The sequence below is a fragment of the Haemorhous mexicanus genome, chromosome 1 (assembly GCF_027477595.1).
Source record: "Haemorhous mexicanus isolate bHaeMex1 chromosome 1, bHaeMex1.pri, whole genome shotgun sequence".
NCBI lineage: Eukaryota > Metazoa > Chordata > Aves > Passeriformes > Fringillidae > Haemorhous > Haemorhous mexicanus.
The window spans coordinates 43,851,374-44,139,731 of NC_082341.1; the positions used below are offsets into that span (position 1 = coordinate 43,851,374).

Genomic DNA, 288,358 nt, shown 5'->3' on the forward strand with positions numbered 1-288,358 from the left:
TACACATATGGAATGTGACAGTCTGGAAAGTCTGAGTCTGCAAAGAAATCCTAAAGAGTCTTCTACTTATACACCCAAAAATCAATAACCTACAGAAACAATGTGGTCTGTAATCCATTACACTGAAAGCTCTGGAGAGCAATAGGAGCCACATGGCACAGAGCCATATGTATTTAAATTGAATGCCTTATAAAATGATATGAATAAACATATTGGAATAACACATCCACTTCTGTAAATTTACAGGTTGCACCAGCTGGCAGATTAAAAAATAAGAAAGCAAGAAGCTGGAAGAGTTTTGATCACCAGGAATATCTGAACCAATGGACTGTGTGGATATAGATATGTTTGAAGGCATCTGCTCTTCCCCTTACAAGGTAAGGCACAAATGGATTTCTCTGCTGCTTTGTGTCTCTTCAGTGCAGTGCAGCTCCTTTCTGTGGCACTGCCCAAGATGGTAGTGGAGGCGTTCTCCAAAGCTTGTTCAACCTAGAGGCTGACTGCTAATAACTGTGGCCTGTTATTAACTACATAAATGGATGATATGCAGACCCAAAAAAGCCTAAATTTTCAAAACCCAATGATGAATTTGGATCCTTGGGGCCTGTAAAATTCAAAGTTTTACCATATGAAGTACCTGCTCAGATAGCTCTACAGGTTGTCTATTTTTAGCATGTGCTAATAGAAGACCTTCCTGCTCACCTAAGGCATCTTTTTTATGGGCTTATTAATTGCTGTAGATTGAAGTAGACTTGAAACCTTTACGTAGTGTAGCAGCTAATCAGGAGAAAAGGTCTCTAAACTAGGTGCCATAAAATGTCTCTGACTGGAGATGCAAGTTGTGTCATTTTCTTTGCATAGTTTTTGTGTTTCACTTTCAGGATTGTTATATGGTTTGTTTACAAAACCTGCTTGATTTTCCTACTTTTTTCCCTACCAGTAAAAATAATTACTGGTCTAAACTGAAGGTGATAGATTTGCTGGGCATCTTTTGCCTAATGCCCAGATATACTCTCATTTACTCTGAATGTTTCCTTTACTGAGTTACTTTCAGGGAAGGTAAAACACAGAATTTCAAAAAGCTGCTTGAAGCTGGTGGAAACATTTGAGAAATACATGAACAGAGCTTGTTTTAAAGTAAAATTTCTCATTTTCGTGATGATGTTGTTCTGCATGTCTGGGAAGTGGCTATGTGGGACTTCATATTTAATAATCTGGATCAACACACGTTTGCTACAAAGCAAATGCAAAACCATACCAGCTCTGTATGGTATTGTTCAAGAGCTCAAATCAGGCAGCTGAGCAGTTGGAAAAAGAGGCATCTGCAATTGGGCTTAGCTGGTCTCTGCTTTAACCCAGAGAGGCTGAAGAGAGGACTTTCAGTTCAAGTCAGTGCAACACTTAATTTCTCCATTTTCCCCAGCCAGTGTTAAATGATAAGGCAACAGTCCTGTGCAGTGCTCTGCCATTGCTTCTGTTCTGTATGGAAATATGACCACCAGTGTTATCAGCCTGGCATTTCCATGAGTGCGAGATAACCAGTCTCCTTCTTTTGTGGAAGAACTAAATTGAAGAGATCCTTAGGTGGGGAATGTAACAGACTGTGGCACTGCATCCTGTAGATATATAGTGGGGGGGCTCCCTTGCATGCTGAAATAACAGGAATGACATGTATAAAGTATTCAGAAAATGCAAAGATAAGCAATAGCTGATACAACTTAAAAGGAAAAACACGTTCAAACTCTTGAGCACTTGGGACATTCCGGTAATTTTCCACAACTCTTGTTAGGAAGGAATGTACATGGATCATAAAGAACTGTAGGATCTGGTCTAGAGAGCAGGCATTTCTTTAGAGAGTTTTATTTCATCTACCAGATGGTTGTGTAACCCCTGGTGTCCACACTCAAGTGCCCCAGTGGAATCTGTTTTGCCACCAGTTGTTGCCAGCTCCCACAAGTACAAATGCCTGCTGGTCTGTGCTTTCCTGTTTAAACATCTTTACACGAGGTGTGTGCAGGGGGGTGGGGAGTGGCAGCTTTGGTTCTGCCTATGTGAAGGGACAATGCCATTTCCTGTGCCACCTTGCCTGCTTTAATCATGTCCTTCTCTGGATCAGAGCTTCCTGAGTTTGTGCTTCTTGGCACAGCCGGGAGCCCAGCCTTGGACAGGGCCTCTGGCTGTTGCATGGCAAGTAATCCTTCCAAATAGGATTTGCATTCTTGCAGCAGCCATTCTGGGATAGAGGCTGAATACATGGAGGCAAATTGTGCTTACACAGACATAGCCCAAGCCCAGCCATTCAGAGCACCAGTCAATGACAGAGTTGCACACAAATTGAGTATCTGAGTATCTGAAGAGAACTTGTACTAGTGGCTAAGAAAAATGTACAGGGTCAGAGTATTCTGCAGTGTCTTAGTTAACTGGATTTATTGGTGCTGCTTCACAGCAGAAATGTTGTTAGAGTAGCAGAGTTGCTTTGTTACTTTTCATTTGCCAAAGGCTGTCATCCCTGCAGTGCTGCTGTGTGGAAATGTGAGCTTGCAACTCAGCTACCTCTGTGAATCGTCTTGGTCTTCACCTAAAACTTCATTGCTCTTTCAGTGCTGTGCATGCCCTGTTTTAAAGCACCTGAGATGATCTACTACAGTGACTCTTGGTATTGGTATAGTATGTATAGCAGAGTTTGTATAGTATATGTTGTATAATGATTTGTGATGGTAGCCTGCAGCTGTTGGATAGAAAAAATAACTGGATGTAATAGTCACTTAAATCGAAGCCAGACTTTGAATTCCTGAGCTTTTAAATTGTGATTTATTTGTGGGCATTATCTTGATAGCCTTTTGGCTGTGTTTATCCAGTTTTGGCCTAGAAATGATTGAAAAAACAGACAAAGCTTAGGAACTGAAGGAACAAACGACCTTCTGGTTTATACCCAACACAGAAACTCCAATATTACAAGAAGCTATGTGAGTTTCAGTTAATATTCACGTCATGAAAATGAAGGCCTGAAAACCTCTGAAAATCCTAGATTAGAAAAGTTAAAAATGGAATAAACATTTTCTTCAATTCATCCAAATATTTTTGTATCTCTAGTTTTGTTGTGGGTTTTTTGTTTGCTTGTTTATTTCCTCTGTGGAACATAAGGACACATTTTTTCTCCATATTGAAGCACTGGTAATTTTTAATTGAAACATTTATTTTTAAACTAAGGTTAGCTGAATCAAAATGAGTTCACTTTGCTAGGAGTTTGCAGTCCAGCAAAAGACTTTCTCATACTTACATTTAAAAAAAATATTTTCTAATGACTTAGTCCTGTCTTCCTCCTTTCTGGTGTTCTGAATTTTATGCTCCTATTATTCACTTTTCTAGCCTTGATGCAGCCTCAGTTGTTCTGCATACCATGTTGGGTCCCACATAAAGAGAAAGTGCATCTTTTTGCAAAGAATATATGATCAAAGAGGCAAGAAAGATTAGATGGGTATGACCCAGGAGCATAGGGACAGTGAGACATTTTTCATCGGCATAGTAAGCAGTGCCTTCAGGAACCTGCAGGCAGCCATTTACATACACAACTCAGTAGCCTTGAGGTGATGGTGTTTTAAGGTGGTGGAGAATCAAAGCCTTTCATCCATGCAAGTGGGGAAGGATCTGAAGAACTGCTCATCGTGTCACTGTAGTACTCCATCTATGCTGTTTTGATTTGAATAAGAGCAATTTGATTTAAATCAGCTTGGAAATGGGAGCAGGTTCTTGGCAGTGGGGGAAGCCTTTTCCTTTTGGAAGTGAATGTGACATACAGCTCACCTGTCCTGCTGTGTAATTTGTCCTGACATTTGCTGGCACAGTAAGTTCTTACTAACTGCAGTGACATTTGCCCTGTGTGACATAATTCGGAACACTTTTTCATAATACTTCCACTTGAACTGAAAGCAGCCAAACTGTCTTTTCTAATTTCAGCCCTCTTGATCCCTCGTCCCCAGTGATAAAATCTGCCTTGCAGTGTTTCTCAGTGCTGCCTGAAGTAAAAAAGATGAGATAGCAGCTAGCAACGCCAGGTTTTTCCCTTGTTGCTACTCTAGAGCATGCTAGAAGTCACTGATCCTTTATGAGCCAAATCCTGAAGGAGTTAGCTTCACAAGTCAGGCCTCCCAAAGCAGACATTAAGATGCAGAAGTAACAACAGAGACGCCTGATAATCAGGTGTGTTTGTTCTTGCCTCTATTACTACTTACACTGGTCACTAGTCACTGAATATTATATTTAAAACCCATCAAAAGGAAAATGGTATGAGCAAAGTTTACAGTCTAAACATGCAAAAAGCATTTTTTTGGTTTTGATGGGGAATTGTTTCAACTTTGTTTTCAATTTATTTCTAAAAGAAAAGCATTCAGTATTCTTCAGTAAAGAATACCGACACACTTGTTGCTACTCGTTCATGTATTCAAGCTGTGTGTGAGATGCAGCATTTATTTCTTGATGATTAGGTGGAAAATAAAGTTGTTTTGATAGCATTGTGTTCATGTTGGTGACACTGAATGTACATAATTCACTCCACTTTGTGATCTGGCCCGGACAGGTTTGATTACTATTTATATCACTAGCAAGTGACAGTGTATCTTTTGGAGCGGTAGGAGACAGTGGGGATGAAAAGTCTTTTGGGTGCAGTTAAATGTTGCCAAGTGTGGTGGGGAATTCACCATTAAGTGGAGGAAGTCTGGGATTATGGTCTGTTGCTCAGTATCTGGTATGAAAAACAAACTGGTATACTGTGTAAAATCAGACTGTGAAATCTGATAAAAAGATGAATTTGCTATGAGACTAATCTAAGAGGGCCCATCAGTACTGGCAGAAAGAAAGAAGCAGGAACCTGGCTATGCAGGATGTCATAGTGCTCCCTCTGGTTTCTTACCAAACATAGCAATGAAAGCTGGAAGACTTTTAGGTATTTACTTACATAGCCTCAGGTTCCTCACAATCCATAATGAGCCATAGTTTTGAGGACAGCCTTGTATCAGCTCTGTGGGGTGGGGAAATGCCCTTATCCCACCCCCACATACAGATGGCCACTGAGATTAGCCCAGGATCATCATGCAAAGCAGAGAACTAAATTCCACTTCTAAAACTAAGCACCAGACCTGGCTATACTTTTACAGGGTTGGGCTGATTTTTCTGTAGAATGAGTGGGCCATACCATACCTGTCCTCAGATTAAGGATCCGTCTGTTAAGTTTCAGCTGTGCATTTCTGGGTCAGATTTAAAGTGAGTAAAAAGGTCACACTTCAACTCTTTGCTCTTCAGGAAGAGAACTGAAAATAGTAAATGGAGAACAGAGAGCTACAGAAATTCAAGAGACTCAGTTTTCAAGAAGCAGGACACACTGAACTTCTAATCTGTCTGCAAAGGTGAAATTGCAGCTGAGAGAGCATCACTTTGTGCTAAAGAGGTCCCTATAAATGAAGATCCTCGTACAGGAAATTAAGTCAGTATAGAAAATCTATACAGGGTGACTTGTGTATTTGTTTTTGTATCTGTGCTATTAATTGCATGTTAGATTACTAGAAGGGAATTTTTAATACTCTATTTGTGATTTAACCTTTTCTTTTTTTGTTTCTGTTTTTCTCTTGTTTTTTATACTTCCTTACATGTGTGTGATGATTGCTTAGATTTAGATGTTAAACTGCTTAAAAACAAGCCTTTGCAAAAGAAAAGTAACATTCTTTTTAAAAACCTGTCTTTTGGCACTTAGCGTGCCAACAGCAGTGCTAAGAAGTTAAGGGAATGCCTGCAAGTAGGCAGGGAGAAGCACTTGAAGTGAAATTTCACTTATGAAAGCCAGCATCCTCTTTTGCAACTAGTTGGGGATGTTTATGGCTGTGAAAAGCTTGCTGACTGCCGAGCTGTCGAATCAAAGTGCTTAAAAAGTTGGGAAAGATTTTGACTTCTGTATGTTCTGTAAAAGCCTGTTTTCATGCATTTCAGAGTGGGATTCAAAGTTAAACTGTTGGCTTCTTTCTAAATGTGTACAGACATGGGAAACTGATAGATATTATGCACTATGTCAGAAGAAACCACAGTGGTGGTTTTTTGCTAGAAAGTGAGATGAAAGATGATCTGAACATTGTCTTACCTGCAGGATCTGCTTTGGGTTTTTTTGCATGGCTTTAGCTAATTTCCTAATTATCTTCCTTAAATATTTCCTTTGGTTGAATGGAGTAATGGCTTGACTTTGGGAATGAAATGAGGGGGTGGAAATACATGTGCAGTTGCTGAAGCTCCAGATTGTTAAAAATGCAGACGGCTAGTATTATACAACTTTGGTCTCATTTGAACAACATGATCAGCAGGCAGCATTGTCTAGGCATCCTAGTGAACTACCAAATAAGTATTTAATTCCCTAAATCCTTTATTGTGGTTGTCTTTTGTATGCATCAATGTCATAACTCGTTCTCTTTTATAGCTATTCAAAGAAAAGGTTGGTCCTTTTTTTAAAGTTATGTTCTTTGTCCTAATCCTTTTTTTGGACTCTGATGAATTGTACGTCTTGCTCATTTAGCTGCATCCAGTGCTGACTTTCCTTGCTCAGCTTAGTCAAATTTTGTTTATAGGATATATTGTCTATAAACTTCAGGTAGTTCAGCTGCTCTGCCTTTTATGCTGAATCTTTTTTAATTTTCCACACCATTGTCTGGAAGAGACTTTCAAAGCTAAGAATGACATCAGAGAGTCATCTTGTTCTGTTCTTTCTCATTTGGTGTTATTAGCTGCTCATGCCTTATCTTACGGTAAAGTCAACTCCAAAAATGGTGCATGTAAAGTCTTATTCTCAGAGCTTTTCTTTAAATTGAAAGATGTTTTACCTATCACTATAAAGATACTAATTTGCAATTGTTTCTTTCTCTTTTGAAATGTCATCTTCATGCCCTTGAGTACAGTCTCTCTTAACACGATGTCTTAGGCAGACAATGTTTATTTTATTTTCGCATTCTGTCACAACCTAATAGCTTTCAGAATGGAAGCTGTCAGGTACCAATTGGCAGGAGCTGCCACACTTTAATTTTGTACTTTCTTTGGCAATTTAATAATACTGTTTCTCAATAGTAGTCTGCATCTTTCTTCATCTTTCATTAAGGCAAGGCATCATTTATGACTTTACCCTTTTGGAGGATGTGACATCTTTCTTCCTTCCCCTTAGGCTGTTGAAATTCTTCTTTGATCTTCCTGCACCTTTCCAGGTTAATTTTAGTTGTCTGCTTACGGGTGATCAATCTGTTTTTATCCAGCTTTACACTAAGTGGAATCTTCTTTGTGTTTCCCTCCTGGGACTGTCTCATCCCTTGAACTTTTGCTCTGTGGAAAAGTAGAAATATTCTGCTTCTCGATCACAAAAATATTAAACACATTTTCATGGTAGTAGGTAGGTTTTTTTGTGTCTTACTTAGGTAAGACACAAAATGCATATCAAAGAGATTTACATGGTGTCTCAATCTAATACTAGCATTGCTATAGTCCTGTGCTATACGTACTAGGCATGGCTAAAATCATGTCTGTCTTTTGCAGCACCAATTTTATGTGTATATGTATATGAAACCTGTGCTTTGTGCTCTTCATACACTTGTATAAAACTTCCCAGTGACTTTCAGCTGGGTATCTGCTGTTTCCAGTCTGGTTCCATACAGAATCTCTTCTAATATAATGTTGCCAGTCTCAAGTTAGGTCTCAATAATTCAAGTTGCAGAACACCTGACTTCCAGGCTTGGAAGAGTGAAGGAAACCTGGAATTTGTTAAAAAAATTTTGGCAAGAAGTGAAGGTGGTAATTTTCAACAACCCAGCCAGAAATAGGTTGAGAAGACTTAACGCCTGGTTTCTCTCTGATGTAATTGGTATAGTGTATTTAAAGTAAGCTCAGAAATAAAAGAATGAAATTCATATGCTGGACACATGGCAGATCAGAGCAAAGCAGTCCTAATGAAATAGCAGTCCTTTCTCTCTTCACATTAGCAGCTGCTGGGACAGAAGTGCTGTGATTTTCTCCTGCACAGGTAGAAAAGGCACAGAAAAGTGATGTAAGGGAAATAGTCCTTAAAAATTTCCCTAGAGTGTTCACTTTCAAGTATGGAAACGGTCTAGACTGATCAGTAGATCAATTTAGGCATAGAAGAAGCCATTCTGCAGATCTTTCCCTGCAAAACTGCAGAAAGTTTCTAACTACCTCAGATATTAGAGGCACCAGCTCATCTAAGGTGTGCATGTGTTTCAGTGAAGCAAAAAAGAAATAATTGGCTACTTTCCCAAACGTGTGTTTAGTTTTTAAGCACCGTAGGGTGCAGAGTACCAGCAGAGCTCCCTAAGAATTAGGTTTGGCTAGATGGTTGCTGGCAGTGACTTCTTCTTAAAAGGAAAGGTGATTTTAGATACCAGCAACTAATGGTAGAAAGCCAGTCTAGCACTCAGTCTGATAGCACAGCCGTGGAAGTTTGGTGCCGAGGCGGGAGCTTGGGAGAGACAGTCGGGAAGGCGTTGAGGGGGTGGGAAGATAATTTTCACACTCTGCACAAGTAACATAAGCTCTGTGTTTAATCTAATATCCTGAAATCTGACATGGATAGCTATCCTCAGGGGATATTCACAGACTAATTGTAAGTTCTTTGAGGAGAGGAGAACTCACTGAAACATTGCAGGAAGGGTAGCTGTGAAAATTTTTCCACACTTTTTTTTTCAGTGCTTCTTATCTCCGGTTTAACCCTTTGTACTACAGAATTGCCTTCATTATCCCTGTCTGATATAGAATACATTCGTGGGTTATGACAAACACTCAGACCCATTGCAACAATGGGATCATTCTCTATTTTTCTTCAAACTTCCAGTAATATTGTTCAGTGGCTGTGGCACACAACCTTGCAGTGATGCAATGACCTAGCCTCAGGCTTTCCCGATGTTTTGTGTGCAATAATTTAACTTTACAATACACTTCTGAGGCAGCCTCTGACCTGTGTTAGGCAGTGCTTGGTGAGTAGTTATATTGTAATTATGTTAGCTGTTTATGAGTGGAAGTAGGGTGTTGGGTGAAATCATGGAAGCTGGCCCCGTCACATACCGTATATCCTCCTCCCAAGGTCTTAACACTGTGATGACAGGAATGACAAAAAACGAAACTATGAGTCTCAACTCCTGTGAGAGTGATTTCATCATTGGGCAGTGTCTCTTCCCTTAGGACCTTCTGTGTATTTGCTTTATCCTACCTTCTTTCTACCTTTGTTGCAAAGAAGTAGCCTGACTCTAAATAAAATTTTAAATGAAGTTAGTTGCAATAATACATCTCTTCCACGGGGGTTTGCATTGGCTTTCTTTTTAAGTTAGAAGCATTAGGAAATTATACTGAACTCCTTGCTGTGTAGTCAATACTGCATGAAAATTGAAAACATTCAAGCACCTTTTTGGAATGGAATGCCCTTACTGATGTTGCAAGGCAATTGAGTTCTGTTAGTTTTGTTTGTTGAAAATCGACCAAAACACAACACCATTTTTTTCCCCTCATCCCTGTGTCACAACCCTCAGGTTTTTTTGTGTAGATTTTAAAAGCTAAGATTCCCATTCTTTAGAGAGCCTGCACAACTTCACTCTGCTATCGTTTGGATTATCATGTGAGGTGTAATCAGGTTTTTTATACCGTATAATAATTTTTGCATTCTAAATGCAATAAAACTTGCAAAACATGATCACCAAAGGACTGTTAAAGCTGATTTCTTATCACTGGAGCTTAGAAGGTGTAGCTGACAGCTGGGAATACATGTAACTAGGTAAAGGTCAGAAGTAATCCACCTCTTTGCATTCTGGCATTGCAGACCCGTTCTAAATACAGTAACTAGCTGCAGAGGTGGGTTCTGTTCAGATCTCCCTCCTGGCATACACAATGTGATGAGAAAAGGAGCTAATGAAAGCTTAGTTTTTTGTTTTGAGAGGGCTTGTCCAATTCCTTTTACTAAAGACCAGGCTGCCCACTGCTTTGCTTTAACATCACCATCGTCTAAAATAACATATTGACTACTCCAGAATAATACACTGACCACAAATCCTGGTCAGGAACAGTAAAAGTAGCTGATACCATAATGCTGCATGGGAAGGGGAGCAGCTGTTACAGCTGTAATTTATTTATTTATTTTAAAATTGTAATTTGGTTTTGCTTTTGTTTGATTTGGAGGTGGTTGGTTTTTTTTTTTATTTCAGTTTGGTTTGCTTTTTTAACTTGGTATTGGAGATGCCACCTCAGGGGAATCCATAGGGACATATTCTCATCTATGCAGCATTTTCTGCTGTGAGGATGATCAAGTCCCTACTTAGTATGAGGCAATCTCTAGTAATTTATGCCTGTATCTTGGCTGCAGATTACAGACTACATCATGCATATTTTTGGAAAAGTACATGAGATTTCTTACTGAAATTAAAAGTAAACTTTCTATTGACTTAAGGGTTGAAACTAGTTTTGGTGGTTTTGTATAGCTGTTTTCAATGATTTGGACAGGACTAATCACAGGAGAATGATGAAGATTTAACAGCAAGAAAATAGGGTTAATTAGGAACTGTGGGGCGCTACAATGACCCTAGAGATCACTGAAGTAGGCATGGCTTTTGTTGAACATGAGACTGCTTTCTTGTCTCCCAAACAGTTACACCTCAAAGTGTGGATAAAGCTCGTGCAAAATGTGCTTCTCCAGAAGGTGTCATTGATCAAGATAAAGAAGCTTATTTTTTGTTGGTTTCTGTTTTGGAACTATTTGAATAAACATGAATCAGTTACTCTTCTCCCATTGACTTGTGAGTCAATGTGAGGGATTTTGATCCTATGTTATTAATGATCGTAGTTTTAACTGCAATGTTTTTATGCAGTGCCTTTGGTTGGACTCCTTTCAGAGTTTATTTTTGTTACTTTATGTACTACAGTATTGCTTAGCACATTTGAAAATTATATTTTGCTCAAACTCAGAATTTCTTCTGTCATTTTGCAGTAAAACAATGTTATGTTGCCTTATAATCTTCTGAAGAACACCATCACTTGATTCCAGTATAATTTCTGTTTATTTAAAAGGCTGACACATTATAGTTCACTTTAGATAAGAAAAAATTAATGAACACTCCAGGAACATCAGGGATGAATGATGAGTGTTAGTCATCGCCACAACTTTTCTCTTTACTCCTTTTCCCTCAAAGGAAGGAAAAATTCAACTATTTATATTTTTATTCTTCTTTATTCAGTGAAGATATAGTTCAAAATGCATTAATAGCTTACTGCAGAGTGCCATGGAAGTCTAATAAGATAACAAATTACCTTTAAAACTAGGCAACTTTCTGTACTTATTCTTGATTCTGGACCATGTACTTTCAAGGCTATGTACTTAAGCCATTGTCTTCTCAGATAGTTTCTCCCAGTTATTAAAAAAAAGGGTCACTGTTTGGTATGAACAGGAGTATAGACTCAGGTTTCAAAATAATTTATCTATTCTGATCTGTGAAATAAAATACCAGTAGTTTAATATATTTTTTAAATTAATAATTACAGTGTATTTTTACTGTCTTTCAATTAACATAATTCAACAGCAGATGATGAAAAAGATCATAGATAACTCAGTTCATGGCTGTGCCAAAGCAGGATTGTTACTGGTGTCATATTTTCCATTACGTTGCCCAGTACACTTTTTGGTAACTTCAAGGACAGCTTGCCCCTAATTTCCTCCTCCTGTCTAAGGTTGAGGTTCTTAAATGAGTTTTATTAAGAGGCTCATTCTTTGTTGCAGTCAGAAGTTGATCAATGTAAAATGACATTTGCTGAGATGAGTCCATGTGTTTTGTGTAATGGAGCAGTTATAAACCTTAGTGACAGGATGGTGCAACTGGAAGAGAAAGCATGTGACCCCTTGACTTCTAAGGGTCTGAAAAGGTAGAAGTGTTGCTTCTTGAAGGTCTTATCAGAAGGTTTATTAAGTGATTGGTTTACAGACTCTGCACTAAACATTGAGCTTTGTGTTCCAACCTCCTGGGAGAATTCACTGGCAAGTAGGTTTCCTGATTAGCCAGGAAAAGTTGTGAATTCAGTCCCTCATCATGGAAGTGGGTGTATTTCTTTAACAGAATTACTAACCTTCTTGTAATCTAGAGAGAGAGGCTGATCTATAGTATGAGTCTTTTCCCATTCTGTAACTCTATCCATGTGAAAGGAGTGGCAGCTCCTCCTACTCATATAAAGTCACCTTAATCCAGGTAAAACTTCTTTTCTCCTCTCTTCTTCACCACAGCCCACCAGACTTACTCCTCAACTAAACCTTTAGTTGTATTTAAAAGATTACTTTAAAAATGTTTCCTTTACTTTCTGCAAAATGACATTCAGTCTCTTCCAGAAATAATGTTCAGTGTGAAAGTGCTTCAGGTGAGCCCTTTCTTCAAGCAGAAAGCTTTTGCACTCTGTTCTTTTATTTAATAGAGGAAAACATTGAAGAAGTTATAAAACTTGAACCTCTGTGTCTTGTGTTGTCACTTAAACCAGCTACCATAAGTGATGACTGAAGGATGTTCAGTCCAGCATTTATCTTTCTTGATTAGCAGATCCATCACCTGAGTTTTGTTCTTCCTGACACTGAGGAAGTGGAGCTGCTTGCCCAGCCTTCTCAGTTCTGTCCAGCTAATTATCTCTGCAGGATTAAACGCAAACAGGCCAAAAAAGGCAAGCATGCAAAAAGCGTGGTTTATGCTTGGTTTTGAAAAGAGATGTTAGATACTTATTCCCATTTGTTCTCATTGTTAAGGAATTGTGCTGACAAAAGCTCTTTGCTCGTGAAATAAGAGGAATGGAAGGAGAGGGCGAGGCAACATTAATTGGACTGAAGGATGTGCATGTGGCTTGGCAAATTGAGCACGTGGAGGAGGTGGGGTCAGGGTTCCTGACTTCACAGCTGATAGACTGATGTTCTCAGTTTAACTGATTTACTCTGTGACACAGAGTACCTTGGCTCTTCTGTTACCTGATTTAATAAAAGGTTCTGCAGATTATTTTGTAAAATGCTTTGGGAAATTTGAATGAGAAGATTTATAGCTAGATAGGTACAGATGTAGAAATAAATACAGATATGCATCGTAGCCTACTCCAGTTACAGACCACAGCATTACTTACAGAGCATAGCATTACTGCCACGAGAGGAAAGGACTGAAAGAAATCCTATGGGAGCCATTAAGTAATTCCTTGAATCTTTTCATACATGTACTGGTGGTTGCTTTTGTTTAGCAACAAATGTGGGGTGGTACACAACTTAGTACTTGGATAGAGACAGAAGTGTGGGGAGAAAGGATCATTAGTTGAGGTTTTTTAATTCCTTTGTAACTTGTCATTAGAACCAAAATTAATTCTATCTCTCATCTAGAGCCCTAGAGTGTTAAGTCACTGGCATTTAAAATAAAAGATTTTCAATACCCAAGAATTATATCCTGAGGAGAAATAAAAAGGCTTTTTCAAACATGCTGTTCTTGAAAACAGGGTACGGGGTAGATAATTCCCTGGTCAGCTACAGGATGGCAATTTTTGCATGATTATAACAGCTCTTCTCTGAACACTTGTTTCTCCTATGGCTCATCAATTCCATTTGCAAATCAGTCAGTTTTTAAACCAATTTACTGGTTAACACATTTTAAAACTCTGTCTTAAAAACTATTTAAAGCTGTAGTGATCTGCCAAAAATAACACCAACCTGTTCTTCTGCAGCACTGTAGGATTCATTCCTTTTGCTTTGTAGCTTCCATGTATTTTTCTTTAGAATTATCTTTCGTCAGTTTCTGCTGTCCTTGTGGCAGTGGTGCTCAGATGGAGTAGAAAGCAAGAAGGGAGAGCTCCCTGAAAGCATTTTTGGTACACCACTGAGAGAGAAGCCTATTGGTGTGTGTCAGCAGGGACACAGGCAAGAGGTAACAGGTGGCGTGAAAGGAAATGTAAGAAGCCATGAAGGTACAAGGGAACAGCATTTGTTAAAGAAAGATAAGTACTGTCAAAGCAATGTGCAGGGAAGGGAGACAGCTGGGGACCTAAGGCAAAGGTGGTCAGAGCTTGCAAGTGGACAAATACCATTCTTCCCAGACAGAGCTTTTTGTGGGATGAGTGGCCCATAGTAATCTGCTGACTACTGGGGAAAAAGCTTTGGCCTCTTCACACTGAGCTGAAAGACCCTGTTTTTTTAGATCAAAAGACGAACAGACCTCTCAAGTAGTTTGGTTCATGTTTCTGCTTGAAAGTGTCCTGTGCCATTAGTAGATGGGTACAAACTGAAAGAGGGGAAATGTAGGTTCAATATTAGGAAGAAATTCTTTACTGTGAGAGTGGTGAGACTCTGGAACAGGTTGCCTAGGGAAGTTGTGGATGCCCCAACTTTGCCATTGTTCAAGGCCAGGTTAGATAGGGCTGTGAGCTACCTGGGAGGTGTCCCTGCCCGTTTTGGGACTAGATATCTTTAAGGTCCCTTCCAATCTCTTAACATTCTGTGATTCTACAATTAAGTCATGCAGTAAGGAGAAAAGCTGCAGGGCTGCAGCTGGGAGGTGTTTATTTTGCCTAACCAGTATGGCTGTATCAACATTAATATATGTGGCCAGCATGCCCAGGGTCACTCAGGCCCTGAGCACAGCTAGCTGCATGCAGCTCAGCTCTGTGTAATCAAGCATTTTTTAGTTTACAAATGATAGCCACCTGTAAACTGCTTGCTTGGTGGAGTATCTGTAGATTGCCAACTCCCAAAGTGTGTCTGGGAATTGTCAAATCCAGGACAGTGACCCTTTGAGTGATCTATCAGCATTGGTGATTGATTTCCAGCAGCCAGGGGGCCATAGGTTGGCTTTCTCTGAAGGGTATAGAAGGGGGTGGAAAGCTGACATTATAATGATAACGGAAGGTCAGAGGTAGGCAGTGAGGATGCACATTGAGTCACATTGATCTTGACATTCTTTACAGCCCAAAGCATTTTGGGTTGACTTTACTCCACCTTCAGGAACTGAGAATATTTTGAACAAGTTTTGCTTTTGAATGTCTGAAGTTTGTTTGAGCCTGAGAAGCTCGGTTGGAAAAGTGAACAGGGACAGATTGCAAGTCCTCTTCCACAGAACTGCTTCAGTTTTTTTCAGAACTCCCTGCACAAATAGAACAAGATTACTGGGACTTTATTCCATGAGGACCAGCTATGAAACAAGGCTAAAAAGAGGCACTTGTCTGTTGACTGCACAAGGAATTACACTTGCCAATGCCATTATGTGGATGTCATCCTAATGTCCATTTGCAGCAATGCTGTAAGCAAACTTATACCATGGTTTATTTCTAACTAATTAAAGTCTTATTTAGGAATGAGTAATGTGTACACCAGAATAATTTATTTATTTATCTAAAATCACAGAAGCAGGCATTTCATACTGAGGTCTGCTGCCTCTGCAGTGCAACTTATTATCCCAAAAATGATCTGGGGTTGCTTCTCTCTGAATTCAAGCATCTGTGACGTTAATGTTACTGCATTTTATAATTGGTACTTGATGGTTTAAGTGGATAATCAGCTAAGACATAAAGGCAGCTTACCAGGAAACAATTGAGAATTTAGGATAATAAGACTGATTAGACGCAGTGTTGTGCCAGTCTCATGCTAAGATAATTCTACTGAGTTGAAGTTGTACAAATAATGCTGTAAGATGCACAGTGGTCAGGCAGGCCCCCTTCACATATGCTTAACTGCCTGTCTTTGAGCAGACACTGGCTGAAAGGTAGTAAGCTCGTGTTAGTGGAAAAGATTATATGCTTCTCAAGTCTCGGATCATAGACATTGCTTTCCTGTGATCTTTGCTACTTCTTTCACAGAGGAGTTTGAAAAACAGTTAATAACATCTCAAAGCAGTCATCATCTCAAATGCTTTTGTCCTTTTATCTAGGCTCTTTATTTTAGATTAAAATATAAAGGGAGAAGTGTCTTGTCCGGTGTTACATAAGCCTGGTGGCTTCCAACATTCATTGGGAATGCTTGTGTGCTGCTAAAGCAGGTGTTGATGCTCTGTCGAGGAGGGAACTGAGGGCATTTTTCTGGTGGACAAGCACAAAACTGGCAGCACATAATTTGTGCAGGCTCCTAAATCAGGGCCCAAGCAGCAGAAGGAGCCACGTGCTCCACTTGAGCTGTTAGGTAAAGGTGAACAAAGAAAGCTTTATCTTACCTTTGGTACAAGGCTTCATGAGAACCAGTTTAGTCTGTCACAAAAGATACCAGCCTTTTTGTCTGGGTATCAAAGGAGGGTGACACAGCCTGGTGTGGAGGATGTTGCTGGATATAGTAGCACAGGAAGGAGACGACTCAGTCTTTTGTCCCAAGGGCTCATTCTGGCCCTGATTCCCATGGTCTAGGGATGGAAAGCGAATGGAGAGAGTTCAGGGATGATAATTACAAGTTTGTTTTTTTCTAGAGTGTGCTTCCCTGACACCAGGAAGTGCTTCTACTAAGAAGATTGACTTATCAGTATCTTATGCTGCTCTGGGATTCGCATAACCTGAATTGTTTGGATCCATTTCTCAGATTCCTCTGTACTTATTAGGCTCATGAAATCCATGCACTCCGAGGAGCATTTAATGCTGTCTCCAAAAGTGCTGGCTAATCCCCAAGTGCCTGTTTGGCATGCCCTTGACAACTTCAATGTCACAGGAGCAGCAGCTGGAGCTGTGTGTTCAGTGGCCATGTGATGGTAGGTTGGGGTGTGTTAGGCATATGCTGTGTGTTCAGGGCTGTTCAAAGGATTAATTTACATGAGCCATGCCACTGTACTAGTCATTTTCAGTCTGTGCTCATTACTCTGTCATGCTTAAGTACAACAAACTATTCATCATCTTTTTCCCAGTTTACTTTTCCCTCCAAAAATTCCTCAAGGGGAAAAAAAACCCCCATGCAAATAACAGAACAGCTTTCATGACTGGTTGGAGGAGAAAGAATGAATTAATTTCCCTAGCTTTCCTGTTCTAGGCTCAGTCTGGCACGAGCCAGCTGCCCAGTGAGTCTGGTTCATAGATGTGAGTGAGCCACAGTACGAGCAAAGACCCTGGGATGCGTGGGTGGGGAGCTTTTCTGAGATTATTAAGGTGGTGGGGAAAGAAAATTACTGTTTAGTGAAATGATTGCTTTTTTAAGCAATTTTGTAGAATGACTGCTTTTTGAGCTAATAGGGCCAGATTTCTTCTTTAGTTACTGACTATATATTGGGTTATTCTTTCAGGACTTTACAACAGACTTTTTTTTTCCATAATGGCACCTTTTTATTTGCTGTACAATAAGGGTTATTTCACTGTCTTCCAAGCATTGGAAGCTTCACTTTTTTTTTCTTTCTTTGATGTTAATAGATTTACTTTGTTGTTCTTAGGCTGAGAATTTTTTAATTATTACTTTGTTTGTAGAAGTATGGCAAAAGTCTGAAAACTGTTGTCCAAAAGGACCTGGCCCATGTTTGAATTTTTGCTTTGATGACATAGGAATTTCTGTCAAGGAAGGGAAAACTCTGGTCTCTTTGTCACTGAGAATATACCTGAATTGATTTCAGTAGAATCTGATGAAATTGGCATCAACCTTAACCACTGGAAAAGACACTTTGCATTATTGTCTTACTTCTTAATAACAGTACAGTGCCATTTCCATCAAGGTTAGACAATTCTGAAGTGTGCAAATAAATATCTGATGGCAACTGTGCCAGTGGATCAGCATGGCTCTGAGTCAGGAAGACTGAGATTCTGATTTCTGTTAATTTTTTGAAGTACCAACTCTCCATTGACCTGTCCTTCTATCCAGCTGCTATTGCCAAGCTACACCTTCACTTTCTAACAGACAACTTTTTCCTTTTGCCCCACATATTTCTGGAATGCTTGTTTTATTTGTTTGTGCATATATTTATGCATGTATTTAATAACTTATCTTACATCCAGCAAGAATCCAGCAATGAATCTCTATGAAGAGCTGACTGTAATTCATCCATGTCATCACAGCAGATTTTTCCAAGGAGAATTGGAAAATCCCACTATGAGAGTCACAGCCCAGCTGCACATCTTAAAAGTTATTGCAGCTCTGAACAAGAAAATGTTACAATTTAAATAATGAAGTGGATCTCAAACATTTTTATTGCAACCAAACAAATAGACACACAATGAACATGGCCCTGCCACTGTTGACTGACATAAAACATTAGGAAATGTCATATTTCATGGTGCAGTTAAACACCACACAGCCCTATCTCAGCGTGGATGTCACATTTATATTCTAACAGTTCTTTATGGTGGCCATGATTTTTATTGATGACCCTTGCTACCCATATAAAATGTTTTCTTCTTGCAACTGTGTTATCAAACTGACATCACCCCTCTTCTTTCCTATTCCACATCCACAGCAACTTTCCACAGCAGATGGATTCAGGCATTTCACCTGTTTGGCTGCTTTAACAAAACACATCACTCAGAGGTTAAAACTGCAAGGTGAAATTATAACATTTCTTACAGTTCCCCTCACAAAAATATATGTGGCACAGAACTTTATGGGAAGGAAATGTCATACCCAAATCTTACGTAACAAGAAAAACGAATCCATCTCTTGCTAAAAATGCTGATTTGAGGGGGCTGGGAGTGATCTCCGTTTTGATAATCAACTGAATACAAATCACTTGAAAAATATGAGCATTTGCCTTGTTCCTTTAGAGGAATTATACTAAACTTATGGTTAAATAGCCATTTCCACTATGGTCAGCCAAAGGCAGTGTTAAAGAAAGTTTGTTGTATTTCAGAGAAGCCAAATCAGCTCTCTCCAACAGTCAGTAGGAATAGGGGGGGTTTTGATTATTTTGGCACCTTTTACATCTTTATTCTTGCAAAGCTGGAAATACTGTGTGAATAGTGTCCCTCTGGGAAAAAAGTCTTATTTTATTTGCAGCCTGTCAGGAATGGAGAGATCTGAAAGCTGGTCAAAATGAAAACCAAAGAAAATTGTTTGGATTGGACTGCTGCCTGAAGAAAGCTTGCTACGAATACTGAACTGCGTATTACTTCATGTTAAAAATGCCCCCATTGTTCAAACTGTGTCTTAGCTAGTGGATTGAATTTTTTTAGGGATGTCAGCTGAAGGTGCATTCTATGTTGGGATGGGAATTTATTTGTATATTTTGTGGAAAGAAACCTGATTTGGATAGGAAAACTACTTATAAATGCCAGGTACATTTCATGGCTGAAATTTTAGTCTGGTAACCTACTGAATTTACAGTCAGAATTTAGTTTTAGGTGGGATGCAAAATAGAGCAGGTTAGATAATCTTTCTAGCTAGATGGGGGAGAGTATTTTCTAGGAATAAACAACTGACTGATTTTTCCCTTTTCAAAGTAGTTAATGTTCTCCAAGGTCTCTTCCACAACCTTTACAAGCAGAGCATAAACAGCAAGGGATGAATCTTCAGTGCATCACATTCATACCAGCCAATAAGAAACATTCTGCCTCTAAATGGTGCTGAGCCCTCACTGCACAGCAAGGCATTCATTGCCTGCACATGTGCAGCAGTTCTGCTTCTGTCCAGTTGTGTTGAACACTGCACTTTGGAAGGTTTTATCTACAGGGCAGGTCTTGTACAGTTGTCAAATGCATTTTTGTTATGAGGTAGTCCTCTGACCAAGGGTATTTAGCATCCCAGAAATTCCAAAGGGTTGAAACTTTCTTCTTTTCCTTGTCTGTAAAATCCCTCAAGTAGTAAAAAAAAAAAAAAAAATTATGTGAAGAGGAAAACAGAGTAGTGTTAATCACAGTTATCTGCTGTCATAGGCTTGGAATTCAAAGAAAGAAAGAAAGGCTGAAAATGTTGATGCTTCTGATGTGCTTTACTGCAAAAAAATTGCTCAGTCACATTGGCTGCAGGCTCTGTCCCTTTGCTTGTCCTCCTGCATGGGCTGTGCCACTCACAAATAGGATTGTGCTCTCCCTTGCTGAGTTCTGTGCAAGCTTGGTGTGGGTTCAGTTGGAAAACGGAAGATAAAAAAGCAGGTGTAGAAAATAGAATTATGTGTTCTCACCTGTTTTGTCTGAGGTAAAGCAAGTTGTTTACTGACCTTTTCTTGCTTTAATGATCTCTGTGTTCCATCTCTTATTCCAGGAAGCTTTGCTTATCTGCTTGCTGTACTTATGACTAGAAAGCATTAATTTGGACACCTGGATGACAAAGAATTGTTTATTTACACTTAAGCAGCTGCAGTGTTGGAGTGCATCCTTTGAGGATAAGAGCACATGATGGACACTAATTGGAAGACTTTGAAAACTGAGCAGGATCTGCCATGAATTATAACCTTGTGCTGTGCTCTGCACAAGATCTGTAAGATCAAGGCAGAAAGTCTCACTGAGAACTAGCACAGTTTCAGAGACTGCAAACAAAAAAGGCACTGGCAGTCCTAGAAATGCCTTACTCGGGGTGAATGGTAGACATGTATCTCAGCTGCATGGGCCTGAAGGAGAGGAAAAAATTCTGATGTGCTGCTGGGGAATTCTAAGCTGTGTTGTGTTAGTTCTGTACGAATTGTAGATCTTTGTTAATTTAAGAGAGGGCTAAGCCTCAAGACCTGAACAGGCTGATTTTTCATGTGCAGAGTTTGCAAAGACTGCTTTGTAGATTGGTTTTTAGATATCTATGAGCTTTACAAGCCACTGTACAATAGGCACAATGAAAAGTGTATAGCCCAGAAGTACAGAGAGTGAAAACTATTATCTCACCAGGAAGTGTGAAAAGGGAACACTGCTGAGGCAAGCAGCTGAGTGAAAAACTTTGACAAATGGTAACTTTTTCTCTTTGGAGCTTTTCTGGATTTGCAAGGCTGTGGGTAGGGAATCAGCTGCGGGGTAGAAACCAAGCACCAATTTTAGTGGGACATTCGTGTTGGCAATGACTGTCACGTGAGAGGAGACAGAAGGGAGGCAGCAGCCCGATGGAGAATTACCTTGTCATTCACCTAAGGTGGCAGCAGCTGAGGAAGGGGAACTAGAAGAAATGCAGTTGTATCTCACAAGGTGCATTGTTGTTGTAAAGGGTAGGTGCAGTGATGTTTGCCATTTTCCTTTGCAGGATGACCCGGCAGCCAGGCTGCTCTCAGGGGCAGTAGGTTGATTTGCAGCAGAGAAAGGCTTGCAGTATCTTGATCACTTTGGGTTGTTTCTGAATTAGCCACCAGTTCAGTGACAAGATCCTGTGTTTCTTGTGTGTCCCCTAGAAAGCAGTCACTGTCCCTGCCCACCCTTTCTTTTGTAGATATACAGTAGCCTGTGATGAAACATAAATTTAGACTATTGTCCTGTTCCAAAAATCTGTTCAATGTTTTTATAATGCAGCTAGAGTGATTTTAGGCATGTGTTTCTTTTCTTCAACTTGCTTGCCAGTCATGTTTATGCCTTACAGAGCACATCGTACTGTTTGGCCATCTTTGCAAAACCCTTTTTCAATTGTGTTGTTGGTTTATGTCTAAAGATGGAAAGCTTTTTGGTCATGGTCCTCCACAGAGGCACTTCAGTAAAGATAAACACTTGGTATATAAAGTACAAGGCTAGATGTAATGAGTTGTTTACTTGACTTATTTGGATGCAGTGATTTTTACATGGACACAGCTGGTGCTGGTTTCCCATGTAGACACCCTTTTAGCAGGGGATATTAGGCTGTTTTGGGGATTTATTATATGCATCTCGTATCATATAGGAATTTTATTTTTAAATAACTTCTACATGACAGCTTTAATATCCCAGGTATCTGAAATGCAGGTCTCACTTTTGTGGAGATTTGAGGATTAGAGGTTCATGTGTTCCTGTACAATAAAAATCCCTTCATTGCTCTGTGTGTCTCATCTCGGTGTGAAATGCTGACCTAAAGCCTCGCTTGTGTTTCTCCTTGTATATCTGGCAGCAGAGTAGCTGGTGTTGCTGCTGCAGGAGTAACAAAAGCTTCCAATTACCATCTGTCATGTCATATTTATAATTTTCAGGATCCAACCATGGCTCTCCTGGCGCGATTGACTGCGAATCATGATTGACGTTAATAGCTATTTTTAAAAGTCAGAACCTAGGCTTTATTTCTGACAAGAGGAGCATGTTTGATTGATACTGAACTCATTACAATAATATAGTCGAGTCCAGGAGTCCTGCAGTGACATTTATAACAGCTTTGTTTCACATGCACATGTACAATTATGTCCTAGTAGTGCAGGGCCTTCTCCAACAGTTTGAATTTAATGCCGTGTTTGGGGGGCTCAAAGAAGGAAGGAGGAGGGAAGAGACACCTGTAGGGGCAGTGAACCCCTCCTTTTAGAGAGTTGTCCTATAGCAGAGTGAAGGAAAATAAATCAAATGTAACTCTTATGCAGTGACTTTAGCCATATTTTTGTTTGAAGAGATGCATATCCCATTTTTAAGCTGTGGCATGCTAGCATCAAAAAATGCTCTGCAAGGGCAGTAAATCCCTGTTATTTGGAACAGGCTCATGATGTGCTTGAGAAATGCAGACTTTTGATTATCCTCACTTTCATCATTCACACTTGATTGCTTTTTATTTTATATACAGTAAGTAGTTATGAGAGATACAGGCGGCAAAAGTTTTGATTCAACCTTGAAGCCAGGCTAGAAATAAAATGTTTTTGCCAAAATGAAAAAAAAAAAAAAAAAAAAGGAAAAGGCAACCAGACTTGTGTGAACTAAGTTGGCAAAAATAAATACTGCACTAGCTTTTGCTGCATTGATTACAAGAAAAAGAAGAGACAGCTGTGAATGAAGTCCAAAGGACAACACCTGTGGCCTGAAAAATCAATATATTAGAATTAATTGTGTAAAACATTGGCTGTAGTTAAAAAGCACGTTCTGTTGAGAAAATCGATAGAAGTGGGTATTGTACTTCAGAACTTTGCCTTGTATTCTGTGGTTTTTCTGCTTCTGTATACTTTTAATAATTTGTGAACAAATGAAAATTAGGTTCTGAAGGGTTTTTTTCTTTTTTGTGGCAGAGTTCTAGATATTTCAGTGCTTAAAACACTTAATTTAGGAATAAGTGATAACACAGCAGCATCTAGGTCTGCCACCAAAACTAGCCCTCTAATTTCTGTGCAATGTTAAGATGTTTTTGATGATTAAGAGCCTGTTTCTGTCCTGTATAATGAAGTTTTTAAAGGGTTTCCTTCCAGCTCTCTGCCTCATTTTTGGTGTTGGGAGTTTGAAGGGCTGGGCTAGCACCAAATTAAACAGAGCTCTCATGTCTGCTCTCTCTGCCTCTCTGAGACACAGAATAAGTAATAATAAATGGTAAAGACTAGATGAGATTAGAAAATCTGTATAAATAAATAACGTGATAAAAATCAAGTTTTACAGAGTCAGGGGCAATTTTTTTCTTAAAGCCAAGTGTCGTAATTTTTAGAGAAACACCTTACAAATATGTAAGTTAGTGTAATAATTTGTGAAAATGGCAAGCCATGAAAGGCAGGGGTTCTAATAGGACTATATAGAAACATGATATATGAGTAGGATTAATTATATCTGATTGTATCCAGTGCAACTTCTAAAATAAGGTAAACTTCAAATAGACATTTGTCATTACCACCCTCTGTCAAAAGGTGGGATAGATAACACTTATCTTGTAGTCCCTGGGAGCAACACTAGTATTTGGCTGGCAAACAATAAAGGTTTTCTAGCAAAATTATGCTCATGGCTGCAAGAAGACAAACTCACATTAGAGCAAGTAGGTTGGATTATGGTGCACACAAGCAGATAGCAGCTCTCAGGATGCACAGCCAAATCTTTGCTTGTCTATGTACAAGATATTTTTGTTCTTGGAAAGCAGTGCTTGAGCACTTTCACAGGTAGTTATTGGACATTGTTGTGAAAACTTGATCTTTCATTTGATAGCTTAATGGACTGATATTATATTTTCATTTTCATTAATACACATAAACTTGAATTGATTTTGCATGAATTTCACTGAAGAAAGGATGTAACTTGTGTGAAAGCTTATTAAATTTTGTCCTTATCTTTTTCTAGGCTATACTTTAAAAAAACAAAATTGTAAAAATTAAAGTGTTTCTTGGCATGAACTTCAAATGTCTTCTGAAGCAAATTTCCTTTTTTGAGCTGACTTAGCAAAGTGGCCTGTCTGCTCTGCAGCACTCACGCTGTGAACACAAGTTTGAAATGCAAAGAAGGTGTCTGTTTTAGTACTACTGGCCAGGGGCAGTGAAAGGAGTGCAATTCTTCTTACCTTCAACATAATTCAGTGCTCCCAGTTCTGGGGGAGAGACTACTGAAAGAAGAGTCCTCAGTTTGGAAACAACTAATGATTTGTATTTGTCTGGGTTTGATTTCAGATCCTTGACCAGGTGAGACACCTGACCAGGATATAATGAGAGGATCATATCTTGAATTAAAAACAAACCTAAGTAGAAATAGCTGGGGCAAAAGCTTTTAAGTACTTCTGCACATAATAGAGAATATTTTTTTCAAGTATGAAATGTTTTATGTGAAATTTGTAATGAACTTTATATTCTTTTTGATTCTCATACATATTAAAAAGCTGAGACATGAGATATACAGTAAGGCAGCTAAATTTAATCTTAAATTGGTTTTCTTTTATTTGAAAAACCCCCCAAAACTAAAATATATGAGACTTAGTACTATTTTCAATAGCTGTGAGGTGTGCTAAGGAAGGTTTGTGAGATTGTTTCCGCTAGGAAAACAGAGTTCAAGTACTAGTTGAAGTTCCTCTGCTCAAGAGCATGCCCATGCCAGCATGAGTAGGCTCATGGAGTCAGCACTGTGGTCCTGGAGCTCAGTCCACAGATGCCTGGGTAACACTGAGCTACTTCCTAAATGTTCTACAGCACAGAGCAAAGTAAAGTAAGTTTACTTCAGGAGGTTTAAAATTGATTGAATTACAGGCTCACCTCCACTAAAAAACACCGAAAGGAGGTCTGCAAATGCAGAAAGATTGAAAATCACTAGACTATGTCTAGTGACATACATGTGTATGATTATTACAGGGAGCTAATCTAACTGCAGGTTAGATTAGTTCTCAATATGGATTGCTTTAACAATTGACATTGTGTATATTCTGGAAAAGAAATTGCTGTTGTTTTGATTTCTGCAAATGAAGAATGTTCCATCTGGTACAACCAAAAACCCAGACACTCACACAAATGGCTGGTCTGTTTGGAGGTATTTTAGCCCACAGACAGAATGCTTTTATGGTCAGCCATCAATTAACAAGATTTTCAAATCAATTCTTTAGATATCAAAGGCTACCTTGGCACAATTGTTGTCTTCAAGCAATGACTTTTAAAGTAGATTGTTCTTCAGAGAGAAATGAAAGTGTCTCTCTGATGTTAGTGTGATTTATGCTTCAAGTAATGTGCATACCTTGAACAATAATACTTGCATACTCAATTCTATTTACATGTGAAGCTTTTTTTTTTTTGTAATTTCTAATAAGTTTTGCTTATGTGATGGTGGAGTGGTTAACATAGACCAAATTCTAATGGCTGGGACTAGTTACTACAATATGGATGCTTTTTGGAGCAGACTTTGTGCAGTTGAGGTGAGTTTCATGCATAAATTCATGTTTAGGTATTACATGCTTTCTTTTGTCTAGAGGTCGAGATGATCACATGTATAGATATTTGTAGATCAAGTGAATGTTTAGTTCTAAGCCATAAGACAGACTACAACTTAATGGCCTAGAATTTTTAGAAGATACAAGTATGGTGAACAATCTTGTTTTAGCTTGGCTTCAATGTATTTGAGGTACCTCTTTTCAGTTTTTAGCAAATGCATATTCATGTTCTGGGGTGATTTTTAAAATTGGATTATTTTATATATATATGTTTGGGTCTGAATGAAGAGCATTTCCATTTCTGATTATCACTGAAGGCTCTCCACTGAGAGAAGAATGCTCTAGAAATAGCTGTCCCAGGAGCAGTGCCTTCTACATCTTAACCACTGACCAAGTACAAAGTCACAGAAACATATAAACTGGTGATTAGCAGGCATCTCTGGAGGTCACCTGGTCCAGCCTCCAGCTCAAAGGGGGCTACTACCAGCAGTAAATCAGCTGAAGTGTGGCTTGGCTTTGCCTTGCTAAATCTTTGAGCAAAGTAGCCCTCCAGCATGGTCATTTTGCTCTTGGGCAAGAGGTTCAGCTAGTAATCAGTTGGTGTTTCTTGAGTACACAGTTCTAGGTCAAAGAAGAAGGAATTAATCTCTCAAACTGTAAGACCTACACTGTAAATCAAAACACTTTCCATGAGTAGGTTTGCTGAAGAAAACATAAAGGGGAAATTCCATGCTGGTTTCCTTTAATCACTTCAAAGCTCAACAGAGGAATTTAAAAATGAGTTCTACAGACATGACTGCATGCCAACACATCTCTTTTGGAAATAGCAGAGTTGCTACTCTTCATTTTGCTGATGATGTCATGAGGAATCTGAAGCAGCAATCTGAGCAAACTGCAGCTTAGGCAATGCTTTATCAGCAAAACAGTTATGGATTTGTTGTTAGCAGCATATCGACCATGTATTCTAGTGCACTTGGCAGTTTTATCCTTTAATCTGCTCGTAAACCCTTTTCACCAGCTTGTAAGATAGGCTTTCTCAAAATATGTAAACTGCAGAGGTGATTGTGTGTGATGTTACACTGAGATGAGCATCTCTCATGGTTAATGTGATGCCATTTTTTCTTATTGGGACCATGGGAACAATTTGATAAATAATGTAGTTATAGATTTCAATAAAAAAGGGAAAGGACAGAGTAGGTCAAGCTAGGCACAGCTAGACACCAAAGTAGTTGGTTTGAAAATATTTTTGAAAGTTGGAATGCCCATGAAGTCTGAATTGGGGCAAGGAAATGTACTCAGTTACTTTCAGAAGTAATTTTTGATTTCTGCTAAAAATAAGACTGACTATGTGGGAATAACAGTGATAGAGATCCTTTGACCCTTGGTTTTGCAGTGTGTAGAAGCTCTTCAAGATTCTTTCAAACTATTTCCCACTGGAAATTCTGTGTGCATTTTGCAAGCAAATTTGCAAGCCAATGTCCTTGAACTTCAAAAACATGCAATCAGTTTAAGTTACAACTCCTGAATGATGGAATACATCTGAAAATTTGCAATATTTGTTCCGACAGTCCAGCAAGATTTCATATTTAGTTGTCAGGAATTCACCTGACTTAGAGATGAGTGCCTGAAGGCAGGTCTTACTTTGGATGCCGCTTCCCTGCTGAGCGCTGCTGCTTAGGGGTGCTTATCCAGACTTGGACTTGCTGCAGTTGAGTTTGCAGGTTGCCATGGGCATTAGGTAGTTCAAAATATGTTCTCACATTTTAATAACAGCCAGTTCCTGCCCTTCTGGGTCTGGATGATAATAAAATTACCGTGTGGAAATGGATAGGGGACAAATGAAGTGCTGCTGAAAAGCTAGATGTGACAAGCAATATGAAGGAATAAGACATTTCCAGGGCTTTCATTTGTGCTGCATTATGTGAAATGGATGAGAAATGGTTTCTTTGTTCAGTCAGGATTTTGTTATGAGGCAGCTAGGTCACCAAGGTTGACTTACAGTGAAAACAGGAGGAGAATATTGATGACTCCTCATTGCTAGCCAAAAGCAGGAGATAGGGAACAGCAGTTCATTTAAAATCGAGGAGTGAAAAATGTCACAGAACACAAGTTGTTTCTGTTTCAAGAGAAAATCTAGGTAGAGAAGTTTTTGTTCTCTTTGTGAGGGGTATCAGACTTGATTGTACATGCAGTCACAGATATGTCAGATCTTAAAGCTGTACAGATACCATTATCAATGGCCTTCCCTTGATGCCAGCTCTGTTGCATCCACTTATTGTATTGAACAGTAATGACTGAGAAGTTTGTGTTTCTTTCCATCTCTCTTTCTCCTAATAGGTTAAATATTTTCTGCCTCTGTAAGAAATGAATCAATAAAAATGGCTGGAACCCTTTGAAATGTACATTGTAGGGTTTTTTTGTTAAAGGGGTTATTTTTGATGACAGTACTTCAGGTCTATTATGTAGTTAAGAATCCTAACCTTCCCTAGTGCTGCTGGGTCCTGACATACTATGCACAAGAAATTTGCAGGTAACCACACAAGTGAACAAGAATGCTGTTTTCTGTATTTCCTGACTGTTTCCTCATGCCAGTCATACGCCAATCATTTAACCAGCACCATTTGCTAATATTTTTGTTAACTCCAATTTTCTGAGTGCTCTGTCAGTGATACACTGAGAATGTCATAAATTGCTAGCAAGAGGGCAAGAGTCAACTTCACTAAACCACTCCTTGAGGCCTTTTCTTCACTGGGTACAGATCCCTCTGCAGCATGTACCAAAGAATAGTTGATTTCTTGGTACAGTAAATCTTACCTGTGATGGAATGGGATGAAATTCTTCAAAGGATTGAAATAGTTATCTGTGCCTTGTAGGGCTCCTTTTAAGTATGTTTGTTTACACCTTTTTAGATTGTCTCCATTGATCATTGTTCAATGCCTTGTTTTCTCTTTCACTGTTTAAAAGTTATTTTGTTTTTTCTGCAAACAAGGCAAAAGAGTTTGTACATAAAGAACACTGTGGAAAATTACCTCTCTGCGTTCAGAAAAATATGGGAAACAAACCCAACAACTAAGTGTACAAATTTTGAAAAACAAAAATACTGTGCATATATGTAAGCATATTTATATACCTGCATACCTAAGTAAAGATACAAACCATGCGTAGTTTTGCTAAGTCACTACAGCTGCTTGAGATGTATCTTGTTCGCAATTGCATTTATGAAATTGTCAACTTGTATACATCAACACTTTATTTTTCCTGTGTCAGGGGAAAAAAAATGGTTTGAGATGAAGTTGACATTGTATGATAGGTGCAGAGAAGAAGGGTTTTATGGTTGAATGGTGGCATAAGGTCCTCCTAGCTTGTAGTTTTTCCAGTCTCTCTGTGCTGGAGCTGCAGGAATTAAGTCCTTACAGCGCTCTGACAAAAAAAAAAAAAGTGGGAGACAGACATCACAGACCTCGATAAACACATCAGAAAACCTACTGATCCAGAAGTATTAAAATTGCTTGGAGTTTGATATGAGGAAAGTATCCAATTATTTGAGTAGGTTTAGTTGGACAGCAGCTCAAAGTCAGTTCATGTTTAGGACCAGATGATTGAAAATTGTACATGGATATGTACTATTTTCCCCCATGTTGGCATGGATAGGTGCCTTGAGCCCTTGATATAATAATGCCATTTTGTCTGGCCAGTGAAGATAGGACAGTTAGAGATACATTAATTCTTGATGCATGTTTGTTTTTTTCATTAAAAATTGGGCATGGAATGTTGCTGTTGGTCCAGACAACCCATGTCTGACACTGGTTGATCTCTGCTAGGTAGACAAGGCATACATAAAGTAGCAGAAAATTTTTACCTCCTCCCTGCTCAAGACTGCTTTTTTGCAGACTCAAGAAAATTATAAATTGTACTGGGTTGTAAGTGAAATTCTTCTGCTTCTCTCCCTTCTGAATACAGTCACAGCTTAGTCATCTCTTATATGTTTAATATGAGAAAGATTCAACATTGAAACTTAAAAAATCCATACTTCACTGTTACTCTTGTGATCCCTACTGCCCATCTGACACTGTCTTCAGTGCCTTGTACAGAGAAATTCTGGTCTCATGTACACAGATAATTTTTCATAAGCTGAGCAATCTCTGGAGTGGGAGTTGGGAGACCACAAGAGTATGGCTCTGAAATTATGGGAGAATGTCTACAGGCTGGCAAATGGCATTTCTCAGTGGAACATTATCAGCTGGTCATCATCTACCAAATGTACCTTGGAGTTTTTTCAGCCTGGTACCTGATTTTTGCACCTCTGACAGATGGCACCCCCAGCCCTTGATATCCCATTCGTTCCTCTCTTCAGTCTTGACTCTGAGGTAAGACTGCCATCTATTGAAGTCTCAACATTATCTCCTGCAAAATTTAGCTTTCCACCTAAATACTGACCACTTGTAGTCCTGCTTTGTTTATGAGATCTGACAAGATTGGAGGCCTCCCTGGCATGCCTTCAGGCTAGATCACCTTGCAAGCAGAGATCAAAGTGTCAGAAAGCAGCAGCTGAGCAAGAGCTCTTAAGTTACTGCGCTGATTCTTTTTGCACTGAAAGAAGCCATTACAGATGCATCTTTCCAGAGCATGGCTGTCAGATGCATTTTTCCAGGGCTTGTCAATTGCAGTAGGATGCAGCTGTCTTCCATCAAAGGGGATTTCAGGCACTTGAGGATAATAGAAAGAAAGAGATAAGAATAACTTTCAGAAAACACAAAATTGGAACATGATTATAAAAAAAAAACCCCTTCCATTCAGCTCATTGATTCCTCTCAATGATTTCTCTCTGCTTTCATTTATATGCAGGAGTACTCTCAAGTGTAATAAGATTCATACCCTGCACAGTAGTAGCAGAAATTTTTAAAAGCACTGGCAGGATGCAATTCTGAAATTCTGCCTTCTCCCTAGACACCACTTCACCTTAATAGTTTGATAATGTGGAAATCCCATAAGCACAACATTTGAAATTTTAATTTTATTTTTTTCTATTTCAAGATTTATTAAGAGCCTTTGCTGAATGCAGTGGACTTTTAAATAAGACTCCCTCATTTAAAGAAGTGAACTGACCACAGCCCAGGGTTGTGTGAAGCCATGTGGCTCAGTGGTCTTTTCTGGATGCCAGTGCAGGGGGGCTCTAGCAGTTCACCTAAGTTGGCAGGCCTTGAACATTCTTTGTTAATCTCCAGGGACTTCTCTTGCACAGTAAGCAAAGGGTCTGTTCGGGAGGTTGGTGAGGAGGCTGACTGTCTCTAAACACAAAAGGATCACTACCAACCTAGCACCTCTTGTGTTTTCAGATATTCCTTCTCCAGGCACTGAACAAGCCAAAGGTTCATGTCTGAAAGCTTCACTTCACTTGACATATTCTGCACATCTGTCTAGAAGACGTCTGTAAGGCTTTCCTTTCTCAGCAGTTTTCCTTGGATTATCTCCTCTGTATAATCATTTCCAATGGTATCACCTGTTTCAAGCAAAATCCAAAATATCACGCAGTGCAAGATGGAGCTATGCATCAAAGACGTCTGAGTTCAAGTTGTGAATCCTCAGAATATTAAGGATTATTATTTTTTGTTGTCTGCAATGGAAATATTTGCAGCTATGCCAGCTAAAACTAAGGTAAATCACAGGCTCAATTGTTCTTCTTTGCTCTCCCAGAAACTGATGTGAGTTACTGGGAGGACTCAATTCCAAAGTGTGGTATATTCCCCTTCAGTGATAAAGCAGCAAAGCTGCTTGTACCTGCAGATCCTTCCCTTTGGATTTAGGAAGGATACAACTTTCTTATTCAGGCACCATAAATGACATAAACCCTCACCATCAGAAGGCAATGAAAAAAAACAAGGACCAAACGTTAGCATGCATCTTATGCTGTTTTGGCATTGCCTGGACATTGGAAATCCGCTGTCCCCTGCTCACTTCCTATAGCCCAAGGAGCAGAGGCCTCACCTTGTTCTGCATGTAGCTGTCCCAAGGCTGTGTGAGCTGTGAACTCCTAATGGAGCCAGAATTGCTTGGCCATTATAAAGTGCAGCATAACCATAACAAACAGAAATGTTCTCATCCCTTAGGGAGATAAATTGCATAGACACAGGAATGAGAACAAAAGGTTTTGGAGTGGATTGAGCAAATAATACATTTTACCACAAAGAGTATCAGCACATGCTGTGTGAACATATTGCTCAAGAGGGTATGTTAAAGTGCATAACTGTTCATGTGTGGGCTTGTATGCTCCAGTGTTCTTCTGTAGGTGTTCTTGTCACCCGCTTGTCTCACTTATGCACAGGCAAAATGGGGCTTCACCCAGTTTTCACCTAGTCCTGCACAGTGATCCTGTACGAGGCCTTTCAGCACCATAAAAGTACCCGTGCAACAGCCCCTACCTGAACTGCATCTCGCAAGGGCAGGACAGACAGAAAATTACTTCAGAACTGAAACATTATCTTCTTCCTTGAAAAATCTCCATTTTCTCTCAGTCATCCTTGGGGCTTTTCATTCAGACATCAATAATTTCTTCCTTGACTGCTGGACACCCAGAGAATGGTGATGGCCTAGGAGCTCGTTGTGTGCTCCAAATGGCAGCATCTTGTCCAATTCTTGACTTCAAAGTCTAAGGGAGATTTGGTTCCCCTGAACACATTGGGTAAAAAAACTGGGAAGTATATGGGCATTTACAAAAATAAATTTCCCCACACTTTCTGTGAAGTATTAGCCAGAAAAACCAACTAATGAGTTAATGTATGTGTTTTATTCTTCCTGAGGCAAAAATGAATATGGATCATCATTTGTTTATGCTGGACAGAAAATCTGCATAATTTTAATAGGGCTTTCTATTAGTTTGTGACAAATAACAAAATGCCAATATATTCACCATTCCAAACCCATTAAACCTGTCAGCTTTGCAAATGATTGATAAAATGCTCTGATTCAGACTTGCACATTTCATCCACATTTTACTACAACCACTGCTTCATGTATGAGGCTCAGCCTTCTCACCAGTTTCTCATCAGAGATAAGTAATTGGCCAATTAAATCATAGGCCATGATATCTTGTAGAGTGGAGTTAAATCAGTGATAGACTATCTCTGAACACTTTGAATCTTAATGTGGGATAAATTAGGCTCCCTCCTTTGCAGTTCCCTTCATATAGAATCCTCTGGTGTGAGTAATGGAAAACCTGAATTTGTCAGTCAGGTAGGGCTTTACATCCCTTTTTTGTCACAGATTTTTTTCCAGACTGGGTTCCACCTCTACATTTATTACTGAGAAGGCATTACCAGCTTGGTTGATAAAATAATGCCTCCCTTATTTATGGCTGAAGCCTGACATCTTGGTAGCAGGAAGTGTTTGTCAGGACGAGTGCCACTGACATGTTTTATGAAAAATCCTTTTCTTAGGGTTTTTCCTCCTGAGAAGCTGAGAGGTGTCAGGAACAAAATGCAAACAATTCTTATCTGCTGCTGTGGAATGCAACAGGTGGATCTGTGATTGGTCTCATCTGGTTGTTTCTAATTAATGGCCAATCAAAGTCCGCCTGTCTCGGACTGTCTCGGTAAGTCCGAGCCTTTGTTATTCATTCCTTTTCTATTCTTATCCAGCCTTCTGATGAAATCCTTTCTTCTATTCTTTTAGTATAGTTTTTAATATAATATATATCGTAAAATAATAAACCAAACCTTCTGAACATGGAGTCAAGATTCTCATCTCTTCCCTCATCCTGGGACCCCTGTGATCACCACTACAATGAGGACTCCCGGACCTGATTTTGGGGCTTTCACTCCAAGATTACTTTCCCCCAGAAATTTTGGCTTCTTAGTGCTACAAGTTGAATTAATATTAGTAGTCCAGCAGTGTCTAGAGTTTTTGAGCTGTACCAGAGCTCCATTGTGTCACAGACTCTATATAAACCCATAGTTTAGTGGGGAAAAGTCCCAATCCTGCAGAGACTGCAGTATAATCAGGCAAGAAGATGGGTAACAAAAAGGAAATGGTATCTCTCTTTTTCAGATGGGGGTTTCACTATTCACACAGGATAACAGAACAGTAACACTGTTTTCAGAAGTGTGGAGAAATAAAGCATTTTGCCAAATGTCAAAAAGAGAATTTCTGTTAGAGTGGGGAGTAAGCTGAGATTTCTTGAGTCCCAGTAGACTACTCTGATAAAAAGACAATTCTCCTGCTTTGTGATTCTTAAACAAAATTCAAGCACATCTCCCATAGGCTGGAAGCTAAGTAACATTCTTCTGGTAGATGAGAAAAAGCACTGTACCAACTGTGGAGGGTGCAAAAAGTAAACAGAGATCATACAAATAAATTAGTTTTTCTTTTTTCCCCTCTAAGTAATTTACAGATATCTTAGTGACAGTGCTGAAAATGTAAAAATTGCTTCTACTCAACTCAGAGCACTACTTCATAGTTGGAATATCTCCTTTTAGCACTCAGGGTTAACCTGGATGCTTGGATAAGAAGAAACAAAAAAGGTGAAGTGTGTGTTTAAGTTCCTAGTAACAAAAGTTGTGACCAAGGTTTACTGTTTACACTCCTGGATCACTTCTGCATTCCTGTGCTTTCAGTGACTGTACCCTAACTCAGGACTGAATGTTTTAAACAAAATCCATCCCTGAAATATGCAGCAAACTCAAATCCTTATTTTTAAATTGAGCTCAAGCCTAGTTATTCTTCCATCGAGGCAAGGACTCCAGCAGAGGAGGTACAAAAGCACTGTTAGACCCATAAGTGCTCTTAAAAAACCAGAATCATAGAATCATTTACATGGGCAAGACTTTTAAGATGATCAAGCCTAACTATAAAAAAAAAAAAAAAAAACAAGCACAAACCTTTTTGGTTTTGAAGAAGCTGATAAAACATGGCTTATTTATTCTTAACCCATCCTTTGGTTATGAGTCAGACAACACACATGCAGAAGCAGTAGCAGGACCACAAAAAGCCCTGATTTGGACTACATTTTCCACTGAATTTGTGGAGCTGCACCCAGTGTCTAGTAGTGAGGAATTTGGTGTGATGTCACGTCAGGGGCAGATGAGGAGGGCAGTAATGTTGCCTCTGCTTCCCCAGAAAAAATTTCCTGATGACAAAAGCAAAACCTCAGCCCTGATTGTGGGGTTTTCCCAGCCCAGCATGGAAAAATGAGTTTTTGAGCTTTTCTTTTTGGTGCTCTGTGAACTTGTTGTAGGTGGATCATGTGTTCATACACTGAGGAAGGAACGGGCTTGGCTTTTCACACTGCATCAGAAGGGCTTGATTGCTTTTTTGGAGGGAATGTGCCCAGACACCATCAGGGCATAAGTAGTAACCAGCTGGTGAGAGGTATTTAGAACAGAGACACATTTGGTGATTAAGTTTTGACTGTTGCACTGATGGCCTTCAGCCTCGTTTCCTTAATGGGGCAGACTTGGCAGCAGGAGCAGTGGGAACACCTGTCTGCTGGCTTCCCGCTCCCGCCTCAGCATCCTATCATTTGGCACACTGGACATCTGCTGCTAGACCCTGCCTTTGTGAGCTCTTACATACGTTTTCAAATACTTGCATATGAGATAAATGCCAAATTCAGCTGGGGCAGGGTGTCAGGAGTCAAAAACTGAAGCTGAACACCTTTGCCTCTGGAGTGATCAGTGGCCTTATTTAAAAAGAGCTGCAGAATAGAAGTGTAGTGAGTCTCAGCTGTGATGCATGGTAGGGTTGTGCAGACTCTGAAAACCAGATGTAAAAAGCACCTGCATTTAATCAGTCTGGGGAGAGTTGTCTCTGAGCTTTATCAAGACTTCTGATCAACTGCTGGTGCCTAACAACACCCAGGGAGGCACTGGGAGTTGTTGTGTCACTGGCAAGATATAATGCTGTTGTAAATTTAATGCTCTTAATTTGGAAATGCAGATTTAATCAAATGTCAAACTCACTGTCCAAATTCCTAAATTAAACATGAATTGTTTGGAAGCTTCTCCAGAACTGCTGTATGTTGCATCAGTCCCATAGTCGCTTTTATTGGTTGCAGAAGCAACCATTTTGTACCAAGGTAATTTGGCCCTTACTACAGGAGTCAGAATAGCTGCCTTGAGACATACTGAGCCCATTTTCTGTAAGAAATTGTGATTTTTAATAACATCATCGAAGTCATTTTGGTGGAGGCTGAGCTGGAGTGGAATAAAAACCCACAAAAGGAAGGGTAATTCCCATTCTCAATAAGGCATTCCTTTTGTCTCTGTATCTTGATGTATGTCTACTTAATGACTGTCATCTCCCCGATCCTCCCGAGGGTATTCATGTTTGTCTGCTTTTGTAAGAAATGAGTCATGGAGTTTAGGCATCTCTGTCACATAAAAGCATCTACAAAGATCTGAGTGTAAACACTAGGGTTTTGTTCTGCTGGTTAAAATGATGCTCTGCAAACACTGTGCTGGCTAAAGTTGCTTGTAATATCTTTGTGAAAAGGGGAAAGACCAGACTTGTACTGTAAATATGTAGGAATATTTGTTAACAGATGAAGCTCTGGAGCAGCTTTTTAATTTGCTACTGGAGTTTTTGGTGTAGTGTTGTAGGTGTCTGATTGCTACAACGCTGCAGCCTGGTTCCTTGTTAACAGCAGGGCTTGTGTGAGCTGAGCGTTGCTGAGAAGCCTGTCCCACTTCTGCGTGCGAGCGGCTCACAGCAGAAATACGGGTCCATCTGCTTTATATCGACTTCCTTCCACACTGGCACTTCCTAATGGCGCTGAGGATGGGCTGTGAGACAGCAGCTAGTCTAGATTAGAGTACACATGCCAAGTGTCTCCCCACATTGTCCTTCTGAAGAGTTGAAGGATTTGGAGCAAGGGCTTTGCATGAGTCTGTTATTGCATAAATGCGTGTGCTAACAGAACAATTTTCAGAATAGTATGGTTTCTGGTATTTTGTAAATCCAGAACATTTTATTATTGTTTTATTTCATATTTTTCTTAAGCTAATTGAAAGCATAATTTAGTCCTTAATGCAGAATATCAGAAATAAAATGGTCATTAAGTTCCTTAAAATAGTGACATTACATTCAGTCCAGGAGGGCTTACTGAAAGATACTCTGCTCCTCCTCCTTTCTCAGGATCACAAACAATGCAAATGCCCTTGCTCCAAAAATAGACTTGATCAGTACCACTTATATTTAGATTTTTATTGCATTTATGATTGTCTTTTAACTTTTCTTAATAAAACCAGCTACCTGTAGTTCACCAGTTCTCTTCTTGATGCTACTGGCAGAAAGGCAGTTACAAATGTGTTCTGTTAGTGCAGATTAGATTTTCAATATGCACATAAATTTCAGCCTGACCCATCCACTCTTTTATGTTGGAACACTGAAACTTGTGTCCCACATCTATTCAGGGATTGTCAGTGGTACCAAAAAACTTGTATTGTGGTCAGTGTAACAAGAGATGAACCTTCCCTGCAATGCTCCAGAGAGATACTGGGGTGCTTTGTTGAGACAGTTGTAGCATTTGGTATTGATGGGACCCTTTACCCTGCCAGATCCATTGGAGCAGGATGTGACTGAAAACTTCTTAGCCTAGACCAGTAAAAGTGTTTGTGTTTGTAAGATCTGACTTCCCTCAGTTCAGCTGGGTTGTTGAATATTTTCAGAAGCCAGCAAACAGCTGCTGCTTACCTTTGCCTCACTCACTTTGTAATTTTTGACCTGTTACTTTAATTTTGTTTCAGCCTTGTTTTTACCCAAATGTGACTCGGACTTGTCACTAGTGCCTACAGTACATGGAGCAGGAAAGGAAAAATGAGGGAGAAAGGGACAGGAAAGAATCTGGCAGTGTGGTCAAAGCCAGACGGTATAAGAGTATGTTTAGGGGAAGATATCTGGCTTCTGAGAATATTTTCTACCCTTGTTATTTAATTTTTTTTTAAAAGGCATAAGAGTCTGTGGTTAATCTTGCTTTGTCACCTATGTGTAACAGCTAAAATGTGTTCTTCCTAGTCTGCACAAAGCTGTGTCCCAACTAAAGTGTGAAGCAACATGTCAGAAAAGTAAAATGACACACCAAGTCCTAAGCAAGACTTTTATTTTTTTGCTGAAGAGTAACAAAATGTGAAAAATAGGGAAAGATGTTTTGGTTTAATATATCTTGCATTAATGCAAGACTGGTAAAGGGCAATGTGAGTGTGCTGTGAAGTGGACGTGCAGAATGGGTAATTTAATTTTGTTGCTGTTGTAATCTGCTGGGCATTTTTCCAAAACAAGAGTAGGGAGTAACTGGCATATTTCATTACAACTGCCCAGATGACTAAGAGGAGATTAAGCCTTTAATTACAAGATGGAGCATCCTGAGCCAGCATTACAGCTTGTGACTGAGGCCACAGTCAATCCTAAAAGAATCTAAAGGGTCTCAAATAGATGACCTGTATGTACCTGCTAAAGACTTAACGTCTTGCCTATTTACATATTTATTTTATGGAAATTATACAAATGTATATATAAGAGGATTAATATTTTCCATGAATCGGAAATTTACTTATGCATCAGGTCTCCTGGCGATGTGACATTGAAGCAAACTGACAGCCAGTTCTTTTCCTCTATGTTTTCATATCAGCAACATAATTTTTAAAAGGTGCTACCCTGTGTAGACAGAACCTTTAAACATCATATTTAAATGCCTTGTCTCCTTTTTGACTTTTCCCTTCAAATTAGCAAGGCTGGTTGCTGTCAGCAGTGGTGAATGGTTAACATTCTTGCTGATTTTACTTGCCATCAGACTGTCAAGTTAGGAGATGGCACGCAGTGCTCATGTAAAAGTGGCAAAAATAAGATTTTTGGTATTTTTTCCCTTGTAAAATAGGTAAAAAGCCAAATGGAGAGATCTCAAGTACCAAGAAAGGCTGTCTTTTGATAATATTTCATTAAACCAACCTGTAAGAAGGAGCTGATTTCTCTTTTACCCAGAACATTTATAGGGAATAATTATCTATCATTTGAATATTTTGGTTTTTAGGGAGCTCCTTCAACTCCATTTGTCTGTAATGGGAGTTGGAAGGGCTCAACTTACATATGCCCAGGTTGAAGATATGGCATGGAAAGCTGTATTGTGCCAGTGTTAGATGGTTTGCCAGAGAGGAGCATTCCCTGACATAATGCTCGAGTATTGCAGGCAGTTCCTGGCTGTGCATAGCAGTCATTCTCTCTCAGCTGCGCAAAATTTGCGGGATGTGGGTGATTTTGTTGCTCTGATTCCTTAAGGCCTGGAGCACCACCCAACTTTAGTAAAGCTCTGGTGCTGTGGACATTTCTGTTCTCTGGCACTGGGAGCAGGATGCATTAAAGGGGCAGTTGAAAACAGCCATCAAGTTGGACCTTTTTTAACACGCATTTCCTCACAATGTGTCTGACTCTGGTTGGCATGAGGTAGCCTCTTCCTGACAGAGGTCTCTAAGAAAAAAGCAACAGTGCAGTTTTTTAGACATTACAGAGTGTTTGTCGGAGACAAGGCAGGAACTAAGTGGTTGCAGGCATATCAGCTGTAGTTGAATGACTGAAATATGGTGACCATCAGGAAAGACCTAAAAAGGAGCACAAAATTCAGCTTTAATGGGATTACTGTGAAAAACCGTGTCCTGTGAGCATGCAGTTTTTGATGTTGCTACTCAGAAATCCTCTGGATGACAAAAAGTGTTATGGAGAAGCTGTAATTTTACATGGGATAAGTGCTACTTTCTCTCTTGAAATGTAGCATATGTGGGCAGTGGCCTAGTGAGTTGATACTCTTCAGCATCTCAGTTCAGGCAACACTGCTGTTACATCAGTAGGATTTTTCTGCAACTTAATTGTCACTTAATAAGATGAGAGAATATTTTCAGAAGTGAAAATATCCCTGCTATCTTCTTTGGAAAGGAGTTTTACCTTTGAGAGCTTTGAAGTTAACATGAGAGGAGTCAGTAAACTAGCAAGCATTTTGGTACGTAAAGGTCAAGGATAACTATTACATAGAGTGGCTGGCAGAGAAAATCCAGGCATTTAGCAGTGGATTCATGCCACAGTGAGTTGTGATCAGGCAGTTTAATAGCAGGGTTATTTGCATCATCCATGTGGCTCTGCTGTGCTATTAACCATTCCTCCTGGTGTCCTCTGCAACAGTGTTTTTGAAAGTTTGTATTTAATTGCATAGATATCCTGAGGCCCAGACTTCTTGTTCTTGTGTTAGTGGGCTTTAGCAAGGATATCAAGAGCTGCAGGATAGGGCATATTGCTTTAGCCTAAGAAATTCAAAGACTACATTAAAGTAGCTCTTTCCCTTATTTGTTCTTATGTATTCTGCTTTTCATCCTTTGAACATGACAGGAATTTATTTTCTTTTCCCCAATAGTAGAGTGCATTGTGAGCACTGTATATGTCCCCCAGCTATGACTGAAAAATAAAGGAGAGAAACAGCTGCAGCTATTCCGTAGCCAGCGGCAGCAATCACTGCATGCTGGGTCGCCTGCTTGGCAGGCTCTACAGCTCTCTGCTCAGTAGCTAGTACAATTACCTCCGTTTATTTATGGTCATGGGGGGACATAAAGAGTAAATTTGGGGAAAATTTCCATTTTCATGGTATACCTGGAAGCCTCGGTCATTGCACACACTCAGCAACCTTACGTCTGTTGAGGCAGAAGCTGAAAACCCATCCATTCTAACCCAGCTATAAACATCTTTCTTGGGTCTGCTTCTGTTGTGACCTCATGTCTGTGTTTTCAGTGATCAGCCCCATTGAAAAAGAAAGGTAGACAGTGGAGGGTATATCTACATCGAGTTTGGTTTAGAGAATCCCTCCTGTTGTCTGCACTTCTTATGCTTTCATTCACAGCAGTCCTGGTGCTTGTGAACTGGACTGGTTTAGGATAAGACTAAGACAGAAGCTGTAGCTCTGTTTGCAAATTTCTCTTATTCAATCCATGAGAGCAAAGCTGGTCCCAAGTAATCTGCCCTGAAACATATAGGATGTGGTTGCTGAATCTTTAGGAATACTGTTGTAAAAAACTGCTCCAGCTGGGCTACACTTCTTGCTTGATAGATTACAGAGCTTACTTCCAAGCTCTGTAGAGCAACTCTTTCCATGGAGTTCAGCTCAAGCCTTCATGGATCTCTACTCCCGTGTAGGAGACTCCATATTCAAAACCTCTCATCGTGGAGGTGGTGATGGTGATTTTCTCATCAGCCCCTGAGTACTCACAGCAGGGCAGAGATGACTTCAGACACCAGCAGATTCCCAGCTGCCCAGGGAGGAATGCCTCCATTATCCTACAATAACTCTGGTCCTTTGAAGATGGATGATCCATATGAGCTCCACTTTCATTTAACTTCCTCAGTGCTGTAATGAAATGCCACCACCAGGACTCCATATCTGTTGAGGAATAGAAGAACAATTGTGACTGCTTCATTTTACAAGCAGTTAATTAAAAGTTGCTGAATACAGCATAGGATACAAATACTTCCTGTGTAGCAATGTTTATTACTATTACTGTCTGGATGAAACAGGACAGATTATCATATTTATATAGTAGTTGTTAAATGATCAACAGAACACATGTTGCATGGAGGCTGTGGAAGTTCAGAAGATGTCCCCCAGCAGCTGAACAAAAGAGTGGAGTTGCAGCTTATTCCCACTGTGTGGGCTGGGTAGTAACCAGCCCAGTTCACTCTTGCCAGGACAACTGGGTGGGCCTGTTTCTTTCATGCTGTACCAGAAAACTGTCTGTGGTAACCAAACAATGCCAATGTTTTCAGTATTACATTACCATAATTGAAAATAAGACTGAATTGCTAGAAAACTGCCAGATCAAATGTTCCAAATAACCGTGGTGCCATTTGTCTGACAGATAATGTTTGATTTTCTGAAGAACCATGCAGCATGCAGAATTAGGCAAGGGGAAATACACTGCATGGTTATTAATTCTTTAATACTTGAAACTACTTAGCAAAGAACATGTAGATCAAAGCCTTTGCATGAGAAGATTGAGCTTCCGAGACAGGAGATAGCGGGAGCAGTCTGGAGCAATATAACAGAATCCTGGAGGATAAAAAAAAGAACTGATTACATTTCCATTAGTTTTAAAATCTCCTTTGTGTTCAGTTTAGACATTTTCATGGCTCTTGAATTCCAGGTTAAATGTAACCTGTTAAGCCCTTGATCCATTTTCTCAAATTGACAGACGCTAGCTTTCCATTTCTAATAAATGTGCCTGGAATTTTAGTAGCCATCCTTCAAGAAGAAAGCCTAGATGCTTGTTGATTTCTGATTGTCTCCTTAGATTATGAAAGAAAGAGGTGGGTTGTAATAATCCATTCTTTATTGAAACCACCCCCAAAAGACATATTTCAGACAGGTCAGATTTTCATGGCCTCAGTTGCTATTACTCATAGAATGGAAAAAGGAGGGATAATCCTTTTTTTCTTGTTGTGATGTGCATTTAATGATCTGATTCATGTTTAAAGCCCAAGTCTACCATAAGTATGTTCCCTATTGATTTCATTGGAAACAGAAATAGTTTTTTATACCCAAAAATCCTGTAAATCCAAAATCTGACCCTCCTGAAGTCAGTGACAGTTATACCAGAGATCTTTTAAGTGGCAAAATTTGATCTCAAGCTCTTCTGGATATATATGGGAGCTTTGGAGAAATTATTTGGAGCACAACTCCAGTTCAATTACATGAAAAATAAAATAAAACATTAAGGGTTATTTTCATCTATTGCCAGCTTTTTAGCATTTAATGTACTCAGTAATTTGATAGTATCAAACCTTCTGAGATTCTATGCTAGTGCATATTGCAGTTTAGTGTTACTGAAAAGGATCATTTAAGCAAAATACTGATTTTCATTGAAAACCCATTATATTTCATTTGAAGGAATTGCATTTCTCCTTGTATAAGTTGTTGAAGAACCTGAATTTCATTTCAGAAATCTCTAAATCAGTTGAAGCAAAATAAGACCCCTACAAATCCTGTATGAGTAAGGAAAAAGTTGATATGCTGCATTCTTTATATTTCCTTGACATATAACTGTGTTTATTTCTGTAATTAGCACAAGTGAGAAAAATAGCACAGATTAAGACAGCAAACAGTCCAGTTTACAGAGCTGTGACTTTGAGTCACTGGAGGGGAGTGCTGAGCACTGGCTTAGTTAAATACACAAGCCAAGGAGTAAATCATCAGAACACTAAAGTAGGCTTTAGGAGATGTTAATGCTACTTATGTTAATAACCCTCCATGTGATACAAGAAAGTATAGAAATGGTTCTTTCACCATTGCTGTTTTTACCCTTTTGGTACTAAATGGTGAAGCTTCAATTAAGAAAAGGTCACCAAAAGGTTAAGTTCTTGGTGGAATTTTTTCAGCTCTTTAAATAAAAAACACTTTTGTATCTTCCTTCTTCTCTCCTTTCCACCCCCTTCCTGACCACCTTTTTAATGGGTATGAGTAGTACTGGGGAGAATTTCCAGGATGTTTAGTAGTCACTTTGGCCCCACTGACCTCAGTAGACGTATGCTGATTTTGACCAAACACCTTATATTCTATTTTACTGTGTCTTTTCTTCCAAAGAAATGCCTGAATCTTGACTGCTTGGTTGGTTTGGTTTTGGAGTTTTTTTGTCTTACAAAAATGCATTTAGCATTGCTAGATATCAACTGGCTGTTTTAAAACAGTGGGAGTAAATAAATATTGACAGAAAGTATAACATGCTGTAACAAATATAACTCTATATTCTACTGCTAATTAAAAGTTGAAAGTCAGATTTTTACATACAATTTGTATGTGAATAGAGCAAGTCTTTGTAATTAAGGGTGTCAAAAGAGGAGACTTCTAACAGCCATCTTTTAATTTATTTAAGGTGATTTGTTTGTTAATTGGTTCATGGCTGCCACAATTTTGGGTGCACCTGAGTGTGGGCACCCACCATGCTGCTCTGTGTTTTAGCTGTGTTCCTCTCCCCTGGAGGCACCATCACACTGGAGACTGATGTCTCAGGGATGAGGTACTGCAGGGTATGTGAAATACATAACAGCACCCAGCAACTTGGCTCTTGGTGTGCATCACAGCCCACTGAACACACCTGAGGCATGGTGTGAAGCACCTTGGGAAGGCTCAGTTACTTTTATAAACTCAAGTTTACTTATCTGCTCAGTTCATTGGTACTGAAGTATAGAGCTCTTTTATGAAGAGGAAAATGTGTAAAATTCAAAACTAAGGGGTTTATGTGCAGCAGGCTGGATTGCACCTTGAGGCGTCTTGTGAGTCAGAGTAGAAAGAAAATCTTCTGGCTGGTAGTGGCAGGTGTATTGAACTTTTCATAGGTGTGATTTATGCTTCTCTCTGCTTTCCAGCCATTTTTGTTGGGCTGAGGGTGAGAGAAGACAATTTATCCTATGCCTTTAAGAAACAAATCAAAGTAAGTTAAAACCTGCTAAATTTTCTTCCCTCCTTCCTTCTTTTTTGGCCTTGAATTCAGTGTAATGGTAGCATGTTAGCAGCAGCACAGACAGCATTGAAAACAGAGAGAAAATCCTCAGGTCATGCCACTACCTAGAACAGATGAAGCACTACTTAACAGGGCCTGGCTATGTTCTCTTGAATTTTGGACACGTTTTGTTTGGTTTTGTCCATACTTTGTTAGTGTAGCATTATGGTTTGCATACATTTACTTCATGGCAGGGCATTTTGTCGGTGCATGTGAAGTGTTGTGCAGTCACTACTCCTGTTGGCACCGAGCTTGGACCTCTTAGATATGAATTACAGCAAGCCTTGCTGTTCAAAATACAATATATTTTGTCAGAAAATACTTTTGCATTGAAAGGAAAGTGTTGTTTTCTAAAATTTACAGCCATTCCACCTAATCTCTGTTTGTCAAGTCCAATGTTAGACAAAGAATGTCCCTCTCCAGGGTATGTAATTCCCTCCTGATGTACACTCATGTGAGAAGCTGGAGCTATGGATTCAAGTCCCTGGTTGAATCAGACAAAGCAATAATTTGAGCTTGTACTTTTCTAGATCCTAGGTGAAGTTCTGTTTAGGGCATTTGGTTTTGTGTTGGTTTTTTTTTTTTCTTTTTTGCCCACTACAATTTTAAGTGTAAATTCCTTACTCCAGCATGGAACAGAAAAACATTCCAAGTGTTTGCAATTTTCTTAACAGAAAAAAAAAATCCTGCCCTTTATGGTAGATTGCAAGGAACTCTTTATTTAAGTGATGTGTCATTCAGGAGGAAAACATTGGATTCTGTAGTATGTGCTGATCTGGAAGCCCATCTCACTGGCAAGCCCTGAAAAGGGAGAAACAAAGTCTCCAAACACTCCCTATTGCCACAAGGGAGCTTTGGCATTAGCACAGAGGTTTTGGGAGCTGCTATACCCACACTGTTGTAAAGATGAAGGGATGTGGGAACAGAAGCTGCTCTCTGCATTGTCTCCACTTGTGGGGAGTGGGGTTTGCAGTTTGGGATGGGGGTGGTTCTTTTGCTGTCTGGAGGACAAGGACATAGGTTCCTCCTGGCCACTTGGGTGGGTGGGGAAGGCGCCTGGGGCTTCGGTAGAACTCTTATTGTCTTCTGTTAGAGACAGAAGAAAGCCTTTGTTTTGTCCTCCTCCATCTTTCTCTCCATCCCCCACATAAGAGCTGTGAAATCTCCCCTTAAAAATACTCTTCAGGTTCATGTCTGAATGTTTAGGTACACTCACGTGTGAGGGCATGTGGGTATTCCTTGGATTGTCCTGGGGACGTGCAGGTGGTCAGCAGGTGGAGAGCACTAGCACACAGCAAATGACCCGATTAGTTTTCCCCTGTTAGTCCAAACAATGCCAGCCCTGTGAGTTATTTCTGGAATGTGTTAGAGCAGAGCCATGTTCAGCAGACTGGCTTTGTTGCTAAGGAATAGCGGCAACCACAGAGAAAAAAAACAAGCTGATTTCTAAGCTTTTAGAAATAATGTCTGGAGGGATTTCCCTCTGGACCTAAAGTACATTAATCTTTCTATCCCTTGTCAGAATTACAGTGTATTCGTGTTCAGGTATCATAGCTTGGCTGGGGCCTTATTTGTAAACACAGACAAATGTGTCTTCTCTGAGTATTAGGGGTCTTTTTATTTCAGGAAAGCAATGATGCCTCTACTAATAAATTCTTTACATTTTGTGATTTCAGCACTTGGGAATAGCTCTGGCTTGACAACCTCAGGTACACGGGGCTTTTGTTCTGCTAAACAAAGCTTTTCCTTAGAAAAGGGAGAAAGATGTTTTCTTTTCTCATGTGTGATGAGCAGATCAGCACCTGGTTGACAGAGAAGGAAACCTAAGCAGTATGGCAGCAGCGTAGCGTTCTTCACATCTGTGTCTGTCCATATGGGCAGAGAAATTCTGTGGCACTCTTAATAACTCAGTAGAATTGATCCCAGTGGTGGTTGTAGAGGAGAACATGAGTTTGTCTGCTGTTGCTAGTGAATGGTAATATCTGTTTAATTGCACAAACAAGTGCACTTTGGTGCTAAAGCCCATTTTCTGTAGCTGCTGTAGGTGGTCTGTGGTCATTCGACATGAACTCTTAATTGTAGGTTTCTTAACTGCTGTTCAGTAAAATGAATTGGAGATTGCATCTTTCTTAAAAGAGCAGCAAGAAATAAACATGAAAGTAAACAAGAAAATTGTGATGGAGAAAAGTAAATCTGTGTATGTATCCCATAAATTGTAAACATCACCTCTACACTGATATCTGGCTTGAAGCATCTACAAGAGCCAGGTACAATTTACTCCTGTAATAGAAGGGGGACAGGTACTTTTCCATGTGTGCTCATGGGTAATGGTCAGAAAATGGGATAAGTATGATATTAATACAGAAATAGAGTCATAAATATGAGTTGTTTCTCAGCACAGCTCCCTGTTTACCTTTCAGATACGTGCTACAAAATTAAGTCTGTTTCACTAAAGAATGAAATAATAGGTGTAGCATCCCAAAGCTTGTTCAAGAATTTGTTTCCTGCTTCAAGAGATAAATTCTCTGCAGCTAAAGCGTTTTTTGTACCACCAAAATTACGAAGCTGAATGTAGATTGTGTAAGTTTGATTTTCTTGAGTATTACTGTCAAGTAAATCCATAAAGATGATTAAAAACTGGCTTCCTCTTGGCCCTTTCATTTGTAAGGAAACAAATATGCCAGTCTCAGCAAACAGATGTCCACATCATAACAATCATCATCACAGTTGGCTTGAAACCTTGCCTGCCTCATAAATGCACTGAAGAGATGAGGAGTTTTACACCTCTTGGTCTCTCTAGGTCAGGCCTGAGAGGATAGCAAAGGAGAGTAAAGAAATCTGCTTTGTTACTTGGATGTTATATTGTATGGGTTTTGAAATCCTGTGATTCCTGTTGCTGTCCTCTAGGGATATTTTGTTATTAAAAGAGACTTATAAACAAAAATATGTAGACAATGTTGTTGTGTGATTGTTACTTTATTCACACCATGCGGAGCCTGGGAGGGGGATGCATTAAGGATTTAATGCAAAAGGAGTGGGAGAAGGAATTGAGTTTTATCCCCAGTCCTGGCACAAGCACTTGGATCACTGTGAAGAAGGGAACTTATCAGAACAGGGAGTTGATCTGAGTGCTGTGGGGTAATTCTGGGGAGCTTTGTGCAAATTCTTTTACTGACTCCTATAAGAGTGTAAGTCAGACTAATTGGATATGCCTGGGATCTGGCTCCATGTTTTTCAGATTCAAAGATTGCATGAAAATGCACTTTCCTGAATCCTGGCTTTTTGTCCTTTCTCTGCGTAACAACAGCTCTTAAGACCCAAGAGTAAATTTGCAGAAAAAATAAGGTGTTTAGACATTTTTTTACTGAGGAACAACTTCAGATTTGCTGTGGGTGCTATAGCTTATCAGCCACCAGCACATGCAAGATGTAAGAGCAGGATGCTTTGGGGGTGCCTTTGTTCCTGAGAGGCTTTGTGGATTTACTAAAGCCTGAGATGCCTGCCAGTCAGTGTTGGTAAGTAGTGTCTCACTGCAGGATGGGTGGGGAGAGTGCTGAAACATTGGAGTCCCACTTCACAGATTATGGTGCTGTTTGGTGCCTATGCAAAGAACAAAGAGGCTGTATCTCAAAACACTTTTAATAATCTCAGTTTGGGTTTTTTGGGGAAAGGAGTGGGTGATTTTAGACTACTGCACTGTAGGGTAAGGTCCTGTAATCCCAAACTACCACAAACTGCTGTCTCTAGTTTGCATCAGGAGTTCATAGTGCCACAAATGAATTCTGATGTGGCACTGGGATGGGATGGATCATTCCTCACAGTCCTAAAAGTACTGTGAGTCTGACCTGTGTGAGGAATTTTGCCATATGTGGTGTGCTGTGTACAGTATGTGTGTCTTCTGCTTCTTGTGCTGTGACCTCTCTTGTGTGTAGGAGGGTGGGGGTAGGGAGAGGTGTTTGGAAAATATCTGTCTTTCAAAAGGACTGCATCTTGCCTGCCTATACAGGAATGATAATGCTGAATTTCTTACATCGTCAATTTCCATGGCAACGAAAAATAATCTCATAAATGTGGGATTATTGCTTTAGGATCAAAGGGGGGAGAACCTGGGCTGTAAAAGTACACCCCTTACTCTATTTAAATATCTTAGCAGAAGAGGAGTAAGAAAACAACTCTTGAGATTTGAGCATACTTTGCTTTTGCTTCTTGATCACCTAAAAACCCAAGCCTTAAATATTAAGCAAATAAAAGCAAGAATGTTCATCTCTCTTACTCTATTATCTTGTCAGCATTGTTCATTGCTTTTGAGTGCTCAGCAGATGATAAAATAATTGCAGTGGAGCTAAAAAGTATATCTAAAAGAAATCCTTTCCTTCTTTCACAGCAACTGGCTGAAAGGTTAGACCCCAAAAAAGAACACGATACTGTCCATGTTGTGGTAGGTCACTCATCCCAAACAGCTCTTAATGGGACTCCAGTGGAAATATTTCTTCTGAGCAGGCTGGTTGGAGAGCAGCAAAAACATTCATGAGCTTGCTGAAGAATTCTAGATGGAGTCCACTGCAGTTTCCATCACGAGAGGATTGCTGCAAGCATCTCAGTGTCCTCTGCTTCTTTTCATTACATGTCATTTTGAAGCTGTTTGTCTCTCACATTCCTACTTACATATCGAGAAGCTACAGAGGAAATGTAGGTTTATAGAAAGGGGCTCATCAGCTGCCATTTTTCCTAAAAGAAAAGCTGCAATTTAACATTAACCTAGCAATTAAGCAAAAATTTACACTAACATGCTGCTTTCTTGCATAAAAATCCCTCTCAACAGCTCTGAAAATTATCCACGAGGAAGGTAATAGAATAATTCCCAGCATCTTTGATTTGGAAAAGCCATTTTCTGGCATGATTGATATTTCCTTTGTGTTAGCATGGGAGGCCATAGAAAGAGGAGTAATCTCTGTAATGGGTGTACTCCATGCTGGTGCCTGGGGTCCATGATACATTTGTCAGGCTTTAATTAAAGCTCTGGAGTTGAATTTCCACAGTAATTAACTTTTATTTTCAGTTATACTACGTCTCTCATTTTTGACTCTGACACTTTTCTGTTAGAGATAGGGGCAGCAACTGGCACGAAAAAGAAAGAATGTGGAAATGAGGAATAATTTAAGAAATGGCATTGTATTTTTCATGACTTCTGACAGTAGAAAAAAAATCACATTTTCCTTCAAAGCTGTTTTGTTGTTAGCTACCTGATATGTTTTCTCTTATGCATAAACACATACCCTCTTACCTTGGTTACTCTTCCTTATGTAAGGTCCAGTAGTAAAAAAGCAACTTTTGTTCAGTGGTATCACACATTGCTGCTACAACAGGTCTTTCCCGTTACGTCTCACAGAAATATTTTGTTACCTTTTGGCAAATCTTGACTTTTATGCATGAGTGTGTGCTAGGGAGGCTATTCAACCATTATTTCTGGTATTTCTGCAACTTTTAGTTCAGTTCTGAGTTGGATTTTTTAGAGTAAATACTACAAGAGTCTACATTCTATTGTCGAGTCCATATTCTATTGTCAATGGTGGGTTTGGATTACAGGAATCTCTGTCTCAGTGAAAATACACACTGCTTTTATTAATAGAAGTTGGGTACTTGTATCTTTCTCTTCCACTTTTAAATCATGTAGTTTTCACATGTTTCACATACTGTGAAGTACTGTTATGTAGGAGCACAAATAGCAAAATGACAGAGTCAGTGTCATTTGGCTTGGCCTTAACAAAACAGCCTTTCCAGGAACAGAGAAATGAAGACCTGGAACCCAGTCCCATTCTGTCTGAATTGCTGTGTCAATTACCCTTTGAGAGACACACTGAGCTTCATTTTAAAAATTAAGGGTTCTTGGTTTTTTTTTTTTTTTTACACTACCATGGTCTAAAATCTCTGCTATTCATTGACTGTCTTCTGATTTCCACTTTGAATGTGTTCCCAGCTGACTGTCACCATGTCCTCACATGTGCCAGTCTGCATGTTCCTGTGCTCCGAGGTGGGAAAGGTGAAAGCCTCCTTGCAGGATGCTGTAATTGAGTTAAGAACTCTCAGAAAATACTCATTTCCCAGGTGTCTGAATGTTGTCTTGTCTCACCCTCAAGAATAATTTTTCAGAGAGGAGGTGGCTGCTTTCTACTTTACTTTTCTCAGGCCTGTTGCTGTAGACTAGCTTTGGAATTTGCTTTCTGTAATTTGCAGCAGCTTCTTCTTTCCCAAACACTTGAAAGGCATCCCCTGTTTCTAAACTGCAGATCTGGTCTTGCTGCTGTAGCTTTGAAACAGGTGATGGAATGGGCCCTCCAAATGCAATACTACCAGTAAAGAAACAGCTAAGAATAGTATTGCTTCTGAAATTAGGCACTAGAGATAATTAAGCAGAGAAGTGCAGTAAATCAGTGTGGCACTTAAGGGCATGGCAAAGGCCATGAAAAAAAAAGGCAATAAATTGTATGGTGAGAGATGCTAATTGATCATTGTTTACAATTTCAAGCTGTGTCTCCAGATTTCATTTTAATATTTCTTGTGGACTGAAAAGCAAGTGCAGAGCTGTACTGATTGTGATCAGATAGAAGAATGGAAGCTGCAGAGACACATGGGCTGTTCAGGCACCAAATTCCTGTGAATTCTGACTGGCAATATGTTTCCAAATGTTTTGCCTATCTGTTTTATAATGTGCTGGCTCTACTCACCCCACTTGTCTTACAAAACTGTTCCATAACAGAATGTATCTGGGTGCTGTGAAATCCTGTATGATATTTTCTCTATACTTCCTTTTTTTTTAGTTTGTCTTGATTCTTCCTTGATTCCACCATCTCTATACTTCATGTGTCCATGAATTGTTTATCCACTGTCTATTAAAACTGTTCATTGTAGATAATGTTACCAGCTCTTTGATCAGCTTTATCCCTGAATGTACTTCAGTGCTAGCATCTGTTTGGCAGTGCTGTGTCAAGGACTGAGTGGCATTATTTTACAGGCAGTTGTTCTAGAGATGTCATGGGGAGGAACCTCATCCATGTGTTCCACTGCAGTACCCACTTGGAAGAGAAACTTGGAGTTTGTTTGATTTCTGACCCTGCTCAAGTTCCCAGATCTGATTTTGCACTAACCTGTGGTTAATGACCCGTCCTATTTTAATACAGGACCTCATCCCAACTTTGTTAAGATTAAAAAGGAGCTTATGTAAATGGCTTACAGTAGATTCCCAAAGATGGGCCTTGTCTCAAATCTGCCATCAAACAGAAAAATATTTCTTCCAGACACCTAGAGGGAATATCTGGAGTCTTTCAAAGCAAGAATTAATGTGCAGGGGTCCTGCATTGGTAGAGAGGAATAGCCACTGATGAGGTCACAACTTTATAAACCATATTTGCAGAATTGCTGGGAAACTTGTGTGTGATATACTGTGTTTTAGATCATTAATAATGACCTTTTTTGTTATAAGTACATTTCCAAATTTTCCTTCTTCATCTGCAGAGAATTTTATGCCATAAATGTATAATGCAGTTCTTCCAGGATCTGTCTGTTTTGCACAGAGAGCTATTACTTCATGTTTTACAGAGAAATCTCTTACCAGGAGTAGGGTTTCCTGCCTATTCATTGTCCTTTGATGGAGTTTTACAGACCAGTCCGAGTTCACTTTGATCTTGACTTCCCCAATGAATAGGAAGCCCTGCGGCTACTTTAGCTGTGCTTGATCCAATAAGCTCTCTCAGGAGGCTGGATTTATTCCCTAGAGCATAGTGCCACACTGTGTGGCTTTTGCCTTCAGCCAGCTCACATCCTCAGTAAAATATGTCTGTGCTTATCTGCAAACGGCTGTGTAGCTGTAACACTGATGTGTAGAGTGAATGTGTCTTGCCAGCTCTTGGCTCCTTGGGGAGGTACTTCTTTCTATGTAGATGGTATCTAGGAGCAACAGTTGCTGCCATTCCCAAACCTTTAGGATGTTGGAAACCCTGCCCTTTGTGTGGAGAAACAGACTGAATGTGCATTCAGGGTGCTTTTATGGCATATATTAGAGGTGAAAGCACACTGTGACATTGACTAGAATCATCCCATCACACAGGGAGGCTTTCAAGGTCCCTGCTAATCATTTACAGCATCTGTGGTCTTTTCTGACTCTTGCTGTAGCCAAAATATTCTCAACACAAGTTAGCTCATCTGTTTTGCATCCCTGTGCTTAATATCTCTGATAAAATAAGCATACATTTGGAACAGGATTTAATATTGATCACAAATTGTGGTGGTATTAGTTGTTGGTTTTTTTGTGTTTGGATTGAAGGCACTTGAGACGGTAGTTTATGTTCGGATTCGAGTGTTTATTATTTCTTAGCAGTAAAACAGTCTCACTGCTGTGAGTTTGGCAGCTTTTTATTGGAAGGCACAAAATGGCTAGCAATTTTTTGTTTCAAGGTTTTTTAAGACTAAACTATCCAATTAAGAACTGACACCTAGATTATTTTTTCTTTTAACTTAATAAGTGATCCTAAAGAGCCCACAATGCAGACTTTTTTGCTCGATTACAAAATGCTACCCAAACTCATGAAGAAGAACGAAGAAGAAGCATGAAGAAGAAACTCAGGATGACACTCTGTGCTCTCTATCTTGCTTCTATCTACAGCATACTAAAAATTCCAAAACTTAAATTTCTCACGGAGTGATACGCTTACACTACTCTCGATAATCTATTTCACACTTTCGTGGATTCTACTCTATCTTAAAGTCTAGGAAGCTTTCTCCATGGGTGAGGGTCAAAGTCAGTGCTTCCCTGGGGGTCAGGGCACCTCAGAGCAGACAGAGAAATATTCCCAGTGCTTTGGGTTTTCACAACAAATCTCAGGCTGTTAATGTTGATACATAGATGTCTCAGTCAAGAAATAGAGAGAGGAAATAACTTTCTGAGCTTTAAATCTATGTATGTTATATATTCTTTTTCACCTAAATTGTAAATTAACTGGCTACAGTCAATCTGTGCATCTTAGTCCTGCTATAGCTGTTTTGTTTCAAAGAAATAGTTTGGTGTCTGTGGCCGGAGAGAGAGACAGAGAAACACATCTTTCCGTTTAGAGGAGATTTCAGGGCATTCTCACTACAGAAAGGAGACTTGGATTTTGTGTCTTATTTATACAAAATGAGAAAATAGCTCTAGGAGGGCAGGGAAGGAAGCCTTATGTTAGAGTACTCAACAGAATGGTGATTAAGGTACTTATCTAGGCTTTGGGAACTAGCTTAACCATCAAACTGGAAGGAGCCTTATTTTTCTGAAAAAAGAGTTGAAAGGCCCTTTTTCCATCCAAGAAGAGTGATCAAATATCTGAAACCTCAATAAAAGAAAAAAAATTGGGGTGTGAAAAATATCTTACTCATCTCGCTGAACAACACTTTCAGCTGTACACACCATCAGAAAGTGTCAACATCATATGTCACTCCTCAGCTTAATATTTCTGCAGTTGACAAATCAGAGGTTGGGACAACACTGCATCAACACTGCAGTACTCGAGTCCTGTGAGCTGAGGCAGTCAAAAAACAAGCCAGAACTTTAACTCCTGTGTAGCAATGATTCTCCAAAATGCACAAGTAGGTGAAAGTGCAGTAAGAAATCACATTATTCCTTAAATTTGCAGTTTGTGGCTACTGCAGTTCCAAAGGGTAAGTACAAGGAACTTGCATGTATGTTAAATTCACATATACAGATTGTCCTCCTACTGACATGTGTAGTGCTACTTGTATGGCCAGCCTGCTTTCAGAGCAGATGTCAGTAAAAGCATCACAAACCCTAGGTAAGATAAATGTGAATATATTGGTCTCATCTGCACTCATAGCACAATGGGAAAAACTTGACAGAGTGATGAAGATTCAAGAAGCGGAAGCTTGCACAATTCAGGTGCTGTGTGCTAAGTTACTTAGGCATTCTAACATAAAGATATATCCTTTTTTTTTTTCCTGAATCTGTGATAAGGATTATTCAAAGCTGCAATTGATTCATGGATAATGCAGACGTAGTATATTTTCACTGGAATGCAGAGAGAACTGGTTCATACAGATAAGTTATTAGAGAAGAATGGCACAAGGTTTTCTTTCCAAGTGAATAATCAAGCATCTACATTGCCTTCAAAATGTCTCATATTGACTTTTCCCAACAAAAGAACATCAGATTCAGTGGACCACTGCTTTTGTGACTCTGCCTGGTTTATAGATCCAGGATGGCTATGACAAATCCCACTGTTCTTTAGTGTGAGATGCACTGTTTTCCCAAGAAAACATTAAATGGTTTATATAAAGTCAATCTCACTCTCAGCCCTAACAAACTACTCCAGAATTGCTCTTTGTTTGCATTGTTCCATGTGCATTTAGCCTTCTGGTGAATAGCAAGTGAAAGTTTTGTTCTGCTGTGTTACAGCATGCTCAGTTGTACTCCTACCTGGTGGGAACAGATGTATCTACTTCTCCTTCTTCAGAAATGCCTTGCAGGGCTTTGAGACTTGAAATGGCCTATTATCTACCAAATAACAGATGTCTTCACAGATTACCCTCTTGGAGTAAAAACACAGGCACACCACACAAAAGATGATGATTAGCTAGTTGAATAACAATAGACAAACTCCAATGCAGATGTACAGGAAACAAGGAAAGGATCAGGCAGTTATATTTCTATTTTTCTGAGTTCATTATATACATTCTTTTTAACAATGACATCTTAATGTTAAAGCTGCTATTATGCAGCTTTCTGTTTCAAAGCTTCTAACTTATGATTTTTTCAAATTAAAATAATGTATTAATATTTCTCCCAATTACATGCTAATAAAAGACTTAATTCAGTTTGCATACAATTAAAGCATTTGTTGCAAAAGTATTCCATATGTTGTTTTACTTAATTTCTTTAAATATATTTCAGTTAAGGGTTTGCATTCATATCTTTCAATATGAAGGAGATTGAAGAATGCTTCAGTGATAAATCCTGCAAATCATAATACACCTCTCTGTATATAATCCAGCAGAATCCAGAAAGTTTGCTCACATAATTTGGAGTGAAGCATATGAAGAATCAGACATATTTATCTACAGGACATCCCCTTCTTGATGGTTTGATTGTCTCCTTGCAAAGACTTGAGTGCCTGCTGATTTGGTGGGTCAGAGTCTTCATGAATGCAGAAAAATATAGACAAGGACTCTGTTTACCTTGAGTCTGTTAAAGATTGCCTGATGCCTATTTTAGTCTGTAATTTTTTTCATTTAAGAGAGAATAATTTGGTCTCTTAGAGAAAAATAAATTAACAAAACAGGGGGATGGGCAATAATGTTTGATCACATTACAGTACCTTGTATTATTATGTGGAATTTCCATATCACAGATCAGGAAGTTGAAATCTGTTGGGGGGAGAGGACCATGCAGGACAAAATCTAAGAGGGATTTTTGTATTGGAAGTCAAGGTTAGAGCTTTTCTCATATTAGTGCAAAACTGCCACATTAGACTGCCTTCTGATCTGAAAAATCCTTATCCATGTATGTTTCTTCAAATTTTGCAGTTCAGCTGTCCTAGGATTTTGTCAGTAGGGAGGACGGTTCAGATGAGGGAGATAAAAGGTTGTGGCTATGGCCTAAGTGGTTGCCCTGGGTATTGAAATGATGAAGAAAGGACAGGGCTGGGATATGGTCCCCATGGAAGGGAGATGAGGAAAAGGACAAAGAGATTACTAATATGTGGAGATAACATGGTGAGACTGAGAGAGAAGGCACAGAGGGGTGCTGAGGAGTAGAGGATGGGACGTTTAAGAAAGAATGAAACCAATACACAGGAGAAAGAGAGAGAAGTGGGCAGGATTTGGGCAGTAGGGATGAGACTAGCAGTAAGGCAAGGTCAGGTGTTAGTCACCTCAAGGGTTAAAGTCTGGGCTCAGAACAGAAAAGGCTCCAGTTCTCTGGAGGATTGTTTTTATTTCTTTTTTTTTTTTAATGTACTATTTTCTTTTTGTGTTTTTAAACTGTGTAAGTTACACCTAAAAGCCCTTTTAAGGGTACAAAGCAAAGCTCTCTGGAATATGGAGAGATTTCAGTCAACACTGCTCAGATGAATCAATATTTTATTTTATCATAGTAGTTCATTATGTCACCTCTTCTTCCCGTAACTGTATATCATTCAAAGCCAGCTTTGAAGCCAGAGTTATTAATTTCCTGGGGAGCACTTCTATGCCTCTCATTATTGCGGCATCCGAGTGCTTTAAAAACATTAATGAATTGATCTGCACAATGTGCCGATAAGGTGAAATGACATTGTGCACCGGGGAAAATTATGCACAGAATCATAATGTCAACAAAGGACATTTCATTTAGATGCCCAACTTGAGATGTTCATGCCCTGACTTTCAAGAAACAGCATTGGATCATCCTCTCTTTGTTTTGGAGCTGGCTTCTGCTGAGTCCATCACGGTTGGAATTGCTCCATGCCTCCACAGTTCTGAGCACAGGTGTTCTGTGCTCTGCTCTAAGCAAACAAAGAAGATGCAATTAATGACTGCCTGCATGAAGTTTGGGTTTTGTGACTCCCTTGGCATTAGGCACTGAGGCAGAGACAGAATCCAGTTCCCCAGGGCAGCTTTCCATTGCCCTAGGCCCAACCACGGTGGTTTTCCAAGCCTTTACCTCAGTCTTGTTGGACTGCCCAGTGCCATCAGTGCTGAGGCAGAGATGCAGCAAACAGCAAGTTCCTTCTTGTTGTGACCTTGACTTGCTGAATGTGTGCATTCAGTCCTTGCTCTTACACTGAGTGAGGCTGGATATTAGACTAAAAACCAAGGTATGTGAGTTTATTGTTTGCGTTGTTGCAGTGTGTACAGACCAGAGCCAGTGTAGATTTCTTGCCCTGCTGGGATAGATGCACCAAAAGAGCTCTCATTCCTTTATATTGATTCATATCTCCTGTAACTCTGTTGTTAGCACACAGGAGCAGGGGCTCTTGAAGCAGAGAGAAGCTGCAATTTTATTTGAAAAGGATCCTTCATTGTGTCCCTGGGTAGCCTCAAATTGTGTGAGCTGATTTGGGGATAAGGTGGGAACTGTGTCACACAATACATCTGTGGCTGGACATCTCCTGTTTTCGTCCTTGCAAAGTTGAACTCATGGCTCAGAAGTGCATTGCACTCAAAAGACAAGCATGTTTTCCCCAACTTTTACTGCCTGTAGAAGCAAAGCCATGGTGCAAACAAGCAGGACATGAAAGAGGTCCTCTCTATTTCACTGAAAAAATTTTCTTTAGTAGGAAAAGAGAAGGATAGAAAGGGAGAGAGAATGTTTTTCAGATGCACAAATAGAAGATAGTCTCTATTAGCTTTCACAATGAGAAGGGTGTCTCACTGAAGTCTGTACTTGCAAAAATCCTGCTGTAACAATCCGGTCTCTCCCACATCCTCTCCTGTTCTGTTCAAGACCACTCTTCCCCATTTTCCTTCATCAGTTCATTTTCATAGTGAATCCCATTGTGGTGGGACACAGTCACTGGAATTACTCTGGATTTGCAGTCAGCAGCTCAGAACACGGCTTAGCCCATCTCAGTTGCAGTGTAGCAGAAAGTATCTGACACACCTGAAATGGTCCTCACATTTTAGCTCTAGTCAGCTATTTAGGCACATGTTTATTTATTAAATCCACCTATCCATCTTTCACCTAAGCAGTCCTATTCTTTCCATGTCTAGGCTCTTCCTTACACCTGTCAGGAAAAGAAAGAACAATCTTCTTCAAATGGTGGCATTTGCTTGCACTGCTTTATGAATCTTGAGCCAGATGCTGAATCTATACTGAAATCTCCTGTCAGGGTCAGTGGGCTTCATCTGAGGGGGAACTTCACCTGAGGAAGAACTTCACAGTCCCAGGCAGTAAATAGAGTTTTCACTAACCTATTACAATAAGCTGTGCATGTGAGCATAATCTTAGTTGACAGGATAATGTGGTTTTAGATGCTGGTGTTTTGAGATTTCTCTCTTTTTTTTTTTTTTTCATGTGATCTTCCTTCTGACTTACTTGGACCTCTGTACATGCCACTGAACCTTTTGAAGGAGGGATGATGAGCTGTTTAGCCAGTAGCAGTCTTGTTGGCTGCACAAACTGAAAAGGAAGAAAATAAGACACACAGTGATCTGCATGCTAAATCCTCTCTAAAGCTTCAGACCTGTCATGTAGAGCTAAATCTCTGTCAGTGCCAGGTTAGCATCTTGCCCAATCATCTTACTCTACCTCTCCTTCTTTTGCCTTCAGTCCCCCTCTCCAAAGCCTTAAGTTGTAGACATCACGTTGACACAGACTAGGGCATTATTATTATTATTCAGAGTTGCATAAAAAGTGAATTTACATTGAGTAAAACCAATAAGCCGTGCTGCTCTGACATTTAATTTTCTTGGAAATTCTTCCTATTGAATCAGACAGCACTACATGCATTTTCAAATGAAATTCAGTGTTTGCACTACAGTAATCTTGTAGGCAGAAGAATGAATAATTTGGAAATTACCAAGAACCTATTTCCTGCCACCTTCCTTCAAATCTAAATTTTTATGTGGCTCTATTTCTGTGTGATGCCATGTGATTTTTTAAAATTTTTATTTCCACCCACTGTCTCAAAATGATGTGCAAAATAGTCTTCTATAAAAAAGGATTGCTATTCATGTCTGGATCACTGGTTGGCAGTCTCCTATTTTTTCTGTGGCTATTTCTTCCTTTGACCTCAAACCCTGGGAAGTTGAGGATAAATAAATAGTGTGCCTTGAACTAGACACAGTTGTGATAAGCTCTGAGATGAAATCTCAAGCCTAAGCAGGTGTACTATTCTACTTTCCAGTGTGTGTTGATCAGCCCACCAAAGCAGTGCAGTCATATTTCAGAGCTCACTTTATCTCCCTTCTTCCCTTACCATATTGAATGTCTGATTATAAAGGAGGTAGTAAATGGCTCTGTTAAAAGGAGGTTTAACCAGAGACGTAGGTCAAGACATTGTCTTGCTTTCTGTGTCAAATGATTATGCATTTATGCATCCATCCATCCAGATCTGCCAAAGATGTTCCTATTCTTAGAGCTGAAGTTGTTATAATTTCATAGAAGAAGCTAGTTCAGACAGACTTTGTCTTTGAAGTGATAGACTTCATTTCAAGATGAATGTGTGCTCTAAAATAGCTGAGCAGAGGAAACCAGCAAACACTTCAGTTGGGATTGCCCCTGAATTAACACCCTGTCATGGGGGCAAGAGGATCTGGCAGAGCACACAAGACGGTCTTAGAAATGCCCAAACTTTCACGTCTGTTTACCATACTGATGTTTTTACTAAAAATATTTATTTAAACCATGTTGGGTTTTGTTGGGATTTATGGTCTGTTAAAAATCTAGCAATATAGGTTAGTATAAAATACATTAGTGCACCATTGAGACTGAATGGTTAAGAATTGAAAAGGTGGTTATGCTTTTCTACCATGCTTTTTTCAATTATAATAAAATGTTTCTTTCAATCTTAGGTACTTGTGTATGTCTATTATAACCTGTCATTCTGAAATTAGATCCTTATGCTGTACTCACACATTATGATTAGAGCTGGTTCAAAACATTCAATCCAAAACTGACATGGAAATAATCTTGAACATGTATTTTGATAGGAAACTTAATATGATTTTCTTTTGACTGAAAAGAAAGAGGAGATATGTTGTACAGCTTTATTAATTTTTTTTCCTTTTTCTTTTTTTTTTTTTTTTTTGTTACCTTTAGTCACTGAGAGGCATGCTAGTATAAATGGGAAAGGAAAGACAAACAGAAAACATAGCTATCATCTATACATATATTCACAAACAAATATATATATGCAATTCAAAATTACAATAATGAATGCATCACATTTATTTAATTTTTTTGGCAACTGGAGTGGTTAGGTTTTCCTTAACTGTGGGACCTTGTTTGTTACAATTGGATGGGCCACAACCAAAATATACAGCCAGGGCACTCTGACCTGACTCAAAGTTCTTGTATTTCACCCATCTTCAGTTCTCAGAAAGGCTGGGTCTGTGGACTGGGCTCAGCATCTGATGGAGCCAGGAGAGCACTACACTGCCATCCTTCACTGGTGATTATTTTCTTTGTGCTTTGCAGATGTAAACCAGCCTAGGGAGCTGAGAGGCAAGGTAGAGTGGATGGGTCTTGGACTCAGGTGTGCTGTGCTTATCTTATAGCAGGTCACTTGAAGTTCCCCTAGAGATGCTCCAAAACTTAATTAGCCGATCTTGATCTTTTTCTTCCTTCATATCCCCCAATCTTGTTAATCTTTGCAATCTCTTGAGGAAAGTTAGTACCAGGGACCTTTTTACAGATGAAGTTTTCAAAGCCAAAACCCAGTATGTGAGATTTTTGTCAAAACAATTAGAGGCACTTTCATCTCCTAGCTTGCATCTTTAGTTCACTGTAAATCAGATAATGCAGATGCACAATATTGAGCCTCCTTTGTTGTGGTGTCTTAAGGATTATTTGTTTAGCTGGGTAATTGTGACGTTCACTAAGGGGACGATGGTCTTGCAGTTAAAATTATATTGAGATTATATTGAGTTAAAGTTATATTGAGATGTTTCCATCTCAACTATAGATTTCCTTTGAAGCCATCTGGGGCCTTTGTAACAGTGTTTTCAGGACTCCAATACAGGTATGTTTGACAGTACAGGACTTGCTTGCATTTTGGAGCATCTTTATGAAACTGCTATTTTGGCCTGAATTTCAGAAGCATGAAGCATGCTTTGTGTACAGCTGATGCTTTCCATTCTTGAAAATTTGACCCGGTCAATCCACCTTAGGAATACAGTACCATATTATAAAAGAGGGAAAATTGTGCCTTCTCTTTTGCATGCTTTTTTTAATCTACTTGAAATACTTGCATTTAATCAGGCTGAATAATGTGAAAAGCCTGATTTCAGCTGCTTCACAAAGGTAAACCCTTTTTCAACTCTCCTGTGTTTATTACAATGCAGGCAAAGCTATTTGCTTGCCTGTCCTTTACATTAAGTCTTTTTTTATTGTATACCCTACACAATGGGAACAAGAGAATAGTTTAACACAGCTGCAGAGAAGTTAACCCCATAAGCCTTGAAATCCCTGTAGCTGGACAAAGCTCTGGGTGAGATTCCTTTTACAGATGTTGGCGTCCTCATTTTCAGTGTTATGGGCTGACATCAATTGCTTGACCTTCAGCCCTCTGAAACTCAGTGGAGAAAAACAGCCCCACAAAAAAGGAATGGGCCTCTTCCTCCCAAGAGAGGCATTTCAAACAGGGCACAGGCATCAGGCTTTAGAGAAGCCAATCCACCTGCTCATTGCAGAGGAGTTTCAGTGTGTAAATCAAATGTCACATCCACAGTGTGGACACCCTGAGGCCCATGAGATGCCACAGGAGATCCTCCAGGGAAAACCCAGCACCACAAAAATGGTGTGGAAGTAGAGCTTGTTTCTATATCCATTCCCTGCTGTGAGTGAGAAGGATAAACAGGCTGTATTTTCTTTATTTTTCCAGACGTTATAGAGACAGCTTTACCAACATAGTCTTGTGTGCCAGAAAAGTCTTTTAGCAGGAGGGCTTCCAGTGGTTATAAAGTTTTTCTATCAAAGAGCAGGCAATTTATACTGCTGAATGCTTCCTTGGTGTAGGGCAGCCTGTGAAATTTTCATCATGAGCTTGAAATGAATATTTAAAGATTTTCTTTGGTTTAGCTGTCATAAGACCCACAAAGAAAATTTTGAAAAATTACACAACTTAGTCTTAAATTTGTCATATTTCATTTCTAAAAAAAAGTCTTTTCAAGAGGACAGTAAAAAGTGCTTTTCACTATGGACTTTTTCTGTACAACTTTCTTGACTCAGTTGTTCCACTTCCATTTTTCATGTTGCATTGTGAAAGATTATTCTCCCAAAAACACAGAGAAGTTGGACTTTTTTCCTTCAGTTACTCAAAACAGCGTGTTTCAAGGTGCATTTCAATGTCATATTTCAATGAAATAAAATTGCATTATCAAAGTTTCAAATGCCCATATATTCTCATGTATTGAGGGGATTGCTTACTGGGAAAGAGAATATTGCTAGATGTCCATAGGGATTTCACAAAAATATTTCACTATTTCATGATTGGGTATTTTATATTCAGCCATATACAAGTTTTAAAAAAAGCACAGAAGTCTTCCCCTGCCCACCCCTAATATGTATTAATGGCCAAATTCTAATTATCCCTACAGTTGCTAAGTCAGTTTGATCTTTATGAAGATGTTAGCTTCTCAGGGCTCCACAGACATGAATGATGTAAAGGAAGGGCTTCTTCTTTTCTTATACTAAAGCTGGACAGACAGACACACACAGTCATGTCTTTGCACCACTGGGAACAAGAAGCAAGCAGAGCAACTGTTCAGTCTTTTCTCCCACTGGAGCTGCCATAAGAAGTATTTGCTAATGGTAGGTAATTAGGAACAAAGAAATAGTCAAGAAATAGTCCCTTGCACCACTGATGTAGTGTGAAGGACATTTAGCAGCCTAGTGCTTTAGAGTTTTTCTGATCTCCATCTCTGGGATTTCTCAGTTATAATCAGCCAAGAGAGTGACCCTGGCTGTCACAGCTTTTCCGGAATGGTCATGTCTCCTGTGAAATGACATTTCATTTCCACCCTGGTATTTTTCCTCTGTTTTCCCTGCCCTTTGAATGATTGTCTTTTACTGTTCAGTGATTGTTCATGAGATGACCATAGATGCCAAGACATTAAATGTCCAAAGGCAACAATAGTTTTACCTGGCCTTTCCCAGCTAAGTCCTTTCCCTGGCCATGGTCACTTAGACGTGAGGTTCTTCATGCCCACCTATTTTTATGACAGTGAACCTCAAGAGCTAGCTGGCCATGGCCTCCACTTGCCACAGGAATGACAGTAGTCTTTAAGTGGTCATCTTGCCTAGAGTTGTTCATGGCAGCACTGTCACAGCTGGGAGCAGGGCTGTGGGAATGAAGGAAATGGAACTGTTGTGTTAGAGAGATGAGGGATTGGGACTTTGGTAGTTAATGATGAAGTAGGGAAGCTGAGGAAGAGGGAACAATTGCTGTAAGGGTTTCCCTTGTATATCGACACTGCTTTGTGTGTTTTCCTTGATGGTGTTTGTCTTTGTGCTAATGGGGAGATATGGATCCAAACACCAATACAAGGAAAGCCATAGCCAGCCTCAGGCCCAGTGGGGATTGTAGATGCTGTGCATCTGAATTCAGAGGGGAGAGGCTTTGGGAAGGTTGTTTGGTTTTGGTTTTTTTCTGGATGCTCTGAGATTCTCTGCTTCCAAGTTTGTGTCACATAGGATCCAAGAAAAGCATGGTAGTAGCTCTAGTTCAGATCCCACCTGACTATTCCTTATGCACATATGACAGGCCTGCACCCCACCACCAAGACTGGTTTTGATCAGCTGTGATATCCTGAGGATAGACCCTACTCTCTGGAGACCTTAGGAAAGCTAAGGGTGTACACTTCTCTGGGTAAAGTGGAAGTAGATGTGAACTGCTCATTCTTAAATCTGCAAAGAGGAATCTACTTCAAAAGGTGCTGAAAGATCTAAGTATAAAATGGACATAAATGTAAAAAGTTCTGCACTCAGAATGTTACGAAGAAAGATGGTAAAGGTGGTTTGCACGTTCCAAGCAATGGGAAATAAATCACAGCAAACAATGTAGCACACGTTGAACAAGAACAGAGAATTCCTGCTCGGAGGAATCTTATTGCTGCAAGTTAATCATCTTTTTAATATCATGCCCTGAAGCTTTTTTGGATATATATTTTGCAAAATAGCATCTGGATTGTGGGAGCAGGCCATAAAATTAAGAAACAAACACAAATAAAACACAGAGTTGTGCTTGAGCCCTGTGTAGTCAAGAAGAGGACACCTGCTTCCTTTGTTGGGGCACACCAGAACACCCACTGTGACTAACCTGTGGGATGCAGTGGATGAAGACCATGGTGGTGGAGTTTACACTGGGGGAGTAACTCCTGGGAGTAGTCTCAGCTCTCTTGATTTGCAAATGAGCAGCCTCTGCTGTTGATGTCTTATGAGAAATCCATTGAACATCCTGGGGCAATATTATACTGAAAGAATCAAGGCTGGGTTTTCTTGAGAGGGGAGTCAAAAAAGATGGGAGATGGAAGTACTTCTGAGTCTGTCTGCTTTTCCTCTTTCATTTTCTGGAGAAATACTGTTGTTGAAAACTGTCTGAGATGTACCATTTTCTTCTTTCCAAAATGATCCATAGAGGAGAGAAGGCAGTCAGAAGTGACATAAGTTTTATGTGCTTCATGGATGGGAGTGGCTTGTCTTTTGCCTGTCTCCTCTTTTCATCACCATTTTTCATTTTCTTTATTTTAGACTACTGGTTTCCATTTGACAGACAGCAAAAAAGAGTTCTCCACTGACTGTTAGCTTTCCCTCAACGTGCATCTTCTGTTCTTTCCCTCCTATTTCTTCTTTAATTTAAGGCCTGGTTGGCATTTTTTTCCCATCAGACATAATGAATGGCTGGGAGCTGTCTGCTCTTTTGGACTCCTTTGTCTTCAATCCATCATTATGTCTTCATTGTCCTCTTTAATTTAACTGAGATGTTGAGGGGATCACTTACTGTGAAAGACAATATTGCTAGCTGTCCACAGGGATTTCACACATCTATTCATCATCTTGGTTAGATAAACTATATGTGAAACATTGTGTACTAAAAAATGCAAAATATGTAAGTCCATTTCAGACACCAAGTGCTTAACCAGTATTTTTAAACACAGGTGTCTGTGGCTAGGCATATGAAACCTTTTCTGGAGACAAATTTTGTCAAATTTAACTATGGAAGATGAATATTTCAAAGTTGACATAGATTTGGCTACAAACTTGCACTAACTTTATTGCTTTGTTTCAGAGTATGTCAGTAGGTACACCAATACGAAGTGCAATGCAGAACTGAAACTAAGCTCATAATTACACCTTTATTTCCTGGCTTTCAGAGGGAGTTCAGAGGAATTGGGAATACACCCTTTCATTTGGAGACCAAAATCTAGGAAATTAACTTTACAGTACTTAAAAAGAAAAAATCTCAGGGATCAGGTACAGTTGCATCAGATAATTCCCTCAAATACTCAGAATGGCTTCTCAAACATTAAAGCTCAGTATGTTTCAAAATTAGTGTTTTGGAGACATCTACTCCCAAAAAACCTCAGGGAGGTGTTGAAGAAATGAGTGAGGAGTATGAAATGGATACAAAACTCAGAGACTCACATTAGATTTTGGATTATTGAAGTTTAGCACACATTTTCCAACAAATTTTTTTTCCAGGACCACTTCTATTTCTGCTCATTCTTCATATTTTTTTTTTCTTGTAAGTGACAGTCTGTGTATTTAAAACGGGTGGTGGTACTCTGGTTTTAAGTTAAACTGTCCAAAGTCAGGAACTGGCTGTGTGTCTGCATTTTCCATCTGCATGTGCACAACTTTGCTAATCTATTTGTGCCTAAAATTACATTCTCTAATACCTAAGAGAACATGGGTTGGTGAACTAGAGTACTCTCAGCTACCAGCCACTCAGTCTGTAACCTTCCTTGATTGCGATAAATAAATGTACCTACAGGGCCCTGAGAAGAGTATCATGATGGCTGGACATGGCTTGATACACAGAAAGGAGATTTCCTCTGCAGCTATTGAAATGTCTGACCATGAGATTTTGCTTTGTCTTCTTAGAGGTACAGAAGAATTTCCATCATTGGAAGGTATTATTGTAGAAACTGTGGCAGCTTCAGAAGTCCTTATATATGATAGGTACATATTTGCAGTTTAATAATAATAACTACTATTATTTGATAATAATAACAATTCAGCCCTTCATTGCCATCTCTCAGAAAAGTTAAGGTAGTAAATGATTTCGTGGCAAAAATGGCAGATGAAATTCCATGGTGATAATTGCAAAGTCACCTCCACAGGCAAAAATTAGTCCAAGCTCTAAATACTTGAGGAAGGGCTTCGGAGGAGTTGCTGTTACTTAGTAGGCAGCTCTATAAAACAGTGCAGTAGAGCCCAGGAGCAGTGATGAAGACAAAGAGAATCATAGGCACAACTGGAAAGAGAGTAGAGAAGAAACAGGAAATATCACTGTGCAGTATGAAACTCCAGTACACACCCAAATTTTGGTGGCTGCATACAATTTTGTTCCCTTCTCCTCAGATCTGAACTGGAATGGATAAGTACAGCTTAAGGCATGACAATTATCAGATATTAGGTATATCTTCTTTATGAGAAAAGAAAAAAGATAGGAATTCCTCAGCTTGAAAAAGATATTTTAAATTATCTAATGAAAGACTAAAATTGTATGATGTGGAGGAGATGAGTGAGGAATAATTATTCTTAAGTTAAAAAAATATGGCACCTTAGGTAATTTATTCCACTCAGGCTTGCTGGAGACAGAGCAATCTATGCCAGGGTGTAAAGATTACCTTGCACTGAGTCTGTTTCACAAATAATTTCTCTTCTGTCCTGCTGGCAGCTCATGTTTAAGTCAAGGTAATGGGCTTGCTGGAGCTTTCACCTGGGTGGGTGCAGCAGTGGGTCCTCTGTTCTCAAGTCAGGTCTTGATTCAGGGATTTGATGGGCTGGTTCAGCTGCCTCAACTTTGTGCAGCCTTGATAGTCATTGCAAGCAGTCTCTGCCTTTGGCAAACCATCACGATGTTCCTGGGATTCCAAAATTATACAAATAAATCTCATTAGATGTCTCTTGCCTCAGAATAAAACAAATCCTTGTTTTGCACATATTTCCTGTACAAAAGAAACAAGGTATTAAAAACTGTGGGAAAAAAAATGTTTAAAAAATGTTTTCAAAATGTTTAAATTTAAATTAGTTGAACGAGATGATCATTGTGGGTCCCTTCTGACTGAGATGTTCTCTTCTATTAAGCCCAAGTCAGGACTTTGAAGAAGTTGAGACATTCATGGCAACATTTTATTTATGTATGTTCACTGAGTTCTCTATATATAATTTTATGGTCATGTGGTCAAAAGGATAAATCTTCTAACTGAGACCAACAGAAGAACATAATAAAGTTTTCTATTGATAACCTTAGTTTCTTTGCCCATATGCACACTAGTTCATATTTCTTAGCACAGGGTAAATTCCTGGTCTAAATAAGTATATACACAAAAGCCTGCAATTTATTTCAACCACAGTAACAGAATTTATGAGCAAATATCTTTCTTTATTATTGATAGTATTAATATGGAGATGGGAGAGAAATAAAAAAAAAAAAGGTTCACAGCCAAGAACTGCATCACGTCAACACTGCAAAGCATAGTTAAAAATTATACAAAGGTAATAATGTGGATTTAGGGTTGCAATTTCAGATTCTCCCTTTTTTCCATTGTTTTTTCTGATTTCACATGGTTCAGTGCTTGTAAATCCTGTTTTGATACAAAATTCATTTGTACTTTGTAAGAGTACTTGGGTATATGGTTTCTACACTCTCAGTGGCTTATCTGGTTCTTGTCTTTTCCTCCATTTATTTTTATTAATATCTTAGTGGCTGCTAAACACAGGCTATTGTATATGCATCTTTGAAGAGTGCTGTAATACATTATATGATGTCTGTTTATACATGAAGACTGAGGTTTTTTACTACATCTGTTTCATCATTTGGTGAGCCATAGGGGAAAAGGAGTAAACAGAAGTCCCTCAGCAAGTTTCCATGATAAAACTAGAGCATGAATCTAACACTAATTCTGATTAAAAATGATAGGCTAATTCACAGGTGATTGCTTCCATTTAGGAGAAAAACGCCTTGCAAATACTGACATTTCTGCAAGTTACAGAGATGTTTTTAAGGTCCAGTGTTAAATGGAAAGTGTGGAGAAATCCAAACACATGGCATTTGTGTGCATAAATTTCTGTGTGGAATAACTTAACAAAACCCAAGCATCTTTTGTTATGGGCAAGAAAAGTCACGATCCTTTTGAGTTTTCCACATAAAAGTCAAATATAGCTCTGTTTTCACAAGCTCTGCAGCATTTATGCAGTTCAAAGGTGTTATTCATTGGTTTGACTTGTTTATCTTATGTCTTCAAGACTGCATTTTAAATAAGCTCTGAAAGATTTATATGCATGTTAAAATGACTCAGAAATGTCCCTAGGAATTCAGAAAATGAAAATGTGTTGAACTGAAAGCTGGAGGATACTACACGCTTTTTAATATTGACCAGGGGACTTTTAAGGAGGTGATCTCAGGGTCCTGCTTTTCACAGTTGGTTCTGAATGTTTAGCAAATTATTTTTTCTGGAAGAAAAGAGCTTGAATGTTATCTTTGGGTACTTGGTGAGACATTACTCACAGCAGTGCTTTGGGACCACATTTGCTTTTCACTTCTGATTTATGCATTTATTTTCCTCACAATGTGAATAATTAATATCAGCATGATTAGGATTTATTTTTTCATAGTATCTTTTAAACCAGGGTGAAAAAATATCCATGTCAAGTGTTTGAAAATACCTTCTGAGGGCTCATAAAATATTATTAGTTGCTCTCCAAGTGGGCAAAGGCAGGGAGGTAAAGTGGTCACGTGTTTATGCCACATCACATTTTCAGACAGCAAGCACAAGAATTGTGAGATCCCCTTCTTTACCAACAGTTCAATTTAGAATAAACAGAAAATGTCTAGAGACATAGAGAAGGTTCTCCAGCCCAGGTATATCAGGAAGGAATATGACCTACAACAGCTGACTAAAATAGAGCTAAAAATGCCAGGACAAAGCTGCCCTCTCTGCAGAGATTTCAGCAGAGTTTGGGATCTCCTCTGCTTTGACACCACTGAAATTTTCATTGGGAAAGGAGGGGGTGGGCTTTCCCCGTGCTGTACTTGTTGAGGGATGTGAAAAGGGGAGGCTCAGGGAGAAAAATTCAGCCCCATGTGCCCAGCACAGCTGCCTGGTGGTGTCTGCATCTTGTGTTTGCTTCTCCACTGAGGACCCTTCCTCCAAACTAAAAAGACTCCAATGAAATTAACTTTATCAAGACATAAGCATGACATGAAAGTAATTTTCAGTGTGTTTATTTCACATACTCTTGAGAAATTTTTCCCTGTTTGGCTATGACTCTATCCTTCCCTGCCAAGCTGTTGGAGAGCATGGCCAAAGCAAGCAAAGGGCAGACAGGGAATTTCCCAGTGCTTATCAATACAATTTTCCTATGAAGCTTCATCTGACTTTGTAATGAACAGGTATAACAAGGCAGCCTATATTTTTCAAACATAATTTTCTCCTCTTGACTTTTTTTGTACAGAATCATGACTAAACTGGCAGACCAGCAGGACCACATGATACCATGAAGAGAAGCTTACAGGTCCTCTATTGCCAACTGTTTAGTAAGTAAATGTTAATTTTTTATTCTGTAAGAAAGAAACTATTCAAAACCTTATGTAAGATAGTAATATTTAAGCAGGGCACAATTCAGGGAAGTGTTTAATCATGTGTCTTGCTTCAGGTACCTGGAGGAACCATGTGAAAGTTAAATTACCCTGTTGTCTGAGATATTTAGAGATGTATTAAAAAATGAGTTGAAGGATCAGCTGATTCTGCAGAGTTTTGTACAAGAATTGATTTGCTGTGTCTTGCAACTGAGGCAACTATCACTCTCAGAATAATGAAATGAAGATACAGAGGATGATGGCTGGAAGAAATAAGGCAGCATTTTTTAGAAGAGGGATCCATCCCACTTGGCATTTCTGGTGGTCACCACTCAATGAAAGATGTGTGAGTGAGGAAGAGTCTAGGCTCACACAGACCTAAATTCTGTGTCACTTCCTGAGATGACAAGTTTCTTTCTTTTTCTAAGTTGTGGCTTTCAGAACAGTCCATCCAATGTGAAAGTCCAGCAAAAACATCAGGTGGAATTTAGACTATGTGGACAGGGGCTGGCTCCCCTGTTCATGGAAGTAAGGGGAGGTTTTAGGTGTAAAACAGTATCAACACTGTTGGGGTATTTTTGTAAACTAACAATTTTCAGTGCAAGCATCATAAGCAACAATTTTTCTTCAAAATTGTAGAGATTAAATAAAGTAGGACTAGATAAAATGTAAGTACAACCACTTGCTGTCATGGTTTACAAGGGAAATTGCTAATTTCCAGTAAAAATGAAAAAAAAAAAAAACCCTCAGTTTTTTTAATGTTGTCACTTCAATTTGGCAGAATGATTCACTTCAATATACATATTTTCATACACAATTTTTTATGAATTTCCTTTATTCTGGCAAAAGCAAGAGAAAAACCAGAAAATCATGCTTGGAATGAGCAATGGAAGGACTGTTATTTTATTGGCTGTGTGAAAATTAAATCTAAGGAATATCTTGTGGGCTGTTACAGAAATCTGGTTGCTATCATATCTTTGCTTTACTCGTGATCATCAGGGTATAGAGTGAGAGATTTTGTTTTGCTTTGCTATTGGTTGATGTTCTTATTCCTGTGTACAGCTTCTCCTGTGACAGGGGAAACAGAGGTGTGTGTCCTCATGACATTAGAGGGGAGGCTCCAGAGGTGCACCCAAGGTTATTTCACTTGAGCAAAAAGCTGGGCCAGATGTGCCTACATGACCTGCCCAGCAGCATGATTTTGGCCCCCTCAGATTTGCTGACTGGTTGGAATGCAATGGAGGAAGAGCTCCTCAAGGAGAATTTTAACCAGGAACCTACTGAGAGCACTGGGGGCTGTGGTATTTTTACCACAGCTAAGGACCTAGAACACGTCGCTGCATTTCATCATGTTGGAATGTGATTTAACTCTAACTTGGTTTCTGGGCCAACGTTAGGTTCATTGGAAAGAAAATATGAAGCAGAACTGTATAAATATATTTCTACCAACACGTAGGGAAAAGAAGGAAAGTATACTGTTCGTCCAACCTGTCACAGTGTTGAGTCTTTCTGTAACTATTCTTTTTTTTTTTAAATACCACGTTTCCCTGCTTGGCAGCATTCTCCTTTGTTAGCTCTATTGCTTTAAACTGTATTTTTCAAGGTCGTATGTTGGAGAGACAGGGGGAAAATAGAGGAACACTGAGCATAAAGGAAAAACTGAGAAAAGCATATGTATGTATATATGCACACATTTATATAGTATGACTTTGCAGCAATATTGTCAGCTCTGTGATGTGATTTGAAAAGATGGATTCTGAGCTTACTACTTCTGATGACAGGAGAAAAAACTGCTTTATTTCTCTGAGTGCAGCAAAAACTTGTAATAAATGTAGTTTTCATTAGCAAAAGCAGCAGCAACTCTAGCTATATAAGAGGTATTTTGGGCACCTGGAATGTGTTTTTTCACTGGCTGGTTTATAAAAAGCCAGTGGCAAGTTACTTAAATTCTATTATATCAGCTTGCTTTTAGATGCACTGAGGTGTGTTACCTAAGCTCACTTTTTCCCCAGTTACATCACAGTGCTAAAAACAAACTCCAAGAGAGTGCACTCTGTCCAAGGAAGAGGAAATTACTTTAATGTGTTTCCTGTGACTGTTCCTTATGGTATAAGAAGGGCCTGCAGCATGGTCTTATTTGTTTCATTTGGACAAAAGAGGAAAATTGCTGCTACTATACAGCTGAAGAAAAAGCAAACTTTCAGAGAAATTATCCAAAGAGGATATTCTGCTTTGGGCTGATTCACCAATGTCTTCCACCTGCCTGCCTTCCTCATCTGCAACTGCAACAAGTGGGTCTGTGGTGCTGCCTCGATAACGTGGCAGTGTTTTCATCTTGTCTGCTGTGGCTGAGTGAGTGACTGAGGTTCAGGTTATAGAGAGAAGGGCCCTGTGTGTCCATTCTTGCAAATAGGAGCATAGGGCATGCATAAACACAGAAAGCCCAGGAGAGCTGGAACAAAGTTTTGGTGTGTTTTGTAGAAACGGTGATCAGCTGGAGAGACGAGACTCTGTGTGTGCTTGTGGATGTGCCTGTGGCAAAGAAATGTAGGAAGAAGCAGTTTCACCTCCAAATTGCTGTGTTGTTATGAGTCTTGCCACATTTTGCTTGAGTCTCAGCTATGCTACTGGGCCAGTAGTAGCTACACTCATCTGTGAATTCTTTTCCATCTCTGTTCATCTGTGCTGTGTTCAGCTGTGTTTGTGCAGTGCCTGAGACAGTAGGACTCTGTACTCTAGAGGGCTTCTTGGCTTTGGGGCTGGAAGAAAAGACTTATGGAGATACTGATTTGATTGTCAAACAGTGGGATTTGTTACCTGTATTTTTAAAATCAGACCCATATTTAATAAGATTTTGGTTGTAACATGTCTGGGTTTTTTGGTGAATTTCGCATGAGTTATGTAAGCATTCTATTGCCATCCATACTCTTTTGCTTTCCAAAAAGAGCACATTCCATCCATTCATGCTGATCAAGAATAGCATGTGAAAATGGCACTAGCAACAGCTGCTCTTTTGAATAGAGTTGTAGCTGGCTTGAATCTGATCCCAGCTGTCAAGGGGTAGAGTCTGTGAAAATTGTAGCACTACACTTGGCCCAGGACAGGGGCTCCGGGCAATGCTGCTTTACCTCTAGTCATTCATAATTTATGAATAAGTAATTAAACACGTGATGCAAAACTATGAAGTAGTAGTGCTTTCATACTGTATCTTCAAAGATTCTATTTAATCTGAAATTTCTTAAGACATGAAAAGAAAAAAAAAAAATTGAAACAAAAAATTTGGAAGAGGTTTCTTAGTAAGAGCTCTTTGAAGTCACTTGCTAGATTGAGTTGATGAGGACCAATTAAAGCAAAACATGTGTCCACAATTTGCTGCCATTTGTTCTAGGCACATCTTTATGGATGAAGTTTGTTGCCTCTGTAATGATGAAGATGCAAATGTCTTTCCCATGAGGCTGAGCGATCTGGTTTTTTTTATAAAGACCTAATGTGATGATTTAAGCCCTACAGCATGAGCCACAATATGTCTGCATTTTCTGTAGTAAAACACGCATATCATAATCTGCCATGCATGCACTGTCTACTCAGGGCTTCTATAAGCTAGAGAAAAATGTGGGAACAGGTAAGTGGTGAAGCTCTTGGTGCACAATCTCTATATGGGACGTTCTTCCTCAGGCATTTATTTTCCTGAAAAAATGCAAGGACTTTTATTTCTTGTTTACTTACAGCACTAGGGTCTGTGTGAGGACCTGTCACACCACAGCATCTGAAATAAACGGCCATCTGAGTGCTTCTTCATGTCATTATCACTTAGTGTGTTCCCAAGTATCACTCTTTCATCTCATACTGGCACGATGCCCAGTAATATCAATAGAAAGAGTTTCCTATTTGCAAGTATGTGCCACTCTCTGTAGTAAAATGAGCAAAAATGGCTGTGAGAGGCTGTGCCCTGCAACATGGGCTGTCACAAGTCTCCTATCCCCTTGCTGTGGATGCAGCTCGCCTTCCCCAGTGTTAACTGGCAGCCTGGCTGCCTCTCAGTCAAGTCTTTGCAGTGAAGTTCACCCTGTAGAAAGGGTTAGCACAAGCCTGCACTCCATTCCAGTCTGAAGCAAGTCCAGGGGCTCATCCGACTCTTCTCGTAAATATTTGATAAGCAATGTGAGTTTGTAAAATTCCTGTCTTAGAGAAGACCCAGTCCTAAGTACCTTCTGGAAGGTGTTGAGCAGCCTCCTAATAATGCCTCTTGCCTCTGCTAGGAACCCACACCCACCAGCTTTTCTTTCTATTGCCAAGTGCTGTCTGTGAATAATGACGTGTTATTAATAAGGTGGTATGCACTGATGGCTCATTTGCACAATTACACATGGCTCGTTTAGTGCAAGTGGAGAGGCATGGTAACACTGCAAGAAAGACTGCCGTAGATGAGACGTGAAGAAATGGATTTATGGAGCAGGTAGCTTGACATCAGGTGTTAGGCAAAAATGCTTTATCAGGTTAAGGTATTGAAACCCTACAACAGGCTAGTCAGGAGGACTTAAGTCTGCCACTGAAGCACCGAATGGAAAAAAACCCATCTCTCAGGGGAGACAGAGGTCATCTAGATGATTTCAAAAGCTCCCCTCAAACCCTCTGTTCCTGTGACCACTAGGTACTGTGTCCTTAGTGCAAATGAGCCTGCTTGCTTCCACAGAGAGCTCTCAGCTTGCACCAGCCATGTATAATTAATCCATTCGCTAGAGATGCACAGCTGACATGGGCTTAAAAGTACTGGGAATCACTTGATACACATCAGCAGAGAGTGTCTTCCTATCATTCACAAGGACCCACAGAAAGGATAGAAAACAGCATTTCTGTTGTGCTCTGTTAGATTGACAGGTATTAGCTTGAGCAAAGACAGCAGCAGGGAGTGGTTATCCAGCAACAGATTCCATCTGGTTTGCTTAAAAATTAGAAAGGTAAACAGCCTCTGGCTATGCAGTGTATCATGTACAAAGCTTTTTGGGATACTCACTGGGCTGAGGCATTTGTATTTGAGAGTCACGTGGCTTGGTAACAGCCTGCCCATCGGGCAGCTCACAGCAAGCAGTCCCTCAACACTTTCTTTTCCCAGAATTCAATTAAAGGTTGTTGCTTCAGTTTCTCAGCAAAAACTGCCTTCTTGAAAAAAGCTGCAACCTTCCATTTTGCGATCCTGAAAAGAGACCTTAAGAAAGGGGGCTTTAAAGCAAACCAATGCACCTTATAGAGAAACTAAATAGAATTTACATTTTCCTATCAGATGTAGGCTCCAGTGTCCTTGATGTGCCCTTTAGTGAGATTTCATCTTAAACACACACACACACACAAGAGGGAGGGTTCCTGCTTGCTGCCTGAATAAGCAAAACTCTGTGAATCGGTTGGCTCTTGTCATTCCAAAACTGAGATTGTTCCCATGAATAGCTTGCAGTATTAATTTTAAATTTGCTGGTTCCATGAACTGTGTTCTTAAAGGCATTACAGTTTGGTAGGATTTCACAGACAGTGTGAACTCTTTAACAAGTTTTAGGTACATCTGTGGGGTGGGATCTTCTGCCTCGTTTTGCCCAGAGCAGATACAAATTCAGGACACGGCAGCACAAACAACTAACATATTGTGTAAAGTTCTCCACTTTTCTTGCAGATTTGCTGAAAGACACAGAAAGATGTGGAATAGGCCTGGGACTGTAGAATTTCAAGTCATGGTTTAGGTCCTTGACACTGAATTTGGGATAAAAAGCCAACAGGCAGTTGCATTATTGTATTTGCTCTTTCTATTTGCAAACAAGTGATTCATGCCTTTGCACGTATCATTTGATAGTCTGAGTATGTTCCTGTTATTAAGCACCTTCAATTTTATGCTTATAGCTGTGCTATTTGCACTAGAACCCTGTAGATTTTTCAAAATTAATGAGCATGGATTCTTCACAGTGTTTATATTCATCAAGCATTCACACACCAGTTGTGTGACTTTCTGGTAACAATGTCCATGATTAGTATGCTAGAAAACCAAGAGATATTAAGTAAATACATATAAATATGTATGCTTTGCCAAGTTTGAAAATGCTGCAAGGATTTGGTTTTAAAATTCCTTACCACCTTGTTAAAACAATAATCTGATATAAACCTACAGTATTACTTCTATCCTATGTTTTGAATTGTTTGTGTTTTGGACCTGAAGTGATCCCCATTGTATGACACCATATCTGTGTAATCTGTTTTAGATTCAGTGCTGTTTGCCTCAAGCCCTCAGAGAGATGTTTTAGAGGGAGAGTGAATAGGCAGGAGAACAAATGTGACTTTCCTCTATTTTCCTTTTCAAAAGTCTATTCATCCGTTTCTAACAGAAATGAAACTTCAGGAACAAAGACTTAGCAGCCTGTGCAAATTCATGTGTGTGTTTTGAGACCCAGTGTCAAGTGGAGGAAGAAATGTTGCTGTTGTGCAGGCCTAGCAACCATGAAATATTGGTCCTATTGAGTTCAATGGCAAAACTCCCATTGACATTAGTAGGATTGGGATTTTATTCCCAGCCTTCATGTTCCCAGCTTGCTTCGATATGTTGCAATATAAAATGAAAATATCCTGTCAAACATTTATTTCTTTCCCCAAAGCCTTCTTTTCTTCCTGGCTGTGCCTAAGAAACATTGTTGTGGTTTTTGACAATATTGCAATCAAGGCCTAATTCAGCAAAGATAGTTAAATATGTAAATTGTGTTGTTACCCCAGCCAGACTGCTCCTACAGCAGCCACTAGCCTTGGGCTTGAATTGCCATTATTATATGTTCCAATAATTTGAAATAAGAAAATTTATATGTCAACATGCACACTGGTGTCTCATGTCCATGAATTATCCGTTCCTGTGGGAAAGACAGAAAAATTCCTGTTAGGTACTCTGTTACATTGTTATCTGATATTCCCCATGTGAGAACTGCCCTGCTCAAGGATTTGTACCACTGTTATCAGTACCAAAGCAATATTTAGACCCCCGTGTCTAAACTTTGTGCTGAAACTTTTATATGCTAAAAGTGAATTTGACTACTTGAAACGCCTTTGAACTTTTCTACCTCCAGCCACCCCTTGGCATGCTACATTCCATTATTTTTGAGCAGGAAGGACCTAAGTGTGGATGTTATAGCAGCTTTCATTGCTCACTTTTGTGTCCATTGTAGCTCACTGCAGGTTGTGTAAATAATTTTCTTGTAAAACCAGGCTTGTTGCAGGCAGTGGAATCAGTTTGGAAGAAATACACAAACACCAAAGTGTCATCTAATTCAGCAGCATGTGATGGGCATTATCTCTGTCCCTTCTCTAAATAGAAAATATATGGATGCCCTCTGTGGATCTACAAAAATTCTCCAAAGAATGTAAGCACATTTGACTCAATGAAAGACTTCAGAACTCCGCCTGTGAAAAAACTTAGTGTGAATCATTATCCAAGTTAGCCTTTGGAGCAAAGACTTTGCTTCTAGAAGCAGTGTATCCATCTGGTCTTTATATGAAGACAGGCATCTACAACACTTCCTTGACAAATCAAGGCCCTGTACATAATTAGTATGAATGTGTTGTTTTGTAGCACATTATTGGCTTAAACTGCATGTATCCTCCAATGTCTGAAACATCAAGGGCAGGATGTGCTCCCAAGGTCTGGGAAAAGCCACCGTCTCCTTTCACATGGTGTTATTCCCCATATTATTTTTGGATAAGAGGAAGATGTTTGTTATATGTCCTACATAAGATCTTTGAAAAGTGATCTTAGCAGGAAAAACACTCCACCCTGCTCTGGTAACTTAAAGCTGTCCCTCTACTGGGTTCACAAAAGGTTCTGGAAAGGAGGAGAAAAAGTTTATAGCATGTCACAGCCTTCCAGCTGGAGAAAGCAAGGGAACCACAACACTGAGGCCATATTTCCTTGGGGTTGAGGTGCTGGCCCTCCACTCTGGCTGGTGTGTATCTCATATGTGCATCACGAGTGCCCGGGAGGAGCCCCCACTTCAGGTTTTGGAGGATTAGTGCAGCACAGCCTGGCCAGCTTTCCCATTAGTGAGCTATTCCTATTGCTCAAGACCAGGCTCCTGGTCATACCCAGGGCCAAGGACAGGATTTCTGGGGCCAGGTTTTCCGTATCAGCAAATGCTTCATAACTGATTTTGGCACTCTGTGAGTTTTCCTAAGTACCTAAGCAGATAAACCTGCATTCTTCCTGGTGGCTGAAGCAGGAAACTTCTGCAGGTGGCTTGGAGAAGTGCATGAGGCACGTCTCACTAATACACAGTGCCAAGATATTTTGGAAAATCTTTCCCTTGAATTTAAGGCCGCAGACTTTGTTTCAAAACTGTGTAATACAGAGCATAAATATTTTGCCCTAGAACTGAGTGATATTTGGTGCTTGCTAAGACCAAGGTATAAGGAAGGGCGAAAACCAAAAAAGAATGCACATTGAAGGAAGTAAAACAGTGTGGATGGGTAGAGAGATGGCTGTATATTCCTCATAATAAATATATTCATAATAAAGTAAATATATCCATATTTTATTGCAGGTTTAATTGCTATCTTTAGGTATATTTCACATACCCATTTGAAACACTTGTTCTGGTTGGATTTATTGTGTACCTATTCTGTATTCATTGGACTGTTTTCCCTAACTCTCTACTGCAGCAACATGTAAATATCCTTCTAGCCACTGCCATCATCAGTAGAAATGTGTATCTTGTGGCAGAATAGAGCTTGCTCTGCATGGAAACCTGAAATATTGCTTAGAGCGAAATCTTCAGACCACACAACAAACTCTGTCTCATGAGGTTAACCCATAGACCTTCCTTATTGCTAGAAAAGGAACCAACAATTCTCTCTCATCCCTGAGGAATATTGGTCTTAAATAACTTGATGACCAATGCCATCAGTTGTTATGAGTCATTGCAGGAGACCCTGAAAGAGTTGGAAATTTTTGTCTACTCTTAGGTGACTTCCCATCACATTTTATTGTTACTGTCAGAGTGAACCAGTGAGTATTATGGACAGTACTTTGGTGTAAAACTGTGAAAAGCAGCATGATTTCTGGCCACACTATAAATCCATTTTGTAAAACCCATGGCTTTGTTGCTGCTGGAATTCCCATGCAGATAGCCTGTGAGGGATGCTCAGTTTTCTAATCCGAAGTTTCTCATTCTTTATGCATTTGGAAAAGGCACTGCTTCCTTAAGTTAGCATTGCATGGGAAAGATGATGACTTTGCACTATCTTCTAAAGCATTGGATTTCACTGGCTCCTGCAGAGGCTACAAATTCATTAGGCTATTGCACCTCCTCATTGCTGAGGGCATTATCAATTAACATACAAACACCACAATGAAGAAGTCAAAGAGAGGAAAGTAAAGATAACAAACAAGGAGAGAACCTGATCAGTGAATAACAGCATGCTTGCAGGGCAAAACACTTGTGTTTGTATAGACAGATTTAGTTTTGCCTTAAAGCACAGGGAAAGAAAAAAGGTGGCTTAAAATCTTGTGAGCTTTCAGCCTTGTCTTGGAGGTAGAATGGATCATCTCCCGTTTTTTGTTGTTCACTTCAGCAGTGCTGGGGTTTGACACTATTTTTTCCTTAGAGAACCTGGCCATTTCACCTAGTTCAAAGCTGTTTTGTTGTGCCATTTCAGGAAGGAAGAGCTGTTTTTCTGATCTGCCTGAAAGCCTCACGTTAAATCCCTGCCCCGGGACCTACTTCTTAAGGCTGAGGTTGTGAAGCATAAAGTTAATCACATTACAGTCTGTACTGCACAGAGGTGCCCTGAAAGTTATTAAGGATGAAGCTTGTGCTGGAGAAAGGGCAATAGGTGCTTAGGGAAAGAGGATCCTCCAAGGCTGATTCCCAGAAGCAAACAAGGAGGATGTGCAGGAATGGAGTAGTGTTTACAGCTTATTAGGAATGGACAGTAGCAGCTCATTCTTTTTCTTTATTTTTCTTTTTTTCATGCAGGGCAATCTCTTATGGGAGAGATCATCTCCAAGATAGGAGTTACAGAACCCTGGGCCTCAGCAGTGCACACTGCAGTGCATCTGTTCTTGCCCTTGGGACATTCATGACTGGGACCATTAGTTTCAAAGTCACCACTGAGCATGTATGTGACTGACAGGGAATCAGATATAAATCCTCTAGCCTCTGAGGTGGAAGTGAATGAACTGGAGACAGGATAAGGCAGAGAATGCTTATTGTGCATTGTCAAAAAAAGGGCTCCTACAGGAAAAAGGAAGGTACTCTTTCCTTGTAGTTTATGGATCTGCAGAAAACCTGGGTGAGTGGGGTGCAGCGTGCATAGACTTGACTAGCGCTTCTTTCAACGAAAATTTGTTTCAGAAATGAAAGGCAGTTCTAAAGAAACATCTTGGTTTGAATTGCTGTTGGGAACATCTCGTAACGCTCCTTGCTATAAGCTTCTCTCAGTTCCAGGGCACCTGTATTCACCAGTATTTTCCAACATGAAAATGATCCCTCTTTCTTGCAGAAGGTGGTGACACCATTTAATGACTTCTGCTGTTCCCTGCTTCTAGCACTTCAGTTCTACCAGAGCAATGTGCCTTTTCCACAGTGGTTTTCACTGCTGCATCCAAATTTTCAGCTTTATTCCTCTGGTTCACAGGCTCTGTGGCAGCCCAGAGCTGCACAGCACAGCTCAGCCCAGCAGCCTGTGCTTCTGTGGACCATGGGCTGGCTGTGCTCCAGAGCAGCCCCATCACAGAAAGAACAGCTTGAGGGTTACAGTCAATTAGCATAAATTGCTAAGGGCCCAAAATATGTTGCAGAGCCAGTGTGGATTGTTAAGCCTCAAAATACGTTCCCTTTTTCTTCCTTTTTTCTCGCTTCTTTTTCCTCTGCTGACTCTGTGGAGGAGAAAAAGCTTAGAGCCCATTTTTGTCATTCTCAGAGAAGGGATGTAACTGATGGAGCTGGAAGAGTAGGGCCAAAAGCACCTCCTAATATCCAGGAGACCTTGGGCTGTTGTTTTTGTCGCTGAATTTCTCAGTATCTCCTGTTCCTGCATGTCTTATCTATTGACCTGTAAGCATTTGAAGCTAGGGGTTGACAGTATTTGGATGTGTTATACACTGCTGAGCATACTTTTGGCTCTTATTTAGTAATTATAACAATTAATAAGAAATACCATATGGCTAAAAATATTGTAACTCTCAAAAGAATTCTTGGGCCATTTATTTTTTGTGCATATGAGTGTGTGCCTCATTTAAGCCAATTATTTTTGTATTAACAGGCATTGGTTATGCCATCCTTCTGCTTTTATTTTTAGTAATATTCAGATTATTACAAGAAGTGTGAAGAGCAAATGAAAAAAAGAAATCTGTTTCCTAGTACTTGTATTCTAAAATTAAATTTTCTGGTTGAATAATCCTACATTTAATCCTCTAAGGGATGTGTCCCCCAAGGGGAGCATTCCCTGCACCCTCAGGTACCTGCTGTCAAAATGTCAGAGGATGGGAGATGAATCCAAATGAACTAATGAATCCAAATCCTTGTTTGGAAATCAGATGGTGTTTGATTATGGCTTTACCATCTTTAACCACAAATGTGAAATTTATGGGCTAGAGACAAGTTACTCTCAAAATTCAATTCCCAGGTTGTGTTGTGCTTTTCATAAAATGCAGCAAAATATGATAGAGTCCCTCTTACTCCCCATCTTGTCAGTTATGGGAGACTGGGAAGTCAGTCTTCAGCATTTCAGGATGAAATGTTTAGGTCTTGCAGAGATGATCCTTTTTAGCATGGCATAGACAAGTGTAAAGCCTCTTTTGTCCTATGGATTGAAGGGATTCAAGCTTTATATCCGTGGAGGAACTGAGATCACACATGGTCCTGGAGTATCTCCAGACTGCCTCTGTGTGTCCCACTTTTTTGGCTGGAGGTCTCTTGTCACAGGCTGTGACAAAAGCTTCTGTTCCTGTTCAGTGGTATTTTGACAGCAGGGTGTTGTTACTGAGCCCCTGATCTGGTGCAAAGGATGCATCCATGTGTGTTTGCACTGGGCAGCAGCATCCACAAGGGAACAGGAAACACAGACCAAGGACTTGGGGCACCATGGTACCTAAATCATCAAAGTAGCAGATTTTTAAAGTAATGAATGGGCTTATAAAAGTGTATTTCTTTAAAATTCAGCTGTGAGTAGAATATGATGCTTATTGCTGTTGAGAATAAGGACTAACGTAATGTGCCCATTTCATTGATAATTTCAGAACTATTTCTTATGTTTAAATATTAAGTAGAAATTATGAAAAAGCTTTGACTAATGCCTTTTTGAGAACAAAAGCACAGGTAAGTATATTTTTAAAGTGTGATCTGATATGCTGAGGGGTAACTCAGGGGAGAGATGTGCAGAAAAATGCAGGTTTGTGTTAGTATTTTTTTTAAAACGACTAAGATGTTATTTTGCAAAGCAAAGTTGTTTTGTGGTGGCAGATGTATAAAGACATTGGTTGTTTCAATGTCAGGTGTGACTGGCAGATGAATAACAAGATTGTGTAAAGAACTGCAGCTGGATCAGCAAGGCTGATTCCTACCAGTCAGAGAGCTTCTGGAGATTACAGTATAGCATGGAGAATTTATTGAGGTGATTTATCCACAGTGCTTGTGAATACATTGCATCCATACTCTGTCTGAACTAGTGTAGAGTGGTTCTCAATACCTACAAATGTATTATTAATGTTACTTTAGAAAGCAATATGTTTTTCAATAGTTTCAATATCCTTCATGTTCATGGATTTTGAACATAACTCTAAAATTCACAGTAAATCTTCTGCTGTTGAAACAAATAAATTTTGGGAAAACATAAAAAATACTTTTAAAAATTACATTTGTTAAAAACTACTCAGTCAGCCTTTCTGCTGCCAAGACTGCCTAACAACCAGAAATGGAAATTTCCATAAAAGAGACTTCTGAAAGGAACAAAGGGGGCGAAACGGAATATTCTGGTTTTGCCTGTGGGGCTGTCTTCTTGTTTTGGGAGCTTCCATCAGTAGGCTGGTGGAGAAGACAAGTGGAGAAAAGCTAAAAAAAGGAAACAGGTGAAGCACAATTTCATGTTAAGTACTCTGTTTTCCTCTGCATCCATAAGTTCTTGCGCTATGAGGGAAATAAATCCAAAAGGACTTGTTAGAGGAGGAGACCAAGAACTTTTTTTTTTTACTGTCAGCAATAAGACAATCATGTGAGAAAAGGCTCTTCGGTCCGTGTGGTTTCCTCTGTCATGGTGTTAGAGAGGGTGAGCTCTTCTCTCCGCTTTACAGAGTCAAGCAGTTCCTCAGCTGTTCCCCTCATGCTCACAAGATCCACGTGCTGACCATGCTGGCATTGCCTCCTGCCCAGGCTTGCAGATCCGTATATTTTGTCCCTCAGCATCTACTGCCAGGGATGAGTTACCAAAAGAAGTAACTCCTTTACAGCCACCAAAGAACGACCCCTACTAGAATTTTTTACTGCAGCATTTCTGAATGGTCCTTGTGAAGTGCAGAGAAAGGAGTCTGGCAGAGCTATCCCTTTTGGAACCCTTTGGAAACTACCACTGGAAGTAGGAGGAGAGTGGCATGGGCAAGTGTAGCTCCCCCAGCAAGAGTTTTGGGAAGGGGAAGATTGCTCTCCGGTCAGTGTGGCACCCTGCACCTCAGAGCTGAAGTGAGAAAGAAAATGAAGCTGTTCCAGGAGGCCAGTCGTCTGTGACTGATCTTCCACAGCAAAACCTGTTTTCTACAGTGTATCTGTGCAAGAGTAGGAAACAGTCATGAATTTAGCAGTGAGAAAATTTTGCCTTTATAAAGTTATTAGCTGCAATGGTTTCATTTGACAGCCCTGAAATACACAAGACACTGAACTGGGAGCGTCTCAGTTTTGCAAAATTCAAAACTGCTGGCTTTGCACTGAGTTATGGCAGGACACTGTGGTAGCTTCTGGTAAATGAGCTTCAGAGATTTACACCCTTATGTTTGCTTTTCTAAGCCAATATATATTTGTACCAATATATATTTTCTAAGCCAATATATATTTGTGCAGAGGCAGTATTTTTTGTGCAGGTAGGATAGGATGCCAATAGTGTTACGCGTGTCATTATATAAGATCAAAAATGCATTCATCTGTAATATGCATTCCAATCTCAAGACCCTGTTAATTTCAATGAATTTCAGGGTCTGGTTTGGGAGACAGTGTTTTAATGAAGACATAAATCACCAGTCATAAGCACGTCTTGATATTTTCTTATGTAAAATCAGTAGCTGTATTAAAGGTTCACTGATATTCATAGTGCTTTTGGTCACTATTGAATGTGTCTTTTTCCAACAGGTCTGAGACTTTGTCATTTATAATAAACTGTGAGAATTATGGACTCAGAACTGTATGTGTCTGAGGGAGAGAGGTACCTCATAGTCTGCTGAATTTGCCACATATTTCAGTGCTTTAAAATATTAACTTATTTTTATTCCATTTTCTAATCTGTCTGTTCATTGTTCAACATAAGAGAATTTCAGCCTGTATACATGGATTAAGCACATCTCCTATCCTGTGGTTCACTCATCAGGCTCTGTAGATTGTCAAGGTAGTGCCTCTAGGGCAAGTTTGGATATGAACTGCATCAGTCTTGCACTTTCTTCCCCTTCTCTTACCCCATTTTCATTTGCAGAGGACCTTGGCACTGCTGGTTGTCATAGGAATGTGGTAGGACTGTTGAACAGGAAAAGAGGAGATGCATAGCTTTGCCCATAATACATTCAGGCTGCTACCTCCAGGGGCTGCAACAGCAAGGGACGCAGCTGGGAGATCCACGAGTGACTTTGCAGTTGCAATAGTGTTCTGGTGAGGGCAGTGGAATTTCAGTACTCCTGTTTTGAGCCCAAAGCCTTTACAACCCCCAGCGAGGGCTGGGAACATGTTTAAGGGCTCTACAGACCTAGAGGGGATAGGTATGTGTGAATGAAGCTGCTCTGTGGTCTCGAGGAGACATTGCTGTGATGCATTTCACCAAAATGTTGCAGAACTTCTCAAGTATTTCGTGAGGAGACACTGAAGTTACCAAACTATATCTCCTACAGCCTTCACAGAGGAGGCAGAATCTAAACTGTGCTGTGGATGGCTAGTCTTCACCCTAAAAGAGTCCTTGGTGGCACAGTTGGGAGATGATGTAAAGGAGAGACCTTGGAAATGTATGTCTGACTGCTATGCTTCTATAGTACTGATGTCAGCAGCCTTCTAGCTATTTACTCAGCTTTGAATGGAATTATATTTGTGATGGCTCCTCTCTAAAGCCAGTTTTTGTGATGGAGGGGATTAATGGGTCTCTTTTTTAAAGGAGCTTTGCTTAGTTCTAAGACAGTATGCTAAAAGCACCCTTAGGCTGTTTTTAAAGTATGCTGGAATTGCAATACTCTAAAACATTGCTGGCAGTGATGGAGCACCTGCAGTTTTCATTCTTTTAATTTTATTTCCTAGCATTTGAACAGGAATTAATCAGACTGTGAGGAGACTGCTGCAAGGTTTAGGTAGACTTGTGGCTGCCCAAGCTTCTTCCCTCAAAACAAAAAGAATGTCTGTCCATTTCTCTGTGACCCTGTCGATGCTGGCAGTCACTGCATCAAATACTTAGTCTGAACAAGAGAATGGAAGGTCCAGCTGAAGAGATGATCCAAAATATTTGAAGAGGGGAAAAAAAAAAAAATAGTCCTGAACTTCTCTAAAGGTCATTGTTAAAATTAAGATTAAAATCGTTAACCTGCTTTGGTAAAGAGGAGGCTCAGCAAGTACAGGTCAGTCAACAAGGCAGCAGTATGATGTATAGTGGGAGTGTGGATGTGTTGGAAATTAGGAGTGTGAATGTGTTGGAAATTAGGATTGTGGATGCACTGGAGGATTAGTTTTTAGTATTGTTTAAGAAATACCTCACAAAAGTGAATGAGAATGCAAGAGCCTGAAACATGCTGCCTTTACTCCACAACAAAAAGAAATACGTCACCAAAGGGAAACCCTGGGATCTCTGGTGCTCCGAGTACCACCTTCAGGTTTCTTTCTGAATTTTCATCTTTTAGTATATGAGCTTCAAATTGCTTCATTGTCATAAGGAACAAATAAAAACAGTTTATTATTAATGCTTCTATTGAGTCTAAAGATCATACTCTATATTTCCAGCAGTGTCAGACCACTGGAATTTCTTTAACTCACTGAATCAGATTCTTAGTGGACAGAAAGAAGAGCATGATTAGCTTGGTTTAAATCATTATTGCTCTGTGAAAATAAATCTCAAGGCAAGTATGAGAGTTTTGTCTGGCTTTCTTGTGTCCTTCTGCTAGAGTTCACATTACTGAGCACACTGTTTATTCTTCAGGAGTTGGTCAGGTAATGCTCATCTTTTAGGCACAGCTTTACTGCAGTGAATAAAATACCAATACTGTATTTCAAACCCATAGAATGTAGTCGAACATTTATTTGCAAAACCTAAAGCTAGTAGATATTCATTAAAGCATCTTTTTAGGGATGTTCCTACTTTTTTCCACATTAGTGTAGTCTCAGAGAAATAGATATGTAAGGTCTGTGCAAGCCCTTTTTTACATGCAGCTCTTCACACAAATGCTGTAAATGAAATACATCAAGCATCTCTTAATTTATTTTCTGGTTCTTGATAACTTCTTTCTTTTGCTAGTACAGCACTTAAGCATTATCAGAACACAGCTTCAGATTCTCATCTTGGTTGCTCTAATTTAATTTTGAGGAGAAAAATTCAATTCAGTAGATTATCTTTGGATATATACTGATGTTAAATGTGATCTGCTTCACCCAGCATCAGCTCCAATGAGAAAGCCAATCTATTGAACTTTTATATTGAGCTATTGAAAATTTTAATATTTTCATATCCCTTCTTTGCTGCAGTTGCTATAGGTTTTTCCTATTTGTGACAGCCCTAGATAGTATACAGCTATCTAGGCTGGTTGATTATCATGTGAAGGACCAATAGTGGACATCTGGCTGGGGTAGGATGCTCTGTAAGAAAATGATTCCCTGAAGTGTGCCAGTTTTGCAGCTAGGCACAGTGCAAGGCAGAAGGTTGTGTGGAGTGACAGATGGATGTCTCTGGTTAACCTTGCTGTAGGTGCAGGAGGAGCAGATGGCAGGCAGGGTAATGTCCAGATATATGATTTTAGGTACCTTTGACCCTCAGCATAACTATGTACATTAGCAAGTAAGACTGGAGTCTTGTGAGTCACTTTTCCATGTTGCAGTGTGCTTCTCTGGTACTTCAGACACGATTATGAACAAGTATGCAAGAATAATGCTGTCCATTATTTCTTCTTCTGAGGGTCTTATGGTGCCTTGCATGGATAAACTGAAGAACTCATGACTCATTAGTGAGATCCACAAATAATTCACCAGTAACTATTTCTGTGCTCTGTGTGCTGTAAATACCTGTTGTAGGTAGAAGTAGTGCAGTAACCATGTGCATAATTAGTTTCTCTGCCTGTTTTCCAGGTGAGAAGCCAAATCTATACAGAAGTACTATACAGGTTACCAATTGAGATTACTTACTGTGTAAATTATGTGAAGACCCTCAGCAGGTCAGTGGTAGAACAGAGCTGCAGTGCTGCCTTTTCTGTGTAATTCCTGGTTGTGGTAGATTTTTGGTGAACATGGCCCAGATTCTGAAGTTTTCCTCAAAACATTTGCTTTTCATTGACTGGTCTTAGTTCAGAGGGTGACTTGATCAAAGCAGGAGAGTGATGATTTGACCTGAGATTGCTTTTATTTCTCTGAGTGATGGCTGAATAGTTCTCCTCCTTGCTTGGATGAAGTAATGCCTGATCATGAACAGACATTAATCTCTACTGAGAACATTTCGTATAATGGGAAAATGGAAAGAAAATGAATCCAGGCTTTTATGCAGCACTTGGCTTTCTTCTTCTGTGACAGAAAGAGCTGAATGGTTTATGGCAAGGGTCCCAGTTCTTCCTTTTTTGGCCCCAGCCAGAAAATAGCTAAAGGTTAGATACAGCAAGTGACTGCACAGCCAGGGTACAGAGACCAGGCTGATCTCTGATATGACAGAGCCCACTGACCACTGAGGAGCTCTGCAGCCACCACAGCAGCAGTCTTGCCCACAGTAATGGACTCATATAAGGAAACCCTAATTTTGGGAAGCTTCTTCCTCTCACCTATGGACAGATCCATCAGTCTCTCCCTCCCACCTTTCAGGAGCCACTGGAAATCGTTATCTGGAGATAAATGAGGCTATTTAAGGTGAGACGGTGAAGTTACTGCTACCAGTAGAGTTTCTCTCAAATACAGCCATTGTCAGGTTTGTGCTCCTCAAATGCCAGGGACAAAGGCACAAAAGTTGAGGAAAATTTTCTGCAGCTTGTTATTTCTGATGATAATAATAGTCTTTTTGTGTTCAAGCAGGAGAAGGGCTCATTTTTCAAACCCTGTGCACATATGTGCAATACCATCCTTATGGGGTTGGCTGTCTGTCTCTGCCCCCACACACGCTCAGGATGGTTCTTGCACGCTAGGCTTCAAAAGATGAGTCTGGACGCTAGGTTTTTTCGGTCTTCAGAATTGTTTATTATCTCTTATCTATAAAGTCCTTTTTCTGCCCGAAGGATCTGACCAGCACGGCAGCCAAAGGCACTCTGCCCACCCCCAAGGTGGTCGCATCTTTTATAACAAAAACTACGTATATCATATTTACATTTTGTCCCCAATACCTATCATCTTCGTCACTAACTACACTCTCATCCCAGACCAATCCCCAAATGCCAACACCACTCCAGAAGATGGAAGACAGGAAGAAGAAAGAAGAGCCTGGTGGCACACCCTGATTCCTCCATCTTGTCTCTGCAACCCCCCTGTACCAAAACCCCAAAATTTGTGATTCACCCTATAATGATATCTTCCCTTCACCATTTACACCCGAGTGATTCTCGCAGGTTCCATTTCCTCATACATTGGTGGCACATCTCTAGATGGATCAAAATCAAGCCACCAAGTGCTTTTGGCAACATTCCAAGACTCCCGAGCCCCCCAAGGGTTCTCTCGGTAGCTCTGGACATCAGGAGTGATGTGCTGAGCTCCCACACATCCTGGATCCTAATGCATTTTAAATCTGAACTGAGAGAAGATGAGCAAAAGCATTATTTTAGCATTGGTAAACTAAAACAACATAGGAACTGGCTTCTTCAAGATTGAAGGGAGATTTGATGGTTCTAAATTCTACCTTCAAGGCCCACTTGGTGGTTTAGTGCATGTTTTTCACTCAGTTTGTGAACTAGTCTAGCTTACTAAATTAGGGGGGAAATTGATCCTGTGTTAATTTTTTTTCTTTCTGGTCTTTACTATTGTAGAAATTAAAAATAAGCAGTAAAGAGTAAATAACTTGATTTTTATTTCACTCAGAACTGTATAGCAATTGTAAATCCTTCAGATAGATGCTGTGTGATAAGCACTCTGCTCACATAGGGAGCTTATCTTCAGAAGTCCGCTATTTCCCCGTAATCACTGTGGGTTTGTGAGGGAGAAAAGCGACACATAAGTTATATGTACAAAGGGAGTCTTTATCCCCAAAGCAGATAAACTACAGTGAAATGGTAGTGCCTGTTGAGCCCATGGAAGGACATAATTTCCTGCCACAGCACAATGAAATAGGGGTATTTCTTTCCCTTTTTAGTGCATACTGAAACCTTTGCCCCTTCTCCTTGCTTGGCATCTTTGTTAGGAACTGGCCAAGAATGTGGTATAATCACATTGCATCTCATATCATAGTACTCAGTGGGTAGACTGAGCACACACTGAAATGTTTGTGTGCACCTATTCCTTACTCACTTTCCCTGGAAGAGGTGAGATTGCACATTCTATTAAGAATCACAGACTCAAATCCTCTTTGTCTGTGTTGGGTGTTTTCAGCTATGGTGGATTTTCTTACTGTTGCATGTATTTTTTTCTTTTTTGACAGTTTCTTTATTTGTCATGTATTTTTGTACTCTTTGTGCAGCTTCTCTTGGTCTCTCACACTTACTTGGCTTGCTGATCATGGCCGGTGGCATTACCCTGCTGAGTAATGCCCAGCTAGGAGCCGTGTCTTCTCTCAAGCATGGCAAAGCAGGGCTGAGATCTTGCTCTGAATAACTGGCTCCACTGCCACCTTCTGTGTTTAAATCTCCCATTTGACCTTGAAAGACTTGCTCCATCTTTTGCCTTGTTTCCCCACCCCTGCACCTGCCTAGCCCATGTCCTGTGCAGAGACTGGGACGCGCAAACATAGCAGAACTCGTGGCCATAAGTAATGTGGTGTTTTAATGTATCTTGTGGGTTTTCTTTTTAAATTGAAGCCAACTGCCTTCAGCAGCAGTCACAGATGAAAAGGTCTTTAAGTGCTGGTAGGCTTTAGCAGGAAAGGAACCACTTATTCTGTGTGAGCCTGACTGTGCCTTGGAGGCTTCTCAGAAAGAGAACATTCGAAGAAAACAAGAGCTGATTTCAAGTCCATCAAATCCATCAGACCATTCTCTGCAAAACAGACTCAGCCCTGCCCTGTTTCTCTTGTTCATATTGGTTTGCCAATTGCAGTTACAGAAGCTCTCACACTGACCCTTTGGAATCACCTTCTAAACCACAGACTTTGTTTTTTCTTCCATGTGTGCGTATAGTTAGTGGCATGATTAAGACTTTGCATGCATACAAAGAGAGATTGAGAGAAACAGGAGCTGGCTTATCAGCCTCTGGAGGGGTGTTCTGCTCTGGCTGTGGCTTCTGGGGACATGCTTAGCATGGTGAATATGTGAGTGTAAAATGTTTGTCTGGGGATGAGCACATACTGTACCTGTGAGGGAAGGGATGTTGCTCTCTAACTTTGTGCTTACAAAGCCTTTGGTGCCACGTGCCAAGCCCAGTCACACTCATTCACTTGATACTCTGCTATTAAAAGCTGATTTTATAAAACTGCTTGTTTAGCACAAAATCACAGACACTGAAAACAGAAAAAAACCTAGTTTTTTTATACAGTTTATTTTTATACTCTCCCAATTATCTCCAGATGTTCCCATGTCATACTTTCCAGCCCTCATACAGTCCTCTTTTAAGTCACACCTTTCATATAGAAATGACCAAGGAATACCAATTAAGGTCTATTTTTATCTCTTCCAATACCTCATGACTACACAGGACCTAATTTGAAACCTAATTTGTATGACACAGAGCTAAAATTATGTGGTAAAGGCCACAAAATTTTTCCTTGTCTCCTTTTCTTGTCTGTCTACCTTTGGTTTTGGTTGAGCTTCATTTATTTCTCATTAATCCCCATGTTCCACTCCTGGTGCATTGTTCTTGTTTGGATGTAAAATGAAATGGACAAATACTCCTGTGCATTGCAGAAATTGTCCAGGGAAAGTGAAAGGTTCCAGTAAATAGACTACATATTTTGGATTTTGGCTCTGTCAGGCAGTCTCTCCCGACACTGATCAGAAACCTGATTAGGAGTGAATCTCCCCTTTTATTCTTTCTTAACACAAAGCTGGAGGTGGCTTGGAAAGTATGCTTGAGGAACCTTTCACAATAACAAATCACTGTATTGCTTAATATATAATCATAATTACTACTACCTACTGCCAGGGAAAAAGAACATTGCACTTCTTCGTGCAGATGAGACCATGAACATGGTAGAATGAGGATATTTAATTTGTCAGCATTAGTAGTCAGAGTGAAGAGAACTTTATAAGAAGTCATAAGATACCAGATTTGCTACTTAAGCATCGTACTGGTTGATATTAGGAGGGGTGTTTGTTTATGTGCTTTTACATTTTCTGTACTTGAAGCACTAGCAATTTTTAATCAAATCTTGGAAGGGCATGAATCTAAGGTTTGAACTTTAAAAATGAGACTTTTCTATGGCTCTTTCCATTCTCAGAGCCCTATATTCAGAGGAATTTGATTATTTTGTCTCCTTGCACTCTCAATGATCAGACTGTGAAATCCCCCTAATGGACTCACTGCTGTCTAATGTGCTGTGTGTACCTGCCAAAATGACCATGGTGCCCCTTTACTGCCAAACAAGAGCAGCATCCCTGGCACCAAGTGCTGGCTCTACAGTGAGAAATAGGTGGTCTGTATTCCCATCCAAATACCCCCATCTTCCTAGACATTTCAAGAAAATAATCTTGGAATTTGGCAAGGGAATGGGGGACCATACATGGCCAGATTCCCCTGCACAGATAGCAAAGCAATTAGGTGCAATTTAAGACAACAGTCATCCAAGCTGTTCTGTGTGGAGCCAAATTGAAGTATACCCAAAGCAGATTGCAGGATGTGAGCCTAAATTTGGGGCCTCAATATTCTTAGAACTTTTCTTTTATATTTAATTATTATTTACTGTTTGTTTATTTTGTCACCGTTCTCCCCTCCCCCGTCAAGAAGACCACTTCCATAAAAATCAGCCACTTGAATTCTGTAAACGTGTCAGAATCAAACTTTCCTTATGAGTAATAAAGAATACATTTATGGGATGTTTCTTTTCCACAATGTAGTGCCAGCTCTTCTTTCCACCAGGAGAGGCTGTCTGTTCCATGGCAACTGGAATAGAAATATGATTTTTCAGTTGAAATATCCTAAAGAGACTCATTACAATGAGGCCCACCTAAGACTGATGGGAGGGAATTGGTGATTTTAAATAAAGTGCCCTGGCCATTTTAGACAGGGATATTTTCTGAAACTGTGGGGCAGAAAGTCTCTGAAAACCCAAACACTATCAGGCAAAGAATTAACTTCTTCTTTATAGCTGCTGAATTGAGTTATCACTGGAAGGGAAAAAAGCTCCTTAATGGTTTACCCAGACATTGATTCTCTGTTGTTGTCAAACCCCAGCTGTTCTGTGGAAAGGAATAGTGGGGTCAAAATATAACCCTTGTTCCACACCATGGAGGATCAATACCTGCAGTATAATTCAGGTTGTTGTAATTACAAGGTCTTGACAGCTTTGCCTGTAGGTTAAATGACAGTCAATACCAAGTCGGTAGATTTCTTTTTCCTGAAAGCCCCTAAATGTGTGGGTTTTGTTTCTTTTCTAACAAGAAAGGGATCTTTGAGTCCTGGCACTTTTAAATTGTGTTCTCTGCAGACTGGCATGTCTACTGAGCATGGATGTGTAGGATAAATTCTGGTTCATTTACCCCAAGGAATCCCATTACTTTGCTTTCCATGCAGCCTGCAAATCATCCTATTTTATAATGTTAAGATTTTTTGGGTTATGGTGGGCATGGGGAAAAGTGTGTCCAAGAACCAGGACCAACTTCCCTTTCATGTGAAGGACAAGGCTGACGTTTCCAAAGCAGCAGCTGTGGTGGTGGGTGGAATGGCAGCTCTGGAGTCAAATCACCAGCACTCCAGAAGATATACTGGAGAGCTTTCTGGATGGGTTCCTGCTGCTCCTGGATTTCAAGTGCTGTCTTGAAATTCTCATCCACATCTGCTGTCACTGTGGATTAAATGATTTCTGTTCTTACCACACAGCAGGACAAGCCATAAGGCTCCTTGTGTACTTGCGTGCATGCAGGCACTCATGCCTACCTAACACTCCTCTTGTGAGCTAGTCACAGGCTGTACAAGAGTCATTCTGCACAGCTCACCACTGCTGCTCAGCTCTTAGGGCCCTCCACCAGCGGCAGGAAGAGGATGGTGCCCAACACAGCAAGAGCTCAGTGGGACCAGTCTCCATTTCATTGACAGGACCTGCTTGGCTGACCCTACCTGTGAAATAATGCAGGCAGTATGTCATTGAAACGATGCAGGTGCGGCTCTGTACATTAAAAAATTATAGCATGGTGCTAACATGGTGCTAATCAGCATTAAGATAAAAGCAGCATGGTGTGCTGAGGCACATGGAGCCCAGCTGAGCACAGCCCAGCTCTGCATGCTGAGTCCCAAAAGCTCAGAAATCACATGGGTAAGGGCTGTGGTACTCTGTGTGCACCAGTTTGATATTTTTGGGCACTGCTGAGCGGTCCAACTTTCTCCATCAAGAAGGGGGGAAAGCCCAACCGAGTTACATCAGTTTATGAATGTTGAATGCTTTTCCTGACATTCTCTACAGTCTGAGGCACTGGAAGAGTTTATAGACTGATCTTCTATGGGATCTTCTATGTTCATGTTGAAAATTTTGGATTGTCACCCTGCATTACAAGGAAGAACAAGTAGGTTTTTTGCCTTGATCTTCCCATCCAGAACCTCTCAAAAAATTTGGTATTCAGCCAATAGTTGGCGTGCCCTTCCAACAGAGTTTTCTGTGTTTCTGGAACAATCCAAAAGCTCAAAAATTTTAGTTGTCTGTTGTGACAGTTCCCCCATCTGAAGGGACTTAAAACACAAGTGGATATGAGGAGAAAAAATCCTGAACTTCGAACAAAGATATATTGTTTATCATTACCGCTGATGGAAACCGAAAAAATGCCTGTCTCACCCTTGCAAATCTTATTTATTCTCCTGCTTTATATTTCATCTGAAAAAAATAGCCTCCTTAGTAGCATCTAGGAGTCACACGGTAGTGACAGAGAGAGAAGTGTGCCACCCTATGAATAACAAATAAACTGGCAGCAGTATCCAAAACCTACAGTTTTTTAGAGGTCTGTCATGTTAGAATTCACTAGACTAAGCCATACTTAGCTGGGGAGACCAGATGAAATAATAGACGAGTTACAGACTGTCCCTGCTGTGGACAGCTGGTAAAGTAATTTAATTTTTAGCCGGAGATTTATCTGCAGACTTTCACTTAAACATCCCTGAATACAGAAGCACAGAAAATTCTTATATCTGTCTGTCTAGAAGTATATATATAGTTCTTACATATTTTAAAGAATGAGAGCTTACTTCTGAGTCAGGATGTCAGTTTTCAAGCTTAAGTTGTTCTAATAAATAAAAATTGCTCAATACACCAAGTCCACAAAAAAAAAAAATTGAAGAATAATGTGAACAACATAACTTCAGTTTTTCCATATGGATTTGAAATGAAGCTGTTTAACAAAATGGAGACATCTTTCACTTTGAAATTTCTATGATCTCTCTGCAATTATGGGATAGACAGGTAATCGATGGGAATTTTGATTTTTTACTTACACTGAAAATCCACCCTGATCCTCGTTTTCACTGAAGCATTTGGTTAAAATAATTTGGATCTCCTTTAGATAGGAATGCCTAGAAGAGGATTTACAACTAATATATGCAGTGAATGGGGAAACAATGTTTACAGGCATCCCCTGGGTCTCAATCAAGGCATTAGCCATGGTTATTGTAATAACAAAGGAAGGTGCATCCCCTCTTGGATAATTCCTGTTGTTTGCTTATCTCATGTGCAGCTCTCTGGTGTTTCATTTGAAGAACATTTATTGATTGTTCCTCATTAACAATCATGTTGTATTGAATGAAAAGAGTCAAGTCATGTTTGATATACTGCCCTCAAACCCTCAGGCTTAGCACATCCATCCTGCTTCCATTTTTTCCCTGACTGCTTCTATTCATTATTTCTAGTGTAGTGGACACTTTGAAAACTGCATGATTAGAAGCTGATTGTGCTTAATTGTTTTCTTTTTCTTTTCTTTTTTTTTTTTTTTTTTTTTTAATGTGGGAACAGGTCTTATGTTGTAGGAGCATACCAGCTCATTCAATTTAGCACATCCAACACCTAGATACGGGTATGTCTAATCTGATACTATCTTACTGGGAATGGCAAATATGTTGGACCAGAGTTCGGGAGGTTCCCTAGAGAACAGCTGCTAGCTTAACTTTGTTTGTGACTGACTTTTGTCCTGAAACAAAAGGGCTTATTGTTCCATTTTAAGCCAGCTAAACTAGCAGTGTGCTGTTCTTTTTGTTTTTTCCTTAGGTAGAGATAGAATGGCTCTGGATTATTCTAATTCCCTTTTGTCTATGAGAGTAACACAGACCAATTTATGTTCTTCTCTCGTGTTCAGGACCACATACCAAACTAGTTATATTTCTACAGCTTCTGTTTTCACAGATCTCACTATTCTACAAGTCTAGATACTATTGGATTTCCAGACAGAGTAAATAGACACATCAGATTTACCTTTTATCATTATTAGTGTGGAGAACTGTCTCAGCATCCCTTTTGTACATGTCATCTCTAAGCCTTAAATCTTCATCTCTTCAGTTTATCCATAAGAATAATCCTGAGCAATTTTAATTACTTTTAACATCATTCACATTTTGCTCCGGCCTGGAAAGGTATTGATAATTTTGGGGCTCAACATAATACTTTTTGTCTGACTGTATCTATTCCTGAACCGTATACCTATACTTCTGCTTCATCCTATTTAGCAAAATATTGGCTACATAATTAAAAAGGAGAACAAGGCATATTGCAATGTTACTTGATAATTATATAAACAAACCATACCTCCAAGAAGTGACATTTTGACAATCATCAGCTAATTGAACTTAAGCTTACAAATAGCTGGGGATGTATGACCTCTGTTTGAAGAATGTAGTCCTGCTCCTTCAGCATAACCATAATTCTGCTTTCTGAGTCACCAGTTCCCAGGCTGCCTGTTTTTCTCTGGATAGCAGTGCTGTACACATGCATCATGCAGCACTGACACAAACACAGTTTATTAAGCCACTTTTATCTCTGGTGAAAGTAAATGCTACTGCTGATGCCTGCTGCAAAGTCATCAATATCAGCTGAAAAAGTTCTGCTGTTGTTGTCATATGATAGGCCATAATCCTTCACAGGTCTGGAAAAAGAAAACAGTGCCAGCTACTGGTTGATCAGAAAAAGCAGATTATTTTTTGGGGTGCCTAATGTGCATTTTGGCATTTTTTAACTTAATCCTGAGCGAAGTCTGTTCTACACCAATAAAATTTAAACATATATTCCCATCTCTTTGGCAACTTATGCACAGATTTATATCAAAATGCTGTCTGAACAGGTGTCAGGTGCAGCTAGATGCCCTGCATCATCCCATGGCAAGTCAATTCTTTGTTCCCAAACCATTAAACAGATACATCTTGTGGAATGATTATCCTCTTTAAACTAGCTCCAAACTAAATTCATTTCACTCTCTATTCTCAGGTGATTTCTTTCTTTTTTTATTTTTAGTTGAAAGTGCAGAAAGAACAGGTGATACCTGACAATGGACAGGCTAGTGAGATTTTGGCCAAGCATCCATGTCTGAGCAAGCAGTTTCTTTATGACCTTAGCATGCATTTCAGTAAGAAAATTCAACACCAGCTGCATTTCCCCTCAATGACAAAAATATTATCCTTCTGGGGCTCAGCTTAGCTTTCCAAGAAACCTTCTAGCCTTAAAAATTGTGGGAAAAGCTCGAGAATGTGACCTCAGTGTCACAGGACACCTCATTGTGGACAAGTCTTTTAGGTGGTTGATCTCTTGCTGTGTTTTGGGATGTTTTGAAGCACTCCCAGTTTGCATGCTGACCCTACTTGCAGGCTCCCCACAGCCCATGCAGATGCTTTCCAACAGACACATCCAGGTGTGCGTTTTGCTCCCTGGACTTTACCAGGGAGGATTCCTGGCTCCCTGCTCTCACCAAACGACGTTTGTCTTTCTCACTTTCACAAGATCTCACCTCTGGGAGTCGCAGCTATTTCCAGTTTCCATCCCTCTTTGAATCCCCAAGTTACCAGAGGCTGAGACAGCTCCTTTCACAAACTCCAGACCCCTCAGAATCAGGATCTCATGGCAGCACCATGGTGAGCTGTGGCTCGGTGCTCTTGGCTTGTGCTGATTTGGAGTTGAGTGCTTCCAGCAGCCCCCAGGGTGCCCAGCTTCTCCTGGGGGCCAGAGCCCTGAGCCAAGAGAACTGAGCCATGATTCACTGCCCATCACACATTAAGAACCAGCTATCAAGGTTCTCCCAAGCCAGTCTGATCTACATTTTGGAAGCCAGTCAGAAAAGTGGTTCTGGAGCACCTGAGATAGTATGTGCTGATGTAGCTCTGCTCTAGCACCCTACAGCTCCTTTTTACATGTCAGTTAAAATGTACAACTGAGACAACTCAAAAACTGACTCCAGAGTCTGTGTAGTGGGCTTTATCTCTGCTTAAATTTGCAAATAGCCTGAAATACTGGTTTTGAGCAAATAGCCCAACTTACTGAGATGTTTAGAAACAAAAGGCACAAAATGAAGCACTGAAAAAAAATGCAGTGCAGTAAAAATAAAAGCAGATTGTCCCTTAAAAAAACCCCAACAATAATGATGATTATTTTTCCTACTTTGTCCAACAGTCATACATTTTAAAATCATGTACATCTGTCCCACAAATATTGTTATATCTAGGTACTTTGCAACAGAGCTTGAGCCATGCCACTACTGAACTGTTGCAGTCAAGACTGTAGTACATATGTCTATGGTGAGGTGTCTATGGAGAGGAATTTGAGTGCATGTGAGTATTTGAAAATCAGAGTTTGGCTTTGTGGTGGGTTGACCTTGGCTGGAAACCTGGTGCCCACCAAAGCTGCTTTGTCACTCCACTCCTCAGCTGGATGGGGGAGAAAAAATATAGCTTAAGTCTTGTGGGTTGAGATAAGGACAGAGAGATCACTCACCAGTTACTGTCACAGGCAAAACAGACCTGACTTGGGGAAATGAGTTTAATTTACTGGCAATCAAATCAGAGTAGGAACAAGAACAGACTGCTACAGCATTAGTCCTGCACAGGGTCACAAATTGTACCAGCAAACCTGCTGCAGTGCAGGCATCCCCTGGCATCACAGCATCCTTCAGCATTTACCTGCTCTGGTGTGGGTCCCTCCATGGGCTGCAGGTAGATCTCTGCTGTACAGTGGAACCTTCACAGGCTGCAGGGGACAGCTGCTTCTCCATGGTCTTCATCACAGACTATGGGGAATCCCCATTCTGGCGCCTGAAGCACCACCAGCCCTTCCTTCTCTGCTGACCTTTGTGTCTGCAGAGCTGTTTCACTCACACACTCTCACTCCTCTCTTCTTTGACTGCAGTTTCTGTTGTGCCTTTTATTCCCACCTTGAATGTGCTCTCCCAGAAGCACTGCCACTGTCACTGATGAACCTTGGCCAGCAGTGGGTCTGTCTTGGAGCCAGCTGGCTTTGGCTCTGCCAAACATAGCAGAAACCTCCAGCAGCTCCTCACAGAAGCCCCTCCTGTAGACTTCCTGCTACCAAAACCTTGCCATGCAAACCCAAGGCAGACTTACAAGAATATAACCATCTCAGAGGAGCCAAATCCCTTGACAGAGCTGTTGAGCAATGCTGATGTGCTCAAACATCAAACTAAAGAGAGGCCAACTGTCTGGAATCCCAGTCTCTGCTGGATTCTTCAAGACCCTGCTCATATCAGTATTTTGTGGAGGATACCTGTTTGTCATCACTGCAGAAGTAGGCCCTCTCCTGACCTTTATAATGAAAAGCTCACAGGCAGTGATGCACAGTCCCCTGACACTGTTAATCTCAATAGCAAGCTAGAAGGTCTGCTGTGGGGACAGGTAGACCACTCATCACCCAGTGTCAGCTTGGCTTCTTTCAAAATTAGAAAAAAAAAAACCAAAAAACAACACAAGCAGTTCTTCATAGCAAAAATGACAAGTTTTTATCTGTTACTTTTGCTGACTGTTATCAAATTGGATTGCCAGAAACTTGGAGTGCATCTGGATATTGGTCTCTGCTTCACCAGCTGTCCACAGCTGCCAGCTGTGTGTTCTTCAGGTAGACCATGCTGTACCATCAGATAAAATGGCAATATTGCCTCCTAATAATGATCCATTTAGCACTATGTCCTGGTCAGGCCCATACCAACATATTTTGAAACCTACTGATAGACAGTGAGGTTTTTATATGGGTGAAAGTAGCTCTACTGTTCATCTTGGGGTCAGTATCAGAGCATTGGAGCCAGCTTTGAAGCCTTTGTCCCTGAGTATTTCCTCCTCAGCCCAGGACAGTTTATCCTACGGTCATGTATAAACAGGAGCACACTGATGGATAAACAGTGTTCCTGCTGTGTCCTGTTTGGGAGCTGTAATTATTACTCAACAAATTACTGGGTACCCTGCTGAGACATTATTTAATGCTACTTCAGGTGCACAGGAACTGATTAATTGAATGCCCCTGTAAGCAGCCATTGCTGCTGTTTCAATAGGATTTTATTGTTTTGTCTCTCCTCCACTGGGCATTTAGAGGACTTTTTCATTTCTTAACTACCCCATATCACAAGCATTTGCATGTAAAGAAGAGGGAGGAGATCTGGCCCTTCCAGGTCTGTCTGGGACTATGACTTTGCCTCTCTAAGAGCATGCACACATGAATTAACGTAGATCACCCTAGTTAGTTCTTAAGATGATAAACTGAAGGTTTGTCTCCCCATCTAACACATCCATTGGATTAGCAAAACCATTTAACACGACTCTTGGTCACAAAAGAGAACAGCAATCATGGGACTTTAGCCTCCAAATCCAAATGAGTATGTCTGAGATGGAGCTCACCCCTGTATGGCGGTCAGGATTGGGCTAATCAAGATGGGTTAATGGAAAGATGGGTTTGGGCTGCTTGGGAGTTAATCCACAGCAAAATTCTAAATTAGCTGTCTGGATACAGAGAGAATTATGATCTTTTATAAACCTTTAAACTGTTCACAGATCATGTATTATTCTGCATTTTAAATCAGTCTCATGCAAATCAGCCCTATGGGAGGAAAAAGGGTTAGTTAGATACTGATTTCTAACCTGCAGTTTTGCTTAAATTATGTTTTTCCGGCACTGATTTACAGACATGAAGTATAATTCTATAATCAGAACCTCAGATGGACTAAAACTACATGATGGCTATGGCTAAGGGAATGCTGTAAATTCGGATCTGCCTCTGTTTATGCTGCAGTGAAGAAGTATTTTGTTCTCTCATTTTGCTTCATTTGCTAGACTTCATCTTGCAGAGAAAGTATATCTGCAGATAGCAAAAGATAGTTTGCAGAACCTGAATATATTTCTGTTAAAACATAAGTTCTTACTTTCAAAGTGGTATTTAGTGTCCGGCTGCCTGGCACTGAGACATCTAGTGGTTTTCATCGAAGCATCTGTGAGCCTTGTTAGTAGTGCCTTGATGATTTCTCAGCTCTAGTTTCTCTGCCAGGTAACCAGCATTGTTAGCCAGATAGATACCTTAAGCTCACTGGCTAGATGGGTTCCAGCACATCTCAGCCACAAGTGAAAATCAGCCGCACGTATATGGAAAAACTAACTTGATGAACAAGTTCTCTTTCTTCTTTTCCCTTGTGCTCCTTAAAGACCTTAATTCATCTCAGTGGAGAAAAAATAATAGTCAACACTTAAACAATGGGATTTTGCTTGAAACCCTGGGCAGTGGTTTTTAAGCAGCTCATGGTGGGTCAGTCATGTGCGACTCATTTGAACTCAGTGAGTCCTGCACGTCTGAAACTATGCAAAGCCATTTGAAATTTGTACATAGAGCAGTGTATAAACATTAAGGATGGATGCTGTCTGCTTTCAGGTAGCTTTCCATCCCACATCTTGTGCACAAAGAGGCACCAATTCTGCTGACATCTTTATGTGGGAAGAGGAAATTGCAGTTTTCCGGCTGTCACCTTCCCAGACAATACACAAGGCTGGTAGTTTCTGTGAAAATTCTCACATCTTATTCAGTATATTTTCCTTTGTCTATTTTTCTTTAGTCTACCTATAAAGTCTTCTAACTCTAAGCAAGGAGTGTTGTCAATTTCTTGGGTGCCTAAAGCATAAGTGACTGCATAAATGTGACCTCAAAGTACTGTATTTAATTTGTGTCCTCTTATTTTGCCCTAGAGAACTATGGATTTCAGCAGTTGAATCTCATTTAGCCTGCCAGTGTAGGCTAGGTCAGCTTTTTTTCTCAGATTAGAATGATACTTTTGGAGTGACTCTCCTGCCTGTCCTGATTTGGTTCACATCAGGGAGCTTTAACAGCATGCAGCAGTTTGATCCCTGCACCCCTGGTGGGTGAAACCAGGCTGAAGTCCTCTCCTGGGAGCACACTGCTGTGCCCCAGCTGCTGATGCGTGCTGGAGATCATCAGAAGGAGCCCCCTGAAACACATCCACAGTGTGAGTGTTGGGTCTTCAACAGCTCCAGCCCCACTCCAGAGCTTCCCACCAGTTGCTCCACACTACTTGCTAGCATGGGTGTTGGTGCTTGATTCTGGAGTCCTCTGTTGCTCTGAGCCACATTGGGTTGAGTGTGCTCTCTGCTCTGAGCAGCATTTCTGGGTGAGCCAGGTGACTCCAAACAAGTCAGTCTCTAACTTCATGTCTACACCAAACCCATTATCATTCCATAGCAAGAGCATTGCTGCTGTGAGATTTATTACATATATGTGCATAAGGTGAAATGAAGATTATCATTTTTTCTTTCAAAGCAGGTTGACAAGATAATGAATGAATGAATGTGCAGCTCTTACTGACACACTGGATGCCTAATTCAAAAGTCATCCTGCCCATGTTAAAGTCATAATTACCACCAATTGAGAAAACATCCATTTAGCTCATATTATCTTTATTTTAAGTTACTTCTTTCTCAGTTTTCACGTAGTGAGATTTTGAGTCCCCTGTTGTCAGGTGTCGTTACTTCAGAAGGTTCGGTCAGAAGAACCAAATCACAACATTTTCAATATCCCTCTTGATACAGTACTTCAAATCCCCTTGCCCATGACAGGAAATGCAGTACAACTGATTCGGTAAATGCTTGAAATAATTGAATAAAATCCTCTCTTGAGTGTAGAATACAGAGGTTCAAAGCAAATGGTTTAAAATCCAGAGATCAAAATAGAAATGCAACATAATGGGTGTTGAAGGAGCAGGGAAAAAATTTTCCTTTCATTGTGATGAAATTCTGGGTTCTTTCAGCTTCCCTTGCAGCCATTCTGATTTTTTTCATCATTGTATGTTTTACACCACAATTGAGATTTAATACTGTGCCAAATGAGATAATTTATCTTCATCTGACTGCATATTTCTACTTAATCTACTTAGCAGATTTCTACTAGCTCTGTCAACCATAAACACAACTCTACCCTTATACAGATTTGTTTCAGTGCTTGTGGCTGTGTGATTACCTCTCCCATCTTTGCTTCTGTAAGCTTTCTTTCATGCATAATGGCTTACAGCTCAGTTGTGACTTGTCAAAAAAAAAAAAAAAAGAAATGTTTTGTATGCATGTGGTTATGCTGTTGGGAATATAGCATCCCTTCTTAATCAGGAAATGCATTTGGAGTATACAGCCAAACTGCTACCCTGCCATACTTTTCACTGATATTGTATTTAAGTCCCTTGCAACAGGGAGCATCCAGTTCCCAGTTATCTTTTTGTGCTACAAATAAACAAGTGTAGTATTTTGTATTCTTTCAATTTGTGTAAACAGTTGTGAAATTGATTTCTCAGGCAGGTCCTGTGCTCCCCAGCCTTGCTCCCACTCAGCATGTGGTTAACATTGCACCTCTGGAAGTAGTTCCAGCTGGTGTTAATCTTATTCCACATCTCTCATGGGCACTTCAAACTGTTTTTGCCGGTATCTACACTAGTAAATTACTCATTCCCAAGAACAGTCCTGAGGGCTGATGCCAGCTGGTGGGAATCAGTGGGCTGCCAGGGTTTACTGACATCCCTAGGCTGGGAAATTCTCCCAGCCTGCACAAGAGGGTGGCTGGGTCCCCACTGCACTTGGCAGCAGTTTGGTAGTCCCACTGGAGCAGTGCCAGTACTGTGTCTGAGAGTCCTTTTGCTTTTGGATGACATGGACAACTGCAGCCCAGGACCAGGGGGTCTTCCCAATTCTTACTTAATTAACTAATAAGCCTTTATTCAAGGCTTATGTGCTGTCTTCCAAGGAAGTTAGGAAGTGCAAGTCCCTAAGTCAGATTGGCAGTTTAAGATTCATGTTTTTCTGAGATGGGGAGATTTCACAGCACTTCTGAAAGGAACATTTTAAATTATTCATACTGCCTGGTTGTCATGCAAGTGAAAAAGTGCTAATGGTGTAAAGGGGTTAGAAGTGAGATGAGGTTTTGGATGGTATTCTGTGGAGCACTCTAGTACTGAGCAAAATCAGAATCATTAGACTTGGAGATGAGTATCAGTGCTGCATTGTAGAAAATGGGTATGGAATTACTCCTTCTAGCTAACTTATAGTCCCAGTTTCTGTGATAATGAGCTATGCTATGACCCAGCAAAAATTTCTGTCTTTGTTCCAGAATCAAGGAATGAAGAGAAATTAACATATAACAAACCTCACTGATTTCTGTCAGGGAGCTCAGTTTGCTATCTTCTATTGCAGTTTTATGATCAACTTTGATAGAAATTAATGTGTGGTAAGAGAGCTCCACGTAACAATTTATGTCTCTTGGGTGGGGAGTTTGCACTGAGATAAGGAGAAAAAGGTTGCATTCATTCAGTCTCCTTGAGTAATGGTTTTAGTTGCCAACTCATCCTTATTTTCAGTAGAGAAAGGAAAAAAAGGTTTTTAAACATAAATCAGGGTATATGGCAAATAGTTCTCCCTTTCAACTATTTTAGCACAATGCATTTTTTAGAAATAGATTCCACTGATGAAAGAGTACATTGTGAGCCAGAAGGTTCTGACTCCTTTTTTTTTTTTTTTTAATGATGTATTGTAATAAAGCCCATTCCTGTTTGAAGTTAATATATGCCAACTGATATTTATTTAATCTGGGCAAAAGAATTGCAAGAACAGCAATAGATCATATTCTGTTGTGTTGCATTTTTGGTCCACTTTAATAGATGGTAACAGGAGCTGGTAGTGGTTTTTGCCGAATAAAGAAAAAGAAAGCTGATCTGATCAGTTACTGACTGGCTCATCTCTTTTGGATGTTGTCACTTATGTCACCTGTTCTTCATCTTTCCATAATAAACAAGATCAGCTGAGAAAGGTAGAGAATTTTTCTGCAATGAAATAAAAATTAGGAGATCATTAATGCTCTGGTGTTAAACATCCTCTCAATAGGGAGCTTCTGTCTCAGTTCAAGATAATAGACAATGAAGCTCTAAGACAGGAGCAATTTAAATTACATTTTAATCAACTCTCAGGAGGGAAGGCAGCATTATATGAAACTGCTAATAGAAAAACAGCAATGTTTCCTACTCTATCATTTATGTGCATTATGCCTGAACAATCCGATGAATTAACAGATTATCTCCTAATTCAGTCAAACAGTTCTGTGATGCTTTAAAAAAAAAAAATCCCATCCTACCTTCCTGACACTCTTTCAGAACAATAACATCAGATAATCAGAGTCTCTTATCTACTTTCATTGCATTTAAAGTCTGAGGGGTGAAGGCAGTGTGAATATAAGAGGCAACATTGTTATCACTGCTGCAGTGTGACTTTGAATGGAAATATTTTTTCTTCCTTAGACTTTTATGCACCCTGTCAATGTTGCTGGAATAACCTATAATCTGTGTAGTAAATGCTAGAGATTTGGCCTAGAGTCCAGTGAGTAGGCTGAGTTTTCATATGGCTTGTTCTTCTTCCAGAAGGCAAACTCAATCAGCAAAATCTACCAATTGTAGCAATTATTTAGTGTGAGGTATCACTGACAGAGATGAAATGGCAAGTGTGCTGTGCTAATCCCACTTCCCAGGCTGGAAATGGAAACTGCTGATTAAGAGCAGCAAATCAATTTGCTAACTATAATTCTAAAAATAAGGTGTGCTGCAAATAGAAAATTAATGGGAAATGGATAATGTTGAATGGATTGATCAATGGAAATGTAAGAAAAGACAAATAATGTGTAACTTTACTTTTCCCTTGGCTAATCAACTTCGTGCCCATATGTAACCAATCAAAGAAGAGGGAGAGAACACACTAGTAAAAATTAACCAACAACACTGAACACTGCTCCTCCACAACCCTGAGGAATTAGTGCAGGCAAAAGGAAAAATGTTTTACATGAAAAAGTCTTTTATTTCTCAGAGTCTTGGTTTAGCTGAAATAGATCCACTGTGTGCCTTATATTATCCCTAGATCCACCAGTGTGTAAGAAGGGGGTACTGGAAAGGGGCAAAAGTGGAGGCAGGGGCATTACTGGAGGGAGAAGGAGTAATGTCTAAGGAACTTGCACCGGGCTAGAGGAAATATTAAAATTTAACTGGTCATTGCCATTACTGGGTTTAACTTGCAAGGGTGACGATGGCCATGGTTTCACCTCACATGCCATCCCAGTGACTGATTGGGATTACCTAGGGTAAAATAAAGTGAAGAACTTTGCCTCTTAAGGCTGAGCAATCTTAGTGAAATTTGGAGAAAACTAAGCAAAAAGTAGAACTCTGCAGCTTAGAGATGCAGTTGTGCTGCAACCCAAATTAATCTGAATACCTGCAGTTGTGCTGTCTTTAGAATTCCCTCCTTTAAGAGGAAAAACAGGTGGATGATTCATGACCACTTCTGGGAGTCACACAAATCTGTCTGCATGAGGCTCCTCTACTGATCTTGTGTTCTTTAAGAGCACACATCCTAGTGTTACTCTATGTCGTATCTTGATTCATCCTCAAGGAATCAGCACTCCTCAAGCCAAGCATGGAATGGTGGACAGAGAATCTAGTGTTTTGTTGCAAAGGCCTATATTTCAGATAGCTTTCTTTCATAAAAATGGGGGGGTTGAACATATTTTTAATAGAAAATATTGATTTAATTCAAAAACATGTACTAATCTCTGTAAAACTGAAAACATTGAAAACATCCCAGTTTTTGAAAAAGTAGAAAAATCTAGGGTATGTTTGTCTTCAAGAAAACCAAAACTAAATTGATTTTTTTTGTGATGTTTGAAGATCCCCAAAATCTAGTTGCTTTTTTACTGTTAAAATTCAAACAAACAAACCAAAGCACGAAAACCCCACATTTCATGCAGTGACAATTCAAAGTCAATCCGCCATTTCTTGTAGGAATTATTTGCCAGCTTCTTTCAGGAATTATTTGCCAGCCTCTGACCAGGAGTTCCTGTGATCAGAAAGCTCAGGATTAAATCCAGCAAAGATCAAGGTCCTGATGATGAGTATGCCAGGGCTGTGTTCTGGGCAGTTGACTGCGTTTTGGCAGAGCAGAGATTTCAGCAGCCTGCCCTGCAAAGCAGGCACGTCCTGGTGAGGGTTTGATGGCTTTATGCTGCTGACTGCAATCATCACAGCATATCTTCATGTTAAAATCAGGAAGCAGGACCAATCCCAAAGCCATCATGGCTTTGCACAGGCTTTCCACAGCCAGGTATATTTTCTCAGTGGCTGGAGTGTTTTGTCAGATCAACATTTCTTCCCCATATTTGATCCTTCTGTTTTGTGGCAGTAGTAAGACTTATGAGACTTGAGGAACAGTAGTTACCTTTTCAAATTTATTTGTATTTTCAACATGCTACACCAATTTGTGATTACTCCATAATTATTTGGGGTGTTGAGATATGTTCTGAGATGAGCTGTATTTTTATTTAATTAATCAATTTCCTGAACATGGATGAATATAATAAGCTCAGTTGCAAGTTTGGAACAGACCAGTGTTGATACCCAGCATAGTAAGACATCTAGCTAAGATGAAATCCAGCTTGCATCTAGTACCATAAGCTATCACAGGGCTTTACTTGATTACTTTGGGAAGAGAAGAACTGGAAAAGGGAAAGCCTGAGGTGGAGATCCAGGTACGTGCATGAAATGACTGGGTGACCTTATAGATGGCATGTGCTGAACAAACCATACAGCACTTTAACAAAAACCTGAATGATTTTGGAAACTCTCACAAGAAATGGTGCTTTGAGAGAGTATATAAGTCAAATTATGGTACTGTGTATTTGGCTTCACAAGCTCAGCCACCTCGAGATTCCTGCATTAAGGATGTGACCATACTAATCCAGCATTTGTGGTGCATGAAGTGTCCATGTTGTTGCCAGAGCCCGGATATATGGGGAACTTATTGTCTGGCATGGCATGTCATGTCGTCCCAAGGAGAGCACTGTGCCTGAATCTTCAAAGATGATCTTGTCTCATTGGCTTCCAGTTGTGTTTACTGGCAACCTGCAGCGTGTTGCCATGCAGCTGGTGTGCAAGCTGAGGAGAACACAAACAACGCACAGTTGGGAGACAACACATGCTGTTTCCAAAAAAAAAAAAAAAAAAAAAATCTGAAATGCGGCAGCACATTTTTATGAGAATTCCGTATGGAAACAAAGCGCAATAGAGAATCAATCTCACAAATTATTATTTTTGTGGAAAACCTTCCCTTTTCCCTGAAGCTTTCTCTTCAGTAATCTTCCACTGTAATTCCTTACCATTGACAAAAGTTTTTGGCAGGCTACAGACATGGGTCTAGCCTGCAGCTGGCCTTTTTGGATGCTGCCATCCTGTAGGAGAGGGCTGCCAGGACCACCTTATCTTTTTTTGCCATTACTAAGAGTCAGCTCTGGCAGTCCAATAGCTCTAAGGCAGCAGCAGCCATCAGCTCAGGGCTGTGGCCAGGACACGCAGCCGTGCTCTGCATACACAGCAATGGATGTTGGAACACAGGCTGCTGCTTTTGACAGCAGTGGCAGAGTAGGCTGCTGTAAGCCACATCCTTCTAGGCTGTTAAGCTGGCAAGACAACTTAACCTCCTGGTTGGCTTTCCTTCCTGGATCCCCTGCTCTTCCACCTAGCAGGGGCTTTTTGCACAACATCCAGGTCTCACAGTGCATTTCTGTTTCCTAGGTCTCATGACAGTAGCTCCTGAGAGCTGGGGCTTACTCCAGCAGATACAACCTGCTGACACTGAAAGCACTGCCTGTTTCCTCCCACTAATTACATGCAAACTAGTCAAGCTGCTTCACTCCCCTGCTTCCCTCTGTCTGCAAAGGTCTGCAGATCAGGAGCATGCCAGGAAAGTAGGCAGAGGTCATATACAGGTTTCATCTCTCCAGAGAGATCAGTGTGTCAGAAAAGAACAGGTAGTCAAAGGCACCAATGTTCTTCAAGATCTTTGACTTCAGAGCTGGCTTTTCTCATCACTGCTTGGCCTTTCCTTCCCTCTGTCAGTGTCTTCCTACCCTGGACCAAGTGTGCCTTACAGTCATCTTCAGCTGTGCTTTGTGAAGGCCGGAAATTGTCAGTGCTATGTGTCCAGATTGAAAAAATAGCTGCAGAGGGTCAGGCTGAAGTGAGTGCCACAGCTTTCCCACTGCAGTGGGCTTTGGCTCTGCTTTTGTGAAACCAGATGTCAAGGATCCGACATGTGAAAAGGCGAGTGGTTGTTAAAAAGTAATTTAGTAAATAAAATAAGTGGATATCACATCCCCAGCTGGAGTTATTGCAGTCCTAAGTGCTTGAAAGTCATTAGTCAGGCTCCAAGAAATCCTGAAATTGGCTTAAATAATATGGGATTAGAATGTGATTTTGGGGTTCATGTAGGTGCTTTTCAATATTGAAGCATTAAGGGCTCACGTGGGTTAGAAACATATTTTTATTAAAAAATTAAGCAGGGATTTTCACTTAGGCTTCTTCCGTGTTTGAAGAAATTCACAAAAAGTGGCAGAACTCCCTGAATGGTTTGCTCAGTTTTTGATCTGGGGAGGAGAGCATCAGCTTTCAATGGGTAAGCACTTGGTTCCTCTAACTCCATAAGTGCCAAGGCAGCTGCTTCAGATTTACACTTGAGTGTATGAGAGCAGAGACAAAGTAGACTTCAGCTGACAAAAAATGGTACAATAATTCTATGATTAGTCTTTTCTTTGGTTGCCTTCTAATTACCTCATGTACATCTTGATTTTCTGTGTCAGGCAGCAAAGCACAGGACAAAAAATGTGGACTGTTGTATAATGAGCATGACCTTCATATACTCAGGGTCAGGTGTTTTACAGTAAGGGTGGTTATTTCTTGCCAATCTATTTGCATGCTGGCATGAAGATCCCATATGAAAATGAAGGCTTTCTTTTGAGATATTCATGTATCTTCAAGAAAGATAAAATCTTTTAATTGATGTCATCTCTTAGTAGCAGCACCAAGGTTCATTTTGATAAGAGCAGGCTAAGAATTTTAAAAATTCTGTATCTTTCTTATTGATGCAAACTGAACTCACAGCACTTTTAATTAAGTTGTCAGTGTGGTGACAGTGACATTGAGAAGGTAGTTGCACAGTCATTCCTTTTTAATTATGTCTCTTCTTGGTAATTAGGGTAATTCCAGATTTATGAGGATTAAAAGAGCCATATACCTTAAATTTGTTCTTGGAGGTTCTTGTGAGAGGCTGAAAGTATTGAGTCAACGTAGTAAAACCAGAGGCAAGGTAATGACAGATAGATGATTCTCCCTTTCTGAAATCATGTCCTTTGTCTCCTGGAACATTTTTACATCTATTATGTGTGTGGCTGGAGAGAGAGCACAGTCTGCCCATGGACAGCTCTGGCATGGAGGAATGATGGAGGAGTGTTTCTGAAGCAAGAAAGGGATGCTGTTTACTGTGGTGAAAGTCTCCTACAGTAAAATATTACCTGCCTTTTAAATGGGAATAATTATTTGGGACACTTCAATCTGAAGCAGTACGAAGGTTGGGGAGTAATTTCTTAGAGGACAGGTAGTAGCAGCCTGTTCAGAATCAGAGTGCTCTGATGTTTCTGACATTGATGCTTGGAAATTGAGGCATCCATATCCAGATAAGGGGTTGGTGGATGTGCCTGTCAAGTTCATTTCCTTTTATTCCCCACATTTTTTTCCTCACACACTGTAGTCTCTTTATGTGCAGAGTTTCTGTTCAGTGTGTAGACTTGTGCAGGGTAGTGGAGGAGGCCAGGTGGTGGCAATGCCATGAGTTCCTGCCTTCAGCCCCCTGCCAGTGCCTGCCACAGGCAGAGTTAGCTCAGTGCCACCATTCCCCACGTGCCGAGCTAGGTGCTGCCCACCCAGTGTGACTTCCACTAATCACCAGTGCTTCTCCCTGAAACAGCAGTGTGTAAGTAAAGCTGGCAGAAAAGAGGCCTCAGAAGAAGAGCTGAGAAATGAGGTCTCTGGGCAGGATGCTAGGGACTGGCCAGTGCCTTGGCTCTGCCTTGCATGGAAGGGGGCACCATGCACTACAGCCAAGCCCTGATGTGTCCTGCCCATACCTCTGGTTTGAATACCAGCCTTTTCATGGGTCAGAATTGTGGTGCAAGGTATTCCTGTAGAGGTGTCATTCCTGTTCCTCAAGTGCCTGTCTCTCCTGCACAGGAGGATAGATCACCAAGCATTCTCTGCAGCATATACTCAATAACTCTTTAAGTACTGCCTGGCTTTTCACCTGTCTGATTCTTGACATCTGTTTTTCCAAAGCCAGACAAAGCCACACCTTAGCTATCTGGATGGTGAGGCATTCACATGCTAAAATACTCAGCTGAGGTAAAATTGCCACTGATCCCAATGCAGCTCTTATTTGGGGGATTGAAGGTGTAATTTCTTAACTTGATAAACAGCTGCCACAGTGGGTGACAGCCAGGAGAGCCAGTGCTGGGAAGCCCTGGGTTGCAGGCAATGGTGGCACAGCTATTCCCAGCCACACTGGGGCTGAGGCTGCATCCAGGGTGTCTGGAGCTGAGCAGGAGCACAGGCATTTTCCACTTTCCTTGAACTGAGGTGTGTTTTACCCACTGGGCTGGTTGGCTTATGGGTGCAGACATCCCTTAAATGATAATCTTACTCACCCAAGAATGCCTCATGGTTCTAAAGGGAAATGCATAAATGAAAATACAAACAGTGAGCAGAAAGTGGTAATTAATGTCCAGTGCACATGTGCAGCATCGCTGATAATGTTGCCTGGTAACAGAGGAAGGGGTGGCAGAGCCTCACCAGGAGCCAGTGAGTCCTTTTCAAGTCTGGGGTTTTGCCCAGGGGAGAAAGAGAGCCCCACTGACAGCTCTCTCCTCCTTATTGACCCCCATTTACAGATGTACATGCATGCATACATGCATGCTTACATTTCTTTTGGGGCTGCAAAATGCCATCCTGAATAAATAAATACATGAGCTCTCTCTTTTCATCTCAAACCAGACACTCGTGTTTTGCTCTGAGGTGCCTACAAAGGGCTTTGAATAGCAGCATGTTCAGTGGGGGAAATTTTTGCATCCTGTTCCTTTGATCCTGATAGCATGGTGAGAAGGAAGCAGACTGTCTTCATTTCTGTAACTAGGTAGGGTGCCCAACTTGACAAGGAAAAACTGTTCTTACCCTACCAATTTGCTTTTTATGACCTAAAGAGCATTAGAACAATTTATGCATTTGTAAGGGCATTAGAAAAAGCTTAAAAAGAAAATTGGAAAATTCCTCAGGAATCAGCATTCTTTTCCGTCCTTAACATATTCTGTTCTATGAAATTATAATCTGTTTTCCTCGGGGTTTTTTACTATGTTTTCCACAACTACAAGTGTCCTTTTGTGTTCCTGCTGCAGCACATGAGACTGTTAACTAAAATTTGCAAACCGTGAATAAGCAAAAATATTTTATTGTTGCTGCAGCTACCAAGGCCACAAAAAGACACTCCTGAATTTACACTCCCAGGAGGCTGCAGCAAAGATTTTTGATCCATCCACTCTTAAGTCCTACCTGGTGCTGAGAACTCGAGGCCCAGGATGGAGTCCACCCAGGAACAGCATGCACTGCCAAGTCAAACGTGCTCTCACAAACAAAATTTCCATCTTGTAAGGATGGAACTAATTGTATTAGGTGTTTCAATGTCAGGCAGATTATTAATGGTTCTCACCAGCTCTCACAGAAGTCAGAATAGTCTTTATCTGCAGCTGAGAGGTATCCCAAAAGGATATGCATTTTCTTTTCATTCAAAACTACCTTGTGAATTCAAATAAATTCCTTCCTGCCAGAGGTGTGGCAGAAATTGCTGGTGGCCAGCACGAGCTTCTGGGAGACATTTACATCTTTATTAAGTGAGTTTTGGAATTCATTTGAGAAATTGTTTGTTGCTCTCAGTAATGTGTAAATGTTTTATTAAAATGTTGATGGCATTGACTGGAAATGAAATAAAAGGATTTTTAATTTCTAAAAAGCCTGTAAGTAATTACCAGTTCATGCCTAGGAGACCATTCAACTGCAGTAGTGCCTCAGACCTTTTTTAGCATCTACCTCTAGCTATTTTTTAGAGTGCAGAAGATTAGAATTAAGAAAACCTATTAAACAATTGAATTCCAGCTTTTGCAATAACTGTAATCTAATAAAAGATTAATGCATCACAGCAGATCTGTGTATGTTGCCAGTGGAAGGTTTTTGACTGAGCCGTTAGAGGTGTCACTTTCATCACAGGCTAATGACTAGATAAATAAAACAACCTCACAATAAAAGAGTTTCAGAAGGCTTTTTTATGGTAATAAAATTGCATTGCCTACAATCAAAAGTGAAAATAGGAGTACACAAGGGAGATCCGTTGTTTGAAGGGAACCATAAAACTTGTTAGGAGAATTAAAAAGTTACAGCAAACAATGTGATTCCTGTCACCACAATCTTAGTATGCAATGAACAGCAGAGTTACCAGCTTTGTTTTGAAATTATGGGAACAGTGATTGAGGACAAGAAAGAATAAAACAGTCTTCTTTTAAAGGCACTTTTCATTTATAGACTGCATTATTCAGAGACCAAGTGCTGAATCCACCAAAAACCATTTCATGTTTAAAATCATGATTTGAACAACTTTGCAGGGGTGATATGCAGCCACAGGTCTAATTACTTGGAGTACACAGGATAGATGGATTTTCTGTTCACTTGGAATTGTCACAGCAGCAGCGAACTGGGAGTTCCTGAGCGAGAGACTTAGTGAAATATTACCTAGCACATTGAGTAGCCATGAGATTGGAGCGAAGGTTAGACACCCTGAAAGGTGTTTTTCTGCAACTCTGAAGCCATGAAATTGAGAAGCAGCCAATCCCTTTAAAAGACCGCTCAGTAATGAGCTGTAAAAAGTGGGGTAGTTGAGTGAGATGCTGCTTTATAAACAGTAGGAGAGAGATTTTGGCTAGCAGACAAACTCCTTCCAGCATCTTGATGAAGCAGGCATCGTTTTCCTGCTGAGATGCTGCCCATTAGCATCAATCCAGACCACCGTGCTTTGGTCTTCCAAAGGAGTATTTTGCACTAATGACATTGACAATTATAAATTCAGATAGCACCTTTTAGCCTTACTCTGTGTGGTTTATCGTTACTAAACACAACAGTAATCACAATAACAGTGTATCTGAAGTAAAGTTAGGACATAGAAATACAGTAACACCTCCACAGCCTTGCTGATCATCTGAGTTTAGTGGGAGCTCCAAGCAGTGGCTGTTGGGTTGCTGTTCAGTAATGCAAAATACAGTTTCATGGCTCCCTACACTGAGGAAGAGAGCATAGCCAGCAAAGGCTGTTTATTTTCCTTTTCTCTATTTGCTGTTATCCAACTGTATTGGGTTTTTTCCAAAGATCTGCTCTGCCACACAAAGCGCGCGGCAGCGTCCATATCTGTAAGGAAATGATTTGCTGGAGGTTTTTGGGAATGGTCTCCTCTCATTCTCAGGGTAGAGCACCAAATGGTTTGGTGGGGTTCCTCCCTGACCACCTGCTCACTTTGAATATTTTCTGATGACAGTCTAGCAGGATAAATGCCAACCATCAAAACTTTAGTTTAATGCTGTAATATGAAGCTAATTGAGCCCCAGCAGCCATGGGGGAGTGACAGAGAAAAACAGGTAAGCACAGCAGGATGGACTTGGGTACCATCTGGCTTCAGGAGTTCTTCATTACCTGGGTTTTCTCATTTTCTCCAAATTGCTTCTGCTAGGGAGAGGCTACCTACCCCCTGGAAATGAGCTCACTTTTGTTAGGTACTAGAATACATATTAACATACTTAATTTTATGTGTTCACATTTGGGGATCTGTGTCTAGGAACTCACAGTTTGAATGGATGTGGGAGAAAATTCAAAGAAATTTTCATTTTACTCTCACATAAAATCTAATATGTTTATAATTTTGGCCATTTTTTTAGACCTGTGGTCTTTGGACCAATTTTTTTCATCATTAGTTCCTAGGAGCTGAATTTAGTTCAGAAAAGGAGTTAGCAAATAAAAAAGTAGGTTTTTTTTCTTCTAAGTTATTTCATTCTGGACACTGAGAAATGAGTAACCTTCATAATGTCAAATTTAGAAGCACACAGGCCGTGTTTGCCTTCATTTTACCCATGGTTGAGCCAGCATATTTTGATTAGCCAGGAATCATTTAGATAATCCTTTGAAAGTCTGGCCAGTTTCCTCAGTCTTGTGAGCCTACTGCACCCACCTCGTTCTTTGGATAGCACCCAAAATCAGATCCTTAGGATGTTTTTGTCTCTCAGAAGCTAAAAATTCTCACAAACAGAAGGCTTTACCTACTGGTGGCAGAGATGTGGTTTCCTCTTAGTGCAATATTTGAAACAGTGTATTGGCTAATCCCATTCTTCCTAGATGCTGTTGTCTGCAGTAGAAATGTAAACCTGATGGTGACCTTCTGTGCAACTATTAATTTCTTACCTTAGCCCTGCACTCTCAAGTGCCTGTGACTTTATGTTGTATTAGAGGAAAAAATGGCTCATAAGGATCTTGGGTATCCAAATCTTTGTGTTCACTTGTGTGTCAAAGCTGTTGAAACTGGACGGATTCTGGCATGCCATATGTATCCATGTTGGATATACCCCTGCCATCTATGGCACAATAATAGGAACAAGATGCAGGCCTAGAAACTGACAAAAATGCAAACCTCAAAGCTGCCAAATTAAGTAAATTTGTCAGGGAAGCAGTGAAAGCATCTGCAGACTGCATCTCATGAATTTCATAAGGAAGAGAATTCCACCAAATTCGGGCCAGGCACATTCCAGATGGCACAGATGGTTTAGCTAGTGACAGATTGGAAACAGAACCCAAATTATGAGCAAGTACATAAACAGAAATCAAAATTTCTCCAAAAGGTAGGAATCAAAGCCTGAAGGGTCTTCACAGACAATAACAACATGTTAATTTTAAGCCTGAAGAAGTAGCCAAGTTGAATGCCTGAATAAGGATGGAAGATGACAAGTTGTGAGGAGAGCACACAGCTTTTCAGCAGCTGCCAAGTTTGGAGTAGGTTCTTAACAAAACTGAGAGGCAGAAAATGACCCCCCAAATGCAGCTATAGTCCAACCTGTAAACTGCAGAAAAGCAGTCAAGGTTTTGTTAACTGGCTTATTGAAAAACCAATCTGAATACTGGATGGAAAAAAATGACATTGTTATGTCTTTTAAAATCAAAATCCATTTCAGACTGGCTTTTATGACAGCCAGTTTATATATGGGTAAAAATGTGCAAATTATAAGAAGAGTAAGTGCCTGTGAACATATGAAGAAAATGTGTGAAAACAATAGGAGCAATGAAAGAAGAATCAGAAGTAAGAATATTTCAGTATCAATAAGGGAGAGAAGGAAATCACAGCAAAGTTAATCCTCAAAATAGCATGCAGGGAGAAGCGAGAGGAATCTTAGCTCTACCTTAAACAAAGACTGATTATTTTTTTCTCCAGTATAAGGAGACCACCCTAAAATTCAAGACATCAAAACATTTTAATTATTTGAATAATAATTACATTGTAGGGGCTGTATAAGAACTTTTGAGTGTGAAAATACCAATTATAGGTTTGTGTGTACGTGTACGTACCTAGGTGCACACACAGACATGTAAAATGCATGGATAAAATTTTACACTTCAAGTGTCTCCTTCTCCCTTTAAGCCAATGGTAAGAAGGCTTCCAAACAGCCATCCCCTTTTTTGGCAGTGCTGCCCTTTATTGCTGATTAATCCCTAGGTGTTAAACATGGGCTGTGGGCCTTATTCATGTGTGAGAATTGCTTTTGTGGCTCTTAATACCTTGTAGGCTTTTCCTGGCATTATGGACAACAAGTATTTTCCTGGTCAAAAGGTCAAAATAATGAAAGCAGTGGTGGTTTGGTGTTTCAGGCATGGTTAGGTCTTCTGTGTGGTTCTTTTGCAGAGAGGCTGTGGACATCCTTTTCCTGGTTGTTGTTTTTTTTAAAGGAGCTGAATGTTCCACCTCCTATAGCCACACAAAGAAGGCTGGAGAGTCTCAGTAGCTCTGCTCTGTCCCACCATGCACACGTACATTCCCCTCCAGTTTTCAGGGTGGCAGAGGGCCATTCAATCTGGTAGGTCTTGTTTATGCTTTGCTCTGGCCAAGTGCACTAAATGCACATCCTCAGGATCCAGGTCAAGCTCTGGATTTATTCTAATGTGCATCAAGGAACTGTCTTAAGCAGTGCTTTGTCCATACTGCTTTAGTGTAAAACTGTTTCATGGCCCTTCTATCACCCACTGTCAGAAAACTACAAAAAAAAAAAAAAAAAAAAAGAAAAAAAAAGAGAGAGTACTTGTAGCCTATGAACAACCCATAAAACGTCTGATAAAATTAGGTGGGGAAAAAACCCCTGTATTTATGTTGAGTGGTTTTTCCTGGTGGCCAGTGAGGTCACCTTTTTTTTTTCATCTTTTAGTCTGATCTATCTGCAATATCATCTTTGTACTGCCTTCCTGGTTTCTTTATTTTCCTGTCAGTCTCTGCCCTACTCCTCGCCCCATTGTCTTCCTGAATTTCTTTGATATTCAGATTTACTCAAATATGCTCTCAGATCAAGTAGCAGAAAAAACGCAGTAATTTAAGTCACATTATAAATCCCAGATAGGCACTAGAGGTTTCTCTCCATATCTGCCTCCCTCCCCTCCAAACATCACCAGAATGTTTTCAGGGTCTGATACTGCCTGCCTCCTTTATCTTTCCTGAACGAGGGAGAAAAATCCCCTGTGGGTGGAGAGCACAGAAACCCTAAAGCCTCTTGTCTCCTCTGATGTGCAGCACGTGCCGATGGCACGGGAAGGAAGGGAGGGAGCCCTGCCAGGGGGAAACGTGTGCTGTGCTCCTTGGGTAAAGGCAGCAAGCCTGGAGCTTAATGAATCAGCAGCGTTCATCTGAAGAGGGGCTTGCACAACATCCCTAATTGGATTTCTCTGAAGAACTGCAGGTCCTAAACCATCACCTGGAAGGGGAAGGTGGTAACAAATGTGGACAGGCAGGGTATGGTGTTGCTTAAAGGAAAGCAACACCATCACTGGATTGGTGACAGTGTCAGCACTGGCCTCGTGTGGCTGCTGTGATGTGACGGGGCCCACATCAGTGACAGCATCTCAGACACAGCAGGAGACCCTATTAAAAATAGGAGAAAACTGCCAGTCTTCCTTCAACAGCACAACCCCCTCTGTGACAATTTACCCAACCCCAGAGGGATGCCAGCATCCCTGGGGGACATCTACATTCCCACCTCGCTCTCCCATCCCTCACCCTCACTGAAGTTGTGCCATCCATCTTTAGGCTCACCCTGCTGACTCCACTGCCTCTATGGGGTGTCTGATGTGGATTCTGGGGGCACTGGCAGGTGGTCCCTTGGGAGCTCCTGGTCAAGAAGTAGGAGCCTGCATAAGGGCTATGCCAGGGAGCAAACGACTGACAGCTAATTAAACATAGCTTCAGGCTGTGGTCACTACACCCTTAAGAAGAGGATTAAAGGAGAAATGCATTGGCATGTTGTCCATTAGAAAAAAAGTGTTTAAAGTCTCCATGTCTGTCCTACCATATGTGGAGGTGGAGATGTTCTTTCAGTGGAGGCCTGTGGCAATATGTGATGGGGCTTTCACTAAGCAAGAAGATGCAGATACCAAGAAATTTTCCTGATGTCTGGGAATTCCCCTGCAGTTCCCTGGATGTCCATATTTTGCACCTGCTGGAGTTGCTGTTGACCTCAAAGGAAGCAAAGAGACAAATTGGGTTTCTGTGTGTATAAGAGGGTGTATTCACTGCTGACAGCTTTGTCAGAAACCAAACAGAGTCTTCAAACTGGGAGTAAATTATCTGATATTTTATTTTTCATGCTCCCTTTATTATGACAGTTAATTTTTCTAAGTAATTTTGTTCTTTCCCTTTCACAGTTCCACTTCAGATACTTGATCCAGCCTAGTACTTTCTCTCTGACCTCACAGTCTGTTGCCATGGAAATTCAGCTTGGTAACTTCAGTGATGGATTAGGCAGAAGACAGAAGATAGACTGGATAGGAAGCTATTACCAAAATTCCATAAAATAAAACTTCTTAACATCAACATGGCATTAAGAAGCAGGCATTCTGTATTTGGTGCCAGATGTGCAAGGGGATATTTCCACCAAAATGTTGCCCATGCTGAGTACAGAAAAGGCTCTTGTTTATCTACTATAGTTTATATACATATTCATTGATTTCCCAGAAGAAACATACATATGATAATCATTTCCTCGAAGTCATCAGTGTATTTCCTTCCTCATTAGTGCATGTGTTCTCTCATCCCCGGGGTCTCTCTGGTGGGCTTTGGTGGCCACCAACCCTGCAGTTGTAGTTCACTGCCTGATGAACACAATATTATTTCCCAAATACGGAGCTGAGGTGACACAACTCGTCTAGTTCATTACTTTGGGGACCCTTGATCAACAAAATGTATTCTCCCATCCCTCTCCTTTGTTAACATCTAACATGATCCTCCTCACTGCGTGGTTTCAGAATCTAATGGTTTTGCAAAATAATCATTGTCTTTTTCCTACCAGCAAATAGTTCTTCATCTGGCAACAAAATGAACTTTCATTTGCTAAGAGGGCAAGACCAGTTGTGGCTGTGCTGTTACCAAGTCTGAGGAAGCTGCTGAAAGCAAAGTCCTGACTCTGGATTTGCTACACAATGGCCAGGATTGAGCTCTTGCCCAGCTCATATGTGACTGCACCAGGAAAGTGGCATACCTGCAGGAGAGGGTTTAGTCTGTGCCTTTGCTCACTACAGGTGGGTCACACCTCTGTAGCTTGCAGAGAGGTGCCAGAATTTCATCAGCATTTCCTCAGCCCCTGCTAGGAACCAGGACTACTAGTGCTCCTGTGGTCTACATGGCTGCAAATCTTTGATTGACCAAGCTGAAGCGCACAAGGCTCCCTGAAATACTTGCTTTTCAGTGGAAGGCCATGTAGAAATCCCCAATAAGAAGCTCTCTGCTAGCAAGGCAAGGCCAGACATCCATTTAATGTTTTGTCTTATTGCACTCCATTTTTGCTATAGAAAGTTATGAAGGGTATGTTTGCCCCCACGGGTTTGTGTGATGATTTCAGTGGGTTTCCAAGAGGGAGGTTGAGCAGTGCTGCTGTCCCCACACAGTGCTGCACGTGTTGCTGCATGGGTAGGTGCTGCCAGATGTGCAGCACTTTGCTGATCAGCCCCTGAGAACCCCACAGCTTCCAGGGCACTGCCTGACATTCTGGCACAATCGGAGGCCTTGCAGTGCGTGCCCAGAGCGCTGTGTTGATGTCACTGTGCTGGATGTTGGCCAGGCATCCAAAGGGCAGTGAGTTGGTTAACATGATTATCACGTTGCATCCTAGTCTCTCCATATGACAGGGCTTCCCATTCCTGTTCGTGGCTCTGACACATTTTTCTCTAAGGGCAAATATGACTTAAGAAAAGCGGCAGAAGGGAAAGAGGCCAGTCAGCATTAATCAGGGAAAAGAGGTATCTGTGATGTAAAACGATAATATTTGGGATTATACACATCAGGAACAACTCCCACCACTGCTGGATACAGTCTGTTTGGTCTGATAAGTCTTTGAGAACTGGGAGCCCCCAGTAAGCAACAGGAGTGCTGGAAAAATAATAACCCAGTGAGGGTCAAGAAGCCTGGGGGTGGCAGGGACTTCTGTGTCCAATCCAGCAAAAAGAGGGGGGAGCTGGCATATCTCAGAAGAGCTGGTGCCTCTTCTCTGAGGGATGAGGGTTGCAACAGCTGGAGATTGTGCAGCTGGCTGCAGGCAGGGTTTAGCAGCTGGTTTAACATCCAGCCCCACTGAAGGGCAGAGCTGTCCTCACATCGTGGGAGTTATTTGGGTTCCCAGCATAATTTTATGCTCATGCCTAGGATTAGAGCAGTGCAGGGCCTCTGCCATTCTCTGGGGACAGAGTAGGGCACAGGAGCTTGCACAAAATGAGAGCCAATAAAGGTTTTGGCTAAAGCCACTTTAGATTGGTGGAAATCCTCCCTCTGATGGCAGTGGCCCCATGATCAGGCCTTGATTCTTTGCATCTTGCCTTGAACAAACACAAATCTTTCTTAATGTGGGCTTATTTCATCCTAAGAATTTGCCAGCATTCCCAGCCCTGAACTGTGCTCTGGAGTCTCCAGGTGCACCTGCTTCTTCTGGGTTTGTGCAGGCTGAATTTGGTGGAATTGTTTTGAGCTCCTTGGGACAAGGGCTTTCAGTTGCTATGCGCTGGTAGTGGGCTTAGGCTCATGGAAAAACTTGCTTCTGGCTGCTTTTTCCAATTTCTTGGGCACAGCTTGGCTTCATAAACAAGCAGAACATGGGCAGGCAGAGCATAGGGAGGGAAGAGGACCCATCCAATTTCTTCTTTATGGCAAGGAAAACATGAAACAGTGATCCTTTGCTATTGAATTTGGTACTTTAGAGGAGAATGTAGAAACATTGCTCCTCCAATGCATTGCTCATGCCATACATTTCCCACCATCAGCAGAATACAGATTGATATGATCAGTATTTGACCAGCAAAGCTCCAATATCACCAGATGAACCAGAAGAACTTTCAGCTTAGTGGCAGAATCTTTTCTTAATGTATCTATACAATACTTCAAAATATTTGCAATATATTTATTTCCAGTTGGGTCTAAATCCTCCAGCAAACTGCAAATTTATTACCTCTGTTATGCGCAAAATACCTTCTTTATACCTCATATCAGCTTCCTTTCAAACCAGATGGTACCCAGAGTTTATGGCATACTACATTATAGTCACTTACCACCACACATATTGTGTTCTTCCATGGCTCTAAATGTTAAAGGACACCTTTTTGCCCTCTTTGAAAGGAGGGGGAGAGCTGAAAACACATGTATTAGCTAAATTGCTGTCATTTATTTCATCACATCAAGGCTGAAATAACCAATCCATTATAAGGGAGGTAATACATCATACATTATCTGCTGCTTGCTATGGCAAGCCACTGGTTCAGCACATACAGACTTATGGATTTGGTACATGGAAAACTGTAATGAATGGGCAGTTGTGATGGGCAAAATTAATGCTAATATTTACTGCTCTACCTAATTGCTATATATCAACAGCTTCCCCCTCCCTTCCTGTTTGCCTCCCTCTGTACATGCAGGCAAATGTTCCAGCTATTTAATTTCCATCTCAGCTATCACTCAGTAGCAAGGGTGTCCAACCCTTTAGAGGACAGAAACGGAGCAGAGGCCTCAGGGAGGTTGGTTTGCCATGCCACTGTGACTTCCTCTTTGGCTGCCACTGTGCCTGTGCGTGAAAAGAAGCTCCAGAAAGATGCTGCCTGCAAACTTCTCTCTCCACAAAACAGTTCAATCAGAATGTTTTGGATCAGCTGGAGGATGTCTGGCTATGCAAAGCAAAAGTGAAATTTGGCATCAAATGTTTTTAACTACTGTAACAACATAATACCTTATAGTGGTGTGTATACAGATTAGATAGATAGATAGATAGATAGATAGATAGATAGATAGATAGATAGATAGATAGATGGATAGATGGATGATAGATAGACAAATAGGTCTGTTATATTCTTACAAAGCCACCTGGTTGGATCACACCATAATAAGACCCTGTATTTAAGCTCCTGCTCTATTGATGGCAGGGTCAGAGTGAGGCATAAGCAGGCTGGATCAGCTGTGTCCTGCCCCACTTTGAGTGAGAAGAGACCGTGGGGACACAACAGGCTCTGTCCTTGCACTCCCAGGACCTGCAGACAGCCCCTCTGTAGCTTCATAAGAGGGTTCCTTTGGCAGCTTCTGGAAAGACAGGGATGGGCAGGGCCTGATGTCAAGACCTGGGTGACTTTCCATGTGTTCCCTGATGTTTTTTGCATGCAGCCTGGAGGTTCCTTTTGAAGTCAAGCAGAAACATCCACATGTCCAAGCCTGGCTCTTCACAGCCACCTGTCTATCAATGCAATAGGGTGTGCTTGAGGCTTGGTGCTTACAGTTTCTGGGCTCATTAACTACATGTTCAGAAAGTGGATCCATAAAATTCATTAACCCTGGATGATGCATCAGTACTCCCTATGGTGCAGACATCAGCCCTGTACTCCTATTTTTGCAGTATGGACAGCAAGAGCACCAAGAGCACACTCCAGAATTAGTTCTGGCCAGAGCACAGCTACTCCACATGCACACCCCAGACAGCTGAGCCTGTGCTAAATCACCTGCCCTTTAAAAGGCAGGGAGAAACACTGGCTTGCCTGACCACCAATGTAACTGGTCTCACATGCAGTACAACAAAATCATTGCTACAATTGCAGTGTACCATTATTTTCAGGGTCTGAAATGTTTTTCTAATCAAATTTTTACTGTTTTCCTCAATGCTGAGTTGCAGTTGGTTTATAACTTCCACTATCCTATTATTTTTAAATAAGAATGCTGTATTCTCACTGAAAGGCTGAGTGGCAAACCTCCTATTAATTCGTCTCTCCACTTTTCAGCATTCCCATGTCACCCACTTTAGCTAAATGGGAGTTGTGTGATGCATCTTGGGGAGCAAATCCCCATAAACATGCAAACACTGTAACCTATTTATTTCTAAAGAGGAACAGCTGCACTGTTACACTTGTTTTCTCCAAACAGCCAGAAGATAATGGGTCCAGATTTGCCCTCAGCTCTGTTTCTGCAGCCCCTGTGATTTCGGTGCATTGCAGGTGCCTCATGGATGGGCAGATCTTTGTAACTTGTTTTGCCCTGATGAGAGGGTGAGATTGCCTTTTGCAGGGTGAGATTGAACCTGATGGGAAGCCTGGTGGCACAGGTGGACTGTGCAGGCTTTTTGTCTTAGAAGCAGGAAGCAAAAATGGCAGAGCAAGTAGCTGGGTCCTTGAGAAATAGCTATCTTTTGCCCACAGCACTTGCCCTTCATCACCATAAAAAATGTGTTTCAGCATCCCAGTGACCCTCCCTTCTGGTGATCAAGATATGGGCATTTGTGTCTCAGTATTTCTGTATTTGCCAGGAGAGCTTGAGAAGGAGCAAAACAAGTCATTCATGGCTCACTAGAGCAGTGAGTGGTTGCAGCTTTTGACAGAGTGACAACTGAGTAATAAGATGTTTTCACATGGTGGCCCCGCGTGATGTCCTCAGCGTCTTCATGCTGTACTAGAGATTCCCTGTCCCAGGGAATGACATGTGAAACAGGGCAGTTACATGGTGTTTCATAACCACTGCCTTTGGCTAGGGATGTGCAGTTAGGCTGGTCAGAAGGTTCTCAAGTGCAAATAATTTTTAGCTAAAAAGGGACTAGAGGTAAATGAGCTTTTTCTTTTTTTTTTTTTTTTTTTTTTTTGTATTTGTCTGTGTATCTCACATGCAAGAAAACAAGTTGGTTTATAAGCACCCGATTGAAATTCCTCCTCGACCCCTCCAATATGAGCATTTGGAGCTGTGGGGTTTATTCCTGTGGCTCAGACTTTAAAAGATCTCATTTGATCCTATCAAAGCTGCAGAAGGCAAACATGGGTACAAGTGTTCCTCGGAGAATGACCAGATGATTACAATGTCCCGGGATGCCTAACATGAGGCAGGGTCCTCATCCAACCAACATGTCTCAATGTGAAATGCACAAATAGATTATGCTAAAACCCCTGGGCAGGCTTCGTGAACGTGGTTCTGGCCATGGTCTGGGCTTCAAGGTTCAGCTTGAAAGGTGGGGTTGCCAAAGCAGGCAGTGGGCAGGGTCTGGGGGAAGTCTTACACACGTTCCTGGTAGTCATCGTGGCAGGGTTCTTGTCTGTGAGACATAAGGAACAGATTAAAATTTCCCTAAGCAGCCTATGATTATCTGATGCTAAGAGCAAAAATGTCTCTTCTAGGAAAGAAGAAAGCCACAGTCCCACTCAGGAGCATGTGGGATCCTCCAAAGCTAATTTATGATAGAGGTGTGGGAATTGTAAATTACTTCTGTGGAAACAAAACCACTGTTACTGCTTCCTGTCGGTTTCTTTTTCCAGGCTCTTCCCCAGTTTTCACTTGTTCCTAATTTTCTCAGGAAAGTTCCTTGAGGGGTAGCAATGTACCTTTCAGGCTTGGCTCAGTCTAAAGGTGAATATTTTGAGAACACAGCAAAGGCAGCCTGGCTGTTTTTATGATATGTGGGCGTGAAGAGAAACCAGCTATTCCTATTTGTTCCGGTTGCAGCTTCTCTGACCTCATAACTCAAGAAGAGCTGACGCTAGGAAATTTGAACCCAGCTTGTTTTATAGACCTCAGTGATGAAGGAGAAAACAGTTCATGTCTGAAGAAAATCAATTCAATATTTCTAGAGTTGGGAGCAATTAGAATTGAAGGCCAAATTTTGCTTTGAAGTACTGCAGCACAGCCCTCCTGAAATGCCAGTCCGAGGGCAGAGCTCATCCTGGCACAGTTTGTACATATTGATGAAGAGTTTAATTTTTCCTAGACTGTTAAGCAGTGGTTGAAGGGAGGAATGTCAGATTTATTCTGAATGAAAGACCCAGTAGCTCTGATGCCAAACTCTGGGCCAAAGCATAAATAATTTTCATTCAGCAAGAAGTAAATATCTCAGCCATGTCAATGGGAGGTTTGTGTAATAATCAGAAGGAGGATTTTGCCAGATACAAGCAATTAGCTTTTCCAGATAACATTATTTATTCTGAACATAGTTCTTACGTGCAGTATTGCTTGGTAAGATAATATGCCATCTTCCATTCTTACTCTATTCTGTTCCCCTTTTCCTTCCTTTGTCTTTCTCCCTACTCCCTGTCTTGGGGTATCTCCTTTGTTTTTCCTTCTTCTTTTCCTTCCTTGGAGCAATTCTCCAAGGCTGCTATCTGCAGAGGTTTCCCTAATGTCTTACCCATTCCAGGGAGCAGTAAAGAGTTAATGCTGGAATTCAAGTGTCCTTTTGGGGCTTTGACTTAACACGTTGGTGGCAGAGAGAAACAAACTTTCCATTTTTACAAACTCAGAACACAGGTACGGATAGCATCTCATCAAAATATTGAGGGATTGGTCACATAAATCCATTGAGTAAGTTTGAATCGGCCTTTGACTTGCGTTTGTCATTGGGTGAGTTTTGTTGTTTCTGTCAAGCTGAGCACTTGTGTGAAATTCCACATAAAATTCCACCAGATCTGCCCCCTTCATCTTCAAATAAGCTTCTTGACCTAAGAAAAACAACTATAGACTGCAAATCATTAAAGGGAGCAGACATACTAAAACCCCTTAAACCCATAACATATTTACAGAAAGAGGATTTTTCCAGCTCCTGCCTTTATTGAATTGTCACTTGCTGTATCAGGCAAACTGCAAATGAGCAGCTGTTATAGAATCAAGTCTTCCTACTCCTAAACCATCGAAAGACATCTCCACAAATGACCCAGCCATCCTCTGAACATCTCATGACAAAAATCTCTGCTTAGTGTGACAGAGGTGTCCCTCCAGTTCTAGCTGAGGTCAATTTGTCAGCTAGGGCTCTGTTCCACCCAGTTCAAAAGCATTCTACCTCTTGTGGTTTGGAGGCAGAGTGCTCCATTCTCACACCTCAGCTGAGTGTCAGTTGTCATGACATATATTTGGGGTTAAGCAAATGTTGTGTCTTTACTTTGCATTAGGAGGCATCCTTTAAAATTGATTTTTTATTCATAGGCTGCATGCCATGTGTACATGGTTGAAGATTTTGCCATTTGTAGAGATAATGCCTCCAAAAGAGTAATTTTGCTCAGGGACTGTAATAGAAGAGACTCAAATGCCTGTGTTTTTATCTCCTCTCCTATTGGAGATGATGCTGTGTGGACATTTCAGACCCACCTCAGAATGCTCCATCTGATTCACACTACTGGCCTTCCTTGGGCAGCCTGTGTCAGTAGCTCTTTCCAACTTCCAACAAATGAAAGACCTTGATGTGTATACTGGAAAAAGAGGTAAGACCTAAACCACAAGAGATTGAATTTTTTCCTGATTTGATTTTTCATAAAAACATGAACAAAATATAAAAATGAAATATAACTCTGTGTGTGTTAATTATAACAATCACTGGTCTGCCCAGACTTCTTCCCTTACAACTGCTGCTATAACATACTTGTGCCTGTGGCTGCACAGGAGGGACAGAGAAAACTTTTCAGCATAATCATACACACATAATGAAAAGACATGTAAATGTCTTTCTTAGGTCAGGCAGCCACAAGGTGCCTGCTAGGAATGGATTGGCATAGCTGCCACCAGCAACTCCTCGTCTCTGCAGGGTGAGTTTGATCATGTCCATGCCCATGAGCAAATGAATGAATGAATGAATTAATTAATTAATGGGTGAGTCTTTTTTTTTTTTTAACAGAGATTACAATTGGTTATTTTGTCCTACTATCTAAAAATATTTTCTGCTTTCTGCCGTCCACTTGTGTCTTCCCTTTCCTTTCTTCCCCCTTGCAATCAGCTCACTTGTTTGAGGCTAGAGGCAGCACTGACATGATCCTGTTAATGGACTGTGCCACCAAGATAAGAGTGGAGCTCTGGAGGGGTCAGTCTGCACTGCTGGCTCTCAGGGTGTGGTAGTGACAGAGTGCTCTTGGCCTTGCAGCTGTGCAGCCACAGAGCCAGCCCCTGGATGGCTCCAGCTTGGCAGAGCTCTTTGGGTTTCAGTAGGGCCAGATGTCTCACACAGCTCAGGGTCAGGTCTGCTGCTCTACAGAGCCTGCAAGAGAGTTGATACGTGTGTTGCCTGGGCCAGGACCTGAAAATGAAGGTTTAGGTGGGACCTGCCCATCCCACAGGTCCTGCTGCTGGGAAAGCCAAATGAACCAATTCCATTCATCCATCCATGTGGCTGGAGAGCTTTGTGCCACCAGCTCTTTATCTCCACCGCTTGTGAATAATTAACACCCTCTAGAGTTAGATAGCCTTCATGGAATCACACAGGAGAAGTTTTAGCCTGCTTTAGATGACGATCTGAATCTTCATTAAAACTTAAAGGATTTTAAAGAATAATTTTTGCTGTAACCTGCTGATTTCATCCCAGCTAAGCTTTCCCCGTGACTTTGTCCCATATGGGCTGCATGGGAGCAGGACCTGATGCAATGTGCAACTGGCACCAGAGCTTGTGATGCTCTCCCTTTCTCACCAGACAGTTGTTTGGGAGCCACAAAGGGAGCAAGATTTAAAATGTTTCCCTTTCAAGCAGCAGTGAAGCACAGCAGCTCTCTGCAAAGTGACTCAGCCTGCCCTTGGGCACATCTCTTTTGCTGCCATTCCAGAAACGATGCAGCAGAACTCTCCAGCTGCATCCTCTCCCCATCCTCCTCATCCCTGTCCTACACTCACATCAAGCTCCATCTCAGGCAGCATGATAGAGCTGTTCAGATAATTCAGTGCTACACAGACAGTCCTCTTATATCAGAAAGGTTTTGTTGAGAGAGGCTGTGCTCTTCCTCTCCCTCCAGAGATGCTGTATAGGTGCCTGGCCAGTAAAGAATCAGCTAAAATCTCCTGCTCAGATAAAAGCTTGGTGTCAGATGTTTTGCTTTCCAGTAATGCCATATAAAAAAAATAAATCTCTCTTCTGTTTTCAGGGATCATTTTTAAACTAGCTTGTAAGAATTGTTATCATATTCCCCTTTTAATCATGCTCTGCCAAGAGCAGCTGCTCTAGGGGTGAAAGGGTGTTTGTGTCCAGCTGCTCCCAAGACCCCAGTGAGTGAGCAGAAACAGTGCTGCCTCTGTTTCAGTTCAGAGTTGGGCCTTGCATTGCTCCCTCTCTTCCTTATTTTCTGGAAATATCACCTCTGGACTGACTCCAAACCTGAAATGTTTTAGCCCTGTTAAATAATTATTGTGACAGTTATATGTCTCTTGAAACCACAGGCTTATTAGGGAGCCATAATTTTGGTCTGTGCCTTAGGTACATTCTTCCCTTTTACCCTCCTTTCCGTCCTTTCTAAACTATTCCACATACATTCTTAACACCAAATGCCAAAGATTTCACATAGGAAAAGAGTGAAAGTTTGGAAACAGCCCTGGATAAATTAGGTAATATGATGTAATTTCAGGGAATAAGTCTGGATATTTTTTTCCTCCTGCATGGTATGTGCCACGTAGCTTGGAAGATCAGTTAGTGCCTTGGACACGTGCACGGTAGCTTGATGATTTTTCAAGAGACATGCTGAAAAAATGGAGTTAGCCAAGCCTGAACCCAGTGCAAAGAGTTACACAGCCTTTGAGCTTCAATTAGTAACTAAACCCAAAGATGAATCTGACTGTAGAAATTAAAAATATGTCAGAAAAAAAGCCTGTAAAGAGCCCAAGGCACTGCTGATAAATATGGAACATTTGTGTCTTACAAAATGTATTTTTTCATAATTACCAGTATATGGATTTGTACTGTTCAAAGCCCAAACAGTGAATGTTCTGTGATGGATGCACAATAAAACACGACTAATTGGAAGCATTAATTTAGACAGAGGCAGAAGTTGACATGGAGCTCAGAGTAAGAGATGCTTTCTATTACCATAGCAAGTACAAAGTGTTTGCCTGTAATTTGCAAGTTCAAATCACACCACCTTCACAAACAAATCATTGCAAACTGTTGCTGTGTCATTTTTTCCTCTTTCTGTTTTATTACATGTCTGATAAATATCTTGGACCCAAGGTCATCTTCAGGAAATAGTTGTAATGCAATACAAACATTGCTGTAGGTGCTGCTGTGTTTCTGGCAATGTAATTGACAGTGAGTGAGCATGCAGGAGCAGCTCCCAGCAGGGACACTTTTGAATAAATGTACAATAAAGAAGTACAGAGGAATGGGAGACTAATAAAGGGCTGTATTCTATACATCACATCCCCCAAAGCCTCTTCTTCAGGCCTGTAAGAGCAGAGGTATGTGTCAATTTTGCTGCTCCCCCTGCTTTATCTGCCTGCTCCCACCCCAGTGCCAGTTCAGTAAAGTGTGATCATGTGAGGCGCCTCTGGCACGAGGCTGATGCCACCACCATCAGATGGAAGCAGCTCTCACTCCAGTGCCTTTCACAAGAAGTCAGATTCTGATTGCATGAAGATACAACCTTAGGCAGGTTTCTGGTTATCTTAGGGATTTCAGCCACTGACCTTGGCTCGTGCCAGATCACTTATTTTTAGCCACTATATACGAGTTACTGTTTGTGAGTAATCTTGGGCTGAGCAGCTGTTTTACGCATCTTATTGAAATATTTTATTTGACTGAAACACTGATTTCCAGCAAACAAGGTAAAGGGGGGAAATTAAGCACCCAAGCACCCAACCAAGGTTGTGCTAAGCTATCAGGATGGCTTCAGATAGTCCACCCAGCACCCAGTTTTGAAGAGAACAAAAGATGAGCCTTTCCACTCCTTTGACTACTCCTTGCAATTCTTATTTGCCCTTAATCTTCATATTATTTCTTACTCCACATTTGGTCACTGGTCTTCAACTCCCAGCTGTATTTTACTTCTTCAGGTCCATTTACTGTTTCCTCTGTTCTCCTCTGAGAGTCATTTGTATGTTGAATAATCTTCCTAATTGCACAGGAGTTGCCCTGGATTTATCCTGCTGCAGCAGAAGCCACCATCAGTCCCAGGGGGCTTTTCCTGACACTGCTCTCTGTGGTCCTGGAATTGGTACCTCAAGCAAGCCTTCTGTTATTTATTTCTGTCCAGTCCTTTGAACCCATACTGAACAGGGCTGAAACTCTGCACTTAAAATTATGTCCTTTATATAATGCTTCTTGATATTCCCTCCTCTTGGTGGCCTGACCTTGGCTAAGACCAGTGCCTTCTCTTAGCCATGGTAGTTAATGCTAATGCAAGGACTAATGCTCCCCTGCAGTTTGAAAGCTGATGTGCCACACTCAGTGCTCTGTCTCCAGACAGAATTGCATCCTGATACTGCACTTTGCTGTGGGAGTGATTTTGCTGTTCGGGTACAATGACGGCTGAGAATGCTTAAAAAGAGAGAGAGGGGGAAAAATGTAATAAGGCAAAATTGTGACAAGACACTTTTGTCAGTATTATCATTGCATTTCATGGGATGTAACATCTGACTGCCACACAGCTCTTCCAGCATCTGTCTGGTGAGGACTCAGAGTGATGTTTAATTGTAGTTCATTCAAAGTGCTTGAACAGAAAGTTCTTTGTTTGTCAACAGCTCCACTGCGCCCTAGTTTCAAGATTATGTTTTGCATATTAATAAATTAAGTCCAGACCAAGGAAAGCCTGGAAAAGAGCAGTGTAGGCAGTAAAAACATGTTATTATCTATTTCAGAGATGAATTTGTCTTTCCAAACGCACCTCTGGGTATGTTTGCACTTGCACTGTTTCTAAGGAAACAACTCACAGCTGTGTTGGAAGTTTGTTGCCAATGCACCAGCAAATCTCAAGCCCTCTCTGAGGCCAAGCAGTCACACATATTAAGGGCAATGCAGTGAAGCCAGGTGCTACCACTGAGGTAGGCTCTGACACTACCAGAAATCGAATGTCCCTGTTCCGTGGCTGGCATTTTTGCATTCCCACCAGGAAAAGAAATCAATAGCCTTCAAGAGCAGAGCAGCTGGGTCACGGGGCAGAGGCACAACTCCCTGCAAAGCATTAGGACAAGCACCTCAGCACTTGGCTCCTGCAGTGCTATCCCAGCGTGGGACACCCATGCACTGTAAAGGCAGAGGTGTCTGAGCACTTGGTGCTCTCAGTAGCCACCCAAGGTTGCTGCACAGCTCTGCACAGCCACCTTGCTCTTGGAGGGGAGATGGTGCAGGGGAGAGATAGGAGAGCAGCCTCCCTCAGTTTTGCTTTCTGATGCCAGCTTTCCTCAGCAGTAGCTGAAAAATAAGCACTGTGCTTTGGGAACTATGTTATAGCCTGACTGAAATGAAATGAGGCTCCCAGTGTAGTTTCTGGAGGGGGAAGGAGAGAGATAAGATGTCCACGTCATATCACCAACAACATAACTGGTATTAAGGAAACAGAAGTCAAGGATGAATGAGCATTGGGGCTGAGCTAACTTTCACATCAAGAGAAGATCCCTGAAGGGCTGTGTGCTGACAGGGCAACATGGAAAAGCTGGTACACTTAATCTCTTCACAAGGGCTGCTCTGTGAATAATCAGAAGTTGTTAGGGTTGTCAGTCCAATTTCCTTCCAAAATAAAATTAGGCGTGGAGGTGGTGACATTTCAGAAATGGGTAAAGTAAATTCTTTCCTGAATATAAACAGAGGCAGGTTTAACCAGAAAGGAGAGACCACTAAAATATCTTACCTGTGCGAATAATGCTGCAGTAGGGGGCCTGCACATTATTATTGCTGTAATTCCAAACAGTTATTCTGTGTTGATGGTGTCAAGTGCCAGCCCGTCATGTGTAAGGCAGAGTGACTTTAGTCCACTATGAACACTTAAATCTTCGAAGGTAAATGATGCTTCAGACATGCAGTATATTCCTGTGGGAGGACAAGACCAACACATGTTCAAAATTGCATTCCAAAGCAGCACACACGTAGTTGGTAGTGGATCTTTTATTTCTTTTTAATGCAAATGGGGATGTGAAAAGAGGCCATTCACACAGAGAAGTGAAACATTTTACTTTGTTGTGTAACTGCATTCATGCTGAATTGCAAATACAAATTGCAAAGTGAATGAACTGCAGAGTTGATAGAGCAAATTTTTATAAAGTGAGATCCTCTTCCTAACTTCACATGTATTTCTATTTCCATTACTCATCCCCTGACTAATCAAATACTTTGTGTCATTGTGTCATCTCACCCTTCTGTTCCTTGTGTATGATATTGAGTATCTCCACCTCTTGAATCGAATTCAGAAGCAATAACACTGAGTGAAATACAAGCAGTGGAGTCCTGCTCTCATTAGCAGAAATTATATCCAGCTCCTGCTGTGACCTTCCTTATAAGTACATATGATTTACTACACCAGCTTGAACCATCATTCCTTCCAGACCAATACCCAGCTCCAAAGCATGGCAAAAAATCCATACCTGTGCAATCTTGCAATTCACCTAATGGAGCAAAAACCCCATTCTTCATCTCTGCAGCCAGCAGCTGATATTCTCAAGAAGGGAATTTGATCTTCCCCTTTTATCTTTGTATGTCCTAATGCAACATGTACCTCTGACTTTCTGGAGTTCCAGGCATGCACCTCTGGTTTTTTGCTGTGCAGGGGCTTTGCTGACCCCCTCCGGCCACAAGCAGAGCTCCTTGGAGAGCAGCTCCCAGAGCATCCATGTGGGTCAATGTGGATGGACCATGATGAACATCCAGATTATTCTGAAATCAGCTTATCTGAAGCCAGGTTCAATTCAAGACAGCAAAGAGGCAATACAACTTTTTGTCCCAGAAGCCAAAGGAAAGCTGTCTCTAGTCTGTAGGAAGGACAAATAGAAATGAAAAGTAAGAGCTCACTTCTTTCCCTAGCAACCTTACATCCACTCCAGAGGCCTTGCTAGCCTGTATAATCCAGCAGATAATAAAATCAGATAATAAAACCAGCACGTTACAGCCTTTCTGGCTGATTTATGTGCAACCTCACATCCTTGTGCTGTTCTCACAGGAGAAAATCTGGACATGGAAACGTTCACTCACTAATATAACCCAAGTCCATCTTGGGAATAATTTCCATTTACATCTGACCTTTTGTATCCCCAAACCAGTCCCCAGTCCCCCATACCAGAAATGCTGACTCCCTTGATTATGACCTGGTTTGCTTTTCACTTGCCCAGATGATAACCTGGGACAATTAATAATTTGCACAATTCTTCCCTGTCCCCTGCCCATTTACTCACTCTGAGGCAGTGTCCCTTTTCCTTCAACTGGAAATGATCAAAAAATCAGAATAAAGCTTTCCTGCAGGTAAATATCGTAATTACCTTCTAATTGTATCTTACCTGCTCATATAGCAAATCAGTGCAAGCTCCTCATTACCAGCTCTCATTGGAGATCAAGCACAAGGATAACCAGGCACTTGGAAGTAATAATGTGTTTGAAGGGGGGCATAAGTAATAAATCATCCAAATTACTTTCAGTGAGCAGATGAAATGACAGAAATACCTTCAGGGTTTATAGGAGTTAGTCAGCCTGTGCATTACGACAGCATTCCTCCTGGCTGCAATATCAGTGCTTCTGTAGCTGCAGCTGGAGAGTTTAAGCACAGCTTTTGCACGGAGAGGAGAAGAAGGTCTGCACTGTCAAAGCAGAGGATCCACAAGTGGGATGCTCTGCTCTGCCTCACCAGTCGTCATACAGTGTGCTACAATGTTTGAAATCAGGATCAGGAGTTAGTGAGAAAGATAAACATTGGGTGGATGGAGGATAGATAGACAGGGTCGGTTCCTTTAAGTGTTTCCTGAGAAAAGTCAAGTTGAAATGACTGTGCTGTAATGAAGGAGTAACTTGAGTCCAGAAGAAGCATCCTTGATTGATAGGTAAGTCAGTGTAAATTACTTAGAGCTGGAGGTTTAGTCCTGAAGAAATTAGGTTTGGAAAAGATATGTCATCTGGTGCTGGAATCAAATACCTTAGACTTGGTTGTCTCCAACAGCAAGTGGAAGGATTTTGAAAGGAGTGCAGCAGGCACAAGAGCTGTGTGGTTTTGGAAAAAGGTTTGTGCATGAAGAAGGGGCTCCTACTTCTTCACGCTACCCACCACTTTCCAGTTCAGCAGGCACCAGACATCTTGCCTTGCAGGGGCCAGGAGCAGCTGATCTATAGTGTGCTGTTTCTTTGAGAGGCAGCAGCTCCAGTTTCAGCCCAATTAGTGTTTGCCCACTTACCCTCTAATATGTGAAAGAAAAATGCTTCCTAATGCATCACCATGGAAAAGCTGTCAGACCCTAGTCCGCTCTTTATGCCTAATGCATCACCATGGGAAAGCTGTTCTAGTCCACTCTTTATGCCAATGTAGTGTTGCTCTATAGAGCTTGTTGTTCACTTGGTGTTCTGTAAAAGCTGGTTCTGAATGTCCAAGCAGTGGGACTTCATCTCCTGAAAAGTATCTACAGGGACTTTATTTCTCCTTTTTAAACATCACTTCTATTTATCCCTTTATGGTTTGCTTTATGATGATGCAATTTAAATAGGTAGAGGGATATGAGGTGGAATTCCTCTCACCTAGTTTTCATCACCTGAAGGATGGACATCAAGTTAAAACTCATTATCCTCAATATGACCTCTTTTGTTAAGGCAGGAGAGGTGCCTCTCAGCCTCTGGATGGAGTGAATTGCCTGCCAGAGCCATGGCTACCTTCGACCAAGCACGTAACTTTTACATATGTGAAGTTACTCACTGTTTGGGGAGCTTTCAGAAATTTTTTTAGCATGGCTTTGAATCCTCCCCTCTCCTTTCTTATCAGTGCTTGGGAAATGGACACCCTGGCTTGAGTTAGCATCAGTGACACCAACTACATCCTCTCTTTGGCAAGGTCCTATTTTAAGCTTTTCATCAGAGGCCACAGCTATTTGTGTCATTGTCAAAACTCTTCAAAAGGTCCGGTGACATTGATGGTAGGTCTCTTAGAAGCCAAAGGTTCTGCAGTAACATAAATAGGATCAGCAGCACTAAGTGCAGGTGAAAGAAAAGCCAGCTGCACATCCTTTCTGTCTCCCTTGGCAACAGCATCCTGCCAACAAAAACTGCTGCCAAGTCAAGGCTGGAGAGGAAGGGATATGCATTTGCAAAGCTGGGGCTGGACAAGCTTTGTGTGAGGGGGGAGCTGTCAGACCAAGGAATGCTCATGTGCTTTTAAAAATATTTTTGGTTTGTTCCATGTGTTTTTGGACAAGGGAATGCATAGAGCCTCTGTCCTTATGAAGAGTTTTCATCTGAAATTCCAAATGACAGTCTTTGCAGTTCTGGACCATATGTTTCCATCCATGACAGCACTCAGGGAAGAAATCTGTGGTGAATTACTACTTACAGATGTGGCAAATCCCCCAGTAAAGGTTAAAATACGTGGCATGGTTCTCTTGTTACGCCAGCTGCAGCTTTGTGCTAAATCATTGTTTCAGCAGCAAGCTCTTAATCAGCCCCGAGTTCTAGAAACTGCTAAACAAGCTGATATTTTTAAGGACCTTTTCTTTTTTATAATTCACTAAATATCTTTATTTAGAAAAATCTTCAGACTGGAAACAGTAAGGGCAAAAAGTGAACTGCAAATGGCAGGGAGAAAAGGAGCATCATCACAAAAGCACAGAAATGCAAAGCAGACCTAAGATTGTTACTTGTACTCTGTTTTTCCACATAATTCGTAAAATTATCAAACCTTTGAAGACAGAGTTTATGTAACTGTGGGTGAAATATGCTTGTGATATATGCACCTGCCTACTCTCCTGATAGGGACTCTTGTCCCCAAAAATCAGCACTGGCGTCACTGTCAGAGTCTCCATAGCTGCTAGTGCTGCCACATCTCAAACCTATTGTCGCAACATCACTTCTTACAGATTTGGCCACAGCATCAAAAAAGAAGTCTGGTGGCAACATACTTATTTCCAAGGCGTGGAAAAAAATTAGGATGTTCTCACCTGGTATGGTAAGAGAGAAGAAAGAACTGGATTTTCTCTCTAGAAAAGTATTAGGAATTTATTCTGTGAGGAGCCCATGTAACAAACTGCTTGGGCTGTTGCAGCACCCTTGGGTACAACAAGAGCTCTGAGTCAAAAACCCTCAAGAAGCCCCCAACTTGTTGCTCTCTTAACATTTTCCTGTGCCTTTTGAGGGATTGGTATTTTGCTGCCCAGGACACTTTTTTGTGCTCTCCAGGCAGTGTGTTTTTCCAGACAGCCAGCTGTGCCAAAGAGACAGAGAGAAACTAAAACAAAAATAAAATAGAAGAAATGGAAGAAGGGAGGCAGGATTATGACTTCAGTAATCACAGGATCTGTGAACTTCTTTATGGTTACGAGTTGAAATTGCCCATTCACCACTGAGGAGTGGAGAAATAAAATACAGAGTGAGAATTTTGATGCCAGGGAAGGAGAAGGAGAGAGGGTGATCGCTATTTCATTCCCTGTATTTTCCTCTGACAGGAATATTAATATCATTAGAGATAATTGAATAAGTGGAAAGCCTGGTGGAGGTGCAGAAGCAGGAGGTAGATCTGTAAAATCTATCCACACACAAAAAGCTAAGCACTGCTCTGGAGGGAGGGCACTCTGCCTTGGAATAGGGACTGAACAGCCTCACAAGGGCATGCAGCTGGGGTGCTTGTTGCTGTTTTGTTCCCGGAAAACAAGAACTGCCAGCAATCCTCTGGCATCTGAATAGACTCGTGTCAGACAAACTGTATCTGGACTTGATGGGAAACCAAGCTGGAATACCAAGCAGCCCTTCAATCTGCTGGCAGAGAGGGGGACTGGCTCAGTAAGTAATCTTGCCTCGCAGTTGCAAAGGTACTCCATAAAGGAGTGAGCCCTCTCGCTGCACAGCCCTGCAAGACACGCCTGCCTGGGCTGTCTCTGTCCTCATTCCTTCAAACCAGTTCCAACAATAACAGCAACTCCTGCGTGCAGCTGCCTCATTAGAGAGATGTATTTTTCCTTTTTCCACTGAGAGATGAAGCTTCCAAATCCTTGTGATGTGAGCAGGTGAGGATGTCTGCTGACAAGTCCAAATGATATTTTCAGGTAAGTGCTTACCTTGAATGAGCAGCTAGAGTCAGGCTCTTTCTTTTTATTACCCTCCTCTCAGTAATTACTGTTGCTCTGATTGTCAGTAAGCCTTTTCACAAGCTTGAACAGCTCCAATGTCTGTATATATTTAGCTGAGTAGGGGATCTAAATAATTTCTAAAGCACCTATCCCTGTAGTATCTGTGAGTCTCTAGTGCAGTGTTAGAACGAATTGGGAACTGCTTGCTCTGCGACTACACGACTCTGTTCTTTTTGTAGCACCTATTGTTTAACTCTCTGGAGGGCCAGAAATTAATTTTGATTCACAGGCTCACTCTCTCAAAGTCTGTGGTGTAAGTGCATTTTAAAGCAGTAATAGTGGTCTGCAATGTTTTTGTATCTTTAAAGGACCGTGACTTCTAGCCACATGAAAACCATAACTGCTGTTACTGTTGTTGCACAGGGAGTGTCAGCAAAACAAAATTTGTGTTTGTACATGTGATTTCCAGAGCTTCTGCTGGTGCTGTTTAATGTTACTGTAAATAGAGCTGTTACTCTGTGTGTCTCTTTCCCTGCATTTTACCAAATGCTTGTGTGCTGAATTTCAGGTTGATCACTCATCTAATACCAGGGAAAACAGATAATAACTTGTAAGTTAATATCTGGGATTTCTGGCATGACAGATAGACTTTCAGAGAAGAGAAATTTTCTATGCAGAGTAACCTACTTCTTTTTCCCTCAGTTCTGCAACCAATCACAGAGATTAAATTTGCTTAACTCTTTGTTTGTACAAAGGCTGCTTTATTGTGAGTGAAAATCGTATTGCTTAGACAGACCACAAAGAAATGACCATAACAGAAGTAATAATACACACCTTGTGCACAGTTTCCACCTATTAAAGATTCATTTTGCTCCCTGTAACATTTTAGGTTTGTCGAGGGACACATGAGAAGTTATTAATGTTGAGAAGAAAACTCTTGTTGCAAAAAAGCTTTTGTTGCTTTTTGTTGTTGTTGTTTGAAGAGGTTTTGCACAATCTTCTCTCGCTATTACTAAGCCAAGACAGGAGCACGGAGAGGCTTCAGCCTCCCTCACTGTGGCCATGTGCACCCAAGCCCTGGGTCTGTAGATAATGGGTCCTTTGTAGGACAGCTCCCGTTGCTTTCCTTGCCCACGGCAGTCTGAAATAATGAGTCCAGCAGTAGGTCTCTGCACAAAAAGCTCTTCCTGCTTTCCTAGAGCAAAAATGTTTGCCAAGCACTGCTCAGGCTGGCTCTGTTTGTCTTGCTGCAAGGTCCGAGGTAGCAGAGGCCAGAAGGGGTCAAACGCCAGGCTGAGCTCGTTGTGCGTTTTCATTTGCTGTAGAAAATGTAAATGTGCAGCTCAAAAGTTTCCACTGCATCTCTGGCAATTAGGACTTGATCCAATGCTCGCTAAAGTCATTGGGAACCTTTCCACGGGCTTTAGAACAGGAGTTACATAAGTTTGTGTTGTTTAAAGGGGGTGCCCCAGGGAGGCTGAACGCATGAGCTGACTCGACAGCCACATGCCTGCTCTGCCATGTCATGCAAAAAGGCTCCTCTCAAAGTGCCCATGAAGGGTCCTGTGCAGTGCCAGGCAGTGTTAGCTCCTGAGTGAAAAAAACTTCTAATGCTGTCCTGGACCAGGACACTGGCTCCTCATGGAGCCTCCCAAAGTCCAGAGATAAAACAAAGAACATAAGCTGCTGAGGCCTGAATTGCCTATTTTTTTCTGTTAAGGAGGGACACAGTTCTGTTGCTTGTGTGCAAATAAAAGGGTCACAAGGAAGTTTCCAAGTGGTAGAACCCTGAGGATTTCATAGTCTAGGAAAGTGAGGTACTCCTAACTCCAGACTTTTCTGAGACTCATTGAAGATGTAAACCATAGTCTTTTAAAGCATTGCTGTAAAGGAACTGCTTCATTTCCTTCACATACTCAACTATACACACCATTTCCAGGCTCCTCATGTGAGTGTACAGTGGGAAGAAGCACTGCAGGGAGATCCTGTTGAGATTTGAGCCATTGCACCGTGTTGTCAGGAAGAAGTTTTTATGGCTAAATGCACATCCACACCCTCTGTGTACATTCTGCTGTCACTCTGCTGTGTTTCATCCTTGAGTTAATTCATTTTGTACCTAATATGCCCTTCCTGGTGCACTGTGCACGATGCAAGACCACAGTTCACACCACAGAGATGTCAGGTCAATCAGCCTTCTTATTAGGGTTGAATGGATTTAATGTAGCCATAAAATTAGGTTCCAAAAGCATGAATTTGGCACGTAGCATTTAAAACACAAACCAGTTTGGTCTGTTCTGACCCTGAGCTCCTGTACCTTAACAACAGCCCCTTATGAAAATCTTAATGGTGTGAGCTGACCTTTGAAAATATTATTATTTGCTATAATGTGCTTGCATCAGTCTGCATTACTGTTGTGCCAGCAGATCCTAAGGACTGCCAGTCCTTACTCCAAAGGGCTCATGCTTTAAGTAAAATCAGCTCTAAGAGCCTTAGGCAGCCAAAATGAAGGCAAAGACTGAATGACTGCACTTTGAACATTTGCTATCTCACCTGGAATATCAAAGTTTAGCAAGGAGAACTTGATAGCAACCAGAAGGCTTCCTTTCAGTGGCAGTAGAATTGAAGGTAAGCTGAGGCACCAGGGGACAACTGGCTTTGTGCCCACCATGGTCCTTCACTTAGTACGGGTGCATTTGTGAAGCACAGACAGAGGGAAGGAAAGGAAAGAATGTCACAGCTGTTGGATAAGTCCATTTCTGGGACAAATGCCTCCTGTGCCTGTGTACAGAATTTAGAATATCATTTTCCCAGGCTTAAGCCAAAGTTGCTGATAAGGGCAGTCCAGTATCAGGGAATTCAGTAAGAGCCCCACTCTGTAAGACTTTGCCTATTCTCGATGATAGAAAAGTAAGTGAGAGTTCTGGGCAATCAAGTCACTGCAAATCCAGACAGAGCATGCTTGGGTGATGATGCAGAGCATCTAAAAATACCAATTCCAGCTTTACTTTTGCTTTCCAGCAAATTAATTCTACTTAAAAGGGCCACCAAAATCCACTGTGAAGTCCTTATCATCAGCTGTTTCTCTCTAAATATACAGCACTGGCTATTTTTACAATGATCCTCTAAGCTGAATATTTTTCCAGTAGTTAGGGGCACAGATTAGCTCTGGTGGTTACTGAAGGAATTACTGTGGGCCATCCAACCAGCAGAAAAAATGTCCTAAAGAGCTGTAGCTTATAGGGCCACAGTGACTCTGCAGAGGCTTTTAAAGCAAGAGTGGCAGATGAGCAAAACCTGACTGCCTCAACCTGGGATGGCCAAATGTCATGGGAGTTATTGTTTATTGTCAGATAAATTACTTCTGATATAGTATTTCCTATAAATATTTATTCATACTTTACAAGCCACCTAAAGGTACGAGCTAAATGCATCTGGTTTCCCATGCCTGATGTGTGGTGACCTGCTACCACAACAGACTGCCCCAGAGAGACTATAAATGTTTATAGGGGCAAGCCTCAGATTTATCAGTATTTCAAGAAGTGGAGATGAGTATTAGGTGGGTTTTCAGCAAAAGATCAGGGTTTCTAACCCCAGGGCATGATATGCAGAAAAGCTGACAAGTTCTTGATTCTTTCAGGAATATCCTGGAGAAAAACATTGATCCAGTAGTGATGGGGTTTTCGTGTGTGTGAGGTGTGAGAGAAGGTAGTTAAACAAAGAGCATCCAAAAATTTTAATAGGCATTGCAATCATTATAATCTGGTATCTCATAATATCTGCCAACGCACTTTATCTTGTGTGCTCAGAACAGCAGGCCCAAAGTTTCCTGGACCATTATCTCCACACATCAAATCCAAAATAAATCGTCATCCTTTCCTCTTTGAATTTGTTCTGTGGCAGCCACTTGTCTTGGCATGAAATATTTGCCATATGGACACTAGAATATCTGCTTTGACCTTGACCTCAGAATAAGCACTGCCAAATATGTGAGGATAACTCCTGCCTTTTATTTCCAAGAATGATGCTCCATGGGTACAGCCCGATCTGCTCTCCTGGTTGCATCTCAATGTAGAGAATTCACAAGTTTTAATTTGAATAGGTGTTCTGCTAAGAGCATATTGTCTGTGGCTGGCTAGGAACTGGGAGGCAGTATCCCAGATGATGGTTTATTTGGCAGAGATATTTATTCCAGAAATTAAAAAAAAAAAAAAGAGCCAATTTTAGCATCAGGCAGTGGAAAGTGTATTGCTTGTAATTGTCTCTCACCATGTAATTTAGTCAGTGTTTTCGTCTTCTGGATACTCTTCGAAATAACAGGAGCTGCTGGGGGCAAGATGAGCTGAATTTTTTTGGTTGCAGAGCTCTGCGCTTCTCTGGTTCAGAAATGATGGGTAGTGATCACAGTAGAACATTTAGCTGGGTAAGAGGAACAGATACTGCTCCTTTGGTGAGTTTTTGCTACATGTATTGCAATGATCATGCATGGGTGTGAATGATATTTAGGATTCAGAATAAACTCATTTCATCACATTTGCATTTGCCCAACATGAAACAGAATCAAGGCCAGCAGACACCTAATCAGAGATCTTCCATTTTCCCAAGTCCCTGTCTTCCTTTGTCCCATAACAGACAGTCCCAAAGACTGTAGAACTAAATGGCATAACAAGACTCATGGAGAAAGCTGGCCAACTAGGAAGGGTAGAGCAGGGGGCAGGAAGGCACTCCACAGTCCTGGCTGGAAGTTGCTCATCACCCAGTTTGGAGTCCTGCAGTTTTGACCAACTCATCTGCCTGATTTGTTAAGACCATGACAACATTTTTCACCTCGACGCTGCTGGCTGAAATCCACACTAGCACAGTGCTAATGGTGCCATCTGATGATGCTCAGTGGACTGAGCAAAATGGATTTATTCCATGTGCTTCCTGGTAGGCAGAGATCCACATTACACTCGACAGCTTCAACATATGGAAATGGTGACATGTGATTGATGTGGTCCCTGCAGGTCACACTAACTCAGGGCGTATTAGCCCTGCATCCCGGGGAGGCTTATGCTACTGCAGCTGCCCACCTCCATTATCTGAACTAGAAATAAATGAAAGAATTGATGTTCCTAGCAGTGTGGATCTGGCACCTTGTGAAATTATGGGCAGTTCTGAGGGAGGTGGGAGGCAAAATTCACGCAATTCAACCCCACAGTACATGTGAGCACAGAACAGGTTACAACCAAACTTTGGTTGTGGGTGTGAAGGGCAGTTGTGTCAGATCACAATAATCACAATGTTCTTTAAAATGTCTGGGATAGCTGTGTGTTCTTGTTAATTTTTGACATTTGGAGTGACTAGATTTTCCGAAGTCACTCAGTAAAGCACAGCATGTATAACCCAGGTAGCCCTCTCATCAGACATCCCTTCTTGACCTAATTTTCAGCAAGGCCTAAGCAGCTGCTCTTTCAAAAAACAGATTGCTTAACGGCAGCCAAGACTGGAGGCAGCCAAATTTAGGATTTTGCAGCCAAAGGAGTGAGCAGACTAAGGTTTCCCATAATGATATGGACATTCATCTGGACACCTCCTGGACACCGTGAAAATGAGGGTGTCTGTTGTTTCTGCCCCTGAAATGTAGGATGCTTTTTAGCTTCTCCAGGGAAGTCACCTGCCTATGGCATTTAAAAGCTTCACATTAGTCAGTACTGCAAGGTCCTCTCTTTCTTTGCAACAGAAATTCCCTGTAATCTTGCTCATCACTCTCATGACCATGGGGTCGCCACAGCTCCTGGAGATTTGTCTTTCTCTTCCTACTTTCGCAGAGAAGCAGACAAAGTTGGATGTTAACTCTTCTGTCCTTCTGCAGAACATGGAAGGTATTCCTTCCAGCCAGATACACAAGCCGTGCTGTCCCCATCCACCTCTTCCTCTCCAGGATCTCACTCTCTTTTTGTGTTTTATCCTCAGGTGTTCTACTGATCTTGGCACTGACAGAAGAGCTGGTGTTTTCTGTTCAGGTACTGTCTCCCACTGTCTCCTCCTCTCAGGGCTTCCCGATGAACACTACAACTGTCACAGCCATGGGAGCAACACCTCACCACAAAGACCACCACACGGCAGAGCCCCTTCCCACGTCTGCTCAAGCCATGTCCCACTCCATCAGCCTGGTGGAGAAAGCCCCTTCCACCGGGCAAGAGCCAGAGAGTGGCCCTCGCATCGGCGAGAAGGAAACTTACCATTTGTACAACCAGAGTGCTTTGTACTCAGGACAGTCTCGCCCCAAGGGGAAAATATTCCAGGTTTTCAAAGGCAACTTCTCAGAGTCGACAGAGCCTTACCTAAAGACGACCCTGCACTCTCCCTTCCCTACCCTGAGGAGCCCTTTCACAGACCACCCGTTTCAGTCCCAGACCACAGCATCCAGCGATCCAAATGGAATGGGGCTGGCAAGAACTACACACTCAGACCCTTCTCCCCACAGCAACACCTCGGGAAGCCTTGGGGAAGCAGAGCGAGGGGATGGGACCGAGGTAGTAGTGCAGGAGGCAGATTTTGCCACCACAACTGCTGGACCATCAACTGATCCTGAAGCAGTGTCGGTGCCTTTTAAACCCACCCGCTATGGCATGTGGGATATGCTGAGCAAAAACAACTCTTGGGTAACCTTGAATCTCAGTACAAATGTCCCTCTGTTTGCTGGCTCCGGATCTGCTACAGCAGCAGCTGGTCACTCAGTTCAGACCAGTTTTGATGTCAGCATCTCGTCCTCGGCAGCGGGAGACCCCGAGGGACTGACTCCGACGCAGCACGGCGCGGTGACCAATGCCACGGCGCCGGGCAGTGCCCTCTCCTCAGTGCCTGCCACCAGGTTGTCCAGCTCCACCTCCACAGCTGGCTCCACCGCCACTGGGAACTTCCTGAACAGACTGGTTCCTGCCGGGACCTGGAAACCAGGCGTGCAAGGAAACATCTCCCATGTCACCGAGGGGGACAAACCCCAGCACAGAGCAACCATCTGTCTCAGCAAGATGGACATTGCCTGGATCATTCTGGCTATCAGTGTCCCTATATCCTCATGTTGTAAGTTAATTGCCACTTTATTTCACTTTCTCTTTCCTTAATATTCAGATTTTGGCCCACGATTCAAGGTCTAGCTGGAGACTTAACAGAGGCAGGTCAGTTTGGGATGGATGAGATGCACAGGCATCACATTCACTGACCAGAGTGTTAAACTTCAAAATTCAGGACTAAAATGTTACAGTCAAAGCATACTCACTCTATTGCTATTAAAAATCTTATGGGGTAACTTTCCACTTGAGGGTGTAACACTAGCCTGAACAACTCTGGAACATGAAGCAGCTTTACTCCAAGGTGTTAAGACAGTGACCAAAAACTTGATCAAAGACAGTGATTCTTTTAGACAGCAATTCTTTGATCTAGGAACTAGTATTTGCTGCCTTGAAATTGGAGTTTAAAAGCCCACTGCTAACCCAAAGGATTAATAACATCTGTAATGACCAATAATTCAGGAAACACCTGTTTTCCAGTGCAATAAAATATTTCATTGCAGGTAGTGCATGAACGGTCAGATTTTAAAATCTGATAACCAAAGTGCTGATTTCCTCCATTTTAATTCCAATTTACAGTTGCCAAGGGAAGAGAAAGAGTTGGAAACCTTGGCCTTCACATACCTGGAGTCAGCCACCTGCAGGACCAGGGCAGGTTGGGTTTCCAGAGCTGGCTCAGGATCTTGTTGTTTGATTCAATTACAAAAAACACATGGAAAATTATGAGCAAGCTTGTGAGTGCTTGCCAGGATGTCCCGTGCCTAGCTGGGTTGTATCAGCTTGGTGGGACAACATATTCTCTGGAGTCTCACTGTCATGGGGTGTGATTATTCTGAGCTGTCTGGAGTGAAACAAAACCAAACATTTCCCAGCCTTTGATGCCTGAGGAAACATAAAGGAGTAGCAGCCAACAACACTGAGTATTAATGCTGTTATTTACAGCTGTGAGCTGTACTGAGCACAAGGCTAGATGAGCTGCCTGAGCCAGTCTCACACACACCTTACTCCAGCCAAAAAGGACATTGCTGCTCTCTCCTACTCTTTCTGATGTGCAGGTACCTGATCCTGCCCCTCTCCTTCTTCCTGGGCTTGACTTTTCACCCCCCTGAGACACTTACAGCTTGTTAAAGTGGCAAAAAAATACTCACTTTACTCTTTGGTACTTTCTGTCCACCCAGTGAGCTGAATCAGCTCCCCACAGAGTCAGATGAGCATGAGACTCAGAAAGGATGAGGCTGCAGGAATGCAGACCTGGAGAGGGGGCCATACTAATCCTTTCAGCAGCTGCAAATTATTGGATTGGGTCAGCATATTTGTTAGAGTCACACCTCTGGGACCATCAATTCTGCTATTGCCAACATGGTTAAAACCACAAGTGAGAACAAAGCTTAAGGCTAAAAGATGGGCAGTCGAAGAGAAACCAAAGCAGAATTTGCATGTGCATTTCTGTGCAAGATGGAGAGGAGAAACTGGCACTTAGGAAGCATGTGGTCAGAAGCAGCAATATTTGATGATTTGATGAATATGCCTTGTCTGCCCATCAATAGAACTAGAGGATCAAATAAATTCTTCTAAGACTTACATTTTGGGCCAATATCCAGAAAGAAAGCTGAGCTGGACAGAAAGCATCTAAATATAAAATAAGAAGTGTAAAACCATACAACACAAGCATGGGAAGTATAGCCAGTGGGTAAACTGGTCTGTGTGTGCAGAGTGCCATGTATGAGGTAAATAATAATCATAATAGTAGCAATAACAATAGTAAGAATAAAATGAGAAGTCTGATAGCAGGAGTGCTAACCCACTGTTCATTAAATAGAAGTGTTAGCACTTTTCTTCTTTTCATTTGTGCCATAATGCTGTGTGTTCATGTGACTCTGCCTATTCTAGTTCTTGTATCCATAAGCTACAATTTTTTAAAAAGTCAAATGTTATTTTGAAAGTTATCTGTATCAGCTCTAATACAACTGAGTGTTTAAACTATTCAAGTACTTAAGTCCTGCTCTCAAGACCAGATTCCTGAGGATGGCCTTCATTGGGACTGTCCTTTTAAAATCCGGGGATCCTCGGATGTATTTCAGAGCCGAAATGAACGGCCGGCAGGCATTTAAATGGTATTTTTGGGGGTGATCTGGCTTTAGATGTAGGAAATCGATTCCATCCCGACGTTCGGCTGTCTATGGCGTGCCGCACGCCGGCGGGGCGCTTTGCTGTGTGCGCGGTGCGCGGCGCAGGGGCTGCGCTGCGCGCTGTGCGAAGGGGACTGCCGCCACCTCCCGGCACAAGCGCCGCAGCGGGGGACAGCACATGCTCCTCTCCTCCGCCCTAGAGCGGGCTGACGCCGGGAGAAGCATGAAGAACAGATATTTGGGGTTCATTTCATCTTCAAACAGCGAGGAAGTTTTCCAAGATAGGCTCTCTCGGTTGTTGTGGGCACGGATTGAGAAAAAAATATTGTCGTGCTCCTGCCTTGGGATGCTGAGAGGCTATAGAGGCACAATCCCGTGCTGTTAAATACCTGAGCTGCCTCAGGAAGGATCAAGCCACAGGGGAAGTCACTGAGAACCCCTTACAGCTGTGGGCTGGTGGCTCTGTGCTCAGGCTGGCACCTTCAGGACCAGGCAGAGAGACAGCCTCAAGGCAGGAAAGTTAGCCACACACCCTGGAAAAACATGGAAAGAGGTGGGGAGAGGCAGCCCAGAGCCTTTGCATGAGGCTGAAGAGCTGCAGGAATCCAATTAACTCAGCTCCCTTGTCCTGCTAGTGAGGGGTGCCTGGAGCCGAGCCAGCTCACTGACCTCCTGTTTTCCCAGAGCCTTTGAAGAGCTGTGCAGTGACCAGAGCACCTCTCCTCTGCCCGGAGTCCTTGTGTCTTTCCATAGAATCTCTCCTCTGTGTGAGGATCTACAAGGAGGCTGGAAAAGCTTTCTTTGGAGGGCTTCTGGGCACAGCTTGTGCTACCCAAAAATCCTTGGAAGGGAAAACATCACGACACTGCAAAGATGTCTCTGTCCCTCTCTTATCCCTACACGCTGCTTGCTGTCACACATGTAGTGACAGGCACCTGGTACATGAAAACCTGTGGGCATTTGAGCTTCTACAGCTGGGGAAGTGACTTGCTGGAGAGCAACCACAGGAGCTTTTGGCTCCTCAGCCCCACTGGAGGAAGTGCTTGGGATGCTGTACTTCCCCTCACAGAGGACAAATCCTGCTGGGGTTTCCTTGCTGACCTTGCTGGGATTTGCACCGAAGGGCAGGAAGCAGCAGAGTGTTCAGCAGCACTATGCTCTGATGTCTGAGTCCCACTGAGGACTGGCAGGTCCCACCAGCCAGTGCTGGTAGAACAGCTCAGGGGCTGTAACTCAAGCCTGAAGATCTGTGCCTCAAGAACTCCCCTGCTTAAATAAGAGCTGGAATTTAGCCTCCCACCCTTACAATTCATACTTCTTTACAGATGCACATATTTCTGAGTCCCACTGAAATCCCTGAAACTGCTAGTCAGGAGAATGATGCTTTGAGTAGGAATGCACAAGCCATGTCTGCTGCATGAACCTAGGGAAATCATTTCACCTTTTGGCAGCTCAGTTTCATGGTATAAATCATGAGACTAATGTTGCTAATGCCATAGGAGGGCTGCAAAAATGAAGGATTCTGTATCATTCCCTTTCCCAGAATAGCAAAATCATATGTAACAGTGATGTCATTATTTTCTTCATGTCACAGTTTGAGTTGGGATTGCAGTGTCCTTCAGGCAGCCTTGAACATTTTTGTGCACATGCTGTTGTACATGTGTAGGTGCCTCTCTCTGCAGTGCAGAACAAGAACAGTATGAGCTCATTTTAAAACTCACTGTTCCAGTCCTTGGGCTCCTGGTCCTTGCGTCACCGTAACTACAGAATGACACAATAAAATGTGGAAGAACAGGAACTTGCAAATTAGATGCACAGGAGTCAATTTATACAGTCACTTCTGCTGACACAGGAGAACATGAGAGGAAGGCTGAGCCTCTCAACACAGGCATCAGCAGAACTCAGAGAATATGTGAAGAATTGCCTTAGGCCTAACCTCACTTAGCTCACATTTCATGCACTGGAACGCTTTCCAAAATTACCTCATTCACCTTCTCCATCACAAAACCTGTGCTTGCTTTCCAGTCTGAAGCAAGAGAGATCCCAAGCCCTGAGCCTAAGCCCCAGGTGTGAACTCAGGCTGAGGTGGAGTGATTCCTGTCTCCAGATGTAAGCAGCTGTAGTCAGTAACCAAATCCATCCTGATTCCTTTATCACAGCTAAGTATGTGCTGCTACATATAGGAAACCAGGGAAGTAGAAAGAAATAAGGAAAAAGCTTTTTTGGTCATTGAGGGAAGGGTTCTTTAAACTCAGATTATGTTGTGACTTGCAGGCGTAGGGAGGAATAAATGAAGATTCTTCACCCTGAATATTGCATGACTTTTGAGTGCTTACAATTTCAGGTCTGTTAACACTGTGTTGTGTGGGGGGGCTGGAAAGTGGGGGAAGGGAGTGTGCAGCTGTGTAAGACTGGAAAAATATTTTAGTGAGTTGAAAGGAAAGACTGTCAGAAAACTGTAGGGAATTGGTTTGATCTCATTACACTGTATTAATGAAACTGGATTGAATGTGGTATATAATCATAGTGGGTTAGATTAAAAAAAAAAAAAAACCACCAGAAGATTAGAGAAGAGTCATGGAATGAGGAGTGGAGAAATGCAAAATAGTTCCACTTGTGCCATGATGTAGCACAAAAAGAGGCTGAAGCCTATATATGTATAAGAGATTTCTGACAGCCTAATGGAAGTTTTTTATAGAAAAAGCAAAAGAACATGGAGGAAGTGATGGTTGAAGGTGAAAGTATTTACACAAGAGTAATGTAAGCATGTCCCCACAATGGAAATTAAACATTGAAACAAAATTTATGGGAATGGGATGTATCTTTAAATACACTCTGTATCCTTAAATAAAGCTAAGTATTTTCCTATGAGATGTGCTGTATCTTAAATACAGATTATGTTAAAGGTAACAGGTGAAAGTCTCCTGGTGTGCAGGCGCTAGATGGGTGACAGTAGGTGATGTACATGTTCCCACCAGCCTAGAAACTTATAAATCTGTGAGAATCTTGTTTCTCCTTTTTGTGGGATGTTTTATGTCCTGTGTCGTAGGTGGGGGGACAGATAATGCCGATGTAACTTGCCCTATGGCCAAAAAATGTCCAGTGTCAGAGCTGGAGCTCATCGGCAGCTCAGCCCCTTAACATTTGAAAAGACATGGGTTAGAACTGCTTCCAGAATCTCTGAACCTCCAGAGACCCCTGATATTTCCTATCATGTGTCACAGTCTCTGTACAAGGGACTTCAGGCTGACACAGGGACAAACACTGACGTGTCCTCCTCATGGCACTCGCTGTTGACTTGAACACTGAGCAGGCAGAGGGAAGTTAGCTGAGATTTTCTGACTCCCAGAAAGCAACCAGAGGATTGCTTGAAAAGCAGGGAAGAGTTAACCACATTATATATCGGGATAGATAAGCAGGGTGGTGCAGCTACTAGTTCTCTCTTCAGCTCTGTTGTTGTCATTACTGCCATTTGTGCCTTCCAAACCATCTCTGCCCTCTGTGTATTTCATGCACTTAATATGCCCTCCCTGGCCATCAGAGTTGTCTGTCTGGAAGAGTTTTTCTGTAATACATGGAATTCTAATTATGGGAACAAAAGGATATCTTGGAATATAAAAGCTGTGCCCTGGTCCTAGTGTTCTGGAAGTGGGAGGTCCTATGTTGGCTACATTAGTTTCACTACAATATGCCCCAAATATGGCATGTTATGTGGTAGATGTGGCACTTAGTGCTGTCGTTTAGTAGTGGATCTGGCAGTGTTTAGGAATGGTTTAGGAATGGTCAATATTCCTAAAGGTCTTTTCCAACCTAAATGATTCCATGATTCTGTGAAAAGGGCAGTTAATATAAGATGAAGAGGGACCAGCCCCATTCCAGCCCTGCTGTCCTCACTCACCCTCTTAAATGAGTTCTCCTCTGCTTTGAATTGGAGCAGCTTAGGTAGATATCCTTCTGCTGAAACACATATTTGTGGAAGCTCAGGAACCCATTTTCCATGCTGTTCCATCCATTTTCTTGTGTGTGCACCATGGTTGTAGACCAAGAGTGTAATTAAGAGAGGGAGAATTATTGCTGTATGTATCTACACATGGCAAGGCCATTTCCTGCTGAAAGAAGCTGGGATCTCTCTCACCTCAGTGTCACTGGCTTTCCAGCCCCTAAACCCCAAATCTGATACTTCTCTCTCAGCAACCACAATATTTTATAAGCTGTAAAACCTGAGGCTTTCAGAAAAATATTTGCACAGAGTTGACTTTACTGGGGCTCTCACATCCTCCGGCACCTTCAGAAATTCTCTGTGCCTTAGGGATGGATCTCTTGTTGCTGGAGTACTGAGAAGCTCCAAGGACTGTTTGCTCTCACCAGCAGTGGTGAGGACTAAATGCAAGTCCTGCATCACTTTCTAATCTGTCCAAGCTTGCAGGCTGGGCTAGGACATGGAGAGGGCAGCAAAGTAGAGATAAAAGGTGCAGCCCTTCAGGAGGACAGGCATTTCCCCAGGCAGGGAGAGCAGTTCTGAGGGGGTTCTGCACCCCAGTTCAACAGTTCTGCACCATGAGGTGCAGCAGCAGGATTCACACTACTGGGCTGTCAGCAAATGAAGTTGTTAGTGACAGAACTGCCTGAACTGAAAGACATTGATTTTTTATTTATTATTATTCTTAGCAGTTTATTCTCTTTTTTAAATAGAGCTCTAGCCTTGCACTTTTGTGTTGCTATTCTTATGTGGTAGATGGGATAAGGAATTAGATCCGTGGCACATGGGTAGCTGCAATGTCTGTCAAAACATACATAGCAGCAGTGATCTCTCTGCAGTCTTTTCTTTCCTCTGAGTTACCATTCTAATACATAATTTTACCTGTAGCTGAGGAAATAATACATTTTTCTTCTTCATGAATATTTTCTCTCTTCTCTTCTACCATGTGGGATTTAGAAATGATAGAGGGAATTTACAGCGGGGAATTTCCTATTTCACAGGTACAAATCCAAGCAAGTACATGTGCAGCTACCTGTCTGTATAAATCAGGTAGATTACAAACACCACTGGCCAATGAATTCCACAGGTGTAAGGGGAGCAGACAGAGCTCACACATTACAGCTCTGAGCAAACCCTTGCACATGTCCCAGCTTCTCCCCGAGCCAGGGCTGGTGGGAGCAGTAAATCTGCTGCTGTGGGTTTGCCTGTCTCTCCTAAAGTTGCCAAGATTACCCATCTGAATGGCAACAGAGATGAATAAACTGAAAGCAATTCCAGAAAATAACACTCAGCCAGCTTTGTGTTCAGCTGCCTGCTGGGAGAGAATTACCTGGGCATTTCTGGGGCCCAGGATTCCTGTGGCCCTGGGACCAGACAGACTCCTTAACATCAGGAGTTTCACTTGCTGGTCATTTTGTCTTGCCTAGCTGCTCTGCTTTAAGTTCAGGTATTTCAGATTGTAAAAGCTTAAGTACTTTCTGCAGATGAGAAAAAAATCCCCTCTCAGACATTACCCAATTCCCAGGTAAGTGTGGGAGAACAGGTTACCCTTATCAGTAGATTCCACATCCCACAGCTGATGGAGACAGGCAGGAAAAGTCCAGCCCTGGTATTAACACTATCCTGGAAGTGTAAGGTGTGTGAGACTGGTGCCACAGGGGATCTCCACACCACCTTACCCTCTACCATCCTACTCAGGAACCCATCTGTTCCTCTGGCTGGTTGCTGATGTGTTGGAACAAGATCACAAACCAAAATCCAAGTTACAAATGGCAGGCAACAGAGGCAGGGATCAGTGGCACTTCAGGACAGAAGCTTTTGGTATTGAAGCCACACAACTGCAGCATTTATGACTCTGCTATTTGAAATAGGACAGGTATCTCTCACTGCCCACTTGCTAATGTGCTCGTCACTGCAGCCTCTGAACACACCAGATGCAGAAAAGATTCCCACAGAAGCATCTTAGTCCCTGAGGAATGCCCTCTCTCCTAGAGGGTCTATAAATCCCTGCTTAGGTATTAAAATGCCATCAGCTACAACAACAAAGATTTTCATTAATCAGCCAGCCACATCTTGAAGATTATACACTCACATCAATAAGAAAGCAAAAACTGCATATTCTGCCAAGCCCAAAGCCTCAACTGCTTGGCCCAGATTCTGACATAATTGTGTAAGGTTTGCTAGCAGAAAGCTGGGACTGACTGAGACTGAATGCAGGTCACCAGCCCTCTCCTTAAGTAACAAAAAGTACAAATCCATGGTACTGATGAGTCCTTACTGAAGGAAATAACCAGATTTTTGGCATGTTTCTATTGACAGCAGTTCTGCTGACAGTCTGCTGCATGAGAAGGAAGAAGAAGACATCTAACCCAGAGAACAACCTGAGCTATTGGAATAATGCTATTACCATGGACTACTTCAACAGGCATGCTGTAGAGTTACCAAGAGAGATCCAGTCACTGGAGACTTCAGAGGTACCTCACTCACAGAACTGCTGTCTTAAAACTGTAACTGAAGCCATGCTGGGAGGAGGGGCTGTGGTGGTGTGGTGTACACTCATCAGCCTTTACTTAAGGGATCTGACTGGTTTGGTGGGATTATTCACACATGAGCAGGTGATACTGCTGACAGAAATCTATTCCCTGGCCTCAAAGACAGAGAATAATTCAGTTTAGTTCAAAGATAATTAAAACCTAGAAACAGTGGAGAGTCTGAGTTTATGCTAAAACGATTTTCAGATCAGCTAGCTGACTAGCTCATGTGACTAAATTTAAAAAAAAAGTTTAGAAAGGAACCTCTAAGATGTGATTAGACAGTCACAGTCACTTCATTAACCCCACTTTGCTTTCAATCATGTTGCTCAGGCTAAGGCATGACCTGGTCTGGCTTGCCCAGAATCAAAAGTCAAGCCTATTCACATACAGGATGGTCTTCAAAAGCTGAGTAATTTAAACCAGATCAGAATATGACTGAACTGGGGCATACTCAGGTGGACCCATATGTGTGGCTTTCTAACCATAAAAAAGAAGTTGCAAATGCATCTTTGAGGAGTCAAGCCCAGTTGAGAGACAGGAAACACTTGCAATGAGTCAATAAAGTGGAAAAAAAACAAAAAAAGAAATGTGAAAGCTCCAAAGAGATTGGAAGTTTGGTGCAGCTGATGTCTGGGTCCCCAGGCTGAGAATGAATCAGCAGACCCTCAGAGGAACTTTTCACTCACAACTCCTCCTGCCTGACAAAGGGAGAAACAAGTTCACCAAACCCAGCTCTCCAGAGTCACAGCCCACAACATTCAGGCGCCTTCGGGGGATTGGGAGGAATGCCCTGTGTGCCCGTGGAGGTCAAAGGGTGTGAAGTGCTCAATCTGCCTCTTTGTTTTTCCCCAGGACCACCTGTCGGAGCCGCGCTCCCCAGCCAACGGTGACTACCGCGACAGCGGGATGGTCCTGGTGAACCCCTTCTGTCAGGAAACGCTGTTCGTGGGACACGAGCAGGTCTCTGAAATATGACCCCCCAGCTGCCCCCATACTGCAGTTTCATCTCCACCGTCTCCAAATTATAAATATATATATATATATTATAAATATAACCTTTGTGTAACCCTGAACTACAAGAAATGTTTTCAGCTTTTCTTTTGTCCCTCAGAATTGTCAGCCCCTTTTTTATAAGTGTGGTAAAACTTTACAGAACAAACTGTGGCTTTATAAAATAAAGGTATTTCTAAGCAAAACATCTGTCAAGTGGACTGTATCCTTTCTGTGACTCCAGTACTGCCTGAGCACCAACTGGGGTGAGCCCTTTACTGTCCCACTTCTAGTCTGAGCTCCAAAACTCTTTTATATGAGCAAGGACAAGAACGGCTCTTTTTTCCTGCATAGGTGTTTTAACCACACAGCACATTGGACTTACAGCCACTACACTTCAGCCCAATAAGCCTGGAATGATTTTCTCAAGATCAAACAGCCTCAAAAGAAGGCATGTAGAGTGCTCCCTTCAGAGGAACAGAAAATTTCTTTCAATTTATCAAAAATCTTGCAACCTGGTGACTAGGGACTACCACCAATTGAATGCTGTGGCTTTGACCACAATTCCATTTCCCCACTGTTTTATTTATCTTGTGTGTTTAGACTGCTGGTGCCACTGAATCAAGTTTCCTCATACCCTCTTCTCCTCTCTGGGACTTTCCCCCTTAGGAAGGAAAACACAGCATTTTGGAATAAAATGGCAATTCTTTCCTACCCTGTTAAGTGGTAGATTGCAGACTCTAACAGTGTTAGGGGAATAGTAAGGGTGAACAAAGCTTAAATGATGGATTAAAAATAGGTTGCTGCAAGGCAAGATTAATATGGAACATGGAATGACTTGGCCCAGATCAATGCTCTCTCTCTGAGTAACCCAGAACTGTTACTGTGGGACCAATTCTCAGTTTAGCTTCTCAAATTGCTTTTTCAGCAAGTGAAATGGCTTCTGTCCTTTTAAGTCTTGTCCTCCCCCCACCTCTGGCCTCCAGTTCTGCTGGACAATGTTCTGCTTTCGCTCCTCACTTCATCAGGAGCAGGCTGTAGGGGCAGTTTAGCTCCTGCTCCACCTGGCTGCTCCCTGCCACTGGCTGCTCAGGTTTAGTGCTTGGCTGCATGAAAGGGATGTTTGGGCAGGACAGGGTTAGTGTAGCATCATTAACCATATGCCTTGTTCAAGATGAGCCACAGCTGGTACTAGAAAAGAGACTTACAGCAGTGGCACATCTGGTCCAGCTGTGCCCACTTGCCCACACTGTCCCAGTGGCTGCTGTTGCTCAGAGCAACATGACAACTTCACTAAAGGATGGCTGGAGTCAGACCCAGACTTGGCTCAGGGGGACACAGAGGCCTCATTGCTCCTCCTTCCTCCCCATCCCACACGTGCACTTCTTCTGTGCCGAGGCACAAACCTGAATGTGGACTACAGGCATAGTAAACCAGAAGATTGTAATGTTACAGGGACTCCCCTGGATATTTGTTTCTCTGCTCAGCATCAGAGAGTAAAGCAGGGCTTTCTCATGAGGTGATGGGGCAGGCAGGATGACAAGGCTCTCTATGGACATGAATGGGCACTTTGGGATTAGATCTTTTCACCATGGGATAAATGCTACACAATATGATACCTGTGATCCTTGTGATCAATTACTAAACAACTTCCAAGATATCACTGTTTGATAGGAGAGCAAAAATTCCCTTAGGGTATTGCCAAGCCCAAAAGCAATCCCACAAGGATCTTTGCTTTTATTTAAAGAGGGAGGTGGACAGAGGGAACAAGGTTACAGAAAACTAAATTCAGATCTTTGAAAAAAGAGCCCATATTATTACATTTGTTTTCAGTACATGGTATTACTTTTGCAAGGGATTTTTTCTAATTAGACACAGAGCAACTACACTGAAAATACTGTGTAAGAAATACTGGAGGACTTAACCAGCACAGTTTGCTTGGTAATCTAAAGGCAGAATACCTAAACTAGCCAAAAGTATTTGCAAAGCTGACAGATGCTGCTCTGTTCCCAGTCTTCACACAACCTAGAAATGGGGACCTGACTTTAAGCAGCCTTGCAATTCTCCAGCTTAAAAAAACAAGTGAAACAAACTCCAGCCATCAACCCGGCGAGCCGGGATTAGGCACCAGTGGAAGACAGGGATTTCTGACTGTATCCTGTCTCGCCAAAGACTCACCACTGCCCCTGCACAAACCTACACTGCATTAGGGCAATGCTCAACATCAGCACATTACAATCATGCCTACAAAGATGTGCACACAGTGATCCTACACAGGAACATCATCCTGGCTGTGAAGTATCCCTGTGTGTAGGTAGAAAAAGCCAGACTTAACATTGTGTTGTGAAGAATTGCACTGTACCAGGAACACATCCTATTTCTTACTTATTATTACCCATGAACTACCCACCTGATCACTAGTAGCTAAAGAATAGTGACATGAAAAGAAGAGCAGGGGAAATCTCCCCCTTTCCCTGCAATTAGTGTGTAGGATTGTTTTGGCCTTTTCTTTTAAATCACAGTTGCCTCACTTAGTCACCTGTTACACAGGCTAAGAAGTGAAACAGGTCCTTGCTGAGCAAAGTGCCATTGGATTATGTGAACGGCCTGAGAAGGGGTGGACATGAGAGGTGCTTGTCCCTATAAAATCTGCTGGTATTGTGTCAGTATCCTTTGGGTGGGTAGCAAAGCCAAATTGCAGAGAAACCCAGAAGCTGCAGCAGACGCAGAACATTCAGTGCTCTGCACTGGCAAAAGGCTGTCTCAGTTCTGCTCAGCTTGGCCCAGGTGACGCCGGAGAGGTTTGGGTTTTGCTAAGTTAGGAAATGTCTTGTAGACTATGTCTGGAGCAAGCACTGGTGTGAGAAGCAGATGCATTTGTAGTATATAACTGGATACCTGTGGCTATAAGGGTAGGAAATCATCCGGGTGTCAGCATAGAAAACACTGTTGGTATTTTAACACGTACATTGTACTGAATCCCCGTCCCGCTGTCCCCGTAAACACCATTGTGCTTTTCATCTGCCACATTTGCAGCAGCAGCAGCAGGGAGATTTCCCCTGAAATGGGACTGCTGACCCAGCAGCCGCCCGGACAATGTGACTGGTGCTCCCAGGCAGCACAAAGCCCCCCTTTCCAGAAAGCCGTCGCACAAAGCCGAAATCCCAGGCGAGCCCCAACCTGCTGGGCTCGGCACATCCCTCCCGCCAGTGCGGGGCCAGGCGGCCGGGCTGAGCGGCGGTGCTCGGCAGGCTGGAGCGACAACATGCCCTTGCCGAGGCGCCGGTCGTCCTTCCTGGGGCAGCAGCCCTCTACCTCCACGGCGGAGAGCTCGGGGCCGCCCGGCCGCCGGGTGAGCGTCGGAGGCGGAGGGAGCCTGTCGAGACCCCCCGGCGTCTACGTGGGCACCGTTCCCACCGGCGGCGTGAGCAGCCTGGGCACCCGAGTGTCCCGTAGAGCCCTGGGCATCAGCAGCGTCTTCCTCCAGGGTCTCCGCAGCTCCGCCGCCGCCGTGCCCCTGGCCCCGGGGCTGGATAAGGGCAGGGGTCTCTCCTACGAAAGCCTGAACGGCTGCTTGGTGGAGTACATCGAGAAGGTGCGAGCTCTCGAGCAGGTCAACCAGGAGCTGGAGGAGCACATCAGAGTCTACCTGGACAAGAAGGCGGCCAGCGTGAGCAGCTGGGGAGCGCTGCGGGAGAACTGGGAGGCGATTTACCACCAGGTGAGCGCCGGAGCGCCGCCGGCAGCCGGCGGAGCGGGAGGGAGCTGCGCGGTCATTAGCAGCTCCGGGCGGCCAGGGGCGAGGCTGCTCATGAATGCCGTCTGATTTCAAGGCGAGGAGCCCTAGACAGAGGGTTCAAAATCTATCTTCATGATAATTAGCGTTATTATGCCTATTAAGCGGGAGAATTACCTCAGGCATGGTGCGCATGGGAGCGATTGAAATGCACCCCAAGGCGCCGAAGTCTGGCCTGATTAGAAAGGGTGGGTTTTTTTCCTTTTTTTTTCCCCCCCTTATTTTAAGTCTTTGGTTATTACACTGAGTATCAAAATTATTGAAACAAACCTGCTAGGACTGAATTAGGTTATCTCTCAACATGAGAGATTATGTTATCTCTCAACAAGCACGTTGGGGGTTTGGTTTTTTTTAATCAGCAATTCAGATTTTTACTTTATTCCCTTGGCTTAATAACATTTTCAAAAGCTCTATTTATTTAAAAATAATAATTACATGGCTACAAATGAGTGACTCCTTTCCTTTCCTCTGCCATCACCCCACCATCCCTTACTCCCACCTTCTCCATATGGCACAGATGTTTATTGTGGGGGTGTGAAATGATGTCTGTATTGACCTCATGGACAAGAAGGAGTTCCTTTTGCTGGCCAGTAAGGCCTTGCAGTCTGGTGTCCTGCTTGCAGCAGACACAGGGCTCTGGCTGCTGAGGTCTTGGTGCCCCACATAAGCCTGGCTTCCCAGCTCCCAGCCAGTGGGAGCAGACAAGATTCCAAAGACCTGGAGTCTGGCATCTCTCACACATCTCTCTTCCCAGCAGCGCTTGTGCAGGCACAGAAAAGGCCGTCACTGGGTCTTCAGAAAGCCTGAAAGCCAACTTTAAGTTGCCTGGGACAATTGCATGTTTTGACTTGGGCTGGCTAGTTTTACTTTGCATTTTTAGGGCAGGTGATCTCCCAGAACGCTACAAACGTTGCTGAATGTGTTGGCATAAGCTGTTGTACAAAGATCATGTCAGCAGAAACATGCAGTCAAGCACCAGCTTTTAAAGTTGCTACCTTTTAGTATTAGTCAATGATGTCATAGCTTTCTGAAGGGAGCAGCTGCTGAAGTAAAGGTGTGCTCTGAATCTGGAGTACAAAAAGCCATCTCCTTGAACCTGTTATCTCACTGGGGAGGATGAGGACATGGATAGGAGACAGGGAGTTGGTCCTTTCCAGCCGCCATCCCGTGCTCTCCAGACCAGTGTCACATTTCATAGCTGTAGACCTCACCTGTAAATCCTACCAGGATTTATGGTTAAGCCCAAAAATGTAGGACCATAAGAAAGGACCATTTAGGAAGAACTGCTTGATTTTTCATTATATAAACCCCCAACACTGCAGTGCAGATGGACCTGCAAATGTGATAATTTTTCATGCAAATTGCTTTCCTTTCAACCTTCCTTTGTAGTCGTCCTTGCCTCTACCTCTTTTTTTATGAATAAATAAGAGCATCTCATAATGAAATCTAGCCTGAATATTGGGCTCTTCCTGTATGAAAATCAGAAAAATAAAGCCATGTAGTAATAGCATTTGTGAGTATCATAGAAAAGAAGAGAAAAGATTAGCATCATCCGTATCTATTTAACTATCAAAACACATCAGAGAGCACATAAAATCTTTTGAATTGCTTCAATTAAGTCAATAAAAGAGGCATCACTTAGTGGGTTTTGTCTTTTACGGATGTGATCCAAGCTGTTATGTTCAATTCTGATTAATAGGTTTCTTTGCTTTTTTTATTAAGCATTTAACCAAAAATGAAAGTAGGACCCTATCCAGCCCAAACACCAATTAGCTCATTCGTCCTGGAGCTAATTGGTAAAATTATGCCAGCATCAACATCAAAACTACCACATTTATTAAAATAATGTCAAAATCAGTTGCTGCAGAAACAGCTGAAATCACATGAAGTCAGAACCCTCCTGCCACAACACATCCCAAACAGAAAAGGAAAAGGCATTCAGGAAAAAGGTGTAGCAGAAATGAGAGACACCTGGCAGATACATTCTTAAATGTAATTTTTGTAAATTATTCAGATTTTCTGCAGATGTCCACATCCACCTTGATTTCTTTAAAAGTTGCATACCCCATTTTCAGCTTCTTGTAAAGTCTGAACACTCATTTCAATTCCCAGCCAGGCGCATGGGTTCGGTGTGGAGAAACGCCCAGCAGCTGTAAAACCCCTCAGTTTTGCATAAAGCAGCTATGAAAGTTTTGGGGAAAGAAACCACTTGAGCAGGCACCTGGATTAGCCCATGCACTCACGATAGGAACACTTTTTGAACAAGAAACAGCAAAGGAAAATACACAATCGGGAGGGGGTCTAAGCAGGAGCCCTTTCCTCTTGCCCTGCTAATGAGAAGACAAGAACATGGCCACAAAGGACTCTCCTGGTCTCAAAATCACAAATGTGACAGGCTCATCTCTGCCGTGGCACAGGAGAGATCCCAGAAGACCTGAAGTCCCATTTTGCTCCTGGCCTTCCTGGGATGTGCTCCAGCATCCCAGGTTTTGTGTAGTTGCATTGCCAGCAAAACCAGCTTGGTGCCAGCATATCTCCCAAACACAGAGCTAAGGGGAAAAAGGGAGTCAGCGAGTGACTCGGAGGGTGTGTGTGAGCACAGGGTCCCTCGGGAAAAACCACTCGTGTTTCCTTGCAATTGTCAGAGCTATGGCTGCAGCAGGGGATCACTGGTGGGAGCCGAATGATGGAAAGCCACTATCCAGCTCACAGGGTTAGTCACCCACCTGGGCAGCTGGCTTTCAGCAGAGCAGGTGGAAACACACTTATTGGGACAAAGAGAGAGGACTTTTGCAGGAAAAGAGGGAAATGAGAAATCCTTGCCAAGAGGAATGCATATGACAGAAGTACAATTTCATGACAGAAATATAAATTTTACCCTCTGCATACTCTTCTTCTCCAGGCTTCATCCTGGTCTACTTGTGCAAAATTCTTTCTCTAATCAAATATGCCTCTTCTGCAGAATAGGAGGCTGTTTGCAATGGCAATTCCTTCCCAGGGAACAGGACAGCACCTGGCAGAAGTGGATGCTTGAAACAATCTGAGTGAGTTTACAGAGAGAAAAGGGTAGCTCAGCCTCCATGACTGCTCAATTATAGCTGCATGGGAGACACAGAGATTTATTTTGTCTATGAGATGACACATAGTGCAGTTCAGATCACAGGAGCAAACACACAAGCAAAAGAAGGAATCAACATCCTGGGCCAATTTTATCACTGCCGTGACTGATCATGACATCCTGTGCGTGGTTGGGAGCATTTGGAAGACCTCCAGAGTTTTCTTATGGAGCAACTTTTATTTCCATTTGGCCTTTCAATCAGCATTTAGTCAGTATGACTATTAAGCCCAGAGGATATGCAGGTCTAACAGCCTGAGGAATTGCCACATTTGGACCCACACCCACTAATTTATTTGCTGCAGGGTCAGAAGAGCCTCTGAGTGTTACTTGTGACACACTCTAGCACAACACAGTGCATGACCAGTGTCTGTAAATGCATGAAATAGCCCTCTGCTACTCATCTAAGGGTACAACAAACTCCCACAAAATGGCACAAAGCTTGATCAACTGCCCTGCAGAGGATGGCAGGGAATTAGTTTTAATCATGTTCTCTCAGCCACCTCCAACAGCATAAATTTGGGCTGCCTCCACAGGCAGCTGTGAGGGGGTATGAGGTTTTCTCCTTGTGCTTGGGCAACATTACAGTTTTATAGATGATTTCTTGAAGAGGTATCTCCTGCTTTGAGAACCAGGCATTCTTTGATGCAGTCCTGTGTACTTAAAAAATATTTGATGTATACACGAAGTTGAATTTCCCTGGATGCCGCAGGAATCAGGAAAGGAGCCATAAACCTCAGCCTCTCTCCAGGTATTTCCTTTCCTGAGGCCATGCAACAAATGCTGCCCTTGCTGCCTTTGAGGTTTCCTCCTTCAGGCTCTGAGAAAGGGTTCAACATGGAAAGCATGACCAAGACCATTAAGAGTTTATTGCTTGGCAGTGGGCTGCAGGCTTTTAGCCTGATTTTAGCTGTGAATTAAAATGTGTTGGAGGCAACTATTTCCTTGTGTGTGGGGAAGGAAAGACTAGATCGACATCTTCTGATCTTTCCCCATGGAGGCATTTGCTTTACTGAAGTGAACTTGAAAGCCGGAGTAGTTTCCATTCCATGAATAATTAAACCATGAGATTCATTATCATAGGCCACACCTGAGGGCATGAATTTAGCAGCAGTCAGAAAGGATTTAGTCTTTTGTAAGAATAGCAAAAGTATACAAAGCTACAGATAAAGGACAGCTAAAATTTTGAAAGGCATAGTAAATTTTGCCATGCCAAACTTGGCCAAATCTCTGTTAAAAATCAGAAGATGCTAATCACCAGGAATAAGGAGTAAATTCTCCCTGTGTCTGTATCACTTCAGTCTGTTATCTGCCCACTCCCTTGAAGCAGCTGTTTTATCCTTGAGGCCAGTTTTAACCCAGGAAATGGGCCAGCATGTCGATGCAGATTTTTATGAGACTTTTCTTCCAAAAAATTAATATTGCATGTTCATGTTCATAAAATCACAATGAAATCAAAGAAAATTGTTGCTCCTTTGTAGTTAAGATGTGTAATACCATGAATATTCACTGTTAATTCAAGAGCTGAAAAAAATAGTGATCAAAAGGTGTGTGTGCATCACAGAACCAAGAGTTGAAAGACAATGTGTGACTGAAAGGAGCTATTGTTAGTAATAATATTTGCATTTTTTTAACTCTTCCCATTTTGGCTCTTTGAATGTTACATGAGCATCAGTGACATAAGCTTCCCAGAAGCTCTGTGAGGCAGGACAGCGCTGCCTTCTGCTTTACAAGCAGAGGAGGCAATGTATAAGTGCTTGCAGCATTGCAAGGCCTCTCATTCCCAATGGACACAAAGAAGGGTGTTTCCCAAGCTGCTGCATCATGTGTTTTAGTATACGTGTCAGCAAAGTGGCTACAAATCTGTCTCCCTGATGCTGTGTGTTTGCATCCAGCTGTTGATTAATAGCAGAATTAAATCAAACAAAACTTTCCCTAGGTGGAGGACTTAGATCTCTTCTTCTGGAGCCTAGGAAAGGGCTTTCCCAGCTCATGCAAATCAGAGGGAACCAAGATTTCGGAGCTTGTGTCAAAGAGGTCCCTCTACTTCTGTGATGACTAAATGCCAGTTTTCCATCCTTCAGGAGAAACTCAGGTGTCCTGGTGCAAGGGAACCCGAGGACAGAAGAGCAGCCTGTCCCCAAAGCCCCAGCTCTGTTCAGCTTCTCTGAAATGCCACAAATGGACAAGCCAGGCTTTGGGGAGTTAGGATAGTGCTGGTAAAGTGGGGCGGCAAAAAGATCAGGGAGAAGGAAATAATAGGATGAACAATGAAGAGCAGCCAGTTCTATGTGCAAACGAGCACACAGAATTCTTCTGTACTTGTGTGCTGCACAACAGGGCTGGCTGGTGTGTGGTGAGGGACCATCTCTTTGCCCACACCTGTGGCTTTCACAACATCTCTGAGTCCTGTGCTTTTGCTGCACTCCCCAACTCTCCCATGCCAAAACTGGGGCTTTCCCCCCCCCCCTCCAAGCAGCAGTATTTACAGAACCTCTCTCCTCTGTCCAGATGCTATTTTCATGAACTGTGTTAGAACTGAATGTCTCTGAGATGGTCTATCCCTCTATCATATTGCTTGGAATAGGCCAAGAAACCCCACAGTTATTGAAGAAAAATAGTTTCTCCATGCAATGGTGTGAAACAAGCTCCAGCCCCCAACCACCTTCTCTGTTTTTTCCTAACAGTGGGTGAGAATTAAGAAAACCACTTTTTAAACTCTTGTTCCTCATCAGATTGAAAAGATGTAGAGTGCTTTTAACTTCCTGATCCATTACAGACATCATGGATAGTGAAGGAACAGGTCATTTCTCCACATTTCTCCTTATCAAATGCCATCAGGTATTACATACATTACACCTTCAGATCCAAACATTTGTAAGACATTTGGAGCAGTAAGCCTCTCCGTGAGGGTAAATGCTAAATACCACCTAGAAATGCTTCAGCCTTGCACGCCCACCTCCACCCCATCACCAAGCAGTCTCAGGGCAGGTGGGAACATAGGGCAACAATCCCACTTCAGATCCACTTGTCTGGATGCAGCCTTGATGTTTCCACATTGCACGGTGTGTTTCACCTTGGAGGAGCAAAATGCTTTGGGTGATTTGCAATCTTAGTTACAGACTTATCTAAGGAAAGATTTTTCAGCTTCAAGAACTCTCCTGGCCAGCTTAAAAATCTGATCTTATTCATGAGGTGATTTAGTTTTAACTGCAAACCTTCATGGGTGTCTCCTGAGAAAGACCAAAGAAATGTTCAGTTCAGCTTTTCCAGAGTGACAGCATGGATCATGGGGTGACTGGAGCTCCCAGACACTTACTTGCAGAGGTGATCACTCTAAGCCTGGTACTGAATTCTGCATGGTCATAGCTCATTGTATGTGTGACTCCAGGGCAGGCAGTGGTCTTTTTTTTTCCTTTTTAACATTTTATATAACCTTCCTGAATCACAACAAGCTACCAAGTCACAAGCCTTTCAGGTTTACTTACCCCTCAAGTACCTCTGGGACGTTAGAGATACACCCCAGAGCCATAGCAGTGATGCCACAGTCTGCTTTGCACGATCTTTCCAATCAGTGTAATAATCTTTGAAGGCTTCTCAGGTCTCATATCTATCGCAAGAGCCTAGAGGATCCCCTAGGAGAAGGAAAACGACGCTCTGGGAGCTGAGGAGGGCTCGCAGGCGGCATGAGCAGCAAGTATTCCGTGGCTCCCTGAGGAGGACGACCCTGAAGAGGACTGCTAATATGGGAAGTAGAATAGGAACTGCTTAAGTGCTGCTTAAATTGTATCTAGAAATTATAAATGGGACTTAAATGATGAAAGTACCTTGAGCACAGCAATGATTTTTGCCCCTTGCAAAGAGCTGGTGATCAGAATAAATATGTTGCTACAGGAAGATGAGGGCTTAGGAAGAATGAGCAGATTGATGACAAATTACAGCCTATTTGCCGAGAATTTGCGAACTTATATGTACAAAAATAATTGATTAAGTTATCTGGAAAGAGTCACTTGGACAGCCCTAGGATGAAGGATTATTTTCAGAATCAAAGTTGTACATCTGCTTAAGATACATGTGCTGAAGCTGTTCATTGCTTGAGCTCTGTTGTATCTTTCTTCTAGGTGGGTGAAGCAGTCCTTGAAAATGCTCGTCTTATGCTGCACACCGAGAATATTCAAGCCTGTGCTGAAGATTTTAAAGACAGGTAGTCCTGTGGTGGCACCCAGATGACCACTTTCTTTAAACTTTGTGAACACTTAATTTATGGGGGTGTAATGCTAGGGAGTAGAATGGGCTTGTTTTTTAAGTTGCATATTCATATTCAACACCCTGATTTGGGAGAAAAATAATGATGGTGTTAACATTATTTTGGAAGATTTTGAAGAGTCATAGTAACAAAAATGTGCACAAGCACAAGCAAAATGACCTAAGCTAGTCTTAACACAGACATTGGTCTCTCACTGAGAGGCCAGTATTCATTCAAAATTGAGTTGGCATATTATAAAGGCGAAATTCCATGTGCTTTTTAGTTGTAATTTTCAGTACTTCAGTGCCAAAACCAAACGTTTTTGGAAGTAACAATCATTCTGCTACAGCCGCAAAGTGAAAACTGCACCCCGACAGACATGGGTGGAAATGTTAGACAAGAAAACAGAAATGGCCTGTGCCGACTTTACTTTTCTTTACTGAGAAAAATAAGAAATAAAAGAAGATTTTAAACACTGGCAAGCTACTTTTCTATTGTCTTTCAGTTTGCAAAGCCTGATAGTCATGTGAATGAGTCCATGAACCACTTTAGATTTTACTCAGGAGATGTGATCCTTATAGCTTTCTAAACTCATAATGGTCTCATTCATTTACAAATAGCTTTTTGCAAGCTCTGACACAAAAACCACAATTCAAATTAATTGATTTTTATCTCCTATGGTTTTTTATCATCCCTTACACTTCTTTTTCTCTCTCTCTGGAATTACTTTATTTAATCATAAAACCACAATGTGTTAATAATTTTTAAGTTTGCATTTTATTTCAGAAAGGTACAACTCTGAGATACTCATTTGGCTTTACGTGCAGCAAGTTACATTCATATTTTATGTTGTTTTAAAAAAATAATGTTAGAAGTGTCAGCTGACTTGGACAAGCAGTCTACATGACAAAAATAATGTCAAATCAATCTACTGTATTGTGAAAAGCCCTGGGATCAACTGCTACTCTCCCAAGCTTTCAACTCCCAGCAGTGAAGGTGGTTATCAAGGAGCAAAGTGTTTCTGAAGCAGGTTCCCAGCTAACCTGCCAGCCCCTCCAGGTCCCCAGGTTGGACAGGTTTGGCACAAATGTCTCCCACCCAAGGAGATTCCAATGTGCAATCCACATTTTCAATGGAAAGCCTAAACCAAAAAGTTACAAACAAGAGCAATGCAGCAAGCAGTGCTCTGGAATGGAAAGTGCTTGCCAAAATTTCCCTACCATTACAGCCATGGTTTGGAAATGAGCCGTTTGTTCCAACAGCAATTCTAGCTGACAAATGAACCACAGAAATTTCCGTTTTATTTTGATACTACTGGGATTTGGTCTTAGGGATGGGCCAGGATCCTGGAACAGAGGCCAGACTTCTATCAGCATGTCCGTTAGTAAAAGAATGTTTGATGTTTTTTCTTTAACCTTTGCTCTAAAAGGTTTTTATGTAGACAAGTGAGTTGGTATTCTCATTTTAAAGCCAAGACAACTGAGAAAAAGCCACCCATGGTGATACTGATGATAAATATCAGATCTAGCAAGAAACCATGACCCTCTCCATGCATTTTCTGGAATCTTATCAGGTAGATAACCACCATAGCACATACTGCTAACTTGGCCTGCTTTCTTACACTCTGAATTAATGACAGGGCAGTTACCTTCAAGTACGAAGAGATAAGGTGAGAGCAAAGTATACTGTCTGTGTTTCTGTGCCTCTGTCTGGGACACATTTGCTAATTAGCAGAAATAATATCATTCAGAAAAAAAAAAAGACAGGCTTTACTTGCTGAGTTATGGTGTGTTAAGTTTGGCTTTTTTTTTCTTTTTTTCCTTCCTCTGCAGGTATGAAAATGAGCAGCCATTCAGAAAGGCAGTGGAAGATGAAATTAATTCCCTATATAAAGTGATTGATGATGCTAATTTAACTAAAATGGATCTGGAGAGTCAGATAGAAAGCATGAAGGAAGAACTAGCTATGCTGTCAAAGAATCATGAAGAAGTAAGTGCAGACTCGGGATACTGCAAAGCCAATGTGTACCTGTTTCATCTGGTTGGTATCATACATCTAGTGCAAAGCAAACATTAAAAACTCTACCTGTTCCTTCTCTTTTAACTCAGAGGACTAACCCCTGAGGCTTTATCAAATGACTTACATGTAGGTGTTAACCCTTTCTCATTTGATAAATGTGACATGGAAGAGACACCATCCCTTCATTTCTTGTCAGTCACCACATGATGGTCAAGGGGCTGCACAGCCATGCGTGTGGATATCCCAGCAGTGAGATCTGATGGAAGGAGAAAGTGCATGTTCAGGACACAGCTCTGGTCCTGCTGCTCTAATGTTGAGTATTAACCAGGTTCTTATGAAAATACCCTGCTTGGCTTAGCAAGGCGCTCGGTTCCCACAACTGAGTCTCTCTTGAGAAGCACAACACTGAAGCAAGTCACAGGGACAGTGGCATAAAGAAGTGGCTCTAAAGAATCTTTATCACAGGTGCTGGCAAAAGCAGATTTAATATGAGATGTGAAAGTGCAATTTAACTTTGATGGCAAAGTCCATTTTATTGCTTACTATATAATGAAGCTCACAAAGGAAAATTGGATTAGAATCAATCTAGAATAGTTTACATGGAAATCAGGGATGCAGAGGGTAAAGGTGCTAAAGGATAAAGGTTCAAAAGGGTTAGGGGAGGTCTTCCCATTGAGTCATGAGGTTCAGAGCAGACCCCCTTGTTTTCTAAACTCCTGATGGAGATTAGGTGCAGCTGAGCCCAAACTTGACCTCAGACCTGGTCAATGGTTTATAGCTAAAGGATGTGTCAGCACCTGATCATTGAATAATTGAATAATTCACATTTACAAAATGATCCAATAGGATTTCCTGTAAGCACAGGAAAGTAAGTAACTTGACTGTAGATCTGGGATGGCAATATTCATACTATACTTGCTATAGGGTATTTAAACCAATTCACACACACAAACAGACATGAAGAAGTTGGTACAAAAGTGCCTGTTAAAAATTTCCCTCAAGTTCAGTGCAATACTCAGTTCAGATGATTTTGCATCTCAGAAGCATCAAGTCAGATGCTTCTGCACCTCAACAGGTGAGGGCTGAGCCTTGAGGAGTAGTCAGGATATCCCAGGCCCTACCATCAATCAGCATTTGGTAACAAGCATTGGGTATTGCAAACTTGAGAGCTTGTTAGTTCCGAGAGGCGTCCCAGTCAGAGGGAGATTGCTGCTCACAGCCCACTGCAGTCCAGGAGACCTCTAAGGGCCTCACTCAGGACTACTGCTTATAGAGTCCCAAGATGATTGGCTTCAGTCATCTGTTAATCTCCATCCTGGCTGTAATCCAAGATGGTAATTACTGGAGTTTTCCTCAGAAATCTGGTAACAAAAATATTGTTCCACTCGGGCTATGATTTGGGCAACTAATATTCCAAGTTTATGCTAGGATAGCTGACTATCTCTTCCCCTTCCTTTGTTAGGCATCAGCAGCTCCTAGGAACAGACAGTGTTTCTGATAAACACTGGGAAGGGAAACTTAATTGCCCAGGAGCCATTGATTGATTAAGGGTGAGGTTGATAAAGAATTGCTGAACCCATAGAGAGGCCCCAGTGGGTGAGGAGGATGCACCACCACAGACAGGCAGCCAGAAGAGAAGCCCATACTACCCAATTTTACAATACTTTCCCACCTACTCATCAACGCTATTTGCATGAAGGTGGTTTACTTCCTTCAGCAGGGATTTCAGGATTGAAAACAAATCAGCATCTTGATTCATGGGGACTTGAATATGGAGCTGTTTCTAATCCCTCATAAGGGAGAGCAAGTAGCTGTCCTGGTGTTAAAAGCGCAATTAAAAGTAAGGTAGAGCTTGAATTATGATGGCTCATGAAAGCAAGGTACTATCCTACCTTACATTTCTTACCAGTTGTTCCTCCAACCACAGGATTTCAGCAACACTGGCTTGCCAAGATGAGCTCCCTACTTGCATCAGTCTAATTCCAGGGCTGGCATTTTGCAGAAAATAACCAGTGGCTTCATTACCAGTGCATGGCAGGAGAAAATTGAACTTGTTTTAGATAAGACAGTAAAGAGAAAAATGACAGAAATAAACAAGATACTCTTATCCTCTTTAAACCACCAAGTAATGCAATGGCTGTTTTGAAACCAGAAAAGCTGGTGCTGATGCTGTTGTCTGTAGCTATGAACATAACCTTGATCCATCTTGATCCTCATGTAGCCAACAAGGAGCCCTTGCAGAGTGGAAAGATGCTTTTTTCTTTGTCTTTTGGGACTACCTGAGCATTTGCAGAACCACTTCAGCACAGTCCTGGTTTTCCCATGGCAGCAGGACCAGGGGAAGCTGCTTATGAGAAGTCACAGAACAAAGGCTAGAAGCAACTATTGCTGAGCTCTGGCAAAATAAAGTCCCAAGGACTTTCCTGAACTAATTCAAACCTTTCTTTCCACTGGTGCTCCCACTAGCAAATCCATGCCAAGTCCTTTTGAAGGGTTTGTGAACTTGGAGTGGGCACATTTTGAGGTTTGCATTCTTGCAGGTTCATAATTCACATAATTCCCATCCATTTTTTCCAGTATTGTCACTGTCAGGGGCCATTGCTTACAAATATAATTCCCAGATGCTTTTACACTCCCTTTTTTTTTTTTTTTTTTGTGCCAATAGCACAGATAAACAGGCTGATATAAAAGAATTGCAGTGCCAGACAGTTAAGATACATGTGAAAATCTCATTAATTCTTGCATTCCTGAACACAATGTACAACTGATATGCTACCTTTAAGTGTGCAGTTCTAAACCTGCTAATTCTCTACTGGTTACATGTTTTTGGAGCATTTAAATGCATCTTCATCTAACATGCACATGCATAAAACACACACTTTTCTCTCACAAGCTGCGAGGCTGTAGAGCTCTTGCTGCTTTGCCCATCTTGTATCTTCCAGTAGATGCTGGAAGGCCCATGCTCCTGCATGGTGCAGCAGCAAGGGAGGAGTTTCTGATATCCTGTAAGCTGTTAGTTCCTTGGCCCAAAGTCCACACTGCAGCTTTACTGGCAATGTTTGTAGTGATTTTGGGTCCCAGCTGTGCAGTGTGCACATGCCAAGCACTGGCTGCTGGAGAAACTTGCCACCGTTGAGAGGCTGCTTCAGGCACTGCCTTGGTGCAGGGCTTCAGTCTCCTTCCACCAAGGGGAAAACTCTTCCAGTACCCTAGATCTGCAGGAAGAGACCCCATGCAGAAGCAAGGCAAATCCACACCTGAAAAAGAAGCCCTTCGGTGCACTAAATCATATATGCAGAGATAGCTTTTGGGACCAAATTTAATTACTCTCTCTGTGGCACCAAAAGAGCTCTTCCTTGAGCTTCTCTGAAGATACCATTCAACTGTCCAGTTCACTTTCTTTATGTTTGTTATTTTTGTTCAAGGATGTGAAGGTATTATACAAGCAGCTTGCTGGATCTCAGCTGGAAGAACTTGATGTTCCCCTGGGAAGTGGCCTGGATGACATTCTGGAAAAAATCAGAATCCACTGGGAGAGAGACATTGAAAAGAATCGTGCTGAGACAGGTGCCCTGCTCCGTACCAAGGTCAGCACTCTGTAACCCACTCCAACATCACAGGATATCAAGCAAACACAAAATCTCTCTAATATTCTGCCATATCTTTGAAGTTTGGGCATTTTTTGGTTTTTGGGTTTGTTTTTTTTTTTTTAAACAGAAAACATGTTAAAAATCTAAAGTATTTTGGTCCAAGTCCAAAGGAGAATGCACTTATAAATATAAAGGCCTTCTTGGGATGCACAGAGTTAAGCACTGGTGGAAATGGCCCTGCTCATATCACAGGTATCTGTGGGAGCCTTTCAAGGGCTCTGAAATGTTGGCTAAGGAAAGCAAACCTAATCAGTTGATACCTTCTATATAGGATAAGCCACTGTTATTACCCTTCTTACTAGGGCTATTCCTCCACTTAATAATTTACAGGGGTCTATAAATAAGAAGGGCAAAGCCCTCTACACTACAGACTCCTTGGTTTCTCCCCGATATTGTTTCTTCTGGCAGCACTGGGAAAACTAGATATTAACTTAGAAATGAAAAGTGATGATAATAGCCATTCCCTTTAAATAGGGGTTCTCTCCTGAGGCTGAGTTTGAGTCTGAGACAGCCTTTTAATACAGCTTTTTCTCTGTCATGAAGGATCTCTCATTTTCCAAAGTAAGTATTTTTGCACAGCTGAAGCACTTAAGTTCAGGGGACGATCCTGTATGTTAGAACCCAACTCGTTCTGATCTGGCTCTTACAGCAGAGCATGACAGAGTAAATCAGGAGAGCAATGAAGATGGTGAAGGGCCTTGAGGGGAACCCTGGTGAGGGGCTCCTGAGGTCACTTGGTTTGTTCAGTCTGGAGAGGAGGAGACTGAGGGGAGACCTCACTGCAGTCTTCTACTTCCTCGTTGGGGGAAAAGGAGGGGTAGGCACTGATCTCTTCTCTCTGTTGATCAGTGACAGGGCCTGAGGGAGTGGCCTGAAGTTGTGTCAGGGAGGTTTAGACTGGATGTTAGAAAAAGGTTCCTCACCCAGAGGGGGGTTGGCCACTGGAACAGGCTCCCCAGGGAAGTGGTCACAGCACCAACCTGACAGAGCTCAAGAAGTGTTTGGACAATGCTCTCGAGCACGTGGTGTGACTCTTAGGGATGGTCCTGTGTAGAGCCAGGAGCTGGACTCGATGATCCTTGTGGGTTCCTTCCAACTCAGCATATTCTGTAATTCCGTGAAATCGTAACTGTAGCAGTGCTGTTGAAATACTTAGCAAAACCATATAAACATATCCCCCCTGTTCCAAGGTAAAGAGCTGCCATGAGAGGTGTAGGGGGTATTAAAGGCAAACAGCAAAAAACCAACAAAATCAAGAAATATGATTGCAGACATATGTGCAAGCTCTGAGTTAATTTTCAAAATAAAGAAGAAAAATCCTGTGACAACAGTGATACCAAAATGGCTACGAAATATACAAGAAGCCAAGCAGAGTGGTTTATCCCAGAGGTCCCATCAAGTTTGTGAGAATGCCAGACTTATTAAGAAAAGTTTACGTAAAATTAATCTGTGGGGCCTGATTTTCAGCTCATGCAGTCCAAAGGAAGTGAGTGACACAGTAATAAACTGCATGAGCCTGGAGAGTGCCTCCATACAAAGCACATGCAGCCCTGAAAAGCCAGGGCATCCTCAGTGGCCCCTTGAGCCTTCCAGAAAAATCTGTTCCTGACCCACTGCCAGGTTTCTGAAAAATGAGCATCACTCTGATGGCACCAAATTCTTCAGTGCTCCCACTTGCCTGTTCTGCTTCTTCCTCCTCCTTGTTCTTCTGTGTAAAAACACCCTTACAACTTCTTTCTTTCTATTTATTTCACACCTTCAATATCTGGTCTTTTAGCTGCTCGGAGATACCATTTGGTGAGAAAATTGGCAGCTCCAGTACACTGCTCTATCATGTCTCTGACACCCAACCCACCCCTACTCAGCCATTTTAGCCTAAGTTCTTACTAGTTTCAGTTCTTCCTGTTTTGGTTTGTTTTTTTAATGGAAAAAAGAAATATAATATCATAGATTTCTGGAACAATCAGTTCTGGTTCTGGTAAGAGATTCCAGGGGCTTTTTTTGCACAAATTAAATCCAGATGATCCAGTTTTGTGTCCCTTATCTCCTACAGACACAGTTCAATTCAGATTACCACTGTGTATACAGATGACAAGAGTTTAGCTTTTATCAACTAAGCTTGTGGTTTTAAATCATCTTTTGTGGTTAAGATGTATAATTTGGTTATCCACACAGTGAAAAACTTGCTCTTGCTCTTTTGTGACATCACAGGAGGGAGAGCAGTTCCCTGCACTCCTTGGCTCTTCATTACCAGTTTTTTCAGTGTCTCTCCGTGAAGTTCTCCTTGGCCCCTAATATTTCAATTTCCTTTTTCTACACCTACTCTCTGGTGTACCTGTGATCAGCTCAGATGTTTCCAAGGTGTTTCAGATGATGTCCTAGCACTGACTTGGACATGAGGGCAGCATTTTAGTATTTTTGTTATTCTGATTAATTACCTTGCCTCATTTGCTTTGTCTTGTGATGAGATTTGCAATGTTGGCTCAACTTTTCAAGGACACCAAAACACATTTGGGCACCAAAACACATCAATTTAAATTCATATCTAATTGGGTTTCATATGGGCCTTTTTTAGATGAGTAACCTCAAAACTCAAGTCCATTGGTTTCACCTGTGCACTTTATTGTCTGTAGTGGTCAAAATGTTCCCTGAATTGACTCAAGTAATTCAAACCCTTGCAAGACATGCATGCTATTTAATATTTTTCCCTGGAAAGATACTTACTGATGTGCTGTTCATTCATGTAGTTTGATTCCAAACATCCACCCCTGCTCATTGCTAATCTGTATGGTTTTCTGTCATCCATAAATCCTTCTAATTCCTGCTTCATTCCCAACAGAGTACACCTTGAGGCATCAAGCTGATATGCTTCTGTCTTAATGGAACTAGACCTTCATTTTCCTTTTCATGTTCTGTCTCTTGAACAGCTGTTGATCCATGGAAATATTCTGCCCTGAGCACATAAATACACAGCTTTCTCTCTTGTCCTCATAAAATGTTCTGAAAAATCTTGTGAATTATGCCAGTTGTTCCTCCTTTTTTTGCTACTTTGCTAAAACTTTTCCAGAACTCTCAAGAGCTTTTCAAAGTAACTTTCTTTCTTTAGATAGCATGCTGGTCAACTCTGAGTGTTGGTGTTCCATTCCTAACCATTCTTTCATTATCTGAATTCCATGAAAAACAGACTAATGAGGGATCCTGCGCTCATGCACAATGCTTGGCTTGGGACTGTACAGATATTTGAAATTCACAGATTCCTAGGAAACTCAAGCACCAACATGATAAAGAATTAGGAATATGAATTTCATCCTCTCCCTCCATTAATCCAGTTGTTTGTGGTCACCACATGTATAGCCTTTCCCTTATAGAGCATCTCAGGAATAGGAAAAGTCCCCAGAAAACATTAATTACCTGGTGAAATGGACACACAGACTACTTCTGCACTTCTCCACAGAAGGAGCCCCAAAGCTGAGGCCAAGTGTCATTCCCTGCAGAACCCCACACATGGGCACTTGGGGCTGGTAACCCTGTAAGGAGGGTGGGGAAACCTTGTGTGTCCCAAAAGCTTTAGAGCGCATTCGGTGTGTGTGCTCATTTGCTGTGTCCTCCTGAGTGTCCAGGACCTGATGCAGCCACCTCCATCTACTCCATCTGCCTGTTCTCTTGTTCACACCACTATGGTCAGTTCACAGCTTAGGGTAGCTCCTGGAAGGGTTTCCATGCCACCTGTGGTGAGGGCAAGCTGGATTTGCAGGTAGCATTTGGGCCACCAGCTGGGTAAATGTCAAAGCCAGGCTTCAGGTAATGGGTGTGGGCTACAAATACAGATGCAAAGGCACCTTCCCTTCCCTGTGTATCTCTTTAAAAAAGAGACATTTGCAGTCCTTGTAGCCCAGGAAGGTGCAGACTACTCTCTCAACACAATTTAGGAAAAACAATTTACTGAAGAGTGGCAGGTCCTTGATCACTGGTTCACAGGAATAGTCAAGTAGAATTATGTCCCTGTGAAGCACAAGCCCCCAAAAAAGCACTTCCAGAAAACAGAGGATCTGTGCAATTTGCTGGAAATGACAGGTATGGTGCTTAGATTGAAATTCAGCCCTCTGCAACAGAGGTTCTTAAATCTAAATTTCTGTTTGAGACTTAACTGGTATTTAAATGACCTTTTCCCACTGAGGCTATTTCATTCACAAGGTGTGGGCTTCACATGGTAATTCAAAATAATCCCTATTTTTGGTGCATGGTCCTAGATTTTTTAAAATTCAGTCTTACTTTTAAAATAAAAGAAAACCAGAATAGGGTCAAGATGAAGTTTCAGAGTAGGATGGAAGTATTTTGCATAGTTTAATTTTAGCATCAACCACAAGAAATGTAGGTTTTGACTGAATAACTGTATTTTCTAGAGAGCCCAGAGCTCTGGGCTGAAAAACCTTGATCTCAGCCCTTATTAAAAAGTATAGAAATTCTATTTTTACTAAGGTACTTTTTCCTTCACCTATTTTCAAGGAACCTGAACTAAACACATATAAAACCCCCCAAGCCATAAGAGCAGGAAATAGCATAATTAACTTAGGACTTAATTAACAGGATTTTTTTTTTTTGAACCCTGTAATATGACTTGTTGTCTGACTCATAGAATCTTATGTGCAAAATTAAGGTGTGAGTAGTTCTGAAGACACACAACTTTTTAAGAAATCTTATAGTATGACTATAAAATGAACAATTACAGCCATGTTTCCTCTTTAGAGATAATTTTAAACATACAAGTATGAATTCTGAACTGCTGTTGTTGACACAGATAACATAAATATGCCTGTATGGATAAGCTATTTTACAGTAAATGCCTAGAAAATATGATAATTTTGACACTAAGAAGTATCCAGAATTATTCAACCGCGGGATTTAAGGCACAGGAATCAAACTTAGAGTCAGAATTGCCACAAACTGTGAAAATATTACTGTCAGTTTGGTCTGTAAGGAAGCTAAACCATAACTTGCGTAGGTTGTGATGACAGCCTCCTTCTTTCACCAGCAACAGGCTGAGACGACGGCTGCCGTGCGAACCCAGGAGGAAGAGCTGGTGGAGGGCCTCAGAACCGAGTTCCACGAAACTGCCTGCAAAATACAGAGCTTGCAAGCAGAAACTGAATCTTTGAGAACCTTGGTAAGGAATGCTGGGTTTTCAGTGGGTGTATTCTATTCTCTGCGAACTCAACACAACTTCTGAGGGGAACATTCCTGTCTTGGGATGCAGAGTTAAGAATGAATCCCATTTTCCACCAGTCTCGGGTATTGAGTTGTTAGAATGGCTCCCGAGGAATCAAAAAGCCTTTTTTCCCAGCCCCACGCTCGAAGAAGTTGGGATTCCTTGGCTCTGGTTTTCAAGGTTATTTATTTTCTCTTATCCAATACATTATTTTTCGGACTTGTGGAGGTCTGTTCAGCAGGTTGGGTTGTGGCACACTGATCGCCTTGGGGTGGTGTTATCTTTTTATACTAAAAACTACGTGTACTTTATTTACAATAATTTTCCACTTCCTATCACCTATGCTAGACAGTTTGTCTCTACTCTAAACCAATCCAAAAGTGCCACCATCACAGCAGAAGATGGAGGGCAAGAAGAAGGAGAAAGACAGGACACGCCCAGATTCCTCCATCTTGCCTCTTAAACCCCCATTCTAAAAACCCCAAAATTCTACAGCTTCACCCTGTGATAAATTCACTATCATTCTATTCAAACCCTCGTGGCTTGTAACTCTTTGCACTAAGTTGGTAATTGTTTCCATGGGTTAAAATTGAAGGCACAGGTGTTTTTGACTCTGTGCCAAGGTCTCTGACCCCCCTGCCAGGGTCTTGAGTTCTCCAGGGCAGCCAGAGGAATGTCCTGGGTTCTGACACACCAAATACTGTTTCCAGAGATGCCAGACATTTCTGGTCTCTTCTTGACTGAAATAGTGCTCTAAGTGTACCACATTTGACAACCAGGCTCCACATTTCCATCTTCAGTGTATTCATACTCAGGGAGATCTCACTGAGATTGCTTGGTAGTGTAGTACTAGACAATGTGAGGAATATCTGCACCTTGTAAAAGTGCAGATATTCAGCTTTTGTAATGTTAATACCTAATACAAAGGTAGCTAAAGAAAGGAATTCTCAATACATATATATATAGTCAATAGAGATATTGGCCAAACCTGAATAAAAATCACTATGAAGCATATGGAAATTGACTGATTTATTGTCTGCTGTCCTGCCCTTGCAGAAGAGGGGTCTGGAGAACTCTTTATATGACGCCAAGCACTGGCACGACATCGAACTGCAGAACCTAGGCTCTGTCATTTCCAAGCTTGAGGCAGAGATGGGAGAAATCAAAGTAGAAACAGAGCAGCAGCAGAGGGATCGTGAAAATCTGCTGACTAGCAAACAACAGCTGGAGAAAGACATTGCTGCATACCACTGCCTCCTGGATGGAGAGCAAAGCAGGTACTTGTCCTTAAAAGGATAGAGAACATGCTCCCTGGGAAGGGGTTGTGAGTTTGCTGGATGCAGGACTGGGGTGCTTCTCATGTTTCATAAGGCTGGCTGGTAGATGGTGAGGTTTGGAGAAGCTGCCAAAGGGGGAGAACACACCAAATCCCATCAAACAGAGTTTCCTAACATATTGGAGATGGGTGGTTTCCAGCACTACCACAGAAAGACATGGTTTGGGAACATGCCATGAGTTTCACTTCTCTGAAGTGAGGTTTGAGATGTGACATTAAAAAGCTGCTACCAGGGGCTATATTAGTGGCTGCAAAGCAGATGTGTTGTTGTTTCCTGATTTGAATACATTATGCCATCCTTCCTCCTCCCTCAATACAGTCCAAATATTATAGCTGTGATCCTGGGAAAACTCCCTGTCTAAGCTTGTAAGTTTGTCCTCAAGTCCAAGGACAGAATCTGGACCACTGACTGTACCTTTTGTGAAGAAATGTGGTTCCAACTCTTAAGATTTTTCTTCTGGGAATAACCTGCAAACACCTTTACAGTGGTTGGGTTGGTTTGCTTGGTTGGGTATTTCCAAGATCCTTAATCACCCTTAGTCACGGGAACCTCTGAGAATCTAATCCACAGATTTTGACTTGCTCTTTTGCTCAGGACAGGGAGAATTTTAAAATAATCAAATCTTGATGCTGGTGAGATTTCACCAGGCTGAACTGAGGGTAGGACTTGGTTCAGCAATTTTCCTATTTGTAGTAGTGACCAATTTTTATTTTTATCTTTTTTTTTTTTTACTTTTAGCTGATTATGACTCCCAGCTCACAGAAGACCATTGCCATTAAAGCAAAAGATGTCACTGCCAGTTATCTTCGTGGAAACTAAAAACCCATCAAAGCAGCCTGCTTTATTCAGTTTGATTCAACAGTCAAAGTAGGTTGTAGCTTGAACAACTTTATTAGACCCTCTTCACGTAATTGCTTTGCTTACAGATTTCAATTTACTCATGTTGGTAAAATTATAATAAAAATAAAGAATATCATGCTTTTGTTTGATTTTTTATTTCTTTCCAGTATTTTTCACGATAGCTGGAGGAGGTTGTATTAAGAATATCAGCTCTCCATTTCCCACCAAGTCAACTCTTTCTTTTCACAGTACAAATATATCAAGACTGAGCTATCCCTCCACTGTGCACACAGCACCCACACGGGAATGATGAATGTTCTGTTGTGTCACAAGACCATCAGCTCAGTAGTGTGAAATCTAATTCAAATAATGCCGAAGACATTTAAGTGCACTGTTAACTCAACATGATTAATTTTGCAACACGTAAACCAGCAGAATCATTAATCTAAGCATCCCTACAGCACCTTACAAACACATTTTTAAGTCTAGACAAAACTTCTGGAGAAGGTGAAGGTGCAGGAGAGCAACAGCAGTTCTGCCTGCATCCAGGTTACCTCCTTTTACTGTATACTGAAAGTCCAAGCCAGGATATCAGTTTGTGAAAATTTTATACTTTTTAATATATTGATATATTTTAATACTTGTTTTTATATGGTTGCTCTTTCTTAAAATTCACATCCCTCCAAGGAAGGTTGGCCACACTTCTTTTGAAAAGGAATCCACACAGCATCATCCTGATGCCTGACCTTAGGCCATTTCCTGTATTTTGATGGCATCATGAGGAAAAAGATTTCTCCATCTTTCACTTTTGACTTTCTTTTATATATTAAACATTGACAACCTCGTTGTATTGCATGTGCAGTATGGTGACATAAAATGCCATGATCCATTATACTCCATAAAAATTAAATTAGATTAAAACTAAGATGCTTATTCATTGGAATGGAAACATTTTCTTTCAAAATCATCAAGGTATTTCATCACTGAGAGGTGTCTGGAAAAGGAGGAAGCATCTAAGCATAAATAATGAATTTTCAGCAGCTTTTCTCTCTATTCCTAAAAAAGACCAAAAACCACAGAAAAGATTATTTTTCTGAATAGCCCATCAGAAGTCAAATGTAGCACATCTGGTCCCTCTAAATCAAAGTGTTTTCATATTAAGTGCTAAAGCTCTTGTGAGGAAATCTCTCTGCACTTTTACAGAGACTCCTGTGAGTCCCTAACTGGCTATGCAGCCCCTCCAGGCTGCCTGAATGCTGTATAAGCACTGACAGTCTTCACTGTGTGAGATGGGATATTGAGAATATGAAAGAATAAAGGCTTTCACAACTATTTGTAAGCACTAAGGTTCATAAACTGATTTAGCTTTATATTTATCCTTTAGTCTAGCAGTTGCTTTATTAAATACACATGAACACGTTTCCAACTGGTTTTCCATAGAAAATCAGCACCAGAAAACAGATTTTTATTATCTCCCACTGCAGCAGTATCGCTCACACCTATATTCCTGTGAAGGAATTTGTGGCATTTGCTGTTATGAACAAGGATGCAGGATGCAGTTAGAGAGCACAGATAATACAATCTAACAGCCAGCTGCTACACAAAAAGACACCTCTGCTCCTCCTCATGTGCTATGCATTATCATTGTATCATCTCGTGTTAGCACCAACACCTGTCTGATGTCTCAGGAGACAGGTCAAGATTCAAAATCAGCAGCAAATTAGACCTGCAAAATGCTGGAAAACTTTCCTGACACTTGGTTTTCTGAATCTGGCCACTGCAGGGACAGACCAGTACCAATGACAGCACAGGTATGGGAGGGGGAGAGGAACTAGTCCAGACTGTAAAACACAGCCACCCCCTTGGTGACAGCTAGTCACTAGGTCAGCTGAGCTGTGCTCTTAAACCAGATGTGTCCTTTATACTCCTCCCAGCCAGGCACAGCTTCTGCACCACAGCCTGAACCCCACACTGCTGTATCCTTGGGAGAAGGAGAGGGTGCCAGCTCTATGTGAGCCCCTGCCTCATTTAAGATTTCACACTGAGCAGCAACAGAGCACACCAGCTAGAAATGTGTATTCTAGTCTATCATTCTACTGTTTCTATTGTAGTATAAAAGCTATTATACTGATTCTGTGGTTAAAAGATTATTTTTAAGGTCACTTTCACTCTGGCATTGTCTAAAATTTAACAGTTTAACAAACCACCACGCACTGCTGGCACCAATGCCCGCATTCAAATGGTAATCAGTGGTGGAGAAATGAGCATGATAAAACTTCTCCCTCCTGGTTGTAGAGGTCTAAAACTACACCAAACTCAGAGCTAAGAGGAAGGCTAAGCTCCTAAAGAGAAGTGAGCCCGTGATGTGAGAAGGACTCCACCAGAACACTTCTGCAAGCTGCTCTGCACCTAAGGGCACCTTCTCCAATTTCCTTGAGCAAGCATCTGCCCAGGAGTTACCGAATGTTCTTCTGCTTGTGCTCCGCAAATGTCAATGCAGTTCGCAGTGCTGTCACCTTCATGTCACAGAATGGAGATAATTGGGTACAAAGGGAGATGAAACACTGGGAGACTGGAAATGGAAGTCTGCTCCTAACTCTTGCATCACCCACAACTCACTCCAACTTTCCTTCCTTTAGTTTCTCCAAGTGAACAGCGGCAGCTGCACCACTTTCCCCACATGCAGTGGTGGAAAATAACTTTTATAAAATGCACCAAGATGCACAGGGAGCAGCATCATGGCAGGACTTGCCATAGCTCCAGAATGGAGAAGAGGCAGGCAAGCACCACTGTATGAGGAGAGAGAGAGACAAAGTCCTTGGAGTCCTGGGGGTAAATGTGTACCAGAGCAGAGGCACTTGGAGCGCTGTGTCTTGCCAAAGGCAGGTCACACAGGTCAATGACGCGCAGTGCAGCAGGGAGCCATGAGCCGAGCTCATACTCCCAGCACAGCAATGTGGCATTCTGGATATATTCCTTGCATTACAAGCATCACTTCTGCAAGTCCATGCCTGCAAGCCATTCTTCAGCCAAGTGTCTGGTGCAAGTATTGAGGGATGTTGAATTTGAGAAAGGAAAAGAAAAACACAAAAATTACCTTTTTCCTGCATCTAAATTTTTACACAATAAGAATCTCAATGGTAAAAGCTGAAGCAATGTATTATCACAGAAATACAAATGCCATGCATCAGCACATTTTCACAACTTTACATAAAATTAAAACTAGAAGTGGGAAGTAAATCCAAGCATAACTGCATAACTAATGCTTCCTTTAAAGCACTGAGACATGTCTTTAAATCAGGATCTAAGCCTTCCGAGGCAAAAAACATTGCTGCTATTTTCCATGATTTCTGCTGAGTCTGTTCCAGATTTAACAGCTGAAATGTTTCTTGGTGGGCTGCTCCTGACAGGTATTAAGTTTCTAATCCAGAGCTGGGCATTCCAGCCTTACAGTACTCTGTTTGCAAGAGACAAGTGACGCAGATGCTAAAAGCTGCAAAAAGGCATCAGGTTCACATTCTCCAGCCTGATAATGGGGCTCTCCATAATAATACAATGAAAATACTTTATCAATTCAAGAAATGATTGGTTTAGAATCAGACACAGCACTGTGCTTAGTACATTATCTAACACAAAAGCCGAGGGACACAAACTGTCTGCTTAGTTGATGGTATTACCAGTGCTGAGCCTGCAAGTCCCAGCATGGAGCAGTGCTGGAGGTATGTTGGCTTCCCAGGAAATAAAGAAGCACAAACACAAGGGAATGTGGCCTTTGACAACCGGAATGTCAAACACTCTGCCACACCCAGCTGTTCCCTGTCACACCTTCCCCATGACCTTCCATCAGCTGAAGGGGACAGTAAGAAGGGAGTACCCAGGAGGCACAGGAAAATGAGATTTTGCTACCAAATTTGCTCCCTACTTCAGTAATGATTCCTATCATAAATGGAAAGTGTCACTGATCACGTGACATTCTTGGTGTTACCAAATGAATTGTTGCGCTTGCAACTTTTAGCTATCTAGGGCCTGCTCTATGCAGGCTCAAATCCTCTTAAGTACACAGGTAGTAAAAATACAAGGAGGACATTGGGTGATGCATAAAAAGAGGATTGTAACACATTTCCCAAAGGCAGAATGCTTGACTACAGTGACTCAGTTACTCACAGCGACAAAACACTTCATGAAGACATTGTGTATTTAACCTCTTTCTGCAACGTCAATGGCACCATGCCTGTTTTTTCAAACAACCTGAGAACTATGGATGGAACACACTAAGTAACAGCACTGTCATGGACATAAGTTGAGACTGACAATCTCCAAAGGGTGGAAAACCTTTTAATTTGTATGCTAATACACACATACATAATTATTTCAAGTGAAAATATGACATGCACAGAATTATACTAAAAAACTCCAGAATACAAACATGCCTATGTTTATATATTTGTAACACAAATCAATACTTATTTGATGGGTAATTTTCATTTGGGCTCACACTTCCTCAGTAGGAACTTCTATCTCCTTTAAATGGCTGATGAAACAACTAAGTGATTGGAAACAGTCTTTCATGTAATTATTTATGAGTCATGACAGGCTGAGGATGTTTTTCCAAATGTCCTGCCTCAAAGCTTTTGACGTGTTTTGAAGCCACGGTGAACTTTTTAAACACCCATGTTTTTTCCCAGAGTTTAAGGTCACTACAGTACCTGAAGGGAGAGGTAACAATCTGCAGACACCAGCCACAAAGCTTGTTTTCCCGCATATATTCCCTAGGCCTCAATGCCAGTCAGAAAAGCAGCTAGGAAACTCAGGCCAACACATCCAGACAGCCTAGACAGAGTGGTGTTTCAAGACTTACTCACTTAACCACACAGACCCAAGATGAAAGCTGAATGACTTCCTTGCATCCTGTGCAATGACAGTGTTAAGTTCACAGCCCTTGCTGGATGTGGGAGGCAGTGCCTCTGTCCCTGCAGTCCATGCTGGGAATGAATGTCACCTTTCCTCAAGGGCTGGGGGGAGCTGGGCTGGCCCTGAGCCTGAGGGACCAGCTGAGGACTGGGGCTGCTCCAACAGCTCTTGCAGCCTCCTGGGAACGGTCCTGACAGAAAGAGCCTGCACCAAAAGCGGGAAGCAGCCAAGGGCTTCCAGAGGAGCTATGCTGGTCTCAATCACAGAATTGTTAGGGTTGGAAGGGCCCCTGCTGCCAAGGCAGGGTGACCTAGAGGAGGTGACATAGGAACGCATGCAGGAGGGGTTTGAATGTCTCCAGAGAGGGAGACCCCACACCCTCCCCAGGCAGCCTCTTTCAGTGCTCCACCATCCTCAATACAAAGAAGTTCTTCTTCACGCTAAGGTGAAATTTCTCGTGATTTAGCTTACGGCCATTGCTTCTTGTCCTGTTGCTGGGCTATATGAAAGAGAGCCCAGAACTCTTGGTACCTGCCTTGGAGACATTTATGTAAATTTATTAGACACCCCCCGCACTGTGTCTTTAGATTGAACGGGCCCAGGTCCTGCAGTCTCTCCTGCCCTCATAAAGAGATGCTCCAGTCCCCCCATCATCTTTGCGGCACTCCACTGCACCCTCTCCATTGGCTCGTCCTGATGAACCCAGAACTGGACACGGGACTCTACATGAGGCCTCACTAGGGCTGAGCACAGGGGCAGGATCACCTCTCTTGCCCTGCTGGCCGCACTCCTCCCGTGGAGTGGCCCTCACGGCCGGTGCCGGCCGTGTCCGTCCCGCCCTCACGGGGTCCCAGCGCTGCCCGGACGCGGAAGGGCGGGGCGGGAGGGGGGGGGCGCGAGCCCGGGCCCTGAGCGCGCACGCGCCGTCCCGCCCGGCTCGGCCAATCCGCGGCCGCTTCGCCAGCGCCCTCCCCACGCCCGCCGCGCGCATCCTCACGCGCCGCAACGTCAGCGCCTTTCGGGCCTTTCTGGAGACACCCCCGAGCGGCCGGCGGCGCTCATTGGCCGCGGCGTGGCAGCGCGTGCGCGGTCAGGGGCGCGGCCCCGCCCCGTCTCTCCTCAGCCCCTCCGCTCCCAGCGGGCCGCGTCAGGCGTGGGGTGCGCGGGCCGCCGGGCGGGCCCGGGCAGCAGCCGCCGCCGCAGCAGCCTCAGTCGGGCGGCCGCGCTCGCCGAGCAGCGGGAAGGCCGCGCCGCTCACCTCTTAGCCCGGGCCGCCGCCGCCCTCCTTTCCCCACCCGCCGCCGCCATGGCGGAGACCGAGGAGCGGAGCCTGGACGACTTCTTCGCCAAGCGGGACAAGAAGAAGCGGAAGGAGAAGAGCAGCCGAAGTGCCGCCGCCGCCGCTGCCGCGTCTAGTGCTTCCAACGCCGGCCCCAACGCGGCGGGCGCGGCCGCGGGGACCCCGCGACCGACTGAGGGCGGCGGCTCCGGAGCAGCCGCCGCCTCCAGCGCCGCCGGCGGCTCCTCGGCCAAGGCGGCGAGCAAGGTGCGGACGGGGAGGCCGCGGGTTCCTGCCGGCAGGGGGCGCCGCCGCCGCCCGGCCATGCGGCGCCCGGGGCCGTGCGGGGCTGGCGGCGCTCCCGGCCCCGCCCCGGGGCCGCCGGGCAGTCGCTGCCGCCTCTTGCTGCTGGCGGGGTGGGGGGAGCCTTCGTCGGCGGTCCTTGCGCTGGGGGAGGCGAGAAAGCTGGGCCCCTTCCCGCTCTGCAGCTCAGCCCGGCACTCCCTCCCAGGTTACTGGGTGTTGCGGCCAGAACCGGAGGTTGGTGTCAGGTGCCACCTGGGGCTGTGCAGCGTGGCATGTGGACCTTGGCGATAAGATTCCACCAGAGTCCGCCGAGCTCTGTGCCTCGTTGCCAGGCAGGGTTTTGCTGCCAGTAGGGTTTTTTTTTGGTTTTTTGGTTTTTTTTTTTGTTAGCGTAATACAGTGAAACGATAAGAATGCAGGAGAAGCTTAAGTGTCCGTAGTTGAGTTAGTAGCTGTTTCTTCCTCCGCCCTTGTTCTTCCTGTCAACAATATCAGCACTGAAGTAATGGAATTTAAACCAAAAGTAATTATGAGAGCTCTAATGCTTTGTATTTTTAAACGAATTTTAAGAAATACTCTGCTGCTGCCTGTTGTTTTTTTAATTGTGGAGCTTGACACGTGCAGTACCTTTGTTATATATTTGTGTGCTGTAGACCAGACAGATAGGACCTAAAAAATTACTTGCACTTTTTATCTCTATTTCTGGTTTGGTTTTATTGTCTCTTGGTATTGTTTTCCTTTGGAGGCTTCAGCACATAGTAATCTGAGGATGTGTTCCCTGTCTTACTGCTATGAATTGAATCTTTATCCTTATAACATTATACTCTGAGTATAAAAAGATGGCTTGTGAAAGGGTTTTTGGAAGTTAGGTATCTTGCTTCCTTCATGCTTACATAGAGGATCAGTGATTTAAGGATGTTATCTTGTGCTAGATTGATACCAGAGCTCTAATGCTGTATATTTCAAAATTAATTTTAAGAAATACTCTCCTGTTTCCTGTTGTTGTTTCACCTGGGGAGCTTGACACCTGCAGTAGCTTTCTAAGTAGATCAAGGTCAGTGCTAATCTTTCAGCTGCTCCTCTGCTCACTTGCTTGCAAAATATCTGGCTTTGACTGAAGCTGGTACTTGGATTAGAAACAAAAGTCATTAAATGTGAAAGGTATGTTAGCTTGGAAACTAATGTTTCCATGGAGATGGGGATTTAAGAAATCAAAAAGATTTTAGAACTGTTGACTGCTGCTCTTCCAGAAGACTGAATCTGCAGCAGACAGTGCAGTTAACATGAGGTCACTTCCTACTTCTGCTGTTACTCTAAAGCAGGTCAAAGTTTTTACTTTTGGAGATTGACTGTCTAGGAGATCCCATCACAGGGCTCTAAAAGCAGCTTTATTCTCAGCTGTTCCGTTGAAAGGGGGCTGTACCTTTGGCAGACCTTGCTCACAAGGTCCTCCCGTTTGGAGGAATGCAACTGCATTTCACATAGAGTGTAAGAATTAGGTAAACTACTAATTAGGCTGTCTGTGTCTTAAAGCTGGGACTGGAAACATGGGAGGACTTCTTGTCTGTTCTGGTCCATTTTTGTCTGCCTTAATAATCCCAGAATCTCCTGGTGACACAGAAGGACAAAATTGCCTCCACTTAGGCAAGTCCCTCTTTCCCCAAACAAATTCCCATTTTAAAACCCTCAAGTGGCTCTCTTGAAAGATACATACATTTTGTGTACTAAGATTGCTGTGGTTTTGATGCTGACCTTTCTACTGTTACGAAAACACTGCTTAGGAAACAAGGCTGTAAATGTGGTTGTGAATGTGAAAAAGTCAAATGTACCATTATTTATCTTTGTCATAAATCCACTATAAGCTATTCCAAATGTTCTTTTTTGTTTGGCTCATAAAATAGGTGATAGAAAAGTGAATTTAAAGCTTTGTGTGCATTCAAGCTGTTGTAAAAGCCCGCTGTTAGTGAAAGGGAGAGGTCTTGCTCTTGTATTGCCCTGGTCATGACTGCAGGGTCGTGTTCCATACTGTGTTGTTGCTTGATTTCCTGATGTGTTTTTGCTGAGGTGATGTGGTTTTCTTTGCTTGAGTAACTTCTTGCTGGGGCATTCCTTAGCTGTTCTAGTGAGTTAAAGTCACCTCTCAGGTGCATCCCAGGTGACACACAGTGATTTAGGGGATGAGGGCGTGCAGTCCTTTCCCCTCTTGGCACACAGTTTGGGGCACACAGTGGGGCACACAGTTTGGTTTTTCCTGGAACTGTACCTTCACCCTTTGGGTGAAGGTACAGTTCCAGGTTTCGGGGTTTTTTGTGTTATCATAGTTATGTTCTTCTTTTCTACTTTGCTTATAGAGAAAGCAACAACTTATATTTTTCTCTTCTTACAGGAAGAGGATGATTGGAAGGAGTTTGAACAAAAGGAAGAAATTGATTATAGTGGTCTTAGAGTTCAGTCCATGCAAATAAGGTACTACTTTTTCTTTTTTTTTTTTTTTTTCTTCAGTATAATCCTTACCAATGTCTAAAAACAATGGGTTTTTTTCTACAGAGCTGCTTTCATGGAGTTCAGTTAAAGAGAGGTTTGATATGTTTCTGATAGTACACAAGTTTGTTACTCGGTAATTTAACTTTGACTAGTCTCTGCCAATATTCTCTTTATTTTCTGAATCTTTGTTCATACTCTGTTCATACTCAACAAAGCTATCTGTTTTGTTTGGGACTCAGTATTTTATTTTATTTTTTTTTTTTTTTTTAATGCTTAACATTCTGCTCCATAAGGATAGTCAAGTAGGAATTCCTAGGAGTAGTGCAGGATAGTAATTCCCACTGAATCATTTGACTGCTGTAAGGGTATCTGACTCAGTCTACTCAGCATCTTCAGTTGGGAGCAAATTCCTGAACCATTGCACTTGAATTTCAAAAAACTGAAAATACAGTTGGTAAAAGTAGTGTCCCATGATAAAATCCCACAGGATTGATGAATCTAGTCCATGATTCCTTGTTTGTTTTTTTCATTAGACTTTTCCTGTTTGGTGGAAAGTAAGTCTGCTTTTGTCTGTCCTGGTTAAAAAAAAAACAAAACAAAAAAAAAAAAAAAAAAAAACCAAAAACTTTTCATCAGGTCAGAAAAAGAGTTTTTATGACCTCAGTTGTAGACTGAGAATGTCAGATAATTGTCATTGTCCAGGTGTTGATGTTCAAAGTAATGTCATCTTAAAATCAGCTTACCTGTAACCAGTGCAATAGATGCTTTCTTCACTGTTTGAGCAGGTCTGACATCTCTGGAATTATTTACTCTTTTGGATCATAGCATTTCCCCCACTCCTTTCAGTTAACTAGTCCTTTGGGCCATTTGCATGAATTGGTCCCACAAGCTGTCCGTGGCACTGAAGTGTCAGTGGATAATCACATGTCTGATTAGACAACCAGTGAGCTGCAGCTTCACTGACTGCTGGTGCTGTTTGACTGAAAAGCCTCTACTTTGGTTTTCCAGACAAAGGCCAGCATTCCAAATACTTTTCATACTGTGGCAGATTTTCAGGCATGTGGAGGTTTATGCCACAGGATTTTGTAACCATTCAGTTAGTGGATTGAAGGGAAGAGTGGAGAAGTAAATGGAAGAAAAACCCACTATGGTTATAAATTATCCATCTCTGGAGGTATCTTTGATGAAACAAAGATACAGAGTGTCTGAGGATGGGATGCTCCCTGTGCTTGCTCTGTTGTAGTTAAGTCTATAGGCAGTGCTTCTGTAATTTAAAATAAGGTGTTTAGGCCCTTGGGCCACCTTACTATGGTTGTTAGGATGAACAGTGAAAGGCCATTTACAGGCATTTTTTTTCTGTTCTCTGACCATTACTTAACAGAAAGCTTACACAGATCATGATTAGTAGGATTTGGTGTATTACAAACCTCTGAATTCACACGTTGCTACTGTTGAGATCAGTGTCTTGATTCTTTTCAACAGCCTCACCCTCCACCTCTGTCCTACTTTACCACGCAGCTTTCTGTAGTAACTTTGGCCAGCAAATTATTTTGTGTGTCTGACTACATCTGTGCAAAATAAAATAGTCTAAATAAAATACAGCCAAGCTTTTGCATTGGGTCTGTTTTTGAAAAAAATTACATTTTTCTGTTTTGTGCTCTTTTTTTCTTTTTTTTTTTTTTTTTTTTGCTTGCTTTAAGAAAAGACATCTGAGTTTATTCATGGATTCTATATTACCCATACATATAAGGGTGTTTCTTAGGTGGTTGTGGTTATAGGAAATGTGAGCTCAGGACTTGCTTTCTTTCAGCACTACTCCACTATTTCTTCCTCTTGACTAAAGCATTTTATGGAAGCTGGAGTTGTAGACCTTTCCTGCTTTATCTTGTCATCCCTTCCAAATGCATGTCTGTGTTAGTGAGAAAAAAGCCTTTCTGCTCAAAATAAGATGCCAATTTCTTTGATCACTTTGTTCAAGTTGAATCTTTTTTTTATTATTCTTTTAGGAGCTTATTTCCTTTTCAGTTGCCAAGTTATGTAGCATCATGCCAAAAATTGTTAAGATGGAATTGCTAGTACAGTGAGTACAGGGCTAACATAGTCTGGTTTAATTTAGTATCTTCAGCATGGCAGCCATGAAATCTTGTTTTATGGGGATTGTGTAATCTCTGGCAAATCTTAAACCTCTGTTTGTAGGGTGCTACTGATCATTTTTCTCTTACAGTGAAAAAGAAGATGATGAAAGTGAAAAAAGAGAAGAACCTGGTGACAGCTGGGAAGAGACTGGTAGTGGTGGTAGTGTAGACAGATCATCTGGTCCTTGGAACAAGTCAGCTCCTGCACCAGCCCCTGTTGTTGAACCAGTCGGTAAATTAAACTCAGACTTGTTGTGTTTTTTCCAATCAGAAGTGCATCAGGTTAAATTAAGCTGCTCAGTGGGTAGAGCTTAAGGAGCAACTCCTGGTTCAGGCACCCTTTAATGAGTTAATGGCTGTTTTGGTATGCCAGCCATCAAGGAAATCTTTGTGTCAAGGGATCTGAGGAACAGAATTGAATTTAAGTGTCTGTCAAATACTTTAAAACACATGTGGGAGGGTTTTTTTATTTCCAAATTCAAAATGGGGGGAAGCAGTCTGTATTTGCAGGACATCCCTCTGTTTTGTAGTCTATAAAATACCTGTTGGATGCATTTCTGTTGATCTGAAAATGCTGCTTTAACACTTCAGTGGATGTTCAGCCAGTATCTGATCTATTGTGGTCATTAGTAGCACATTTTTCAAATCAGTTCTTAAAATGTTGGGAACATGACATTGCAAAATTTATTATTTATAAATATGTGTTTAGATATGTTTTAAATGTGTTCAAATTGTTGCTAATAAATTGCTAACGAGAAACATGAAGTCTTCCTTAGTAGTTTGGATTCCCTAAACTTTGAGAGACAATATTCTGGAGCCACGTTTCAGTTTTACTGAGTTTAGGTTAAGTTAGGGGACACCTGATTTCCTGCCTTGTCTAAAACTTGCTTCCAAAACTTAAAAGATAGAAAAACATACTTGTAAGATTCTTTTCATTTCTTCTTTGTGGAGTTTTGTTTGTGTGTTGGTTGTTTTGGGTTCTTTTCAGCTATGAATGCAGACTTGTTCTCATGTGTGAATCTTGTTGTTTTTCCTAGTTACAGAAACTCCAGAACCGGTGCAGACTGGTGGCGTGTACCGGCCGCCAGGTGCCAGGGAAGGCGGGCGGCCACGGAGAGCACAGCAAGGACCACCAGAGATCTACAGTGACACACAGTTCCCCTCACTGCAGTCCACTGCCAAGCTCGTAGACAGTCGAAAGTAAGTGCATTCCACTGATACCCCAGGAGATCTCTAACTGCCTTCTCTAGGTTCTTATTTTGTCCTAGTGCTTAAGCCTGAATCTTTCCACAGAGGAAAGAAGTAACTAAGGGGTGATAAATGTATTGTCCAACTCTGTTTCTGTGAAATAACTTTCATAGCACAGTGAGATAGCCAAACAAGACTGCCAGTTGTGTTCTTTGACAGCTGAAGGATTTCACTGAATATTTCTGGTACTGACAGCATCTGCTTCCCTCTGACATTAGACTAGGCATGGTGAAGCTTTGTGTTACTTCCTTTAGCAGATGTAGAAGTCTGAGCTTGCAGCCTTCTTGTTAGAGATGTGGAAGTGGTTTAGCTGGAGGAGTGCAGTATCACTACAAATCAATACACTTGCTGTCTGAGCTGTGATTTACAGAGACGAACTCCCCTAATTTTGCTGAAGTGTTTTGTATTATGTGGTGCTGAAGACTTTGGTCTCACCCTATCTTTCAATCCTGATCTTTCTATAACATTATTCCCAGTAGAAGAGATGGCTAGGCCAATACCTAATTCACCTGGGGGATTTGGGGTGCTTTTTTGATATTGGGTTTTTTTCCCCCCCTTGCTTAATACAGCTTAGGAGAAGCTTTGTTTCCTCTGGGTATTTTTTTTTTGTGTAGTAAAGGAGACATGCTATTATTGATGCTTTGTGATTTGAATGGTGCACATTGAGCCAAGATGAAATTCTGAATTAGCATTCTAGAAAATTACTTCTTTCTAGAACCTATTTTTCATAAATAGGTTAAATTTGCTGTCAGATACTTAAATAAATAATCTCAATTTTTTTTTAAATTTAAATTAATTTACTTAAATTTAAATTTACTTTGGGAGTGTTAATGTAAGCTGTACTGGGTGATGAGCTAATTTTGGAGATAAGGTTTTTAAAAGATTTGCTTGGGAATGTTTAGGTGTTCTGTTAAACTCTATATCTTAGTTTTTGTTCTGTGTTAGTAATGTTTTTGTTGGGAAGGGGTGGAAATGGACTGGAAATTCACAATTCACAAGTTAGTGACAAGATATTTACTGATTACATTTATTTTCCCATAGGGATAAAGAAATGGAGAAGAGCTTTGAAGTAGTAAAATACAAAACTAGAGGTAGGGATGAGGTCTCAAAAAACCAGGCACTTAAACTTCAGCTAGACAACCAGTATGCTGTGCTTGGGGATCAGTAGAGCTGCACACACATTACAATTAAGGAATTCTTTTTTGATAACCCTTCTACTAAGGTAACTAAACTACAGCTAACAGCTATGATGAACGTGCCAACTTATTTCTGCTGGATCTACTGCAGCAAGTGCAGACTGCTTTGACATAAGTGATTGGTTCTCCTGCACTATGGAAGCATAATATGTTGCAACTTCTCCATTGGATATGGGGCAAATTAATGTTAATGATTGAACAAGAGTCATCAGTGTGCTTTAATTGCTCAGAAAGATACCTACAGCCAGTGGTCATTTCAAAATCTTTTTATGTTCAGATACTGAGCCTTCGTAAAGGTTGACTACCTCAGACTTGATGCACTCATTGTGGACACCATGTGGATCACAACTTCTGGAAGAGAAGGTTACAGCTGTTTTAGTGGCCATCTGAAACTTGAAACCAGCTCTACTGGATTCCTGTCAGAAATCCTGCAGAAGTCAGCCATTTGGTTCCAATTTGCTATAACAGAGATTTAAGTGACCTTAATGACAAACCTGTTCGTTCCCCTTCTGAGGAATCCTGTCACGTGTAGCCATAGCCTACTAGAGACTTCTGGAGCGTCCCATACCACTCATGCTGTCCAAGTACAACAGAGCTGTAGTTTGTTTACCTTTCTAGAGTGCTGTACGGAAGTAACTGCAAAACAAATTAAAACTGATTCAGTATCAGATTTGAGGAATGATGGGTTTGAATGGTTTGTTTGCATTAGCCATTTTCTAAGTTGTCTAAATATCTTTTTTTTCTATTATCCACAAAAGAAATGCCTGCCTTGTTTCTGATAATCGATTTGCAGTATATTTAAATAATGGTAAAATGTAGTGAAATAGGGGTTTATTTTGGTTTTTGTCATGAAGTTTGTCTTTCTCACCATAAAGCACTAAGACTTGGAGTTTTGATTTGACACAGAGGTGTCTAGACTCCAACTACAGTCTTCAGAATTTGTCCTTTAATAATGAGACATGTGGCAGTAGCGATACTAGATAAAAACTGTCTTCTATCAAAAACAGTTATTTGTTTATTGAGGAGTCGTGCTTACTTGATAAACAGAATAACTTAGTATACCGAGAGATAACTAAAGCTGGTAAGCCTGATTTGTTTGGCTACTTCTGTGAAGCATGCAGCTGTCTGAGGCAGCAGTCCTCCAAGATTAACTCATAAATGGTATTTATTCACAGTCAGAAAGTTTAGTAATGATGGAAGGCAGTGACTTCTTAAAGTTACTTAATTTAGTGGAAGTAGGCAAAATGGCACTGGTACACGAGGAATATAGGACATTGCCTGTAACTGTTTCAGTGAACCAAACCTGTCAAGTACCAGAAGTGTTCTGCTGTAACTGTTTTTTCTCTTCTCTGAATTTTTACATCAGAAGCAAAGTGAAGTACAATAGTGGTGTGCTCCAGTGTTGAGGTTTCTCAGAGTAAATGCCAAAAAATAGACCCAACATCCATAAGAGTTGCCAATGGCAAGAAAAACAGGGGAACAAAACAAAGCTTGCTTACATGTGTCAGAGTACTGTGTATGTGCAGAAGATAAGGATAGTTCAGGAATCACCCAGTTGGGTTCCCTTTGACTAACTGCTGACTTGCTTTAAATTTACTTCTCTGAGGTCAATGCAGATTTTGCTGTTGACTTCAGTGGGGCTGGGATTTCACCTGGTTCTTTTGAGCACAGACTAAAACTGGCCTTGCCCTTGCAGAGTTAACTGTCCATAAAAATTCTGCTAGAAGCTGCTATTAAAGAGAGGGCTCAAGAGACTATTCCTAAAGTTGGAGACTTCATTTGGAAACAAAACCCCACTGAAAGACTGATACTAATACCTTGGACTCTGAGCCATGTACCTTCCTTGAAAATCCATTGTTGCCAGCAAAAGTGTTGTCACAATTTCTGTGGAATTCATGGTAAATGGACATGTCACTTGGTGGGTAGAGATGTGAAGTCTTATGCTTTTCCTGATGCTCTTAAAGAGATTGCGATCACTAATGCACATGAATAGAGTTTTAGTGTCCTGTGTGAAGGGTAGATTAGACTGTCCATTGCACCACCTTTATTTGAGGTTTTTGGGCATGAATCCTGGCAGTTCAAGAAAACCCTGTAAAAGTTTCAAATCAAATAAAATGGAAATATACATGGATCCTGGAGTCTAGTGAGTCTTTACGTTTTAGTTTGAGCTCATGACTGTACAGTAGCAGAGGAAACAGAGCATTTGGATCTCTTCAGGGATAGGCCTTGGAGTGGGCAGTTGTCCTTGTGGTCAGGTGGGCTCTATTTCAGAGCTTATAGCAGTGCATATCAATAAAACTTTTATTTATACATAGAAATTTAGTTTGCTACTTGGCACAGTGTCTTCTTGCTCCCACCATAGAAGACTGCTGGTTTGAGATCGAGTTGAGTATGAATGAAGCTTTGATTTGCTTTTCACTTAAAAGTACCTCTGCTAAATTAAAGAATGGGGAATAAAAACATAACCTCTGCATGGCTGCTATCACTGGAGCCCATCAGGTACTGATAACTAAAGGTATTCCTTTGGGGGCTTCTCTTAAGCATATCATTCCAGTTTCTTTCTGGAGGCATAAGGAAAAAAATCGGAAATGCAGCAGATTTCTGTAGTACAGAACATTAAACTGTTTTAAAAGAAGTGTTTCTCATGTTTCGTATAGCTGCCAGCAGCTATCAAAATGCCAGTTGTCAGTATCTACCTTGTATTTGCTCTGTATGCCTGAAATTTTGAGTCAGTCCTCTGCAGAAGCTTGGTATGCTTTGGAGGCTCTGAAGTCCAACTTTATCCTGGTTTGTTGTTGCTTCCATTTAAGGCATGCTAAGAATGTCCTTTTCATTCCTTCAAAATGCTTGTTGAAGGCTTATTCCATAAATGAAGTGTTGTCAGTTGTAGAAATGAGATTCTTTATGCCAGTCCATATAATGGAGTTGTGTGCCACTTCAAGGACTCCCTGACATGTGACGTGCTTTTATGGTGGGTTGCTTGTTAATTCCCAGCTTTAAGGTTCTGTTTTACTTTCTCTGGCTTACAATAAAATAAAGCCATAAAGTTACCAGTTTGCTGGTAGAACATGGACATGTTCAGTGCTTACTGGGAAAAGAACAGTTTAGATTTGTGTTTCTCAGTGATAGTCTGTATTTAAGGATGTTAAAATGCTAAAAATCAGGTAATTTTAATAAAGTTGGACTTCCCAAATGGCTGCTGTAGGTATCTGGAATCTCTATTTACTTGAGCTGATGATAAATATAGGAGAGGATTAGTTTTGCCCCTGCCCTTCTGTCCCAGTTTAGCTGTGTCATGTTCAATCTTATTTAAAAATCAAGAGGAATTGACAATTAAAAGTGACTGTCTCCTGTTACTAGTTTTGTATTTGTGGCTAGCTCTACCAGTCATGTCCACAGTAACTTAGTAGAATTTTTAATGGTAGCAGTTGTGCTAGAGGCCTGACACCACAGGGAATAGGGCTTTTGGTATTTGACTGCATCTGTCAGCTCTTGGAAACTTTGACCACACCATGGCTGAAACCCCAGTGTTGTTCAGGTCAAGTAAACACAAAATAAATTTGATTGGGCTGGACATCTTTGGAGTTTGCTTATCTGAGCTTTTGCAATAGTTGTAGCTTTTTGCCTTTCTAGTTTCTGCCTGTTTGAGCAGTTTTAAACTTGCTTGTGGTTTTCTTTCAAATACCCTAACTAAAACAGAGCAGGGATTAATAGGGCTTCATGTGCTTAAATAAGGTTGCTTACTTACGAGATAGGACTATTATTCTCTCCAATATTGGCATGGTCAGAAATTTATACCTCATTGGCCCAAGAAGCTAAATTATACCAAAACCACCTCGAGTACTATATAATCTTTATGAACAGCCATGATCCAGGTTTTGTTGCTGGACTGTAATTCCCAAATTCTCTCTCCCTGTTTTCAGCTTTTAATGTTACACCTTGTTTTCAATGTTAAATAGGGGCTTTTATGATGCAATGTAAGAAAATAGTAAGTGTACTCAAACTTCAGGTATATGAATTAGGTATGTACAGAGGGGATGAAATCTGACATACATTTGCAGATAAACTCCAGGAAAAGTTAAAAAGACAGCTTGTCTGTATTGAGGTTAATATGAGAGCCTGCAAGCCCTAGCAGTTGAAAGAAGTGACAGCAGAAAACAGAACTGAAGTTCTGTCATTGCAATTGTGTATCTAAAGTTTGGCTTCTCAAGCATCACCTGTTGCTCTGCCATGTTCTGTTTGAAGTGAAATAGAGCAGGAAGGAGGATTAATAAATAAATTAATTAAGGAGAGTGGAAATGATGCAACTAAAACATAGGTGCTGTAAGAAGAGAGGGATTAGGAGAGCCATTTTCTAAAGGATAGCTTTAAGTGCATAGCCTGAGGCAGGGAGTGGAGTGACAGATGTTGGATAGTACAAGTGCTGTGTGGGTAGGCACTGCTTGCACATGTGACAGATTCATCTGACTTTAAATCAGCAAAACTGTTTGAAAGTTCAGTACTTGGGGAAGGCAGCCCATTTTATTTCCTCCTTTCAATGGACTGGGAGAATGTGTTCACAGAGAAGACAGGATTTTGCATTGGTATGAAGCTGACCTGTTGTCTAAAGAGAGAACTGAGGACAAATTTCAAGATGGCTCAACAATCCTCTTAGGAAATAAATTGTGTATTTAAGAAAATTATTTTTCTCTTCTGCATGATTCAAGGCTGAGACATCGTTTCAAATAGTTATGAAGACTTTTTTTATGAATGAAGTAACTTCTAAATGGTACATACATCATGGGTTTATCTTCAGTTGCTTAAGAGTGTGTATTGATGCAACAAGGTTAATGAAGTTCAGTGTTCATTTCAGTGAAGTTCTGCTTAGCCAGAGTACAAATAATAAAAACATATCACAGTACCAATGAGTCACCAGGAAAAGCAGTGTGTCTGGAATATTGGATTGGAAAGTATCATCTAAAACAACTGTGTGCACTGAAAAAAAGCCAAGTCCATTTCTTAGCAAGAGCATGGGAAGCATGGGACCAAGAGAGTGGGATGTGGCCTAGGTTTTCTACTGAGCTGCTATGTTCAAGTAATTTAGTTTCACTCTGCCTCAGTTTCCCCAGCTGTACCAAAATAACCAACAACCTACCTCACAGGGATGTTGTGAGGCCAAAGCTGTTCTTTGTCAAGGGCTGGGGCTGATGGAAGGTTCTACAGAGGACTAAAAATCTTTATCAAAATTAGCTTTTATTATAGTATTTTAATACTACTTTGGCAAAGGCTTATTTCTATGGAATGTATTTTACGTCCTATTTAAGTATTATGTAATTTGACTTATTTTAGTATGTATGAGTAAGGAAAAAGTTCAGGCTGAGCACTCAACTGGTATTTCCTCTATTCAATTATCTGTGCAACACAAATGGCATATTAATATGAGGCTCTTTGTTTTTATGTGGAACATATTAAAATCAATATTGCTTTATTTTGTAAACCCCATGACTGAAATAAAATCCTGCTCACAGTTGATAGCCATTTCTTATAATGTGGCTGTTTTAAAGTTTCTTCCAATCATGTGGACCAGAAGTGTTCACTCCTAATACTAAGGGGTATTTTGTCACAGGAATGTGTTTTTCTTCTCTCCATGTGTAAACACTTTTTCCTGCTCTTTATTCTTTCCCTTACCTAAGTTGAAGTGGCGTGCAGATACAAGGGAAATAGAGAATAATCTTCAAAACTTGTAAAATCTGGTATTAAGGCAAACTGTAGAGGAAGAGAATGAACAAAAGGGAAATAGTTGGCCATGGAGGGAGTTTTATGAAATAAACAAAGGGATGAAATTACCAAAAACTTAGGCATGAGTGGGGTAAGCAGAATGGGTAAGAGGAAGGAATGCAGATACAGCAGAAGTGATTATCCTACTTATTATCTCCTGATTTATCAGTTAGCTGCAGCTGAAGTAACATGCAGTAGTAACTTACAAATATGCCTTTGTTTTGCTGATGATTTCAAGGTTCATTGCTCAGCTTTTACAATGGGGCTTCAAATAGAATCAGAGAACAACACTATGGTGGCCTGCACACAGACAAATGAGAGCTCTGGTGGGTCCTGGACAGAGATGAGGCCCAAGCAGTTACCTTCTCTTACTGACATTTTTATCATTGCAGCATCTCTAAGACGGTTGTTAATGTGTATCAGCTGTGACAGTTCTCTGTCAGAAATGATTACTGTTAAACTTCAACAAACTGTGGCAGTTGCTTCAGAAAAGAGGTTTAACTAGCTGAATGATAAGCACTGAAGAATAACATGGGGCTTTTTGGAATACTTATGATGATGATGGTAACAAGTGGTATTAAGGTCCATATATTTTTTGGACTTCCAAGTATGTATCTTATACAGGAATAATTGCTTTTAAGATGTTTGTCATCTATCCCCCTATTAACAAAAAAACTACCATAGTTTTACTGTCCTTCCAGCTCCAAGTAGCTACTTCTACCATTCACTTACCACTTTCCTGCCTTATTTTTCTAATATGTCACTTTTTTAAGGTGCTGAAGAAACAGCAAATATTCATTATCCCCTCTAAGGGAAATAGATGCTGTAATATTTTTCTGTATTGTTCTGTCTTTAATACAGCCTAACATCTTATTCGCTTTCTTGACTGCAACTACACAGTGAGCAGATGTCTTCATCAAGCTGCCCATGGTGATGCCTAGATCGTCCCCTTGAAAGATCACAACTAATTCAGACTCATGTCACAACTTCTACCAGAGCATGTATGAGTGGTTTAAAACCTTTCCAGTATTTATTGCCTTGGTTTTTCCTGTTGACAACTCACCTGCCCCTGATTTGCCAAATTTACAGACTCACTTAAAATATCCTAGAATCACCATCAACCCAGTAACTTCCATGGGGATTGGCTTTTGCCATTTGATGTACTGAAGTTTTCAGTTTCATGTATATAATCCACTCTTCTGGTCAGTGACTAGCATGGCAAGCGCCTACTAATTTTTGCTCAATCTGATGTTTTCTGTTCCTTTTCATGTCTCCTATCTTCTGTACTGAATTTCCATTCTAGCTCAGTTACAGCAATGAAGTCATCACATAACATCTGGCTGCTTTATTTCAAGTAATTGCCTACAGAAACCTGTTAAAGTATTGTCATAAGCCTCCTTTTCTAATTAAAACAAACCACTTATTTTGCATATCTTTCAGAGTATATACAACCATAGCAAAGGGATTCAAACCATAAAAACTGGCTGATACAATAGAACATATTTATTGAGAAAAAGGCAAAATATGTGTATGGTCTCCCAGAGCTTAACTTCACTGGTTTCAACTGAGTTATTTCTGTCACACAAGGTCAGTTTCATTAACATTTGATTTGAGATCAAAGATTTGGGATCATTTGACATGTAGGTGTGACAGCCAGAATCAAGTGCCAGTGAACAAGCCTCATAGAAACTTGTTTTAAATTTCTGGGTAATTCTCCTCTTTGTGCCAGAGATGAAGCAGATGCATTATTACTTAGTCTCTGACCAGCAACCACATGAGCTCAGCCATGCTCAATCTACTATACCTGGAATAGTATTTAACTGGATGTTGAAACTGCATTACAGTATTTGAGATGAAGCAACACTGGAGGGCAGGCTTAGTCTTTGTGGTTTGTTTCATCTCTTCATTCTCATCATCTTGTGCTTTAAAGAGCATGGAGCTGTAAATGATGTTGTCTTTAAGCACTGACTGAATTTCCCAGATATGTTATGTTTACAGATACAAAGGATGTGGCATAAGGGCAGACTCAAGCCTGGTAGGATGTACAGCCTGGCCCTTGAGAGCTGCATTACCTCAATTATCAGAGCACCACATCCTAGAGAGCAGCTGCCTTCCAGTACTAATGCTGATATACTGGGTTGAGAACAACATACCTTGGATTTTGCATCCAGAGATCTGTATCTATTAAGTGTTCTATTACAGCAGTACTCTGTCAAAAAACAGTCATGGCTGCTGGAAGTTAAGTTGGCCAAGGGGAGTTGGGAGTTTTTTACTTTTTGAGGATGTGGGTGTGAAAACAGAGCCAATGAGTCTGAGAGTTGTTAGAATGTAATACTTCTTAACCTCCCCTACCCCGCTGGAAGCCTCACCTCTGCTGGTACTCACCAAAGCCCTGCCTTGCCACTGTAGCTCCGTACTGTTACTTACTAACTGCCCAGTAACCTTCAGGACTGACAAGTTCTTTGACCGTGCACTGTGTCTCTACTCTGGGAATTGGGAATAAGGAAAAGAGGCTTTGGAAACTGGTATGACAATGTTTTCTAGGTACTGGGCTCTGCTCATTGTTTTTCCTGGAACTCAAAACACAGCAAAAATCTCTTGGTTTAACCTCTCTTTGCCATAGAGTATTCCCTCCTTCCTCTGTTCCTCTACATTATTACCATGCCAAGGATTTCTTAGTCAGGGGCCTGAATTATTCACCACTTATTTAGAAAGCAGCAGGCAAGAATGCCTGAGTTTTGATCATGCTGTATTGTTTTTGTCAGGGCTGTAATATCACAAACATTGCAAAACTGCCTAGCAAGTAAATGCAGTCTCCTTGAAGAACTGAAACCTAGAGAGCCTCAAAGGCTTCGCAGGAGCCAAATTCCCACAGAGTACAGCAAAAGGGAGGCAGTAGCACTGTTCACAGTACAACACAGCTCAGCTATGGAAAAGAGTAGGGTTGCATGACTGGTAATGCTCTAGCTTAAACAAAACTGTCTTATCTGGACAGCAGGATCTAGCCTAAAGCATTTTAATTGTTTTTAAATTAAGAGATTACTGAGGGAAGAATTGTAAGAGGAGCTCTCTGTAAATCAAAAGGAAGAAAAACACCTGAATTTGTTTTCAACCATGTACCAGAATGCCCTAGCACCAGACTTAACGTGAAGAAATTAAGATAATTGTGGGCTCAGTGTAGTGCAAAAAAAAAAAAGAATTATACCATCTGGGGAAACGGTTTGGCTGGGAGCCTATGGAGCACACTAGAAACTATTTCAGCAGAGTTCAATATGATCTGAGAATCCCTGTGTGGCCCCCACAGTTAACACAGGAACCTAATGGTGCCTGTATATTTATATAATTGTGTTAATAGTCATAACTTAAGTTCAAAACCTGAACTATATTTATTTTTGTCAATAGACTTTTTTTTTTACCCTGGTTTACCTATCATGGCTTCCACATATGACAACTTCTAACTGTGCAGTGCACACACCCTGTTGTCCTTTTGTCCCATGGTAGAGTAATGGTATTCGAACTCTGTAAAGCACTTTCATGATGTTTCCTGTGAAGAAAGCTGAAGAAAATAAATTTCTCTTAACAGCACCAACTGAATGTCCATCTCCCAAGTTTGTCTTGCTTGTGTTGTGTTCCCCTGTGTGTGGCATACAGACAGCTGGATGTTCAAGGCCCAGCGCAGAAGAGCAGCTGGCTCTAGCTGGAACAGCTGCTTTCTGCTTCTGTTCCTCACTGTCCTGCCTCAGCCCTGGCTTTAAACCAGTGTCCACAAGGGCAGAGAACACTGGAGAACATGTAGCACTCAGATCCTAGGTTACTGGTTTTACCATGGGTTGGTATGAGGCTGATTTTAAATGCTCCCCCTTCTGTCCTGCCCCAGGATTCACAGCAGCTACTGTGGCTCCAAGACTTCTTTTAAGGTTAAGTGGGTCAGAGAATGGTTTTTTTATCTATAAAGTGACAATACCAACACTGCCCTTCCACAGCAGCTTCTGGGGACTGGGCAGAAAAAGTCACAGGAACCTTAGGTCTTGCCTGGTAATACTCACACCTATTTCAAATGCCTGCAATGCAAAGCAGCACTTCAGAGGTAGAACAGTGAAATACACAGATAATTGAAAGTTAAAGTTAATTCAAAATGTGATGTAAGGCACTAACAATGGCATTATTTTCAGTATATGGACTTGGAAAAAGTTGGAGATGTTTGATGTCCACAAATACCAAAGCATCAAGCTGTTATAAAAAAACAAAAGCAGGTGGTAAGGCTGCAGTCATTGCAGCTCAACACAGCAGTCTTGTCACAGCCAAGACCCCAGTGACAGGGGCACAGATTTCACTTCTTTAAAAGAATCAAATTCCTCATTTCATTCTCAATCCTTTCTGGCAATTCCTTCAGGTCATCTTGACAGCAGGTTGCAGAGCTCACTGACAAAGATCTGCTGCACTAAAGCAGGAAATCAGAAGCACAAAGTACAGCCTTGCACATAAAGACAAGCTGCTTTCCTGTTCTCTCTCACCTGGAGAGGTGCCTTGTCCCTTCCCCAAGCATTTAAACCCTGTGCAACCTGGAGAGGCACTCTGCCCAGCCCAGAGTGCCTCTCCAGGTTGCACAGGGTTTAAATGCTTGTGGCTCAGTCTTGTATCTGCAACAAAAACTGAAGCAAACCCTTTCTAGAAAACAGTATTCAGCAGCTAGAAAATAAACATAAAATACACCCTTGCTTTTGAAACAAAAAAGAAGTAATTTAAATAGACTTCGGTGTTACATGTATTCTTCCAGACAACTCCACTGGGCTGTGCAACTGGATGCTGTACTTTTATGTTCAGACAGCCTGTAGTAATTCCAGCTGCTTAAATACAGCTCTTCAGGTTCCATGAGAACACTTTTGCCTAGACTAACACAGTGCACTCACATACATAAAGTTCTGTAAATATAGACCCAGACCCACTGTTACTGAAAAGGTCAAAGACTTTGTCAAATATTCTGGCTGTCTGACTAAGAATATTTCCAGCTGCCAGGAACTGAAGTCTTTGTCTAGTTCTGGTTCCTGCCACAGACTCAAATAGGGAACATGGTCAAGACAAACTTCACCTCTTGGGTAACAGAATTGTTTCTACAGTTGCTGAGCAGATTCATTAGCACTCAGGCTGGCAGCAACAGCACATGTAATCTATAGAAATAATTTAGTACAGAATAATTTAGTATAGAAATAATTTACCCTCTATGAGTACAAAAAAATTACAAGCCACTTCTTTTTGTTTGGTTTCCCTCTTCCCTCCTAATAGAAAATACCAAAAGATGAAAAGATAATGTAAAAATCTAAGTCTATTACTATATGGGAAATGCAACAGAATTCTCATCAATTGTTACTTTCCCCACAACACACAGATAAAAGATGTGATAAGCATTTTACAAATTATTTCTGAACTATATTATACAACTGTGTCCACAGACAAAATCACTAGTCTAGTGATGGGAAAGTTTGGATATGGTAAAGTATGTTTTGGATGAATTCTTGCTACATATTTTTAGGTGCTACTGGTAACCAAAGCAATCTTTCCTAAAAGCATTACTGCAAATTTATTTTAATCTCAGGACAAATATAAAGTGAAACTCAAAGCTTTTAATTTTTTGGGCAAGAATGAAAAAATATAAATATGAATTTAAAAATGTACAAATTAAAAACAGAGAATATGCTTAGTGTATTCTGGATCGCTTGACTCTGTTCATTTCTCCCAGTGCTTTTCTTTTCTGGGATGATCCAATTCCAAGATCTGAGTTATTCTGAAGGTAAGACTCAGCTTCTGGCAAGCAGTAAGACTCCATAGGGGGAGGTGGATCCTTCAGTAAAGAAAGAAAAAAAGAATGGGTCAGCTCAAGAAGAGCAGCTTCTGAGATAAAAGAAACAGCTCATTAGTTGTCTAAAACTGAGACAACAAAACAAACATTACACGCCTACATTTTAAATACGTTTTGCAAGCAGCTCCCTACCCTGCAAGAGATCCTACTGCCAGCACCAGAACAAGTCATGTTAGAGCATAAATTTGAGGCCACAGATCAAAGCGCTCAGCATAGGCACTTTGTGGCAACAATTCCTGGCAAAGGAGGCCCCTGACTGGTAGAGCAGCCATGCCCTGCAGGGGCTGGGGCAGTGAGGCAGGGGGGGAGCCCTGGGTGTGCCCACCTGGATGAGGTAGTCAGCGATGTACTCGGGTTTGAGGCAGTTCACTCCTTGGGCTGCTGCCTCTGCCACGTCCACCCTGGGGTCATCTGGCTTCAGCTTACTGAAGTCAGCAAAGAGGTGAGTTGCTTCTTTAAAGAGAGATGCAGAATGGCCAGAGAACACCTACAGACAAAACACAACCCACAAAAGTTTAGTTCTGTTTCTTCCCCAAGAAAAATGCAGTTCATAACCTTTAATTTCACTCATCAAACTAAGAGAAACCAGTGGGAAATCAAACCATTTACAGCTGCATTCTGTATCATCACATGCCTGTCCAAAAGGGTGATCCTTCCCATCAGAGCAGGGGACAGAAATTCTATCCTCAATTCTCACCAGCAGTACTGACTTGAGTAACCTCAGACAAGCTGCTCTGCCTGACCACTTGCAAAGTGAAGATGACAAAGCTTTTTCCTCCCACCCTTTGACCATGTCTCAGCTACCCCATGTAAGCAATTTTGTTCATTAAGACCTTTTACTCACATGAAAAATGCCCAGCACAGAGTTAAACAGAAAGAAAAAAATAATTAAACAACATATATGCATTTCATTGTTATTTTCAAACAACTACATACTTTTGCTCCTCCTGACTGAAGAAGGCGCCTGAATCCTGCTTCCTTGGTTTGATCAACATTCAGGATCACTTTCCAGCCACTGAAAGATCCCTAGATAAATGACAATTCAGTCAAAAGTATGCAGGTACTGAAAAAGTACAAGGATTTAATGGGTCTTCAGATGAAGACTTGCAATTACCCAGTTTTGCCTTGAAGTATGCATGCCAGAAAAAAAATCCAGAGAACATACAGCTACCAGCCCCCTCTAAGGGAAGACCCTTGCAGAGAGTATGCTTTCCAAAACACCAGACACCATGAAAAATTTATCTTAAAAAAACCACCAGTTACTTGGAAACATTTTCTCCTGTTCCCCCAGGATGCACTTGGTTACAGTAACAGCACAGAGGGCCAACTGGTTGCCTCCTAGGAACACTCAGTGTGGTTTCCACATAGGCAAAGGGCATGGGGGATTTGTTACAAGCATTCCTTTTAAAAATGTTACTGTAAAACACACACCAGATTTTTCCTGACATAATTGAAACATAATCTTTCAATGAATCTTCAACTGCAGTGCCTGGTTTGAGAGGAGTTCAAGATTCGCTTCCAAGAATCTCGCTGAAAGACTATGAAACCAGTAACCAGTTTTGGTTTCCTAGCAGAGCTGAGTTAGGTTAGCTCTCCAGTCAGAGCTCTGAAGAATAAGCATCATCTTCCGGGCTGAGGGACATTTACATACATAAGAAGCCACATTCCAGCCTTGTAAAACATGAACAGTGGTTCAGAGGAGACTAAGACTTTTAATATATCATCACAAAAACTTTTTTAAAAAACAAAATTACTTAACTAGAATGTATCAAGCTGAGACATTTTGTTCTTGATAACAAGAAAGAACCTTCCCCTGACAATGAAGTTTTTAGTTTCTTGGTGACAATCCCTGTCCTGTCCATCCACACTGTACAGCTTACATTACAGGAGTATCTATATACCTCAACAACACCCGTTTCTTGCTTCCCTTTATGAATTTTTTTCCTCCACCTCATGGCTGCCAGTGCTAGTTTCTTCTGGTTTACATTGATTCCAGACAAAACATTAAGTATGGAGTTACTTCCCCACTCATAGTCTTCTTCCTGAAACAATCATAAGCCTGAATTACAAAGCAGTCCTGCCAACTTTATCAGCAGAAAAAGAGATTTTAAAAACCCACACCAAATAGAAAATAAAAAACCCCGAAACAAATCTCATCTCACTCTAGCTATACATATATGGATTTTACCAAGCAAAAACAGTTCTAGGTAGAATTGGAGATATGGCTCTGAATTGCACGTGTTTATCTAAATTAACTCATGTTTTCTGTGACATCAAGTCTTGCATACAATCTGATTCCTCTTGCAGTTACATCTACAACAGACTTCAACAGCAGGACAAAGCATCTTACTACACTGGATACCACTAATTATATTTCTGCAGTATCTTCCAAAACATTTAAAGTTAGTTTTAATACATAAGGATATGAAGAAGCTTACAGGCATTACTTTAAAGTTAGCCTGGTCAATGTAAAAGAACTGTCTGACCCAGAAGTGCAAAATTAACAGTAAAGGAAGGCATCGGAAGAGGTAGATTTCAAAAATATTTACATACGTTGTTATAAAATCAAATTATTCAAAAAAAAAGTTCATTTATTGAAAGAATCAAGATTTTATTCCTGGTTTAACAAGAGCCATGTAAATTTACCTGATAACAGTGAGAATTTACCAAAAGATATTCAAAGACCTAATTTTAAGAAACAACTATAAAAAGTGTAGGTATTTAATTTATCTTCTATCAGGAGTTTAGTGCAGGGTTAGTTTTCAGACAAAGCCAGCCAAAAACCTCTCAGATTTTGGATTCCCTAAAACTCCCATGGCTTGGGCATCCTAAACTAGCAATTGGTCTTGTGAAGTTTTGTCTTTCCCTAGTAGTGCAAAACAAAAATAAATGCAAAGAAGTAAAACACCCTCATGTCCTAGTGCTAGGGTGACATGCCTGAACAAAGCAGCCAGCTCCTCGACATGCCTCCAGGTAGGAACGATGAAGCACCCACTTTCCAGCTGCCATCGAAGCCAAGAATTTCTCATTCCGAAGAGGATGTCCCACAACAATGTGTGTGCAGCTTGGATCAAAGTACTGTTTCTCAAGTACTATTCCACCTTGAATTAAAGAATGAATTGCATTCAAATTATCTAAGCGTCATGCTGCACAGAGAAAGCATCAACTCTAAGTGAGAATTATTTGAATTCAGACAAAAATTCAGCTCAAATTTACATGGAGAGTATTGTCATTGAAATTACATGGGCAGAAGCTGCTAGGAAGGGAGAAGCAGCCAGGAAAGAGTGGCTCTGTAAAATGCCACAGCAACACAGACAGGAATTCACCAGAAGAGAGCCCATCCTGGGCACTCCCAACACTAAAGAATGAGGCTGTTGTAAAGACAGCTAAAAGAAAACTATCAGAAGACAAAACCATTGCTGTTTTATGGCAAAGCTGATCACTCACATAATAATAACTATATTCAAAGAATTGCTCACAAGCACAGAAAGCCATAAATTTCAGACCTCAAATCTGATGAGCCACTAACAGAAGCCCTTTCTTCTCCCCAACAAGCCACAGCTGAGCAGACACATACAGACATATACTATTCTTTGCATTTCACAAATATCTGGTACCTAATTTCTCAATCAGATGGCAGTAATCAATTCTTTCTTGAGGATTAAGAGAAGACAGTTGAAATTTACGGAGTTTTTCTGTTTCTTCATCAGCCTTCTCATGTTCAGTAACAACCTAGAAATACAGTAACAGATTTTGAAAATATGACAGAACGATGAGGTTGACAGCTGACTATTTCTCTGCCAAATATTCTGGCTTATTTATATATTTTCTTTTAGCTGGGAAAAGCAGAACCAAACCTGTCAGTCACTTGATAAAAAGCTTGGATCTTATCATATTATCCTTAGGCTCCTGCTTGAACATCCTCTTGCTTCCCCCTTCCTTCAGGACACAGCTGAACTAATCTGTCATAACAACTAATCCTTCATTCACATCCATGGAATGCCAGGTTGAACACATGAAGAAATCAGCACTGATCTATCACACTGCCTCATTCATTCACTTTCTGTCAGGTCAGAATACTATATTTTTTGAGGGCCTTTCCACTAAGCTGACACGCTATGCCTCTGAAGACACAGAGCTGCTGAAACTTTGAGCATCAAGTGACACACTGCAGGTGAGACTATAAGCTCATTTTTCTGTCCCTTTCCAAGTTCAAAATAAAATAGAATTTTAAACCAGGTTTTGGCAGAAAAATAATTTTCCATTTGTACCTAAACATAAAATTCCAGATACGACCAAAGAAACAAAGGCCTACATTTTTTTTTTTGTCATCCTAACATGGCTGGAGGAGTTCCAAGTAGCACACATAGGAATTCTTCACTCCAAAGCCTGCCTTAGCATCCCAGCACTAACTAATGGGACAAAAAGCTTCATTTCTCTGAACAAACAAGCTTCAATTCTTCGAGCAAATATTATTTGTTAAAAATCTCAAAGGAAGGGGGAATAATGAAAATAATAGAAAAAAGAGAACAGAATAGAACTGTACAAAAATAATCCACCTCAAGATTTTAAATTCAGATCTGCACATTTTATATTTATCATCAAATTCAAAATTTCTTTAAGTATAACTGCATCGCTCAAAACACGAATTGTCATAAATATTTTTCCATTTGACAAACCTTTTCTTTGGGCTCTGGTGCCACAGGAGGGTTAGCCAAGGGGAAAGCAATGCTGGGTGCCTGCGGAGTAGGGATCAAGTTATCCTTAACTGGCGTTTCAGGATCTCTACATATGGGATTCTTCAGCCTTTCAATCCCATCTCCATGCCCAGCCTCAGGAACAGCTGTGAAGGTAAAGCAGTGTTGCATTACCTGCCTTTGGCAGAATATAATCATGTATAAAGTGAAAGATATAATGAGAATAAAAAATCCCCACAACTGCTGCTACAACATGTACAGTTATATTTCACCTCCCTTTCATAAAGACACTCTTCCTTATACCACAAACTACAATACAGCAATATTGCAATCATGTCCCTGAATGCCTTGCTTTTAAAAAAACACCTGAAAACCTCAAATGATGTGATTTCTTTGGCTAAACTGCACTGATTTGGTTGAAACAAAAACCAGTTGAATGGAATTATCTAATTTTCTTCAACCTCCTCTAGGACAAAGTCAGTTTTCAGGAAGACTACCTGCCACAGAAACTCTGCAAGTAGACTGAGGGAAGGAGTTGGTGGCAGCAAGGAGAGAGAAATAAAGGATTCTGCTATCTCAGAACAGAAAGAAAGCAAAACAGATGAAAAAACACCTGGTTTTGGCAGAAAAGATATGCTGCTTCCTTAATCCTAGCAACAGACTTTAGACTTCAAGAACAAGGAACATAATAAAGTATCTACCAAATCCTGACCCAAGCACGTCCATCAGCAACTTGACACATCTTGGTTTTTTGGGTCTGTGAGTTAACCTTGTACCCCAATTTTTCACCTATAAATATTTCCGCTACAATGGAAAAGATTTTGCTCATGGTATTCCCATTAGAATTCCACTAAACTTACCTGAGGGGTAACCTGGAAACCAGCTGTGGTTCAAAAAAACAAAGAAATCAAAACAACTTGGAAAATTTTAGGAAGTCTTTCAAGCTGTTGGTGTTTTTCTGGAGCCACAACAGTCTATTTTTAGACAAGCACTGCCTTGGTGTTTGACCACAAATGAATGGGAAAACTTCTCTTTAAAAAACCACAACACATAATAGAGCTCAAAGATGTGAAATTGTATTTTTGGCCTTTGAGAAATGCCAAGCATGCTCACTTTTTTGTAAGAAGAACTCAAATACTACTGTATTTTAGAAGTCCCAAAGACCAAATGGATGCTGTTGCATAGAAAAAGGATATTGCACTTGTAATTTTACCTATACCAGCCATCTCTGCGTCAGGTACAGATCCATTGAGGGCAGACTCATCCGCATTCTTATTGGTGATACTGTGACCTTGCTCAAGGTACTGAGAGGGACTATTAGGCCACTGAAGGTTGCTGACAAGTCTTGCTCTTTCTTCCCTTGCAGTGGGATCATCCCAAATGATCTGCTCGCTCTGGGATGGCTCTGTATTTATATCTGCCAGTGCCTGGCGGGACTGCCTAAGGGAAAAACCAAGACACCTTACAGACTCATTTTACACGAGACTTTCATTCTAGGAGGCAATGTGTTAATGATCACATCAACTGCAGAACCCAAGTGACCTCATTATTAGAAATTATGGCTGGGACAGGGGAAAATTTCAGTACAGAAGCTATTCTGGCAACTTGGCTTTATGAACCTAAGTGTCGGCATGGCTGAAAACAGGCACCCAAAATACCAGTAGATATTTTTTATTATGTTCATATTAATAAGTTATTATAAAATCAGCGTACCTTACTCTTTATTAAGCCTATTTATTTGCAAATAGGCACCAAGCTAAATGAATTATTTTGCAAGGGTTCCATGTCTTACTGCCCATCAGTACTGATGGAGTTCAAATCCTATTCTCCATTTAGAGAGGAAAGAAAAATAAAAGAGAAGAAACATTCACAGAGGTGCTCTGCAGTAATGCCTACTCCTTCTTTATGACTTATGTAAGCATTCATACACACTTTCTTCAAAAGCTGCAAGAACACTAAGGAATCTGAAGAGAAAGATAATAAGCCAGTTCAAAACCTGAACATTTAAACAAATCATACGAGTCAGGTTTTTATAAAAAACAAAAGATACCCACTACGGATTAAGACAATATTCTGACCTTACCTAGCACATCCAGTTAAAGATTCTGAATTGCAAGAGAAGCAACTCAAGCACATCAGTAGAAACAGACAATACATTTGAAAACCCTGGAGACCTATTCATATTTCAGTGTATGTCTAAATACACGCAAGGACAAAACAAAATACATTTAAATACAAATCCATACCTTAGAGCTTCCAAGACCCTACTGCGGCCATTCCGCACAGACCGTGCGCTATCAGGAGTGGCTGGAGAGCCATCAAAGCTGCTCCTTGAAAGGGATGCTCTTTGCCCTTGTGGTTTCACTAGTGACGTGGCAGACATGAGCTCCTGCAGCTGCTTTTGGAAGTTCTCCCTCATTTCTAGTGCTTGGGTTAAAACTTAAGAGAAGAAACAAAACTCATACTATTACAACTCTTATACTGAAACAAGAGAAAAGTGACCAACTGCTCACTGTCTCAGTGAAAACTGAAATTCCACTCAACCTCTCTCCTCCACCAGAACAAAGACTATACATTAAAAAGAGGAGAAGCACTTGGGCAAGATTATCAAGGAAAATTATGTATGCCCTAAGTCACCTACTCTTAGACACAAAGAGAAATCTCCATTTGGCTCACTTCTGAACCTCCTCACACAATCTAACTTAAATCCACAATAACACATTTAATTACATAATATATACTCCAAAACAAAAATCTGTCATAATAAAGATGAACTTTTAAAAACAAAGAAATGGCAATTAAGTATCTTCCAATGACTGATCATGATTTTCTGGTGTGCTGCCAAGATCTTTAAAAGAGAGAGGAAAACCCTTTGCTGGCATCCAGCAGCAATAAAAGCTAACTGCACTTGACCAATATATTAATACGCTACCTAAAGTTTCCAGATTAGCATTCAGCACCTGGAACTGCAAAGGAACTCATATTGATAGTTTGACAGTCCATAAATATTCTGAAAACAGTGATCTGCATTTACCTCCTTTGGATTCACTTGCTACAATCTGTTCTCCCCCTACAATGACTGTTTCCTTTATTTGGTCAGTAGTTACATCATCTTCATCCACTGGAATAATCTAAAACCAAGGAAAACAAGCAGATTTCTGAAACACCAGATTTATTTTTTTCTTTTTAACCATGTATGGCACTTGTATAAATTCTGAAGATCATTAATCTTGCCTTAGAGTAAATCTAACCTTTCTGCTACTGCAATGACAGTAGAACAGTGAACAGTAGCATGGATGATAACTCCAATTCTGCAGTCTTAATGTCTACTAAAGCAAGTTCACACCTTGGATCTCATTGCCTAAAAGAAAATATATCTATCTCCAAATCTGGAAAGCAAATGCTAAATGCCTGAGTTTTTCTCCATCACCCTAGAAGATGAATATTACAAATGCAGAAAAACCTTACAGAACATCTGCAATAGCTACTATTAACGACTAGCTAAATCTGATTCAGGACATTGCTGAATTAGTATCAATGTTTTTATTAGTATGTTAATATAACTACTAACTTAATTTAAATCATGGAACACGCATTGCTATCACACATCATACCTCATTTTCCTCTGCTAGTTTTCCAGTTGAAAGAAAGGAGGAGGAGGAGAGCTTGATGTCTTGTGCTGCACTGATGTCCAGGCTCATTTTGGGATTGTAAGTGTGAGGAAAGAGAGATTCAGGAAGCCGTCTACATTCTTGGGCACTCTGTAATAACATCAGTTAATAAGAGAAAGATGAGGAACTGACTGAGATAAAAGAAACTTCACACCTAAACATAAGAAAAACACAATAAAAACAGTGTCAAAAGAAGTACTTCACACAAGGGGAAAAACGTGGTTGCCATTCTGGGAAAAATGTAGCTGAAGTGTTCAGTGGAATTTATTTTCTCCTTATGGAGAAGAGTGTAAACCTACATCAGTGAAAAGAGACCACTCAGTTTATTAATTCAAAGCAGGATGCAAGACATAGTCCCTATACATGTTTCAAATAAATGCATACAGAAAACCCACTGCCATATTTTGGAGGTTTTAAGCCTCCGTTTCATTTTACTTTTAAATAGGGTACAAAACAAGCTTCATACCTCTAAAAGCCAATGTTCTGAAACAATATGTATGCCCCGTTCTTTAACAGATTTGTACTCCTTATTGTTATCATTCTGTCCGCCCTTATAGATGAAGTGTGTTACTGTTTCATCAAAGCACCATCTGGAAAAGAGAACAAAATACAACTCAAAGATGGAATTTCTATCAAAAAGTATCATAAATCCAGCTCAAAAATTGTCCCCTTGTTCAAGTTAAAGTAGTTTTGCCTATTTCATTATGCCTCAATAAACAATGAGCCTACTTTCTTTGACAGAAAGACATCATTCAGTTGAATGATAGCACAACTTCAACGTGTTTTGAAAGCATTCCTGAAGAAGATAAAACTAAATAGGATAAACATATGGAAAGTAGGGGTTTTGCTACATGTTTTGTTTTTATTTAAGCAGAATTTTAAAACAGATTCTGAAAAGAATGTGTGATCCAGGAAAAGTGCTTTTTCTTTTGTTGTCACATTGAAGTGCAGGTGAAATACTGATCCTTGAAGCTCAAAATATACAAAAACGAGGACTACTAATTTTTAAACTGATAAAAGCAAGTATTTTCTATCTAATTCAAGTATCTTCAGCATTTCTAAGGTACTACCAAACATAAAGCTAACCTCCTTCACACCAAGAATAATAACATTTATATAAAAGTCAGTAAACAAAACACATTTAGTGGAAGCAGAATTCTGTCTTAAATCAAAAATGTTACATTGTAGTTTCTCTTCATGATAACCTATTTTTCCTAAGCTTTTCTAAGAACTCTGACTTAGCCATGCTTACAATCAATAATATAACTTGTTTTGAGCCAGGGAAAAACATACACAAAATCACATTAGATTCAAAATGTAAAATATAAAGCAAATGTTAAACCATCCAAAAGCTAAATGTCTTCAAAGGAGAAAAAAAAAAAAATCTCCAATTCAAGAAGACTTCTGGACAAACAGTTTTTTGACTTGGATTTACAAAGACCATGGGGACTGGGGAGGTGGCAGGGAAAAATGGCTTTATTTCACACTACAAGTGGATGACTTGTAATGTTGTTTAGGATGGTGTTTAGGCTAAGGTTTAGCTGTAGCAAAAGGCATAATAGGATGCAAAGACTCAAAGTTATTAGAATTCATATCAGTGCAAAAGTTCAGAAGCCACTGTATTGGCTGATACCTGTAGTCTGCTCCAAGAGAAGCTGCTACTGCATTCAGCTCCCTTTGCCTCTTACTAAGTTTTTTACTAACATATATAACAACATCAGCTAGAGGCTTGGGCTCTTCTTCCTGGACAAGCAGCAGGGATAAAAACAGGAGAGTCATAATTAGAAGGCTTCTATATCAATAACAAAAGTACTTTAATATTTAGTGAAGCATGGAGTAAAATATACAGTGACAACAAAGGCAAGATAAACACACTTCCTCTGTTTTTTAATGCTCCCCTACCCATGCTCAAAACCCAGCATTATTAACATACCATGCACTAGGAATGCCAAGACAAAGATTCAGTCAGTCTCCCTAGAACATACCCTACTTCCTTTCATCACAGGCTGAACACTGAAATGAAGGCATTATGAAACCTGATGGTACTGAAGTATTGCACTGTAGAGGAGTGAGAGAAGTAAGACTAAGGAGCTACAAAACAAGAAGTAGCAGCCTTCCCTTTCCAGAGGTCATTAGCTTTCTCACTCCTCCAACAGTAAACAGCGCACTAACACGGCAAGCAATACATAAATCCTCCCTTTTCTCCTATACCTTTTTGTTTTTTCTCACTTTTCTTCTCTTGTTAAGGATAGGGGAAGGGAGGAAAAGATGACAAATGCATTAATAAAGAACTCCAAACTTTAGTCCAAGACAAAATATCTAACCCTGTTTAGCTGGAACCTGAGAATTTCTTCAGTGTGGTATCTCATTCCAACACTACAGAGTCTAAATTGGTACATATTTATAAGCCATGTTACTTAGCCACTGCTTAATGTTCGAGACAGTAATGTACATAGTAGAAAAAGGTTTTAAAGTTCTTTGCATTCCATAAGGAAATTCCTCTATCTTACATTCTTTTAACTGTCATTGAAGAACAAATAATCATATGAATTTATCACAAATAACAATTCACAAATTCCTTTGTAACTTAAATCATAAAAGATAAAGCTTTTTCTTATTTAAACCTATGTGCCAGGAACTAAACCCCCCAATTTCCTACCACTTCTGGCTGTACAGCAGCCAACTGAGGGCTGGCAGTAAGAGCTGCTGCATGACTTGTGCTGCTTGCCAGTGCCAGTTTCAAGTTTCTGCCAATGACTTCAGAGAGAGGTGTGCTCAGTTTCCTGGCTCTTTGTTCAGAACCTCTAGGAGTTCCCAGAGCTTCCAGAGCATCCTACCAAATAAAAAAAAAAGGAGAAACTGCCTTTAATGAACACCTTACAAAATTCTCACTCAAGTGCAAGTTTTACAAATACAGTAGGACTTCATACTCCTAAACCAGGATGGCAAACTACAATTACCAAGAGCAACTGTAGAACCATTGCACAAAAGCTGTACAAGGCAAACCCAATCTCAGAGCCTGCAGAAGCAAAAGAAGAAGACAAGTTTATTAATCTCTTTGTTCACTGCCATCACTGAGAACTGCCTTCAGTGGAAAAGCCAGTGACCAAACCCAGGTACTCCTAACCACAACCAACTACTTTAATGTAATTGCACCTTGCTCTAAAGCTATTACATTAAAACAGACCATCAAAGTAACATTTTACCAGAAAATGCAAACACTTGTTTACAAATATGTGGAGCAATTCCAAGGTGCCTTGTCACATTTATCAGTCTCTAGAGGCAAAGAATGCAGACTGGATACTGTCTGAGATGTAGGACCCACAAGCATATGGTGCAATAAGCACAAAGGAGCTTTGCTAAGGACATTACAACACTTACTATTCAATAAATTTAGTCCACAAGCCATTAACTAAACTATATAAATAAACGAGCCATTTTTATTGGCTTTGTTCAAAAGGGAAAGTCTGTATGTGAACAGCATAAAAATGGGTAAAATCAAAGGTTTCTGTGCTGTTTAAAGCTTATGCACATGCTAAATAGTACTAGCAACACAGACTAAAAAGTTGGCAAAAATCACCTTCACATCAAAAGAAGGCTTGAAGATCTTGTCTTCTGAAAGAAACTTTGATGGTGTGTCAAGACTTAAAGACGGTTCTTTCTGAAGTGGTCCTCCTTGTGCAACAGGAGTTGTCTTCCCAGTATGATGAGAGACTACAGCTTGGAAAGCTTTACTCTGAAACCTGTTGATATCAAGCGGGGTCACAGGTCCTTTTTTTCCAGCTTCAAGAAGATGAATAGGATGTTCCAAATCAGGATATTTAACAGTTGCTGGTGTCTTGCTAAGCTGAGTAACGAAACTGTCCATTTCTTTAAAAGAAACAAAGAAAACATAAGCAAGTAAGCTGGTTTTTCATTTGAACACAGACCCCATGCACTCTTATTTAACCAGCAACCATGAAGAACTGAAGAGAGGGGCATCAAATCATTGCAGACTAACCAGCTGAAGTTCTAAGATGGATCTCTCCTCAATTCCCACGCAAGCTAGAGAGCAGCATATGTGCCAAAAAGGACAAAGTTGAGACACTAAGCTGGAATCCCAACTGACTGATAATCACCAGAGCCCACTGGCTCCACGAGATTTAAAGCAAACACACAATATCATTTCTGTAATAACAACTCAATAGCACGGTTGCAGGTACAACCTGGTCTAATGGAAAGTGTCCCTGTCCATGGCAAGGGGTTGGAACTACATGATTTAATGTCCCTTCAAACTCAAACCAATCTACAATTCTATCTTTATATTTGGAAAAATATCCTTTAGCTCTAATACTCTGAAGGTGTTAGGAAAGAAAAAGAAGGCAGGTGTGATGAAATTATCATGAACAAACAATGACACAATCATATACCCTAACTTGCTAAGAACCAACCTTCAGCCTCTGCATTTTCAACAAAGAACTTGCTTTCATCTGCCCTCTTTCCTGTCCTTGCAGACTGCAAAAGCCAAGCTACAGTGACTGCTGGCAAATTCCACTTCTTCGCAGCTTCATACTTGGAGCCATTCGGTTCTCTCACCACAAGATGGGTGCTGGCAAACATTCCTTTTTTTGCACTGGCTTTCCGCACAAAGAATTCTTGGACTCTACAATTAGGTTGATAAAACATTCATTTAGTTATAAACAACATTAATTTAGGGCACATTTATACTATTATAAATTGTATTCTCACAACAGAAGAAGAACCAATAGAAGTAGATACTTAAAGCAACCCACTTCGCACTTTACAGCCTAATTTAACAGCAGAAAGGAAAAAAAATCCACAAATACCCCCCAAATAACCCTCAAAAAAACAACAAAAAATGTTCCACAGTAATGTTTCACATCTACCAGCACTGAAAACAATATTTTTCATACTCCAGCAAGCCTCCAGCAATATCCCATTTTTAAATCCTACGCTGGGCCTAACACTCTTGCTTCCCTTCCAGAGTCAGCAAGCATCACTTCCAAATGAACAACAGTTTTCTTTATATTACAGTTTTTCTCTTATCATCTATGACACAATCTTGCAAAAAGATGCCAGGATTAAGAACCCATCGGCAAAGAATTTAGTTCGAACGGGCTACAAACCAGATCAAACAATATTTACTGTAAGCCACACTATTTTGCCATATCATAACTAAACATGCTTTTCCTAAAGTTTTTCAAAGATTTTCGTGAGCTCTAAGCAAATAGGGAACCATTTCTTAGGAGCTGGGATAGTGAATGGGGTTCACCATGCTTATGAGGCAGAGCCAGATAGTACTCAAGTGGTCCTTTCCTAGACAACCAAAGAGCAACTTGGAAGGCCACATCTGAAAACCTGACTTTCATTGATCGGTTCACGAGCAGAGTAAAAAGTTGCTGAGACTCAGCTACTGAGAAATAAGAGACTGAACATATTATGGCAGAAATTAGACTGTGTGAGTACTAACCATATTTCCTTAAAAGAGAACAAAATTAAAGACCTAATGTCTCATTGCTCCAGCACCAGGTTTTGTAAATGGATGGAATTCAAAAGAGCTTTAACTAAAGTATCTGTACAGAAGAAAGGCAATGCATAATAGCAGCACATTGGCTCTTGAAAGCACAAGGAGAAACTGTGACCGGAGAAGTACCTGGCTCCCAGCAGTTCTGCCAGATAAGCAAGGGAGTCTCTCTCTGCACCCGTGAACTGGCTAAAAGAAAGAACGCAATCTTCCAGAGGGGTAGCTCCTTCCATTAGCAGGACTGGTGTGAAAAGTGGATTGGATCGGAGATCTAAAAGGGCCTGCTGCTCCACGCACGTTATCTTCAAGAAGGTGGAAAACATAAAAATGTCAATCAAGCCAAAAAGTAACAAAACCAACAAGATTCCAGCAATTCAACAATAGCATTTATGGACTCAACAATGAGCAATCATGCTTTCATCATCACACCTGAGACAAATTATTTCCCACTAGATCAGACAAACTCTTTTTTTAGACCATGTCTATTTTGTCAAGGCTGACATTCTGAAGCATTATTCAGAACTTTTAAGTTATTAAAGTTCCAACTCTGCAGGTTCCCATAAAACTGGAGATTTCCAGTTCAGTACATGATCTGAGAGTCTGTATAGATTTAGTTCACAGGAAGTTACCTCATATGAAAACTGCTAACAGCAGGTAGCCTGTATCATGGGCCTGCTCTTGCCAAATATGGTTAGTATGCTTTGATTTTTAAGCTATAAAGACTTACTCTTCTGCCACAAATTAAAAAAAGACCCACCCTACAAAAAACATGAAACAAACAAAAATATCAAATCATTTTTAGTCAACTAGCTCCTTCTACAATTCATTTAGACAGAATGCTGTCAGACCTCATATAAGCCTGGGTCATGACAATGCAGTCCTATTTAACAGTCCTGTGGAAAATGAAGTGAAATAGAAAAGATACCCTACAGATGCAGAGGCTTTAATGAAGGCTTTTGTTTAGCACATTTCAAATGAAATGAGGCTGACATCTCATCTTTATATTTAAACCATTAATAACTGCATTCTGACAAGACAATTTTTTAATAGAGATACCTGTTTATTTGGGAACTGAAAAATGTAACTCCCTTACCAGCCAAGTATTTGTGACGACGTCACCAACAGTTGCTTTCACAGTGCACCCTAATAAAGGTACCACAGCATAGTCTGCAATGGTTCTGCTTTGCAGTGGCAGAACTTCCCCAGCATTCTCCTTAATAATATCTGCAATGCAGGATTCGTCCTCTTCACCAAAACCCAGAAGAAGAAATCTCTTCCTGAAAAATAAGCCTCCTTCAGCCAGGGCAGAAGGCTCTGCCAAAGACCCATTACAGACAGAGGGCTGATTCTCTCCTTGGGCAGTTGAGTTAGTAACATCACTGAAGGTTCTGGATGCTAGTTTTTCAACTTCATCTGAAAGGTTAAAGAAAAAGAACCAAGCATAATAATTGTTTGACAAGAACATCTAAGACAACCCAAAACAGTTTCATGAAGAAATTACAGGACTGTGCCGTTTTCAGCCAGGTTTTACTTAAAAACTGCTCTATATAGATCTATTTAAATTTGAATTTTGAAACACAAAGTAGAAGTTAACATACTAGATGTGAGTGAATTTTTAATAAGGAAATTCTGCAAGCTCAAGTGCTAATTATGAGCAGTTAAATTTTCTACAGTATGCTCAGCCTAGAACATACCTAGTGCAGAATAGTTATCTGCATATTGAGAGAGGAAGTCATCTTCAGCAGTTTTCTGGTGCTTTATAATGTTCACAGCATCTTTCTTCAAGAGACTGTTTTTTGTGGGGAAAATTGACTTCATTCCAGGTTGTTCTAAAATTGGATTCTCTAACAGCTGGTAGTTTTGAGGGATATACTGCTCCACTGGACATAGACAACCTTTACCAAATGACTCCAGCAACCACTTTGCTGTCACTATATGAGGCCTATAAAATAAAATGTTATAGAAACAAGTCACAGCAGGTTTCAGACCGAAAAACACAGTATACACACACACACACAAAAGTCTGTAACTCTAATACTAAGCAAGCTTAGGACAATTTACAACCCTTAAAAGACTTTAATTCTTTCCGTCTGAGAGCAGAGCATTTCATAATTATTTTCTATAAATTAATGATATCTGCCACTGCTGCACTGCCAAGTTCTTCCTCCTCAACGCACTAATAAATACACATTAACACCTCTTTTTACCAATAAGAACACTTACTTTTCTACCCATGGCTATCCAAAGATACAGCACTGAAAAGCACATGTGGACAAACTTACTAGCCGTAGGTCTTCTCATTTAAATCAAAAACTACTTAGTAGCTTCAAATCAATATGTGATTTCAAAGAATCATACTATGGTTTGAAAGAAAACTTAAAGACCATCTAGTTCCAACCCTCCTGCCATGAGCAGGGGACATCTTTGACTAGACTAGGTTGCTCCAACCTGGCCTTGGACACTTAAAAGGATGGGCCACCACAGCTTCTCTGAGCAACCAGAGAAGCTTCACCACCTTCACAGTAAAGAATTTCTTTCTAATGTCTAAACTAAACCTCCCCTCTTTCAGTTTAAGGCTAGTCCCCTCTGTCCTGTCTCTATATGACCTTGCCAAAAGTTCCTCTCCACCTTTAGGTACTGGAAGACCACCACAATTAGGTCACCCCAAATTCTTCTCAAATGAATACTCTCAGCCTATCTTCACAAGAGAGCTGCTCCATTCCTCTGACCATCTTGGTGGCCCTCCCCTGAACTCACTCCAACAGTTTGATGTATTTTCTGTGCTGGGGACCCCAGAGGTGGAAAAGAGCTGTAACTAGACCTTAAGCAATATACTTATCACAACCTGTGAGTCGTCTTGTCCAAAAAGTGTTTCAGCTCATCATTATTTTCCCCTACAATAACATGAGTAACATCTTCATTAAGTTGATTAAATCGAACGCCACCACCGCAATTAATAAGCCTTCTCATCTTGTCCAACTTCCTGCCACTGAAGCCACAGAGATAGATCTACAAAGAGAACAGAGCAACAAATAAAGCCTTAAAAATGTAAAAAGCAAAACAAAACAAGAAAAAATAAAGTAGAATGTTTTGGTATAATTTGTTTCAACTGCTGCAGAACACAGAAAGCAGTGCTGCAGCTTCTGAGAAGCAGCAAAAGAAGTTAAGCATTTATAAAGATTAATTTAGCTTTGCAAATTAATTTAGCAAAGCATCAATGTTTACTAATGGAACGAACCCCTGAAATTGCATAAACAAAAGAAAACCCAAATAAACCCACACACTAATTCTAGAACCCATTCACTCTAATGTTTAAATACAGATGCCTACAAATATAAATTTTTATATTTCCACTACATTTCTAATATAGTCACAAACAGGTAGACACACACACACAAGCACATGGACACAAACTAAATCTGGTATTTGTTGCTGACCATGGAAACGATTTACTCAAGCAGAAAATGCCACTGCTTCAACATAGTTGCTTTTGCACTGTTTAAAGTGAACATTTCAAAATATACATCGTTAAACATACTCGACACCCATCTAACAAATCTTCAGCGGCTTGAAAAGAACTTATGTCCAGGTTTTCCAGCTCATCAGAAACAGGATCCAGTCTGCTGCTCATAGCTGAACTACATGCAGTTTCATTAACAACACTCAAATTGATACTGGAAATGTGGCTGACATCCGAAAAGGCATGATCTTGAAATAAAAATAAAATTAAAAAAGGAGACATTAGTTTTGGCTCAGCTCTCTCTGCTGCTTCACTAAAGAAAATACAGATTTGCCACTCACGATTTTGTGTCGCTATAAGGAAATGTAAAGTTTGAAGAATGAAAAATACTAGGTAAGTAAAATCTTTGCTAAACCAAGGGGTTTCTTTACACACAGACTGATCTTAACAGAAAGAGTGCTGATACATCTTCTATTTCCTAAAGGATGGCACCTATGACAAGCAGCCAATGAGACTTGTTTTCAAAGTTGTTATTCCAGTTTTGTGAACACCCCATAGAAATATTTTTTAAATTAACCAGGATTCTTTATTATTGAGAAATCAACTCTAATTTAAGAGGAGTCAGCATCACATGGATGCATATTAAAGCTGGCTGTATCTTTTAGGCTACCATGTCTGCTTACAAAATACTTTTAACTGTCCTTCTGTTATTAGCATGGAATAAATAAAAGGAAGTGTATAAAGAAAAATTAAATAGAATAAAATTAATAAAAACTTATTTGTTTCCCCCCAGACCTAAGACTGCAGTAAGATTAAAACAAATGAGTTTAAGTTTATGAGTTTAAACTTAAACCTAAGAACAATTGTGCTTTTGTAGGACTTACAGATATACATCACTGGTTCTCAAGATGACAATCATACATCTAATTCAAGTTGACTTTTTTTATCAATCATCCACATATTTCAAGTCTATGCATGCTGGAATATTCCATGCGCATAAAAGCAATCTGTTACGTTTTAGGCTTAAGCTGAATCTAGACCCCAAACTATCAAATGACTATTTATAAAAGCAAGCACCTTACTCATCTCAAAATAGTTTTTCCTCCTTAATACAAATGTTTCCTACCTAACTGAAACACATTTTAAAATATCTTACTTACTAGGAGGCTTGCTGGTATCATTTGTAGGTGTTGATGTACTGGGTGCATCACTCAGTTTTGAGCCAGCCTCTATTTTATACATCGACTCATCCTGACAGAAGCCTTTCTTGATGCTATCAGAAAACCACTGCACAGACACACAGTGCACGTTCCACTTTTTGGCACATTCATACTTCTGACCTTCCAGATGAAAATAAAATTAAAAAAAAAAAATAGTCACAATCATTAAAAGATTAAAGCATCAAACAGTGATTGCTGAAAGATGGCTGGACATGAATAAAATTTAGAAATTTAAATAACTGATTTTCATGGACAAATTATGTTATACTAGACTGTTGATAAGCTGCTTATGCTGTAATTAAAGTTAGAGTAGAAAAATGTCATTAATAGCCAACCCATGATAAGACAAGGCATTAAAGAAACAAAAAGGGGGAAAAGGCTTTAAAGCTTTCAAGCACACAAAAGAAAAGGGGAAAAAGTCCCAGCATACTTCATTGTAGGCAATGAGAGGGAAATCAAGGCAAAAAAGAAAACTCTTCCCTTCTTCTCACAATAAAACTAAAATCCTTCCATCTTCCCAAGAGAAAGGGAGCTTTCATTTTACCTTAGTAGGGAATTTGGAAGGCACAAAGAATAATCAGCTAAAAAACATCAGGCCACAATCCAATTTCAACCACAATACAAATTAAGTCCTATCCTGCTCTCCCAAAAAAAGTTTTTCTTTATCCCATCTAGGATTCGCCCTTTTCCTTTCTTTAAATACCATCTATATCTCTGGCTTTTTTTCCTCTTTTGTTCTCTTTCTCGTGTCTTTACAGCAAAGCAAAGGTTCCCTGTGTAACTCTTTCCATCAACAGTGATTCCCTAGAGAGAAGCAGTAAAAGCAACACTGAAGCAGACAGAGGCAGTTCAAGCTCCTGCGCTTACACACCTTCACACTACTTCAACTCCAGAAGTGAAAACAGCATTTATTCTGTCAGTTTTACCTTTTGGCTCTTGCACTATGAGGTGAGTGCATTCATTCATCTTGAGCTGCCCCGTGTACTGCCCACCATGCTCAGCAGTGAGGCGCTGCACTTCTTTCCTGTCGGAGCTGCTTAAGCCAGTGACACAAATCGTGCAGCCAAGGAACACAGGACAGGCGTAGTCTTCCAAGTTAACATCAGTGTACCTCATCATGCTACAGGAATTAAAGAGAGAAAGAAATTATTTCGCAAGTAAAATCAGCTAGGAAAAGAAATTAGTCTGTACATAAGAATTACTATTACCCAAAACAAAATCAGTTTTGTTTTTTTCATACCCTTGCTGAGACTTATCCCACAATGTCTTAACCCAAGAGGGAAGCAAAATGGGTTTCTTCAGGGAAGCAGCTACCAGGTATTTCTTGCTGCCAACTTCTCCAGCTATAAGATGAGTTACTGACACGTTGAGATCTCTGTATACACATCCACCCATCATTTGCACATATTTATGAACTTCTTCCTGGATGAGGAAAAAAAATAGAGAAAATCATCAGGGGAAAAAAGAACCTATGTGACAATCATGTTCACCTTACACCAAAAACATGGATTTCAATTGTCCATTATTTCCCCTAAAGACTGTTCAAAAAATACTAACTAGATATATATGGAAATCATAAAAATGTAACCGTCATTTCCATTATATTTACAATTACGATAAGCTGAACATAATACATACCCTAAATAAAAACCTGACGCTTACACTGTATGAGCAAAATTTTGCAGAGGGTTGATGTTTTAGGCAGTATTAGAAAAAATGTATCAGAATAAAGCAAATATATATATAATCATATTTGAGGTGTATTAATATGTGAATAAACTACACATAGTTTACAAGCTACAGAAGACTTGATGGATCTAGACACAATGAAACACATATGCTCTGACTGCTGCCTTACTAATGAACCATACAAAGCAAATATCAATAATAACCAGCTGAACAACCCATCCTTGGGAAGGCCTTACCCTCACGTCCTTCTCCAAGCTGGTACAGGACACTGTGACATCGGCCATGGTCATGTTGTACACTGGATGCTCGGCTCTCGGGACACACCGCTGCGACTGCATGCAGTACAGAACTACCTGTGGTCCAACAATCCTACAGCCAAGCTGCAATAAAACAACAGGAAAAGCACAAAGAAAATAAGCAAAGGGTACATTGGAATCAGGAAGGTTTTCCGAGTCCCTGAATTCTGGAGGTGGCAGGGCTCTTGGTCTGTCCTCCACCTTCTCCTCTAGCACCTCCAAGTAGCTGACAGTTTTGTTTTTACTTTCAGTTCTGGATTTGCTGTACAATCCTTGTAGATTTTTTGGCCTCAATAAAGGCAGCTGATGCTATGGCTATGAACAAAAAATTCCAGCTAGCTTATCTTTGTCCACTAGACAATTTCTTGCAGATCAAACCAAATCATGTTTATCAGGAGATAAATAGTGTAAGACCCAGCTCAGGGACTCCAGCAGAATCAGAACCGACCATACCGTTTACTTTTCCAAATGTTTGAAAATAATCATTATGCTGTGCTTCATCCTGTATCCTAAATACAGGATGAAGCTCACACTGCTACACTCAGTGTAGGAGAGAACATACAGGATGTAAGTATGGACAAGAGTGCTTTTAAAAAGGAAAGAACAGAACACAAAGTAAGTTGCTGGGTGACATACCTTCTTGAGATGACTGAAAGCCACACTGCTGAAAGGATCACAAATGTAAAGTGATTTATCATTTTCTTTTATATTGAGTACTCTTTCTTCTTCAAGGATCTGAAGATGTTCTTCTGACTGGAATTCTTTTATAGACTGCAAGTAAAGGATGCAAACATCAACATTTATTTAATTAGCAGATAATTAATAAAGAAGCAATCCTGTGCAAATTACACAAGTGCACGTCCTTGAAACAGCCCACAACAAAGCTACCATGCAAACAGGTACTGGCAGAAGAAAGGGCTAAAACATCTCGTGTGTGTCCCCCTCATTCTCTTGAGTCTTCAGAATATTCTGACTTAAATATTTGGCACAGAAGCCTTCAGGACCTGATCCTGCCATATGGCGCCTTTGGCTCCCTCTAACCTCCCAAGGTGTAAAACAATGCACAGTGTCCTTTGAAAGTTTGTGCTTAGATGAGTGACCACCATCCAGGCCTTCCAGGCTACATGTCCCTTCCCTACAGGTCACCGGGTTTTGAAATTGAAGCTATTTCATGAGGTTTTCCAACAAAACTGTTCTCGTTCAACAAGCTTTATTACACACAAAGCACCCTTGCTATAGAAACAGCTTTATTTCCAGGTGTACACATATAACTTAGCTTATTGTATGGCACATGCAGCTAACTACGACACAGAAATCACATGCCAGTTCACCAAGTTCACCCAGGTGACCAAACCCACTTACCTCAAGAGCTTTAGAAAAATACTCCGAGCTCCCTGGAGACTTTATGAACTTCACAAAAAACGGCTTCTCACTACTTCTCATCGTTCAACTAAGAAGCAAAACCCAAGAGCGCCCTGGCATTCCCGCCGCAGCCCGGAAGCCCTCTCGCTCCCGTCCCCGTCGGGCCACGGGTCCAGCACACGCCGCCCGGCCTCGCCGGCACCGACTTCCAAGGGGAACGGAGGGGCGGGGACTGGCCGGCCACCAAGGGAGAGACCCCTTCCCCACCGGAAAGCTCCTTCCCCACCGGAAGGTCCGTTCCCCACGGGGCCTAATGCCCGCACGGAAGGGTCCCTGCTAGGCACCGGGTGCTCGGTACTCCCAGCCCCCGAGAGACCCGGCCCCGCCGCAGCCGCTCAGCCCACCCCCTCACCCGCGCGGGAAACCGGCGGTGCTGACACTGCGCAGGCGCGGGGCGGGGTCGGCACGGGGTCGACTGGGACGGGGTAGTACGGAGGGGGCGGGGCCTCTGCGGATGTGGGCGGGGCGGGAGCGGGGGCTCCACGTGGCTGCGCGCCCGCGCTCCGCCCTCAGGGGGCGCTGGGAGCGCGCGTGGGAGAGCGGGCTGAGGGCGGGCAGGGAAAGGAGGGGAATTTAGGGAATCACCGAGGGAAAACGCGTTGGGAGGGACTTGGAAGAGCACGTAGCCCCAGCCTCCCCTGTCAAGGGCAGGGACACGTCCCACTGAATACCCTCTACTCTATCCTGCCATTGAGCACTGCCAGGGATGGGGCATCCACAACCTCCTTGGGCAAGCTGCTCCTCACTACTGTCACAGGAAAAAAATTCTTCGCAATATCTAACCTATATTTACCCTCTTTCAATTGATGTCCATTACTCTCTGTCCTATCACTGCAGTTCCTGACCCTGAGTCCCTCTCTGGCTTCCCTGCAGGCCCCCTTCAGACACTTGGTATTGGGTTTGCGAGGCCTGGGTTTCGTAGCTGGGGTGGCTTTCAGCAGCCTCTAGAAGCTTCCTCCATGTCCTGCAGAGCCAACCCCTGGCAGATCCAAAGGTGGATTGGGCCAATTAGAAATGGTGGTAACGCCTCTGTGGTAATACATTTAAGAAGAGGGAAAACCAAAAGGTAGTTGCACAATGGTAATTGTGGCCAGAGAAGAGTAGAGTGAGTTGAGCTTTTCATCAACCATCACCCCCAAGTCCTTCTCCGCTGGGCTGTTCTCAATCCCTTCTACATCCACCCTGGAGCTGTGTCTGGCATTGCTGTGACCCAGGTGTAGGACCTTGCGTTTCACTTTCATTCTTGTAGATTGTACTTTCCAAACTGTGGCCAAGAACATCAAATGCTCTCCTTCTGGATCAGGGTCTGGAATCCTGAGCCCCACTCTTGGCATCTGCCTGCATCATGACACAGTGACCCTGCCTACACACCCAATGGACCTCTCTTCCACTTCTAGTGACCACAGTGGCTTGCTGCTGTTTGCATAATACTGATAATGCCTGTAGTGGGGGGAGTCATTAGATTAGGAGATTTTCTTAGGAAAAGAGAGCACAGCCTAAATTAGGTTGGAAAAGACCTTTGAGATCATTAAGTCCATGACACAACACAACCCTGTCAACCAGACCATGGCACCGCACAGAGAGCCACATCCAGTCTCTCCTTAAACACCTCCAAGGACAGTGACACCTCCCATTGGAAAGCCCATTCCAATACCTAATCACTTTTGTGTGAACAAATTCATCCTAGAAAATGTTTTGAATGAGGAAAGCGCCAAAAGCCTGCCTAGGGTAGTGCATGTTTGTAGGCATCAAACTTTATAGTGAGACCACATGGTGGCACTGTAATCTTAAAAACTGAAGTGTGTGCTTAAGTCCGCTGTAATCGTCAGATTTTAGCTAGATGACCTAATTACTTAGGTCACTAAATACACTGGAATTCTTTTATACGCTTATTTATTTAAAAAAACACTAATATAAATAATCTAGGATCAGTGTGAATTGTCTGAGATACTGCTTTTCCCATTGGTAAATGTAAACAAAATCAAATGTAATGACAACCAAAATAGCATATTTATTATTAGATTATTAGTGACAAGCAGTCAAGAGCACTGGAGTTATATTGATGGTTTTTTGATTATGCTGGTTCTTAGTCCGCTTGTAAAACCACAATTTTGTCCTGCCTGTTCTTTCAGTGTTATGAAGAGGAATTTATTTTCCTTTTTCATTCTTCTGGGCTATTCTAAAAAATGGGGAAGGATCAAGAAGTCTAACAAAAAAGTTAACCAACTTTTTTGGATGGCATAATACAAAGTATTATTACAGTTATTGGCAGAGTCCTTAACTGAATATACCAGCAGTACAATCAAATACTGTGTTTTCAATTGTCTCCTTGAATGTGGATCACAGTTCATTGCAGTTGCTGAACTATGACTTGTTTTCATGTACTGAAGTGTGATCCCTTTCCAGTGAAGTGATGGAAACCCTTGATAAGCTGCCAAACTGCTGGGCCACCAATCTCAGTTCTACCTCTTTCCTCTGGAAGCTGCTTGTTGCTTAGAAAGATCCATGATTAGAGGCCCATGCTGTAGAAGGATCAGGGCAGTTTTGACGTGCCTCTCAGAAAGCTTATCAGTGTGCCCACGCATGTTTAGTTGTTGTGCTTTGCTCCCAAAGGGATGACAAAGAGGAATTACTGTGTTTGGCATCAAAGCCCTCCAGAGAAAGTAGTTTCCTAAAGGCAAGGTGTTTTTAAGACCAAGAGAAAGTTCTTGTTAAGAGCAGAATAGTGGCTCATTACATGGCTAGTGCGGCAGGAACAACTAGTCAGAATAAAATATAAAATTGTTTTCATAAATGTATTCTATAAGTAAAAAAAAAAAAAACCCAAAAAAATCCAGCCTGACTAGAAAGTGTGTATTTGTCATTATGCTGATATATTTGTCCATTTTAAAAGCATGTACTAAGTCCAGAAAGTAATTGATACAAATGGCCTTAAAGAAGAGTATGCAGATGGAAATCTTGTAAATGAGATGAGAAGGTGTGGTATACTTCTCTTACACTTCCCATGTGGATGTAGTTCCAAAGTGGTGCTAATATGACAAAATAAATAACACAAAACAAGTGGTTTGATAAGTAAAGATTTCCCTATTTCACTTCCTGTTTTCGCAAGCACTTTCCACTGTAAAATTTCTTTGAAACATCTTGAAACATTTGCTTCTTTGAAAATATTATTTAAAAGGCTCTCAAGAGAAGCTGCGAAACAGAAATTGCCCTTCTGGATAGGAACAACAAACAAAATATTCACTTTTTATTTCCTGTCTCCAAAGTTGTCCAATACCATATGTCCTAGGGGTAATATAAGAACTGCTAAAAGGAGAAATTGGACCAAATTAATTAGTACTGTGATCATGTTGTGTTCTTAAGCACCTGAGTAGCCCAATATTTATTACATGTTTTCTATGTGTTCCCATGCTTTACAGGTTCTGAGCTTTATGGAGAATCAGTCATATTTAATCACCAGTCTTACTAATTATGAAAATTTTGCTCTCTGTAAAACTCCTAAATGGCAAAAACCCCCCATTGGCACAGCTACCCAAATGATACCAACTTCTGAAACAAAAGAGAAATGGTCTATGCCCTTGACTCTGTAGAACAGGGAATATTTTTACTTATTCAGATGTTTTGTTAACTTAAATATTTATAGCATACTCCTATATCTAAAAACATCTGTGTCAATCCAGTTCAGAAATAATTTTCACATCTGTTTCACCACTGTTGTAGCAATAGCCATTATGCCTGCATTCATTTTTTTTTAAGTTTTTCTCTTATGTAGGCTACAAAAAAGGCAAGCAAAATCACTGCACCAAAAAACTAAAACACTCTTCACTCACTCTCCACATTTGATCCAACCTGGTTAAAGCTCCATATGAAACACTTTATTTTTAAAATACTGTCATCACACTGATTTTCTGATCAGCTATAGGACATTAGTTTTTTAATGATAGCTCAATTATATTATCTTTTTAGCACGAATAGCATATAAAAGAACAGATGAGTAAAAGAAGAATCAAACTAAAAAGTCACTCAGGTATTAGCCCCTAGCAGTTAGAACTATTATGAGAAAGATCTAAGTGGTTAGGACTCAACCATACACAAAGGAAAATATACCATGAAATATCTGAGTCCATTCTAAGTGTATAAAATATTCCATTCCATGCTGTATGACAGACCTTAGTAATTTAGACTTATTTACAGAGACAGACAACCAGACTAGTAAAAAATATGACTGAGACTGAGTATCAATGAGTGAGGTATCTTGTGTGATGTACAAAGTCAAGAGAATTTTCCAAAGAACCAGTGTAACTTTATAACCTCAAATTCACTTCAGAAAATCTGTTAGCCTGCTAGATCAGGCTCCTAGTCAGGTAATTTGCTGCATCTTTTTCATATATTTACAAATACCCAAGTCTGTGAGCAAATGCAAACTTTGGTAAATGTGTATTCTATGATTTTTCTTTTTTCAGCTGCCTTAGAGACAATATCCAGGAGAGATTCAGCAGGCTTTTATGGTAGAGTTGATCTCACAAGAGTCAAATTCGTTTTTTCACTAGACATAACTTATAACGCAGCAGAAACTTCTTGTTCTCCAGTAGATTGTGTGTAGGTGGAGCTCGCTCGTTCAGCTGTATCAGCATAGAAAACAGGACAGTATTTAGACAAGTGGACTGCAATCTGCTTTCGGAAAAAGCTGCGAAGATATTTTCTAAATTTTTCTCCAGCAAAGGCATAGATTACAGGGTTCATACAACAATGGATCATTGAGATTGTTTCTGTCACTTGGATTGCTTTGTGCAGTTGACCATTTCCTTCACAAGTAGAGATGGAAAATGCGCCTTGAAAATCACGCAAGAGAATGCAAATGTTGTATGGTGCCCAGAAAAAAAAGTAGATAATCATGATAATGAAAATAAGCCTGACTGCTTTATGTTTCTTCTCATTCCTACATTGCAGTAACGTCTTTATAATTCGTGTGTAGCTGAAGATCATGATTAACATTGGAATAAGAAGTCCCAGGATGTTAATTTTTAAGGTGAGGAATTGCTTCCATGTATTCCTCTGCTCTGATGGATAATGAGCACTGCAAGTATAGCCTGAACTTTCTTTCTGAGTTTTGTGAAATACTACCCCAGGGACAGAAATAAGAACAGCAACAGCCCAAGTGATGACGCTGGTGAGGATGCCGTAGGTAACTGTCCTGGCTTTCAAAGCAAACACCGCGTGCACTATGGCCAGGTACCTGTCCAGGGTCAGCAGGATTATGAAGAAGATGCCACTGTAGAAGCCAAGGAGGTAGACACCTGAAAGAATTCGACAGAGTGCCTCCCCAAAAATCCAGTCGTGAACTGCATAATAAGCCCAAAAAGGGAGGGAAAATACAAAGAGCAGATCAGAAATTGCCAAGTTGAGCAGGTAGATGTCAGTCATACTCTTCAGCCTCTTGTATTTTAGCAGGATAAGGACAACAAGCATGTTGCCTGTCAGGCCAAATATCACCACTAAAGAATAAAGAGGTGGCAAAAATTTTGCTGCAAAGTGCTTTTCCTCAGTTGCAGGGCAAGGCGTGGAATCGTCATAGTCAATTCCTGTTGTCGCTTGCCAGTTGGTGTAGTCTGTGGTTTCATTTCCCATGGTGTATTGGTCTGGAAATGAGAACAAAAAAGACATTAAACTAAGGGAATCTCCAAGTTAGGAGTGAAGAGAATGAAATATGCTGATGTGTTCTCATCTGAAATGAGGTCTGCTGATGAGCACACAAGCATTACCATGTCAAGAGAATGAAATTGCAGAGCTCCCAGGAAACTCATCCATACAGCTGTGCAGTCACACTGCTTCAAGTTGGAAGTATGCAGTGTGTCAATTCCCACATGTACATTGTCATGTGTATTTTTCCTTCTCAGTAGAGATCATCAGCTGCCTGGCTAAACCAGAAACAGAGGAATGGTGGATTGAATCTGAGCCATGGCTATTCTTGATTTAGGCACTCTGTGGTGGACTGACCTTCCCTTGCTAGGATTCAGGGCCTGGGAGGTGAGTGTGCAGGAGAGAATTGAAAGCCATCAGGCAAATTCTGCTGCACACTGGGAGCAGAGAAAGGCTGTGACTGTGATGTCAGGCTCCCCAGCTGCCAAAGCCTCCCTTTTTTCCAAGTCCCTGGTAGCACTGTGAGCCAGATGCAGAAGCATAGATTTGTTTAACTTGATCTCTGAAAAGCTCAGGACAACTGTCTTCTCACAGACCCCCTGAGAACACAGAAGAGCTCCTATGTGTCCCATGAGAAGCTGGACAGAGGATTTTGTGAAGTGTCAGAAGGACCAAAAGTGCTCCCTGGTCACTTAGTGAGGAAATGCAGTCAATGCCTTTGGTGGCCACTACTTGCTGTCTGCTTAAGGGGCTGCTCTGTCTTCCTGTGCCATCACGACTGCTTTGATCAGATACTGGATGACAGACAGGTGGCTGCCCATGGCATGGTGTTAGTTTTGAAATCAGCCTGTTCCTGGAAATGTCATGCCTCTTCTTAGACAAAGGCAACAATGTCCGATGCAGAAGAGTTCAGGCAGCGTGTCTGGCCCAGGTTGCTGTGTGATCCCTGAATGCTCATGTCATGCACCAGTGTTCTCTCCTTTCCTGACTGCACTTTTTTCAGTGGTGTGCTCTGCCCTGTGTGATTGCAGGCATCTTTTGCAGAGACCACAGTCTCAAAACCACCACCATCTCATTCTGTCTGCACTTGAGTTCTGCAAGTCTAAATGTCACTGAAGAAACTCAGCCCATGGCTGGGGTGACTGAGACAGGCCCCTGCTCTGCTTTTTGGTACAAACTCATAGTGCTCCATTCTTACTTAGAGCCTGTTAAATCCCCAAAGCATATCTTTGTGCCTGTAGATAAAACCTCTCAAGAGAATAGACTATTTACTGCTGTAAAAACAAATTGCTTAAAATGCCAGTGTCCTTAATCTGTGTCAAAGTAGTTGACTTAGCTAAACCTAACTGAAGTCTTGGGGATGGGGCTATTTGCTAGGTATGTGACCTTAAAAATGAGGTTCTGCTGCCAGCTCCTGATGGAGATTCCTATGCTGCATGGTGCCGATATGCATCTGCTCCAAAAGAGGAAGTTTTGTTGGAGCAAAATCTGCACCTTGTGCAAAAATAAATGCTGCTTTTGCAAAAGGTTTTTATGCTCTTTCCCCGAGTTTTTGAGTCTGGCTACCAGCTCTGCTCCCAAGAATAATAAGAAAAACAACATTCATGTTCAGACATTACTTTGGTATGTTGAGTAAGGTGCAAAGTTTTCTTTTGGAGAATGAGGAGTAAGAGAATATTAGCAAATTGTAATTTGCTGTGTCTCAGCTTTGCCCAGATACAATTTCTTGATGGCAAATAAGTGCTGTCAACCTCTTCAAAGATTGTCTTTTAGGAAACTCTGGCAATCTCTGTGAAACATTTTTTTCCATAGTCATACTTACTATGTAGTTATTACAATACAGCAGTTATGGTTTTGTTGGTAAAGGAAGTGGCTGTGGCTCTGTCTGTTGTCAATAAATATCTTGATTTTAAAGTAGCTAAGGGTTTATATTTCTTAAGTACTTTCAGCAACACTTAAAAAAAATAGTTTGGTCTAAAACATTAAATTCTTTACTTCAAAGCCTGATGAGACTTGGGCATTACCCAAGTAAATATTTAAGATTTCCTTCACCGAGACTTTCTAGATCCATGTTGCATGCCCTGACAGTACATCCCTGCACATAGCTGAGTATCCTGATTTACAATGTGCAAATCAGCCATGCTGTATGCTGGGATTATGGGATGAGTGCCAGACCCAGCACTTCCTGTCTTGCTCATTTTGCACCTGTGGGATGGTCATGCATAAATATGGGTATAGAAAACAACTAAGTCATAAACAGAGAGTGGGTTTTTATGAGTAGGTGATTGATAGGATTCATAGCAAAATGCTGCCTTGATATTACTGTGATAATAATTTTTGTGACAGACCTTTCTTCCCGTTAACTGCTATCTCAATGCCTTCTCTCTTTTTCCTCTGCCTTCCTGGAATGACTACCAAATCTTCCCTGCATCTTGTCTTTTTCCTTACAACCCTTTCTGCATGCTAAAGTTATGGCTTCCCCTTTGAGCAGTTGCTCCTGCTAGCCAAGCCCCATTCCTCTAGCCAAGCCTTTGCTTCACAAGTCTCTCTGCAAAAGTATTTACTACTCTGAATTGAGTATAGTATCCAGCCCATGCTGATGATGGAGACTAAAAATACTAATTTGGAACCCAGAAAAAAGAACTATAAGCAGGTTCGTGCTTTAGCCTATAATCTTGATGTTTTAAGAGGCACTGTTGGCAGCTGGTTGGAACATTTCACTGGATTAATCAGTTCACTAACTAGAGGGATGTCTGACTGGGCTTATATTTCCTGATCATTAAAAAAACCCTGAAAGGTAGTCAACAAAGATCCCAGAAGAAATTATATTTTTAAAAAAGTTCTATATAATTTTGAGTACAGTTTAGACAAATGCAATAATTCCAGAAACCTGCAATCTGCTATACAAATTCTGTTTCTCTGTTTGAGAAGATTAGCAGTAATTAATTTTTTAAAAGAAAGGCTCACCATAGAAAAGATGAGTAAACTCGTGTCCCTGTTTCATGCTGAGTTTCAGGTCACAGCTTTCTGTGTTCTAAGAGGCAAAGATTTTATTAAAGTGAGTTTCAGTTCATTTGCATAGTCCCATAAAATGATAATAATTTTAAGGCTGTGGCAAATGGAGGTAAAGTGCTAAGTGTAAAGTCCTGCATGTAAACAGGATCCAATCAGTCAGTGTCTGAAATACAACACTGATTTTTCTGTAGTCATCCTATGAGAAGCATAAGTACTCTTAAATAACTCAACATTCAAACAACTGTTTTGAAGTTGCAGTTTTAAAATCCATATTTCCATCATTGCACATAATTTTTGGAAACAAAATCAGGGAGGCATACTGCATTATGTTTCTTATTCAGATAAATCACTAGAGATTTATTTCTTTCCCTACCTGGATGCTCTGCTCAAGTCTTCTAATGATTTTGTCCTTTAAAACTAGTGTATTCTGTTTAACATATATTATGCATTTTGCCAGGGTGATTTTTAAAGATGAGTACACTGGCAGGATTCCACTAGTGTGTTTCACTTCAGACATCATACTACCTATGTAGCTACTAAATGTAAAAAAAAAAATTAAAAAGGCAAAGATGACTTACCATGTATCTTATCGTGCAGGTGATGTCTTGTATTCTTACAACATGAGTAATGCTAAAATTACTTGTCCGTCACAAAAAAGAAGGTCAAAAACACGTCTTCCTGTGTGAAGAAGGATGTATCAGTTTGAAAACTTCAAGCAAAAAAATCTATTCTCATTTAAAAAAAAAAATGAAGGAGCAGTTCTCTGGTTCTCTTTTTTCTAAAAATGGGTCATCAGATGTTACTTTTCTAACTCTTGAGACGTGCAGATATGTTGAAATTCTAGCGGATCCTCCTAGGAGTTGAAGTTTCACAACCCAGCACTATAGTTTTAGAAAAAGGGTTTATATAATTATTTTATCTTTTTCTTTTAGCTAACCTGTTCGAATCAAGTACAGTTTACATGCGGTTCATCCCTTTGCATTTTTAAGTCATTACATTTCTTTTATGTTTTTCTGTCCTTTAAGAAATTGTGAAGCCTTTGAATAAAGTTTTTGCTTCTATTCAGAATTACCTGCACTTTCTGTCGTCTTGCTCTAGTTGCAGTCCTTATATTTCAGGATAGTTGATCAATCCTATTTTTCTTTCACCTTGTCTTCTCAACTATATTTTTTAATCCCTCTCATAAAGCTATGACTTAGTCTATGTAGTGAGCTAAAGCTAAAGTCTGATCTAAGAACTAAAGTGTGATCTTTTAAAACATCACTGTTACTAATGTTTTGGAATTAAGCTTTAGAAAAGCCTGATAAAATCTGATCTCTTATCGATTTCCTTTCTCATAGCTGATTTCTCTGACTTTTAAACTGAAGCTGCACTGTGAGCAGATTTCTAGATCCTTCCTGGACATCAAAGAAATTACAAAGAAGGTAGGAAAAATACAGAAAGCAGGAAAGGGAATGGTGCCTGACCAAATGCCAGAGAACCCCTTAGATAGAACCCCTGAGAAGATACCTGGTGAAGTACCACCCCCTGCCTCACTTTGACATTTCTTGGTAGGGTTCTGGAGGATCTCATCCCATCAGTGAAGGCACTAAAGGGATGCCTTTTCTGCACTTACTCCTTGGTATCCTTAAAAGATTTTAAAACAAAAGCACAATGATGTCTTTCATTGGATGCTGCCATTCCTTAACAGAAGTCAAGGGAATCACAACTTCTGAGTTATCCCTCAGGTCTGTGGGGAGACAGTAAAGAGTGAAAAGCTCACACTCTTTTCCTTGCCAACCCTTCTTTGCACGAGGAACTAATCTTTATTCCATAGTACAAATGAATTTTTCTCTTCCTTTCCTAATCAGCTGTTCCAATGAGCTCTTTAAAGGCTGGAATTTCAGGATCAAAATTAAAGGCCCTTGAAGGGTATTCTAAGGGCATGTTCACCCCACCATGCTTGATGGACTGACTATATTAGACTCCCTACACAGTCCATGGAAGTAGCTGCTTCTAATACTGTTTCCACTACACTTAAGACAAGTTCCCAATTACTGCCTGACTTTCCTGGATAAAAAACTCTGCTTTCATACTGAATGCTTATTATTCTGAAGCAAGGTATTGTGTCAAATTACTTTTTCAATATATAATTTCTAAACAATCTACATACTAAAATTAATAAATATTTTAAGTATCTCGTCTTGAAGACTGCATAGATTCCTGTATGTTACATGTTACTTAACCCACTGGAGACTCTAAACCCTTTCATAATTTCATACTATAGGAGCAGGGGAAACAGTCTCAAACCTGTTGCTGGACTTGCCTGTTTTTCATCAAGCTTTTTAATTCTAAAATATGCTCCTGCAAAACTTGCCTACAGCATTTTGACTAACTACCACTACTGCTTTAAACTAAGACCTGTGGTAGGGTGGTCTTCAGAAATAGTCCCACAGATTCATTGGCTTCATTAATGAGTTTGATTTTGTTGATTATAGCTTTTAGTTCCCATAGCTCAGTCTGGTCAGCAAGCACAGTGTGGCATGTTGTTTACTGATGAAGAGTATTGCACACCAACAGAGGGCCTCTGCCACTCACGGTTGTAACAGCTGAATAAGGGGAATGCACTTGGTCTGCTCACCAGCTGCATCTTACAGCTGGATGAGAAAATCCCCAGAGAGAGTGTGAATTGCTGTGGCACTTGGCAGCCCAAGTACTGGGTTGTGTGGCTTTATTGCCAGCACCTGCAGGATATATACAATTAGCTCTACCCCAGCTGCAGATATGCAGAGCTGCTGGGAGGCCAGATTTGGTCAGGTCTTGCATGAGGCTGTAGGTAAGCCAAATCCCCTTTGTGCTCTTTGTGGGGCATTGGGTGATGTGCTGTTCATCAATGCTATTAGTGTGGGAATCCATAAAATCAGAGGGTTTTGGGAAAGCTACAAAAGGCAGGCCTCAGAGACAGCAGAACTGTGATTAGAGCTAAGCAGTAGCCATGAGATAGGTCAGCAGAAAAATTATTTAAAAAGTAGAAAAGCAAGGACGAGTAGAACAATGGTCCGTGTATTAATGCTTGTCTAGGATAACTTCCTAAGCTGCAGAAAAGTTTATCCAGCAAGATATTAGGAAGTTCGACGCTTAATAATGGAGCTCTGTGCATTGTGTTTTAAGGCTTACAAGCGGGCATTGTATTCGAAATAAGCAAGTATTGTTTTAAGCAAAGGTACGTGTGCTTATAGTGGTTGGATGGAACCACTGTCAATATGCTTCTGCTTTGTGTGATTGGTCAAAAAAGTTATAAAGTAAGTTGTAATATTAAGTTCTTTGTCTGCTGCTTGGGATGTGAGCTGATGGCATCTTCCCATTGTCATAGCCATATAATGAGACTGATGCTGAAAAATAAAACAGCTCAAGGCACGTTCCACAGCAGTCCCATCCCATTCGTGGTTTGTACATAGCCCCCGACCGGCAGTAATTAGGACAAGACCTTTCCTGTAGGAATTGGTCTCCCATCCAGTCTGAAATTTCAACACACTAATCTGGGACTGATCATCTTAATGTTATCTCACCTCCTCTTTTCTGCTGCCTCCATCTTTTGTGTGTGAACACAGATATGGACAATGCAAGAAACATCTGTTGTTGTAAGTCAGATTTTTCTCTCCTTTTCTCAATCCCTTGCCAAGCATTTCTTTGAATAAGGTGCACTGCTGCTTGTCATGAATGCCAGTGGATTTTAAGACTTGTTACCTAAGCTGAATCTTATCATTTTAACAAGAAACTGAAGCTATTGTTCAAATAAAAAAGTAATGATTCAGTGGGCTGATATAGCTTTAAATTTTACCTATCATGGTTTTCATTCAGAGATGAGTAGTTCTGCTTAGTGGTGTGATGCTCCTTCCCTCCATAAAGATATTCCTGGAATGGAAGTGAGCTACATTCCCCATCTGTGGTGCTCAAGTTGAGGCACTCAGCAAGTGTACAGCCATGTACACTGAGTGTCAAGCCAAGCTGCATTTGTCAATCTCTCCTATCCAATGTTTGATTATATGATTCATCTTTACAGCAGTCAGCCCATCACACTGAAGGGTCAGTATCTGGGTGGTATGGCACTCCCAGAGGAGATGCTGTAATTATGTGAGACTTACACCAGTACCAAACTGGCTACACTAGGACACATACCAAAACCTCACATACCACTGAGATACACAAGTATCATCAAGTATAATTATGGGTACAGAAATGTGAATTTTCAACTTACAGTTTCCATTCAAGTTATTGCAAACTTGCACCACCTGAAGAAGAAAGGCTGGGGGGAAGAAGGAACCCTGGAACAGAATGACAAATATCTTTCTTAGGTATACACAGTGCGATAGAGCACAACTGTCTTATTAAAAGTCTATTGCTACAGCAAAGATTAATCCTTTTCATCTGGAGAAGAGGTCAAATAAAGACAAGTGAACATGAACTAGATTAATCTTGTTGCTTGTTCTATTCACGACATCTGTGTCCAAACTGAGTTAGTATTAGCATGTATTTTCTTTCATCAGTAGTAAATGTCTTTGTCTTGAAGAGGCTGAATAAAAATCCAATTCAAACTACTTTATTGCTCAGGCTATTTTTTCTTATCAGCCTTCTCTTTCAGGCTCTCAAGTTCTGGTGACTCATCATTTGAGCCACCATCACAATCACACCCAATCTTAACATCTGTGAGATGTATTCTTTTGAGGAGAACAGGGGAAAAGCACGATGTACCACACCCTAAGATTTTTATCATATAGACTAGAGAAAAAAACCCAAAACACTTCCCATATTGGTGAAAAAGAAGATAGGTAACAAAACCAAATTCTGGAAGACACAAGCATTTCTAAAGCTGATGAACATTTCTGCACATTGCTGTTTATTGTCAATAACATCAAAGAAAGGCTGGCAGCTCTTTCACCTATTATTTTTATGCTGTTTGTTTCTTTATGGTAAATCTGTCACATATGTCATTATAAATTGCTGCACATCCTGTCTCTTATTGCCATGATATAATTTTTGTTTTGGCTTTCTTCAAGCTGCTCTTACTGAACAATATTTCCTTATGCAGCAAAGAAGAGAATGTTGCTTCCTTCTACTATTTTTAACCATGTTTGTGATGTATGCGCTACCAATTTGTAGATAAAGGGTTGTCATTATGCAATAGATTTTACTTTTGGGCCACAGTTATGCATTTCACAGAATTTAATCTCTCAGAATCTAATTTTTACACAGGCCTTTAATTCACACACTTTGGGTTTTTTTTTCAGGTACAGTAATAGTACATAAATTCTAGCTCTAGAGTTTGGCGTTTTGGGGCTGTCTTGTCTGTGCATTGGATATGCTTCTCCTATGTACCTGTAACTCCTGGATCTTTTCCTAAGCAGGCTGGGAAAATCACACACCAATTTTTTCCCAGTGAAAACTAGGTTACACAAAGGACAAACAGAGACTGTTTGATGAGAAAGTATATCCCAGTAAGGCAATGAGCTAGCTTGAGAGAGGTAAAAATTCACCAAAGTATACTACAGGATACATTAAAGAACTTAGGAAAAATTAAGGAAGAAACAAATATGCAGGAACCAAAATCTATAACCTGAGAAGTAAGAATAGGAGGACACTATATATCAAGCTACAAAGAAAATGAAACTGTTGATAAAGCCAAAGAAGATTGCTTAGTCATTAACAGAGTTAAATACCTGCCTATACACTACGGTTGCCTCTTACTCACAAAACCCCCTCTTCAAAGGGCATGCAGGGTGAAGGAAGTGTGCACTCCCTTAAATGGAGATCAGAGAATGCAAAGCCTAGGACTTCAGCTTTAGGTTGGTGCATATGTGGAAAATGTTGATTTTTTTGTTGTTCAAAGCATATAAGAATGAGCACCTGGCATTTTGGGGGTGTGCTAGCTTTGCGGATTTGTGACCAAGCACCCATCTCTGCCCAGATATAAAATAAAAAAATATCTCAACTGCATGTGTGAATCAGCTTATTGCACATCATGTCAAAGAATCCACGCCCAGGACAATGCCAGCCCCTAGAAACCAGAAAATACTTTCAAGAGTCAAAGGTTAGATATAGTCTGTAATTGTCCATACCTTATATTAGTGTCCCTGCAAGGTATGTCCAGATGGCTCTTTTACTTCCATCTGTTTGGTTTGCGTTCCATTCAAAAAGTCAGGTATCAGGATAGGTTGTGTGGTATGGGTATCCTACTGGCACAACCCTGTACACAGTTCTGGAGAGCTGAACATCACTTGGAGGTTTGTGCAGTTTTGGATATTGGCCTGTGTTTCTAAAAATGCTGCCCTCCTGTCTCTCAGTGCTGGGGTCCCACCTTCCCAGCATCAGTCATTCCAGATTTCAAACATTCAAACCAAGATTGCTCTCACTGTCACCAGATGTACAGAACATATTGGCAGTGACACAAACTTCTACAACCTTTTTTTTTTTAAATCCTCCTGTTCAATTTTTTTAATAAGGTACAGCTCCTAGTAGGCAAGTGTCACCAAAATATGGGTACAAAGCATATTGCACACATTTGTTCTGGCCTGGTTGCTATAGGTATTCTAAATGCACCAGAATTTCCCAGTTTGTTTTTTTTTTTCCCTCTGTTAGCTTAAATTTTTTTATTACTTTATTAGGGTGTAATGCTTCTGAGGCCCCAGTGACCACACTAAACACTTCCTAGTGAAGGGCAGTAGGCATCAGCAGTTGAAAACAGCAGCAAATTAAATTTCAAAATGAGCAGTATCTGCCTGTTGTGCTGTTTAATCTGGTCAGTGTCATGTAATTCTCCTGGCACTTTCTTTGTTTCTAATTAACTGCAATAAGATACCATGTAAATTTGTCCTTTTATTCTTTTTTTTTTATCCCTCCTGTAATTTTCACTGGAAGGAGAGGTGTTTGTTTTGGAGCTTCATAACTGTAAGTCTCTCTTATCATGCAGGGGCATGTCACAGTGCAAAACTGCAATGAAGAATCAAGGATTATCCTGCTTGGGCACATAACAATAGCACAATGTTTAAGTTTAGTTTATTTGTGTTCCTGCAGCACAAAATAGAAGTTTGAAATCAGAATTAAAAAAAAAAAAAAAAAGAGGAGGGGGGAGTGGTTATAGAATTTTGCTTATCCTGTGGTGGATAGATAAGAAGAGTGTGCAGGGGAGAGAAGGAGGTGTGGATTATAGGCTAAAAAAAGGAATGGGCACAATGAAACAGGGAGAATGGTAGGGTGAAGCAGGAGCATATTTCCATATTGAATTTTGAGGGCTTAATTTCCTTACACATAAAAAATGGGACAACAGGCAACTGCTTGTCTGGGATCGCTCTATATGGTGCAAAGAGATCTCAAATTTGCTGTGGAGAGTCTATGGAGAATCCTGGTTTATTCCAATATTAATATAGTAACTTCTTTTATTGCCATTCTTTCCCTATTCATAATGCACACAACTCTGTTTCTCCAAATCTCACTAATTTAAAATCTGTGGCCCCAGACTTTCTCCAAAGTTATTGTAGGTCACTCTTCTCAAGTTTGCTAATGGATAAAAGCTATGCCAGCTGCAGAAGCTTCTGGACTGGGCAGACAGTTCTGTGTTTGCTTGATTTGCAGTGTGGTATTGCAAGTGCCCATTTGTCTTTTTCTCATCTCCACTCTGAGAGCAAAGCCAATGCACTTTTTCTTACAGAAGAGAACATGGGCTACAGGGTATACACATATTTCCAGACACTGATTTTATTAATTTCACTGCATTAACATGAAAACAGGAAGAAATTTAATTCCAACAAGAGAAGGAGTTACAATTAAACACAGCAATAGAAATATCACTGTTACAGTCAGATTTGTATTGCACGGACCTAATTTATGCTTTAAAATGATAAAGGTGCTTTCACATTGTTTCAGTAAAGAAAGTAGAAAAGAAAGAAAAACTATTATTTTTAAGCCAGGAAGTTTACTGTGAGGATAATTTCTGGTCTTTTGTGTAGTCTGTCTGTGGCTGTTAACCTCACAAGGTTACAATAGCTGATGGGATAAAAGCTAACAAAAAGAAGCATTTTAAGGCAAGACGAAGAAGAGTATTTGCACCGCCTAGATTAAGGCATCTGATACCCAAATTAAGAGGCTGAGATTTTCAGGTTCCTTCCCCAGCTGGACAATTAATCTTCCCCTGAGACTAAATCCCATGACTGCTTCTGGCTCAGGCACTTCTTATTCTCTACTGACCACTGAGGGACCTTGAAGAGATTTGCTGTTAATTCAGGCATCGACATCACATGCCTGACCTTAAGTAGCATGGAATTCCCTCTGGTGTCCTTGCTGGAGGTTAGTTGAACCTGCCCCTCCAGATTTCCATGAGCAAGTCCTTGCATGCATGAGCTGTGCCCTTCCAAGGAAATGGGGAAAAAGCCAGAAGGACAGCTTACTTGCATAAGGAGTGCTCACCTGCACTTCTTTACAGTTTGAAGTAGGAAATTGTCTGCTATGCTCCTTCTTCCTCTTCTTTGCTAACCCCATGTCCCTAAAATTCCTTTCTTTTACAGGGAAACTCTCAATGGTGGAAAAAGTATTTGGCCATTGTACACCAGTAGGCCAATGGTCTCAAGTCTTCAATCAGAATGCAGTTCTCTTTGAAGCACCAGTTGGCAAGAGGCACTCTTCCTGGGAGGGCAGGAAGGTATGCCTTGTCTGGAAGTGGCTGATTTTGCAGGTCCAAGGCCATTGTCTTCCTAGAAGTGTATCCCAAAGGTCAGAGTTGCTGTGTGTGTGAAGAGCATGTTTTTCCCATGCAGGAGCCTAACCTGACACACCAGTGTCACATGTTGCTGTGTCGACTCTTCTTCTGCACATGATTTACCCGTCCAGAACTAGGGAGGCCTGTTCTCAGTGCTGTGCTCACATCCTTCAGAGAGTCCTGATATTTTGCTCATACAGAAACTTGCATTGCACATACCAAGGTAATTTTAATTCAGGTCTTGCAGATCTTTGCTGAAGGGCCTTTATTGGTTTCATTTTGTTTCTTTTTTTTTTTTTTTTTCTTGGAGGGATGAGACTTGTCAGAAACCAGCTCATGCTTTTTAGGAGTGCATCATTGTCTTGTACAGTCAGTAAACTTGGTGTATGCAGTTGCTTGAAGAATTGCACCCACAAAAAGAACAATGTTGCTGATTAAAACCACACTTTGGGAAAAGTCAGCAACTGAATGGTGATTTGGCAGACATAAAATTAAAAAGCAAAAAACAAAATGCTATAACTTAGTTATAGCTGTTAAAGGATTATGTTTAAAAATGACTGCACTATTAGCAAAACAGAAAAATTCTTGGGTTAAATGGTCCCAGTAAGATCTTGTGATCTTATTACCTCTTAGACTTTTCAATATTGTATTCCCCTCTCAATAAACCTCAGTGGATAGATTTTTGTAAAAAAGCACGACCATATTTGTCTGGGTCCTATTTAAATCTCGATGTGACCCAGGATGCCTTAAGGATGTGCCACTCCTTAAGGCAAAGCAAGTGATGCAAAATTTACTAGCTAATGTTCTGATGTATTTTTACAGTCCAGTAGAGATGTCATGCTCCGCAGTGGATTGTGTGAATGTGGAACTGACTCTTTCCAACTTTTCTCGATACAGACTTGGACATTTTTTGCAAAGGTGAGGTGCGACTTGCTTTCGGAAAAAGATATAAAGATAAGCCCTAAATTTTTGTCCAACAAATACATAAATCACAGGATTGATGCAACAATGGATCATTGAGATTGTTTCTGTCACTTGAATTGCTTTCTCCAGTTGACCTTTAAGTTCACAAGTTGGGCTGAAAAATGAATTTTGAAATGTATGCAAAAAAGAAGAAATATGGAATGGTGTCCAGAAGATGAAGTAAAAAATCATGATTACAAAAATAAGTCTGACTGCCTTCTGTTTTTTCTCATTCTTGGATCTCAATAATGTTTTTAGAATTTGTGAGTAACTGAAAATCATGATGAGCATTGGAACAATAAGCCCCAGAATGTTCATCTTTAAAATAAAAGAGTACTTCCAATTAATTGTGGAATCACTTGGATAATGAGCACTGCAAGTATAGCCTGAACTTTCCTTCTGAGTTTTCTGAAATACTGCCCCAGGGACAGAAGCCAAAACAGCAACAGCCCAAGTGACGATACTGGTGAGGATGCCGTAGGTAACTGTCCTGGCTTTCAAAGCAAACACCGCATGCACTATGGCCAGGTACCTGTCCAGGGTCAGCAGGATTATGAAGAAGATGCCACTGTAGAAGCCAAGGAGGTAGACACCTGAAAGAATTCGACAGAGCGCCTCCCCAAAAATCCAGTCGTGAACTGCATAATAAGCCCAAAAAGGGAGGGAAAATACAAAGAGCAGATCAGAAATTGCCAAGTTGAGCAGGTAGATGTCAGTCATACTCTTCAGCCTCTTGTATTTTAGCAGGATAAGGACAACAAGCATGTTGCCTGTCAGGCCAAATACCACCACTAAAGAATAAAGAGGTGGCAAAAATTTTGCTGCAAAGTGCTTTTCCTCCGTTCCCATGCATGGTGTCGAATCGCCATAGTCAAATTCTGTTGTCGCTTGCCAGTTGGTGTAGTCTGTGGTTTCATTTCTCATGGTTTATTGGTCTGGAAAGGAATAAAAGACTATTAAACTAGGGGAATCTCCAAGTTAGGAGTGAAGAGAATGAAATATGCTGATGTGTTCTCATCTGAAATGAGGTCTGCTGATGAACACTCAAGCATTACGATGTCAAGGTGTGAAAGAGAATGAAATTGCAGAGCTCCCAGGAAATCCATCCATACATCTGGGAAGTCACACTGGTGCATGTTAGAAGTAAGTGTGTCATTTCCCACGTGTACATTGTCATAGGCATTTTTCCTTCTCAGCAGAGCCTGCCAGTTGCCTGAGCCAGGGAGAGAGGATGGATGAATTTAATGAGTTGAGGGTAGTTTGGGGCTCTTGTGCTTGTCAGTAGCTTTCCAGAGGAGTGTAAAAAGCCAGGAAGGCAGCCTCAGGAGAGCACTGTGCCTAGCATGCAGAACATAGTTTTGCTTCTCCTTGGGATCTGGCCACCTGCTCATCGTGCTGCTCCATCCTGTAGCCCTTACCCACGGAGAACCAGGAACTGGTCAGGTGTAAATGGTGTCTGCAAAGGCACTCTGAAGTGGGTGAAAAAAAGCTGACTTCAAGCACTTCTTCAGGTTGCTTCAAGTGACATTCTGGGAGCCTTAATACCCATGGGAATTAGGACAGTACTAAACATACCTACCTGTGCTATTGTGCGTCTTGAAGAGCGGAAAGTTGGCAGTGTTGGCAGTGTTAAAATGGCAAACCCTGGGTCTTTTACAGAGCCTAGGGCAGGTTTAGGCAGCGGAACTGTGCTGGTTTCAGATAGCTCTGGGATGAAATTGCTGCATGGTCCTGTAGAGAGAACAGACAGACAAAGATCTTAGCAAAGGATGCAAAAGAGTTGCTGTTGGAGTGGCCTCTAATACCTATTTCTGTTGTGGCATCTTTCTGTTATCTGAAAGGCTTCTCCACTGCTGTTTGGGGATGTAAGGAGTTTTGATTCCTTGTTTCAGTAGTTGTTTACAGCCCTTACCCTGTAGCTGCAAAGTTCAGATTGGTAGAGTGTCTTGGAGGGGGCACAAAGGCAAAAGGCAGCGTTACGGCCGTAGCTAAGAGTGTGCACTACAGTTCTTCATGTGATGTTGTTCTTCACCCTTTGTCAGTCAGTGTTTCCAGTAAGGCAACAATGAGGAAGTGCAAGGGTTGTGCAAACCCTCTGTCCCTTCTGTTTTGGTTTAGGGATGGTTGGAGGGACTGGACTTCCCCTGCAAGAATGGGTCTGGGTGTCGGCCCCCCCAGCTGCCAAAGCCTCCCTTTTTTCCAAGTCCCTGGTAGCACTGTGAGCCAGATGCAGAAGCATAGATTTGTTTAACTTGATCTCTGAAAAGCTCAGGACAACTGTCTTCTCACAGACCCCCAGAGAACACAGAAGAGCTCCTATGTGTCCCATGAGAAGCTGGACAGAGGATTTTGTGAAGTGTCAGAAGGACCAAAAGTGCTCCCTGGTCACTTAGTGAGGAAATGCAGTCAATGCCTTTGGTGGCCACTACTTGCTGTCTGCTTAAGGGGCTGCTCTGTCTTCCTGTGCCATCACGACTGCTTTGATCAGACACTGGATGACAGACAGGTGGCTGCCCATGGCATGGTGTTAGTTTTGAAATCAGCCTGTTCCTGGAAATGTCATGCCTCTTCTTCGACAAAGGCAACAATGTCCGATGCAGAAGAGTTCAGGCAGTGCGTCTGGCCCAGGTTGCTGTGTGATTCCTGAACGCTCATGTCATGCACCAGTGTTCTCTCCTTTCCTGACTGCACTTTTTTCAGTGGTGTGCTCTGCCCTGTGTGATTGCAGGCATCTTTTGCAGAGACCACAGTCTCAAAACCACCACCATCTCATTCTGTCTGCACTTGAGTTCTGCAAGTCTAAATGTCACTGAAGAAACTCAGCCCATGGCTGGAATGACTGAGAGTCAGCCCCTGCTCTGCTTTTTTGGTAGACAGTCAATTTAATTATGTGCTGGGCCATTCTGAGCTGCAGCAGGCAAAATTTTTGAAGTGTCTTAAGCTCATGTCAGCTTATTCAGCTTTTTGAGAGAAGGCTGTTTTCCTGATGTATAATTACAGAGCATTCAGGATCCAGAGGACATAATTTTGATTTGGATTTTTATCTTGGTGGATATATGTGTAATAAAAATAACCTTCTTGAACAAATTTTGTTGTTTACATGGTATTAAACAATTTTTTGTGTGTATATATGCACAAGTAAATATACATACACCTATATATATGTCGGAACTCAGGACATTCCTTTGGGAGTCCGGAGTTTCCTGGGACCCTTGCCAGGGGGCTCGGAGACCCTGGCACACAGCCCAGAACACCAGTGGGTTCGATTATGAACCACGGAATAACTTGTCACCTTTATAGAAAGAGATAAAAGCCACAATAGTGTAAATAGTGTAAGAATAAAATAATTACAGAGTCTAAATGTAGGTTTTAGGATTTTTGGTATAGGGGTTTCTGGTGACAAGATGGAGGGATTTGGGCGTGTCTAGTCCTTCTTCTTCTTCTCTACCTCCATCTTGTCTGGTGATGTTGGCACTTTTAGATTGGTCTAAAGTAGAAACTCACTGTCTAATATAGATGATAGGTATTGGAAAATAACTGTAAATATTGTACACGTAGTTTGTGGTATATAAAGATAACACCGCCCTGGAGGAGGGGGGAGTGCCTCTGGCTGTCCTGCCAAACGGATCTCGGCTGGACAGGGAGAAAGAACTTTATAGATAAGATGCAATAAACAATCTTGAGACCGAAAAAATGAAGAGCCCTGACTTCTTCTTCAAGTACCGGGCTGGGAAAAGAAACTTTCGAACTTTAGTCGGGGTCACTCTGACCAGCTAGAAAGACAGCCCCCGGCATATATAGAATCACAGTTCTGTAGAATTGTAGAATGATTTAGATCAGAAAAGTCCTCTAAGATCATTGAGTCCAGCCATTAACTTAACATTGTCAAGTCCACCACTAAATCATGTCCCTAAGCATCACATCTACACAGCTTTTAAATACCTGCAGGGATGGTGACTCAACCACTTTCCTAGGCAGCCTGTTCCAGAGCTTGATATCCCTTTCAAGCTTTCCCCTTTCCCTTTCTTCAAGTGAAGAAATTTTTCCTAATATTTGATCTAAACCTGCCTTGGTGCACTTAGCCTTGTAGAATCTTTGTATCTGTATAAAAAGAAAGTAACTTGTTTTCTTCAAATTTTGGTACTTATTTTGAGTTGTAACAACAGCAGAAAATAATTGTGGGAGCAACAAAACTAAAGTTAACAGACTCCCTATAGATTTGTCTCCTTTGCTCTCCAAGCCTTGTGTCCTGTGAAAGGTTGACCCCAGCCAGCAGCTAAGGCCCCATCTGGTCAACCCACTCCCACACAGCAGGATCAGAAGTGCTGAAGAAAAGAAACTTGCAGGTTGAGAAAAAGCTGAAAAAGAGAATGAAACTGAAAAAACCCGCAAGAGGTAATACAAGGACAAATGCTTGCCATGTTCAACAAGTAGGCAGATGCAGTCCTTGAGCAATGCCTACTCTGGAAAAAACTTCCCTCTGCCTCTAGTTTGATTCCTGAGCGTGATGTTTTATGGCACTTTTGGTCACTTTGGGTCATCTGTCTCAGCTGTGCTCACAAACCTAAAAGACATCACCATAAGGGATGCTGGGAAGCAAAGTAAGTCCATCCCAGTCAGACAAAGCTTGCCTTTCCAACACCACAATTTGGCTCTTGCCCTTTACAACTGACACTGACCCTGGCTAGAAAGACAGCCTGTGCTGAGGTTGTTTTATTTACTGGCTCTGACCTGGTAGGAAATCTCACAGTATTTGTATGGTCCTCCTTTTCAAAAGAAGCAAAAAATATTAAAAATATTTTCTGAGATGCTTCTTTAAAAAATGATTCTCTTTTGCACACAGGCAGAGTTAATCACAAAGAACTCTAGAAAACTGACTTGGATAAAAAGCTCTATTACTGATTGCACTTGATTTTAATTTTTTTCTTTTATCTCTAACCATATTTCCCATTTTAATTTTTGTGCAGAAAGAAGCATCTTCTGCAGAAGTTGTAGCCCTTGACATGATGTCTGGTTTTGGCTCTTAAATTATCTAGGTGTCAACCTTCAGAAATAAGTGTTACAGCAAAGAGATCCCCAGGTTTATCTCTGCTCTTGTGCTGTTCAAACATAATCGGAGCCATTCTGATTTGAGAACTCGTATTTAATTATTTAGTTTATTTCCTTTTTTTTTCTGTCCAAAATTACGTATGAATATTCACAAAGTCTTAATTATTTTCATTTTCTGTACTGCATGTGGCCATCAGTGACCACTGTCCTGACCACAGTCCCACTGTTTCTGCATGCACAGGGTAGTTTCAGTTGCTGGCAGAAATTTTGAATGATTTTTGCAAAAGTAGGCAGCATGTCAAGGCTAAGGTAGACATATAAGAGGAGAACTTACTAATTTATCCTGTGTTTAACCACGTAAGAGTATCTAAATACATGAAGAGTCCAGTAAGAAGCTACTGTTTTTTCCCCTTGTTCTGAGTTGCGAAAGAAGCTGGATGCAGAGAGGTCTGGCCAAGCAATGGGCCAAATACCAGGACCCTGGAAAAAAAAATTCTTGCAAAGACCATTGAGTTACATCTTAAATGGGATAAAATTTGGCTTGCTGAATACTTGTACTTTGTGAGCCCAAATAAACATAATTTCATTTCTCTTAAGTTTTAACAAAGCTGTACTTGTGGCAACATCAGAGATTCTTGTAATGAAGGTGCAGCCCTGAAGTCTTTCCAGATTTCTGTATTTTGGCTGCTTTGAGAGAAGCCTCACTAGCTCTTGAGCATTGGCTGCTATCTACAGTGTCACTTTAGGCTAGAAGATGTCTAGGTGCTGGTAGGACTATCAGACATGATATTGTCATGTCATTCAAGCAAAGCAGCTCCTGAGTTGCTGTAGTGACTTATTTAGGGATGACATTTGTCACAGCCCAATGAGTCTGCTGTACTCTAGAGGGGATTTGGACAAAGCTTCCCCTCAGAAACCAGAACTTGTAGTAACTACAAGTTACAAGAGCATCTGTGCATGAACGGAGCTCCTTATCTCAAAACTGAATGACCTTCCCAAAGTTCCCTTCAGCTTTTTCCAATTTAAGAAAAGATTTCTCTTTAGAAATGTGTGAGCAGGTAACACTGCTACTGCCCTCACCCTCACTATCCTTCTTTCACAAATGGCAACATCTGGCACACAGAAAAAGAAATTGCTTAATGACTTGTAGTCAGCCTAAAAGTGTGTGTCAGCAGCATCTAGGGCACATTTTGGAGAGAAGTGCAACATAGCACTGAGTAATACTGAAACTTGAATAACAAAAAATAATACCACATATTCGGATAGCAGGGTCTGCAAAAGAGGTACCCAGTGTTTCCTGCTCATAGCTCTACCTCTTTAACTTTGCCTTTGACTTTCTAGGAGGAGCAAAAGTGCAGAGAAATCTGTGCACAAACAGCTGCACTTGCTTGGAGAGCAAGCATAAAAGTAAGAACTTTTCCTGAGTTACCAGGAAAGATGAAGGAAAAGATGGAAGTGTAAACTAAATACTCTGTGTAAGACTCTAAACTGATAGTTTCCCTCAAAAACAACTTTTCATGTGGTAGTGACCACAGGATTTCTTTCTAGGATTTGACTGGGCAAAGAGCCCCTTCCAAAATTAAACCTGGCCTGGGAAACCTCTTCCTCTTTTCTAACAGCTGAGCATTAGAAACATTCAGAATTACTTGCCTCCTAACTGATACATTTTTTCAACCCTGAAAAACTTTGAAAGTAAAATATATTCTGGGCTGAAAAGAGCAGGCTTAATTCTCTGTGAGCCCGCAGGATCTGATTGTTTATGTTCCCCACCAAAACCGGAAAGACAGTCTGGGAAAAATTTTGAGCTTTTCTGCAGTTAAATAGAGTCAGTCTACGGGCCTCAAGACAAAATAAGTAGGATGTGGTCTTACCTAAACAAATGTAAAGTAAAGGAATATCATAAGCACTGAAAATTAGCATTCTGAGAAAGAGAAATTAGAGACATGGATTAAGGATCTTCCTCCAAATCATGAGTATTTGTATACATAGGCTCTTCTCTTGTGTAAGCTAACTTCTGGGCTAGTATGTCTCTTAGGGGTTTTTTTGGCTGTGGTTTGGTTTGGGGGTTTTTTTTCAGTATCTGATAAAACATTGAATTGGGAGTAGTTCAAGCAGCAGTTGTAGTCACAGCCATTCTGAGGATGAACTCAAGTACGAAAGGGAAGGCTAACAGCTTGGAGTGGAGGTTGCCAGCATATGCCAGAGGATAATGTGATGTCCTGTTATTGCTCCAAGGGTCTCTACACTGAGAGGTTCAAGCCCTCTGCTCTGTTGTTGTCAGCTGTTCCAGGCAAATGACGGTGCAATTCTCCCAAGAATGTAAAAAAAATGAAAAAGAATTTGTAGGCTATTGAAGGTTTTTTGCTAATATACAAGTGGCAAATCTTGTTTATCCAAGCAGGGGAGCTCATCTTTTTTTGGGTGTGAGTAGAAAAATTCCAGGGTAGTACTGATGATTTTTATCCATGTAAAACCTCATTAACAAAAATTGCAATCTGGGTATAAAACTGATACCTCGTTGAGATGTAGCTGAGGTATGGAGTAAAGACTTTCTAATGTTGTGACTCAGAGACATCACATTAAAAAGAGGACCAGTCACAATATCCCTTTAAAAAATGATAATGAAATAACACTTTTAACAGATTAAATGTTTGAATAATACATTTAATAATACAAAGAGAAACCCCCTGCCAACTGCATCTGGCAGAGCAAGATGTGATTTAGATATGGAGCATTTAAGTTAATCATGAAGGATTTAATGTATGACCAATTTTTATACTTAGCAGACTGCAACTTCAAGCTATCAATCTCCTGGAACTGCTTCAAAACCGAGACCCAATAAGTTTCTGGTACAAAAACAAATTATCATTTTCTACACCAATTGTCCAGTTGAATTCTCTACTTTCACATTTAGCCTTATCCCAAGCTCTAAGCTAGTTATAAGACCCAATTGTTCCCAAACATATTATCTCTGCTGAAATGTCAGAGGTAATATCTGTTACTGCCACTGTCATTAGGCACAGAGACTCCCCACTTAATGAATTTCTCTTAAATATACACACATGTAGATGGAAAGATAAGGGGAAAAAAAAATCAGCTACTCACTGTTTCATCAAGTTGGTCTAACTGTGGGTGCTTCTTCTTTGTGACCGAACATATATCTGAAAATAGGAAACAGCACTTCCTGTGATATATTGCAAAGGGGGGTGAGCTCCTTCTCCCCTGAAAAAGCTCAGTTTCCAGGATGAAGTCAGAACTGGTGGATGAAGACTTTATGGGTGCCAGCTTGTTCTACTCCAGCTGGAACTACTCCATCTCTACAGGGTTAAGTCTGGCTGGTTCAATAAAATCCCATTCTCAGGTCAATAAGTATTTCTATCTACTCTGGAAACTTCTAATCTCAATTTGCTCTCTTCCAGTTTGAATCCATTGCACCTCGTCCTGTCACCCATGCCCTTGTGAAAGGCTTCTCTCCTTTCTTGGAGGCTCTCTTCAGACACTGGAAGTCCACAATTAAATCACCCTGAAGTCTTCTCTTTTTCAGTCTGATCAAACCAAATTTCCCCAGACTTCTCTCACAGGAAAAGTCCTCCATCCATCTAGTTGTCTTGGTGGCCTCCTCTGGAGTTGCTCCAACAGTTTGATACCCTTCCCGTGCTGGGGATCCCAGAGTTGGATGCAGCACTCTAGGTGAGGTCTCACCACAGCAGAGCAGAAGGACAGAATCCCTTCCCCTGCCCTGCTGGCCACGCTGCTCTGCATGCAGCCCAGGATGTGTTTGGCTTTCTGGGCTGCAAGTGCACATCACTGGGTCATGTCCAGCCACTCAACCATGAACTCCCCAAAGTCCTTCTCCCCAGGGCTGTTCTCTATCAGTTCATCCCCCAGCCTGTGCTGATACTGGGGGTTGCCCCAGCCCAGGTGCAGCATCTTGCACTCGGACTTGTTAAACCTCACAGGGTTCCCATGGACCCACTTCTCAAGCTTGCCTAGGCCCCCCAGATGGCATACCATCTTTCAGGTGTGTCAGCAGCCCCACTCAGCTTGGTGTCATCTGCAAATTTGCTGAGGGTCTACTCAATCCCTTTGATAATAAAGGTATTTAGTAGTGCTTGGTCCCAGTACAAACCTCAGAGGGATACCACTTGTCACTGATGTCCATTGGGACTCCGAGCCATTGACAACTTCCCTCCAGACAGAACAGTCCAACCATTTGCTAATCTGTCTAACAATTCACCCACTGAATCCATCTCTCTCCACCTTAGAGAAAAGGATGTTATGGGGGCTGTTCAGAAGTCCAAATAAACAACATCCATAGCTCTTCCCTTGCCCACTCTTGCAGTCACTCCATCACAGAAGGCCACTGAGTTGTTCAGGCAGGACCTGCCCCTGGTGAAGCAGTGCTGGCTGTCCTGAATCACCCCTCTGCCCTCCACATGCCCTAGCACAGCTTCCAGGAGGATCGGTGCTCCATGTTCTTCCCAGGCACAGAGGTGAGGCTGACAGGTCAGTAGTTCCCAGGGTCATCCTTTCTACTCTTTTTCCAGTCACCTGGGACTCCACCTGACTGCCATGACTTTTCAAGTATCATGGAGAGGCACTTGGCAACCACTGTCAACCAATTCCCTCAGGACTCTGGGATGCATCTCTCTGGGTTCCCATAGGTCATTATAGAACAGAACTGATGAATAATATGACCACCTCTCTGCTCCTTATGGAGTCTTTTTCAATTTTATAGCAAAGATACTTATTTCAAATTTGCACTCTTTTGGCAACAGCTCTTGACCATTCTCTCTAAGACTGCAGAGTGTTTACCTACAGTATTCCTGAAAATCAGTAAGAGTTGCTTGTGATACAGTTATAGCTGGTTTTTTTCATTTCCTAAAAAATTCATTTCAATAAACCCAGAGATTCATAACCTGATCACACATGTTACAGGGAGTATAAAAGAGACTCATAAAGCTGTTTCAGAAAGAATGCCTAAGCACTCAGGAAGAGGGATGTGATGGCTAGAATCACATAAGGGAAGGGACTGTGTAGACTTTGCTGTAAGTACAGACAGAAAACCATTGAAAACTTCAAGCCTGAGCAGAAAGTGCCTTCCCTACAGTGACACAGTGGATAACAGGGAGACTCAAGACATATTTCCATTCTATACCATCTCCCACAGAGTTGCTGTCTGAATCTGAAATTCTTTTTTTCCGCTCAGGACGTCTCTTCCTACTCAATGTACAGGCTGCTAGTTCAGAAGTCTTGTTTGCATGTTTCATCTTTTGTGAACTACTGTGCCTGGTAAAGAAATGAATTGGCTTTCAGGATCCAAAATCCTGCCTAAAGGACTTCATTTTCACTGTCTGATGAAAAGGAAGGGTTTCACCTGGAGAAGGGGCTTAGCTTTTAAGGGAGAAACTCCTTTGGAATCCACTGTCCAGGGTCTTTGCATGAATGTAATCTTCTGGGAACAATAGAGGTAGTCCTTGACTTCTTCTTTCCCTGTCTTGTGAAACTGGGGCTTCCTTCTGCCTTGCTCAGGGTCTTTCTGGAGTCACCAAACTCCAATCAGTTTTAGGAAAGATCACAGTAGAAGTTTTCCTTGGAAGACCTCTGTTCTATTTTCATAACCTGGGGGGTAAACAGAAGTTTTGAGTTTGTCATAATGGGTTTGGTGGATGCTTGTGATGGTGAATGAAGCACTCCTGACCGACCGGTGTATTCTAATTTGCGGACAAAACATGGTTTTGCACATATTGTTTGGAAAGAATTTTAATTCTTTGTGCCCCCCCCCCCCCCCCCCATCTGGGTGCGTAGGCTGAAAACAAGTGGACAAGTGTTTTCAGGCTGCCTGTGCCCCAGTTGCTCCAACCTTTGAAAATCAGGAATGGTCTCTTTCCAAAATGGTAACACAAATAATCTGAAGCTTCAAAAAGCTTGAGCAAGATTAAAATACAGGAGAAAAAAAGAAGACGTATTCAAAGGAAAGACAACATTTCATATCAGGCACCTAATTTTAAGCACCCATGACTACATTTTGACCTGTAGCCAAATTACTATCATCTTATAGAGGATAGAGACTGTTACAAAAGACAGAACCCCCTGAAAATGTCCTTTTCAGCCATGTTGAGACTCTGAAAATCCAGGGGAAAGAAATTGTGTTTATTGGTCTCGAAGGCATGGCCTGTGAGAAGTGATTGCAAAAGGCCTAGAGGATCTCTCTGACTTAATTTCTATGATTTTATTCATAGTATCTTTCTTGTATGGGTTTAATGGGCTTTATAAACTTTAACTAATTCATATAACTTCCTAGGAGATAGAAGCAGAGGACGCAGTGGGAGAAAAGTCTCCCAAAGCCGGAGACATTGCCAGGAGAAGATTGCCATTTAAAATTAGGTTCTCCATCTCCATTAAAAATTAGAATGAACAGTAAGAAAAGAGTACAGAAACTTTGGCATGCTAATCCACTGAAATTCTAGAAATAGGGAAGTACTGCTTGACCAAAGGGAAGAATCAAAAAGGAATGAAGAACATCTGCTGCAAAACTTACTTTATCTAGAGCTTTCTGCAAACTGTCACAACAGTACCACTAAGAATACTAAAGCAGGGGAATCAAACCATGACGTGCTTATATTACTCCACCAGTTACTGAATGTAAGAGAAGAGTAGCTTTTTGTGACAATAATACAATGTTGTGTGCATACCAAAGTCAGGCTGTGGGGATGCACTTAAAGGCACTGAAATAATTTTTGTTTTTGCTTGAAGTATCTTTTCCTGGAGGGAAAGGGATGCTGGAGACAAGTCACTAATGGCTAAAATATTGGTAATATTACCAACCAGATTACTTAAATAGAAATGACTGGTCTTTGGCTATATGCCAGTAAGACTATAGCAAAGATAAGAGATGGCCTTGCAGTTCATCTCATTTTCTAGTCTTTCCATGGAAGGAGAAATGCTGACTTCAGTCCCTGTGTCAAAGCCTGTTCAAGAATTTCAGACCAAGCAGGACAGCATGAGGGAAGGTGCATACTGAGGAAGTTGCTTTCCTGTTGCTCCAGTGTGCTTCAGCCATTTTTTATGTTTAAATTGAATGAAGCAGATCTTTTGTGCTAAAAGAGGAATCTGATCAATATCTTGATGAGACCTGTGCTGCAGACTCCTCTCGAGCACTCTCACCCACAGCAGCTCACATCAGATATTTTGCTGACTGTCTTCAAATTTATAGGGATGAGCATGTGGCAACTTTGGTTGAGCACAAGGAGGAGCACAAAGCAGACCTTTGCGAGGTCTGTTAGTAGGGAATTCTTTCCCAACTCCTTCAAACTGGAAGGTGTAGGCTGCAGGAATCATCTCTCCCACCCTTAACTGGTCGTTGGCTAGCTGATCTAAGGGCTTCCTCTCTAGTCCAGGGACAGAAGTAGGAATTTGCAGAGGGTGGCAAACTGTTTTAAGCAACTCCACCTTAGTCTGGAATGAATCATCTAATGTAGGGAGCTCTCTTTAATGATATAAACAGCCTTAGGCAACAAGTTCAGGGTAGACAGCCTGCCTGTGCATTGATAAAACTTTCAGGTAACTTGGATGAAGACTTCAGGGCTTTTGGTGATGAGAAACCATTTATTTTGGAAAAACATCAAGTCAAATATTTTTGTTTTGCTGTTCCTTGGGGCCAAGGTGATGTGTTAGCAGGCAAGCCTGATAATGCTTTTTCCTGCCATTGCTGAAGAGGAATAGATCAAAGGTAGATCTAAAGACCAGCCCAGGTGGTGATGCACCCAGAAGCTGGAACAGATTTGTTCTGGTACTGGGAAGACTGTACTCTGCTCACGCCCATGAAAACTCCATGTGCTGCCTATCATGGCACAGAAGTAAGGCTGCAAAGCCTGTCCTCCTCTTTCCCTACATCCTCATACCCACACAGGTGTTCTGAAACTGTGGTTTGGGGTGGGGGGGTGATAGAAAGATACATACAAATAAAACAGTTTCTATTGGTGGCTTATGCAAGTTGCCATTAGCTGCTCAGATGTCACAGTACTTCCCTACAGCTTTAAGGCACTTCACAGAGCCTTGGAGGAGCAAGACGTGGCAACAGAGATGTAAGTAAACTTGGAGAGGTATATGTTCTTAAGATGTTCTGCATTACTCACAGAAGAATAACACAAGGTCGTATCAATGCAATCTGCCCTTCATGTTTACCTCTCCTCACAAACATTGTGGTGCTCAGTCCCTCATGACAATGCTTGGCTCAGTTTGCAGAATGCACCCTCCCAGCTGAGGGTCTCTTTATTTGGGGTTCTCTTTATTGCACTTCAGTACAGTGCAGGAGCAGGCCCTGTTTAATGCACATTAGCCAGGCCCTTCTTGAACTGTAGAATTCTGCTTTTCTCTCATGATCATGTCTCTAATTCTGTCCGGCCAGCCTCTGAGTCCATCACAGACATTACTGCATTTGCCTTCTTAGTACATTTATGAAATGAAGCAATACCATTATGTCCATCTTGCCAGCATCCACTAATTTGTGGAACCTGGTTTGTAAACTGCTTTTCTCCAAAGCAAAGTACTGTGCTGGAGCAGGGTTCTCATCTGTTGTAGCTGCTGGTTCTTGATCTTCACATTGATTCTTGGAACATGAGGATCACAACAGCAGAGGCTATCTATGAAGATCTTAGTGTAAGTAGAAAGGGAAGGTGCTTAATTTATGTGCTAGAATTAGTCACTCTGGGGTGGGTAAGATAAAATCAGCTCTAAGTGTCTCACTCCCTTGATGAACTTGTGCCTGTCCTGTGATAAGCCTGCAGATTCCCGTGTTATTTGTGGCACAGGACATGGCATCTCTGAAATGAAAGCCTTCTCTGATTTTGCTTCTCAGGTATCTGCAGGACTGATCAGTGAAATGGAACCTAAAAGATACAAATGGCTCCAAATAGTTTTCAGTCTTCTCAGAGACTGGCCTCACACTCCTGTGCACCTACCTGGGAGACCCTGCTGTGTTTCTGAGAAAACTCCCCACGGACAGTGCAGCAGCTTGAAGCCAGCTTGGTAGCCACACAACACCAACTTAGACACATAATGAATCTGATGTCAGTCATCTTCTGACATGTTTTATTGATGGGTGGAGGCACCAACTTTGTAACTTCTATAGAGAAAACAGAGGAATACTCAGGGCTTCAGATAAGTCATCAAATCTTTTTTCACAGTCCACAGCAAACTAACCATATGCAGAGTCTGTGGTACTATGGATTTCAAATTTTTCCCCATCCTCAGCAAAAGAGGATTTTCCGTACTGTGGTAGATGGCACCCTCTTTATCCCTTTTTTTATTTTAAGGCAGTACTAATTGCTGTCTCATAATGGGAATGGAAGAGCTAGTTTACAGCTTTGTCACAAGGGAGATATTTCACACCTGCTGTCAGTTGAATGGTTCTAGATAGGCTGTTTGTGCCACTGTGCAAAACAGTCTCAGCAAGAATGATAGCAAGCCAAGTCCATCTGTATTTGTAAAGCTCTCAGAACACATTGCAGGAATTTTTTTACATTTAGCACATGCAAACTAGTTTGTCATTCTTCTTGGAAAGATTGTGTAAGTGTTAAGATGAAAGCAAACCACAAGCAAGTGACGAAAATAACTTCAACGAAAAAGCTGTGTAAGATAATTTAAAGGAAAACTGATACTTCTGCCTCAGTTGTACTGAAGTATGATGAGATAAACACCTACATAAACACCTACAGGAATCCTAGGGAAAAAAAATATTTCCATGGCTGGTTTGACCTGAAATCTCAAAACCTAGCTATCACTGGCCTGTTTGTTTGGGGAGTTAACCTTGTACACTGGTGCTCCATTTTACAAGACTTCATCAAGTGACACTGTATTTTCAATACTATTGGATATTGGAGAAGTTCACTGTCTATTACTGTTTTTCACACTGTCCAGGGACCATTTCTTGTCTCCTAGTTGTTCATATGTTAAATGCATTCAACATTAAATGCTTACAGGCGCTCACCGCTGGCACTTCCAGCTTCCCTCCCTCCACACATTTCACTGAAAAGACTTTCAGGGAAGACTAAGCCACCCCAGCCTGTGTTTTTTTAATCTGAAATCAGGGAGTCTCTCCTGAGGTATAATCTAACATTTTCTCTGCCTGAGAAAGAAGCTAAAAAAAATTAGGACCAAAGGTTCTGGACATGAGCCACAACCTGGAGAATCTGTGTCAGAGCATTGTGACAAGTGAAAACAGCTTGTCAGCTAGCTTGAGAATCAGTGTGAAGGAAGAGAACAGGTTGAGTCACTAGGAGGAGAGACTGGACTGGCCAGCTGACACTGCAGTGCACTGAGATGGATGAGAGAGGGCACCTGATTCTCTTCTTCAGGCCGAGAGAAGGAAAGGAACTGCTGACAGAAACAGAGAGAGAGCAAGCAGCTGGGCCCAGGAGTCATCTAAGGGCCACCAGAGTGGTGAGCAGACCTCTGAGATTTTTGGGTTCTCAAAGAAAGTTATAGTTAGGCACGCTTCAGAACTCAGTGGCATTATGAGGTCATTTCAGCAGAAATTGCAAACCACAGAAAGTTTTGTATCTCACTTATGGGTTAATTGATTTGGGGTTTGCACTGGATAATGTTATTTTGGTTATAACATATTTCAAATTAAGAAGAGCAAAACCCACAAAAGGTATGAGGCAGAAGGTGATGTGAGGTGTGTTTCTGTAGACAAGGTTCTAGTGTAAGGACTACAAATAGTTACAGTGTGTGGCCATGAATGAGCAATGCCATCGATTTTGGCTATTCCAGCTATCCTTCTTTATAACTGGGAAGTAAATAAGAGAAGGAGGTAATACATCTTACCTGGATCTTTTTAACTCTGATGTCAAGACCTGAAGTATTATGGAATTTCCCAGGGAGTACTGTATCCTGCCACACTGAATTCAGTCGTGGATCTCAAATATGTGGCAGACTTCTCACAACCCTAGTGTGGGGGCTGGGCAAAATGGAGGACATCTGAAATTCAGACTCACACCTTCTTAAGTTTGGGCTATCCCCTGGTAAATCAGGAGAACTGAGGGACACTGTGAAAGCTCTGAACTTTGCCATCATAGGCTGGAGAAAAGCCAGAAGGAATCACAAATAGCACCACAATATACATCATTATTTTGCTTTTCTAACTGTCAGTGCTCTTTTGCAGTGCTTTGCACAGTATTGGTATGCTTCACTTACTCTAATGGTCTGGGAGATGTGTTTGAGGATGTGCACATTTGGCCAAGAGGCCTTGGAGTAGACTAAGGTCAGGCCTGGATAAGGTTACAGTGCCACATGCATCAGGCTACAAAAGGACAGAGAAACATGAGACAGAAAAGTCAGTGAAACATGTTAGATGAAAATCAATAGCTAGAATGTTCAAGCCCTTCAGAACACACACAGAACACGGTTCAGAACCAGATGGGGAAGTGTTACTAACTGTGAAAAGTGGTATTCAGTAGTTTAACTGGCAATCTGACATCAACGGTTTCAATAGAGCTTGGTCCCTGGAGAAACAAAAATTGCTTCGGATGTGCAACATCTCATTAGATCTGTTCTACAAACAGCAATAATTTCCTTATTCCATCCTCTTCTGAACAGTGATCACATTTCCACTAATTTAGTGGAACAAGACTGAGCTATATATTTTGGCATATATATTCACAGTATCACACCAAGCCCCAGGAAATCCAGGTGACATTAAACCTGACTGTTACTTGGTGCTTTTGCAGTGCTATTTGCAGCTGACAACATCTGAGCACATGAAAACTAACTGATCTGGTTATGAGTTGATTGCAAAATTTCTTTTACCAATTTTGCTGTGTGTCAGAACCTTGAAACTGAAGAAACAGTGAAACTGCTACCTGCTTTATTTCAAGATTATTACACCTGCAGAGAAAAGCAGATTGTTGTTGACAAGTTTCTGCCTAAAAAAGAAAATATAATTGAAGAAATGGCACTACTAGCTTATTATTATTATCCTGTGAATGTGGTGCTCTTTTCCAGAACTCTTTCAGTGCATACAAGTGCAAAAATTTTTGAACATGTGAGTTCATTTTCACTAAACATGTGAGTTTAGTGTCTCCATAGATTTTTTTCCATCACATATAAGAAGAGTCGCATAAAGTCTTGTGGTCCAAACCATTATAAATAAAATTTCATGTTTAGAGAAGAGGCACAATGCTTCTGGGTGCTCTGCTGTGTACAGGTGTTTTGGGGTGATGCTGGATGTATTTGCGTCTCTGTTCCGGCAATTTTTACAAAAAAAGGGGCAAAATACCTACATGTATTATTCCTTTTCACAGCCACATTATACAGAGGAGGAGCCTGCTGAAGGGGAAAGTGTCCTCAGAATCTTCAGTCTGGCTCTGTGAGAGATTGGCTGTGCTTGGGCAGAGGATGTGAGGCTTGGATCTACACTCCTGAATTCTTAAACACCAGTCTTTTAAATACAGCAGTGGAAGATGAGCAGGGGAAGAACTCTTCAGTGAGCCCAGCAAAACACGTTTTACTCTTTGGTTAAAGCTTCACATATCATTTGGACTAAATTCTGCCACTGTGCACAGAGCATTATTTCAGTAGAAGCTGTACAAAACCAACAACAACAAAAAAATAGAAACCAGAGTTTGACTCTTGTCTTGTAACCTGGAGAGAATCTTACTGCTCATTGGGAAAGTGCCAGTGGGTGAGGGCTGGTCAGAGAACATTTCCATTATCCCTTCTTCTCAAAATATCAGTTAAAGCAATATAAGTTCTGTGTCTTGTCCCTTCCTGATCTGAAAGATCAACAGGAAAATGATGGTAAGTGCCACTGATTATTTTAAACAGAAATGCTTTCATCCAAACTCCAAAATCTGGCCTATCAGAGAAGATAACCTGACCTGAGATGCTGACCCATGTTTGTTTTCAATCATTAAAGTCCCTATGCAGTCCAAAAACCCCCACAGAATTGCACAGAGAGCTTTTTTTCTGAATAGAATTTTTCTGAGAAGTAAAACAATATAATAATTGAGTTGCAGGGCATATCTTATCCACTGGGGAATAAATCCTAGAAATGTTACTTATGCTATCTATAATAAAATGAAGCATTTTCTATACCATATAGTTAATAGCAAGAATATTTTGGCACAAAGGTTAATTTTTTTCCTTTTCTAATTTTTAGGAAGGATAAAAACATGAAATTATATTTTCAGAAGGAAAGGTAAAATTAGGAAAATATTTAAAAACTTTATTACCTTACGAAAATTAGAAAATCTTTGACAATATTCAGGCTGTGTTTTCCCTGATTCCAGGTTTTCTCTTGAATAACTTTAAAAATGTGTTTGCAGTAATAGTACCTCAATATAAATGTTATTTTTTCCTGTGATTTTTTACTGGAATTTGGAGAACAAAGCTTCCTCAGCAGAAAAGTGGAGATAGGACATATTTTGCTGAAGAGCTCCAGGGTGCCTCTCAATTCCATCAGACACATTTATGTGATACCCACTCAAAAATATGCAAACTCAGAGTTTCCTTATCCTAATCAAGGCTTGTGAGTCATCAGGCAGACTATCAAGAACCATGACAAAAAAGATTTGGCTAAAGTTTATTCAAAGAAAGCATTTTATAAATGGCAGAAAATGAAGACATTTGGAAAAAGAGAAAGAGTCTTCTTTGCTACAGGTCATTTTGTGATGGTTACATTTAGCAGTGAGTACTGGAGGCACAGAGTTGGAGTTCCCACAGGTCCAGAGGTGATGCAGAGCTCCCACCTGCTCTGAGGACAAGGTTTTCAAGTGTAGGAGCCACCACGTTTTCAAATGACCAGTACAGGGGCCACCTGAAGCCATTGCTTTGTTATTTTTGGAGGCATCACTACCAAAGGCTGCTCTGGGTGACAGCAGTTCCAAGGATTCCATGGCTGTGCCACGGAACCATCCCACGCAAGCAGGGTGCTGAACTGAGGGGGTTTTTCATCTGGGATCTGAGGCAAAGGGGAAACTGTGACAGTGCCTGAGGGGATTCCCTCTTTGCCATGTGAAGCAATCCCATGCCTGTCCACTTCCCACTTTCCAGAGGGGTGTCACACACTTGTCCCAGGGATGTAGGGATTCAGCTTCCACAAGGCACAGCATACTTAGGGTTGAGGCAGAAGTGACGCTTTTGTCAGTGGAGAAAGTAGATACTAGAGGAAGCATCCTGCTTGCTGAAGTGTACTAAAGGAGCTCTAAAACTTTATTAAAAATTATTCCGTGGCAATGTATGGTCACCATTTCACAAAAGCACTGGTTCTCTTGGGAAATCAATGTCACCAGATCTTGCATGGCAGGTCACAGCGTATCCCAGCACCAGGCACAGGCATACTGCATCTCCCAGGGGATGCTGCACACATGGTACAACCTCCAGGACCACAGCAGACCTTTGGCCAGCTCCTCGCACCAGCAGAAGGCGGCTCAGGTGTGCTCACAGGACCCCTGCGCTGTCAGACCAGCCAGAGAGCTGGGTGGGTGCCGAAAAGGACTGTCCAGCCCCAGCACCTCCGGCAGGGCTGGAGAGGACACGACCACAGGATTGAAGGAGTCCTTTGAGATGGGCCTTGAAGGTGACACCCGCGAAGGCGTAGATGATGGGGTTCAGGCAGCAGTGGATGAAGGAGATGGTTTCTGTCAGCTGCAGGCCCAGCGCTATCTGGGAGCTCGCCTTGCAGTCATTGATGACGTGCAGGCTCTGCAGAGAGTCCAGGAACAGCGCGATGTTGAAAGGAGTCCAGAAAAGGAAGAAGACGATGACGATGATGAAGATCATCTTGATTGCCTTGACCTTGTTCCGGTTTTTGCATTTTTGCAGGTTTTTTAGTATCTGAGTGTAGCAGCATACAAGGATGCTAAAGGGAATCAAGAGGCCCAAGATATTGGCTGCAAACTGAGAAGCGACCTTCCAGGTATTGTCACCTGGGGGGTACGTGGGGACACACTGCAATGCCTGTTCGACCTCCAGCTCCTGGCTGAACATGATGTTGGGTACCGAAGCCAAGCCAGCCACCAGCCACAGGATCAAGCTGATAATTATGCCACAAGTGGCTGTCCGTACCCTCATGGCATAGACAGCATGGACAATTGCTATGTACCTATCTACGCTCATGAGGGTTATAAAGAAAATACTGCTATAAAAACCTGTGTAGTAAATGCCAGCCATTATCTTACACATGGCATTGCCAAAAACCCACTGGTCTGAAGCATAGTGGGCTTGGAAAGGGAGGGGCAAAACGAAGAGGAGATCAGAGGCTGCGAGGTTCAGCAGGCAGATGTCAGTCATTGTTGTCAGCCTTTTCCTGGTCAGGAGGACCCAGAGGACCAAGGAGTTTCCCAGGAGGCAGAAGACAAACACAAGGCAGTAAAGAATTGGCAGAAAGAGGGATTTAAACCTGCGAAAGTTGTTTCCTTCGTTACACGGAGCAGTGTCTGCTTCATATACATAGTCATATTCTGTTGTGCTGACAAATTGGCTGGTGGGATTCATCTCAGATACCTGTGCAGGAAAGAGAAAGGATTAGAAATGTCTGGCTGTCCTGGTACAGCACTCCCATGGTGGCTTCTGCTTCCGTGTGGGCTGTGTTGAGCCTGTGGGTCAGCCTCCAGGCAGAAGGGGACTACAAAATGCAGTTTTGGTCTCACGGGCTGGATGAGAACAGCTGTGACACCCGAAGGGCTGCCCTGCAGCCTGCTGGTTGCTCCTACACATTTGTGTGAGCTCTGGGATGCTCTCTGTTTTCCTGAAACTGCTTTCGTGCCAGTGGACCAGCCCCTCATCATTACAGTGACAGAGGAAAATTAGGTCTATGAATAGTCATAATGATAAAAGAAACCCCAAATCCTGCATCTGATCTAAGGACCTCACTTTTCTTGTGCTCCCTGGGGAGGGGAAGCTTTTTGCCTGTAGCATAAAGACCCTCGTGAAAGTGTTTTGCCTGATGAAGCTGTCACCAAGCAGCATAACCTTTTTTTTGGCTGAGCTTATCGGGGCTAGGTGCTGGCACAGAGTGCAGAGACATGCAAGCTGCTTTTCCATGGGTGGGTCCAGGATTGCATACAAAAAGCTCTGCAGCAACAAGGAGTTCACAGGGCTACAAAGCAACCCTTGCAGTGCCAAGTTCTGAGCTGCCACCAACCTCCAGGGCAGCTGGTGAGCAGCTTGGCTGTGCCTTTTGCCAGAACACAGCAGCTTAGTGCTCCTGCCTGTTCTGTCCAACTTCAGTTTTGTAGCATAGAGAAAACCAAAACATTAGCAGGAGTGGCTCCTCCCTCTCATTTCTGAGGAATTGCAATGAAGGCAGCCTCAAAATAGTAAAAAAGTCTGACATGCTCTCCAAAAGTGAGTCAGTGCTTTAGCCAACTTTTTTATTGTTTCAGATGTCAGTTCGTGACCCCTATAAAAGCGGGTCAGGTTTCCAGACTTGAGTGTTCATGTTCATCACTTTTAAGCGATGATTCTTCCAAAAGAGTTTGGTTTTTCACTGCTGAGACATTTGAAAGCTTAGGCCGTGCTGCACCTCTGTTGCACCTGCTTACAGGCTGACCACATCTTGAAAGAGGTTCAAAGACACAGAGTTTCCTGGAAGGAAGAATAATTTGCAAGAATCATTGCTGTTAAGATGAAACAATAGCATGAATGGAAGTGATAATTCTACAGAAGTAGATGATGTGCTCTCCTGAATTAACGATTGCTGCCTGGAGATACAAAAAGAGAGAGAACAGCGAAAACTTTTTGTACTGATAAGAAGGAATCACAATTCACCCCTTCTTGCCTGGCTGTGCCACCTGTGGGGGGAACAGAATGATCTGTACGTACAGCACAGAGGAGTGCCAGTGTCCATCCTCTGCTCCAGGTATGGACGCTGCTCATGCCTCACTGACCTGCCTCAGCTTTCCTTGGAACACCAGAACTGTTTCAATTGTTAAGTGCAATGCAGAGAAAACTCTTTCAAGCACAGCATTCAACCCCACAGAATTCCTTGTTCAGAAATAACAAATAATGAGAGAAAAGCTGCTCTGCAACTGCAGTTACACATTGACAGTGTAATTCTCTAGTATATTGAGCTCTTAGCTGTAGCTAAGGCATCTGCATTATTAATTTTAGCTTTGTGTAAGGCATAAATCTTCAAATATTTAGTTGCTGAGTGACTAGATAATGTGACTCTTCTTGCAGCAACAGATAAAGGTAGAAAATATTTCCTTCTAATGCTTTTGATGTGTGAAACTGATACACCGTGACTAAGTGATGCAGCACTGGCTCTCTCTTCTTAATTGTCTGTCAAGGACCTCTTGAAAGCAGTGCATAGATTCTACTACCAAGACTAAAAAATAGTCAAAAAATAACGAATACTGTGTTATAGTATATAGATCTATAAACATGTAGATAGATATGTAGAGATACATAAATCTAGATTTGTAACTAAAAAACCTCTACTCTCAGCAAAATGCAGGTGTTTTTCCTGGGCTGAACAGAGACCAGAGATGCTCTACTTCAGACCACCCTTATACCATTAATGCCTTCAACAGCTCCCAACCAGGCCACAGCATTTTCCATTTCCCCCCCTCTCCACATCACTCAGCAGAACAGTCCAACTGGAAAAGCAGTTTTATGGAAGGTACCGAGGGAGAGGTGGCTGCTGCAGGTCCCCGGTTGCCACAATCAGCCCGGTAATAGCACAGAGAATATGGATGGACTTTACCTCTGACAGCAGGAGGACTCTACTCTCTCAGATGGCCCTGGCCCCCTTCTCCTCGTGCCCTGCTGCCTGGGCTCAGGGCTTTCCAGGAGGTTTACTTGGCTTTCACTCCGCTTGTGCAGTGGGCTGAGATTCTGTGATATGTGGCTGTCGAATGGGCAGCTGCCAGACACAGGATAGGCTTGGGGGCAAATAGAAGATTTTGTATCTGTGGTAAACAGGAAAAGAGTGAGGGGGGTATCAGGCACCTTCTGCGAAACAAAGATCAAATACCTCTCTTCTTTAACAATCCTTTGAACGTGTTTGCTAAACCTCCCTCCTTCACAGCCTCACCTGAATTAAGTGAAAAATTTAAAAGTTCACATGTCTCCATCACAGGAGACACCCTAATAAATTTGCAGCTTTTTACAGAAGCTGATATATAATTATAATAGTTTTAGTTAGCATTATTTTAGTTTTTCATTTTCTTCAGCTAGTAACAACTTGTATCCTGCAGTCTGTTTATATCCCTCCCCATTAAAATCTCATCAGTATTTCGAGCAAAAAGAAGAACTCAAAGCTACTGATACCACTTAGCCATAATTTTTTAATCAGTTCTTATTTAGTGGGGGTATTTCAGTTTCTTTGCTTGGGTTTTTTCAAGTTTATTTTAGTTACATGAGGATGAAAAAGGACAAAATATGGAAACAAAGACATGTTTGATATTTTGTATTTTATTCAATTGCTTTAAATTACTTATGTTTAGTGGAACACTAAAATTGTACATTGTGGTGCTTTATAGGTCAGACAAATAATACACTTTCAATCCATTAATCTCAACAGGCACAATTTTCCTGACTTTTAAGAGCACAGGGAATACCAGAGGTTCACTCAAGAGGTCCCAAATGAGTATGTGACAGATCCAAAACACGATTTTTACTGAAGCTACTCATATGTTCTTTGGTTGCAGTTCCAGCCCAAAGTACCTTTAGAGGTCACTGATTGTTGTTGCACAAGTGGGTAGTGAAAGAGTCTCAAAGAGAATAAAAGGTAAATACTGCAGGCAGAAAGAAAAAGAAAAGTGAGAAAACAAGCTGGAGGAAAAAAAGAGTAACCTAATGAAGGACCTGGCACTAGTTGGTAGCACAGTCAGAAAACACCTGTCTTATAATGAGGTATTCAGAATATTAACAGTGACCAGGGCATCATCCAACCTCCAAGTACCCAGCTGGTCTTATTACACAAGAGATACCAGCTCCTCTTTTTCTGTTTATATTTTTTTCAGAACTAATTTTAGAAAATTGTTGGAACAGAACTTTATTTTATTGCATTCTCTAGATATTAATTATATGATTAATAATATGTCAATTCTATATCCTGGTGTTACAGACACACAGTATGACATAATGTAGCTTTATTCTATTTAGGTTTGTTTACATTTGTTTAGAAATCAATAAAGTCAGCTTTCATTATTTCTTAGGAACTAAACATTAATAAATTTAAGATGCCTCCTCTTCCATCGTATGCTTTTTTGCAATAGTTTGGTTGATAAATTACATATAATACATATAAAAAATAAAGGTTTTGATAAGTTACATATAATACATATAAAAATAAAACAATAGTTTGACATGAAAGCAATAAAGGAATAAAACATTTGTGCATTTTAAAACATTAGGACACATTTCAAAACTGAAAACATCTTCTATTTTTTCTTGAGTCATTTTCTGCTGCACAAATTATGATCTTGCAAAAAGATTTCAGTTCATTCAAAATGCATGTTTTTCATTGGGAAATCTCCCAGCTGTGTACTTTTACCAGCCACAATTCTGCACAGTCAGGCAAAGAGAGGCATGAAGCTGGAAGAGGTTGTAGGGAAATGCTCTGTGAGTTGGAGAAAATTGGAGCAAGCAAGAAGATGCAGATGACCTAAAAGGTGAGGAAAAGAGCTTGAACTCAAGAGAACTAAAGCTAAAGGAGAAGTGAGCAGGTCTGGTGATTGGCATGGCTGGAGGGTGGCTGGGCTGGCTGCTGTACTTTGGGCACACCAAGGCACATGGATAACAGCTTGGTAATAAGGAGAGGGAGAAAAAAATTGTGGTGGTGCCAGTGTTTTGGAGAAAACAGTAGAATTATGGAGTCTGATGCAACATTTCCAAGAGTAGCTCTGCTGTGTTTTGGGCAGTTATATACAGGTGTGATACCCTGGCCCTGCCTGGCTTTCAGGAAGGTTTATGTGCCTGCAACAGCTTCTGTGGTGGCTGTTGTTCCTGACACACAGCCAGAACCTGAGCTTTTCTCAGCAGGGAAAGGGAATTCATGAAAGGAGGAATGTCATTAGTCAAAAACAGTGAAAGGAAGTAGAGATGAGTAGAGATGAGTTTAGGAAAGGTGCTGGTTCTGACTGTCAGGTGTGAGGGTGGGTGGGAGGTGAAACCCACAGGGGTGGGCTTGAGAACTGAAGAGAATATAATTATGACGTTGGCTGAAATGGAGAAATTACAATGACGAAAACTAATAGGAGATGCCTATGTTGGGGGACAGGAAAAACCCACTAGCAGATTTTATTCTTCTTCCCATGCAGAGCCCTACTGGCTCTCCTACAGGCAATCCAAGAGGGACATGGGCAGACAGAGCCCTGCTGGGCTGAAGGGCAGTAGAGATAAATAACCACCAGCGTGTTCACGGACATGGGGTGCTGCAAGATGCAGGTGTGCTGAACTTCCCTTGAAAGCTCAGAGGAAGATAGCTGGTGGAGGGAGGAGGAGAGGTGCACATTTCCAATTTCCTTCACATCAGCTGTGAGCCAGGCTGTAATGACTTGTATCCTTCCCAACACTTTTTCAGTCTGTGAGTAGCAAGCACCAAGCCCTGAGTTACACAGGGGCTACACAGTCAAACCTGAATTTTCTGCCAAGCCAACACACAGCCCCTTGTAGTTCACGGGAGGAGGATAACAAAGAAAATGTGGTTAACCAGCAAGAGTGGTAAGATAGGAACACAGAAGCTAAAGGTCATCTGCACTCAAAAGTGTTAAACCCTGGTGTAAAGAGGTGCAGAAATGCTGCAAAGTGGCAGGACAAGCAGTGCAAGTGTGGTAAAGCAAGATCATGGAAAGGATATGTTTGCTTCATACGGACAACCCAGTGGAGACATGGCCAGGGGAAAAGAAGATTTTCTCACCTTAAAAGAGTACAGCCATATGACGGCAATATTTACCCCCTTGGGCTCAAGTGAGTTTGCTGCTGGGGCACTGGGGCCGTGGACCAGGCTTGCTGCGGGAGGAGAGACAGGCAGCTGGTGTAAAATGGTTCTTGGTTAAATGGCTGAAGGGGATGCATGACCCAGGGGCTCTCATGGCCAGGGGTAGAACAGTAGGCACCAGGCAATCCCCCCCAGGGCTTCAGGATGTTCCCAAGGTGCTGGATGGGAGCTGAGGAGCAAGAAGTTCTCAAATCTGCTTGTTAAGAACCTAGCCAAAATCCACCCCAGAGCTTCCTTTTCCAGGAACCCTGACTGCAGCCCTGAGGTGTCCCTCCAGCTCAATTTTAGCTGGTCCCTAATACCAGGACCTAATACCAGCGCTAGCGATACTCTCCATACTCCTGTGGGATTTCCTGTGGGAAAGAAATACCTTGCAGCAAAACAGAGACAGCTGGCTGTGGATATCTCTGGTGCTCCAGCCCGGGGCCATTTTGGGTGCATGCACCCACTCAGTACTTTGAGTACAGAGGGAAGAGCCATGTGGCACCCCCACTTTGTGAAAAGGCTGGTGCAGGCAGTCCCCATTCAAGTTTAAAAACATAGCAAAAATATTGCTGTGTGAGGAGCTTTCTGTTTTGTCTGCTCAAGTTTTGGCAGGGGCTGACAGGGTCAGCCTGCAGCAGCCACCACAGCCCCAGACAGATGGCAGGGCAGGGGAGTCTCCAGTGTCTATGCACCACACTGCTCACACTTCCCTTTCAGCTGCCACCACAGCCATTCCTGTATTTGCACTCGAAGCTGCAGTTTCTGCTGTTTTATCTTCTGTCAGAAATGCTGCTTCAGTGTGGGAAAAACTCCCATGCAACCCTTCATATAGCTGAAGACACTGTCAGGCAAAAGTGACCAGCACACTGGAGGAATGCAGACTTCCACTCTTCCAAACTACTCAGAGCCCCAGGGTCAGGGAAGTGACGCTTCACCTGTGTTACATGGAAAGACCGTGGCAAATGCTGCAACCAAAAGGAATCTTGCTGTGGGACAAACAGCATGGCCACATCTCCAGCTCCTACAGCCAGAAATGTTCACTGCAGTGGAGATACTCCGTGCGCACCAGCTCAGCCTCTGGCATCAGTCCCAGAGGGTTTCCTTATCCTGCCATCCCTGCAGTTCCTCAGCCTGGGGGTGATGGTCAGCTGAGCTGCTGCAAAACCCCTATGCCTGCTCTTGTAGGAACTTCTCCTTCTTCCTACAGATGGTCTAGATGAATTGAGTTTGAGCACAGAAAGGAAACTGTAGTTGCCACAGAAAACACCACCAGCAAGGGCTTGCTTTGGCCCCAGGAGTGCGGGCTACAAGCCCTGGTATTGCTCTTGTTGTTCGCCAAGGTGGATGGGAGGCACCTTTCTGGTAGCAGCCACTAGGAAAGTATGGCAAAAAAAGCAGAGTGGGAGAGCCTGCCTGGTAGGATATTTCCCAAGAAAAGGCTAAGTATTTCCTGGATCTGCTTGCTGTCATAGCACCCATGTAGGAAGTGAAGGACATGTTTACCTCAATGTGATGCTCAGCTTCCACCTATCTTAGCGCTGTGGTAAGCAGCCAAGTCAGGCTCTGTTATCCAAGAAGATCACTTTCCTCTGCCTTTGCTCAACAGCAAAATAAAATAAGTTTCTTAGTCAAAAGGAGTCCTTTCCCTTTCAGATCCACTCTCAATTTACATCTCAGAAGTCTTGCTGTGTCATTTTGGAAGAGGGAAGAGATGACTTAGCTCAGCAGAGGAAAACAAACAGGATTAACAGGGGTTCATGGGATGTTCAGAGATCCTGGGTTGTTCAGCTGAAATGCCTTCAAAATACCAGCAGTCATCACTGTTAGTGAGAAAAACAATGAGGAGAGCTCAGTTTTGCAGGAGAAGGTAGCGGTGGGGGGTCAGGGTGAGTGTGCTCTCTGCATTGCGGGAGCAGCTTGGTAAGCAGTGTTTTGATGACTGCCCCACCCCAGATTCTTCTTCCTGGCCATCTCTCTGTCCTAATAAACTTCTCCTAAGTGTCTTTGCTGGCTGTTTGGACCAGCAACTGCCCTTCTCCAACTGCAGCACCCTCAGTGAATCCCTTGCACCCCTCTTCCTTAGGGCAGCAGGGGGCCAAGGGGGACACTGAGCCCTGGATGTCCAGGGCTGGCACTCACTGTGAGGTACAAGAAGAAATGCCACACAGGAGTTATGCTTTGAGGAATCCTTGCCTGCTTTAGTTATTTTCACAATGTTTGGGTCTATCAGCATCAGCTATCAACATACCATCTTAGCAAGACCGCATTACCTTAATGAGAATTCATTTCATCAGACCACTGCCAGTGTAGAGGTAAAAATCTGTCATATGGCAGAATGGTTCACTTCCTTTTCTTGAGGAGAATAACATATTTGTATGCCCATGTACGAAGGGGGGGGGGGTGTGAGACTTTGTGACTAGGTAAGATTCCGACTGATGGTTTTTTGACATGAATAAAGTATATTTTTGTTGACTAAAATATCTCTGAAAGTGCCAAGTTGTAATGGAGAGCAATTTTCCCCCTCCAAATCAAGAGAAAAAGGAAGAACAATTGCAATACTTTATTCTGAGAAGACCCAGACAGAACACTGCCATTTTTCATTTTCAGAAGTGTCATTTTCAAATACAGCATTTTGTTTCATAAATAACCTCTTCTTCTGACCCTTCTTCCTCAAGAACTTCAAAGCTTCAAAAAATTTCCAGTTGAGCTAAGATGTGTCTGTTCTGCTGATAGAAGGCAGAAATTTTTATTTTTCTTCTCAGCTTGATCAGCAAAAAAAATTGACACCCTCCACTGAAATGTGGAGTTGTATTACTGTAACAAAGTGCTTGTGTATGCAGACATGTACAAATGTGCACCAGAAAAACCCACTGGGCATTGTTCTGGCTCTCTCTCTTGCAGCAGATGCTCAGTGCAATAAAAAAGGCTGTTAGACAGAGAATCCTCCAAAAACTGTGGCTGAGTTTGTGTAGGAGAAGCAGCTGGAGGTGTTTGGTGAGGTCTGGACCAGCCCACTCTGCTCCACGCTCCCCTTTTGGCTGCCGGCACCGCAGCCACAAGGATTATGGCTCTGACAGCTGCAGCCTTGCACAATCTTCTGGTTTCACCCGAGCAGAAATCAGTGCATTGCAAAACTCCCAGCACCGTAACTCATTCACAGCAGTGTCAGCAGTGAGGGGAAATTTCTCACCCAAGCATTACGACAGAGTAATTGTGGGACACAAAGGAGTAAACAAAGACATCTCTTGCATATGGAGTCTTTGAGCCAAAAATCTTCTCCATCTTTCCCTTACTTGCTGCTTTCTTTTCTCACCCTGGAGCCCTTTGGTTTTTAAACCTTTGCTGTCCCAAATCTTTGGTTCACGAGCGCACAGGCACCTCTGGGATTTGCATCTGACAGTGCTTAAAAGGCTGAGGGTGGAGAGCAGAGAAGGCTGCAAGCAAGATTTAATTAAAACAGAGAAATCACAGAAGACAGGGCTGCATGGGACACTGGGGATTGTGGAGCCTTTCCTCTGTCTTGAAAGCAGGGGCAGTGTCCCACTGTTACTCCTGCTATGCAGTTGTTCCACGTGTTCCTACAGCCCCTGCTTTCCCCCAGCTTCTCCTGATGAACCATTCTAGTGCTTCTCCAGATTCACTCCTGGTAAATTTGTCCTCATCCAGAACTGTCCTGGTATAATTTGAGCCAGTTATTTACCTTAGCCATAGGGGAACAATTACTTCTAGCTATTTTAAAATATTACAAGGCAATAATTTCTTTTAATCTTAACACAATTCATGTTTTTTCCTCTGAAGTCATGCTTTCTAAACTGTTAAATGTAGTTTCTGCTCTTCTTTGGTGACTATCTAATTTTTCTCAGTCTTTTTCTGCATTGCAGTGCCCCAGACTGGCAAAGCAGACTGGAAGAGTCAACTGTCTGAGGTAGCTGTTTTCTTTTGCAGTCAGGTAGCACTGATGAATCACAGTTCTTTCATGCTGGATTTCAGCACCCAGATGCTTTCTCCAGAAGTGCTGCTTTCCCCAGAAGTGCTGCCTTCCCCAGAAGTGCTGCCCTCCCCAGAAGTGCTGCCTTCCCCAGAAGTGCTGCCTTCCCCATGCTGTGGCCTCAGCTGACCCTGTCTGTGGGGAGAAGTGGTCACTTGTCTTTAATGCACTGCAGCCCTTTGCTGCCAGGCTTTTCCATCTGTCAAGGGCAATTTAAGCAGTCATCCTGTCCCCCGCTACATTTGTACTCCTTCCCAATATGATGGTGTGTGTAAAAGTAGCAAAATCATGCACCAGAGTTTCATCCAGAGCAGCAAAGTGCAGCAAATGCTGGTTTGTGCAAGGGCAGGGTGCAGTCCTGGATGCAGGATCCTCCTGGGCAGCTCTCCTGTCCAGTGGCAACCACTCAGGAGTTTGTCTGAGCACTTGTGCACTCACATAAAGGCTATTTGGGGTGCTCAGAAAGCTTGCTAGCTCTGAGGCATGGGATACCACTGCTTTTTCGGGTGGCATGAGCCCGTAACTGAGGCTGATTTGACATAGCTGCCTCTTGGCAAATCTGTATCAGCCCCTACACTTTTTATTTTCCTGCAGCCTGCTTATTCCTTCTAGTGCTCTCCAGCAACTGTGATTGCACTGACTGGCACATAATTCCTTCTCTGGCAAAAGCTGATGGATTGTCAAGGGTCCCTGTGCTGACTGGCTGCCCAGAGCTCACCACCACACCTTGCCACTGGCCACACTGTCTTGTATTTTCTGAGACCCCCGTTGTTGGAAGAAAGGAATGAATCTGACTCCATGTTCTTAGAAGGCTAATTTATTATTTTATGATACTATATGATATAAAAGAATACTGTACTAAACTATACTAAAGAATACAGAAAGGATACAGACAGAAGGCTAGAAGATAATACTGAAAAACTCGTGACTCTCTCCTCCAGAGTCCAACACAACTTGGCCATCATTGGCCAATAAGTAAAAACAATTCACATGTTGGATAAACAATCTCCAACCACATTCTGAAGCAGCAAAACACAGGAGAAGCAAATGAGATTATATTGTTTTCCTTTTTCTCTGAGGCTTCTCAGCTTCCCAGGAGCAAAATCCTGGGCAAGGAGATTGTTCAGAAAATATGAGAGTGACAGCACTGGCTCAGAGCAAAGGTGGCCACCACCACCATCACCACCAACACCACTACTGGGTGGCCCTGCACCAGTAGCACCCAGTTGCAGCTGCCCCACCCTGCCCAGCCCAGCCAGGGCACAGCTCTGGTCCCAGCACTGAGCCAGGCAGTCCCTGCCAGAGACCACTGAAAAGCACAAGTGGCTGAGCCACTTCTGCCTCTCAAGTGTCCTCAGACCATGCCAGCCCAGTGGCTGTGAAGGGCCAGGAGGCCTCAGGGTGGGAAGCTCCCATGTAGGTACCAGGACCCATGTCTGTCTCCGTTTATGCTGCAGGAGCCTCCTCTGGAAGAAATTCCTGATGATGATCAGATTCTTGAAGGAAAAAGGTAAAACACATGAAATCATGCTCCTAAAATGGGGAAGTCTGTGTAGTTTAAAAGTGAGTTGATGACTCAGGAGCCCTGGATTCAAACCTGCACCCTGCCACTGCCAGGCTGCTCTCAGCACAAAAGCATCATGCACTGAAAAGTGGTCATCTGGCATTTCCCATCACAGTGGCTACAATCTCAAATCTGTATGGCATTGTCCTGTCTCCTTCAGGCCTCTGCCCTGGTCAGGGGCACAAAAAGAGGCTTTGTTGGGGTAGCACACACCTAAGCTGCTGCAATATGAGCAGAGGTGTGAGGAGAGCTTGGCAAAGCCACTGGTAAATCTTTATCTGAGTCGCTGGTAAACAGGAAGCTGATGAACAGCTTTACTATTTTTCTTAGTTTTTTAGGTTCTTTTGGTCTGATTTTCATAGCTATTCTTCTTCGCTTACTTCATCTCAGGAAACACATTTTTTCTGTCAACTCTCACAGGAAATGTGCAAGAGACCAAGTGCTGAAAACCTCAAGGTTCGCTCAGCCCTCTCCACGAGAGTTGATGAGTCAAAGGGCCTGGCAATGAGAGCATTAGGATGTCTTTGGCAAAACCTGGAAGTGTAAGGGTCCAGCTCACAATGATAAACATAAGGCTAAAAGAGTTTGACAATGCAGAATGCAGACGCTTTTGTGCAGTGTTCAACCTGTGGGGGCTTTTCATCAAACCACAGAGAGAATTTCAAACCTTTCTGGTCAAGACATCCAGGGGCAAAGGTCTCTGGCAAGGTGTGGCACCTGGGGACTCATTTTCCATGCCAAAGACCCACCCTCCTGTCCACACCAGGCACGTCCGCTATCCACACCACTGCAAACAAGCAAAACAAGCACAGCTGCTGTGCTGGATTTGTGAGCCAGAGCATGGTGGGGCAGAGGGAAGGACCCTTGCTCTCAGTGTCCAGACACACCACGAGCAAGCAGGGCAGACTGTTCTACTGTGCATCACATACCCCTGTCTTGTCTTAAGCTGAAGGCAGCACTGCAGGTACAAAACCTGCAGGGAACAGTGCTCACCATGTTTAAGCTTTCTTCTGATCCTGCATGAGAGAGCAAGCAAATAATGAAGCCCCTGCTGCTTACAGGGAGCCATGCCAAGGCTTGCCAGCAGCAGCCTGGGGCTGCAAATGTGACTTTGGCTAACCATGCACTGACAGAAAGGAGTTTGCTTTTTGCATTCACTTTACCTGCTCCTCACCACAGCAGTGAGGAAGATCCCTCAAGCTAGACAGGGTAAAAGAGATTCTCACCACCTACACCACCCTCCTCTGCTGTGGGCTGGGGAGGGACATGCATAGCCCAATGAAGATAATAGACACAGCGTAAAATGTTCAAAAAATATCAAATCCAGCAAGAAGCTGGGTTGAATAAGAGAAGGACAAGTCACTTTCCGGTATGCAGATGTGTGGGTCAGGTTTCCTTCTTGATATCAAACTGCAGCTTTATTTTTTTCTGATGTGGGTTTCAAATGAGTGGGATAAGGCAGAAGAACTTTTCCACTGCATAGTTAAAATCTCATTTTTCTTTTTGCAAAACACTATTTGGTGTTTTTTGCTGACTCTGCTGATAAGCTCAAATAATCCCAAGGACCAATAATTCAAGACGTCCTAAGTTGTAAGTTGGTGGGCAGGAGAGTAAAAGGCCAAAAGTTTCATAACCTTTTGAGGATCTTTCTGATCAGGATCTAACTCAAGACCAGACTTAATTCATAGATAAGAAAAATGGCAGTGTCCATATGTCTTGGACAGAGCAAAGGACATCTGAAAAATCCCAAAGTCAAGAGTTGACTAACAGTGCTTTAGGCACTGTTAGAAGAAAAAGAAGGCTCTTGATTTAATCTCAAATAATGCTCAAAACAAAAAAATAGTTGTTTGGATGTTTAAATTTCCTTAATTCAAAATGCTGTCTGCTTGCTTTACCTTTATTCTACCAAATATGTGCAAAGTGAATGATTCCAACCTTGGAAAACTTTTCATAGTGTCAGCTTTCTTTAAAGAAGAAGCCCAGCATGCAGGTGGGGCAGTCAGCACTGGGAAACCTTTGTACCTCACTTTGTCAATGATAGTTGCCATAAGCTGGGATAAAGTAAGTTTGTCTTTTTGACTATTTAGGGCTTTTATCAGCAAAATGGGTCTGAAGATGGAACAAACCAACCCTCATTTGTTCCTGCTGTGGCTCATTTCAGCTTGGAAAATTTAGAGCAAATTTAAAACAGAAGTTCTTCTCTGTAACATAAAATAGATCCTCAGTCCAAGGTAACAAAGTGAGATCACATGATAAAAAAAAAAGCACAACATTTTGGGGTTTTCCTTGCTCTTTGAAATGTGAATTGGTGTTGTGATAAGACATCAATCAGCAGCTGACCACATAAACCAAGGGAGGTTAACATTTAATGCACATCCCAGGAAGGCATGCTATTCAAGAGTATGAGTGTGTTCCCATCATGATTTCATTTATGCTCTTGCCATTTGGGTTGGTATAAAACACACCTCTTTGCACAAAAGAGGGAAGTGACTGCACAAGAAAATTACACATTGGTCTCCAGACTCTCTAGAAACCTGTGACAAAATAGCATTATTAAATCACTGGGGCTGTTAAAAAGTCAGCCCTGGGAATATCTGCAAGTCTGACATCCAGTCTTGCTTTTAATACAAAGTTGGGTTTTGGTTAAACTTATGTTTAGAATCCTAAGCTGTAGTCTGTCTTAATGTGCTGGTGGCTAACAAGATCACACAAATGGCCTTCAGATGTTACACAACCCTATCAGAAATAGCATTCAGCACCCTCCATCCTGATGATCCCAAGGGTATTTGGTGATCCTCCAAGAAACTCTCTGGGGAAAAAAAAAAATCACACAACCAATACAAAAATAATGGAGGAACCTCAAAAGGTTTAGGGATTCAGAGAGGTTGGTCTAGCCAAACAGCCATAACTCCAGCTAGCACAGCTCCAGCTTCAGCATGGCTGTGCTGTCCTGAAACATTCCAAGGGGCACAGCAGGGAGCTCTGCCTGCTCTCTATGAAAATCAATCTTATTCAAAAAGCAAGGGCATCCAATCTTCCAGGAAACAAAAAGTTTTCAGCAGCATCAGCAAAGTGACTGGCTCACAGTGTGGTGCAGGGCTGAGCCACAGGCTCTGGGGAAGAAGCAGCTGAGCAGGCAGCTGCTTCCTACTGCTGCCCTGACATTCCACTGCGGCTCCTTCCTGGCCACTGAGTGCACACTGCACTGTAAGGAGAAGCCTTACCTGTGGTGGGACAACAGAGGGCAGGGAATTGCTGCATGCAGAGAGAAAATCCTGCCTGCCATAAAAAGCAGCCAACTCTGCTGGCTGTGAGGTATACACAGGTCTTACACTTCACTTGAAGTTTTTTCAGAGAGCTACACAGGACAGAAAAGATCAGCCTTTTGGCCATCACCAAAGTGTGAACACGCAGTTGAACACCTGAGCTGAAAGCACCCCCAGCATGCTTGTGTTTCACATCCTGGCACAAGCACCATAGGGACTGGATTGCCAAAGGTGAGAAGGTGCTGCAGAGCTGACAGATACACCAGCTTATCCAGAGCGATGGGTGCAAAAATACAGGGATCAGATAGGGAAGAAGTGACCAGCTTTCAACATAATCTCTTCCAGGACAGTGCAAAGACAGCTGCAGGAGCAGCAATTAGGCTTCCCAGAGTCCAAAGAAAAAACAGAGGAGCATCAAAAAGAAAACAACAGGCTGTCCTAAAGATCAAATACCACCACTAGTCAGCCCCCTTGTAGCCAAGTGCCAGGGAAAGTTTTCCTCAGTGCAGGTAGGTGAAGCAAATTCCCATGCCTTTGATCATTACCTACCTCTCAGCTTGGCTTTGCCTCAGTGCCTTCCTCCTCCTCCTCCTCCTCGGCTGACAGTGTGCGCTCTAGCAGGACCCGTGCAGGAGCCCGTGAGGGAGCAGCTTTCAATGCTGTGGTGTGCTCAGCAGTTGCTGGCTCCTGAGGCTGTAGGGATGCCCAGATGGAGCTGGAAGCTGGCATGGGGACAGCACTGTCTGCCTTTGGGCATTGAGGTTCCCCCCCTAAGCAAATAGTCAGACATAGTCCAGTTTTCTGGAAAGAGTGTTTCTGTATGTTCCAATATATGTGAGCTGTTGTCTCCCTGGCTGCTGCAGCTGTTACCCAGCTTCTCTGTCTCTAATTGTGAATGTGGTCCTAGAGTGCCTACAGATTTCACGGTACATGATTAAAACGGGCAGAATGCTCCATGTTGGAGCAATGCCGGAGTAGGAAGCACGGTGTGAGTTCCTCAGTTCAGTCAGCTACATGTTAGGGGTTTTTACACTTGCACAGCCTCTTTCCCTGTGTCCCACCTACTCTGAGTAGTTCTTTCATCTCTTCTGGACCCCACCACAGGACAGCAGGGGCAGCCTGGAGTACAGGCTGGCAAGGGCTATAAAGGCACTCAGGGAAGAGCCAGAGAAGGAATACAGACAGCTGTATGGCACCTGTTCTGGGGCTCACCAGCCCATGGCAAAATGCAGCCTGGTGCTGCCTCTGTTGCCCACAGCCCTCCAGCAAGGGACATCTCCACAACACAGGTGACAGTCCATTGAGTGCAGCCATTCCTGTGCCAGCCCCTCACTCCTGCATGCAGCTGCTTGTCTGCCTTTGCTAGCACGGGTTCAGCAATGGAGCACAAGCCTGTGGCATGCTGAGGGGAGATCCAGGGAGGCCACAGGCAGTCAGGGACAGGGCAGAATGGTCAGGGCAGCACTGAGAAGGAAACAGAATGCAGGCAGTGAGGATGAAAATCTTGCCAAACTTCTTTTTTTGTGCCCTCAGATGCTCCAGTGTCTCTTCCTCTTCTGCTGCACCACACTAACGCAAGGAATCAAGCTCTGCTGCCTCCATTGCCAGCTGGGTGTGGAGCTGTCCTTCTGCAGCTAGCTAACCCTTAACCTGCTGTAAGCAGAGAGCAGGATCTGGGCCCCCAGTGTGTGGCTGGCTCCCCTTTGTGCAAAGCCAGTTTGGCTGTGTGCCCCGCCTGCCACTTTTGGCACGGCAGCTGTGCAGCTGTCTGCCTCTGCAGAGCTGGGGGCAGGACTCACACAAGCCTTCTGCTCTGCTACCAGCTCTTGTCAGTTCCTTCCTCCTCACATGCCCTCCAAAAAACAGGGCAAAACCACCAAAACACACATAATTCCTCCCACTGCCCTGCAGCTCTCCAAATCTATGTGGGCAAAGTACTGTGAAGACCAGACCTGCTTATCAGAGGACCGGGAACCTGAGCCAGGTCGTGGTAACCAGGGGTGCAGACAATCCTGTAAGCAGCCAAACTCCCTCCATCCACCTTAGCCCAAGTTCTTTGTCTTCCTGCTTTGTACCTCACTCATTCTTGCAGTGTTATTTTTTGACACCTTTAAAAGAAAAAAGAAGGTGAGGTGTCTCAGGAAGAGAGGAATAGGGAAATCTTTACAGGAGTTTTGCCTTCTGGGGACAGTTTCAGCTCACACCTCTATCAGGATCCGGTCAGAGCCCCAAAACACGACAGGATATGGGGGCTCCAGGACTGATCCTGGTGGTCCAAATTAACTAAAGAAGGAAAAGATGGGACAGCCTGGGTCAGCTACAGCAAAGCTTGTGCTCTAGCATTACTCTTGTTTTGGACAGTTTCCCAGAGAGCCAACAAAACTAGTTTCTGAAGTAATGCAGCTGGATTGGGAACCAGCTACTGGACTGAGGTCCTGACTCCAAAACCCACTCTATTTAAATATTTTGACTGTTCACCATCATGCATTAGACCCTGACTGTCATCATGGGCCTGTTTGTGTTGTGGCACACAGTGCAACAAGAAGCAAAGGTTGCAAAACAGCTTGCGGGAAAAAGAGGGCCAGAGCTAAAATTGCAAGAGGAGCACTGGGAAGAGGAAGATACATGAAGGTCCAGATTGTCCCTGCCTAGATTTTCCTTGCCCAGTTTTAATTTTTCAAGAGTAAAATTAAGAATAAATATTTTTAATCATTATGATTGCTCCAATTCCAACAGCAGAATGCCAGTTCACCCTTGCATATTTCTCCTCCCTTTTCATTTTTCATTTTTCCCACTGCAGCTCAGCAGGACAGTGACCCACAGGGCCAAATTTAGCCCCACAAGTGCAGTTCCACTGACCACAGCAGGGCTACTGCACAAAGCACTGGCTGAGGTGCTCCAGAGGTGTTTCATACTGACTTGGGTAAAAGTGCAGGAAGTAAACAAAAATGTACCAGTTCCTGCTCCAGGGACAGGTGGTGATGCTTTGACCAAGTTTCTAGAAAAGATGAGTACGGTGGTTTGTCTTCAAGGCAGTCTAAAAGCAGGTTTTAGAGAAACCTGCATACAAAAGGTTATACTGAGGCTGACGTAAATGTGGCTTATGTTAATTTCACTTGCTTTGATGTGAGAAAGGCACAAAGATGGTGCAGAAATACATAAATAGACATAACTAGACTTACACTGAGATTTCATTTCCATGGTTTTGCAGTGCTTTAGCCAGATCAGCTCATGAACATCAATTTTGTGCATGCTCAAACAAAGCTTCCTAACTTCTTTCCCCAGCAGCTCAAATGCCTCCATCCCTGTGCTGAAGCAACAAAATGGGGTGCCCAGTCATTGCTGGCAAAGGTAGGCACTAGTTTAAAACTCACTTTCCTTTAAACCTGTTTAAGCTGTTCCACCTGACTTTTGCAGAGCTGCAGCAGAGGTGTGAGCATATATTTTATCTCATCAGGGGATGCAAAACCTGCCCTAGGGTTGGCCAAGACCGGTCTTTGGAGTGTTGCAGAAGCTGTTTTGGTGGTGTTCAGGAAACTTTGGTTTTGGATTTATTTTTAACTGGCTCTTTGTAGCAAGAGATGTAAACCTGCTGCTTTTTAAGGAGTTTTTCAAGCTTGCGCACTTTCTGCCACAGCTGTACTGGGATTGAGAATTCTGATTGTAGTAGGAGAGGTCCCTGACTCCCTGGGGTCAATGCTTTCCTCAGCTCTGAAGTGGAAATAAACTCAGAAGTTTAACAAACATGTTTTCTTCAAAGTGTTCCTTTGCCATTTGAGGTAGAGAGATATTAAATAAATCAATCTACACTGAGGTAAACCACTTCCACAATTAGTCATATTTCATTTGCCAGGTATCAGAAGATCTCCATGCTAAGCTGTAGAGAACTTCAGGAAAACCTGAACAGTCAAATCTGTCGTTTGCCATGACACAGGCAGTGTTTCCCCATCTTTTTTGCTCATATTTAAATTTCTGAATTTCCTTCGCATCTGATAAGGATACACAAGCCAGGGTGCAAATTTTGTCACTTTTCCTCTTCCATCATTAAAAAAAGGAGAGACATTGCTCTTTCAGCATAAAAGAACACAATTGTACCCTGTTGCTCAGACACCTCCAGGGACAGACTTTTAAAATCCTAGATGAAGGTTTGAAACAAAAATACCTAATTTCAAATAGTTTTTTGTCTGCATTACAAATTCTGATCTGCCACTAGAGGTAACTAGAAGTTCACATCAAGTATTTCATCAATTTGTCTAATCTCTCCTCCTGTTGAGCTCCATTTGACTGTAGCACAGTCTTTTACTTGCTATGAAGCCAAGAGACTGTCCTTACGTGGTAGAAAAAGCCTTAATGACTGGAGTTCTGATGTAATCCTTTTGTCTCCTTCTGCTGTTTTCTGCATGCTTCTATCATCTGCCTTCTGCAGCTGTTTAAGACCATTTTAAAGAATAATTTAAGAATATGTTTAATAATTTTAAAGAATGTCTTAAGAATAATTTAATTTTTTAATATAAGAAAACTCTAAGAGTATTTTAAGAACTTTAGGGTTAATCAGCAACATGGATACACCCAGGCTGAAGCCAAGACAGTATGAGGGCAACGTATGAGGGTTTCTTTGAGAAAGGGAACTTTGAAACCTATTTACCATGTTATCACATTATGGGATTTTTATCAGACGAAGTGTGGAAGTGGCTGTTGGTGGGGGTGATGAAAAGCATTCTTTATTCTTATTTAAAATTCAAGCAAAACCACAGCATTTTTGCCCATCATGCTTGGGTATAGGGTGCTTCTCATTTGAGACTCCTCTTTGGAAACACTGTGAAGCTTCTAGAAACAATTTGTCATTCTTCTTGCCTGGGGGCAAGCTGGGGACCAGGACAGTGAGGCTCAAGGATGCATGGCCTGGATGCTGGAGCAAGGGCACCTTACACCTCCCGTCCCATGGGGCCAGGGTGGTCTTCACCTGCTCTAAGAAGGGATCCTTGCCCTGGAGAGGCGCCAGTCCAGCCTGGGCAGGTGGAGGCGATGGGGCAGCACCCAGCCTGAGTCAGCAGCATCTGCCACTGCCCAGCCACAGCTGTGCCCTGCCAGCCCTGTGCACGCCTGAGTCATTTCCAGCAGCCTTTGGGAAGTGGGGAGCATTTAGTGAACAGCTTCAGCTGGAAAATAGAAACGTTGTGAAAAGTTGGCATCCAAGACTTCATCTTCTAAATGCAAGGCTTGCCCTTCTTCATGTTCTGCTCTTGTGGTTTTTCTCGAAAATGTTGCTTGCACTTATAGAAACATGAAAACCTCTGGGTAATTAGAATGCCCTTCTGCTGCCCCTCTTGAAATATTTGGTCCCAAACACAAGGGTGTTTTTTTTACTTTTTCACTAAAAACAAACCTCAAATATTTTCATTCCCAGTATATCTGAAAATACACTATTGCTGCCAAGGCTTTAGTCTGGCTTCACAAACTGAACTATAAATTACCCATGCACATGCATGCAGTGCTTAGAACCACTCATGTGCTTTCCAGAAGAGACTTGGTCATCTGAGGAAAACCACAGGTCCCAGAAACATCCCATCCAGGTGGTTTGAAGGCAGCAGGGAGGGAGAAGGTGAGGCAGCAATAAGACAGCCAGCTCCAGGCTGCTGTGACGGAGTTCCAGACTGGATGGGAGATGAAGTTCTGCAGAGGCTCACAAAGAGTGACTGAGGGGAGTAGGGAAGTGAAGAGAAAGACAAAAGGTCTTGTCCTAACAGCATTGATGGACAGCACACCACCAGCACTCCAGCACTCTGCAAATAGCACCAGGGACCTGGAATCACCTGCAGCCACATGCAAGACCTCATCAAATCTGGCTTTCCAGCAGCTCTGTTTATCAGCAGCTGATGTAGGTGTGGGTGTATCTGCCTGCTGAAGAGCAGATGTTCATCTAATCTGTGAAAAACACCAATCACTTGTTTTTAAAATTTTAAAAGTTTAATAGTAATAAAATGTTTATAAAAATAGCAGTATAGTTAGAGTAATACAAATTTTGGACAATTTGAATTAGGACAATATGAGACAATAGAAACAAAGAGTTACGGACATCTGGGTACCTTTTTCTGGGCAGCATAAGCCCGAAAAAGGACACTCGTTAACAGAGGATTAACCCTTAAAAACAACAGCCTGTTGCATATTCATACATCTCATACATGATACACAAATTCCATTCAAACACAGGATTCTGTCTGGTCATCATCAGCTTCTTCCTCTTAAGCCTAATAGCATCTTCAATCCTGAACGGAAGAAGTTTGTTTCTTCTGATAAGAAAAATTCTTTTTCTCTGAAAGATTTAGGTGTCCTGTGGCTGTTATCTTGCTGCGAGTCCTTTCTTTAAAAAAAGTATCTTACATAGCATAGTTTCTATTTTAACATCTTGTTATAACCTAAAACTATATTTAACACACTACTTAAGAAAATTAATACAGAATAACTTTCTAACACAACACATATAATATTCATTTTAATATTTGCAAAAAGCTAACCATAAAATACGCATTTTTTACATAATCCATCCTCTGGAGGAGAGCTGTGACTGTCAGGTCCCTTACCAGGGATGTCTCAGGCTGCCAAGGAAGGCAAGGTTATCCTGATCAAGCGTGCCACCTATAGCTAACCGTGGCCAATGCATGCAGCCCACGGTCGGCTTCCCTCTGCAGTCACTGCAGGAACAATGCGCCTGGAGCTCGTGCCAAATCTGCCGGACCTAAGGCAAAAAGCAGACAAATCTCAACAGCTTTGCTTATAGATCTAAAAAACCCAATAATAATATCTATAAATATGCAGTCAAACTTGCACAGACACGCACCCTTAACCTGGATAGAGAAGCACAGTGCCACTGCTGCAGGGCATGAGCAGGGTGGGCTGCTGCGAGCAGGATGGCTACCAAAGCTAACATCCCAATAATCATTCTGGATCTTAGGGTGCCTCCCACAATGTGCACGTGCTCTCGGGAGCTCTGTTATACCTGGAGTCATAGAATCATAGAATGGTTTGAGGTGAAAAGACCGTCTGGTTCCAACCCCCTGCCATGGACAGGGACACCTCCCACTAGACCAAGCTGCTAACAGCCTCATCCAGCCTGGCCTTGAACACTGCCAGGGATAGGGCATCTATAGCTTCTCTGGACAACCTGTTTCAGTGCCTCAACATCCCCATAATGAAGAATTTATTCCTAATAGCTGAGTCAGCCAGACTTCACCTGCAGCAACAGGTTGCTTTTGCTTGGAACAAGAGATATTGGTGGGAAAAGCGACAATGGGTGCACGAAGCTGAGATATTTGATATCTCAATCATAGAAGAAAAAATGAAATGGAAGGATTCACTGAGGCTCCTCTACCAGTAGACCAGCTTTCCAAGCATCCTGGTTTTTCTTTCTGTGTCATTTCTGGTCATTAAAAACCTCCTTCTGCAAACCTCACTTTGCTCACATCAACCACAGAGTGCTACTGCCAATTTTACACACCATTGGTGGCAGCATCTTGCATAGGGCTCAGCAGAAGCTGGGCCTTTTGGTGCTGTGGGAAATTCCAAAGTAAGGGAGAATTGCATTTTGTTTCAAGAAAAGAAGAGGTAGTTTGTGACAAAAAAGGAACACAATACAGACATTACTCTGAAATAATGCAGGCTTCAATTTTGGATGAGATGGAGATGCAAATTTAGAGCTGGGGTTTATACTTCCAGTGATCTCTGGTGTTCAGAGCTGAACAGGGAGCTTGTTGGTGCAGAGTCCTGACCCTGGTTAGGGCAGAGTTACACAAGAACTGACACAAAACTCAGGACCAGTTCGCAAAATCTGCTTGCTGCATTTCACACAGCCATGACTGCATAGCACTTTGGCTACACCTTCCAAGACACACAGGCTGCTGAAGACCCCCAGGACTAAGTGCTTTGCATTACCCACATCCTTTGTGCTTGGCTGCCTCTTCCCCAGTGAAGAAGCAGCCTCAGCAGCCACACCAGGTGGTTTCACAAATGCTTGCTTGATTCCACTGCTCTGCACAGCCCTGCAAGTGCCTGCTGGACGATCAGGGCTGAAGGTTTGTTCTTTTCACCTCAGTCAGCTCAGCTGCTGGAGAAGAGGTACTGACATGTACAGAAGTAGCTCTGGTCACTGGGGATGGCGGCTAAAATATGTAGCAAAATTCAAGAGTTTTGCCTCTGAGTCTTAAAGCCTTTACATGGAAATTTTAAAGCCTTGTGCTGAGACACCATGGAGGTGCTTCTTTGGACCAGGAGGGAATAGGTGGATCACATTCCAGTTTTGAAGAAGGAAATGTGTTTGTTAATGCTATGTTCTGCATGGATTCATCATGTCATCCATTATTAACTAGCCTGAATTTCCCTATTATCCACAAATGTATTTAAAGTCTGTTTAAAGTAAGGAATATTTGAAAAGAGAAAGTGTCCAAGGAGACCATTTTTCTAGATTATTTCACCTCTATGCAGGCCTGGAGACTCTTCCTAACAGTTCCCAATTACATTACTGCCTTCAGTTTCCTGCCTTTTGGTTTCCCCCTTTAATTTGTGTGAAGGAGCTGCCCACAATTCCCAGATCACAAACTTGATTTTCCTTGAAAGACAAAACAGTGGTTGAACATAATATCACTAAAGAGGAAGAATATGCCTCTGTCAGGTGAATTAAAGAGGACAGGTGGCCTGAGTGACTGGAGCTATCTTGGGATAAGTGTAGGGCAATCTGGGAGCTGGGGAACAGTTTTGGGAAGAGCATGCCAGCCCTTGTTGCATAAAGTAGTGTTTGCCCTCACTGCACTTACCACAAGATCTTGCCAAAGGACAGATGGCCGGAGGTGTTATGAAATGGCTCAGGAACTGGAATATTAAGATTTTGTCTCGGTTCACCAATGCTTGACAAGCAGAGCCCCTGATGTGATCCCCTGCTGGGGAATGTGGGCTACAGCTGACTTTCAGCTAAAGAGCCCCTTTTCTGGGTGGACTTGCTGCTGCTGGCCACCTGCTTGCTCATACTCTGGTGCTGAAATATGTGTGTACAAGCAGCACAGCGTGGCAGATGGGAGTGTGCAGATGTCTTCTGCAAAGTGGTAAACCACTTTGAGATGCCTCTTGTAACAACAGTGAATCTTAAATATAAACAAATGAGCAAAATGCTAGAGAAAAAGATGTGGGAGTGTGAGACCAAGCCAGGTCTAGCAGGATCTTAAGAATTTCTGAGCTCAGACTGAATGTTTCAGCCAGCGGTATTTCAGCCCAAACCTTTGAAAAGAACAGCTGTGCTCACAGGGGTAGCCAAATGAAAGGATTTCTCTGAAAAGCCTATTGAGAGGAAAGCATGCACTGACTCTGTCTGCCAGGAGATGGATTTCACCTGGTGCCACAGACCAAATGCAGTCCAGGGCTGTCTGAACTACAGTCACTGCAGGATCAGCTCGAGGAGTCCTGGCTGCTGCACTTGTTCTGGGGGAGCTGGGGGAAGACATGTGAAGAGATGCACCATTCCTGGGCTGTGCCTCTAGTGTATGAGCAGGCATGGCACATCAGGAGGAAGTGCTGGGGTTTGGGGAAGTAGGGACTGAAACAAGACAGGAATGTTCTTGGTTGTGGTCAATTGTTTCTGGTGCAAGCGATTAATTGCCTCACTGTTAACGTAAACAGTGCTCTGAATGTACTGTGTTTTGGGGTTGTTCTATCAAATGTGA

General features: G+C 41.5%; 7 protein-coding genes and 1 long non-coding RNA gene across 19 annotated transcripts; 3 read left to right on the forward strand and 5 right to left on the reverse strand.

Annotated features, from left to right (window-relative positions):
- Positions 1–243: 243 nt before the first annotated feature.
- TMEM108 (transmembrane protein 108) lies at positions 244–154,348 on the forward strand. Of its 4 annotated transcripts, none has more exons than XM_059847645.1 (5): positions 244–377; positions 69,509–69,590; positions 143,411–144,523; positions 152,941–153,092; positions 154,005–154,348. In XM_059847645.1, the coding sequence occupies exons 2-5, from the start codon at positions 69,551–69,553 to the stop codon at positions 154,125–154,127; spliced, it is 1,428 nt and encodes a 475-aa protein (XP_059703628.1). In that variant the 5' UTR covers positions 244–377; positions 69,509–69,550; the 3' UTR covers positions 154,128–154,348. The 4 variants fall into 4 exon arrangements, with proteins under 4 accessions (XP_059703628.1, XP_059703619.1, XP_059703638.1 ...); XM_059847636.1 differs by having other exon boundaries at positions 258–377; positions 152,938–153,092; XM_059847655.1 differs by lacking the exons at positions 244–377; positions 69,509–69,590 and adding an exon at positions 137,245–137,434 and having other exon boundaries at positions 152,938–153,092.
- Positions 154,349–157,353: 3,005 nt separating this feature from the next.
- On the forward strand, positions 157,354–178,487 carry BFSP2 (beaded filament structural protein 2). Its single transcript, XM_059847697.1, has 7 exons — positions 157,354–157,863; positions 165,175–165,257; positions 167,132–167,288; positions 170,744–170,905; positions 176,001–176,132; positions 177,231–177,451; positions 178,250–178,487. The coding sequence occupies exons 1-7, from the start codon at positions 157,408–157,410 to the stop codon at positions 178,251–178,253; spliced, it is 1,215 nt and encodes a 404-aa protein (XP_059703680.1). The 5' UTR covers positions 157,354–157,407; the 3' UTR covers positions 178,254–178,487.
- A 3-nt stretch (positions 178,488–178,490) lies between these two features.
- Positions 178,491–184,328, reverse strand: LOC132328001 (uncharacterized). Its single transcript, XR_009486668.1, has 2 exons — positions 183,058–184,328; positions 178,491–181,374 (listed from the first exon to the last, which is right to left on the reverse strand). It is a non-coding gene; the product is annotated as an uncharacterized LOC132328001 (long non-coding RNA).
- Positions 184,329–184,381: 53 nt separating this feature from the next.
- On the forward strand, positions 184,382–201,256 carry CDV3 (CDV3 homolog). Of its 5 annotated transcripts, none has more exons than XM_059847742.1 (5): positions 184,382–184,808; positions 187,234–187,313; positions 189,556–189,698; positions 190,510–190,666; positions 191,756–191,901. In XM_059847742.1, the coding sequence occupies exons 1-5, from the start codon at positions 184,569–184,571 to the stop codon at positions 191,880–191,882; spliced, it is 747 nt and encodes a 248-aa protein (XP_059703725.1). In that variant the 5' UTR covers positions 184,382–184,568; the 3' UTR covers positions 191,883–191,901. The 5 variants fall into 5 exon arrangements, with proteins under 5 accessions (XP_059703725.1, XP_059703715.1, XP_059703728.1 ...); XM_059847732.1 differs by having other exon boundaries at positions 184,396–184,808; positions 190,504–190,666; XM_059847745.1 differs by lacking the exon at positions 191,756–191,901 and adding an exon at positions 198,529–201,256 and having other exon boundaries at positions 184,398–184,808; positions 190,504–190,666.
- Positions 201,257–203,268: 2,012 nt separating this feature from the next.
- On the reverse strand, positions 203,269–225,849 carry TOPBP1 (DNA topoisomerase II binding protein 1). 2 transcript variants are annotated; one of them, XM_059847678.1, is made up of 27 exons: positions 225,444–225,847; positions 224,718–224,852; positions 224,022–224,165; positions 223,337–223,518; positions 223,023–223,216; positions 222,037–222,216; positions 220,955–221,124; positions 220,262–220,425; positions 219,111–219,358; positions 218,510–218,829; positions 217,546–217,718; positions 216,323–216,534; positions 215,473–215,762; positions 214,552–214,725; positions 213,526–213,635; positions 212,359–212,482; positions 211,836–211,982; positions 211,256–211,352; positions 210,468–210,660; positions 209,435–209,661; positions 208,204–208,367; positions 207,142–207,256; positions 206,462–206,625; positions 205,426–205,566; positions 204,461–204,550; positions 203,850–204,011; positions 203,269–203,506 (listed from the first exon to the last, which is right to left on the reverse strand). In XM_059847678.1, the coding sequence occupies exons 1-27, from the start codon at positions 225,522–225,524 to the stop codon at positions 203,363–203,365; spliced, it is 4,545 nt and encodes a 1,514-aa protein (XP_059703661.1). In that variant the 5' UTR covers positions 225,525–225,847; the 3' UTR covers positions 203,269–203,362. The 2 variants fall into 2 exon arrangements, with proteins under 2 accessions (XP_059703661.1, XP_059703668.1); XM_059847685.1 differs by lacking the exons at positions 203,269–203,506; positions 203,850–204,011; positions 204,461–204,550 and having other exon boundaries at positions 205,427–205,562; positions 206,458–206,625; positions 225,444–225,849.
- Positions 225,850–227,489: 1,640 nt separating this feature from the next.
- LOC132327970 (C-C chemokine receptor type 5-like) lies at positions 227,490–235,603 on the reverse strand. Of its 3 annotated transcripts, XM_059847719.1 has the most exons (4): positions 235,231–235,603; positions 234,737–234,836; positions 234,111–234,177; positions 227,490–231,142 (listed from the first exon to the last, which is right to left on the reverse strand). In XM_059847719.1, exons 2-4 carry the CDS (start codon positions 234,737–234,739, stop codon positions 230,061–230,063), a joined length of 1,152 nt encoding a protein of 383 aa, XP_059703702.1. In that variant the 5' UTR covers positions 234,740–234,836; positions 235,231–235,603; the 3' UTR covers positions 227,490–230,060. The 3 variants fall into 3 exon arrangements, with proteins under 3 accessions (XP_059703702.1, XP_059703703.1, XP_059703693.1); XM_059847720.1 differs by lacking the exon at positions 234,111–234,177 and having other exon boundaries at positions 235,231–235,601; XM_059847710.1 differs by lacking the exon at positions 235,231–235,603 and having other exon boundaries at positions 234,737–235,089.
- A 6,270-nt stretch (positions 235,604–241,873) lies between these two features.
- Positions 241,874–252,149, reverse strand: LOC132328002 (C-C chemokine receptor type 5-like). Of its 2 annotated transcripts, none has more exons than XM_059847788.1 (3): positions 252,004–252,149; positions 245,429–245,580; positions 241,874–244,784 (listed from the first exon to the last, which is right to left on the reverse strand). In XM_059847788.1, the coding sequence occupies exon 3, from the start codon at positions 244,771–244,773 to the stop codon at positions 243,703–243,705; it is 1,071 nt and encodes a 356-aa protein (XP_059703771.1). In that variant the 5' UTR covers positions 244,774–244,784; positions 245,429–245,580; positions 252,004–252,149; the 3' UTR covers positions 241,874–243,702. The 2 variants fall into 2 exon arrangements, with proteins under 2 accessions (XP_059703771.1, XP_059703778.1); XM_059847795.1 differs by lacking the exon at positions 252,004–252,149 and adding an exon at positions 249,233–249,755.
- A 10,318-nt stretch (positions 252,150–262,467) lies between these two features.
- Positions 262,468–266,781, reverse strand: LOC132328014 (C-C chemokine receptor type 8-like). The gene is made up of 2 exons (XM_059847806.1): positions 266,609–266,781; positions 262,468–264,405 (listed from the first exon to the last, which is right to left on the reverse strand). The coding sequence occupies exon 2, from the start codon at positions 264,394–264,396 to the stop codon at positions 263,341–263,343; it is 1,056 nt and encodes a 351-aa protein (XP_059703789.1). The 5' UTR covers positions 264,397–264,405; positions 266,609–266,781; the 3' UTR covers positions 262,468–263,340.
- Positions 266,782–288,358: the final 21,577 nt, after the last annotated feature.

Excerpts from the sequence above, each read along its gene's own strand:
- TMEM108 (XM_059847636.1), top strand. The coding sequence starts at position 69,551 with ATGAAGAGAAGCTTACAGGTCCTCTATTGCCAACTGTTTA. Across the intron at positions 69,591-143,410 it reads CCTCTATTGCCAACTGTTTA|GTGTTCTACTGATCTTGGCA; the intron begins GTAAGTAAATGT and ends TTTTATCCTCAG. Across the intron at positions 144,524-152,937 it reads TGTCCCTATATCCTCATGTT|CAGTTCTGCTGACAGTCTGC; the intron begins GTAAGTTAATTG and ends TTCTATTGACAG.
- BFSP2 (XM_059847697.1), top strand. The coding sequence starts at position 157,408 with ATGCCCTTGCCGAGGCGCCGGTCGTCCTTCCTGGGGCAGCAGCCCTCT. Across the intron at positions 157,864-165,174 it reads GGGAGGCGATTTACCACCAG|GTGGGTGAAGCAGTCCTTGA; the intron begins GTGAGCGCCGGA and ends TCTTTCTTCTAG. Across the intron at positions 176,133-177,230 it reads CTGAATCTTTGAGAACCTTG|AAGAGGGGTCTGGAGAACTC; the intron begins GTAAGGAATGCT and ends CTGCCCTTGCAG.
- CDV3 (XM_059847732.1), top strand. The coding sequence starts at position 184,569 with ATGGCGGAGACCGAGGAGCGGAGCCTGGACGACTTCTTCGCCAAGCGG. Across the intron at positions 187,314-189,555 it reads GTTCAGTCCATGCAAATAAG|TGAAAAAGAAGATGATGAAA; the intron begins GTACTACTTTTT and ends TTTCTCTTACAG. Across the intron at positions 190,667-191,755 it reads AAGCTCGTAGACAGTCGAAA|GGATAAAGAAATGGAGAAGA; the intron begins GTAAGTGCATTC and ends ATTTTCCCATAG.
- TOPBP1 (XM_059847678.1), bottom strand. The coding sequence starts at position 225,524 with ATGAGAAGTAGTGAGAAGCCGTTTTTTGTGAAGTTCATAAAGTCTCCA. Across the intron at positions 212,483-213,525 it reads TCTCTTGGAGCAGACTACAG|ATGGTGCTTTGATGAAACAG; the intron begins GTATCAGCCAAT and ends TCTCTTTTCCAG. Across the intron at positions 210,661-211,255 it reads AGCAAGTGAATCCAAAGGAG|TTTTAACCCAAGCACTAGAA; the intron begins GTAAATGCAGAT and ends TCTTCTCTTAAG.
- LOC132327970 (XM_059847719.1), bottom strand. Across the intron at positions 231,143-234,110 it reads GTTTACTCATCTTTTCTATG|ACCAATACACCATGGGAAAT; the intron begins GTGAGCCTTTCT and ends TCTCATTTCCAG.
- LOC132328002 (XM_059847788.1), bottom strand. The coding sequence starts at position 244,773 with ATGAGAAATGAAACCACAGACTACACCAACTGGCAAGCGACAACAGAA.
- LOC132328014 (XM_059847806.1), bottom strand. The coding sequence starts at position 264,396 with ATGAATCCCACCAGCCAATTTGTCAGCACAACAGAATATGACTATGTA.